The 288,358-nt window shown below is 38.5% G+C and overlaps 12 protein-coding genes, 1 long non-coding RNA gene and 1 other non-coding gene across 22 annotated transcripts; 6 read left to right on the top strand and 8 right to left on the bottom strand.

Annotated features, from left to right (window-relative positions):
- Positions 1-22,996: 22,996 nt before the first annotated feature.
- On the top strand, positions 22,997-97,987 carry pex5la (peroxisomal biogenesis factor 5-like a). 4 transcript variants are annotated; one of them, XM_058402994.1, is made up of 16 exons: positions 22,997-23,390; positions 61,626-61,734; positions 61,845-61,949; positions 67,150-67,261; positions 70,324-70,530; positions 70,636-70,753; positions 70,884-70,977; positions 71,588-71,617; positions 75,906-76,001; positions 81,117-81,233; positions 81,351-81,494; positions 82,705-82,775; positions 87,243-87,446; positions 88,588-88,753; positions 94,908-95,065; positions 95,903-97,987. In XM_058402994.1, the coding sequence occupies exons 2-16, from the start codon at positions 61,672-61,674 to the stop codon at positions 96,102-96,104; spliced, it is 1,887 nt and encodes a 628-aa protein (XP_058258977.1). In that variant the 5' UTR covers positions 22,997-23,390; positions 61,626-61,671; the 3' UTR covers positions 96,105-97,987. The 4 variants fall into 4 exon arrangements, with proteins under 4 accessions (XP_058258977.1, XP_058258980.1, XP_058258978.1 ...); XM_058402997.1 differs by lacking the exon at positions 61,626-61,734; XM_058402995.1 differs by lacking the exon at positions 71,588-71,617.
- Positions 39,446-39,518, bottom strand: trnaf-gaa (transfer RNA phenylalanine (anticodon GAA)). The gene has a single exon. It is a non-coding gene; the product is annotated as a tRNA-Phe (tRNA).
- Positions 97,988-98,095: 108 nt separating the features above from the next.
- Positions 98,096-121,093, bottom strand: usp13 (ubiquitin specific peptidase 13). 3 transcript variants are annotated; one of them, XM_058402991.1, is made up of 21 exons: positions 120,783-121,093; positions 119,457-119,582; positions 116,604-116,682; positions 115,486-115,607; positions 113,022-113,164; positions 112,128-112,312; positions 111,867-111,961; positions 111,591-111,781; positions 111,352-111,423; positions 110,872-110,965; positions 108,994-109,119; positions 107,966-108,119; positions 106,844-107,018; positions 106,498-106,586; positions 105,892-106,014; positions 105,628-105,654; positions 105,268-105,411; positions 102,947-103,113; positions 100,636-100,828; positions 100,087-100,171; positions 98,096-99,973 (listed from the first exon to the last, which is right to left on the bottom strand). In XM_058402991.1, exons 1-21 carry the CDS (start codon positions 120,891-120,893, stop codon positions 99,877-99,879), a joined length of 2,598 nt encoding a protein of 865 aa, XP_058258974.1. In that variant the 5' UTR covers positions 120,894-121,093; the 3' UTR covers positions 98,096-99,876. The 3 variants fall into 3 exon arrangements, with proteins under 3 accessions (XP_058258974.1, XP_058258975.1, XP_058258976.1); XM_058402992.1 differs by having other exon boundaries at positions 108,994-109,116; XM_058402993.1 differs by having other exon boundaries at positions 116,604-116,664; positions 120,783-121,092.
- Positions 121,094-123,090: 1,997 nt separating this feature from the next.
- Positions 123,091-124,885, bottom strand: LOC131362277 (uncharacterized). The gene is made up of 3 exons (XR_009206150.1): positions 124,710-124,885; positions 124,465-124,515; positions 123,091-124,341 (listed from the first exon to the last, which is right to left on the bottom strand). It is a non-coding gene; the product is annotated as an uncharacterized LOC131362277 (long non-coding RNA).
- Positions 124,886-129,730: 4,845 nt separating this feature from the next.
- On the bottom strand, positions 129,731-134,771 carry ndufb5 (NADH:ubiquinone oxidoreductase subunit B5). The gene is made up of 6 exons (XM_058402061.1): positions 134,611-134,771; positions 133,284-133,369; positions 132,344-132,410; positions 132,195-132,256; positions 131,331-131,437; positions 129,731-129,995 (listed from the first exon to the last, which is right to left on the bottom strand). Exons 1-6 carry the CDS (start codon positions 134,726-134,728, stop codon positions 129,875-129,877), a joined length of 561 nt encoding a protein of 186 aa, XP_058258044.1. The 5' UTR covers positions 134,729-134,771; the 3' UTR covers positions 129,731-129,874.
- A 670-nt stretch (positions 134,772-135,441) lies between these two features.
- Positions 135,442-138,764, top strand: mrpl47 (mitochondrial ribosomal protein L47). Its single transcript, XM_058404044.1, has 7 exons — positions 135,442-135,585; positions 135,741-135,871; positions 136,083-136,143; positions 137,183-137,279; positions 137,726-137,856; positions 138,390-138,485; positions 138,586-138,764. The coding sequence occupies exons 1-7, from the start codon at positions 135,455-135,457 to the stop codon at positions 138,692-138,694; spliced, it is 756 nt and encodes a 251-aa protein (XP_058260027.1). The 5' UTR covers positions 135,442-135,454; the 3' UTR covers positions 138,695-138,764.
- A 140-nt stretch (positions 138,765-138,904) lies between these two features.
- Positions 138,905-147,579, bottom strand: actl6a (actin-like 6A). Its single transcript, XM_058404043.1, has 14 exons — positions 147,388-147,579; positions 145,133-145,209; positions 144,879-145,053; positions 144,688-144,788; positions 143,452-143,549; positions 143,201-143,295; positions 142,667-142,773; positions 141,595-141,684; positions 141,417-141,478; positions 141,046-141,160; positions 140,870-140,950; positions 140,326-140,421; positions 139,525-139,611; positions 138,905-139,436 (listed from the first exon to the last, which is right to left on the bottom strand). Exons 1-14 carry the CDS (start codon positions 147,410-147,412, stop codon positions 139,356-139,358), a joined length of 1,290 nt encoding a protein of 429 aa, XP_058260026.1. The 5' UTR covers positions 147,413-147,579; the 3' UTR covers positions 138,905-139,355.
- Positions 147,580-149,563: 1,984 nt separating this feature from the next.
- On the top strand, positions 149,564-192,278 carry tmem131 (transmembrane protein 131). 2 transcript variants are annotated; one of them, XM_058402667.1, is made up of 41 exons: positions 149,564-149,754; positions 164,496-164,557; positions 165,656-165,696; positions 170,140-170,208; positions 173,286-173,406; positions 174,543-174,659; positions 174,764-174,886; positions 174,994-175,074; positions 175,169-175,319; positions 175,408-175,464; positions 175,574-175,635; positions 175,751-175,859; positions 176,836-176,944; positions 177,037-177,187; positions 177,686-177,856; positions 178,430-178,540; positions 178,727-178,861; positions 179,112-179,216; positions 179,312-179,398; positions 181,084-181,236; positions 181,363-181,438; positions 181,520-181,634; positions 181,755-181,893; positions 182,289-182,398; positions 183,746-183,812; positions 184,043-184,191; positions 184,802-184,944; positions 185,433-185,616; positions 186,170-186,355; positions 186,902-187,057; positions 187,144-187,622; positions 187,726-187,895; positions 188,014-188,141; positions 188,355-188,476; positions 188,569-188,709; positions 188,833-188,986; positions 189,992-190,107; positions 190,220-190,304; positions 190,411-190,514; positions 190,606-190,736; positions 191,198-192,278. In XM_058402667.1, exons 1-41 carry the CDS (start codon positions 149,622-149,624, stop codon positions 191,447-191,449), a joined length of 5,355 nt encoding a protein of 1,784 aa, XP_058258650.1. In that variant the 5' UTR covers positions 149,564-149,621; the 3' UTR covers positions 191,450-192,278. The 2 variants fall into 2 exon arrangements, with proteins under 2 accessions (XP_058258650.1, XP_058258649.1); XM_058402666.1 differs by having other exon boundaries at positions 188,830-188,986.
- Positions 192,279-192,375: 97 nt separating this feature from the next.
- On the bottom strand, positions 192,376-197,463 carry si:ch211-201h21.5 (uncharacterized protein LOC555526 homolog). 2 transcript variants are annotated; one of them, XM_058402672.1, is made up of 6 exons: positions 197,311-197,463; positions 195,752-195,943; positions 194,546-194,731; positions 194,081-194,192; positions 193,876-194,012; positions 192,376-193,265 (listed from the first exon to the last, which is right to left on the bottom strand). In XM_058402672.1, the coding sequence occupies exons 2-6, from the start codon at positions 195,932-195,934 to the stop codon at positions 192,912-192,914; spliced, it is 972 nt and encodes a 323-aa protein (XP_058258655.1). In that variant the 5' UTR covers positions 195,935-195,943; positions 197,311-197,463; the 3' UTR covers positions 192,376-192,911. The 2 variants fall into 2 exon arrangements, with proteins under 2 accessions (XP_058258655.1, XP_058258656.1); XM_058402673.1 differs by having other exon boundaries at positions 197,315-197,458.
- A 185-nt stretch (positions 197,464-197,648) lies between these two features.
- Positions 197,649-206,378, top strand: LOC131361515 (basic immunoglobulin-like variable motif-containing protein). 2 transcript variants are annotated; one of them, XM_058402670.1, is made up of 10 exons: positions 197,649-198,008; positions 199,864-200,396; positions 201,216-201,345; positions 201,443-201,538; positions 202,631-202,735; positions 202,833-202,927; positions 204,171-204,303; positions 204,480-204,563; positions 205,110-205,206; positions 205,314-206,378. In XM_058402670.1, the coding sequence occupies exons 2-10, from the start codon at positions 199,928-199,930 to the stop codon at positions 205,614-205,616; spliced, it is 1,512 nt and encodes a 503-aa protein (XP_058258653.1). In that variant the 5' UTR covers positions 197,649-198,008; positions 199,864-199,927; the 3' UTR covers positions 205,617-206,378. The 2 variants fall into 2 exon arrangements, with proteins under 2 accessions (XP_058258653.1, XP_058258652.1); XM_058402669.1 differs by having other exon boundaries at positions 197,649-198,235.
- On the bottom strand, positions 204,454-210,937 carry zgc:172121 (uncharacterized protein LOC337599 homolog). The gene is made up of 9 exons (XM_058402674.1): positions 210,887-210,937; positions 210,178-210,328; positions 209,988-210,055; positions 209,744-209,916; positions 209,527-209,630; positions 209,281-209,442; positions 208,105-208,310; positions 207,103-207,176; positions 204,454-206,487 (listed from the first exon to the last, which is right to left on the bottom strand). Exons 2-9 carry the CDS (start codon positions 210,247-210,249, stop codon positions 206,408-206,410), a joined length of 939 nt encoding a protein of 312 aa, XP_058258657.1. The 5' UTR covers positions 210,250-210,328; positions 210,887-210,937; the 3' UTR covers positions 204,454-206,407.
- nme7 (NME/NM23 family member 7) lies at positions 210,413-250,427 on the top strand. The gene is made up of 12 exons (XM_058402671.1): positions 210,413-210,751; positions 215,678-215,779; positions 217,206-217,372; positions 218,474-218,584; positions 220,832-220,882; positions 221,381-221,588; positions 223,352-223,457; positions 228,648-228,712; positions 229,533-229,601; positions 232,220-232,321; positions 249,136-249,243; positions 249,957-250,427. Exons 1-12 carry the CDS (start codon positions 210,749-210,751, stop codon positions 249,987-249,989), a joined length of 1,125 nt encoding a protein of 374 aa, XP_058258654.1. The 5' UTR covers positions 210,413-210,748; the 3' UTR covers positions 249,990-250,427.
- Positions 250,080-257,885, bottom strand: atp1b1a (ATPase Na+/K+ transporting subunit beta 1a). The gene is made up of 6 exons (XM_058402675.1): positions 257,662-257,885; positions 254,359-254,487; positions 252,510-252,665; positions 251,948-252,132; positions 251,742-251,825; positions 250,080-251,577 (listed from the first exon to the last, which is right to left on the bottom strand). Exons 1-6 carry the CDS (start codon positions 257,753-257,755, stop codon positions 251,320-251,322), a joined length of 906 nt encoding a protein of 301 aa, XP_058258658.1. The 5' UTR covers positions 257,756-257,885; the 3' UTR covers positions 250,080-251,319.
- A 12,898-nt stretch (positions 257,886-270,783) lies between these two features.
- On the top strand, positions 270,784-282,347 carry dpt (dermatopontin). The gene is made up of 4 exons (XM_058404247.1): positions 270,784-271,288; positions 281,434-281,559; positions 281,716-281,823; positions 281,958-282,347. The coding sequence occupies exons 1-4, from the start codon at positions 271,002-271,004 to the stop codon at positions 282,022-282,024; spliced, it is 588 nt and encodes a 195-aa protein (XP_058260230.1). The 5' UTR covers positions 270,784-271,001; the 3' UTR covers positions 282,025-282,347.
- The last annotated feature ends 6,011 nt before the right edge of the window (positions 282,348-288,358 follow it).

Below are 288,358 nucleotides of genomic sequence, written 5' to 3'. Positions count from 1 at the left end.
AAAATGCTATATACATATAAAATTGAATTAAATTTAAAAAATACAGGATATAAATGTTAAATTTATAGATTTATACCTAATGAGAAAGCCAGAGGCAATGCTGCTGAAGAAAAACTCCCAGAGTCAATATGAGGAAGAAACCTTGAGATGAACCAGACTCAAATGGGAAATCATGTCCTTCTATAACTGTGTACTATATGGTCAAAAAGTGCAATTATGTGACCAGGAAATTCAGTCTAGTTTTAACTCTGAAGTGTATTTTGTTGGAGTTATCAGTTGTTCACTGATGGAGGTTGAGAGCAAAACAATTCACGGCAACTGCAGTCCTAACGCTCTTATAGCAATTGTAGTCTTTAGCCATCGTAACAATGTTTTAATTGCAGTCTAAAGTCATCTTCACGGTTTCTATGGTTTCTAAGTATCACCATCTCCTGTAATCTCATGTATCACCATCATATTTCACCATTTTATTTTCATTTTCCAAGCTGTTGACATCCTATATTTTAATTAAATCATATCCTCTGTGCATTTTGTTATTGATACCTGCTTTCAGTAAGTAAGAACTTTTTTAGCATTTGATGAATGTTTATTCATGATGTAAAGGAATATCATTTCTGCAGAAATGTTTAAATAAAGCAGAAGACTGTGTCAGGAAGTTTAATTGGATTTATTTCAGAAATTGGATTATTTCAGTTATTTTAATACCCAGACGAAGGAAATCATAATGTCGGGTTGCATGTCTAGTTAGGTTTTATGTAAATCTGTGTGAAGTAGGATTCAGGTTTAACATGTAATACAGTAAACTATACAGAGATTAGAACTATACAGTGATGCTGGAAAGCTAAAATAAAATTCATTTGAGCATGTTACAGTCTGTACAGATCCACTGTGAGGAACATAGTGTTTGGGGGAAATTCATTAAACATGCATGGCAAAATGTCTCTTTGCTGGATTTACTTTCTGCCATCAACTGTTAGAAAATATGATTTTTAAAAAAGCTTGTAGACTCTCTTGGAAGACACCATGTATAACGGACGTGCTGTCGGCAAGAGCATACATAATCCACATTATCTAAAAAAAAAAAAAACAGTACTACTGTTGCTTTTGGTTTTGTCTTCAATTCTTCTGTGACCATGTGGAACATTTTTTAGCACTAGAAAGCTTATTTTCATTTCTCATTTTCAGGACCATGGTTTTCAGGACCGTTTACAGAATTATGGCACACTCGGATTTATCTTTGCCTTGCTAACCAACTCATTTTGATTGAGGAGCAATGCACCTGAAGTGTTTCTTTATTTATTCTAAAAGACTATTAATGGAACGTGTGCTTTACTTCACCAAGCCTGTAATGTTTTCCTCTAATAGAACAGCCTAGCTAAGATTATCACCTCATTGGTAGTGGAGTGTTATGTATGCAAGATTTCACACCTTTTTCAATAATATGTGAAACTCCGTATTACACAAACATATTCATCACATATTAAAAAATATTACACATTGCAATCTCCAATAATACATTACACAATTATAAATTCATCTTATCATATACATACACATCATGTCCATATGATTTGTTAATGCAGGTCCTGTGCATTCAGCAACATAAAGCTCTAAATGGGTCTGAAAATCCAATATTCTAATTTCCTGTGATAAATACTGAAATATTCTATTTTGTGCAGGTGTTAAGGAATAAACAAATTCAATTAATAAATTAAGGTGGAGTCTCAAGTGGTTAAGGCTCTGGGTTGTTGCCCAAAAGCTTGGGGTTCGAGCCCCAGCACGGCCAAGCTGCCACTGTTGGGCCCTTGAGCGAGACCCTTAACCCTCTCTGCTCACTGTATCATGGCTGACCCTGTGCTCTGACCCCTGCTTCCAAAGCTTGGATATACAAAGAAAACAAATTCCACTGTGCTGTAATGTGTGGCAATAATGAAGGCTTCTTCTTCTAAAAACATATCCATTTGATTTTCATAATATTTAATAATTCTCCTGATGGTTTTGTGTGTAATATCTTTTGAAAAATGTTCTTTTCATTTCATTTATTTGAAATCACTTACTACATCTAATTCCTAGCAGACTTCATATAATATAATGGAAGCAGTGCTCTGATCCCAGTATGAATTAATTAACCTCTGTAACAGCACACAACATGCTCAGAATATTTTTATTTGTTTCTGCTGTACTCCTATGGAGGGAAAATGCTGTAATTCCATTACTTATGCTATAATTGCAAGTGATGCATAAAATTAGTTTTGGCTTGGTTAAAGAGGGAGCCTGTTCCATGTGACTCAGATATTAAGGAAAGTCATGTTATTTAAACTGAATTACATGGCGTAGCAAAACAAAAATGGCTGATTCGCATAACCCGTGTACAATTAAAGTGAACACATTTTTACACAGGATATTAAATTTAGTCATTTACAAAACAGTTATACATTGATGTTACTACCAATGTTCTTCTCATGTGGAGAACCTTTTCTTTTAGAACTGCATTCAAAGCTAAAATGTCTGAAGATAAGCCTGAGGCAATAGGATTGCAGGACACTTTGTTGGAAGCTGAGCAGCTTGAATAGACACCAGCAAGTAACTGTCTGTTTTTAGCTGTCAGGCAAAAGTCTGATGTAAGCTATTGCTCTACTAATGTTAAATTATTTACTTTTTCATTTTATGGTCTTGTATTACATTGCAATTTAATTTGACTCTTAGGTCGTGATGTGGCTACCCCCTGAAGAGTCCCCCTCGATGAGGAACTGCACAATCGCTTATACTTATGTAAACAACTTGTAGTGTAAATTAGTAATGATCTAAATGTCATCATAGATACAAGTTACGGTGTAATCGTACAAAGCACAGACTTACATAAAACAGTGATTCCTTTCGGCACCTTCTAGCATTTCTCTGTGGGGGGGGGCCTGTGAAGGAAGACTGGAGCTACTGAGGACAGAGATACTGAGGATACTGAGGACAGGAGATACTGTCTCCATCACATTTTAACATGTCCTTTTTAGCTTTTTTAAATAAAACTGCTGAAAACTGCAGATACTGATTCAGTAGCATGAACAAAAAAAAAGCCCTATTCTGGTCTTCAGTTTCTCAGGGTGTCTTATGACTGTAAGATTATGTCTCCTCTGTGATTAATTTAAACCCTCGCAACCAGATGGCTATAAATGGACACTGAATGAGAGAGCTTTTTTGGCTACTTTTCCTGTGAACTCAGATATCTGATAGTGATATGATTACACTGTATGAATTACACAGTACGAATTTCTTTACATAAAATAGCATACATATACTCTACAATTGACTATTCTCCACAGTTTTTCTGGCAACAGTAAACTGTAAACATATTTATAGTAGAGTACTGTAATAACTTGCATAGTATAAAATACATATAATTTGCTCATTTGGCTGATCATCTCTGGAAAAACCTTGCAGTTGACACACAATACAACCAAGGAGGGATTTAAACCCAGACCTTTTAATCTGTAACTCAAACCATAAACCACTGAATCACCAGAACAATTCAACAGTAAGTCAACCAGTTTATCACTGAAGTAACTTGCACAAAAATCAATGACATCAATGCATTTAATCAATGACAAAATGTTCCATACTGAGCTCCAAATATGAACCATTGTTTTCTGCCCTTGAGTCTGGAACAATTCTACAAACAGTCCCAGGTTTCATTTGCTTTCCTTGGGCAATACTTTAATTACAGTAAAATTTGCAGTCAGTTTTAGTGCAGCAAGCATATGTAACAATAAAGTGAGGATTTACTGTATATCGCTACAGGGAAGTTCTAATCAGTCTGCAAAAGTGCACTCTTTAATTTTTATTGTTGGTTATATAAGCCTTAAAAAATAATTTCAAAATGTTAAAACTTCAAAAATATGTTCCATTTGATGTTTGGTGGAAATGATTAAAAAGGCGGATTTAGTCTTTTCCCTGAGATGTAGCTGATACAGTAAAATGCTTTCATTTAATTAATAATGCAAGCTCCTTTCAGTCATCATTTTTGTCACAAGAACTTTACAGCAAAAAATGACAACAGTGTATTTGTCTTGTAGTGAAAGTTCCAAATAGAAAGCCAAACCATAACCAAAACTATCCCAAGAACCCTTAAACAATGTTATTTTTTTTAGAATGTAGTTACAATTTCTAAGTGTAGAATTTACACTTTTCATTTTTTAACTTAAAGTCTTTTACTGTTTGCTGCCAATTTCAAGATCCAAGCTTCAAGAGTCTATAGCTATATGTACAGGAAACAGTCTGTTACACCAATGCGGTGACATTCTTACTCCCAGCAGCTTATAACCTAAATCAAAGGACACGAGGAAAGAAAACAACAAGACGTCGATTACAAATTTACAAAATTGCTATTAGTGCAAAATTCAAGAAACAAAATTATGTCCATGAATAAAATGTACAGTGTGCATGGAAGACAAAATACAAAGTCCTGCAGAGGCAGATCGGGTCCATGTTGTTATTCACATTTGTAAAGGGGTGTATGTGTGTGCGCAATGGATGCAGAGATAGTCTGTAGTCTCTGATGCTATTTCTAATTTGTAATGTGGACTAGTCTAACACTGCAACGAATCCGGGAAGCAAAATCTTTTGGTACTAATGCCCCGTGAAGCAGCTTTTCCACCCATGAGTTTGGAACAATTCTACAAATACTCCCAGGTTTCAATTATTTCATTTGGACTGAACTTTCTCTGGGCAAAGTGCCCAGCATCACAGCCTCTTTTGTGTGTTCTGTCTAGACCTGGAAAAGAAAATAAAGAAAACAGTTTTTTATTATTTACAGCTTCCAGCTTGCCTGTACAAAGTGTAACCACACAAGCAGAAGAACATGCTGAAACACATTGCTTTTGGTGTACTATGACTTTTGCACTATAGATTTCATCTGCTTCAGTGTAGTGGTCAATGTGAAGGCCATGTTTTTCTACTGGGTTGCTATTTCTAAGATTGTTTCTATGGAACTTTATATGGATCTTTGTTCTAACTGGTGCACAGCACATTGTGTAAAGCATCTCTAATGTTAGTGTTTCCTCATATGGCACACACAAAACCAGCCCTTTGAGGATGCGTTTAATGTGTCCATGGAGACGACATGCAACAGGTGCAAGCCCAGCTGTTTCACACGAACTAAGAGAAGGACCCCTTTGAACATCCTTCACTGTTATAGCACCAATATAACAGGAAGCCAATTCCTCTGACCATGCTTCAAAGGGATCATGATGAAGGCACTATTGAACACCTAAGCATAACTGACACACACAGGTCATGCCCCTGAAATAGATATGCACCGCTGCAGAAATGTAGTATGCATTATAATGGGATTATACATAATAGGATGTAACTAAATACGAATACATTATTCGGAATGAACTGATAACGTGTTCTAAACAGATATGAATAGGATGAGCGCTATTCAGAACGGTATAGACTTGAGACTAGAGGTGTGCATATGCATGATGCAAAAAATCATGTGAGTGGTCAGATTATGAAGCTCATGGAGGAAAGCGAGCTGTCAGATATGAAGCTCATGAGTGAGAGCAAGTGGTGAGATGAAGCTTGCAGGACAAGGACAGACCACTTTCATTAACGTCAATGGATGTTTGGAAAAAGTTTGTCCTTTTTTACTGAGACTTATTTATATAACTAAATGTATATATTTTCTTGAATTTGTTCTTGCATGTTTTTTATTAACCTTTTTCACTATGCACAGTACATATATGAAAAAAATCCTATATGTTAGGAAAAGATGTCAGTAAACCAGTGCCGATTAACAGTGAAATATGAAAAGTCAAAACTATGTCAAATTTTAGCATTTGTATGTTTAGAAAATGAGCTATAGATTATGTCTCACAAATAAGAGCAGTGATGCTTTAATTTATGATATTTGGTAAAAGCCTTTATCCAGAGTAAGTTACATTTATCGCATTTATACAACTGAGCACTAAAGAGTTAATAGCCTTGCTCAAGGGCCCAGCAGTGGAAACTTCATTATTCTTATTAAAATCGATGAGGTTATTATTTTGACATAAGCTTATTGTTTGGTCACAGTTTGGCTAGTTGACCAGAAATGTTTGTAGTCGACCAATATTTAACTTAACAGCTAATTTAACAGCCAGTAACTTTGAGCTCTGTCCTGTCTGACCCTCCTCCACAAGTTAACATGCACTTTTACCACTCTAGTTTGACATGAAGAAATCAACCAACTTGTCTCCAGTATCCTGGGCTCTATTGCTGCCTATTGCAATTTACATTGGATTTTTCCCAAGATATATCATACTGCTTATCATAAAAGGCCAAAAATCATTTTAGAAACATTCTGCTTTCCTTTTTAAAATGACTTATTCATAGTCTTAATTCATATTTTTGTGAAATGCCTAAAGCAGCTGAATTGGTAGAGAGAGCTGTAAACATACCAGGACACTTTCTCTCCAAACACACTGAGACACAACCCCTCAGAGGGGTTAGACAATAGTTTGTGCTGTGCTGCTCTCATGCAAGATTAAAACGGTGTCTCATTCAGTCCACTGTACACAGGCTAAGCACAAATGAGGTTTGTACTTAGGGTGTTGATTAATTTATGCAAAAGCCAACATCTGGCCAACGTCCCACTGCAACTCAGGGCTCCACACACTCTGTTTATTATTCATGAAGACAGATAACAACAACAATATAGTTTGGTCTGAGAAAACATTTGAAATCACAGTCCATTTCCCTATACAGTCCATGCTGAATTATTGTAAGGATTTTAAAGTGAGAGCCCAGTCATATTGGCAGTGACATATTGTACATTGGTAATTTTCTACATTTAAATTCATTTAAATGATAAACATGTGCAATCTTTGCAAACCATAACATAAGATTAATTGTAATTGTAATAGTTGCCATGCATATTTATTATACATTATGCTTTGCTTGCTGATAGCATCATGGAATTATAAGAGGAGCAGTTGGTATAAATATGCCATCAGGGCTAAGCTCTCCTGTCTCCAAAAGATAAAAATGCACCAATATTCGGTTTTGTTGCTGCTTAACAAATATTTTAAAGGACATTATTTGGTTTTCCTTCATGTCATCCCATCACCGCTGTTAACTCTGGCTTGCTCCATAGGGATGTAAATCTACATCTGAATTTCTGTAGAGTTGCTTTGTGACCGTTAAAGCTCTTAAAAGCACTATATAAATAAAATTTAATTGAATAGATGAGAGGGCACAAAGCCTATTGATTGAGGACCCAGTAATTAATTTATTAGCGCTACCAAGTGAGAAAAATGTAGTCCTCATTGTGAAGTGCCTGGCACTTCAACCGAAGCATGTTGCTTTTTCTGGGAATTGCCATCAAGGTGATCCCTAATTTGTGATCATGTTAAACCTCCCCTAGAGGGTGACTCATAGGCTTCTTTCCGTGGTGGAGGTAGTCATTTGTTTCAGTTAAACACAGCCTTAAAGGATACAGATAGTAGAATTACAAACAAGCCTGTGAATAGACATTTTAACTAAAGGAAACGTGAAATATCTGTGGTAGTTCTCATCCTATTTTGCCCTTGCTCTAGAGGGATTCAGACATTTTCATTAAAAGATTTACTGCAAACCTGGTAAAAAAAAAATCTAGGTATAAAGATGGTTTCAAACTACCATTAGTATGGAAATGTAAACCAGCATGTGAAAAGTCACACTATATTCATAAGTATCTATTTTTGTTTTGTATTTATCAACGTGAAAAGAAAAATAACTTATTTGGGCTTCCAAATATGGCACTGCTTCCCAGTGGTGCATTATAGTAGCTGTGAGAATTGTGCATGTTTGCAGTTTTCTCATCAGAGAGAAAAGAACACAGGGATCCTCTATTTCTTCATCAATAAAATCACTTTGTTAGCCCATGTGAGCATCTGCTCAATAGAACGGGCAGTGAGTCTGTAGAACTCTCCTTCATTTATAGTGAACCATTCGTCAAGGCTCTCAACTTCATCGGAATCTAATCTAATGCCTGAGAGAGTGATTTTGTTGCAGTCATATAAATGACGACAGCTACTAAACCTGTCCTTCACCTTAATGGTAATCATTGATGACATTATAACACGTGCACGATATTGATTTTTCAAACTACAAAGAAAGGTATGTGCTCACCTTCACCACCCTGAAGTGATGGCTACATCTCATAGACAAAAAGGTTAAACCTACCTTCAGACAATAATAATAACAATTATATTTTATAATATAATTATAAATAATTCATAATTAAGAATAATTCATTAATTGTTTTTTAACCTTTACTTTAGATTTATACTATTTTATATTGCTTTTTAGTTTCGTAAAAAAAATTTTTTAGTATCCTTTACTGGATTAACAATTAAATGGGGTTAAAATAGTTCTGTATACTGTAGTTTTTAGAGTAGAACCCTATATGTAATAAAAAACCATTTGTCTCAAATTATGCATGGCCCCTGTTCTGTACAGTTTAAAATAGTATGTGATCTGCAAATAACAAATAGGAGTTAAGAGTTAAGGATTGGGGATTTTTTTTCTGAATATCTAATTGCTTTCCTAACATTTCTTACATTTGTCTAAATAGCCACATTCACCCAGAGTGCTAGGTATGAAATTCAGCTGTATAGAGATGGAAATGTTGGCTGATGTAACAGAAATAAGTCTACTGTAAACAACAGCAAAAATACTTGAATCTTATCGTTGCACACTTCAGATCGAGTTCATTATAATAGCATTATACGTCATGAAAATCAAAACCAATCTTCAATCTTCTTGTGAAAATCAAAAAGCCATTATGCATAACCTTCATATTTTGATAGACATGTCACAACAGAATGCAGTTAAGCTTCTTAAAGTAACAATCCAGGAAGTGTGAATAAAAGCCAAAGAATAATAAAAGGTCATAGCCAGTGTTGGATCGTTATATTCAGATAGTGTAAGATTTCAAAGAATAATTCCACTGATCTTAAAAAATCACTAAACCCTGTTTTTACTCTAATCTAAATCAAACCTTCTGTGACTTTCACCTAATATTACTAATAGGCTAAGGAAATCTACTAAAGCAAGAGTCGGTGTAAACTCCATTTTGACCTTACTGTAAGTGCCAATATTCATGGACATTGAATTATTCAATCTGGCTCTATAAAGATAGTAACCAATTACAATGGCTTATTACACAGGTCTGTAACAGGCACACAGCATAGATGGCCCTTATGATAATTTTTGATTTGTGGCCATTATTATGACCTTCATAACACAGAAATTGGTGGGGGGGGGAATGAAATGGCGGTATAGAAGGTCGCATTGCCTCTTCACAGTTCCAGGGCTAGAGTCATTGTTTGTGTGAATTTTCACATGTTCTTCCCTGTGTTCATGTGAGTTTCTTTCACCACACACAAATATGTCAGCAGGTTTAGTTATCTACTGTGTGAATGAGTCTATGTGCATGCTGCCTTGTGATGGACTGGTTTCCCATCCAGAGTGCATTCCTCACACCTAGTGTTCCCAGTGTAGGCACTAGATCTACTGTGACTGATCAGATGCATAACATTGCCAAAACATACCATCATTCTTGAGCAGTAGAGTGTATCTGGGTTAAATGTACATTTAGAAAAGTGCACTTGCCTAAATCTTCTGAGCACTCAGGAATTATGTACATAGAAGCTTTTATTATTACCACACATACATTACAGCATAGAGGAATACTTTTCTTTGCATATCCCAGCTGAGGACGTTGGGGTCAGAGCGCTGGGCCAGCTATGATACAGCACCCTGGAGCAGAGAGGATTAAGGGCCTTGCTCAAATGTCCAACACCTTGGCAGTGCTGGGGCTTGAACTCTGACCTTCCGATTAACAACCCAGAGCCTTAACCACTGCCCCTAATATGTGAATGAAATCAGTAGGTGATATAAAAAGCTATTTCTTTAAGTAAAAGTATTACCTTCTAAACAAATATGAAAAACAATACATATGCAGTCACGTGTAAACATAGTGTTTCTTATTTATCCTCATATCTGTTCTGAATGACCATCTGTGCCAGCTTTATTGCTTTTATGAGCATCATTAAGAAGAATGGGAGTGCCAGATTTAGTACATTATCTTGTGTTTATTAACAGATGGAGAAAATAGTTGCATTTGAACTTCTATAAATAGACACTGATGTATACATTTCTGTTTATAATATGCCCATGATTCTGTCATCTCTAATCTCTAAACTAGGCTTAGATGTGAGTGTATTATTGTAGTATACTTTACAAAGTCTGACTTATTTTACTTAACAATGTGATAATCTATTTTGCGAAGAAAAAGAGCTTTCCACTTCCTCTCATTCGTCAGTGTGTGTTTGCAGTTACTGCTGCTGCTCATCATATCAATATAAAGCAGGCCAGGCAGAGACAAATTAGCAATAACCCTCAGCTGGAAAATGAGTATATTTCTATCCCCAGAAGTGTTACTTTCTCAGACCTGTCAGAGGGAATGAGAAAGCCATTAACAGAGCCCACTTTGGTCACAGTCATTTTCCTTTTCTGATTCAGTCCTGCATCGGCAAGCATATGTCTGTGCTAATTGCTTTGTAGCTCCACTGAGGTCTGGAATGTGAATTGGTCTGCGGCTAAACTTGGAACTGACAGTTTGCCTGCCACCCAGTCTGATTATTTATCTCAAGAGCTGCTCAACTGTGCAGCCAAAGGTAGGTTAATCCTCTTAAGTCACACGGCAACAAAAGTATACGTTTTACAAAATGATTCAAACAATAAAGATCCATTTGGATTAATGACATTTTAAACCTTTTTTTAAAACCAGCCTAAACATTGCAAAGTTCATCTCTGGTCCTCTGTATCTATGGTCCAGCCCAAGATTATGACTTTTTGGTCAAACATATTCATTAAACCTGCCTATGAACAGATGCATTGAAGCAAGCATGCAGTAAAATTGAGCTGGACAGAGAGGAGCTCTCCAGTGGCAGCTTGTCTAACTTATCCAATGGTTACTTTATTTCCAAATCCCAGCAAGAGTTGTTTTTAAATTGTGCCCCCTTCAGGACAGCAGAAATCTATCTCCAGAAACCACTCAAATGCGGGCACAACGTCTAATTAGCAAAGAGGATCAAAATTCAATCAGCTCAATCCCCATGTGTCACAGCGAACACTCTCCCTTTGATTCCCCATCACAATTCAGACGCGAAGGTTGAGGGAGGTCACACCGAGAGGCAGGATAATGAATGGCAAAGTGTTACCAGGGATAAAGCTAAACAAAATTAGCATTTAAAGCATGAATGTGCACTGCTATAAGCTTTCTAATTTATAGACTGTGCAATATAGAGAGCAACAAATTCCAATTACCTTTGTGAAGCATTGAGTCATTGAAGGGAGTGATGTTTTATATGTACATAATTTAATCTCAACATAAGGGAAATATGCAAGAGACAAATGATAAAAACACAAATTGAAATTGTTTACTGCTCAGTCAATTGTGAAGGTAAACGTTAGACAATAATGTATAACTGATTTGTAATGAAAAGAGACTGCAGATATGTAAGTGTCAGTAACTCATGGTAATGTTTTGTCATGTTTAGTCCTGGGCGGAAATCTACCTGTCAATCAATATCAGTGCATGTAAATGGAGTATGGTGTTTTGCCTTACATTTTGCAAACATGTTTTAATCCAGGGTGGCACAGTGGTGGGTAGAATTGTTGCCTCACAGCTCCAGGGTCCTCATTTTCATCCTGAGCAGGGGTTACCCTCTGTGGAGTTTTGCATGTTCTCCCTGTGGATTTTGTACAGGTCCTCTAGTTTCATCCTGCCTACAAAAAATCGACTGGATTGTGCTCTCCAGGGTGTATTCCTACCTCATTTATAGTCTCAGTCTCAGATGTCACACCCATGAACTGATGGCTGATGTATATGGCACAGAAAATTGGAAACATTTCAGGAGTATTGTATTCAGGAGTAACAGTTCATCTGGAAACAAAGCCTTTGTGACGCTCTACTTCCCTCATGAAAGAACAAAGCCGTGGTGTTTACAAATGTGACAAAATGAGTACAATGAGGATCAGCTAAATGCCGGATTTTCTAAATTATCTGAAGTTCGCAGTATAGACTCATTAATTTGCACAACTTTCTTAAATTAACTGCCCATGATTGCATAGTGGTTTGTTTTTGTAGGGACTTTACATTTTCACACCCCTAAACATGATGCTGAACAAAATGATCTGTGATTGGTTGCTTTACATGTCTGTCAGATGCGCTCTTAGGCAATCCTTGGCCAATAAAAGCTGCTATGAAGTACAAACCTTTTGCCATCAGTCTGAAGATCTGGCTATACAAGACTATATCATTCCCAGTTTACCAGTAACACCTCCAGATCCACTTCAATCCTAATCAGGAACAAGCAGTTACTAAAAAAAAGTATGAATATTTTGATCAAAGATATTTGCTCCACATGCCAATAACCATGGGATCCATACCTGAACTGGGCTTATCCAGTTGTCATTCCATAATAGCAGAGCTGTTCCATATTGACATAAAAATAAAGATTACTGTGCCTTAATAGTAAGCATTTCTTTTGAACAAGCTTTAAACTTGTGTTATTAGATGTCATGAAATGTCTTGTACATGATACTTCATATTTGCCAATTTATCCTAAAATGAAAAATTACTTTGCACTGAATATTTAGATAAGATGCCATTTTCTGAAGCATCTTTTCTGCACTCTGCATGATTTTGCCCTTCAGGTAAGCCCAAATGTGCAGAGTCTAATTAGAAAATTAGAGTCTGGATGACAGGCTCCTTATACCACACTCCTCTCACACACATGCATAAACACACACACACACATTTTCTCACATTGAGCACTTCACTAAACTTCCATTCCGTGCTGACTAATTAATTACTTATCTTCTTTTGTCCCATATTTCTTTAGTAAGCTCCATTTGCACATGCAGCCATAGCAGTCTGACATAGCAGCACTTATTTATTAAAAGATTTTGCTGACTATTTGTTCAAATTATGCTTATGTTATAGGATATAAAAGGAATAAAACACAACAGAATGCAGTGTTGTTGTGCACTGTTAGTGTTGCATAAGTTTTTCTTCTAAAACAGTATGTCCTGAAGTGTTTTATTGCTCCCACATCACAGCAATATACAAACATTTAAACATTTTCATAAGTATGTATGTGAATGAATGACACTTCATACTTTTACAGTTTAATAGTTAATGTTGTGGAATCTCCTCAAAATAAGTTCATTATCATTTACATTAGAGCAGCTTTAAACAGCCGTTCCCTCACCAGCCTCTCTTTTTAATAGTTAATAAGACAAAAATGCAGTTTGTCATGAAAGCATGAACTGATTACTGATCATTATAAAGGGCTAATACTGGTAATGGCTTTTAATTTCGTCACTAATTTGCAATAAAGAGTGTCACTGTCACTTTTTTTCAAGGTTTATATCAGATGTGCTGACAGATGGGAGAGATAATGAAATAGATCAAGAAGGATATTAATATAGTGCATCAGAAATCAAGAACTTTGGCTCAATCTCTCTTTTCTTTTCTTTTTTTTTTTGCTATCAAGCTTTTTTTCTACAGTCTTAAAAATGTTTTTAAAAAATGAACTTCCATAAAATTCCCTTCCTCATAAAAGTGCTGATTTAAGTCAAATGATAAGGGACTAGCTGCTAGCAAATTCTCTAAATCATCTGCTTAAAACCCTGTTGGCATCTGCAGCTCTGAATTAGTCATCCCTCTGTAGCAACACTGGAGTATCTTGCTGCTAATTTTCCACAATTAATCTCTGATTGGAAACACACCAGGACATTTCCATTCTAATTATATAAAGTAGTTGGGTGCTTTGTCTTGTATTATTATTGTATGTGATTTATAATTGTGTGTATAGCACTGGCTCTGTAATCGCTTCCTCTCAGGTCCTTTACCCTTCAACACTTCAACAATTGTAGTAATAAAGCATGTCTTGTTGATAATTATTTGTCATGAAAATAGGACTGGTGTGTGCAGCATTCTCTGTGCCCTTTTAAAAGTGTCTGATTCACTCTCTTAATGCACGGTTTTGAATATTGCTGGGCCTAAACCTATTCATCTGTGCAAGACTATTAATGTCTCTCCCACAAGACAATAAATATTTCTCCATATAGGACTGTAATTTCAATTCAGTTCATTTGTATAGCCCTTTTAACAATGGATATTGTCTCAAAGCAGCTTTACAGAAGTATAGGAACATACTAGTAAAAAAATTTATAACATTTAAAGTTAAGTTACTATTTTAACCTGAGGCAGCAGTGGCAAGGAAAAACTCCATGAGATGATATGAGGAAGAAACCTTGAGAGGAACCAGGCTCAGAATGAAAGCCATCGTCATTTGGGTGACACCGGACAGTAAATATTGTCCTTTCTGCAACAGCAACCAAGAACTCTTCAGGAAACTAGTAGGTCAGTGTAATTTCTAAGTTCATTATTGGCTGTACATGTGTCTCCTCCTAAGTCTATAGATCTTTTCCTTATATAGTTCTTCCCACCACAGTATAGCTGACTCTCCTCATAGGATTATAAATGTCTTTCCTCATAAGACTACCGATGACAATCTAGATAAGACTACAGACTCATCAAGTCTTCAAATGTCTCTCCTCCTAAGGTTACAGATGTCTCTCCTCCTAAGACTTCAGAAATTTCTTCTACTGAGACTTCAGATGTCTCTCCTTCTAAGAATACAGAAGTTTCTTCTACTGAGACTTCTGATGACTGTCCAGACAAGACTACAGAATTCTTTCCTCCTAAGACTTCAGATGACTCTCCTCTTCAGACATCAAATGATTGTCCTCCTGAGGCAACAGATGTCTCTCCTCCAAAGACTTCAAATGTCTCTCCTCCTAAGGTTACAGATGTCTCTCCACCAAAGACTTCAGATATCTCTCCTCCTAAGTTTATAGATGTCTCTCCTCCAAAGACTTCAGATATCTCTCCTCCTAAGGTTACAGATGTCTCTCCTCCTAAGACTACAGAAGTTTCTTCTACTAAGACCTCAGATGACTCTCCTTCTAAGACATCAAATGTGTTTCCTCCTAAGACTTTAGATGTCTCTCCTTCTAAGACTTCTGATGTGTCTCCTCCCTATAGGACTATAGATGTTTATCAACATAAGACTACAGATGTACTTTCCCCTAGGCTTATAGATGTCTTTCACTCTAAGAGACATCTCTCCTCTCAGGAGTGTTGATGTATCTGCTGTTATATGTGATAACTCCCTCGGTTGCCAATCATTGTGAGTGTTAATCTTATTTATTTTATTTGATTTTAAAGGCATAAGAGGAATGGATGAAGAATAGAATAATAAGAATGTTCCAATGATGATGGCATTAAACTATTTACATAACCATTACATGTATTTGACCTTGCAGTTACATAAGTATGCCTCAGAATACCTGTTCAGATCATCAGATGTTTAATAAGATTTTAACATGCTGATCATAATACCCTCATTTTTGCTGTTGGATTTCTAGACTAATCAATTTCCTTAACAACAAAGCATGCACATGCTTTTGTAGCTTTTGGAAAGCTTAAAAGCATCTTATACGATGAACTGATTTACTGCAAGTTCTGTAGATGAAGTGGGAAATGGACAAAACTTGAAACAACTTGCTAGTTGACTTTTACAGTGCTTATGCCCTGTAGAAATAGCACTCACCACTCAAAGCTCTTGAGATTGCGTACATTTCAATTTCATGAACAATTTAAATCACAAAAGTATCACATCACTGATTCAAGTGGCCAAAATGACCTGCCGTGATTTTTTGCAAGGTTACAAGACAAGTAAAAACCCAAAACGGCAGAAAAACATGGTGTGATGAGGCCTTTGGCCATGCATGTATTGATGAGAGCTGCCTAATGAGCTCCAACCATGGTTGAAATACGATAATAGAATTGATGAGGGCGTGGAATGAAGTGAATGTGTGGGCTGGGGATATTATAATTGATAGCCCTTGACACTCACTTTCATTTCAACGTTCATTAGCTTTCTCACGTTGACTCATTTGCACCCTTGCACGAGGCCATGGTTATTGTTTTTTTTTGTTCAGGACATTTCTGGTCAAAATGGATCATAACACTGTGCAAGAAAATGAGATTTTCCTGCTGTAAATCTCTTATAAAGCTGCCCCTCATTTTATGTACATACACTATATTGCCAAAAGTATTCGCTCACCCATCCAAATAATCAGAATCAGGTGTTCCAATCACTTCCATGGCCACAGGTGTATAAAATCAAGCACCTAGGCATGCAGACTGTTTTTACAAACATTTGTGAAAGAATGGGTCGCTCTCAGTGAATTCCAGCGTGGAACTGTGATAGGATGCCACCTGTGCAACAAATCCAGTCGTGAAATTTCCTCGCTCCTAAATATTCCACAGTCAACTGTCAGTTGTATTATAAGAACGTGGAAGTGTTTGGGAACGACAGCAACTCAGCCACGAAGTGGTAGGCCACGTAAACTGACGGAGCGGGGTCAGCGGATGCTGAGGCGCATAGTGCGAAGAGGTCACCAACTTTCTGCAGAGTCAATCGCTACAGACCTCCAAACTTCATGTGGCCTTCAGATTAGCTCAAGAACAGTGCGCAGAGAGCTTCATGGAATGGGTTTCCATGGCCGAGCAGCTGCATCCAAGCCATACATCACCAAGTGCAATGCAAAGCGTCGGATGCAGTGGTGTAAAGCACGCCGCCACTGGACTCTAGAGCAGTGGAGATGCGTTCTCTGGAGTGACGAATCGCGCTTCTCCATCTGGCAATCTGATGGACGAGTCTGGGTTTGGTGGTTGCCAGGAGAACGGTACTTGTCTGACTGCATTGTGCCAAGTGTAAAGTTTGGTGGAGGGGGGATTATGGTGTGGGGTTGTTTTTCAGGAGCTGGGCCTGGCCCCTTAGTTCCAGTGAAAGGAACTCTGAATGCTTCAGCATACCAAGACATTTTGGACAATTCCATGCTCCCAACTTTGTGGGAACAGTTTGGAGCTGGCCCCTTCCTCTTCCAACATGACTGTGCACCAGTGCACAAAGCAAGGTCCATAAAGACATGGATGACAGAGTCTGGTGTGGATGAACTTGACTGGCCTGCACAGAGTCCTGACCTCAACCCAATAGAACACCTTTGGGATGAATTAGAGCGGAGACTGAGAGCCAGACCTTCTCGTCCAACATCAGTGTGTGACCTCACAAATGCGCTTCTGGAAGAATGGTCAAAAATTCCCATAAACACACTCCTAAACCTTGTGGACAGCCTTCCCAGAAGAGTTGAAGCTGTTATAGCTGCAAAAGGTGGACCGACGTCATATTGAACCCTATGGATTAGGAATGGGATGTCACTTAAGGTCATATGCGAGTCAAGGCAGGTGAGCGAATACTTTTGGCAATATAGTGTATGTCTTTTTATTATATCTGCACAAGGAATTGCCATAAACACTGATGATGACGTTAAAGCGCTTCAATAACCGTGACATGAATGTGACCTTGATGACATACATTAGTAACAGAGGCATGCTTTACAATAGACATTCAAACAAACATGCAAAGTTGTGTAATAAGAACATTTCAAACTGTAGATGACTGCGTCCCAATTTTTCTGTAGATAAAATCTTTGCTTTTCAAGTAGTATGTAATGTAAGATATTTCAGAATTTTATGTAAAAGTGCTAATGTTGCAAGAAAAATGCATATATATTTGCATACATAAATCTTATATGATTATAAAACATTAAAATAATGAGTATCAGTTGACTCAGAGGAATGAAATCGATTCACATTCAACTGATTCTCATTAAATTTAAATTATACTCCGAAACTGGTTTCATGACCTTTTTCATTGACGTGACCTTTTTCACTGCGTTTGCTTTTTTTAATGTACTGTAACTTCAGCGCATTTATTGTAAGTCACAACAATGCGTTCAAAATGCAGCATTCTGTGTTTGAATATGTCTGTTAAGGTGTGAGATAATGCTGTAAGGAAGCACAACTAATTGCAGCTCTGTCAGTGTGCTGATAGGGAGGTGAGTGTTTCTGTGTGACGACCTCCACAGTGATTGGATCCCTGGTGACAAGCTGCAAGAGGTTCATCACAGAGCCTTGGCCACAATGGGAGAGATGTGCAGGATTTTTCCTGTTTCCAACAGAATTTTCTATCCTTTTCATCCTCTTAGGCATAAGATACTTATCTCATATATCTTCTACCATAAGTTCGCCCTTTGAGACTAAACACTGGTGTTGATAACCACCTCCACAGTTTCATTGCTTTAGGTAACTGTAAACTGAACTGTTTGACATTGGCTACATGAGATCACGCTGTACTGGTGTGGATTTCACCACAGTCAGAGTGCTAGTCTTTTACCAGAGAAGAATATGCACTACACATGATGAAGGCTTTTGCTTTACATGGGCTTACAAATTATTCATAAGAAAATGGCTGTCTAGATGCCACAATGTAATAATACATTTTTAGAGTCTTTAATGGACTAGCTAACATTTCTGAGAAAAGATGCACATAGTAATTTAATTACTTTAATAATTTAAAGCATTAGTGGTGAATGTAAACTTTGGTCACAGAGGCAGACATCATTCATTACAGTCATAAACTCGTCTCATCCTGCATTTATTGAGCTACATAAATTTTAAGTAAGGATAAATGGACTTATGCTTGCCATGCTTATTTGGGAAATCAATACCATCTCAAGTTGCAAGCCAGGCCTCGTAATCAGCCTTACCTCTACCATCTAAATAGACACTGATGCTTGAGAAATGATTGGTCTTGGTTCAAATATAAGCAATTCAAGACGCAAGTACATTCCACATGTTTTCTGTGGGATTGAAGTCTGGGCTCTGACAGGTCCATTCCAAGACTTTGATATTTCTTGGTTGGCTTGGATATGTCAGCTTTGACAGTGGCCAGGAGGTTCTCTACAAATACTGCATGACATTTGTAGCTAGTCCTTATTCCATCTATCATTATTAAAGTCCCTGTCCCAGTTAAAGAGAAGCAGCCCTGTGACATGATGCTACCACCACCATGCTTCACAGTCTCTGTGACAAACATATCTTTTAAAATGAAGTCATAAAAGTTCAACCTTTGTCTCATCAGACCCCACAACATTTTCCCTTTATAGTTTGGGATGACTTAATGCGTTTTTGAAAATATAACATCTATGTGGGGGCTTAGATGTTCTTTTGTTTTGTCTGAAATGGCTTCCGGGAGATGCCACATGAAAGTACCTGATAGAAAATTCATGCAGCTCCTTTACTGTTGCTGTAGGCATCATGGAAGCATTTTTGATGAGCCTTGTGAGTTCCATGTTCTTTATTCCCACATTTTATTCCCACTGTTCACATTCTACACATAATCTTCATATTTCCCCATGGCACATCCAATGCCTTTGATGTCTTTTATACCCCTCTTCTGATTGGTACCTTTCATAAGTGTTTTGTCAGTACATTGTGGACAATAGCCAACTGAGTAAAATGCAATCACAAATATTTCAAGGAATCCTACCGCAACAGCTGTTTTTATTTGGAGTTCATTCAATTCACTTTCATTTTATGGCAACGGTGTTCTACTTACGGATATGATCCTTTTTCTTTGTTCAATTATTTTTCCTGTTTGTTTTTAATCTTTACTTTTGTTAGATGCCAGGCTATATCACTTTTTCTTAACCATTTAACCAAACACATTTTATTACCACTGTGAATTAAATTTGCTGAACACAAACCTCTTAATACATTAATATACGATTTTAGGACAGTACAATATGTGCTAGCATTAAGTTCATTACCCTCTTTTGTTTTGTACAACTAGCCTGTGCAAACATTATTTGCTGTGATGTCAGAAGTGATGACAGGCACACTTCCCATCTATCCTGGCTCTAAATGATTTGTTTATCATGCTGTGGTGTCACTTTTCCCATCCTGCCTTGGAAACGCTCCACTCCAAGCCAAACGTTTCACTGTCGTACACTGGGGATCCGCCAATCGCATCTCTAATAGCCAGACAACAGCACACACAAACACAGGCAGCATTTACTGGCTGAGCTGTGTGCTTTACACTAGGACGTGCTACATAATGATTGGATTGTGTTGACAGAATACAATAATACATCTAAGACACAATGTGACCTGGACTCACACTTTTTGAGGCAGGAAGCAGCCTAGTCTGAATAGCTGTGTCAGGTATATGCAGTACTAACTGAATGATATTATATGTGACTCTAAGGGTTTCGCATACAGTAATTTTTGTACATCGCTATAAATATATATATTTTTAATAGGATGTAAAACCATATGATGTGCCCCCAAAATAGCCTTTATACAATTTTAATTGAGGTCATTCATCAGACTCAATGCAGTTGGAGACTTCATACATTTATGATGGATCTGTATAATGAACGAAATGTTCTATTCTTAAGATCATTTATAAATATTTGAGTCACTTAATCACTGGTCTTTTTTTCTGTAATGAAGGTGCATATTTCAGTGGGATTCAGGACTGATATAATATCATTAGGCAAGTTACTTTTTTAATGAAAGCTAGCCTATTTCAACAGATAATCCATCCACTATTGACAGCCATGAGACATCCTTCATTTTCAGGTTTACATATGAATAACTGGCTGACTTTCAACTTACTGTATTATTCTTTATTTATTAAAACAATGAAATACTTCTTAAAACAGGTTAAATGCCCATTTAACTTTAGATTAACGATGGTTTATAGCATCCTAGGAACTAAATTTCTTTCAACTGGACCTGAAATTTCAAGCTAAAAATAAGCAACGTGCCATGGGATCCCACAAACCTTCACTTCATAAGTCATGTTGTTTGAGCTCTCAGACCATACTTCTTATGATATTTGTTGTAATGCAATGCAGTTTCAGAACTCCATTTTGCAGCATGCATAAATGCATAATAACCCAATTTATTCCAATTAACAATTTCCCACAGTGTAATCAAACACAAAAATTGGTACTGTGGGTGACTAGTTCTGATCATTAATAATTTGTTTTGCATGTATTATTTACAGTTGAAATTATAGGCCCTGTTTCATTCCTCATCAACGTCATATTTTATTGTATTATATCATTTTATTTAAGAGGTCTACAATTAAGTGAGCTTGAGTGTTTAGTCTTCCGTGGGTTAAAACTAACAAACTTTACTTGATCTGGTAAAGTAATGAAAGGACCCTTACAGTAACAATGGGGATTTGACACAGGAAGAAACTGAAATGACATGTAATAAAACAGAGACTCTGTGTAGCTAGGGATTGAGTGAGATGTTTTCTCACTCCCACAACAGTAATCCAAATGCTGAGACTTGTTTAATACCATATATCAGCAATATTGCCATGCTATATTGCAGCTGTCATGTGGCTGTAACAACTGTAACAACCCCTAAGATAACTGTGCTTTTACATTAACTGTGGCTTGGTTGTGGAACCTATTGGACATCGGGTGTGGACATCCGGTCCAAGTCTTTAAATCAAGAGGAAATACATACTTTTTCCAAATAGCATTTTAATCTGTGTGATTGTGTTAGGAATATATCTCCTTTTTTGTACATTTTTGTTGTTTTGAACGTGCTTTATAAATAGAATTATAAATTTTACTCACTGTTCCCACAGCAGCTGCTTTAGAGTGAACTGACAGATCTGTTATGTAATAAAACCTCAAGTGCAAGCGAGTGCCTCTGCTGTTCATCAAAAAGTGTTTCAGAAAACAGAATTAGAACAAACAGCAGATGTGTGCGTTTTATTTTAGGTCAGGGCTGTAGAAGGACAGTTGAAAAGTTGAACTTTTTGGATTTTCAGTAAAAATGATATACATGGCAGCATTTCAATAGATTTTCATGGAATCGATTTTAGTTATAATCTGTGATCTTACCTATGACCTTCCTCTGCACCTCTCACTCAGTCAAACTCTCACTCTTGATGATGGCTATTACTGAAATGTTCCAACAATAGATTATTTGTGATGGATGTGGACAAGTATTTCAAATGAGTTGATTTGAAGAATAAAGAAGTGTCTTCTTTTATATTTTAGACCTGTTTCTAAACAGCTAAACAGTCAATCTTCGAAAAGTTTTGGTTTGTGTTACTAGTTTATTAATCTGGGTTATTAAGTAGATTTGCTTTTATGTTATTACATATTACTATATAGATTACAACATTAAATATATATTAACCCTTAAAGCTGGGGTGTTATGTAGAAGTAATTAACATTATGAAATTGTGTAATTAACACAACAGTTCTGTATGCCACTGACTTTGGCGATTCGAAGAAGCAACTCTCACAGTTTGATTCAGTCAAACGAGTGGCAGCGTGAAAGAATCGAATCAGTAAGGTGAGTCGTAATGCCCGTGGCTAGAATGTTGCCAGATTGAAGGAAACACCCACAACTTATATCTATTGTATTTTTAAATTAGAAAATGCAGCAGCAATAAATAGAAATATCTACAGCCCTTATAATGTCTTGTGGTTAGGGGACAAGAATGGCTTGTGTTTATTGCCTTCTTACATAAACCCTAGAGACTGATATCCACGCCTCTAAATTGGAAAATATTGCTATAGAATTTATGTTTTACATTATAATTAATTAATACATTCGTATGTGTGTGTGTGTGTGTGTTCGGTATAGGATCCAGATCCAATCCCCCACTGACAAGGGGAATATGGATAAATGAATGAATACATGAATGAACGAATGAACTAACTACCGAGTGAACAAACAAAGAAACAATAAATAAATAAATAAATAAATAAATAAATAAATAAATAAATGTGTCCACGCAGCGAAACTATCAGTCCATCAATTAGTGGATAATACAGATCTATCTGGCAACCAGGTGTCAGGATGATAAACTGAGTGCAGTGAAGATTTTGCATAGGAGTGTAGGAGCTCCGCCTAAACACGAGTGGGTAGGGCAAGTATGGGAAAGGAGGATGAGCCAGGAGATTGAATAAAGCTCGCAAGCGTTAACAGCAACTACTATAGGAGAGCAGCGGGAGGGGAGAGAAAGAGACAATGCTTTCACGGCAAACACACACGCATCTGGACGGCTGAGCTCCATAGCGAGTTGGATAAGAGACTAAAGAGCACCTTTCTTTTGCGAAGTGCAGCCTAGAAGAAACATCAGAGGAACATCTCATACTGACCTCCTGCACTACACTTCATGTGTATTAGCACTTCTTTAGAGGTGTTATGTTCCATTAGTTTGTGAACACTTGGCTTGTTCCCAGGCGACCCATGTTGTCTTTGGCGTTTAACTGACTTGCATTGATAGTCGGGAGAACCTCCTATTGATAACTCTCAGCTCAATATGTACCAGGGGCACCTGCAGGTAAGCGGCTGATCTTAATCACTAGAATAAAAATCCACCACTGCGAAGCGGTTTGTTTATGATTATGCCTGATCAGCATTTCTTCCTGCGTGTTGAGTACACTGAGTGAAAAGTTGCTCGAATGAGTCTGCACATGCTTTTATGTTCTCAAACACCAGCATCAGCCTGGTGTATCTCAGAAAGAAATGTACCAAGCGGTACTTTTCCTTGTGATTGGGGTGGTACCATGAAGGGGACATCTTTTGTACTCTTTTTTTTTTTTTTAACTGAGAAGTGCATGTGGTGTACCTTTATCACAGGTACATCAGTGGCATTTATCGTTCAGTTGTTATTTTTGAGTGTGTTGTATTGACATGTTTTCAGGGTTAAGATACACACTAAGGGGCGAAAGATTTATCCTTTATGGTACCATCCAAAAGACAAGAAAAGGACAGCTTTGTACCTTAGTTCTGAGAGTGGCAAACTGGCACAGTGATATAATAACTTGATTCAGAGCAGGAAGAAACACCTGGGCTGGGCTGCACCTACAGTAGGGCATACATAACCGAAAAAAACCCCTGCAGCTGGATTAATTAAGTTGTGCTGCAAACTATTGGCTGAATATTAATGTAAAAACTTTCTGGAACATTCTGGAAATAACTGGACACTGAAGTCACATGAACTGAATGTTCCAAGTCTAGTGTCATTTGGTAATTTTCCACATCAATAACCACATGATGTTAATGATCAGGTAATGACCAGGTTTAGTAGGTGTGTTAGAGCAGGGAAGTCACCAAAGTGTGCCGGACTCGAGCTTCGCACGAGAGCCGTTTCTGTCTTGCTCCAGCGGGGCTGAGCTCGGCTTGTCAGGGTCTCCGAACACAATTCTGCCTGGCCCATTTCCCACGAGCTAATCAGTGATTAGACACGTTATTAAGTGCAATCTATGTAATTGACTTACAACCTTTTATTTTACCAGCTGGACAGCAAGAGCAGGCTAGACACTATTGTTCAAACAGACTCCAAGCATACTGACAGAAATGGCATGTTCAGCAACTCTTACTTACACTTACACAACAACGTCACATTTACATCATATGTGTTGTGTTGGATTTACTCTTAAATTGATGAATTAACACCTCTGTTTCGTATAAGTGTGACTGGACACAAATATTAACAGTGTATATTGTGTTATTTCACAGTATATGCTGTGGTTTCCAGACAGTATTGTAGCTTAGAGTGTGGGCTTATAATACAACGGATTGTTTAATTTGGTTGTGTTCTTATGTTAAGCAAGTGTGTGAAAAATGTTGTACTGACTGTGCTCGGTAGAATCCCCAGTGTTGAATTAACACCCACAGTGTTGAATGAATGCCTACAGTGTTCAATTACCTTCACAGTGTTTATTTGTGTCCATCTGGAGAAGCAGTGTTACTGTCCCCTCTAGAGACCAAGAGGCTTAATAAGTTTTTTGTTTTGTTTTTTTCAGTCATAATCTTATCAGGTGTCACATAGTAAGTACAGGCATGATGGATGGATTCGTTTACAGTGCATTTATTTATTTTGTAGTTGTGGATGGGGAAGGGGGGTCAAATTTGCCCAAGCTTGCCTTAAATCTATAGCATATAAGATTTCCCTTCATACTGAGGAAGAACATTCTGTAATGTAGGATGTGGTGTGCTCTTAATCCTACAAACATCAATCTCAAGGCTGTGAGAGTGCACATTTAGTTAGAATTCAAGGCTGTGTCCCAAACTGCACAACATGCAATAAGTAGCATTGTTAAATAGTAACTGAAGTATTCACAATTCACCATTGCTCAGTATCACTTATCTGTTTTGAGTATAAAAAACTGTGGGCACATCAGTGTTGTTGTCACAGTATCAGAATACTAGATAAAGAAACAAAACCTCTCAAAATCAAATTGTCTCTTAGCTACCATCAGCCTGTTAGCTCTCACTGTGACTTCCTGACTGTAAGCAGTAGTGCCCATGCAGCGCTAACCCCCCCACTGTGTAACTGTGCTCATTCTGTGGAATTATGAACCTGTATATATATATATATATATATATATATATATATATATATATATATATATATATATATATATCATATGAAATGAAGCAGATGTAGTGATCTTGCATTAGCTAGAAAAGACAAGCTCTTGTTGAGGGAAAAAGGGTGGCTCCTCTGTAAACTCCCATCATACAGCGAGCACCAGACCACAAGCTGAATGTAGGGGCATTCCCTGAGGCTCGTCTCTGGGGTTGTAAGACACAGCTAGCCTGCTTACTCTAGCTACTTGAACTAAAGTGGAGAGAATTAAGCTATAGGCCTAATGTCATGTCGTATCCATTATTTTTTGTTTTGTTTTGTTTTTTCAAACCTGGTCTGTGTTCTCCATGTATTTTGGTATCTAATACATGCTTTTTGTTCTCATGCCTTATAGTGTTCACCAGATTAGAAAGCAGAGGGTTCAAATTACTCACCCTCAGTTGATATAACAGAGTTTAAACAATAAAAAAATGAAAGAAAAAAACCCCCCAAAAACTCTTCTATTAGTCACAAGCTGCCTCATGAGTTCTGTAGCTAAACAACAGAAAACAGCTGGATAACAGTCCACTGCACTGCTGTAGATTTTCTCAAACAATGTATAAAATTTCGCAAACAAAATCCACTGATGAGCCACAACATTAAAACCACCTGTGTAATATTGTGTCACCAAAGAAAGCTCTGATCCATCAAGACCTCTGAAGGTATGCTGTGGTGTCTGGCATCAAAACGTTCAAAGCAGCAGATCCTTTATATCCAGCAAGTTGTGAGGTAGGGCCTCCATGGATACCACAGATGCTTGATTGGATTAAGATCTGGTGTATTTGGAGGCCAAGTCAACATCTTGATCTCTTTGTCATGTTCCTCAAACCATTCCTGAGCAATTTTTCATGAACTGACACTTCACTTGCTGCCTAATACATATTCCTCCCTGTCAGTGGTTTTAATGTTATGGCTTATCGGTAGAATAAAAAATAAATAAATAAATAAATAAAAACAATAAAAATGAATTGATTATTGTTTACAGAACACATTGTTCTACACGGACTGACTAAAGATCCCTGAAATATTTTTTAGCACTTTTTAACCATTTTTATGAGCAGGTTTATGATTATGATGAAATAAAATGCCTTTTATTATTCGGTTGAACCAGTTGTTTTGCAATTCAGAAACAGAGAAATCCCAGCTGAAGTATACTTGAGGGTTACCCAACACCTGCTAGAGCCTCATATGAGCAAGAATAACATTTTCCCTGTTGAGTAAAAGGTAATTCACAGGCAAATGCCCTCTCAGTGAAAATCTTATGAATGTACTTCATAAGTGTTTCTGTAGATATGCCTCAGTGAACAGATCCATAGATTCCAGATTACAATCCATGGATTCCAATATTAAAAAATTGAAATTTGTACATCCCTAAATAAAGAGTTATGATTAGGGGACTGAGGATGAGATGCAGTTATTGCTTTCTTGCAGCCTCATTGATCTGATCTTTGAAACTGATCTTCACTTATTACAATTGCTGTGACAGATACACAGTCCTCAGTGACAAAGCCATAATAAACATCCAACTCACCTAACACACTAGTAGGCATCGGAAATCAATATTTCCCACTGACTCCCTCCCTGCAGAGTTTCTCTTGTCATGTCAGAAGTTCTCTTTTTAACGGCAACATAATGAGATTAATTAATGCTATTTCAGTGACACTTACCAGACATGTATCTGCTTATGTTTAATACAATACAATACAACACAACAACAGCCCTGTCAATTCTAATCTTTTACTGGAACAAGATCCATCACATCAGTAGAAATTTAATCTGGTTTTATGAGACGGAGCATGAATCTGGTCTTTATGTTTTGAACAAACAAGTGTACCAGATGTCTTGAATGAAAGAGGCAAAATCCAGTAATTTTGGAAGCAATGGTGATTTCCTTAGATGATTACTGCTTGCAGTAGTGATAGTGTGGTTTAAGATTTAGGTGAGTACATTTAGGTGCTTTGAGTTGGCTAAGAAAATTCAGTGCGGTTATCTGAAGGCTGTTATCTGTTGCAGGGATTTTTCCATCTCACTCTTGGCATCGCTGCTATACTCTATCCTATCTGGAATTGATAAAACACCTTGTGTAACATTTTTGTTGCACTGCTGAATCTGTATGATCTTTAGGATTTTGATATCAGTTCTTGTGTTTGAAATACCTGCCTTGTACATGCTTCAGTTCCCTCAAGTCAGCTTCATTGACTGTCAAGCTGATATGTATGGGGCAGTCTGGAAAAACTTTGACACTTTTGACAAAGTTCTGAAAGCTACTTGACTGAAATATGTTTCTTTCTCTTTTTTTATTTTTACATTACTCAACCAGAGTAATGTAATAGCATTTTAAAAGTGAAAATGGCTAGAAATTGCACTGAATGATTACCACAGGTATTTTGAGAGGTGCTATCTAGTTACAAACTGAACTGATTAGAAGTAAGTCCATTTTTTGAGGCACATAAGTATACAATAGTCAACTTGATTTATGAACTTCCCTAACAATCACTCTTTGAGGAAATTACACCTATCTAGAAGTTTTAGACGTCTTTAGATAGACTGACTGTTTTTACCCATGGGCTTTTTTATGTCATTGTCTTTGCAGGCAGATAGCCTAGGCAAGATTAAACAAAAATAAAAATAAAAATTTCTCATTGTTTGGGTGTAATATTTTTATGGTTATAGACAGCCACAAGAGCAGCAGACTTTTTTTTTCTGTGAATCTTTATTCAGTATTTCTCTTTAACAGATTTCATATAGTAAACATCAGATCTAATCACTCATTGCTGAGCTTGAACAGTGAAACCTCTAGTATTATTTCTGTTATGTTGTCATGCACGCATTCCCTTGCCCATACACTTCTCTCACATAAATGAACAATGAGTCATTGTGAGTTTAAAGACATTGTGTGCAGAATTTGCCATATCTAAACATCATCCCCTGATGTGCAAGACGACCGAGTTGCGTTCACACAGACACCGAAACTGCAATCAAGACTCAGACTTTTTGTGCGTGTGCCTCTCTAAATTTCTCAAATCCTGAAGTGCTGAGGATGCAGTCCTCTTGAGCCTGTTTAGCCTTTTGTGCCTTGATGAGACCGTTTTTGGTGCTATAGTGCACTTTCTCTCTGAAAGCTCAGCAGGGGCTCTTTCTTGTTGCCTTTAACTGCACTGCCTATGAAAGTGATGGAGCGTGTGGCACATGTTGGGGAGAAGTGCAGCAGCCCATCTGGAGCCTCACACAACGAAACCTCAGGAGACACCTCATAACACACTTGAGAAATATCCTGGTGTTTAGGTGTGGGAGTGTATACGACTTGATGGTTTATGTGAATGGTGTTGCAGTATTGCAGTGTTTTGATATACTACATCCAGGGAGGTGGGACCCCACAATTATGAGGGCGATTTATGAAAGATGGTCCTTATGCCCATTCTGAGTTCCCTCTGGAGACAAAGAGGCTTAACGATTTTCTTTCTTCCGGATATGAATGCTGACATTGTTTTTAATAAATCAACCTAAACAATTGAGCTATTTTCTGAATAGGCACAACTGATCTTATCAGCTATCACATAGCAAGCAGAGTTGATTTATATAGCAGTGGTAATTTTTTATATTTTACTTACTCCATATTTTCTATTTAAATCAAGGGACTCTAGGTTTAAAAAGGCTAACACTGCAGTTATGATCATAAGTAATAATCATTTTGCTGACAAACTGTATGTCATAAAGTATTATAAGCCACACTGACAAGTCTGTCTGTGGTTTTTCAGCAACTTTCCAACATTTTCAGCAACTGACGTCAGTGTGATGCCTTTAAAAGCTTCCTTTGCTTGTTAGATGTATTAACCTCCGGGGAAGACATGCATTTCTTGTGTTTTTAGATAACGCTACTGACGCATAGTAAAATGCTGCACTGCCTTGTGAAGTTTCAATAACTAAGCCTGCCGAGAATTGTACAATAAAGAGAGATAGATGACAGCTTTTCAAAGCCTAAAATCAGCAGACCATCTGTCTCACTCAAGGTGTGCTGTCTGCTAGCAAGTATAATTACAGCGCTGACTCAAGGAGACCATTAGTGCACTCATCTCAGTGCTTTCCCTCTCACTGGAAGCTTTTGAAATGCTGACTCGCCATTATAAAAGCTGCTCTTCTGTGGGGACACGTTTATTTTTTTTAATATTCTATAAAAGCTGATTAGGTCAAGTATGTCACTTCTCTTGAGGCCACTTACCTATGAGGATGAAATGCAAGGCTAGCTTGGGAGATACTGGGCAGAGCACTCAAAGCCTTTGGAGAAAAAAAAAAACACAAAATTGTGCCATGGATGTTGATTTTATTCAATTTTTTCATAAAGCCACTGGATAAGATTTGAGCTCCTTGTGCTAGAGATGTTCTGCAGTGTAATAAATCTAGCAAAAAAATGAAAACTTAAAATGTTTTAAATGCAGAAACCAATGTAATACTGGACAGTACCTTTCATTCCAGGACACACTGTACACAGATAAGATTATCAGGTAACATTGCTGCATCACAGCTTCAGGATCTCTAATTTGAGACACAAGGTCTGGTTACTTTCTGTGTGGATTTTCACATGTTCTCATGTTCCCGTGTTTGTGTCCAGTTTCTTCCCACCTCCCCCAAAACATACTCATATGTGGATTGGCTATGGTAAAACCCCTAAATGTGAATAAAGGTATTAATGTGTTTGTGTGCAAGGTGCCCTGTGATGGACCAGTGCTCCATAACTGGTATATTTCTACCTCATGCCCAGTGTTTCCAGGACAGACTCTGGATCAACCTCCATCCTGATCATCATAACTAAAGATAAATAAATGAATGAACATCTGGAAGTTTATTAAGAGCAAAATCTTAAAAGGTCTCATATTAGTATTCAAAGAAATCTTTGAAATTGCCTTCAGATTTCAGTCTCTTTTTACTCAAATATTGTTCTGTGCTTCAGCTAACTCTTTAGTGCCTTTCTAAACTAACCAGTAAACCTAATCAGGCAGGCTAACAGAAAAAATATTTTAATACCGAATAACCGGAAATGAATTATAAAATTCCAGGTGATAAAGTGTTTGCTCTGTAATCAGGATATTGAATGTTTGAAACCTGCCCATGCCAGGTCTTGGCCTTTCCCTCTGTTTTGACATAAAATGCCATGCCTCTTTTTGATCTCATTCTATTTTAGGAGAAATGTGCGGCAGAGTGAGTAAGTCTCCTGAGATATCAAAGGGAAACCTTTAAGCCAAAAAATAATAATACTGGTTTGAAATGAGTGTGTTAATGCTTTAGTCACTGTTGTGAAATATTTACATTTATGTGCTTGATATTGTGAATATTCACACTGAGAAAATATTTGAAAGAAACCTTGCAAGGCTCAGAAACACTGTCAACACTTTCTGTGCTCTAACTAGTGGCCATAACAAGGAACCTTAGTCAGATCTAACCGTTTATGCCTAGTTGGCTGACTAGTGCTGCTATTTTATTTATTGTTTTAATGTATGCAAATCTTCAGTATGATTTTAATGCACATATGACTCTCCTATCTGATTGGCAAAGGTAAAAATAGCTGTTTTTTTTTTTTATTTGGCTAATGTTAGCCATATAGCCAGTAGGCCTATGTTTTGTTAGATAAATTGGATTTCATAATAGAAGAACAGAACAATGTTCCCCCTAGGCTGTATTCATAATTGGGCTCAAATGGGCTTGCCGAGTCTTGCTTTAATTTCCACCTTTAAGTTTCAAGTGTGATCTCTAAAGTGCTACATCTCTATTCAAGAGCTCACCGAGATCAGAGTGCAATGCCCTGTAACAGCACAGGAATTCATTGGGCCATACACATTCATCTGGACTTTGTCAGAACATTGACTGTTTAGGGACAGACAGTCATTAGGCTCTGTATTATCATATTCAAGAGTAAAGGCTTCCAGTTGACATGATGACATTTCTTTATTCCACAGAACATTAGGTCAGAGGTCGGAAATCAGCCATCTCGGATACTTTTAGCACACAGAGTTTGATTTGATACCATTTATGGATGTTTCTATACTAAAGTTTTTCTGTTTAAACCTTTAAGCCACTTTCATTAAAAATTTAGGGCAAGTTTGTTTAACTAAAGGTGGTAAAGGTCCAGACAAGTTAAATTCCTGGATAAGCAGATAAAACAACTGAATAACTGTGACACTTGATTTATGATTATAAATAAGACATTCAAGGTGTTTTGTATTGTCGCGGTGTATCACATTATCACGTTTGGCCCAAGCCATATGGCTGCTTTGAAAATTGGGTACTTGGGAGAAATACTTCTCTGTTTGTCTTTAAAATCCTGCCAATTTTTTTGTAACAAGCCATATCTTTACTTCACTAATCAGACCAGAAAGGGTAAATAAAACAAATAAACCTGTAATGGTCTGTGCAAATGCTTTCTTTTTTCAATAAGCTGACTTCAACTAAATCATTCACATGACCACAGATAATTGGCTTCAACAAATGATCTGCTCCACATCTTTACATATTGCTGCAGAAAAAAACAACTCTGAATTACAGATGTTTTTATACGCCCTCCATTGGGGAAAATAATTTGTGTAGTGCATCAAACATGTTGACTGAAGTGTGAATTATATTAAACATCAGCAGTCATTAAGTTGAAATGTCAGTAAAAGACGTATAATTTTCACAACCCATGGTTTATGGACCCGTACTCATGTATTTTTGGCTATCAGTAGTCTGGTTGAAAGTTTTAGATTTTGAGTTTTGTTTTAATGTACAGTCATTTTCATTTAGCTTTCGTGATTCTGATAAATGAGCTTTTAAATTGTGTTTAAATGTATTTAACACACATTTAGCTTTTTATGAAGCTCGTTAGCAACGATAAAAAGAAGCGGAGACGAATAATGAGAGACACAAAGCCCACAAACAAAGGAATGGGATCCAGTGGTTCAGAACTCTATTGGGCCAAGAAAGATGAAGGCAATATAGATGTATTATGTAATTATTTAAATTTCCTCATATTCATTTCTGTCTTTCACTCTCTCTGTCTCTTTCTCGCTCTCTTTCGGCTGCTGAAGCCAGCAGCTTTTTTTTTTTTTTTAAACTGCTCCACAGAGATCAGAGAGAAAATACAAACAAAGGCTGCTCTGATTTTGCAAATTAATTTTAAGGGCTTATTTGCGACACAAACAAATAATTGGACTCAAAGCTTTGTTATGTAATGTTTGGAAAGGAAAAAGCGGCCAAGATGAGGAGCCTGAGACTCTTGATACAAGTGAACCAGATAATTACTGTAAGATGATATGAGTTTAATTGCATGAAATGAGATGGCTGCCGTTGAGGATGAACAGGGTTTCATCAATGTAGTCAATACACTTTAAGATATTTCAAGCACCCATGCATTTTTTTCGTGATGGTTTATCTTTCATTTACTGTTGGGATTACATGTAGTAACATCTTTTTCTTGGAGACTGATGGCAGTGTTAACTTCACTTGTCTTTCTTCTTGTTATTTTCAGTCAGACTTTCTTGTGCTGAATGACTAAACGAAGGGTTGTTTTTTTTCCCGTCTAATTTCAGAAGTGTGAATCGCAGATCACCTGCTCCCTTTTGCAGCCTCTCTGATGATGTACAATACCAGCTGACCTTCTATCTGTGTTAAGTAGATTGGGGAAAGGGGAATTGTGGGTCCATAAATATGCTGTCTTCGGCTTCTTCACACTGGCATTACAAATGTTAAAGTACAGTAAATCGGTCACAATATTAATGTACATTATTTTAATAAAGGGTCTCAGAGTGAAGTGCATGGGCAATATTGTTCTTTTAATGACATCACTGACTACCACATACGTTTAACTACTGTGGATGTGATAAGAATTTTTCCCATCAGGCACTTCTGCAGATTCAGATAGCATCAGTCAAATGGCATGAATCACTCCTCCCCATTCCCAGTTCCTGGACTATTAAACATACATATTTGGTAGCAGCAATAGAAGAATAAATAAAGGAATAAATGGATACAGAATGGAGAGGCTGTAATGATGGAACGGTATATAGGGTAGGGAAGAAGCAGTTTTGGGATGAGTTGTGAGGCTAATATACAGTAGATTCCAGAAATGCACCAGCACTTGAAGTGTGTATTATATTTTCTGTGAACAGTACAGTAGATTGAGTTAGATGCATGGCAAAAAAAAAAACCCAGTAACTCCTCTGAGCTGCTTCAGCGAGGCTTCCCATTCATCTTATCTGACCTCCCTTCACAGAGGCAATGACGGAAACACAATGACTCACAGCCGGCAGCAGTTCCACCGCCACAGCACTAACCATCCTGAACATTCGCCATGAAGGCACATAGAAAACAAATGGAGGTGCTATTGAGGCCACAGAGGATGCTCTGTTTTCTAGCATGGTAGACGACAGTGAGCGCATCTATTTTTGGTCTGACAAAGTGAGCCATGTCTTACTGGCCGCTAATGCATGGTACTTCCTGAATCGCACACATTTACTCTGAGAGCGTAGGGAGAGTGCCGAGGCACTCAGTCAGCTGCACTGTCATCAGTCATGGGGAATCATTCAAATTATCAACAAACCAAATGCTGAACACCTGCGAGTGCATGTATTTGGGGTTATGTGTGTGTGTGTGTGTATGTGTATGTATGTGTTAGAGTTAGGAAAAGATGATGATGGATATTGGTGAAAGATGCACATGAATTTTATATATGTAACATCTGTGCGAGATGTAATGTACTTCTCTAACCTCACAGTCTGGGTGTGTCAGCTTGTAGTTTGCGATGCTCTAAAATGCAGCCATCCCTGTGGAATTCCACCTGCTGAAGCAGCCTGTTTGTCTGGCCAGACCCACTTATTCTGCAAACATGCGCTCTCAGCAGATTAACCCAGACACCTCTATAAATCTCTACCTCAGAGTCATAGCACACTTTTTTTTAATACAATTTGAGAGGTTATATATAGAGGCTAGATATTCTTTGCACTGAGTTTTACAGTCTCACATTTTTCAACCAATTACCTTATGGTAAAAAAGTGCTTCTGACTATAAGTTGAATTCAGGCTTCATTCTTTCATTTAATATTCAGTGACCTCTTTTTTTGGTCAGGGACACAAATACACTCAACCCGGACTCTAGTCTGTCTCACAGTATCACACATAGTCATTCATCCATAAAGGTTATTTTGAGAAGCCAGTTCACTTACCAGCATATATTATGGAGATCATAGCAAAACAGAAGAAACCCACATAAGCATGGGAAGAATATGCAAAACACAGGCAGTACCACAAGCTCAGGACTGGCCACCTGACTCTGTATTTGTGAAACACCAACACTACATGCTGTGCCACAATGCCACCAATCACAGATTTGTATAGTTGCTATAATAATTGCATTATGCCTAGTGTATGAAAAAGTTTCCAAAATTTTCAGAGAAAATTCAAAATAAAGAAACACAAAGTTCTTTTCCCAGTGCAGATAATTCCACAGACTGTGTAACCTGAAAGAAACATGTGTGACTGCAGAAAGAATGCAGAAGCTCACCACATAAAGAGCAGTCGTCAACAGGAAATAATACCTTTGAAGGCCGGGCTCTATTTGCCAGCAAGTAGAGGCAGTGTAGCGGAGAAGTGGGCGCTCGCAGGTAAAAATGCACATTATTATTTCTCGAGTGGAAGAAATTGTGTGAAAAGGAGCTCAGAGAAAAGGTCAGGAGAAACGCAGTTTGCTGCTAACTGGAAGGAACTGAATGTTACCATTTACAGGAAATGCCATTAATGCTGACACATGAGCTGAAGTTGTAGTTAATGAATTTACAATGACATTTTGAAATTAATGACAAAATCGTAATGTCAGTGTAAGACAAAATTAATGGCAAAACCAGCACTGTAGTATACTAGTACTTAATATGAAAGACACTATGTTTAATGTACAAACAAAAGCTCAACTAAGACTTTTTGTCGTAATTATTTTGCCTTGTGTATTCATGCTAGCCCTGACAACTCCTCAGGAGCCTAGCACGTCAATTACATACTGCCCACAGGCACCGTTGTCTTGTTTTGTAGCTAGAGGAGCTGATGGAAAAAGGTCAGTCATGACCGTGGCCCTGTCAAGGACTCCTGCTCTTCAACACAGTTGGCAGCATTCAGAGAAAAACAACAGTATCCCACTGTATCATTTATTTATTCTCTCCAAAATCCCTGTAGTCCCATCACCATTGATCTTCCTAACCATTTTTTAGATGACTGTGTCATATTTCCTTTAATTAAAAAGGCTAGGCAGTTCACCATGCTGCACACTTTTTTCCAATAAAGCTGAAAAGCTAACGGTTTCATTTCCTGCACCAATTCAAAGACAGGCTTTTTTTCTCCCCCTACAATATTATGCTTTTTATTTCATTTTGTAATGTTTAGGCACTGTTCATTTTTAATGTTTTGAAAGTATAATACGGTAAAAAGGAAAAACTCTGGTTCTTTCAACCATATACCTTCACTGTCCACTTTATTAGGAATTCATCCACCATTTATACAGTTCTTTAAGCATGCCAACCATGTGGCAGCAGCACAATGCAGAAAATCATAAGGTCAACAGCTTTATACAGAATGGTGCAAAAAAACATTCTGCAGGCTGAATCACCTTGTTTATGAAAGCGATCAGAGGCGAATGACCAGACTGATCTGGGCAGACAGAAGATAGCCTCAGGTTCTTTAGCTGATAGAATGATGGAACCTAATGTGGTCTTCTGCTGTTGTAGCCCAACCATCATAGGGTTTGATGCTTTGGGCATGCGTTTCTGCTCAGCATAATTTTAAAGAGTGATTATATGAGTTGCTAAAGACTTCCTGGCAGCTCAAACCAATCTGGTCCTTTCTTGGAAAGTCATTTCCAGTGACACTCACTCAACATTTTTTGGTTTTGTACCATTCTGTGAAACTTTAGGGACTTCTGAATGTGAAAATCACAGGAGATCAGCACTTGGTAAAATACTCAAGCCAGCCCCTCTGGTATTAACATTCATGCCACAATCAAAGTAATAGATATCACACTTTTTCTTCATTCTGATGTTTGATGTGAACATTAACTGCAGCTCTCGACACTTCCTCACATGACACTTCCTTATCCCAAACCAATTGACCAAATTTGTGCACTCAACTATTCTTTATTCAGATTTCCTATCAACGGTGTGCAAGAAAAGACGTGGGAGCCAAACTAATGATACTTGTTCACACGTCTCTAGGATAACGATTTATGTTCAATCAGTAGTTCAGAGTAGTTCAGGATAGATTTAAATTATCTATGTGGACTGGTCACTTTGTTTAGGGAATGATCACCGATGGCATGATTACCAGAGTCTCTTAAAGCTTTTGTGTAATCAGGGCCGAAGTGCTTATCTGATCTTGAACAGTGCGCTCTCATTCTAAAACAGGCATGAAGACAATTTTTTTTTACCAAAAAGCTTTCCATGATGAACTCTTCATGTAAAGTGATTAGCTCCTACAGTCTGACTATGGAAGTGCTCCCCTTCTTGCAAAAAAAAGCACAGCTCAGGCCACTGCTATACTTTGCTCCTCTGAAAATATATTACTTTCTTTCTGGTCTCCCCGAAAAGTGATTGCCATCAAGCACTTTGTGTCTTTTTCAGTCGCTTAGAACAATGCCGCTCTGATGAAAAGAACACATCAAGCTGCGCACATCTGTCATTTAGGGCATGATGGAGTGGATGGGCTGACTCTGATGTGCACGAAATAGAGATAAAGTGAAGAGCGGAGAGTGGGGAAACGTCCGACTCAGTTTCATCACTGAGAACAGGCACAGTTCCTAAGATTAGAAAGCTGCTTTGTAACTCCATACGTTTGAGTCGATATGTGGAAGGCAGCCAGTGTGCTTTCTAAATCCGTTCACGCAGCAGACATAGAGGGGATGCCACACTCCGCACTGTGGAGAGTCCAGGGTACATACTAATATCATATTACCTAGATGCCCCTGCTCCTCAATCCTCTGGAGAATTGCGATCAAAGCTGTACATGCTAAACCAGACCTTTTCACAGTTTTCTGGCTCGTAAAGAGCAAACATTCACTCTGCTATTTTTATCCCTAGCAATGAATATGTACATAATAGTGTTCAAGCTCTCATCATTTCCAGGAAAGATAATATTGTGAGGATGATGAAATATTTGAGTGAGATTATATGTCAGGTGAGATTTTAATGGATCACTGCAATTGTGTTATGCATATGAATTAACCCGAGAAATGAATCATGGCAATAAATGGGTATTCCATCACATTCTGATAAAAGATCCCAACTGGGTGATTTCAATGTGTGCGGACATGTGGTCCATGAAAACAGAGGTGATAAAGCCCATTCTAGTATCTGGCCTTGCACAGCTGCCCATATGAAAGCGCTCTACTCTCCTAATCGGCTCTCCAGATGCCAGGCTTAGAGCGGACATATCAGGACATCAGTGTCCCTGCTTAAGCTGGCATCAAGGGCCAAGATCCTCGCTGGAAAGAATTCAACTGCTTAAGGTTTGTTTGTCAGGCAAAACATGACAACCAGGGATTCATTTAATGTACTAACAGCACTAGCAGTCACCTGCTCAGAGGATTCACATATGTACATCAGATGGGATTACAATGGGTTTGATTCAATATGAGCCAGTAGCATTACATGACCTGAAATGGCCAGCTGCAATGCAAACCCTGTAGCCATTGTCGTATTAGGCTTCTGATTTCTTCTTCTCCTGTATCTTTCTGAAGCTCTCCCTGAACTGTGGCCTGTGAATCAGCTTATTTCCAACATTTGAGTATGAGATGCAGATGGAGAAGCTCTGGTCATTTCTGGTCACACATCAGGAAGGCAGATGGATCTTTGCATTTCTGCATACTGAATGTAAATAGATTCACAATATTTAAGTGAGAATGGTACAGCAGTAGATGGTAGAAAGAACATCCTACCACAGACATTAATGGTAGAGTTCGTCATTATTGTTCATTATAGAGCTTTATTCTAATCCCTTGGTTTAGGGAGTCTCGCGACACCTATGGGTCCATGAAGCAATGCCAGAGGGCTGTGATTTTTTTTTAATTATTATTTTGTTACAGTGATCACAGTTCACCATGATAAACAATTTGATTTATTGTTAATTTCTTATAGTTCTTAACCTGTTTGGTCAATAGAATTGAACTGCCTTAATTAAAAAATCTAACTAAAAACAAGTAGAACTAATATAAATAAACTATGAATATCTAATATGTGTGTTTTAATAAATAGCTAAAATACTATTATACACAGTTAAATGTGAGCTTAATATTTGAATAGGTAATATGGTGTGAATTGATTATATTCATAAAATAAATATAAAAAAGGAAATTTATTCATAGTTAAAGTGGTCTCTGACTGCAGAAGGTTCAACAGGCCCTGTTTGAAACCATCCTCATATTCACCATAAAAATAACTGCTTTGGACAATGAAATCTATCAGTAAAACCCGATGCAAAAAGAGAGATGACGCAACACAATCTGATCTTTGAGATATTGAGCCATTAGGATGAACGTAAAACACTTGGAACTGAAAGTACTATCTCTGCCCTAGATCTAAGATTCTCCTGACAACTGAGAAACTGATGTGTAAATTACATCATTGCTTATAACACTATCAGTAATGCTTACTATATAGTTAACAAATTTGTAAATTTAAATATGGCATCTATAGAGTGCTGTAGAAATTAGTCCTAAAACCTGGAAAGAAGTTTGCATTTTTGCACTTCCGGTTCCATTGTCACTGTTTTTTTTTATCGGATGTTTGATTAAATGCCTGGTAAAAGGAGTGTGATTAACCGAGCTCACAGACGGACCTTCAGATCTTTAGTCTGAGCTATTTCTGCCTCGTGGGCAAGTGGCTGCACATCAGTGCAATGTTAAATGTAGTTGTTGGGATTTGCTATTTTCAAATCTGAGGCACAAATTGCAACATAGCTTTAAAGGCCAATAGAGACAATTGCCAAAACCCAGGATCGAACCAGGGACCTTTAGATCTTCAGTCTAACGTTCTCCCAACTGAGCTATTTTGGCACAGCCACCTGAGTTATCCTGTATCTGTGAGTGAGCACATTTTTGTACGCACACTTGTGCACCACATACAGCCTGGCAAGGTCTTTAGAAAATGCTAGATGTTTTTCTTTAAGTGCATATACAGAAGGCATGGGAGCCACAATCACTGTGAAGCCTTTGTGGTGCCCCACACTGCTTTGGCAACCCTTAAGCAGTGCCTGGCAGCGGTGGGATTTGAACCGCAGAGATTGGAGCCTAAATACAGCAAGTTTGACCCCTGGGCAACACTACCCAAGGGTGCTTTCGAAAAGTGAGGCAATCGTAATACCTACACCATGCATGCCTCCTTTACCAAACAAGCTTAAGCAGGGTCTTTCCGATAACAGCAAGATCCAAAACCACAGGGGCTTTGCAATGTGGATTGGCTGTCCATAGCCCTAGCCTCCCGCTCATATGAACTTACATCATCTGTGTCCAACCAGCATGTGAATGCAGCCTAAGGTCATGAAACCCACTAAGACCCACTGCTGGCTTTTCTCACTCCATCTCATGGACCAGGTACGAAGCACACCGCTTGCAACAAACCCAGGTACATAACGGTAAAGGGGAAGCACACATGCACAACGAGGGGGGACGTGAACACACACATGCAGAGCACAATGGATTATCAGCCCAGCACCTTAACCTCTCAGCCACCTCATCAGGCAATAAGGCTTACAAGGCACAATGTGAAAAGCAGGGGTTGCATTTCTAACGACTTGTATGCATGTATTGAGGTATGCTGTCATATAAACTGAATGATGCAGGCACTGCATGATGGCCAGGCGTTCATAGAGAAGTAGCTGATCTCTCTCTTTCCTTGGAAATGGTTAGATGTCACCTGTAGAGCTGGTGAAGTGGAAGGTGTGTTAGTCGCATGACAGCCCATTTGTAGTGCACATGCCAGGCTTCCTCCTACTCTGGCTGAATGACTTGTCACCTTCTTACCACGCACACGTAACCCCACTCGCGCCATCGGGTAGCGTGGCCGAGTGATCTAAGGCTTTACAGTGGTTGTGGCTCCCATGCCTTCTGTATATGCACTTAAGGAAAAGCTTTCTAAAGGAAAACTTTTACCAAAGTTTACCAAAGACTAAAGCAGGGCTGGGCAATTAATTTCTACAGGGGGCCACATAACAAATATGAACTGTGTTGGAGGTCTGAACCAACGATAACTTGAACTTAATTCTGCTCAATATTAATTTTCTCCCATTCTAAAAAGCAATAAATTATATATATATATTATATTTTGATATATAATGGTAATCAGAAGAATAAGTATATTCTGTAAATATTTATGTAAATTTATGAATTGTTGTGTATGTCAAAGAGGAAAATATAAATATACATATAGAAGTAATAAACAGTTTAAAACAAAAACAATCATTGCATCACTGTTTCATTTTATTTTTAACTTGTTAATCTTCACAAATACTGAAAAGATGTTTTGCATTATGTTAAAGATAAGCAACTGCTCAACTTCATTCAAAAAGCAATAAGTGCTTGTTTTCAGTTCATTTTACTTGTTCAGTGAGAAAAATCCAGTCTGCCAGCTCTTCCGTGATTTTGAAGTCTGCAGTGATCCCACGTAAGAAGATGAGTAGCTGGGCAGTGTCACGTAAATCGCAGCTCTCATCCAGAGCCAGTGAAAAATGGTCAAAGTTCCTCTGACCAGTCTGTTCCTCAGCTGAAGCTCCAGATTTCCCGCGATGTCCTCAACCCTTCTCGTTACAGTGTGTCGGGAGAGGGGCACGTTCTCAAATGCTCCCTTTTTCTCTGGGCATATCAGGGCAGCAGAGTCCACCATACACTCCTTAATAACTCTCCGACAGAAAACGCGGGCCGTAAAATGCCCAGGTTTGGACTAAAGACTTTATTCTTTTACATAGTCATAGAAATTGTATTTGTAGTCTGGAGATTGTATGCAGTCTTCAAAATTCATAAATGTTGTGTTCATTTGTAAATATTATCTTGATGAACAAGATATGAGTATCATTAACTTTTGCTGGTCATAGAGCTTATTTTCTGCAGTAATCCATAATCTAATGGAAAAATCCTATTGGCTTTTTGTCGAGGTTATCAGGAACATGCTAACTTCTGGGTTGGCCTACAAAAATACATCATCCCTGTAGCACTTTATATGGACAGGTCCTTGAGTATATAAAGTTGTCTTTTCCTTTTCGAAACTATGTGTTGTGATATACAATAGGTATGCCGGAATATGCTCATTGAGGTTCCTCTTGAGTCCATCATTCCTGGTCAATATTAATTCCAAATAATTTTTCTATCAGACTCATTTTGTAGAGAGCGGTGACTATCCAAAATATGAGAATGCCATTTAATTTCTTCTCACACAAAACCTTCCTTTGAGGTGTCTGCACTTAATGAAATAATTTAATATTTAAATTAATAATAATTTAAATAATATTTAAATAATTTGCACTTAATATTATTTCTTGTGGTGGAACATTTACCTCTTTTAATGTCAACTTTCATTTCCATGTCACTCTGTCCAAGTGCATTTCCCATTTATATTATTATCTGAATGACTCATACATCAACATCTGCACACATACTACTGCCGTAAAGGTCTACAGTCTGAGCCTGTTCCAAATATTCAGATATACGTTCAGTCTTGTGGTTTTGTTAACGTAGGCTTTTCTGTCTGACTTATAAATGGGTTACACTGCACAGATGACAGAAGAAGGAAATTACAGAAATATAGGTATGTATCAAAAAATGATGCCAAATTCTAAGTAACATGTATTCCACGTGTGTGTGCATGATGTGATTTATTGGCATAATACCCAGGGTGTATTTAAACCCCATGCCCTGTGATGAAACATTTACTGTACAAGAATATGTCCTTTTTTTTTTGCTATGGAATGAAGACATTTAGATTTGATGATTACGAGACAGTAGACCAGAATATCAGCTTACATTTAGCATCTAGATATCTTAAACAACTTGGAACATTTCACCTTTTGTTTGAGCCTACCCATTTTTCAAGTGATCAGAAATATTGGAACAACATTTTATAACCAAGATTAACCTCAGCCAAAGTGATGAAAAGGCCAAAGTATGGAAAAAGAATGGATCTACTCATGATCCAAAACATCAATCAAACACGGTGGGGAGGTTGCGTCATGGCTTGGGCTTGCACAGCTGCTTCTGTCACAGGCTCACTAGTCTTTATTGATGATGGAAATCATGATGGCAAAAGTAGAATAAATTCAGAAGTTTACAGAAACATTCTGTCTGTCGGTTTCCAGACAAATGCAGAGAAATACGTCCGGTCTAATTTAGAGGAACTTCTTATATGTATGTTTATATAGTTAGATTTACAATATTAAAAATACACGTTAGGAACTCAGTGCAACCAAAGTCAGTATGCTTTCATTACTGAGATGTTTTATTTTTTCAATATTTCATATGTCCACCTTTATTATTGATGACAGGCTTAATTCTCCTCAGCATAGAGGATCAGTGTTGAACAAATTTCACTTTTATCAGCTGCTCCTTGCTGGATGGGTTGTGCAACTCAACAAAATAGCCCAAAGATGTTTTTTTGGATTGTAGTCAGGCAACATGCTTATCCAGGTCATAGTTTTCCTGTTTTTCTCCTTTAGAAACTCTTGCATGATTTTGGCACTGTGCTTTGGATCATTATCATGCAGAAATATTCCTCTTCTGCCAAGCTTCTGGGGGACTGGGAATCATCTTGTCAGCCAGTATTTTGGTATATTTGCAGGGATACATGGTGCCATCTATAAATGTCATCTCCCCAACATCTTTAGCACTCATGCAGCCCCATATGATCACACTCCCTCCTTCGGGTTTCACTGTGCATTCACTGTGGTAGTTCTGGCCATGTTCACTCCAAACATGATGGGCCCCACCTGAGCCACCTGGCCACCTTGGTCTTATCTGGCCAAAGAATGTGCTCACAATATTCATCCAAATTCTTTTCATGTACTCTACCAAAGTGTAATCTTGCAGTTTTGTGCCGAAGAGCAAGCAAGGGTTATTTTCTTGGATGCCATCCATAGAGGTTGACGTTATGCAATGTCCTTCTCACTGTCTGAGCTGTCACAGAGGCTTAGATTTCTATTGATAACCCCTGTGTCAGACACACTTGTCCGTCTGTTTTCCAGAGCGAGATTGTGCAAATAGTGCACTCTCTATGGTGTCATTTTAGGAGAATGGCAACTGTGGCTCTTATTATCGGTACTATGGTTCATTCTATACTTCCTGATTACTCCTGCAACTGTGTTTCAGCTGATTTTTAGTTTGTCATTGATCTTCCTGTTTCCTTTTACATCTTTGTGAAGTCTCACAATCAGAGTTTATAGTTCCTCTGGCAATTCATTTCTATGTGTAGTCATGATGCAGACATTCAGATAGACACAGGTCCAAAACTGAGAAAGTCCTGGTTTTCACAGTTTATTTTATAACCATGTGTATGCATTTAGGCCAAGAGAAAAAAAAACAAAAGTGCACTCAGTTTTGTTTCAGTGATTATAGATATAATCACTTTTGATGCTTTGAGATTCTACTTTGGGGCCTGTAGTTTTCAATATACTCTGCTAAGTACTTGTTTGTGATTGCTTATAAGAGGAAATAATCTACTTGTCAACTTTGAAATAATGCAGTTATTCAGAGGTGATACAATTTTGAATCCTTTGACAATTAAGTGATATTGCACAGGGGGGTACTCACTTATGCTGTAAATTGTATATTACTATATATGCATAAAAACATGTATTTGTACCCTTGATTTTCTTTAAATGTTCTTGAATTATTGGTGTGTCCAGCAAAGTACCATATGCACCATAATTTGTGAAATTCATTTGGAGACACAGCATGCAAATCAATCTTTCAAGAGGCATTAGCTGCACAATTACACACAACTATGAGATGTGACATTTCAGCATATGGCAGTATTACACTGTGATGTGTAATTTATCACGTTTCACTGATGGGAAGATTTTCTCTTCTGTTTAAAAATAAAAACTGTATAGAATTCCAGTTGGTAATTGGGAAGTGTGTACAGGCATTCTCTGTTTGAGTTGATGAGGTTTAAAGTGGTTACTTAGGCACATAAATCTTACATAAATCTTCTCTGATGTTGTTGTAATTCACGAGCTTGGCCTAAATTTGATCTCTGTTATGAAACATCTCTGTCAGCCCACTTTGCCTAGAAACACAGAGGATTGCCCCTTATCTCCTGAAGCTGTTGCAGGCTTTCAAATTAGAAATAATGAAAAGTCAACTTGAGTCGGTCACAGACAACTAAAACAAGGCTACATTATATGCAGGCTTATTATCGGAGAAGTCTAGGATGAAGTCAAAAAATATGCCACCCTAGTGCCACCCTAAGGAACGTATGGTAGGTCAAAGCAAGGGCTTCTCAAATCAAGGGCTTCAAAAAGGCATCTATTCAAATTTTGTAGGGTTGTTGCCTTGTGCCATGGCCTGCTATGCAAATCTTTTAGGCTGTGCTTTTCCTGACACAGATTCGGTCTGTTCATAAGACAAAAAGGACATTTTCGTGGAAAATCGCTTTGAAATTAAGCACAAATTCAGAGCAGCCTGTTCAACCAAATAACCAGAAAAACCTGTGGAAGTAACCTCTGTGGACTGGGCTTTCTTCATTTCCTTTTTAGCTATACGCCTATGTTTCTTTGAGCACCATAGATCTAGGTCACCAATCGTGGCAATGTCCTGGGAATTGCCTTTGCTGAGGTAATCAGGGTAAATCTAGTGCAGTAAAGTGATACCAGCAGCAGACTCATTGTGTCTCCCCTGATTTAACGATATACCTGAAACAGAAAAGGACACATTGCTTTTGCATTAGGATAAGACTACTTATCTTAGATGACAAATCGTTCAGAGTCAGAATACTGAACTAGACACAAAAGTCAATATTAATGGAACAGCAACTTAGGGCGTTTTGTACTGATGAACATCAACATGGTGCTGAGCACAGTGTGTACTTGTATTAGTGTTTTATTGATTATAACCAGGCTGTGCTCTCATTTTCACCTGAAGCACATCCACATGCTTTTTTTTCTGATTACAAATGTGAAATTATGGCCCGCAAAGAGGATTAGCTGATGTGTCTAAACAAGGGGTTTCACAGCATGATACTTATTAGGTTAGAAAATATATGATTTTATCATGTCATTTCAAAACCCTAGAATAGAATCAGGATCAAACCCAGGACCTTGAAGCTCTGAGGCTGTAACATAGTAGGCCATCTAACCTGCCATGGATGATAGGATCAAGTTAATTTAATTTTAGTCATTTCTTCCTACGTCATTTCTTCCTGTTAGCAGTGACATCCTCATGAAATTTCATAACTCAATTCAATCACATTAATACAGCGTTAATTGATCATACTTGTTTTACATAATCAAGCTAGTAGATTAGATATTTGTTCAAATTAATTTAGTTATAAAGAATGAAAATCATGAAAATAGAACAAGTAAACTATACAGACTTTTCTCTTAAATCTGACAATATATAGCATATAACATTGCATTGATATTATGCAAAGGAGTTATTATTTAAGGCAGAGTTAATATTTTTCAAATAATACTTTGGATGCCTGTATTGAAGTAAACTTAAGCATATCACTGTGTGTCTTTAAAACGTTTCTAAAACTTTAATTTAAGCCTGTGACTGTACTCTGCCTTGCAGGCAGAATTGAGCTAAATGGCCTCACTGGACAAAGAAGCAAGCATTAAAGTTTGTATAAAGAGTCTTATGACTGTATTTGTTGCTGTACATCTTCTTGAATCTCTCACACAATGTGGGTGTAGGATTATCTTTATTTCACCTTCAGGAGGAAATGCGTATATAGCAAAGATTACTGAGTTTATTTGGACCATGATGTCAGGGAACATATGTGTCCACAGTTGTGGGTGTATTCCACATAAAAAAGGATATTTTTATATATCAATTTGACCATTACTGAATAAGGGAAAAAAATAGATCAAACAAAAAGTGAAAAGTAAATATTTTTCTTTAAACTTGGAAAATGTGGATTATCATAATTACCCATAAATTTTAATAACTGTGTATAGTTAATGACTGGGAAACAAAATTTTGTAATTTACCCAAAATATATATATATTTTAACATGTTAAAAATAAAAAATATGTTTTAAGCGAAGCTGGTTTAGTGCTGCCTCCAGTCCAGCTCTTGTCCAGAATAATATAATGAATAAATGCAGACATGTTTTTTGAGGATGTTGAGTAGGTGCTTTCAAACATTTGTCAGGCAAAATAGTTGTATTATTTATCATATTTTTAATTATGCTAAAGTGCTCAGTGCGAGTAGATTAAAAAGAGTTGGAACAGAGCAACACTTTCAGCTCCATCTTTGTCCTCAGGGCTCATTCAAGCCAATAAGACCTGCCTGTTTATAGAGTAAAATATTCCATAAAAACTGGTACATTATTAAATTGAGCTACCTCATAACAAACATTTACTGTTTTACTTATTCATACTTGCCATTTCCTCATGAGGGATCTCCCTACCTTGATCTTTATCCATTATTTAACTTCAAGTGACGTCCATTAGATGATCTGTTTGTAGGACAGGAGATTAAATCACATAAAACAATTTAATAAAAATTAATTAGGGTTTTTAATAAATATTATCTGGTGGAGTAAACACAAAAATGGTATATTTCAAGAGCTTTATGTAACCAACTGGTCTATTAATGGCAAATGATTATTTCTGTCTTCTGCTTGCTTGTTAATAGGCTCATATGATTCTATACATAGTTTGAAGGAAGCTGATGGATCACTATTTCTAACTACAGCATGTTTCTATTCCTTGCTATACACTCCTTCCTCATTTCAGGTTTGGACAGCATGGCAGAGACATATACAGGTTTAAACAGATAATGGCCTTTACTAAAAATGGGTCAAGGCAACCAATCCAAAGCATCCAGCAAAAAATCAAAAAGAAACACACATTCTTCAGCAAACCGTAAGTTATACACGCAAAGGTCAAAGCACAGGGAAAACAAATAAAAGGTCATACCCAACAGGATGATCCTGGCCTAAAGGAAAATGTAGGCCAAAAAGGCCAAACAAAAAAAACCATAATATTGAACAAATTCAAAATTCAACAAACTGAGAAGTATTTACAGGGTATAGGGGTGATTAGGTGACATGATAATGAGTGATAGTTTAACAGGGATTTTGGGAGATCCCTGGAGTTCCTGGAGGATATGACATACTCGTGCTGTAAGTGGCCACTTGTGTGCCCTAGGTAATGCACATTTGTATCATGAAGGAAGGTATGACATGATCATAATCATTATTAGAAGTCTTTGCTGATTCCGGTATGTGCTATGGATTTTCATTACCCACTTAAAGTCCCAGACTATTACAGCATATTATACTACAGTGTTACTGACTTCTCAGATCTAATTGGTCATGTGGTGTTGATTAATATCTAGAACAGCAGCTCTGTCAGTAGGCCTGACAGGTTTCTGTTATGGTTATAATAGGTTGTGGTCGGAGACAAAGACTTGTCTGCTGGATAGACTACATGATCTAAGTCTAATATTAGGAAGGAATTAAATACATGCTGAGAACATATGATTGAAGTGAATGTTTTTTTCTCAGTCTTCAGGACAGAGGATTTTCACTTTTCCAGTTTCTTATATGTGGTGTGTTTTTTGCCTTATTATTAAATTTGGAGACTGGTAAGAGAATGACTGCTTATAGTAGATATAAGTAGCACCTAACCTGTTATACCATAGTATCAAGTATAATAATTGTTAAATCACTGTAGTATTGGAGAAGTATACACAGGAAAAATAATTCACTTGAAAGTGGCATCGCACTACCCTGGATTAAAGGATTATTTTCCTTTAAAAATAATTATCGTCGTCTTTTATTCCATACTTACTCAGCGACTATAGTTGAACAGTTCATGTAGCTACCAGAGGATGGACCTGGCAAGATATTCCCTGATAGTTATATGTCCTGTGTACTAAAACATGTCCAAAAAGTTATGCTGTCTTGCATTTCTAGTATATAGACCCTTCTGATTTTGTACAAAGAGAAGCAATCAAATATGCATTTATCACAAACATAAGAGGTATCCAAAAATGAGTATTTAGGTAGTCTATAATCTTCCTGTAGAGCTGGTTTCCAACAGAGTTTAGCTCAAAATGTAATCTAACACAGCTGATTCAGCTAATTAAGGTCTTCTGGAGAACGAAATTGGCTGATTCAGTTGTGTTAGATTACGTTTGGAAGTAAACTTTCCCTGAAAGCTCAGCAGTAAGCTGCATCATACCTATATAGTTTTCACAGTTTCTGCACAGGTGTGAGGTTCTGTAGCATCTCTGTAAACTTCATAATTCACAAGTGAGGTAAACACAGGTCTCAGTGGACATAATAGTTGAGGAAGAACAGCACTGAGAAAATGTACAATATGTTGTGATGTTCATCGCAAGGGTAAAGCCTTGTCTTAAGTTAATGATTCACTTATTAAAAATTAAATTCATGTCCTACTGCTTAAGAAATAGATCGGTTGATAACAGATTACTTCACCACATTGCTGTCCTAGTCAATCCCTTTACTGGGTCATTCCTGGATGGTTTTATTGGACCTTTTTGTGCTCCCACAGTCTTTTCTGTGTGAAGTTGTATAAGGTCTTAGGTATACATAAGCCATATGTGGTAACCAAAGATTGCAAGCTTGCAGATTATCAGGCACATATGTCATGATATCACGCAGGTAGGATACACCACCTAAAAAGCCCTCCCTCACCAGATATACAAAGAATAATGCAGGGCCCCCTGGGGTGTGATTTATTTTTGTTCAACACACCTGCTCAGCAGCTTGCCATCTAGCCTTAATGGCACAGCATGCTTCTTGTCGCATTTCCAATGAAGCAGAGCACAGGTAGCCAAAGGGGCAGTGGGTTTGACACAAACTTGATAGTTGCTGAGTTAACGGTGTAGAAGGCTGAAACCCTGCTGGTCCTTGTTGGACATTCTCGGAACATTGAACATCAATAAAAACCACCTTCAGGGTGTCAGCCAGAACCCAATTTCCCCAAAATATTGTCAAGTTATATTCAGTTTTAACTGACCAAGAGAGTGTCCAGGCTGATACTTTTTTTAATCATTTGCTCAGTTTTGGGAATTTTTTCACTTATTTATTGTTATGCATATTGCACATCTTAGATATATCAATATGATATTTTTGTCATATTATCCAATGGTTACGATTGAAAAATATTAAGTTATATATTGTAGGTAAGTAACAGACTGTTAAGAAGGTAAGAAAACAGACTGTTAATGTACTGAATGTGATTGTTTAAACAAACTTTAACAACAAAATTGAAAGAAAAAGAAAATGAAAACCTAACCAACAGTTTATTTACTTTACCTGTTTAAATTACTCTCAATATGCCAGAACAGAAACTTATTCAAGGATTGATTTTCAGTACGTATAAAAAGAAATAAAGAGTTGTCAAAAAACTGATGGATCACAAATGGAAAAACGTTAGTTTGCAGTTATATTTGAGAAACACTCATATAGTTAGTTTCTACCCTTAAAATACAACAAATAAAAAAATAAAATAAAATAGAAAATTCAGCATAGCTCACAGTTAAAGTAGCTTTTATTTCTCACTAGGTCAGAGTAGAAAAAGTAGGTAAAGGCCAGTAAAAATAGATCAGGCCTCTCACTGTGTTAGTGTTTTTTAGTTTTTGTTTGTGTTTTCCTTTTTGCATTTTTTCAATCATTTATGTAATATTTTAACAGTGATAAAAGTGACAGATCAGTGATCAGGAGTAATAGATCAGTACATCATAAGCTGGGGATCAGTGTAAAGTACTGTTTATATTATTAACCTCACAGCTGAGCTCAAAATTTTTCTCTTTCTTTCTTTAATCTAATTGCTTGCTAATTTCACTGCATGCAAAATCATTCGCTGAGGTTGTGTTGCTGGATCTTTTAAGTCACTTAATATCTGTACGTTATTTTGTATAAAACCGCACAATACAGTAAATCATTTTAAAATGCAACACTGAGATTCTGTTATTTTACATTTTAAATATTGGTGGCAGCTGTGTTTTATAAGCACTGACCCCTTTTTTATTCAATCCCTTATGTTTATAAAACTCCAAACAACAATAAGGTCAGGCTAGGGTCAGCATGTTTCAGCAAAACTGATTCAACTGAATATTAAACAAATGTTAACACAGACTTTGCAAATGCAAATTTTAGAATAGCCTCTGAAATAGATTCGTGCCTGCTATTAATTCCTACCCCAAGCTAGAATAAAAAAAAAAAACATGTTTTGTACAGCAGAGTTTCTATCCAGTTAATTAAGTATTCAACCAGCAGGAAAAAAAAAAGCCCTGACAAGATATTCCAGCTTCTGACAGAGACTCAGCCAATGTAACTATGAAGAAAACTGCAGGATGAGTAAGCACTGTTTGTAGCACATCTCCACACATACATAGTAATCATTTTTATTTACTATTTAAAAACAAGCAAGTGAACTTCGTCCTTAAGGGTTCCATGAGCATTGATCTGTGGTACACTGAAACTAACTCATGAATTATTAATGAACAGATTTTTCCTTCTTGTGTTTTAGACGCTGTTATTCAAAATCCAGAATCCTCATTAATTGGGTCCTTCACCACACCCACTTTATGTTATGTGACAAAGTGAGAGAGAAAAATTTCCCTTTAGTAATCCCCCATAGGGGAAATTCAAGAATTTCCCATATCTGAAAGGTCACATGTAGTGTGTTCTGTGAAATGAATGAGAAACACACTCTAACACTGTGTTCCCCATTTCTGGAACAAAGAATCAATTTCAGACCATTTTAACCTCGTTGTTCATGCTTCTGATTGTGTTTGTTAGCTGTGTGTAAATTGAGCATTGCTTTCTCTGATTAGGGGATTCAGAGTGACTTTGGGCTACAGATGAAAAAGGCCAGTCAAAGCCTTGTGAGACCTCTTAACTGTGAGTCACTGCCACGTCTGAGCAAATTCTAAGACCGTACTCTGGGATGTGCTGGCAGTTACTTTAGCCTCTCTAAGAGTAAGCTCCAGGTCAGTTCTCCTGAGATGTAATTTGTTACCCGAGAGGACATGATGTGTGTAGGTACGTGCACTTCTCCTCTTTCCAATGGTGTATGTTTCCACAGAAACAATAGTGACGCAGACTTCAAAGATTCCAGTAGCCTCCAAAATCCCATCAGATAGAATCAAGATATTGATTAATTGGTGCTCTTAGGACTTTGTAAAGATAATTAAGCTGAAATAATGAAGCTAATGGGCCTTACTGGCAAAGTACAAGGGGATCAAAGTCAACAGAGTGTGCTGGTCATATACTGTACAAGGTTCAGAAGTGCTTTTCAAAGAGCTCTGGACCACAGAAACCAGTCATCAGCGAAAGGAGGACATTCCTGACAGCAGCATCCACCCAGTCATTATATACTCATTAGATAGTCAGCAAAAATATCAAGAAATGATATCACTGTGCATCAATAAACACTTCATTCAATTTCATTATTGTGGAAAACAGCAGTATTCAGAAAGAGATTTGTACTCTAATACTCTAAGAAGCTAATAGCTATTCTGTATTATTAATGGGATTTAAAAATGATGAGAATCTGGCACTGCTGCATTGAACTGTATTCATGCTGAGACATGAACCAATTACTTCCAATAAATGGATGGGCCCTACACCACAACTTGTTTATTGTCTTTGCTTGTAAATCATTTTGTCTTGCTGTAATTGTTTCTTCATGAAATTATTCCAATACATGCAATTCATTATTTTTGTTTCGCTTTGTTTTGATAAGTTGGTCAATTAAATAGCCACAATTTTGCTAAGTGAAAAAGAGAAAAAAAACTTTCTATCATCCACAGTTGGTTAAAAAAAATGTAAGCCTCAATTACTGTACGTATGTGTTGAAATGCACTTTATATAACAAACATTTAAATTGAGTAGTGTTGCCACCTCGCAGGTCCATGGTTCTGGTTTGACCCCGTGCTTGGGTCACTGTCTCTGTGTCGTTTCTGTGCACGTTCTCCATGTCTGCATGGGATTTCTCTGGGATGTCCAGTTTCCTTCCACCTCTATGTGGCTTGGATTTTCTTGATCACCCACAGGTCCAACTGTCTCACAGTGGTACATTTACCACTATATATACTGTACACCAGCAGTATACTTGCTGTGTAACTGTGTGACATATATGTGACAGGTCTTGGTCTCTGTCTTGGTGATCAAATTGATAGCCATGGCTTTCAAGGACATTTAACAAAAGCAAAACAAACTAATTTAAATATTATTTCAAGGCTCTGTTTTTTGCTCCAGATCCTGAAAGCCTTTCTAAAAGCCAGTGTAAAAACATACGTATAGGTTATTTTTTTAATTCTGTGGCTTTTTATCTACCTAAGTAAAATATTTAGTGTAAATGCTTTACCCTACATTATCTTAATATAAATTCTTCTTTTTCTAAAACATAACAAATAAAGATCCTTTTGAAGATGATGATAATAATAATAATAATAATAATAATCATCTTCATTATTAGATTGTTTGAATTATTTTTCAATAATGAATTATTTATCGTGAAACTCTTAAGTCTTGAGGTTAAAATATTCGCTGTAGAAATTGAGACATCACTGTTGAAGAGGAAAGAAAGCAAGGACAATTTAAGGTTAGTACGTTGTGAATGCAGTCTTTCTGCCACATTTGGCATTGTTCTTCTCTGGCAGGTTAAACACGGTTCTAAAGTTTGAATGTGTTAGAGGACTCTTCTACTGCTTTCAGCTATATATAGCTTTGTACATAATCAAAGCACTGGCGGGGACAGGTACCACAATCATGCAGAAAAGATTATTGTTTTATTGTTTAAGCAATCAGGAGATGATTTCTTGTGCTTAAAATGCCACCCTGAGATCTGCACATGCTTGTGGGAAATGCATGCATTTTCATGCATGTTCATTTCATCTTCCTGTTCATTAAATGAGTTAAGTGTATGTGCAAGCAGGTTTGTAACACTACAAGCACAGACATTCAAATGCAAGCACCTTGACTTTGATCACTTTCTTTGGATGTACAAGCTGTACTAATTAGTGTTGGGCTCAGTGTCATTAATAATTAGATCAGTTGCCTGAAGTGCTTATAGCATATGGACGAAAAATGACAACAACAATGCCATTCATGGGGATTGCAGTGTATGCCAAGCTGGTTTGTCTATCTTCTGTTTTGTTATATGTCGGTTTTTCCTGCCTCCTTCCTTTTCCAACAAATGAAAAAAATAAAAAGAGGTGCTGTGAACTTACCACAATAAACACATCTTCATACTGGTTCACTAGGTCAGCGAATGAGAGTACTGTCAGTGAAAAACTCAGGGTTCAGGGTTAGTACACAAGACAACACATTTTTTTTTCATGAAGAGGTAGGACTTTAGTCTTAATTTGAAGACAGCCAGTGAAAGAAAGAAAGGGAGTTCATTTCATAATCTAAGTCCCAGGACAGAGAAGAGCCTTGATGTACACTATATTGCCAAAAGTATTCGCTCACCCATTCAAATAATCAGAATCAGGTGTTCCAATCACTTCCATGGCCACAGGTGTATAAAATCAAGCACCTAGGCATGCAGACTGTTTTTACAAACATTTGTGAAAGAATGGGTCGCTCTCAGGAGCTCAGTGAATTCCAGCGTGGAACTGTGATAGGATGCCACCTGTGCAACAAATCCAGTCGTGAAATTTCCTCACTCCTAAATATTCCACAGTCAACTGTCAGCTGTATTATAAGAACGTGGAAGTGTTTGGGAACGACAGCAACTCAGCCACGAAGTGGTAGGCCACGTAAACTGACGGAGCGGGGTCAGCGGATGCTGAGGCGCATAGTGTGAAGAGGTCGCCAACTTTCTGCAGAGTCAATCACTACAGACCTCCAAACTTCATGTGGCCTTCAGATTAGCTCAAGAACAGTGCGCAGAGAGCTTCATGGAATGGGTTTCCATGGCCGAGCAGCTGCATCCAAGCCATACATCACCAAGTGCAATGCAAAGCGTCGGATGCAGTGGTGTAAAGCACGCCGCCACTGGACTCTAGAGCAGTGGAGACGCGTTCTCTGGAGTGACGAATCGCGCTTCTCCATCTGGCAATCTGATGGATGAGTCTGGGTTTGGCGGTTGCCAGGAGAACGGTACTTGTCTGACTGCATTGTGCCAAGTGTAAAGTTTGGTGGAGGGGGGATTATGGTGTGGGGTTGTTTTTCAGGAGCTGGGCTTGGCCCCTTAGTTCCAGTGAAAGGAACTCTGAATGCTTCAGCATACCAAGACATTTTGGACAATTCCATGCTCCCAACTTTGTGGGAACAGTTTGGAGCTGGCCCCTTCCTCTTCCAACATGACTGTGCACCAGGGCACAAAGCAAGGTCCATAAAGACATGGATGACAGAGTCTGGTGTGGATGAACTTGACTGGCCTGCACAGAGTCCTGACCTCAACCCGATAGAACACCTTTGGGATGAATTAGAGCGGAGACTGAGAGCCAGGCCTTCTCGTCCAACATCAGTGTGTGACCTCACAAATGCGCTTCTGGAAGAATGGTCAAAAATTCCCATAAACACACTCCTAAACCTTGTGGACAGCCTTCCCAGAAGAGTTGAAGCTGTTATAGCTGCAAAGGGTGGACCGACATCATATTGAACCCTATGGATTAGGAATGGGATGTCACTTAAGTTCATATGCGAGTCAAGGCAGGTGAGCGAATACTTTTGGCAATATAGTGTATGTCTTCTTGGGATCCTGACACATGGTGGGTTCATTCAAGCACTGCTAGAGGATCTGAGGAAGTGTATCGCAGCACAGGGTGTGATAAATATTTTAAGGTAGGTGGGCACTCGTCTGTTTTTTTTTTTTTTTTAGCTTTGTAGGAAAGCATCAGTGTTATAAATCTGGAAGGCAGTGAAGTTTGAAAACCTAGGCAGGCTCTAGCTGTGTAGCTGCATACTGGATCAACTGATGCAGAGGCAGACCTGCAAGGATTAAGTTTCAGTAATCCATTCTTGAGACTGAACATGTACCTAAGTGTGAATATCAGTGGACAGATCCTCATAATGCTGTAAAGAAGAACCCAACATGAGTGAGTCAGCTTAGTGACATGAGGCTAGAAGAAAAGACGCTTGTCTATGGTTATGTTGTATGCAGTAACAGATGGGCAGATTTGAGTTGTCCAGAGAGATTATAAGATCTTGACATGAGGATGCATCAACAGGGATGTGAGGCAGCTCAGTTTTTTCTGAGAGGAAGTTTCAGCTTATATGCTGCCTCCATAACAAAATGTCAGATATGCTGGGATCCATATAGAAGCATGATTGTCTGTGGGAGGAAAATCTATGTGAGGATTTGACCTCACTGAGAGAGCAGGTATAGCGGGAGAACAGAAGAGGTCTGGGCATTGAGCTCTGTTGAACCCCAGTGGAGAGTTGGTATGGTGCAGATTTATATCTACTTTTTGTCATCTGAGAGCAATTTCTGAGCAGATGTTAGTGACTGTCCTGTGCATGTTCCAGCATTCCAGTGGTTTAAAGGGGAGGTTAAGTTGTCTGACCACCAGTTTGTAAAGCCTAAGTGAGTTGTACTTTTGCAATTTGATGTTTCCAATGAACAGTCACCTCTCTTCTAGGTGACATTTACAAGTAATAAAAGTGTTTTCGGAAAATCTTTCTTTAGTCTAATTTGTATTTTAAATATACAAAAATTAACAAATCATTGAATAAGCAAATTAGTCAGTGAGATCATCTGGTATTTTTTGAGCATGCTTTAACTACTTTTTTCCTAAAAAAGAGGAAACTTACTGCATGAGAGGGTTTGTTTTACAGTGATTTGAGCACATGTAAAAGTGAGTTTTAAGCACTTTACTTCAGGTCACATACCCACAAGTGACTTAACACTTTATTAAAATTGCGACAAAAACAATATGGCAGTAGACAATTCTTCCATGATGCAATGCAGTCTGTTAACAATAAGCTTTGGTTGCTTACTGTTCCTCCTGAGGAACAAAACAGTCATGGATTAAAGTGTTGTATTGGCAGAACAATGGCTTTATTGTTTTAAAGTCTGCCATATTAATACAGAATGCAAACTACTGCGATGGAGTCACAGGTGTGAGTATGCTGGGGATTTAAGAACGGCTCAGTCAATCAGAGCTTACAACCAGAAGTATCCGTTTTAATAAAGAGAATTGTATTTGTGCTGCCCAGGGGTTTGCACCGTGTCCCTAATTTAAGACGTTCTGGCAGTCATTGTGTATGCCAGGCTGAGTACAGCATATTTGACAGTCCAATAATATTAGTCTCAGAGCTTGTATTGTGCATGCTCAGGTCAGGAAAAACAGCTCAGCAACTTTTGATGATAGAGTGAAGGCTGTTAAATTGATTGCAGGCCATATTTACTAGATTATATGAAGAGAGTTGAACATGTCTCTCAACCCTTTGGGAGACACTTTGTATCAGAGTTACTTTGAACACTCTCAAAACACAGTCCTTGTGACAGGAATTGCTCTATGAATTGCTCGTTCATGTACACATGTCCACAGAGGAAGCCTTAAAAGGGGATTACATGAGAGAAATTGCTCTGTGTGGAGCTTTTCACAAACACCTAACAGCTTCGGAGGGTGATTCATTCCTCCACGTGGAGGGGTTGAGGCGGACGACAGATTCTTGGATGAACTACTGCACAGTGCTGTGCAAGGACATGTCCTAACATCTGTCTCTGTAGGCTTCATTAAGAGCTCCCTATTCATTTCAAGATAGGCCATAGCTCATTTCTCCTCAGTGTCCCGGTGCAGTGCTATGCTACACACACCCACCTAATGGCTTTGTCTTGAACCCAGATAATGTATGGTATGTGCAGCATCAATGCCATTTAACATGATTTCTGTTTGAGGTGGAGCATCAATATGGTGGACAAAAAAACTGTATGCCAGAGGCTGTGTGCCAGAGGCTGCTCTGGAGCTAACAGTCATTATCCACACTGCTGTTACATAATCCTGGGACTACATACTGACCAAACACTGACCAAGCATCAGGCATTGCAGTGCTGCCGATTCCTTCCTCGCTGTATTTAAAGTTAGAAAGCTGCTGACAAATTTAAGGAAAAACAAATGTTAAGTGTCAAAGTATGATGTTTAGATTCCAAAAGTAGCCAGTCAGGCTTTACTGCGCATCAGCAATGATTATTCAAGTCTCTGCTACTGTACACGTGGCACAAACACCATTCTTCCAAAAGATATTGTCTCATCCAACATCGGTCAAGATCTTTCACCAGTGTTTAACTGGGTTGAGATCTGCAAAGTTTGAAGGCTATAGCATATGATTTACATTATCTTCATACTGCTATTTCCAAACTATTTTTCTAATCCTTTGAATGGGGGCAGGGTCATCCTGGAAGAGACCACTAGGAGAGATTGTATTCATTATCTATCCACATACAAATGCTGCATCGTAGGATAAAGGTGATCAGTCAGGAGAACTTTGTATTGATTTTGAGTGACAGTTCCAAAACCCAAACCATGTCAGCTAAATAAATAAATCACCCCCACAGCATAATAGAGTCACTGTAGTTGTTGTTGTTTTTTTTTTTAATTTGTCATTCATCTCTGTCAGACACTTACACAGATCAGGCATAACATTAAAACCACCTGCCTAATATTGTGTAGATTTGTTGAGGCATGGACTCCACACAACCTCTGAAGGGCTCTGTGCTGTGTTTTCTGGCAACAAGACGGTAGCAGCAGATCCTTTAAGTCCTGTAAGCTGGGAGGTGCTGCTTCCATGGATTGGACTTGTTTGTCCATCACGTCCTACAGATGCTCGCTCAGATTGAGATCTGGGGAATTTGGAGTTGAGGTCAACACCTTGATCTCTTTGTCATGTACCACAAACCGTTCCTGAACAAATTTGTAAAACGTGCAAATGAAAGCTAGGAAACAGAAGGTTCTGTTTCCCAGACAAAATTTGCCCAGAGCATGACATTGTGCATCTGTTGCCAGTTAATCACTGCATACTGGGAACGCCCCAACAAGACCTGCAGTTATAGAGATGCTCTGTACCATTCTTCTAGCCTTCACAAGTTAGCCCTTGTCAAAGTCACTCAGATCTTTACACCTGCCTATTTATCCTGCTTCCAACAATCAACTTCAAGGACTTACTGTTCACTTCCTGCCTAATATATCCTACCCCTTGTTGGGTGCCATTATAATGAGAAAATCAATTTCATTCATTTCACCTGTCAGTGGTTTAATATTATGGCTGATTGGTTCAAAAGCTACATCAGTAGATGTGCAGTGTAAGTTATCTGCAAAAAGAACTACATTACATAGTGCCAGGCTAACTTGATTTGTTGATGGCCCATTCAGATTATTAAAATGACCAGCATGCACTTTATGTCTCAAAGGCTGCCAGGATTTCATGAATAGAGCTTTCTGTGCAGCATCTCTGCACTTATGTCTTGGCCACATCTAGTAAAATAAAAGCTTAGCTTTGAGTCCAGAGCAATTGGGTGATAGAAAATGCAGCTTGATGTGCAAATATAAATTAGACAATGTTTGAAATAAAAATCTTACAGTAGACCGATACATAATGAATATATTAAGGTTAATGAATAATCATAGTTGTGATAATCACATTAAATTGCTTTCTCTGCACATTTCAATTAGTTAAGCATTTGGTAATCCAATCACTATAAAAGAGCACTTTGATACCACAGAAGTACACAATAGATCCTAATGATAATAATGGAGAAGTATGTCACTTTATTTGTAAACCACTTTTAACAATAGACAGTGTCATAAAGCAAATTATATCAGTGCCCACAAAGAGATCTCCAGTACTTTTTGTTTGATGCAATGTCAGAAGAGAAGAAGTGGATCTTGGACTCTACATATGAGTATTTATGAAATGAAGAAATCACGATGGAGTGTGCTGTTATAGGAAAATAATCAACAATAGGGAGATGTGATGCCATTTTCATTTAACCTTGGTTAATTTTAATAACATGATGGCACAGTGTTTTATTCCTCTTATATCAAAGCAGCATATTGCAATTGTTATTGCAAGTTATTGAAGAATGATGCTTTATGCATTAGTAGTTACATATGAGGTTGTAGAACATACAAAGAACAAATAAGTTATTGTTATCAATCAGGTTTTCCACTCATCATCAAATGTAATTGAAATTATTACAACAAAAAAAACCCCTACAGCTTGCTGTGTTTCTGAAAAATCGCAAAGGTTTCTGTCCTCTTTCCCATGTTCAGAAAAGCTAAAGGAACAGCTTTACTTTTGTTACAAAGCTCTGACACTGAAGACTCTAAAGAAATAGTAATAAAAATTTAAACAGTTCAGGTGATGCATCCATAATGTAAATCTCTGTGTAAGTTGTTAGTAGCCTTTATTTTGTCTCACATTACATTTTCTTGACATATCCCTGCTTGTTAGGAAGCTGGGGTCAGCGCGCAGGTCAGCCGTGATAGTGTCCCTGGAGCAGAGTGAGTTATGGGCCATGTTTAAAGGCCCGACAGTGGCACATTGCAATACAGTATAACAATGAGTCCATTTATATAAACTTGTGCTTTGGCTTTCAGTCAGAAATACTGTTCTATTCTGCTGTTGTAGAAAATTATTCAGCAATTTATGGACAATCAGAATGGAGAATTCTGCAACACTATAGTTAATTTCTATGATTATATTTATAGTACAGCCTTCAAATGGCATTCAGTAATATATTTGTATTTATATTACTCCTGCCTGTCTATTTCAGCGTAAATATTGTGGATCAAATTAAATGAAATTAAATAACATTTCTGTTAAAGCATCTGCTGTAGCAGGTTCAGGTCTTTTAATTAGCAAACAGTTTTTATGCATTAAAAATCTAAAGCACTTCCTCTGCTAATATCTAATTTTTGCAGGTTTGTATGGCAACCAATATATTTCATTAAATCGAACATTCTTTTTCAGTTTCAAATAAAGAGGACTGATCCATACTTTCTTCTGCTGTACTGTTGCTGTATTTTAAGTGCAACATAGGAGATCACATCATTGTATCATATCATGTTGAGCAAGCAAATACTGTCTGTCCTACATTTACAGAGTTCAACAGATGCCATTTTCCAAAGTGACTTGCGTCAGATTTCATAGCATATTTGTTTATGTAAAACCTTTTACTGACAGTTTACTTAGGCTAGTACACTTTGGCTGACTTGGTGATGCACAGACTAAAAGGGTAAAGATGGTAAATTAAAAATCTAAAGACAGAGAATGACTTAATTTTAGATTAGAGATGAATTTATTAAAAAGAAAATCAAGTGGATTTGAGTTTTAGGTTTAACCCAGTTTAATCATTTTGAGGGAAATTCACTGAAGACTTGTCTGCACTGAAAAGACAAGTTCAATACACTGAAATGTATTGTGTGAAAGAGAAATTACATTTAATCAGAAATTTTACAATTTTCCCACCTAATTAAAATACTACATCAAGTCACTCTTGAAGAATACACAGATGAGTACAAATCTTTGCACCCACCAAAGTTTTGTAGGTTACAGAAGGAAAAGAAATATACCCCATTTAACAAAGTATCTATAAAAATGAACTTAAAAATGATGTGCTCTACAGGTGTGTTCTACAGCAAAGTAACAATTCACAATATATGATCAAATCAACTTTCTATCAGCCTCATAGCCGATCTGAATTAAAGCAGATATTAATAACGAAGCAGAGATTTGCTATGCATTCTGGTAGCGTTTTATCTCTAACCACATTTGTTATGTCCTATTAGGATCCACCGTGGAACCCAACACACTAAAAGTCTTCTTGTCAGTTAAATTTCTTTGTTTTTCTTTTAGTTAAAATCTCTTCACAGTCAGTGACTTGGTTTTTCAGTGTATATATTATTTGTTTTCCAGAATAAAGGTCGGTTTTTGGATCAATTTGATACTCTTACATAACCAGCTTTTGAATCTGTCAGACTGTTTTGGGTGATGACTGAGTGCAGAAATGACTGACTTTCTAGAACTCTATAATAATAATGCCAAGCCTGTGGATGATAAGACAAGCCTATGGATGTTTGCATCACTTCTACGGCCCCTGCATCAGCAGACAGAGTGATGTATGTGAGGAAGGTGTGTGTGATGGGCAACATTAGAGAATAAACACCCTAGGAGGATTAATATATTGGAATAACTGAACATTTTTGTCCTGACACAAGTCATTGTTGATTTCACTGTTATAGGGGAAAGACTCTAGGGCTGCAGATAAGGCCGTTGCCATGGTCCTGAAGGAGATACCCAATAAGGCGTCCCCAGAAGGCAAACCCCTCCTCACGGTGACCAACAAGGTGGGCAGATCTATCGCAGCAACCCTGAGGGTCAAAGGCCTTGTCAATTTGGATTGGACTTAACCAATGGCAAGGCTTTGACCATTCCATTTGTAACCTCTACTTTAAAGGCTTTAAACTCATAGTATCTGTCTCCCATCAAAAACTCACTGACCAATTCCCACATGCTGTTTTTATTTCATTCTGAGCTGCTCTATGGGGTATAAAACGGAGATCTTTAGTATGTTTAGCTGTAGGTAGTCTTAGCTGCAGAAATGGGAATAACTGGGTTTGTTTAAATGAGTTTAAGTAGACATTAGTTGTATCAAATCTTAGCACAACTAAGCACAACTTTGTCACAAGGTGACAGGCCTGTTCCATAATATAAGTGGTGAAATGAAATAAGAGGAGAAATCATTCCCAGAGTAGTACTTCACTGCCTGACATAATGGGTTTTTTACACCTCATAAGCAGCTAACCTTGGTCTCTGTTTCATTCTCTAGTTGTGTATGTAACAGCATGAATTTCTTTTCCAAATTCCTTAGATGTTTCTAAGCAGTCTCTCTTGTGTATGTGTGTGTTATAGTGAGTCGCTTTGCTTCTCTGTGTCTGGTCTGGGTCTGGCCAATGCCAATCTTGGCTTGCTTGTGTGTTTCCTGTGTATTCCAGTCATTTGTTTTGTGAAATGCTTTTTAAACTTGTGCATGTAGTCGTGTGTGTGCAGAGCTCTTGTAGGTGTGACATCCGTTCGTTCAATTTGTGAAATGATACATGTGCTAGTTTAATTGAGTGGCGTGCGCTGTCAATGATTTATGGTATACCTGTATGTGAATTTTACACAAGTTAATAAATATCTATATAATATTTAAATGTCTATGTATCAACATCTTGCCTTTCCCACATGTACTGACTGTGACTGAATGAGATTCAGCTATTTATTGGAAATGTTTAAGCGGTCTGATGTTCGGGTTTTGCTTTTAGGTTTAATCCTAATAGAGTTACCACATTGTGGATAAAAAGATGTGGTATTACATAACTCAGTACCAGAGTCAGGCATACATAGCATGTTTGCATCAGGTCTATATTTTCTAAAGCTGAAATGAAACACAGTTGGGGGAAAGAAAGTCAAGCAATGCTGGATTTTTGACTTTGTTAAAAAGTCAATAGAGATGTCGACCTTCAAAAAGATCAATACAGAACAGACAGGTTTACTTATAAACCTCTAAATCATGAATGGTGTCATTTTATTTATTCAATTCTCCAGATAAATTAATATCAACTATGAAAAACAGGAGGAATGCTGAATCGTTGATTTAATTCTGCCTCAAAGATAGGAGACATCAGGTAGCTTAAATTTCACCATTAAGACAGGAAGGAAAAGTATTTTTAGGAAAATCAGACCTGCTGAAATATAATAGTTTGTGCATTGCAGGAAGTAAATTCCTACTGTTATCTAAAGCAGTGTAATGATTGTCTCCTTAACCCCCTCTCCTGCCCTGCTGGCCCCGTCTATGTCCCTCAAGACTCCTGCTAGCTTCACTGCTCCTGGTTTCCCTTGACAACAATATCTTAGAGATGACAATAGGAACCATACTCGAGCGACACAATTAGCTGAGCTTTTCCATTACATAATTCTCGATTTGCCCTCCAGCTTGTGTAAACAAAGGGAAAGAATACTTTGCAGGGAATATGAGCAAAAAAAAGGTACAAAATTTTCATCTGATTTCGCTGAGAGGCAACAGATGGACAAGTGCTCAAGAAAATGCCTCTTCAGGAGAATGAATCAGGACAAGTTCCTGTAATTGTTATGAGAGTAGAAGCTAACATTATTCATGTTTTTTGTTGGGCAACATAGGTAATTACGTGGCCTTTCACTTCCAGCTAGATTTTGCAGTGAGTGGAAAGGGTAAGCAGAATAGTTATGCACGTTATTAGGCCCATTGGCACTTGTGAAAAGACACAGCATGACAGGACATCAGAAGAATGCTTCTAGTCTAAACCCCAGAAGAGTAAAATTATTCTAGACTAATTAGCCCATCCTAATTAAATACTTAAGTATATGACCTTGATGCCCCCCACATCCTGCACTTGAGTTTGTGAATCTTTTAATGCTAGCTCATCTCAGGGTGTTTCTGATGAGTAAGTAGCCTAAAGTTGACTTTGGTGATATTTATCACTACCATTCACTATGCTTCTGTTTTACCTCATGATAAATATTAGCACATGTCCTTAACCTTTAGTCATGTTTCTTATTTACACAATAGTTGTGTAATGTAGTTCAGTGCTTTATACCTCCTGCTGGTTTAGCAGCTGGTGAACACCCATTTCCATCTGTACTACCATAGGCTAATTCTTAATGAATGGTGATGGCCAAACGTTGTGAGAGATACAAGGCACTATGGACATTTGTGGCCAATAGCATCATAAAGTCCAGGCTTTGTTTGGGCTACTTTAGCCAACATGGAAAACAGTCTATTTTACAGATTGATTTGTTTGTTGTCATTATGTTATGGTACATCAGCATGTTACTGCGGCATTAGCCAAGGTAATTTGGGTCAGTTAATACCATTGGCCCACATATAACCACATATTTTACTAATGACTGCATTTAATTTGGGTATTAAGCTCCTGTAGCATAACATATTGCCTATAATCTGTCATCATTTTAACAGTCAGGTGAATTAGATTTTCTGATTTAATGCAGTTTGTGTAAACGCCCCTCCTGAGTGTCATTAAGGTCCTGTCCCAAATCAGGATTTCAGCAATTAATAAGAACTAGCTGTTTTCTCTCCATTCAGGTTGAGCAACCTTAAGTTCCATGTAACTACCTGCTGATGCAATGAAACAAGGAACCAAACGCAAAAAACTGTCTTTTTTGCCAAATTACAATAAAGCTTGGAGTTATTTTGGTTTAATTACTAGGACGGACCCTGTCCTCTTAATGATTGCCATCAATGTTGCCTGTTCTTTTATATTCATATTCAGTGCAGATTGGTTTTAATTGAATACAGAGAGAAAATGATCTAATTAGATGGCATAGTTCTAAAAGATTTTCTCTCCTCAAATTCTGCTGGCAATTAGAGGATGAAGTTTTTTTAATGAGACTAACAGATGCTGAATACAAGTGCCACTCACAAGCAGTCGTGATTTATCTATAAAACTTTCAGCCTGTTTCTGCTACAACTACATGCTAATCCATAACATGGTACATCACATACTTCCACATGAGGAAATCTATCCTGTAAAATGGTTTTGCTTCGGTAGACACCATAATTTCATTTTCACAGAATGTATGTAACTTGTTTATAACAGGTCCATAAACCCTGATCGACAAATGAAACGTCTCAATTTCTTCATCTCTAAGGTGTTGTAACTCTAGGAGTTCATGTTAGGAAACCGGAAGCATTCCCCAGCAGCAAAAACCAACTAGCAATGCTACAGGCATGATACTAATAAAATGCCACCAACAGGGGATACTACTGTAGTATACTACTGTAATATGTAGTATTAGGTTTTTATAAGTTTTGGGATGTACCCACAGTCACTACAGGAACAGCATTAAGTGATTGAACACTTAATTTACTGAAGATTTACTGTTTCTGTTCCAAAAGAATAATAATAAAAATAAAAACAACCCAGCAAATTCCCCATTTAAAAATGGTCAGACATGCTAGCGGGCTAAATTCGTATCCCTTGTCTGGGTTTGCTAGCTAAGCTGTTTTGCTCTAATTCTTATAGAGATTATAAGCGCAGAGCAACAAACAGGCTTGAATATCTGTCTGATGTTTCATTTAATGAGGTTTTATTGTGAGAAAACATTTACGGTTAAGTTTAATTTATCTTGTGTACTCATCCATGAACTCACATCATGTAACATTATACAGCCTGTGCTGCACAGTACATGTAAATTGAGGTGCTGAATGAAATGTAAGCAAGATGAGTTCGAGAGTTTGGAGGTATGACTTTAATAATAAACTAGCGGACAACATGGAAAGAACAAGTAGTACTGTCAGTGGGTAACAGATATTATTAAATTTACATATCTGTTGAGGAACAGAAAGTTAAGGCTGTTTATGATTCTGTCAATTTGTTCCTCGAACCAGTATGAAATCTTAATTTCATTCCTTCATAATTCAAATTGTGTGACAATAAATACAAGCTCTAGGTCTGAAAATGTCATTAAGTTTTTGGTGAAATTGGATTCTAATTGAATCTCCAATGAGGCAAGTCCAGAAATTTTAACAAATCTCAATCTGCGCTCATATTTGTTTCTGAAACACACCAGTACACTAGTCTGTCTGTTGATGTGGATGTAAATCTATCTATTTATCTATGTAAAAATCTGAGCTATAGAACATGTGGATGTGATCCAACACTACATGTGAGTTATTACCTAACCAGCTGCTAGACAATGAATGTCCAGGACACCAGATGCCTTATTTCTCTCTACAGTATGACAGTACAGCTGTATAATGCAAACATAGCCAAATCAAGCATCTATGGATATGGATTTTATTTTAAATTAAAAACATTAACAGCAGCAGTATAGAAAAGCAGCAGCTGCATAGAAATTATAGGAAAGGGGAAGGACAAATTCAGAAAAGATCAGCATCAGTGCTTTACAATTGTATCCATCTTTAAGAAGTGACATTCCTGATGTAGAGTCATTTACAGTAGAAGATGCCTGCAGTGCACACACAAAGTCCTTTCACTGGGGTTAGTCTAACATGACTGAAAGAGCACCATGAGAGCTGGATGATGATTGATATGTTTTCTCAGTTCTTTGATGCTGGACTCCCTGAAGGCCAGACAACCTTTCAAAAATGTATGGACTTGTAAGATGAGAGTCGTAAGAAATAGCTGGGGGACGTCATCTTAATTACATGAACTTTACACGTGCGTAATGAAATGCCAAAACCATCATGTAGTGTGTTATTTCATTTTCGTTTTCACTATGTCAGCTGACTGTGTCAGGACTGTTGCAACTTGGCCTTCAAGGAACGAATAAAAGCTTACATTAAGCAAAAAGGATACAGGAGTCATGTTACACAACACCAGGACCCAAGCTGGGAATAGGAGGTATTATCTGTAAATAGAGCAGTTAGGATGGGACTGACAAATCAGACTGGGTTTGCTCTAAGGTAGATGTCTGCATTCATCAAAATGCACATATATATCTCTCAGTGAACTATTGCACTTGTTTTCTTTTGTTTTGTTTCAGCTGGTGAGTGAACAACAAGAGAGCCGTCCCTTGCTAAGCCCCTCCATCGACGACTTCTTGTGCGAAACCAAGTGTGATGGAGCTGCCCGCCCCGTGACCTCTAACACAGCAGGTAATGGAAAAGCTGACCTCTCTCTCATGATGTCTAGCTCCAGCCCTCACTCTAAATGTTCATGAGCACCAACAAGAATAAACACCTTTGCAGTAGGCCCTCAGAGGCAACAAACAAGAGGACATGCTTCTGCAAGTTCATTATTCATAAATGCATATAAAGATTATGCATCATTTATTCAGTTATGGCATCATATACATGTATTGTGCCCATGTTAATAAATATTTATTAAATAGTCAACCATTTCAACAACTTCAGCCATATCAGCCATAGCAATATCTGCACATATATAGTCCATATTTTTGTACCTTCTATTTTTTATATTTTTTATATTCTTTTATTTTATTATATTTGTATATTATTCCTTTTTCTACATAAGTCAGTTTTCTTTTTATGTCACATACAGCCATGAAAAACCTTTCCTACACATTATAAATATTTCCATACTTCTTCTGAGTGAGATGTTTACTACCTTCTTCAAGTGAACAACACTTGGTTGGGCTTCCAAAACATGGCTCAATGAAGAGCTAGTGCTAGAAATGTGAGAGTGCTTAGTTTCAGACAGACTCATTATTTCAAGTACACAAAAAGACTAAAGATCCTTATTCATGCATTCTAGATTTCCTCTTTTACAAGACACTTAAGACATCTACACCCATTGAGGAGACCCTTTGCTGTTAGTCTCTAATTGTGTATACATCTGGAGAGGCCACTATCCAGGCTCTAATTGCATCCACTTTTCATTTGGAAGATCCGTCTATTTGCAATAAAACAGCAGTTTGTTACTCTAAGATGAAGACTGGGTAATACTTGCTGTGAACAAAAGATATAGTGTTGCCACTTAGTTCTGTCTGAGAAGTACAAGATGCTTATTTAGAAAGCAATATCAGGATCTTTGTGTAATTACGCTTTGATTATTGGACAGCTTTTGAGTCTTTACTTCTAATGCAAATTTGCATCATGTTTTTCTAGAGGAAGACTCTTCTCTGACTAAATTCTCTTACAGTTGCTTTTGTAACCCCCAGGTGATACTGCTGCATTTTAAGTGTGATTTACTCTCTTGAGGAAATCTTACGGAGACCGAATGCAGGATTTATAAACAGCTGAACATCTGGTCGCATCTGCTTAATTAAGAAAAACCTCAGACACGGCCATTTTATTTCTCCTTGGGTAACGATTAATATCCTCAATCTCTACTGTCCTCTGAATATTAATACAAAAACAGCTGCCATAGCAATTTCCTGTAATTTAAAATATGCCTCACAGAGGAAGGTGATTTTCTTTTATTGCTTTTTTAAACAATTGACAATCTGTAGCTGGCTTAGGGACAAGATCACCATCTATTTTGTTTTCTGGTTTGCTTCAGCCATACCTCTGGGAAATACATTTGTGTGGCTTGTGCTTCTAGACAGTTCTCACTTTTCATTTTTCAGCAATGTTCAATGTGGTATTGAGGTAGAAATAGGAGAGAGAGAGAGCAAGGCGGTGCAGCTATACCATGTGAAGCCTCAAGTTTGAATGACACAATTGACATGGAACATATCGCCAAACTACAGCTACATCTGGCTGATGCACTGCGATGGCAAAGAATCAGCTCGGCTACTTACTGATCTCTGAAATGATGCAGTAATTGTTAATTCTGAGATGCCTTTCTGTTCTCCTTGCTTATGTAGAATGCTTATTTAATTTAGTATACACTTCCTGTTTCTTTTTTTTTTTTTGGCGCCATTCTGTGTAAACTCGGCTGTATAGAGACTCTTGTGTATGAAAATCTCAGGAGATCAGCAGCAGTTTCTGAAATACTCAAACCAGCCCATATGTCACCAGCAACTATGCAAAAATTAAAGTCACTGGGATCACTATTTCCCTCATTCTGTTTGATGTGGACATTAACTGAAGTTCTTGACCTGCATGATTTTATGCATTGTGCTGCTGACATCTGATTAGCTGACCGGATACCTGTATACATGAGCAGGTGCACGAGTGTTCCTAATAAAGTGGATGGTGAGTGCATCTCTACAGCAACTGTTAGCAAAACCTTCAGAGTTTATGCATCCTGCTTCTATTTGCATGAGTGTGAGTGTGATCTGCTGTGAAGTTGGTTACACCTGTTATTAATGTAAAGCATTTTGATTAAGAGGTGTCTCAGAGTAGCAAAGCTCTCATGCACTGATACAGACGTTTTTTAAGCATGGGATCACACAAAGTATTGAATAAATCATGTAGAGTAATAATTGTATAATGGTTTATCATTGATTTTTCCTGATGTACTTGTACGTCCACCGCATTTTGAATAGTGCTACTATTAACTCTGGTTGGTTTCAGTGACGATGTTCAGTGCTTGCTTCCAACACCAAATGTATGATGTTATGTGAAAATATGAAGCCTGTCATTTAAACAATCATTAAGTAATTAAACTCAAAACAAAAATAGTAATGGATCGTCTAAACATGGATAGGTTCTAATGATCTAAAATACAGACTGACTGTTAGACCTATTCTGCTGCAGAAAAAGAAATAAAATTAAAGATAATGTCATTCTGAACCCTCTGGCTGTCAGATCCACTTGCTGTTTTTTAATTACAGTGGCCGCTCTTATAGGTGAGTGCCCAGAGCCATAGCCGCTAACAGGGAATGTCATCATTTCTTGTTCCTTCCTGTAGACAGTGCAAATACTCGACTGCTGCAGACATTTCTCTGAACTAAGGGCCACGTTGTCCATGCTTTGCTGCTATACATGTATGCTAATTAAAAGACAGAAGCCTGTGCTTTTGATATAGATCAGCTCTTGTTTTGATTGTGATTGTATAGGATTTTGCATCATTATGCACATAATGTGGAAAAAAAACCTAGTTGTTCCTAAGATTAGACATTTTAATTAGTTTTTGTTCTCCCAAATTAGCCAATCTCCAGTGTAGCAGCCGTTCCTCTCACATCATATTACAGTGCTGCTAATTTTGGGAGGGAAACTGTGGTATGCTATTCGGGGAGATGAGTAAAAAGTAAGAGAATAAAGAATAATGAGGTCATCCTATTGAACACATTCGCATCTCTGGTTCCCAGTGCTGTCCTCTTCTCTGGACCTGCTAGACCTGAGTGAGCCCGGTGAGAGGAGGAACAGCAAAGACAAGAAAGAGTCCAGAAAGAGTCCCATGTCCTCCAAGAGCACGCCTCATAGAAAGAAAGCAGATGAAACCGAGCTGATCCAAGTAGACGTTGAACAGAACAAAACCTGCTCTCGTACACCTGTGAAAGATTCTCTGGATTCAGGTATTCAGGTCGAGGGGGAAAGTAAACGTGAACGTGTGAAACCTTTGAAAATAAATCACTTGCTGTATCTCAGATAATATGTATGTTCTTGGATGCTGGGTGCAGGTGTTCCTTCACCCCTGGAGAAATGGGAGGAACTCAATCCTCATCCAGAGAGAACCGGTAGCAGGAAATGGAAGCTGGACAAAAGACGCTCATCCAAAAATTCTGGAGATTTTGCTTGGTAACCATCTTCTCTAACATATGTTCTGATAAGCAGTAGAGGAAATGTTTCTATGGGGACCTATCATACTAAAGCAAGCATCACCATAAACACTGTCTTATTGCTTCTGTCCCTTATGATGCCCCCAAAGGTCTACTGACAGCAAAACGCAACCTGATACAGCTGCCAAGAACTCATTAGAAATAAATTACAAGGCTGATACAGAGACGTCCCCTTCCACTCAAGTAAGCACCTTTATTTTCTACATGTTAAAAATATCAAGTCTGGAATAGAATTTACAGCAATAAAACTCCAATGTTTCACTACATTAATTAAACTGAGATGAATGAACAGGGGTGGGTAGAAGAGCTAAGATCCATGATAATGTAAAGAAAGGAAAAGAGAATAGATACATATTATAGATACATAGAGAATTACATATTAGGTGTGTGTAGTTCTATGGGGCTTCAAAAGAAAAAAAATTCTCATTTATTCTCATTTATTAACCACAAACAATAAAAAGAAATACCTGGAAATGTGTATATTTATAAGTACACATTTCCGAATATTCAATTAAATTCAATTCAGTTTTATTTGTATAGCGCTTTTAACAATGAGCATTGTCTCAAAGCAGTTTTACAGAAATATAAAAATTTGAAATAGCAATAAAACATAAATATGATGTTTTACACACCTTTTTGTCTGAAATACTGCATTTCAATGTGATATTTCCAATTTCATCATGCCAAACTACATGCTTTAAATGTTGTTTTATACTGCAAACACATGGAAATATATATATATATATATATGGTGGTAAATTATATGCTAACTCATAGAATTCTGTCATTACAGCTCAACAAGCAGTATATTAGTGGAAGACATGTAAGCCTCTCTATGCTTTTTTATGTATGACATGCTGACCGGTATATGCATTTGCACCATGCCATGCCAACAGCATCACCACAGCGTTTTGTAAATAATTTAGTAAGGACAGTGTCATGGCAGCATCAGTTCAGTTTTTTTTTCTTTTGTTTTCTGTTTTTTGGTGCTACAGGGTACAAATGTTATGCGCTTTTGTCCTCATTGGAGCATGCAGGTCTGCTGGGCTGCTATTCCTGTTGCTACAGCATCTGTTGTTAGATTGATAGCTCATTAATTATTCAGTAGTCTTTTCCTGTGCTTACCACAGTATAAGGTGTCCACTGCAGCAAGTAAACTACAGGTCACATTTTAACGACACTCTGGGTTAGCAGATACAAATTAATGTAAGGAACACAACCAGTTGAACATTCAAGACTGACAACTTTTATTACGGATTTTTAACAAGCATTTGGTGAAGCGCTGATGATGTCAGCTTAGAATATTTTATCAGGAACTTGATTTGTCAGATGGGTATGATACACCGGAATTTGACCCTAGAATAGTATGATGCCACAACAACTTTAAAACACAACTTGAAGCGAATTTGCACTATGCGCTCATGATGCATCTGAAATTAACTTCCAATTTACTAAGGCTGTATCTCATTCCTGCACTTAAGACGGCCTATTAATTGCTTTTTGCTTGAGGCATACCGTTTAAAAGCTTCCAGTGAAAAGGTGGAAATGTTCATCCAGCGAGTAGATCAAATATTTATGCTTTTAAGAAAAAGTAAAACAAAATGAAGCTTTTCCATCATCAAAATATACTGGGGAAGCACAATTAAAAATGGAAAACTGAATTTAGGAAGTGATAACATGAGTGGTTAATGCTGCAGGATTAAGTTGAAACAATAGCTTACAATAAAATCAAAGCCAGACTAATCTGTACTTTTTACTGTTTTCTTTTTTTCCCCCCTATTGTTCTAAGAGCTGAATAGTGTTCCTAGTGTTCAGCACATCCTTCTGCATCCTTTCAGACAATATAAGCTGGGTTGCCAAGTCTGCTTGACACAGGTGTTACAATAAATCCTCAAATCCAACCCAAAAGACAGGTTCCCTTTCACAAAGTTTCTGAAATAGTCTCAAACTTTTTATATATTAGCCTAAAAAAAGAAATATGTCAAATATGTATAAATATTCCCGTCCTATAAAAATTTGTCATTTTAACCAAGTTCTGGCTCATTAGTTGTGTGCAAAGAAAGCACCAAAATGTCCATGTCAACTAAGGATACTCTAGCACTGAGAAACAATGGCTTAGTCCATTTTTTAAATTGTTATACATGACCTTCAGTTTATTACATACATACATACATACATACATACATACATACACTATATTGCCAAAAGTATTCGCTCACCTGCCTTGACTCGCATATGAACTTAAGTGACATCCCATTCCTAATCCATAGGGTTCAATATGACTTCGGTCCACCCTTTGCAGCTATAACAGCTTCAACTCTTCTGGGAAGGCTGTCCACAAGGTTTAGGAGTGTGTTTATGGGAATTTTTGACCATTCTTCCAGAAGCACATTTGTGAGGTCACACACTGATGTTGGACGAGAAGGCCTGGCTCTCAGTCTCCGCTCTAATTCATCCCAAAGGTGTTCTATCGGGTTGAGGTCAGGACTCTGTGCAGGCCAGTCAAGTTCCTCCACACCAGACTCTGTCATCCATGTCTTTATGGACCTTGCTTTGTGCACTGGTGCACAGTCATGTTGGAAGAGGAAGGGGCCAGCTCCAAACTGTTCCCACAAAGTTGGGAGCATGGAATTGTCCAAAATGTCTTGGTATGCTGAAGCATTCAGAGTTCCTTTCACTGGAACTAAGGGGCCAAGCCCAGCTCCTGAAAAACAACCCCACACCATAATCCCCCCTCCACCAAACTTTACACTTGGCACAATGCAGTCAGACAAGTACCGTTCTCCTGGCAACCGCCAAACCCAGACTCGTCCATCAGATTGCCAGATGGAGAAGTGCGATTCGTCACTCCAGAGAACGTGTCTCCACTGCTCTAGAGTCCAGTGGCGGCGTGTTTTACACCACTGCATCCGACGCTTTGCATTGCACTTGGTGATGTATGGCTTGGATGCAGCTGCTCGGCCATGGAAACCCATTCCATGAAGCTCTCTGCGCACTGTTCTTGAGCTAATCTGAAGGCCACATGAAGTTTGGAGGTCTGTAGCGATTGACTCTGCAGAAAGTTGGCGACCTCTTCGCACTATGCGCCTCAGCATCCGCTGACCCCGCTCCGTCAGTTTACGTGGCCTACCACTTCGTGGCTGAGTTGTTGTCGTTCCCAAACACTTCCACGTTCTTATAATACAACTGACAGTTGACTCTGGAATATTTAGGAGCGAGGAAATTTCACGACTGGATTTGTTGCACAGGTGGCATCCTATCACAGTTCCACGCTGGAATTCACTGAGCTCCTGAGAGCGACCCATTCTTTCACAAATGTTTGTAAAAACAGTCTGCATGCCTAGGTGCTTGATTTTATACACCTGTGGCCATGGAAGTGACTGGAACAACTGATTCTGATTATTTGGATGGGTGAGCGAATACTTTTGGCAATATAGTGTACATACTTATGTATGTATGAGGAGAGAACCGAAAAGAAAGTGCTCATTTAGGCAAATTGTACAACAGTAGACACACAAGATTTTTTTGCTCAGAAAGCAACCAAATATTACCTGAAACCAAGTGCAAAAAAATGTAGGTCTTTATTATTTTCGTCACATATCAAATCCAGCAATGAATGTAAGTGAATCTGCGGGATATTATGAATGTGTTCTACAAGCTGAAAATGACATAAATGGCATTCTAAAAGTTTCCTTCAGATCAGCCTGCCATGCGGATCCATTTTGCACAGTAGTTGCTCACATCAGTGTAAGTCTTAGTTGATTGGGTTCTTAGCAGTGAGGGGCCACAGAAATGGAAAGGGCAATGTTTAGGGTAATTGTTGCTCTGACTCAGAGTTTGATGGAGCACATTAGTCATCAAGACACAGGCTAGGGTTACAGCATGCTAAAGCAGGACTGATTGTCTGCTCAGAGATCTCCATTATAACTTCCTGAAATCCATTTAATACCTTAACCCTGGCAATTGCTGAATGTCCAGTGAGGCAGGACCAAAACACCCCCTTCTGTGCTCTTTGTTCAGTGAGACTTACTTATACAGAAGATTGAATTCAAGTAGCAAAGGTCTGCCTTTGATAGGCAGGGGCTCCAAGCATTATTAAAAGGTATCCATAATTCACAAAAAATTATATCTTAGCATGTAAAAATTTCTTGAATATAGGCAAATTGAACGAATTTTGACATTTTCAGTTCAATTTCATTTAATTTTAAAATGTCAAGAATTTAACGGTTATATCTAGATGTGTTTGCTCATTTATCCTTTCTGCAGTTGCTTTGCTTGTTTCAACCATTTATGTCTTGAAAGAAACAAAATCAATAGAATAAGACAATTTCTAATCTTGTAATAGGAGACATACACTTTTCACTTTTCATTTCATTTTCTCTTGGTAAGATAACTTTTTGCTATTGCAAAAAAAAGACTTCTCTTTAATTATCCGAAGAACAGAAGTGTCAAGGACTAATGGACAGAGCAATTGATAGGAAAATTGAAAGTGAAAGTAATCAAATTGCTACCAGATGTGTTACATGATTTTAATGGACAAGTATGTAACATTTGTCATCACTGACAAAGATCTAAATTGACTAAAATGATTGATTTTAGGAAGGTGTACATTAGTGAGACACATGGATTTTATGTAATGCTTATTTTTAGGCTTTAGGTTATATTAGGGATTTATGCAAAGCCGCTGCAACATTTTCTGTTCTGTTTTTATGAAATTAGTTGCTTTGCTTCACATGTAGCATGCCTACCCGTGTGCCTCGCTGAAATGTCATGCCTTTTTTTCTGATTCAAATTAATGATAAAGCTATGCAATATTCATACATGCATACAAAGAAAACGTGCAAATGTCCATTTACTGACTGCGGCATGTCAGCATGTCAGTTCAGGGCCAGTTTAAGTCGAGCAGCTGATGAAAGGACGTCAGAGGAAGACAGCAGAATGTTTGAGAGGGGTGTGAGTGTGAGCTGTTAATGCATCAGAGCTCTGCAAGGCCAGAGTATTTCTTCTCTCAGAAGGGAGAGACCATAGAGGTTTACCCACATGCTGTCAAACTCGTGCTGTCTAACTTAACTGTGTGTGTGTGTGTGTGTGTGTGCCTTTGCATGTGACAGGGACGACTGACCAAAGACCAGAGGTGGGGTGGAGGATTCCTATCCAGAAACCAGTCCCTCGAGGAGGAGTTTGAGCGCGCCAAAGCAGCTGTGGAAGTAAGCCATAAATTCAGACAACTCAACAGAAAAACGTTAGTCATGTGATGAGGAAATACTGTTAAAACAGCATACCATATCATGCCAAGAAAAAATCTGAATAGGTATATTCATCATATACAGCATAATATATCATACTAGAATAAAGAATATGCCATAAATAAAAAATAAATAAATAAATATGAAATAAAATAAATATGACCTTTGAATTGTGTGCTGGATTTTCACAATACCTCCAAAAAAATAAGCAAAAATTATATAACAATTTTTTAGTGTGTGTGTGTGTGTGTGATGTGTGTGTGTGAGAGAGAGAAACTGATTGCCTGTGCAGTGTAATTTGTAATGTCATATAATCTCATCATGTTTAAAATGTGAAGTTATAATTGGATGATGTACTGACAACCGTGAAATTGGATAGTATGATTGTATGATTGTCGCACACTGAATTTCTGACTGAATGTCATATAAAGCTTGTCATTGGACAAATACATCACACTTAATATGGCACACAAGTTGTTCCTTTCTGCTTGAGGCATGTGGGTTCAAATGGCTGTAGTGTTAAAGCAGCAACCCTAATCACCTTGGTGCTACACTCCAGCTGTTCAGGATTATAGATTAGATTAAACTTTATTGTCATTGCGTATGTGTACAAGGCAACGTAATGCATTAATAATTGGGCTCATCCAGGATTTGAACCCAGGACCTCTCGCACCCGAAGCAAGAATCATACCTCTAGACCAACAAGCCACACAGCAGATAGGAGTTAAAGGATATTTTATGGATAGCTTAGATAAAAACATCTAAGTAATTTCTTGTCATGGATAATCAAAAATATTTTTTAAGAGATGTGAAATTATCAAAGGAACAGCAGATGTGAGGCAGGAATACATTCTGTCTATCACAGAGCACCATGCACGCTCTTGGTCAACTAAGGGTTAATTTACCCCAGCCAGACCACATAGAAAATTATTGTTTGAAGGAAAACCAGGAAGCTGGAAGAAACCCATATGCACCATCATGGCACCTATGTCTCACATTCTTAATATTAAGTTTTAATCACTTACAGCCTGCAACATGAAATTAAAAACTTTGGATTACTAGACTGAAGGTGTTGATATGTATCTTGCTCTGACCCCGCCTGCTCTCGTGGTTGTAAAAGACCCATTTGGTATTATATTACATGTGGTTGCAATTGCAGGGTACTAGAAGGCCATAGACAAATGATTGGTGACTATAAATGACTGAAAGAGGACACACTTCAAGGAGATACAGGACTGACAGGGGTGCTCCAGAAGGAACACTCCAGACACCATTTTTATATTATCACATGAAACACTTTAGAGTGCCTCCAGTTTGCTGCAGTGCTGAGTGAGTTTGTGAGGGAGTGGACGATATTATTTCCAATAATAAAGCAACCTTACCCTGGGGCACTCGAGTGCAAATGGAAGATTCATTGATCATGGCATCCTGCATACTGAGACACTTAAGCTTCCAGTGTCTCTCAAAGCTGAGCGTTCTGTGTAGCTTCTTATCTGCATACATTTGTTCTAATTACGAACCTTGTGCTGGGCTTAGTTGCCTGGAAATCTACTTCCTGTGGCATGCAGGCTTTTTTCCAATCCATTTCATTTGTGTAATTGCTGGCTGTCCGGAACAAAGAAATAGCACAGGGACTAAAAATGAATAGCTGTTAAGCTCCAGCCAGTGCAGCACATTAGAGCAGGATACAAAGAAATTTGTGGTTATGCTACCTTTCCAGAATAATGCTTCCCAGGAAAGTTGAATGACCTGCAAGGGTGGTCAGACCCTTTAAAATGCTTACCTCATATTTTTTAATTTGCTGCGCTCTGAAAAATAGATCACCAGGGGAGAAGAGCTTTGGCCACCCAGGTCCTTTTTTTTCTGCATGTACAAAAGACAATGTGCAAATGAAGCCATGCTGCTCTCATTAGGAGCAAGTAGGAGCAACAGCAGGTGAGAATCAGCTGAACATGAGGTGGGCTGCACCTCTCAGTGACAGTGCCATTAGTGCAGGTACAGGTCATTTATTTTTACTTAATATGACTAGCGTAGCAGTGGTCTACACCACTTAAGCAGTAGGCAAATATTATCGTGAAAATGTGAACGTGTGGTTGACGCTTTAAGGACCCTGATTTTTCAAGTAGAGTGCTAACACTGCGTATATATTCAATATAAACATTACGCTGTCATTCAAGAATGCAACAAAGGGTTGAGAAAAATTAGAAGATGCTCATCTGTAACAACACACTTTTCACCTCACAGTTGGTGAAATTGCTTTCTATTATCAAACTGGGTTTTAGCTGATACAAAATGACAGGTAGTGCTTTTTCCCACAGCAGGGGTTGATTTTACCACGAAGAGTTTGACAGGTTGTCAATTGCTTTGCTTCTAGAAAATCATGAAGTATTCAAATGCCACACCCTGTTAAAACAGTGTGTTTCATCTGAAAGCAAAGCAACTGCTGCAAAGAAACTCACCTCATTTATCTTTCTGATTGCAACTATAATGAAGTTTGAGGGATAAATTTCTGAGGAAAGGAATACACATATTTCATATAAGACTTTGTGTAAGCAATCTGTCTTTATTTTTCTAGTATCATTTTTTTCTAATTGAGCTAGTTCTATCATTAGTATAATGTATTTATTTATACATTTTAGTATTTAATTTAATTTAGTATTAATATTAAGGATTCCACAAAGTAAGAGATAAATCTATGATATACATATGTGTCATCAACTTTGCAAACAAAATTTGAGCTTAGACTATTTAAATTATTTAAGTAAATTGAATATTTGTATTGATTCACAACAATGAGTTATATGTGGCATGGGACACTGCGGGTAGCTTTTCTGCCTTACAGCACAAGGGCCCTTGGATCAATCCTGAACTCAGATTACTCTCTGTGCTGAGATTCTGTGCAGGTGCTCCCTGTGTACATGTGGAAATCCTCTGGGTTCTCCAGCTTCCTCTCAGAAACATGCCAGAGGGTGAATTGGCTGACCATGTTGTGAATGTGTGTGTGTGCATGATGCTCTGAGAAGAACTGGCATCCCATTCTTGGTGTATTCCTGTCACACATCCAGTGTTTCCAGGACAGGCTACGGATCCACCAAGACACTGACATGGATAAAGTGGCTACTGAAAGTAAATGAAAGAATAGAGAGTTAAAACCTACGCAAATGCCTTACACTACTACTTATCCTTGGTACATTCTACAAAAATACATCCATCTAAATATTATACATAAATAAATGATGTATAAATCAATTTAGCTTTAAAGCTGTTATCATGGAAAGTCAAGTTATGCCTTTCCAACTGGCTTTCTTCAATCATTTTCTATCTAGAACCCAGTCTGATCCGTCCTCTGTATGAGTTTAATTATTCAGCTGAATATATTTACTTAAGTAGACATTAAAGTTTATGAATTTCTCTTTTGTGGAAGCTATAAATTAGTGTACAGGCAGCAATCATTTGTCATTCTTTTGGCTCTTCACAGATTGCTTTATGCTTAAAAATGAGCATTAGACAATGAAGCATTAAAGTGCTTCAACTGGAAGCATATTTTATGAGTGCAGAATAAGCCTTCTGTCAAAGTCTAAATGTCAGTGATGCATAATTTTTTTGGCTGATTTAATTACAGTTTAAACACAGATATTCTTCCTCCAAGAAGTCTAAAAATATATATAAGCCAGGCTTCTGGTGTGTCCTACAGCTTCACATGCTCTTTGTACAAATACAGATTCCAAGTGTATATTTCACCTGAAGTTCTTACTACCAGTAGACTTGCAGCATGCCGAGAAGTGAATTTAATAAGGCTTATACTTGGCAAAAAGTGGATATTTTTTGGGGGAAAAGAATCATTCCCCAGTTGGTGTTGGTGCCCTCTTGTCCTTAGCTGGCCCCTGATGGCCCTCAGTTAAGCCCTCTGTCATGGGCAGCTGAGTTGCTGGCAGCATGTCAGACTTTATTACAGTCATACAGCTCTATCTGTCGTCTCCCATCTCTAGACTCGCCAAACTATAAGGAGAGCTTTTCCAAACTGACACCTGTCTTAACTGACATCTACTGTTTTCAGGTGCTTTTCTTTTTTTTTTCATTGTACAGGCCCCATACTAGCTCATGGAGGTCTCACTTTATTACTCACAGCAAGAGTGACAAAAGCAAGTTATTTTTATTTTTTTTTTACTTCTGCCAGAGCTGTCTCCTAGTTGTTAGTGAGTGATTGAGGTATTTTTACACAGCCTGTTGGGTTCAAGGAAGAATAATATTGATAAGGAAATGTACAGGCACTGATCTAAAAAAAAAAAAAAACCCAAAAAACAGATAAACAGCACTTGCTTCCACATTTTAGACAAAGGCCAACTTTTAAATGCCACTGAATTAAGAGCCTCTCATCTCAGCAGCTCAGATGTGCTGAGGATCTTCCTAACCTTCCATACCCACCTCCTGAATGATTCAGTCAGAGACATAGCACCAGGACAGGTGAGATAATGAGCTTTCAACTTTGGCCTTTGACTAGTTGGACTGTCACTGCGCAGAGTTGACAGGGGGTCGTCCAATTATAATAATTGGATGCTTAACAACGCTGTGCCCATCACAGACCGTAAAAGAGCAATTATCTCTGCAGCACAAGGGACAGTGGTGAACAAAATAACATCCCATCTAATTTGTCATAGCTCAAAGAACTACTCAGCCACCATCACCCGAGTGGTTCTCAGACCCAGTGGGCAGTTTAAGAGGTAGATGACTTGTATATTAATAGAGCCAGTGGTCAACAATTTGGTGTTAAATTGTTCAAAAAATTGTTTGAAATAGTTTGAGACATTATAAATATACCTAGAAAGAGTGTCCAGACTTTACATACTTAAATGACAGTGACATATTTGCCAAAAAATGAAATCACCAGGCTACTTTAGTACAGTAACTCACTTTCTGTTCTTACACGCAATCAGAAATCATAGCAAAGTTCCAACTTCAAGTCTTCCATTCATCAATATTAATGTACAATGATTCATTATTCACTGCAGGGAGTTTGGCTGATGCAGATCTGTGAAGTTCATGTTCAACTCTTCTTGGTTCGAATGTGTTTTTCAGTCAGATACTGAGTTCTGGGACAAGATGCAAGCTGAGTGGGAAGAACTGGCTCGCAGAAACTGGCTCACAGAGAATGAGCAGGCCCAGATTCCCTCGACCGTATCTCCTCATGAAAAGGTATACCACATCACATTGAGCCACGCCTTAAGGCCCATGTATTTATCTTTTAAAACAGCTATTTAAATTTCATCTCAGTATATCAGGTTATAACGCCTTGAGCATTTTCTGTTTCAGGGATATTACTTCCACACAGACAATCCATATAAAGACTGGCCAAATGCGTTTGAGGAGGGGCTGAGGAAGGCCAGAGAGGGAGATCTCCCAAACGCTGTTCTTCTCCTGGAGGCGGCCATCTTGCAGGACCCTCAAGACTCTGAGGTAACCAGACAATCGAGGTCAAAAGAACTGAGGATGTTTTCTCAAACCAGTCCCTCAGTACCATGGAAGCATCGGTATGCACTTTGACAGCTATGCTGCTTTTTTACCAGTTGGTTTAAATTTGAGCACACTGTGAACTAACCGAGTAAAAATCTTGAGCTGATGAGAACTCAAAAAGGGAGTATATGCCTGCTCTGATGAGACAGCCGAAATGCACTTCACTTTTGCTGGCTCAGTCAACAGAAAAAAGACCCAGACATTTCCTCACTTTAAATTGAACATTCAGTCTATTTTGTGTTGTTTAATATTCTATCTTAGAACCAAGTTGGATTATCCCTCACTGCTGCTGGAATACTTTTAGGCTCATTAGTATCTGATGCTCTTGTATATACCCCAGAGCTATTGGCTCTGTTGAAGGCCCACATAAGCCAACACTGCAATTTAATTAGTATAACTATGACGTCATGGCAATTATAATAACGTAGCTGCATTAAATGATCCAAATGAAGTGTTCTGAGAAACATTAACTTGCTGTTCTTTGCAAAACATCATAAATATTGAGATGATAAGTAGAAGTTTCTGTAAGGAGATATTTATGTAACAGTTTTAGTCTCCAGTGTCAGCATTTTGTAACAATCCTCGAACAGTCATTTCTAACAAGGGTTTTCTGCCACTAGAAATCGAGAACTTTGCGCTGTGTGGTTTCTCAGTAACATGGCAAGCTGTGATTTGCTTTTGTCTTGAATTTAAAAGAGCTAAGCGAGAAAGAGAGAGAGAGATTTTGGGTTTTAGGGTTTTGATGGAAAAACAGTTATAATGTAAGAATTTTCACTTATTTCACAGATATTCCACAACAATAAATGTATGCACCACCTTGCACCATCCCATCATTTATTATTGGTGATTAATAGCATACCACATCTTGTTTTATTCCTTACAAATTGTTCACTACAGGATTCATTCATACTCAAACAAATTCATGTATATTTATTTTCCAATAAAGTGATTCTGCTTTTGAATCACTGAGCAACAGCAGCAAGAAGATGGAAAATGGAAATTTATTCTACAACCACAGACAAGACCCAAGATTCTTCAGCTTTGCTTGAAATTGTCAGAATCCCTTGAAATGTGCTTCAACAATACACCCCACTCACTGGCGTCTAGGTGATAACCATGCTGCTCAGCCTTCCATCTCTATTGTATTTTTCAGGCTTGGCAAGTTCTGGGGACCACACAGGCAGAGAATGAGAATGAGCAGGCAGCGATTGTCTCCCTCCAGAGGTAAGGAGGTGCCAACACACAACTCCCCAGGGTTTGAGTCATGTTGTTTTTCCAGTTAGGAAAGCTGGTGCTCACATGGAGTAATATTCATTCAAAAGCACACTGGCAAACACAGTATGATATGAAGAAAGGCTAGAGGTGAAAAAAGAAGTAGCATGGAACTTGCTCTTTAACATGGTTGAACTAGTTAAAGCACACTAGAAAACGAAAAATCGGAAGAAAATGGTGTGATTAAAATGAAAAATTAATCCTTATACTACTGATAAGAAGAAATTATCCTTTGGTTGTGGCGTGTGGTTGTGACTAATGAACACATTAACAGTTTAATCATCGCAATTTACTTTTTCTGTTTTATTGGAGATTAGCCATAGATAGCTATGTGAAAATCACATGCACAAAGATAAGAATGTTTTGTTCTTATTTGCATAATTATCTACGCGGAAAAGAATGTATTTCTGTGCCGTCTGCTCTCCTGCTTTTTATGTACAGAAATTATTGATCCTATTAACATTGTATTTTATAAGCAGCAAGACCTTTGGGAGATTACAGTTATTGCAGACAAAGGAGCCATAATCTTACACGAGGTTCCTCTGAGCAGTCAGCTGTGAAAACCCATCTGATTGTGTTAATCACCGGTTACACTCGCAAAGCTCAATATTCACCCTGCCCCAGCAAATATTCTATTCTGTAGTATAATATAAGACTTTTTAACTTTCTAATAAAATTTGTGTTTTACTATTTTACCATTTTGTGGAAAAAATTATGTTCTTTTACCAGTATTTTATATATATATATATATATATATATATATATATATATATATATATATATATATATATATATATATACACTATATTGCCAAAAGTATTCGCTCACCTGCCTTGACTCGCATATGAACTTAAGTGACATCCCATTCCTAATCCATAGGGTTCAATATGACGTCGGTCCACCCTTTGCAGCTATAACAGCTTCAACTCTTCTGGGAAGGCTGTCCACAAGGTTTAGGAGTGTGTTTATGGGAATTTTTGACCATTCTTCCAGAAGCGCATTTGTGAGGTCACACACTGATGTTGGACGAGAAGGCCTGGCTCTCAGTCTCCGCTCTAATTCATCCCAAAGGTGTTCTATTGGGTTGAGGTCAGGACTCTGTGCAGGCCAGTCAAGTTCATCCACACCAGACTCTGTCATCCATGTCTTTATGGACCTTGCTTTGTGCACTGGTGCACAGTCATGTTGGAAGAGGAAGGGGCCAACTCCAAACTGTTCCCACAAAGTTGGGAGCATGGAATTGTCCAAAATGTCTTGGTATGCTGAAGCATTCAGAGTTCTTTTCACTGGAACTAAGGGGCCAAGCCCAGCTCCTGAAAAACAACCCCACACCATAACCCCCCCTCCACCAAACTTTACACTTGGCACAATGCAGTCAGACAAGTACCGTTCTCCTGGCAACCGCCAAACCCAGACTCGTCCATCAGATTGCCAGATGGAGAAGCGCGATTCGTCACTCCAGAGAACGCGTCTCCACTGCTCTAGAGTCCAGTGGCGACGTGCTTTACACCACTGCATCCGACGCTTTGCATTGCACTTGGTGATGTATGGCTTGGATGCAGCTGCTCGGCCATGGAAACCCATTCCATGAAGCTCTCTGCACACTGTTCTTGAGCTAATCTGAAGGCCACATGAAGTTTGGAGGTCTGTAGCGATTGACTCTGCAGAAAGTTGGCGACCTCTTCGCACTATGCGCCTCAGCATCCGCTGACCCCGCTCCGTCAGTTTACGTGGCCTACCACTTCGTGGCTGAGTTGCTGTCGTTCCCAAACACTTCCACATTCTTATAATACAGCTGACAGTTGACTGTGGAATATTTAGGAGTGAGGAAATTTCACGACTGGATTTGTTGCATAGGTGGCATCCTATCACAGTTCCACGCTGGAATTCACTGAGCTCCTGAGAGCGACCCATTCTTTCACAAATGTTTGTAAAAACAGTCTGCATGCCTAGATACTGACATTTCAGACATTATGGCCAAATGTTTTGTTTATTTTGCTGAATCAACAAAAATAGTTCCCAAGGAAGCCACAGCTGGATAGGGCACTCCATGCAAAGCACAGACTGACTGACAGCTCAAATGTAGTAAAGGTTTTAATGTTGTTGTTCTTTCGGCTGCTCCCTGTTTGGGGTTCCGTATATTTGATTTGGCACAGGTTTTACGCCGGATCCTCTTAAAGGGTTTAATGTAACAAAGTATTATAAATTCATAAATAAAATAAAAATACTTTCAAATTGTGTTGGTCACACATGAAACCATAAACAGTGTCAAATGCGGTGCAATGCTTTTTTTCCACAGCTGTCCGTGACATAAAAATAGAGTTTACATAACCTAGAATTTACTTGTATAAAAGTAGAAAAATGAAAAAAATATAATATAAGTGCTTCCCTGACAACAACAGAGAGAAGGGTGCATTGTTCTGATGGCTGTAGCCCAGGCAGTGCTTTCTGCTGGTTGTATCACCATCTGGTGAGTTCACTGCTTGGTGCAGTTCCCAAACCAGGCTATGATGCTTTCTGTCAGGATTTTCTCAATTGTTCAGGAAGTAAAAGTTCCTTAACATTTTAGAGGGCAGTTTAAAGTCCCTTAAGAGTATAAGGTAGTAAAAATGCTGACTTGTGCCTTCCACACCAGGATGTTAATGTGACAGGACCATCACAGGTCCAGCATGATGTAAACACCAAGGAACCATAAATTGTCAACTCTCTCCACTGGGGCCTTGTTAATCTTAAGGCGCTCGTAGCTCCTCTCATGCTTTATGCGGACGTCTGCTATCAACTTATTTGTCTTGATGATGTTCAGGAGGAGGTTGTTGTCCTGGCACCAGATCTCCAGGCTTTTAATCTCTTCCAGGCTTTTTTCGTTGTTATCAGATCAGGCCCACCACAACAGTGTTGTCAGCAATCTTAACAATGGTGGTAGAGTTTGAAGGGGAAGCACAGTCATAAATGCACACTGAGTATAGCAGGGGGCTCAGGGGGGGATCGATTGCTGAGGGTGAGGGAAGGTGAGACATATCTACCCAACTGTACTTTTTGTGGAGAGGATGGAGGTTGGAGAGGATGTTGGCGATCCACTGAGACTGGGATGGGCTCAAAGCCCTGGTCCTTCAACTTGGTTGTGAGTTTAAGATGTATAGCGTTAAAAAGTGCTTTTTGTTGACTACTGTTCAGCATTTAAAGTAATTTCCCCACCTGATGTTCACATGGCTCAGGGCTCTGTGAAGGAGGTGTGTGATGGCATCATCAGATAAAGCCATTGGGAGAGTAGGTGAAATGTAATGGGTCCAGGGTGTCGAATAAGGATGAGGTGATGAAGTCTCTGATCAGAAATTCATAGCACTTCATCACAACTGAGGTCAGGGTTACTGGGTGATAGTCATTGAGGCAGGTATGCTGGGGCTTTTTTGAGAACAGAAACAATAATGGACTGTTTAAAGCATGTGGGAATTGCCAGCTGTGATAGGGAGAGGTTGAATATCTCCGGTGCCAGCTGGTCAGTGCAGGCTCTAAGGAACCAACCTGAGATTCTTTCTGGTACTGCTGCTATCCTGGTGTTCACTCTCCTGAAGGCTTTCCTTACATTGTGCTCCAAGATGTTAAAAACTATTGCTAGAATTGGGATTTTATGTAGTGAATACAGATAAGTAGAGGGAGGCAAATGATGAAACATCCCGATGCTTAAATATGAGCACTCTCGGAGCACTGCTTGTCTGAACAAATTAGTGGATTAGATCTAACTGTTGTATTATAGAATATATCCTAGACAGGTACAAACAAAAATAATATTAAAATTCCAGCATGATTGAAAATAGTCCCACATATCTCTCAAGTGATATGAGGTTATGAAACTGTCAGAGCCACAATTCACAGTGCTTGTATTTCTGCTTTTTTCCTATTTAACTCTTTTTACCAGTTCCATACTTGTGTTTTCCCTGCTCAGAACTTAAAGAAAAAAACAATAATGACTTGGCTTCAAGCTCTGTTAAGCCTTATTAAGCTCTATTAAGTTATAAACTTTTGCGCAACATCGTTTTTTCAGTATTCATTAACTTTTAGTAATATATAGTAACAAATGCTATGTAAATGTACTGGTACTTTACTGTAACACTACAGTAGTTGTACTATGCTGCCAGGATTTTATTATATTTCTCTTTTTTATATTTAATTAATAAAGAAGTTTCTGAATCTAACTTCATAAAGCACTTGTTTTGTACAACTTGAAGTCTAACCTCATGAGATGGTGAAGGTAGTCACCTGTAAATTAAAAAGGAAGCATCTGCTACTCATCATGCTCCTTGTGAGCTAATTAGTGTCCATCAAAGCTGCAGTCCATTTGATTCAGACCTGCAGACTGTATGTGTGTGTGTGTGCTTGTGTGTTGGGGGGTCTTTAATATATGTGCGTTCACATGTGCAGGTGTCTGGAGCTCCACCCCAACAACCTCCAGGCCCTCATGGCATTGGCGGTGAGCCTGACCAACACTGGCATGAAGCAGGAAGCATGTGAGGCACTACTGGGCTGGCTGAGACATAACCCCAAATATAAACACCACCTGAAGAACCGCAATAACCTGCAGGGCTCACCAAGCTCACGCCACCTCTCCTCTGCACCCACGACATGGTGAGGGTTTCCAAAACTGTTTTTTAGGAATTTACAATTTCCTTTGAATTTTGAAAGGAGAAATCATATTTACTTAAAACTAATACACTTTTCTTAAATGTAAATCAAGAAACTAGGTTTCATGTAGAATTTAGGAGAAGCACAGAAGAGCTTGGTGTTTTCAGGAGATTTAGGGATTGCCCCTGGGGTAAAGCTTCCTCATGAAACTGGCTGGAAGAATCAGTCACATTTCATCAGGAATACTGCACAGAAATATAATATAAAAAAATATTGTGAGATTATTACCTTAGTATGTATTATCTAAATGAGTAGAAAATAGTAAAAATGAAAAAAAAAAAACCTTCAGTGAGTAGGCAAAATATTTTGGTAGTGTACGTGTAGATGTTTTTAACTGTTTTGTTTTAGTTAAATTCTGAAAATACTAAAGATTTTTGTATTTGAACTGAAATAAAAGTGCTAATTTCCTTTTCATTTTTTTTTACAAATATGATTTTTTATTTATTTATTTATTTTATTTATTTACACTCCCACCTGTGAACACACACAAAGGACAATCCCCAAAGTCTACTACTGTCAGTATTTTTCTATTGTTGATTACTCATATAAAAATAATGCCTCCTGGTGATCCAGCAGCAGGATCCTGCGTTCTCATTGCTGTTGCCCAGGTTCAATTCAATTCAATTCAAAGGGCGCTAACCCACCCACTGAGACTAAAAGTTAACTCTCAGTGCTGGTCCAAAGCCCAGATTAAAATGGGAGGGTTGTGTCAGGAAAGGCATCTGTGCCAAATCGAAACATGTGGAACAAAATGATCCGCTGTGGCGACCCCGAACAGGGAGCAGACGAAAGAAGAAGAAGAACAAAGAACTCGTATGAAAATAATATGAATTATTAATTTTAAAATAAATGTTACAACTGGCTTGGCAGAAGGTTAAAAATGATTGGGCTGGTTTACAGGATTGATATTCGATGATTCATTTCAGTAAACAAAATAACTCACACTCTTTTCTTCAACTCTAAAACGCCTGGAGTGGTTCTATATAGCAGCTAAAATAATTTATTTTGTGCAGTGTAGATGCTAGTGATTTCAGTCTCTGATCAGTATCTGCCTTACCATAAATCTTTCTCTCAATCATTTCAGCTCTCTGCTGACCGAGGTGAAGGAGCTGTTCCTGGAAGCGGCCCAACAGAACCCAGACACGATTGACCCGGACCTGCAGACGGGCCTGGGTGTTCTTTACAACCTTAGCTCTGAGTTCAACAAGGCTGTAGAGGCCTTTAACTCTGCCCTGTCTGTCCGGCCAGAGGTACTCATTCTGCTGACACACCACACACCAATCACATTATTATGAACACCTTTTCACCTGCTCATTTATGTAGTTATCCAATCAGCGATTCATGTGTCATCAGCCCAGTGCATACAATCATGCAGATACAGGTCAAGAGCTTCATTTAATGTTCACATCAAGTATCAGAATGGTGGAAAATATGACATGATCTTTGTGACTTTAGCCATGGCATGATTGTTGGTGCTGGTTTGAGGATTTTTAAAAAATAGTTTTTCATCTTCTGGGAATTTCTCCTAGAAGAAAGAGTAAATAAATAAAAGAGGCTCTTTCCCATGAGGTCTAGACAACATGATTTTTTTTGAGTCATTGACTCCATAGCAGGGGTCAGAGCTCAGGCAGACAGGATCAATATGCACAAATCCGTAATCAATATACAAACACTAGCAGGCTGAGGTTGAGAAAAAAAAAAGCTGAAGAATAAGAAATCATTGAACTTGTGAAATCAAGTAAATAGGACCATTGACATGAGAGCGACACCTTAGAATTGCAGTTTTGACAAATGCAAGACTTCAGAAAGACTGAAAGAAAACAACACTTAACATCTGAACTGAAATTGTGCCATCAATTTTTATTCTCATCATACACAGTGGGATGAAATGTCTTTTAAAGAAGATAATATGAAATGAAAAGCAGTACAGGCTCCACAAAAATATTCATAAAGTACTGTTTCAGAAGTGCTGTATTTTCTCTAAGTGTACAGAACACTTTTGCTTGAGCATTTTGCTTGAGTATTTCTTTCACCTAATGCATCCTCTCTACCTATTAGTCACTACATTTTCGAACATTACTTCACCCCATGTCTGTAATTATATATTTCTAGAGTCATAAGGTGACATTTGAGCAGCAGGCAAGCTTCAAGATTGCGTCACTGTAATCTGTCTGTGGATACGTACACTGTTCACCAAGTATTATATAGTATTATGACAGCTAGCCATTAGAATTCAGCTAGTTTGTGTTGTTGTAAGGACTCGTCGGACACCGGGGTGTTAGAATCCATTTGCAGATTTTATTATATAAACAGCAGGCAAAATCGTAGTCGAGGAAACGAGGCGAAAAGGGTCAAAACCAGAAAACAAACACTGTGAACAAAACCGAAACTCAAACCGAAACTCGTAGTCAATATGGGACAGGCTAAGGTCATACACTAGGCAAACTAAACAGAGAATCAATCAAGGCTTGGCAAGTAACTCACAGAAACAATGCTTCGCATAGGAGCTGAGATAGCACACTGCTTAAATACGCGAATAAACAGGAAGTAGGCAGATACAGTCAATATTCGGGCGATGGCTCCCTCTGGTGTTCTGGCTCTGAGCGCCTTGTGACAGAACCCCCCCCTCTAGGAACACCTCCAGGTGTTCGACACCGAGGGCACCCCCTCAGGCGAGGAGCGGGTCTGTGGGGAAAGTTCTGATGGAACTCCTCTATGAGTGCAGGGTCCAGGATGTCGGGAGCATTAACCCAGCAGCGCTCCTCCGGGCCATACCCCTCCCAGTCCACTAAGTATTGAAGGCGGCTACCCCGGCGACGCGAGTTGAGAATGGTGTGAACTCGATAGGCGAGGGAACCGTCAATGTCCAGGGGAGGGGGTGGCTCATGGGCAGTGAGGCTAGCAGTTTGGGGCTCGTGATAGGGCTTCAGCAGAGAAACATGAAAAGTGGGTGATATGTGATAAGATGCGGGCAGCTCCAGGCAGTACGAGACAGGATTAATCTGACAGACAATTTTGAAAGGGCCAATGAATTTGGGGCTGAGTTTACAGCAGGGTAGCTTTAGTTTCAGGTTGCGTGTGGAAAGCCATACCTTTTGACCCACCTGGTAGGCTGGGTGAGGGCGCCGCCGGTGATTGGCCTGAATTTCCTGTCTACGTATCGCTCTTTGAAGGCGGACGTGGGCTCGTTCCCAGACCTCTTGGCTTCTCCTAGACCAATCATCCACCGCGGGGACGTCTGAGGGTTCTCCGGACCACGGGAACAATGGTGGCTGATAGCCAAGTACACATTGGAACGGAGTCAAACCTGTTGAGGAGTGGATTAAGGAATTCTGTGCGTATTCGGCCCACGGGAGAAACTCACTCCATCGGTGCTGTTCCCTGCTGCAATACACCCTCAGGAACCTCCCCAGCTCTTGATTAAGACGCTCAGCTTGGCCATTGGATTGGGGATGTTACCCCGAGCTAAGACTGACTTTAATCCCCAACTGTTTACAAAACCCCAGCAACACTCTGGAGGTAAACTGTGTGCCCCGATCCGACACAATGTCCTCAGGGAGGCCATAATTCCGGAACATATTTTGAAAGATGGCTTGGGTGGTTTCCATGGACGTGGGTAAGCCTTTCATGGGGACTAATTTACAGGCCTTAGAAAACCGGTCAATAACGACCATAATTGTCGTGAAGCCCTGAGATTCGGGAAGGTCTGTGAGAAAGTCTATGGAAATGTGTGACCAGGGACGGTGTGGGATGGGTAGTGGCTCTAACAAGCCTTCAGGCAGGTGGCGGCCTGTCCAAGATTGGGCACAGACTGAGCACGAACGGACAAACTTCTCCACGTCTTGGCTTAGAGAGGACCACCAGAACGTCTGGCGCAGTAACTGGGTAGTTCAATGTATGCCTGGGTGGCCTGTGCTGGGGCTTTCATGGGTCCACCTAATCACTCTCAGACGAAGCGCAGTGGGCACGTACCACTTGGAGGGTGGACAATTTGGGGGTGGTGCTTCTGAGGTGTAGGCTTGTTCAATCTCACCCATGATATCCCAACGTATGGGGGCTACCAGGACAGAGGGTGGAAGGATGGTGTCTGGGTGTGAAGATGGCTCGATGACCTCATGAATTCTGGAGAGAGCGTCAGCTTTCCCGTTCTTGGATCCGGGACAATAAGTGACGGAGAACTTGAAACGTGAGAAGAACAAGGCCCACCTGGCTTGGCGCAGGTTAAGGCATTTAGCTTCCCGGAGATATGCGAGGTTACGGTGATCAGTTAGAATCAGAAATGGGTGATTGGCCCCCTCCAACCAATGTCTCCACTCTTCCAGAGCAGCCTTCATAGCGAGAAGTTCCTTATTACCCACACCATAGTTCAATTCTGCCGGTGTTAGCTTACGGGAAAAGAAGGCACATGGGTGTAGCTTACCAGACTCTGCTGGCGTTGAAAGAGCACCGCACCTACACCGCTGTTCGAGGCGTCCACCTCCACTGTGAATGGTAAATCCGGTCGTGGGTGACAGAGTATGGGGGCAGAAGAGAAGCTTTGCTTGAGTTTATGGAAGGCTGTTCTGGCTTGGTCCGTCCATCTTAGTTTTTGTGGTTTACCTTTTAATAACGAGGTCAATGGGCTGGCCATGGTACTATACTAGGCAAACTAAACAGAGAATCAATCAAGGCTTGGCAAGTAGCTCACAGAAACAATGCTTCGCATAGGAGCTGAGATAGCACACTGCTTAAATACGCGAATAATGAAAATAATGAAAGGGGAACAAATTTATCATCAGTAACTAAAACCACTGACTTGAGACAAACATTTATCTTTCTTGCACATTCACTTACATACTTTTAGTACATTTAAGTTTATACATTTTTTTAACTTTAGTGTTTACCACTTATGAATTTTTCACTGAATGGTTAAGATACACAGATAGAACACAAAAAAGTCCAGACATTCTAAGAGAAATGTTAATTACAGGCTTTAGACTATTTGTGCCAGTGGGTGTGGCCGATTTTATCAGATGGTCTTTTAAAATGTTCATGCAAATACACTACCAGTCAAAAGTTTGGACACCTTTTAATTCATTGTTTTTTGTTTAGGGATTTATTTTCTACATTCTAGAACAATACTGTAGATTTCAAAACTATGAAATAACACACATGGACTTAAGTAATCCATATGTAATGACAACAAAAAACAGTCAGTTGTTATTTTAAGACATGAAGGTGAGGTGTTCTGGAATAGTTCTTGCAAGAACAGTATTTCCAAGTGCATTTGCAAAACCCTTCAAGCACCATGATGAAACTGGCTCACATGAAGACCATCCCAGGAAAGCAAGACCAAAATTTACCTCTGCTGCAGAGGAGAAGTTCATTTAGAGTTACCAGCCTCAGAAATCACCAATTAACAGCACCTCAGATTAGAGCCGTTATGAAGGCTTTACAGAGCATAAGTAGCAGACATATCTCAATATCAACTGTTCAAACGAGATTATTGTGTATTTCAGCCGCCTTCAGCATTGTTTTACAATGTAGAAAGAAATAAACATCAGGAAAAACCATGGGATTAGAAGATGTGTCCAAACTTTTGACTGGTAGTGTATGTCTTGTACAATTACTTTGTGGTTGATGCAATACATACCTGGTTTATCCATGTTTCCCTGTCAGGAAATATCCTCCTGGGTAATATCACTTCAGAACAATATCCAGTCTAGCTACATGTCAAAGACCAGAAGCTAATCCAAAAGCTAGTATTTTAAAAGAAGCCCAATCTGGCAACCCAGTGATAACCAACTAATCCTTCCCCACTTATTCATTGTGCATGGTGCAGAATGATTCCTGGCCCTATCCTTCTCTATTAGCACCAGTTACCATTCTGTTGTCCATTAGGTGCGATAATAACTCATTCAAAAGTGTTTATTAGTTTTTGAATGTAATTTTGGCATGGAGTTGTGAATAAGCACTTTATACAGATTAAAATTTTTGTTATATATATATATATACTCTTGTTGGAATTTTTGTTGGACCTAAACAAAAATGATCTGTGACAGAAGGATGTTCCTAAGAGATAGTCTCAGGATGTATAGAGAGCATGATTGTATTAAGCTCCACAGATTTAACTGTAAACCATCACAATGCACAAGATCTGGCACCAAGCTACCTATGCAATTCATTTTGATTGTAAGTGAAGCTTTATACTGTACTGCCATTATTAAGAGGATGTGTAATAAGCATCTGTATGACCTTGCTTTCTGAGCTCTATTCAGTCTCCGTACATAGGCCACATTTACACACAATCAAAATCCTCCCCATTTATTTGACATGGTAATGTGTGCTCATCTGCTGGGGGACTGAGATCTTGAATACAATGAAACATAACGTCTGCACCAATTCCCAACACCAGACATCTCTTGGGCATCAAGCTGCTCAGACACACACCATGAGCACAGAGCTGCATTCTCTATAAACATGGCAGTATAGCGACTCAGTAGACAGAAACAGACCTCTAGAAGATAACCGATAATGAGGTTTATTTTTAATAAGGTACAAAGTATAAGATTTAATGCTGGGATTTTTGAAATGCTGATGGCAGACATAGATATATGATGTCTAGTTTTGGAAAAAATTAAATCTTACTGATGATATCAGTGTTGTAACCACAGTATCCTGGCAGGAGATAATAAATCTAAGGAGATCAAAAAGTGACATTGTAGTTTCATAGTCATAAATCAGCCATAAATTAGGAAGCCATTTGCTTTTGCACATAGACTCACTAATGGAAATGTAATAGATGTCATGCTCCGAAAGCTTTAAATCATTTTGAATCTCAAAATTTCTAATGTCAACACCAAAGGCAAATAGCTTTATATTTAAAATGTATTATTTAATACCCTTCCATTCTTTCACAATAAAAATGTGGTTAATTATGAAAGGTTTTACGAACAAGGGCCCTGGAAATTATAGTAGTATGTTCCCACATGGATAACCTAAGGATTTACACTTTCTCTCAGTACTGTTTGTCTTTCCTTTCTCTTCCCCACCTATATACTCTAATGATTTATAATCCCACTGGCTGGTGTCACCCAGAAGTGGTTCTCTTTAGAGTCTGATTCCTCTCAAGGTTTCTACCCCATGGTATTTCAGGGAGATTTCCTTTGCCACTGTCATCTCTGGCTTGTTTATTAGGGCTCTAAATCTACATCTAAATGTTTTGTAAAATGTCTTTCATTAAATTTATTAATTTCATTCATTTGAGACATTACATTTGTAAAGCAGGTTTCTTAAAGATGACTGTATAATAGCCAAAGTATACATTTTCATTTGTAAAAGCTGGTAAAAGCTCAAATGCTTCAAATTATAGACAGACGTGGAGTAACTAAATAAATAATAACTATTTCTTCTCACCACTGACAGGACTACTTGCTGTGGAATCGTCTCGGGGCGACGCTAGCTAACGGAGACCGCAGCGAGGAGGCAGTGGAAGCATACACCCGAGCTCTGGAGCTCCAGCCTGGTTTTATTCGATCTCGCTATAACCTGGGCATCAGCTGCATCAACATGGGTGCACACAGGTCTGTGTTTATCTCCTCGTCTATGTTTTAAAACAGTGACATCTGACAATCAACGGCATCCCACAGCCATATCATATTACTGAATTTTGAATACTCCTACTGGATTATTTTAAAGTAATTTTATTTCCTAAGCACACAACACATGAGGAAGACTAATAGTATTACTACAGTCAATTCCAGAATTGTCATTTAAATAACCAAAATTTCATTCAGTTTTATTTAGACAGCTCTTTTAACAATAGACATTGTCGCAAAGCAGCTTTACAGGAATATAAACATTTATAATAAAACTGACAAGGTTTACATTTTTAATTTATATTTATCCCTGATGAGCAAACCAGAGGCAATGGTGGCAAGGAAAAACTCCCTGAGACGATAAATATAAAGCATGAGCAACACATTTAAAAGCCTTAAATAAATGGAAATTCTTAAGTATGCAATATTTTTTTCAGAACTATATATATATATATATTTAATATATATTTAATATATATATATATATATATATATATATATATATATATATATTTTTTTTTTTTTTATTTTTTATTTTTTTTTTTTTTTGCAAATATTGGTTTCAGAATTATTGGCATCAATCTACATTCATGCTTGATGCACCCTTCTCTTAACAGGATAACAACATTATGCCTCTTTCTGTAGATGGATGTTGGACCACTTCCATCTTCTTTATAGTAAATATTGGCATTATTTTGTTCCAAGCTCCATCTACAGCCAAGATGTAGCAGCTTGGCAGAGGCAACTAGGTTGTAGCGGTATGTAAGCAAAATTTAAGCAGTATCATGTGCTCAGTTCTTGGTAATTTATCTATTGTTGCAGGGAAGCAGCCAGCAACTTCCTGACAGCACTGAGTCTGCAGAGGAAGAGCAGGAGTCGGCAGCTCTCACACCAGGTCATGTCTGGAAACATCTGGGCAGCACTGAGGATAGCACTCTCAATGATGGACCAGCCCGAGCTCTTCCAGGCAGCAAACATCGGGGACCTGGACTTACTCATGAGAGCCTTCAACCTGGACATGTAAACTGGCAAACATTTTCTGACTGAGTATAAGCCAAGAACCCAAAGTCCTTCAAATGGAGGAAGCAGTTTTTTTTTTTCTTTTTCCTTGTTTTTTTTTTCGCAGAGCACCTTTACATTCCTGAGAACTGCACAGCGGTATATGATTTCAGAGAAGAGCACAATACCTGGAAGACTATAGAAGTATGCCTTAGAGAAAATAGTAGTTAGTGAGGTCTTGCTGGGTGGAGGATGGATATGCTGGAAGAACTATGAAAAAAAAGAAGAAGTCTGTAACTCAGAGCAGTTACATTTCTCTTGTATGTCTCTTGTATGATGAAACAGATGCAGATCTGAATTGTCAGATAGATCAAAGCAATAGTTGAAAATTGTTCAGTGCTATAACCCACAGGTCCTATTTTAGCTTTTTTCTTAAATGTAGTGCTAGGGGAAAAACAAATTCTGTTGTTTGCTGTAACTTTGCTGCAGATCAGACTGTAAAGCCTTATTTGAAATGCATGTCAAACAATTAGTAATTTCAAAGACTTTATGGGGATGATAGCAGATGAGTTAGTTTGCTCTTGATGGTTTATCATTTACAAAGAAGCAAGGAGGTTTTTTTAAAAAGAAGAAAAAAATAAGTCAAGGTTTTCCTTTTGCATCTTTAATATATCTCTGAATGCCATATGTGAGACCCACAGAATATGCAGGTGACTGTCCTCCACAGATCCACTTGACATGATGTTATGCATTATTGCATTGTGTCTTAAAGCTCATTTAAGACTTTTGTTGCATATGATGGGATGAGAAGTGTGAAAGTGTCAAAAAAAAAAAGCGTTCGGGTAAAATAATGAATGATGCATAACTTGAGATCATGGTTTTCTTTTTTTTTCTTTTTTTGTAAAGATGGAGGCAGACTCCCTAAAGAATGTGCTTCATAATGTTTGATCACCTTACTAAGGAAAAACATGGTAGCTAGTGAAATATGCACTTATTTGTTTCTTCTCAGTATAACTAGCTCGATTAGTCCACATATACAGGACAACACAAAACAGCATGGATGAAACATGAGGGAAGTTTGCATATCCATCTTTACAGGGCACATATTTTCTGCTTGAATTTAGCATGAGTGACCAAATCTATTTATTTTGATTATCGTTTTTACATTAAACTCTTTACGTCTTGCTTATTTAAATGACTGTAAACTCTCAGTGACAGGCCTGTGCTTTCTAGCGGATTGCTTCCTTCTGTAAATTATCTAACTGATATGTTGGTAGAGCCCAAGGAATGTCTCCCCCTTTTTTAGACCTCAATCTCAATCTCAGGTGAGATGATCTAGATGACCTTATACTCTAGAAATCCTTATTTATGAGGACTGCATGCTGAATGCACTTATTTTTTTGAATGCGGTAGCTTTATTTATATGCATGAAATTGTCATGCCTCTTTTATGCTCTCTCTCATTTCTATGACATATACATAATCCTGATTTTGCATTTCAGTACATATTGAGCAGATTATATAACAGTTACCGGTTTTGCAATGCAACTAGTATTCTAGATGAAATATACTTTATTGTATACCTGTTCATACTATTCTCACAAGAGATCAGATTTACTGAAGCCTGAAGCGCATGCAACGCATCGTAGCCCGAACAACCAAGTGTACGATCAGTGACTTGACATGAAACTGTCCTTACTATAATAAAACTGCACATGCTACTGAAATTATACATGCTGCATCTCCTGAATAATACGTCACAGGCTTCATTAAGTCTGGTGCATCATATTTAAACATTACAGAATATATCAAATATTGAACAAACATATGAAAATGATCTTTTAAAATAAAATAAAATGCAATATACACTGTGGACTTGATTTGTTTAACAACCTCAGCTGTGTTACGGTAATGATTGATAGCTGATGCATATTTATCTCTAAAACATACCTTATTTATTTATTTATTCTGTCACGTGAATTTCTTTTGCCTCATCAAAAACAAACAAAATCAACACTCATGTGATTTGGTTTATTTAATATTCCAGTCAATAGTGTTATTGGACAGACAGTTCTCGTGAACACATTTGCCCCCATAATGTTCTGTTGTATGCAATATTAGGATAGGAAGATCCATTACAAAAGAACGGTGTGTAAATTTGCATAACCATAGGATTGGCACACTCATTTGCAAAAAGAAAAAAAGAAAATAAAAACTTTGTACCATTTGACATTCAGTTCTTTGAAAAACATGAAGAAACAGATGAACCACAAAAGTTCTACTATACATTTCAAAAATATCGAATAGCTAACTTGTACATTTTGGATTGTAGCGCGCAAGCTGATAATACGAAGGCCTGCTTTAAAAGGAGGTGTTCAAAGCATCGTCTTTCACACTCTGAAAAGAAAAAAAAAGGCCAACAGGAAGAGTGCAGTCATACAGCATCACGTTTCCTTTAACTCCAGTTTGAAAGAGAAGAGAGAGAAAGTGAGAGAAACAAGAAAAACGCTGCTATATTAAAACAGTCAACAAGTAATGTTTTTTCTGGTATAAATGTCCTACAGAAAAATGTGTAAGTAGTTGGGGTAATAAAAAAAAAAATAGAGAAAGAAAAGAAAATGATTTCTCATATGCATGGCTCTATGCTTCAGTGAGGAATTTCGGGGGGGGGGGGGGACATGAAAACATCTAAAAATGTAAGAGATTTGGTATTATTGAGCACCATAGAGAGTACATTCCACATTCACATCACCCAAGGATCTGAGATCCAGGTTTGATGTATGATGCTGCATATGATGTTATGAAGTTGAATCCACTAGTCACTATATATATATTGCTTATTTATTGGATACAAATGGTCTGTTAATGTAATTGAGAAGAAAATAAGAAAAACAGAACCTGGACAAGGCAATGAGTATAAAGCACTTAACTATTGCACAAAACAAATCATTGGTACATCAGTCTTGTCTTGTAACTCTGACCAATGGTGTAAACTACATAATAAATGTATTGTATTTAGTTGTGCTGAAGTTTTACAAGACTGAATATAAATCTTCTTGAATAATTTTACCCCAAAAGATCAAGGATATATAAAGATATTGTAACAGTGCATATTTAATCCCTACAAAAACAAACTTTCTCCCAACATGGATGCTTTTAAACTTCACAATTCTTTTTACTTTGCCCAATACTTTAAGTTTGTGCGTATTTGTGCATGATATTACGTTACCTTAATTCCACTTTACTTCATAAATTTCCGAGAACCTCCAAATGTTTTTTAACACAGTAATGTGTTCCAGTGTTCGTTCAAAATGTAATTCCAAGAACATCAATTGAACCTGGAATGAATCAGGGCTGGCAGTAGCGATACGTCCACATTTAGGAAGAATCATCTTTCCATTTTCGAAAAGAAGGTATCGCTTGAAAATACTGGCATAGTATTTTTGCTCAAGGCATTGAAAGAGAAAACAAATTAGTGTGTGTTTGTGTATATTATTAGAACATAATTCTGCATATTTGAAATGGCACACATCGCTCCGTATGACCAGTACAGTATATACTCTCAGCAAACCAACAGTAAAGAAACATACAGATTATTAATCACATTCATTCCGTCCATTTCACCGTGTCTGTACTGGATGAGTTTTTTTTTTTCTTTGCAGGTCTTTGCAGGGTTTGAGATGACTCCTCTCCTTCTCTACAGTGTGAACACCTCCCAGGTTTCCTGCATTGTCAGTAATATCCTCCTCCTCGTCTGTGCCTTGCAGGCAGTGCGGCTCTACTCTCTAAAGTCCAAATCTAGCAGCTGGGCAAGCGCCGGTAAAAGTAAATATAACCTAAGTCTTTTGGAGGCCTTTCCGACAAACATACTCTATGATCATTGTAAATGACCCATCTAAAAAAAAAAAGAATAAAAAATTATTTTTCAGTAATTTGTGATTTGTCAGTCAGCCACAAGAGTTTTGAGTCTAATCATTAAAAAATATCATTTGCTAAGAAGAACCTTACCTTCCTTCCTTTTTGATATGACATACATAATGACCTGACATTGTTGATGTTCCCATGTGACTTATGAAGGCAAAGAGTTCATACCCTACAGTAAAACAATTACATATTATCATTTGACAAAATAAGACAAATACTATAAATACACCACTATATAATATAACCAAATACACCACTGAGAAAGTCATTGAACTATTGTAACGTGTTGCTGGCTGGCTGCCCTACTTTCCAAGAAATCAAGAGTCAGAGCACATTATGCAAACCTTATTCAAGCTAAACAAGCTGCCAAGTTAGGATCTACATTGATTCCAGTGTCCTAGTTAAGTTGTTTAAGTCTCTAAATGGCATAAGAGCTGCTGAAACAGTATCCACCACCCGGAGCCCTCGGTTCAGTTGAGACAGGCTGGTAATTCCTCATGATCCAGCAGGGGAACTCTCACATCTCCCCTGAACTCTGGAATACTCATCCTTATCTTGGTAAATGTTCTTTCCTGATTTGTAGTCCTGATTAAATTTTAAATTACACACTGGTGTGATGAGAAGGATACTTACGTCCAGGGCCATCTCGTACACGTGGACTAGACATCTCCTGCTCCGGGGACAGCGTGGAGTCACTGTGTGTGTTGGCATTTGAGAAACTCGTATCGTTGGGCTCTGTGTCCACCATGTCAGACATGGCCTCGCTCTCCTCCTCACTCTCTGGGTGTGTAAAGATCCAGTCTAACGCTCGCTCCAGGTTATTATTCTGTAAAACACACACACACAAATAGAGAGAACATTGTATTAAAGATGGCCGTGGGAACTTTCTAAAATCCGTAGTTTGTACATCTATCTAATTTGTACATAACTTAATGCATGTTAAAACTTAAAAAAATTTAATCTAAAATCCAGTGAAACATGCACAGTATAGTGTTTAAAACAAGAAAACATTCCTGTTATTATCTCACAACCTAATATCATCATTGGCATCATCCTCAGGCAATTTAATCTTCCTGTGAACAGGCCAGGACAACCAATATTTAAATTCCCTAATTAAATCACTGTGTCATTGTGCAGTCACAAGCCTCATTAAGACACAAGACACATGATCTGAAATAGCTGTATGAGTCACAACCAGTTATGATATCCAGCATGGCTTGGGATGCTCTCATTCCTCTGACCCAGTGTAGGACATGTAGGTTGCACACTTCATGTTGCTTGGCTATTATTGGCCTGCTCTATGTGAACTCGCTGCCTCACATACACTGCCTTCTTCCTGACTTGCTGTAGAAGTGAACAATATTCTGACTAAACGGCCACAGAATCTGCCACAACAAGCAAACCTGGTGCTTCCAAATAAAACTACGGAAGATGATATTCCAAATTATATTTAGGAAAATATTAAGTAGCCATAGTTTACTGGATAGCGTTTCTGGGATCTCTTACACACTCAAGCCCCGGACTTTTCTCACTCATCTTTAGAAGAATACAGCTTCTTTAAAATACATAGTAATTATCAAATAATACCGTTTAAGGTAAATCATTGAATAATGATCAAAGAAGAGGAAAAACAAGATGTAGAAGAAGACAATAATAAACCTAGTCTGATACATGACATGACTACTATATATAAAAAACCATTCACTAAAATAGGAATCAATACATCAGCAGGACGAGAAGCTGAATGTTGAATTTGGCAGCAGGGATGCAGGGTAAGAGTCTCACATGCTTGTCCGCTGAGTGTCTTGTCAAAACCGCGACATGTCTCAACTTGCTTTCAGTCCATCTCATATACCGTATGAATATGAGAGCTGGATACAAGACTACTAAAACATTCTCAAGAATGATTCAAAACAAACTAGAATGTATAAAGTGATATGCCATTATATCCACAGCTAATAGAATTTCACTCAATTCATTTAACTCAATTAACTTAACCCGAGTTTTACCTTAAACATAATTACTGCATAAGAATGTGAACCCTCACTCCTTCCAACATCCCACTACCACCTCCAGTTTTTCTGAATTTTTTAGTGGAACTGAAATAGAATTCATTTGTCATGAATGAAGCTACACAAAGTTGTCCGTTATATTGTAGTGGAAGGAAAATCTATAAACTTTGCAAATTTTTGTTCATCTAGAAAGGTTGTGAAGTATTGACCCTAGACACAGTGAAAACCCTCAGTTAGTTTTGATGAAGCCACTTGCGATCAGATATCACAGAATTTGCTGAATGGAGTTTACCTGAGTGGAATAAAAAGGGATCTTGTTACAGAACCGCCCTAAACAAACAGCATCATGAAGACCAACAAGCAATTAAAACAACTATTGTTTTGAACCATCCGTCATGGTTTGACTACCAAAAAAAAAAAACCCAAACTTTAACCACTTCGCAGAGCATAATTTAACAACTGTTAAAAAATGGAAAGAATATGGCACAACTGCCCCTCGGTTTAGACATGAACATCTACCAAGAGATAAGGAGAGCATTAGTCAGAATAAACAGAATTAGTTGATAATCCCAATTAAGGCCATTTCTGTTCCAACACCATGCACACACACATCCATACACTCAGATACATCCAAAGGCATTTTTTCTTAACCAATTGACCTACTGCCATATTTTGTTGAGGTGGGACGTCTCCATGGAACACAGTGGACAATGGAAGAACATGCACAGAAACTCCACACAGACAGATACCAAGCCCAGGATTGAACCAGTTACCCTCGAGCTCTGAGGCAGCAATGCTAGCCTTTATTCTTAAAAAATTAAATTATTAGGAACCTGTTGAAGTGTAACTGACAGACTCATTAAGCTACAGGAAGACTTTAAGCTAGCAGGTGTGGTATACACAAAAACAATAAACAGGAACAGGTCACTCACTGTGGCCTTCAGGGCTCGAATGGTGTGATGTCTGGGAAAGCCCATGGAGGTGAGGATGGAGATGCTTTCTTCAGGAGGCTGGTTATCCAGAGGGCTGGCAGTAGGAAAGCTGGCGCTGGGAAGGTCTGCCTCCATGTATGAAGGAATTGCAAGGGGCTCGGCAAAGTCTGTAGAAAACGCAACAGGTCTAAGTAAGAGCCATCTGCCATCTATAAATATGCATGACTGGGAGCATATTTACATCAACAGGCAATTTAACCCAGCAGGACGTCTGCTGCATGTGCATTTTCCCCCGTTAGAAAATAGTGTGTTTTATATGTGTCATGTACATATTTCAATAAGACGAGGTTCCCAAAACAGCGTATAGAAAAGTGCCATGTAATTACATAGAATGAAAACATTCAAACACCTCTCTTCCCCTCAGGGTCCAGAAAAAGGCTACAAGCTCAAACACATGTACACTAATGCTACAATGCCAAATCCATTTTAAACTGATAAACAGGCAAATTATTGATGCCTTTTTATCCTGACTGGTTGGTAGTCCACATTGCTTCTATTTTTCTCCATGTACAGAGGCAGCACAGACTGCTTCTGTAAATACAACCACTGCAGTACTTAGGCTCTCTTAGAGCCTGGAGTCTGACACCCAGACACTCTAACCAGATCAACTACACAGGGAAAGAGGTCTGCAACCCGGAATAAATGCAGTTAATTTCCCAGAAAGGGAAATTAATTGGTCACAAAGGAGGCAGGATGATGGCATGTCTGCTACACTCCATTAAACAACTGACCTTCAGCAGTGAGGTAAAAAGCTGCTTCCGGTCACATAATTTGCATTCAGTCTTTATGTACTTTAGTACCTGCATATTATCTTAATCACTGATCATTTTCACACACAGATGAGCAATATGTAAAGCTAAGAATACACTACATTCATATGACAGACTAAACCCCTGGATGGAACAAAGACGGTTGTGGTAGTTCATAAAATTGTCTTGTACAGGCACTCATGTTCCTGCCATATGTAAATACATTCTCTCTCTCTCTCTCTCTCTCTCTCTCTCTGCCTGTCTCTCTCTCTCTTTCTTTCTCTCTCTCTCTCTCTCTCTCTCTCTCTCTCTCTCTCTCACACACACACATTCTCTGAGCATCTCAACTGCAAGTGAGATGCCTACTTTGCCTACTTTCTGTATTTACTTTCGTGTGACTGCATTGCTGAGCACAAATGCTAGAAAATGTTAGAGTTGGGTCGAAAAAACGTTTCACATGATGACATAAAAATGATAAAACTTGATAAGTAAGACCCTTGTTCTGTAACAACTCTGAAAACCAACACAGAACATTTTATATGGTCAAAATGAAGCAGGTGTTAAACAGCAGTAACAGTAACATACACAACAGCAAGCCACTTACAGCTACCCATATCATTTAAAATGTATTCCATTACATTAAATCCCACATAAAATGTCTTCAATTAGAAGCTGTTGCTAGATATTGAGATTGAATACATCACCACAAGCCGAGACCAGAAACCCATGACAGCAGTTAAAAAAGAAATACAGATGATTAATGTCTTCTAATACATGTGTATGTTTGGTCGTTTCTCAAAATAACACAGAGAGAAGAAAAGCACAGTTTCTCTATAAAACATCTGAAGAGAGTGCTTTATTTGTGGTACTGGCTAATCCAGTTGGGCCTTATAATCACCTCACACTCACACGGGTTTTTCTATTAGAAATTCATCACTTTTTTTGTGGATTTCTTGTTTGTAAAAGTAAAGAAGCATTACAATTATACTTCTTTTAAATAAGTTCATACTTACAGCACTTCGAAGAAGTAATTACTCTTTGCATATACTCTATACATTCCCAAAAGTAATAACCGAAGCCTCACTTGCAATTAAACAATAAGGTTTCCATAAACATAATTACAGTTTTGATAAACATAATTACAAATATACACAGATATATTCAGCACATAATTAATATACCTTCACCATATATAGGGCTTCATAATGCAATAAAATATACAGCCCACATGGTAATTTAATAATCTAAAGCACTACAATAATATTGCCCATAATAATGTTTAATATTATACAGCCTGACTCTGCAGGTTTTAATAACAGTGCTCAGGTTAAATGAGGGTGAATCTTGCAAAAACACAATTTGCAATTATATCCTTAGAGAAAATTAACACAAATTTGCAGTAAATGAATTGTAGTTTCTAGCTGTGATAAATGGCTAGTGTTCATATACAGTGCTGACATCAGCTTCCGCTAATAAGAGCTGCTCTTGTTGGACAGCATACAACAGTCTTACCTGGCTCCTCCATGTGAGCAATGATCCAATTAAAGGCCATTTCAGCTCCCATGTTCCCAGTGTAGTACACGGCCTTCCGGCAGGCCTCCAGAGGGAAGCCCATTTCTGCCAACTGCATCACTGAGGCCTCATCTATTTCCGGAGCTGGAAAAAAATGGTAAAGAATGAATAGTTTACAGTCTATATGGAAGGATCATAGAAAAAGTGAAGCATCTCACCGGGCCTCATTAGAGAAAGGCCATAAAGTTAGTCAGGAATCTCATGGAGGATTTACTATGACTGGAAACTAAACAGCAACACACACATTTGTAACACATGATATAAAAAACTTAAAATATAAAAAAAATAAATGACACTTACATTCCAAAGAATTATTCACTGAGCTGTCTGTGAGGAAAAAGAAAGCATTTTCAGTTAAATATGTTATGTGCATTTTTGGTATATTTGTACATTTAGTTTTTTTGAACAGCAAATCAGAAACATGGACATAGTATATTATGTAAAATAGACCAGAAGAACAGAATTTAGAGAATCTAAAGCACTTAGATATTTTGCAATGTGCAGGAGGTTAACTTCCTTACAGGTACAGACAGAAATAATAGAGATAGATATAGAAAATGTTACCTCTTGTGTCCTCAGGAATGACGATAGGAGGTGTCAGGTCAGGGAGCTCTTCTTCACTCGCTTGTAGCCCTGTAGCTCGCAGCCAATTCAAGTCCATAAAGTCAGGCATCTCTACAGAAACATCTGTTTGAAAACAGGACAAAGGTGATACAGAGGGCTGTATAAAACAGTTTTTATACAGTTTCGTGTGTTTCGATTTATTTCACCAATCTTAAATGTAATATTTGCTTCTTTCTCAATGAGGTAAAAAGTAAAAACAGGACCCACAATGCCCTCTGCTGGACTAAACCCCACATATCTACCTAAAACATCAGCAAAAATTATTTGCAAACTGATATTGTTTACAGCCGGTGCATTGCCCAAGCACCTTTGATCATGTGATGGGTCCGAGTTACACAAGGTAACATGTGATTGGCAAACACAGATGTCAACTATTACAAAACAGAAACACTGATCTGCTTTGTAAAATGATTAAGGCAAAGTATGACCAGCATGTGTCCAAATAAACATCAGTATATACCTAGACCACATCATATATCCTGATGCAGCCTGCTCAGTGAAGACCTGTATCAAAAAAAACAAACAGACCAGAACCAATATACTCACCTAACTTTTTAGGAACCCAGTCGACTCCAAATGTGAACTTTTTCAGCTGTACAACCATGAAGTCAGGAAAAGATGCAAAACGAGAAGTCCTGAAAAGAAAGACATAATTATTCACTTAGCGGAAGAAAACAATATGCTTACATATTATATAAAATCACGAAGAATAATCTTACATCAAATCATTTTACATCAAAAAACATAAGCCAGTATACAAATACAAATCTTTCAGAAGCTGTTGGAGTCTGAAAACAATGATTACTCTCTTAAATACATGTTCCCTGAATGTGTATTCAGTGACCCGAATCTTTAAACCCCTTCCCAGGCTCTGGACCAGAACCTTGCTTACTTCACTCCGGCTGACTTGGCCTGCAGTGCCGAGCTCCAGAAGTCCGGAACGTTCTCAGGCTCATTAAAGGCTTGTAGGCAGGCAGTGAAGGGAACACGGGCCCTCACCGGATCAGGAGGAGTGTGTAAGTTTTCTTCAGCATCTTTCCGCTTAATTTCATATGCCATAAGCTCTTCTGTAATATAAAAATGTTTATAGATGCTGAGAGCCTTTGACTACTGATCAGAGTAATACAGTAGCTAGCACTTCTTATAGACAAGACAAGACATGGTGGTCTGTGCTCCACATGGTGCTGGTATACTAATATAATTTTCCCAAATAGGTGACGTATCTTACTACTGAGCTTTATTACATGAACTGTTGCTGTTTTTAGAAGAGAAGTACAACACTTCAGGATGTGCAGTGATTGGAAAATAATCCATACCAAATTGCTACAGATAACTTTTTTTAATAACTGCACATTACATCACTTTATTACCTTGATTTTTTTCTAAATGTTTACTTTTTAATTATCATATGATTGTTACTTTTGCATTTCTCTTCACTCTTGATATGTTTGCCTGCTGCAAATATACATTTTACTGCTAGACTGGAAGGAAGTTATGTAATGTTTGTTTGCATGCATGCATCTTGTGTGTGTGTACATACTGTATATATAAGTCAAAAGTGTTTCCAAAAATTTAAAATAAATTTTTTTGTATAAAAAATTTGCAACTAAAATGAACTAATTTGGGTTTTCTAATAATTTTAGGGAGTACACATTTGCTTCACACCTCCAAAGTTGGGGGTTCGATTCCTGCCTCTGCCTTGTGTGTGCATGTTCTCCCTGTTCTTTGGGGTTTCCTCTGCATGCTCCGGTTTCCTCCCCCAGTTCAAAGACATGAATTGTAGGCTGACTGGCATCTCTAAATTGTCTGTAGGGTGAGTGTGTTTGTGTGTATTTGTGCCCTGTAATAGACTAGCATTCTGCTACTCCGATACACTCCAGGTTCCCTGTGACCCAGTAGGATAATCGGTGTAGAAAATGGATGGATAAATGGGACAATAATTTTATAAATTATTCTGAATGAACGAGAAAGAAAGAGGGGAATGCACCAACGTTCATGCCCATCTCGTCTTTACCTCTGTTAGTGGCGGCCTCTATGGGCACAGGGAGCTGCATAAGGTAGTCCACTCTTTGTGTGTAACGCACTTTCTGTGACTGGCAGCACTGTATACGCTCCTCTACAATGAAGCGGAACACGTCGCTGGGATTCTCTGAGCCAGCGCTATTCCTCTAAAAATGGAGAAAATAACTGTGATAAAAATCCCCTTAAAGTACTCAGTAAGCAAACTGGCATCATTCATTATTATTTTATGAGACAACAGTGGAGAATATCTTCAGTTATAAAAAAGCATAAAAATAGATGATGTCTATACAAATCCAAGCCGCATGTTAGAGATGAAATGAGCAGGCCTATAATTGAAAGTTCACAGAGTCTGCTTTTAAAATAGGCACGCTGCTGCAGTCTCTCTATTCTGAGGCATTACAGAAATATATCAGCTATATTTTTCCCATAACAGCACTGAAATACCAGAGCCGGCTGGTCAGAGAGCAATGAACAGCACAGCTTACAGACCCTTAACTCTCCAGGACTCCACTAATTAATCAGGCTAAACATTCTGAGGAAAAAAAAACTAAACACAGCTCTCTCTTCGGCTAGAACATTAAGACTGACCATTTTTTTTATGACTGCAATTTACATTTTATATTACACTTATACAAGAGACTGTGTTTAAAATAGCTACACTTGATTTTGTGTCATGGAGAGCTTTCGGTGCAGTGGATTTAACTCTGGACATGAAGGCAAAGTAAATAGGAAGCATTATCTGCCTTGTGTAACTGATAGCAGGTTCTAATTTTAACGTGATTGAGAAAGTCACTTAAGAGCGCCAGGGTAAATATGGCAACCCTGGACGCAGATAGGTCTTCTGAAACTAGAGCCATGTGACAGATGTCTAAGTGCACACACATGTCAAGAAACTTCAGATAAACCCGAGAAGTGGTTAATAAAAAATAACCAATAATGTTTTCTCACCCACACTAAACTAATGGAGCAGCTTTTGCTACAAAAATAATAGTTCTTATATAAACTGAAACAAGTTCTCACCTCTACCAGGTTAATAAAATGCAGGAAGAATTCTTGGGCATCTTGCTGTCTGTTTGAGGAGAACTCCGGGTGGCCCTTGCTGACCAGAGCCTTGAACATTCTGGGGGAAATCCCTCTGTGCTGCTGCTGCAAAGGAAACAGCATATTAGGCATTGAAATTTCATTTGAGCTACAGTGAAGTTTTTTACTTCATCTATTCCCTTTCATACAGGAGGAAGCAGGCAACTGAAAAGTAAAACGAATTACTGATGAATTCATTCATCATGAAAGAATTCTTCAGAGCAAATAATTATCGTTATTCATTTCACCACCCAACTGCTGTGTGATATTAGCTTTTGGAAATTATGATGTGTATGCACATGATGCAAACTGCATATAAATCAACATAGAGAATTTATGAGAGGAATAAAACAAAACCGGGTGAGTTATCATAGGAGAATAATCAGAGATACCATTACAGCCAAGATTTTAGATTATATTTTGATCAATAAATGACCAAAGTGTTTTATTCCTCTTATTTAATTGTCCAAATTTGCTAATGATTGTATTTTCTGTTGATTAAACATCATATTTTTTATCATTTAATATTGTAGAACATCTGTGAAACATGTTAAATGTTATCACTTGGATTATAGGACCTATAAATAGTCAGTCCCTTCTATTATCCCTCTAGTAGCCTTTCTATTTTTTTTTCTTTCTTTACGTTAACAGGACAAAGAAATTGTAGCTGGTCTTACCATTGAGAAACTGCAACACCCTTCATCCTAAAGACTTTGCTGTGTCATAATCATTACAGTTATAGCTTTACACCTGACTAATACAATGCTGACACTGGACACTTCTTATAAAAATGCTAAATAAGTCTCCTTACAGAAGATGTCACAATTTCAACGATTTCACATTACGTTATTAAACACAATCCACTTACGTGGACCATCTACCATCCAATCCTACTACAATAACATTAACAGATTAGAGTAAGCGCATAAATATAAACCTGTGATTCATCTTTGTTATAGACAATTCATCAATACTAGCTGACCAATCAGAAGAGAGAATTCAGCAGCTTTGTGGCATAAACTGATTTAACTCACCAGACATTATAATGTAATTGCTGGACATCATGTTTTTTTTTAAATGTCAGATAAAATCATTTTAATTTGTTTTATTTTTCTGATTAGGTACTTGTTAATCTACCACAGAAGTGTATATTTCTCTGGTTCTATGCATGCACTGTATTCAAAAGTATTTTACTGCTACAATATATCACTATTAATGTAATATTATTAATTGCATCTAATATTATTATAAAAAGGAATCATAAATTCTCCTATTTTTCACTAATTTAGTCATGGCCAATGTCCACCTATCAGGAATCTCTTCCCTATCACATAACATCTATCAACCGTGGAGAGCAAAGGCATGCTTCCTCCAAGGCATGTGAAACCAGCCTGTCGCAACTGCTGCTCATGCAGCATCAAGGGGCAACGTAGCACCCAAGGAAAAAATCACTATCCAGTCACTTCCGCATGCGTGAGCTCACAGACACCCAGGATTCACTGGTGTCACTGTAACTGATAGGGAACACACAGTATGTCACCCCTCCTTCACTGAAAACACAGCCAGTTTTTTCTCTCTTGGACTCCCCACCATGGATGGCTGTGGCATCATTCGACTTGGACTCATTCATGCATTGAATAATCACAAGCATTCAAATGCCAATACAAATTTTTAGTGTTCAGCAATGTGTTTTAATTCACACACATGTAACATAACCGCAATATAGCACGAAAGAACTGCATAATCAGTAAGAATTTACATGCACAACAAGAATTTTTCGCTCATGCTCAAGCCAAATAACAAGCCAGACAGACCAACCTTGTATTCTTCTTTCATCACCTGTTCAATGAGTTCTGATTTGACTGGCGGTTTGGAATACTGGCCTGAAAGTAGTCCATGACCCAGTTTGGCCCTGGTGGATGCAGACACAACAAAGCATGTGGCATAACGTGTTTAATGGCTACAGTTCACATCAAAGAATAAATACTTTCAATATTTATTTACAGACTAGCCTCATCCTGCTTTAGAGTTTATTATTTATCACCTTTTCCTCCTTAACATAACAATAAAATCAATTTTAAAATCAATGCACTATATAATGTCCTAATCAACAAATAAGGGAAGAAATATCTTTCAGGAACCGACACTGTACAGTGCTTAGACACTGAGTCATAGAAAAAAAGCATAAAAAGCTAGCATAAAAAGATTCACACTTTCATCACGTCATCCTCAGATCACTACAATAATATGATTGTTATGTGTAATATTATGCCTCACATTTTTCACATTACTACTTACATCTGTGTGCTGAAGTCTTGGGTAGGATCAAGGGGTGAGTAGTCAAATATTCTCTGTAGATTACCAACATACCTAGAAATTTTAACCACAATTAATGCAAGACTGGTGTACATACCTCACGAGAAAATACACTGCATTTTCACCTTACTGCTGTCCCGTAATGTAAACTAACACGCATGATGTAAACTATTTAGCCATCCCAAAGACAAAGCCACAATCAGGATGTGATAGACACTTACGCTCTCTGGAACTCAGGGATACTGAAGAGCACTTGCATAGTGGTGCTGAGGTAGCAGCTGTTGCCCAGGTTTCTGATGCCCGTGTACCCTGAACCGTAGACTGCCTTCAGCTTAAGGCCAGATTCCTGAATCACCTCCCACTCCGTGGCTCGAGGCTGAACGTGGTTGTCTGTGTGGTGGCCGTTCTCCGTCTGGTGGAGACAGACAGATAAATATGAATCCGAATCAAATGATCAAACCAAGCGCATTTCTGAACGAAGCTCCAAAAAAACGCACCCTTTGCATCTTTAGCATGTCTATTCCAAAGTGTACCAAGTGTTCTGCTATGTGAGGGTCAAGTACTGCCTCTTCTTCATCGAAGGAGTAAACATCTGTTTAAAAAAAACAAAAACAAAAAAAAAAACAGGATTGAACACTTTGTTGTCTTAATTAACACATCTGTTAGCTGGCGTCATGTGAAATGATTAGTTTATAAATAATGCCTTGCATGCACTGCAGCTTCAGTAAGAAGTTAAAATCCAAACCTGAGGCACTGACCTGCTCCATCTGGGGTGATGGTGTCAAGCTTGACTGCTAGTGGGAATTTGGTTTCTTTGTAGTGCTCGAGGGCATGTCCGTTCCCACCACTTCCATCGAAGAACCATTTCCCACAGAGGACCGAGCCATCTGTCAGATTGAGCCACAGGTTCTCTCGCATTTCACACTTGGCACACTTCCAGCCACTAAACACAAAACAAATACATTAAAGAAACTCTCACACTGCTAAATCGATCTTTTTGTGGCTGAGGATGTCATTATTGTTCGATTTTATTTTAGTCTCTTGACGAAATATATCCAGGGGCTATAATTTATATTGCAATATTGTCCTTTTCACTGCTGATATCCGCTGTATCTTACAAGTGTCCTAAATTAATACTTTTTAGTCATAATGTGCCAGCTAAAACATCATACGTAATAAGAAAAATGAAATGTCATGGAAAATTGTTTAGCATTGCTTGAATAAATCAATTCAGAACTGATTCAATGTTTACAACTGACTTTTATTAACGCTATAAATTCCTACAATATAAGCAAATGAAAATGCAAATCTTATTACTTTTGACTGAATTCAATTGTAATTACAGAAAAACTGAAACCTTCTAGGGACCCATGATGATATAAATAAGCCAAACAAATTCACCAATGTTTTGTTTCATGCTGTGATCACATTATTTCAAAATATAATTAAGGACAGTTCCACTGGAATATTTATCCACTGGGGGATTTCCACAAACTTATTAAATAGAGTGAAGAAACATTGAGGCATTAAGTACATAAGAGTTCAGCGTATCAGTTTAAAGGGGGTTTCTGAACTCCCCCACCACCATTACTAGAGTGCCAGGAAGTCCATATGATACTACTGAACTGATACTGCACTTGCAGGAGACTAACCTTGGAGGAATCCGAACCCCGTTCTCTTGTTGTCTGAGACTTCTGGCATGCTTTGACACTTGAAGCTCCTCCTCCCATGAATCCTGCTCTTGCTTTTTGTATGCAGAAACAGCATTAAGTACAGCATCACAAGCAATTGTCACCTGAATGGGACAGAAATACACACACACATTATATATATATATATATATATATAAACTTATAGATAGTATAATAGATAGTTATACTACAATAGATAGTATATGGAGGCACATGCATTCACAGAGCACTTTATTAGGAACACCTGCCCTTTCATACAGTTATCTAATCAGCCAATCATGTGGCAGCAGTTCAATGGATAAAATAAAAAAAAGCCAGCAGCTTCAGGTAATGTTCACAGCAACCATCAGAATGGGGGAAAATGTGGTATCAGTGATTCTGACCGTGGCATGATTGTTGGTGCCAGAGGGTCTGGTTTGAATATTTCTATAACTGCTGATCTCCTGGGATTTTCACACACAACAGTATCTAGTGTTTTCGCAGAAAGAATAAAGAAATAAAGAAAAAAAAAACATTCAATGAGCAGCAGTTCTGTGGATAGAAACACCTTGTTGATGATGTAGAATGGTCAGACTGGTTCAAGCTGACTCAAAGACCACAGAAAATCACTATGTATAACTGTTATGAGCAGAAAAACGTGTCAAACATTGAGGCAGATTTAATACAACAGCAGAAGACCACCTTGGGTTCGACTTCTGTCAGCCAAGAACAGAAAGCTTAGTCGGCAGGGGGCACAGACTCACTAAACTGAACAGTTGCAGACTGGTAAAATCTGGCCTGGTCTGATGAATCTCCATGTCTACTGAGGCACACAGATGGTTGGGGCAGAATTTGGTGCCAACAACATGAATCCATGGACTCAACCTGCCTTGTGTCAACAGAAGGAGTGTTTTCTTGACACACTTTGGGCATGTTAATACTGGTCATTGCTTGAATGCCAGAGCCTATATGACTACTTCCACCATAATAATGCACTATGTCACAAAAGTGGTTTCATGAGTATGAAAATGAGTTCGGTGTTGGTCAGTTGCCTTCCTAGTCACATCACTTTTGGGATGTGGGAAGCACCACGAAAGCGCACATGAAACATCTAGTGGTCAACATGAACCACAATCTCAAAGGAATTTTTCCAACATCTTGTGGAATCCGTGCCACAAACAACTGAGACTGATTTGAGAGCAAAAGTCAGGTAATACCCTGTATTAGTATTTGGTTTGGTGAGGGGGTAGTGGCTAATTCTCAGTAGCCAAATTATATTTCTGGCATTTGGCAGATGCCCTTATCCAGACCCACTTACAATTTATTTCATTTTAAGGGCCTTGCTCAGGGGCCCAGCAGCTATAACTTGGTGGACCTGGGACTTGTTATTACCTGTTACCTTATTACCTGTCATTAATATGTAAACATTGTATACATATAGCTTTTGAAGAAATGAAATGCATGTGAAACCCAGGAGTATCACACAGATTAGAAAACATATCCATGTGTGATTGACCATCTCTGGAGGTAGAGTCATATTGTATTTGGATGCAGGTGCAGCACAACCACAACGTGACATGCTTAGGGCATTCAATGACAAGTGTAATCAATGCTCCTGGAACAAATGACTACAAATGACTAACAGAGACTAACAACAATGTCTGGTGAGTCCTTGAATAGCTCTAGAGTGTTTGTCTGCATAATATGAGGGGGAAGGGTGAGATACATTAGCAAAAAATATACATGCATCTTAAAGCAATGTTAACAGTACACTTTCTGTGTCATCAAAATAATGTATATTAATATTTTGTAGCGTCACAACCTGGGACTGAACTGCAATGATATGTATGAATCTACACTAAATTTCCCACAGTGAGTTTTTATTGTGATTGCATAATTAGTCACCCTATTGGTATGAAACTAATTGCTCATGGTGTAACCAGGTGCCATCAAAAATCACATAATTAGCTGAATAGATTTCATGAAGACTAAGGAGCAAAGTTCTTGAAAAGTATCAATTAGGGCTTGGTTAAAAAAAAACCAAACTTGAACATGGAGTACCAGAAAAACATGATTCTGTGTACAAGAGGCCAATCATCTCTCAGTGATGACTGACCTCTCTTGACACCACCACCACCATGCTTCACTATACAGAATCATGTTTTTCTTCATGTTCTTTTACTTTTGCAAACCTTTCCCTTCCTGAAAAATTGGTGTTAAATATTTCTTTATAAATAAATATAGAAAAATATTTCTTCTTCATTGCACAACAGTCATACTGTCAAACAAAGTGTGGTCGCTGTCATCTGATCTATATAAAATAAATGATTACACACTGACTTCAGCTACGATATTAATACTAGTGAGCTTTGGGCTGAAACAGAAGACCTTTCACACCTTTTGCATGCAGGACACACATAGACCATTCTCTCACACACTCACTAACCAGAGCAGGCAACTCCTCGATATTTGGTAAAGGGATCTCATAGTGGTCTGGGAATATGACAAGCTTGGCTTCATCTTCATATTCATAATCATCCCCGTTAAAGTCACGGTTAAGTTCTAAATCTTAAAGGAAGACATGAAAAGAGATGATCAGACATGTATTTAAGATTTGACAGTAAAGAAATCATATCTAGTCATTTATATTAAAGAAAAATGCAAAAAAAACCTTTATGAATATGAATATATTAGAATCAAAAATAAAAGAAAATGTGGGCTAACAATTCCGTGATCGATTTTCAGATACAAATCTTGCACCTTGTATCTGTCCATTTTCACTACATTCAAAATGGATGCGATTAAAATGTGCTTGGCAATCTCTTTACTATTCTGTCAGAATCCCACACACATGTCAGTACTACACACAGGCATTCACACTGCCAGCCTGCTGATGTTACTGTCAATCAACAAAGAGAGAACCTCACACACTGAGAATTGGCTATGACTAAACTCAGAGAAAGTATCTCCATTTTAAGGTCCATTTACGCTCTCTTGTCCCATGACGCATGAGGTTGTCCTGGCTGATTAGATCACCACATTGGTCAATGTCAAAAGAGACTAATGACACTATCAGACTTTATCTGTCCCTGAATTGGAAGGTCATACAGTTCAAAGAATTACACATGCAAGCAAGAAAATGTGATCTGAATGTGAAGGAACAGATTAACTGTGTGAAGACAAACTATAATTTGAGATTCCATTACAATAAAAGCTACACCCCCCCCTAGTCAACGTCATGCCTCCAACAGTGGAAGTGTGTCAACCACGAGGGTTGATAGGGCACAGCAGCTGATGGGAGAGCAGGAGCAACAGGCTCATCAGCCGACTGTAAACCAACCCTCCCCAGCAGTAGATCAGACCTGAGCGAGCATGTGGCACTTTAGATTTAGAACAGTTACTAACTGCACATACAAATAAATGACCTAAATTTAGCTCTGTCAAGAGAGAGCAGAGGTTATTGAATATGGGGGAAAATATCACTAAAAAAAATTAAGACAAAATATTCATCTAAAATAAATTGTGCAAATAAATAATACAGACTATAATATATAGCAGTCTTACCTAAAAATATTTTTCCATTCCGTCTTCTTGGCACAGCACCCCCAGCAGCACCTGTGGCTTTCTGTGGCAAGCAACAACACTATTTATCATGGTGATAAGACATCGTTTACATTTTTAGAAAATCTTCATAATACTGTACAAACCAACTGCAGCACTAGGTTACTAGCTTATCCCAGTGGATACAAAGATTTATGTTTGTAATACAGGACAATTATTGTGAGCAACGCATCGTTTAGTTGTATTTGTGTTGGATATCAGGAGTACTGAAAGACTTGCTGACACAATCACAAGTGATTCCTTGAGCGGAAAAAAGCAGACACCAGAGCTGCAGGAATGCATCCAGCTGTTTCTGAAAAGATCCTGACATGAAAATAGCCCTATTTACTGATGCCTGGCCTGCTAAAATGAGGTCAAGAGGAATAAAGGACAAACAGCTACAGGAAGTATTTCTATTAAAATTAGCAGTAGGTTTTAATTATATATGCTAGGGTGATTTAATACTAGAGTAAGGTTTTCTAATCATGACCACCACAGAACGCTATGGACACAGTGACACTGTGGAATCTTAGTAACTTGCTATGCCATGGATTATATTCTAGCACATAGTACACAAGTGGTTAGAAGACACAGATGGCTTGGATGATTAATTTCATAAAAAGTGCATAATCAATACACTCACATTTCCACCATTGATCACCGCTTGCTTTGCGCATTACGAATTAGGTGAGATAAGAACTGGTACTAAAATCACTGAAACATAGCGTACTCTATTAAGAAACAGTAAGCCACTACTATAAAAAAATAGTCTTAGAATAGCGTCAATTTTTTAACATTATTAATTGTATACACAATAATATGAATACAGCCACATTTGGCAATAAGACATAAGGCTGAACGACATCAATGTTTATTTCCATCCTCCTAACAACAACAACAACAATACACAGTGTGTGAAATCATACACCACCACAACAACCACATCCACTGCCTCAACAACCAACCAATATAAACAAGAACACTAAAGACTGAGTGTTATTGCATATAAATAATCACCATTAGACACCAGCATGTTCATTTGGACTCCCAGCTCAGTCCAGTGTAAATCGATAATGCTATTGATCATCCACTCAATATGTTTGCTAGCAAAGACATAAGTGTAACCATACTCAATTTAAATGGCAGCAACTACTAAAGAAGGAAACTGATAGTGTAGCGAAAGAACAGCTTGTTGATATGGAATCGGTCAGAAAGTATTCACTAATTTTCTATAACACTTACATTTATGGCATTTTCCAGATGCCACTATTATCCAATAACTTGTGCTCTCAAGTCTCTATCAATGAATACACCAACATTTCACAGCATTTGGCAGATGCCCTTATCCAGAGCGACTTACATTTTATTCAATTGAGCAATTAAGGGTTAAGGGCCTGGCTCAAGAGCCAGCAGTGTCAGCTAGGTGGACCTGGGATTTGAACTCACAACCTTCCAATTAATAGTCCATCTCCTTAACCACTAAACTACAGTGGTTCACTAAAATTTCAAACTAAGAGTACCATCAGTCCAAAAGTCTGTTGGGAAGAAGAAATATAGCACATTTTCAGAATTTCAGAAGCACTAGTTTAAGTATAACAGAATCTAAGACAGTAGTTCTGGCTGTATTCAAGTCACAGTTTTATATATGTAATATGTTATAGTCTCGAGTAGCCAGACCTTCAGACTAACGGCAGAAGATCTGGACTTCATAGCAGCTTTTATTGACCAAGGATCACCCAAGAAGGTGTCTGACTGACATGTAAAGCAACCAATCACAGTTTCTTTTGTTCAACATCACATTTACGGGTGTGAAATGTAATGTCGCTGTCCCTGCAACAAAAACAGACCGAACTGCAACCATAGACCATTCATTTAAAAAAGTTCTGCAAATTAATGAGTCTACAGCATTTAGCTGAACCCCATAAATGCTCATTGTCAGTAGGACACACAGTGGTTTTCTTCTTCCGTTAGGGAAAAGTCACAACAGCTTTGTTTCCAGACGGACCGTTATAAAATGCGACACGCAAGTCTCCTGAAAATCCTGTAGAATCTAACCAATCAGAGGATGACTTAGAAATTCCTGAAGTGTTTCCAATTTTGTGTGCTGTGTGTATCAGACACTCCGGCAAAGGTTTGTGGAAATGATGTCTGAGGCTTAATATGTTACATTTAAATATGTTACGGCTTCTATATAAAATTATACAGTGACTTGTATGGTACAGAAAAAGATGTTAAATACACTTGTAATTGTTGATATGGTGAAGGTTTCTGTGAGGGGAGGTTTAGGTAGCTTTTTTGGATTTTCTAGTGTCAGAGGAAAAGCTGTAACTTTAGCTTTTCTGAAACAACATCTTCAGGACAATTGTTTTGTGGGTTCTTAATAACATGACAAGCTGCATTTTTTATTATTATTAACTTCAAAACAGTGGAAAAAAGAAGGAGTGGTGAGGGAAGGACTGTTTATAGCTGACTGTTTATATAGTTTCATGAACATTAAACACAACTATAAATGTATCAGATGTATAATCTTTAATAAATAAAAAAAAAATTCAATCATTGCCTAATTGCTGTGGCATAAGAGCAATAAACACTTTAGTATATTTAGTGTAGTGTGGTTTTTCTCTGTTTGAATGCTGCTCCCCTACATCTTAAAAATGTACATTCATGGATAAATGTGTCTACATATGAGATGTTTTAAATTATTAATTTCTGCAAAGATGATATACAGTACAGTTATGTTTTGTTGAAAAGCATCAAAAAATAAGCAAGTCAGACTCTCAGGAAAAAGCTTTAAAAAAACTATAAAAATTTTCTTACCTCCTTCACATGACGTTTTAAGTGCATGTACACACTCTGTCCAGTTTTGCGGTAATGTCTCTCCACGTGTTCTCTTCCGAAGCCCAGGAATGTGTTCATACACACATACAACCCTCCTTCTGATTCCTGCAAAGCCCACACATACAACACAGTTGAAGAAAAGTGTTGTCTAAGAGACTGTGATGAACACCAAACATGATATTATTATAAGGAAGGTTTAAAATTGTATGTATTGACACTAGAAAATATTTTGCTCTTAGTTTGCAGACTCAGACTGCACTGAGCTTATGCACCGGGTTAGAGGTAAACTTTGTGTCTTTAACGTTGAAAGAAATCTGGTAAAACTGGCAGAGTTGAAAGTTCAGGCCTTTTACGTCGATACAAATCCTGAAATCTACAGATTTGGGAATTAAACTGCATTGTGGATTGGTGATCACTTGAATTACTAAAACTTTGCATTTGCATTTCTAGAAACCTACACAAAGAGAAAGCTTGTCTGGCCTAATTTTGCAAAATGAGCCAGTGTAGGGACCCCAGGTCTCGGAAAAAAAGCTTTCAGCAGCTCGGGGTGACACATGAGCTTTAACAGCAAGGGGGTAAAAATAGTCTGCAATGAGCTCCAAACAGCTGAGTCACCTTTAAAACGGCTACAGCTAAGGGACACATCTAGAGCATTAAAACAGCATGGCCATTAAGGTATGAAGAAGCTGAATTCACTCCTCAGTTTTGTGAATGAGCAGGGATGTTTGGGATCACAGCATCACTGTGGCTGTCCCTGAAAGCCTGATTTGTCAGGGTCGGAATGAATAGTCAGGTCAAAAGCTGTGTGTTGCTGGACATCAAGCTAAAGCTGCTATTGTTTTTCATTTTTCTAAGAGACAGATAACCTGTCAGCCTCTGGTACCATACACTCACCCTCTATTTACAGATAATAAGCTATTCAGGTAATACACATACATACATACATATATATATATACTGTGGGTTTTTTTTAGACCCAGGACAGACTCCACATCAAAATGGACAGCTTTCGTCCATCTCTGTGTGTGTGTGTGTCTCGCCCATGGATCTACTGTCACACCTCAATAAAAACAAAGCGCCCGCTTCTAAGACGTAAACAAGACAGTATGTGTGTGTGTGTCAGTCATTATTTCCGCATATGCTGTAACGTTCAATGTGGCCGTGCAAATCCGCCCTGATCATCCCTCTGTAAGCTTCCACGTGCCAAGGAAACGCTCAGTGCGACCCAACACCTGGAGTGTGATTTCGATTTCTCTCTCTCTCTCTCTCTCTCTCTCTCTCGTTTCTTTTTCTACTTGCACTCACCGGAGAGTCGAAGGAAAAGGCGCACTCGCTCTTGTACACTCTGTCTCCTGATCTCGGCACCCGTATGGTAGGCATGTACGGCACCAGGAGCTCGCCCAGATCCGTGGCCATCTTCGCATATTCCTGCTGCTGACCAGTGAAGCCACTGAATGCTGCGAGTGACCCAGAGAGGAGCGTCAACCAGGAGAAGAGGAGATGATGGGGTTATTTTTAACACGCGCACAGCCGACATTCCCCCTGTGAACAGGAGGGATGTGACGACGAAAACATTGGAGGTGGGCGGAGGCGCTGACCGGCCGTGTTGTTGAGAAAAGACAGCCGAACCCCGTTCACAGAACCCCTAAACGCTGATTGGTTAGAATTCAATACATTCATAAAAATGCAAGTTTCTATTGGCTGTAACACACAGAGGGTTGGGGTTATGCTAATTATCTTTTAACATGTTCGACAGTATGTACGTGGTTCCCCTGTATCACGTGTGGTTATCTTATACCTTTATAGTTCTTGTGAGCATCATCTTAAATTACTTACAGACAGAAATTATAAATTGTTCGACAAATACGTATTCAACATACACCGATCAGGCATAACATTATGAGCACTGTCAGGTGAAGTGAATAACACTGATTATCTCCTCATCATGGCACCTGTTAGTGGGTGGGATATATTAGGCAGCAAGTGAACCTTTTGTCCTCAAAGTTGATGTGTTAGAAGCAGGAAAAATGGGCAAGCGTAAGGATTTGAGTGAGTTTGACAAGGGCCAAATTGTGATGGCTAGAAGACTGGATCAGATCATCTCCAAAACTGCAGCTCTTGTGAGGTGTTCCCAGTCTGCAGTGGTCAGTATCTATCAAAACTATCCCTTAAGTCCTTTAAGTCCTGTAAGTATCCTTTATGCCCATCTCGCAACCTACAGGACTTAAAGGATCTGGTGTTAACATCTTGGTGCCAGATACCAGAGCACACCTTTAGGGATCTAGTGGAGTTCATGCCTCGAAGGGTCAGGGCTGTTTTGGCAGTAAAAGGCAGACCAACACAGTATTAGGCAGGTGGTCATAATGTTTTGTCTGATCGGGGTATACAGGGGTGGACAATGAAACTGAAACACTGGTCAATACAGTGTTGGAGGTTTCACCCCTATATGTACATAGCCTAGTGGCCAATCCTCACCGATTTTGCATTCCATAAGTAAGAGCAATGTGTGAAGCATGCATTAGCAGAGCAATAGCACAGATGTACATAAAATATTGCAGGCCACATAACATAATAAGAGACCTATCAAAATTCAATAGAGGACATTAGTGGTGCACATCTTGCTGGTGCAAGTGTAACCAGGTCAGCAAGTGTTGCACTGAGAGCCACAGTATCCAGGGTTATGTCGTCATGCCACCAAGAAGGACGAACCACATCCAACAGAAGTAACTGTCAATGCAAGAGGAAGCTGTCTGAAAGTGGTGTCCCAGTACTAATCTGGATTGTATCCAAAAAAACATAAAACCACAGCTGCCCAACTCATTGTAGAATTAAATTCGCACCTTGACACTCCTGTTTCCATCAGACTGTTTGTTAGGCGCTTCACAGGTCAATATTCATGATCGGGCTGCTACAGCCAAACCTTCGGCCACTCGTGCCATTAACAAACATCAGCTTCATTGGTGCCAGCAGTGGAAATCTTATGCTGTGGACAATGTGAAACATATTGTTTTCTAATGAGTTCACCTTTATTGTTTGTCACACATCTGATGTGTTCTCTACACCACACTCAAGAAGCTTCCCACTCAGACTGTTGCATGCCCAGAGTGTCCAGTGAAGTACTGGTGAATCAGTGACGGTTTAGACTGCAATATCATGGCATTCAGTAGGACCATTTCTTGTGCTAGATGGGCACAACACTGCCAATAGCTACTGAACTGTCACCTGATCTGAATATTATTGAGCCATTTCAGGATGTTTTGGAGCAAGTCAGGAAATGTTTTCCTCCACTGGCATCTCACAGTGATCTGTCCACTGTTTTGCAAGAGGAATGGCTCAAAATACCTCTGGCCACTGTGTTGGACTTGTATCTGTCATTCCCAAGTCAAATTCAATTCAATTCAATTCAATTCAATTCAAAAAACTTTATTTGTCCCCGAGGGGCAATTAAAGGCACATGAGCAGCATGAAGGGTATAATAATAATAATAAAAATAATTAAAAATACAGTTAAAAAAAAAAAAAAAAATATATATATATATATATATATAGTAATAAAAGGAATGATAAAGTACAGAATAAACTGCAATAAACAGTGTTATACAGATGTGCCATGACCCAAATACTGTGAATGGTTCAGAAAGATGTAAACATGTGACTGGGATACAGTGCAGACAGGTTATTAAAAAGCAATAAAGTATGTATTGGCTGCAAAAAAGGAACTACAGCATACTAATAAATTATTTTGGTCTAAAATTATTTTGATCTGCTAATTAATTAAACCAGGAGTGAGAGCTTCATTGTCTAATCCCTGTATCTATCTATCACTACACACTGTCTACATCCATCTCTCTATCAGTAACACACACACACTCCATATTTCTATCAATCTACCTGTATCTCTTACTCCCTCCTTCTAATAATAACACTCTCTCCATCCATCACTCTATCAGTCTAGCAAGACCTAAAATCAGTGGTATCACAAAACTACTGCAGCATAGGCATGATATGAAAAGGCTTAGTTCAATGAAATTTGCATTATGGGTATTATAGTGACGTGAAGTTGATGTCACCTATCTGTCACCTACATGCATAGTAACCTTCAAAATAACTGCAAACAAAAGATGACAGCAGCTTACACGAGACAAATCATAATGCTTGGCTCAATAAAAAGAATGCGTCATGTGACTTCACATTCACGGTAAGTATACGGTGACATCAAACCCAGCTCTCTGAGATGCCCCTTCTCACTTTTTTATAGTATGTAGATGTATTAGTCAGTAAATTAATTTGCAGCTTGGGCAAAAGGCTCTTGGAATTTTAGTGTGAATGCAGTCTGCTGCCACCATCAGGTGAAAATCAGAATTGCAGTTCACTTGCAGGTCTTTAATTCTCACGCGTCAAACATGAGTACGGCTAATGTAGAAAGTACAGTAATTATGTATGTGTTTTCACTGGTAGGAGTTCAAAACAGAATTCTGTGCCAATTCAAGTGGCTTTCAGCAATTAAAGCATGAACAACTGTGCGAAATCCTGGAGGGACTGAAGCCACATGTGTCCGCTTTCACAAACTATTAACTAGTTATTTCATTTCACAATGTTCATCCCATTTATCCAGGTAAACTAGGTTATGATAAGATTTAGAGGTTTGAGATCGCTTCAGATTTCTGACATAACTAGTATGCTCATGGTCTATTTGAAAAGTTATTCTAGACATTATGGCAACAGCTGGACAGCTTCGTTCAAAGTTTCTGTATTAAAATTTTATTTCAGCATATTTGATTTGCAGTGTTGATGCTATGATTCTTTTTCTTCTACTTTCCCTTCTTCCTCTTCTTGTTATTCCCATACAGCTTCTTTAGGATTTCCTGAAAGAGAAGTGCAGAAGTCAGAAGCTTTTTTTTTAAATCCCTGTGTACACTGTAATGTGATGGTCCATTTAAATATGAATCAATATCAGCTTATGTCCAATTTTGATTAAAGATCCTTACCGGCTTGAGACCAGCATCTCTTGCCTTTAGTAGAGCATCCATTTCATCCACCTACAAAAGTACACACACACAGACACACACACACACATGAGGACTGAGGGATTAGAGGGTGGGGCTTTGTTTCCAAATGACCACAGCTAATACATCATATCAAAGGTATTTACGAATCCAATATGAAACATTTAGTATATTGCTTGAATGTATATTTCTTGAGTGTGTGTGTGTGTGTGTGTCTGCACACTCACCCTGGTGCACAGGAGCTCGGGATCTCTGATCACGTTCATGATCTCAGTATTGTTTTCTCTTTCCACAAGCATCCAAGTGATTTTGTTGGCATTAGAAGGGTGGATTTCCTCTACTAGTGGAAGCAAGTAGTCATCTGCAGAGAGAGAGAGAGAGAGAGAGAGAGAAAATGGTGAGATGTGTGAGAGAGTGAGAGAGAGAATAGATTCAAAGGGAATACTCTCAGACATCCAATCATGTAGCATGGGTGTGGCTCAGACTCTTTCTATGCCCTAAAGCAAGTAACTAAAGCAAACCCAATTGAAAGCAGGAGTTTGTCGACGTTTTGAATGTAATGATGAAGTCAGAAAAAAAGTGGAATAAAATGGTGAGCTGGAGCGCAGAGGTTTGTACGAGCCAGATGTATGTGTGTGTTTGTGTGAAACTCACGAGCCATCTGGATCTGGTCATCTAATGCTGCAGACCCTAGTATATAGATGGTCAGCCTCTTCTGTTTGGGTGGAGATTTGGGTAAATCCAGGGGACATAGGATATTATTATTATTATTATTATTATTATTATTATTATTATTATTATTATTATTATTATTGTTATTATTATTATTGTTATTATTATTATTGTTATTATTATTATTACTACTACTACTATTACTACTACTCAATGTTATAATCACACAATTAGATTATTACCATAATGTATTATACTCTACATTGTAAAATTAAGCATGCAGAATATTGTTATTGTTTTGTGTGTGTAGGTGTGTGTGTGTGTGGCATGTAGACGGCACCTCAACAGTGTCTGTGGCTTTAGTAGTATCTTTGGCCTCAGGTGTAGTTGGAATTCTTTCCACAGGGTCTTCTGAGACATCTGTCTCAACCGTTTGGTCAATTTCTTGTTGGGCAGCTGTCTCAACAGCTTCCAAGGTTTCTTCTGGATCAGCTGTCTCAGCAGCATCCACAATTTCTTCTGGGGCAGCTGTCTCAACTTCTGTGGTGTCCTTTGTGGCAGCTGTCTCAATGGCTTGGACATCATTCTGTGAGGCAGCTGCTTTGACAGTTTGGACAATGTCCTCTGAGGCAGATGCCTCGACAGTTTGGACAATGTCCTCTGAGGCAGATGCCTCTACAATTTGGACAATTTCCTCTGAGGCAGGTCCCTCAACAATTTGGACAATGTCCTCTGAGGCAGATGCCTCGACAATTTGGACAATGTCCTCTGAGGCAGATGCCTCAACAGCTGGGGTGGTGGTCGTGTAACAGGGAGGCAGCACTGGGTGGAGAAGTTTCTGGGTGGCATTAAATTGCTGGCTGTACATCCTCTGAAGGTAACCATGGCGTTCCTCTCTCTTTTGAGCCAGTCCCACATACACCTGCTTCCTGCCCCACATCCTGCCCTTCATTGCATTCATGGCACTCATGGCATCCTGGGATGAGGTGAAGCTCACAAAGCCGAATCCCTTGGAGCGTCCATTCTCCATCATCACCTGTAAGAGGCAGGACCATGAGGAACAATGAGCACAGAGGAAGCTTTTTACACAGTTAGGGCTAGTGGATTCAGAGTATTGAGAATAAAATGGAGTGATTATTAGTTGTAAGTGACCTTTGCACTGATGATAGTTCCAAATTGGGCAAACACCATGTGCAGGCACTCATTGTCAATGGTGTTGTCAAGGTTTTTGATGAATAGGTTTTTGGCCTGTTGCTGCTGAGTGGGACGAGCTTCATCCTTACGTGCCTCAGCCCTGCGTGCCTCAGCCATGCACTCCTCCCGGGACTTAAAGCACTCGATGGTGCTGTAGAGCAACAGAGAAGCTGCTCTTAGAGTCTTTATCAAAACCCTGCTGTTAAAAGTTGAGCAGCAAAATAACCAATTGATGTTGACTGAAATACCCTCATAAGACCAAACGTAACCTCCTATCCAACAATATAAAGAGTTCAATCAATTTTAAATGCAATTTGTTAAAGCAGAATATAAAAAATCCTGACATCTGAATCTGGCTGTTAGAAACATATTACTTTACACTTGGCGACCATTCAGCAGTTTTCCATTGAGATGTTTGTTGGTTTCTTAGTTTGTTGTAAGATTTCTTTTTGTGTTTTTATACAGTATGTAAAGGGTTGAAAATTTTCATTTTCGGGAAAGACTGTTCAAGTCGGCATGAAAAAGATATTCCCATTTGAAAACGTTTTAAATAATGATTTCTGGTTTATTGCATCTGGACCATTCATCACAATTTTATTTAATATTCATATAAATTAGATTTCCAGCTTTTAATATGAGCCTGGTGTCAGTTTCCATATGAGATCTTTACAAATCCTAAAACAAAAAGATCTAAATGAACTTTTGTTATATTGCCTTGTAAAAAGCCAATATCATGTTCTGCTGATTCAGCTTGTTATGTTGGCTTGTACAAGTACTCTGTAAGTATTGGCACCCCATCTATCTATCTATCTATCTATCTATCTATCTATCTATCTATCTATCTATCTATCTATCTATCTATCTATCTATCTATCTATCTATACTATACTATATTGCCAAAAGTATTCGCTCACCCATCCAAATAATCAGAATCAGGTGTTCCAATCACTTCCATGGCCACAGGTGTATAAAATCAAGCACCTAGGCATGCAGACTGTTTTTACAAACATTTGTGAAAGAATGGGTCACTCTCAGGAGCTCAGTGAATTCCAGCGTGGAACTGTGATAGGATGCCACCTGTGCAACAAATCCAGTCGTGAAATTTCCTCGCTCCTAAATATTCCACAGTCAACTGTCAGCTGTATTATAAGAACGTGGAAGTGTTTGGGAACGACAGCAACTCAGCCACGAAGTGGTAGGCCACGTAAACCGATGGAGCAGGGTCAGCGGATGCTGAGGCGCATAGTGCGAAGAGGTCGCCAACTTTCTGCAGAGTCAATCGCTACAGACCTCCAAAGTTCATGTGGCCTTCAGATTAGCTCAAGAACAGTGCGCAGAGAGCTTCATGGAATGGGTTTCCATGGCTGAGCAGCTGCATCCAAGCCATACATCACCAAGTGCAATGCAAAGCGTCGGATGCAGTGGTGTAAAGCACGCCACCACTGGACACTAGAGCAGTGGAGACGCGTTCTCTGGAGTGACGAATCGCGCTTCTCCATCTGGCAATCTGATGGACGAGTCTGGGTTTGGCAGTACTTGGTGGCAAACCCTTGTTGGCAATCACAGACGTCAGACATTTCTTGTAGTTGGCCACCAGGTTTGCACACATCTCACATCTCAAGGAATTTGGGCTCACTCCTCTTTGCAGATCCTCTCCAAGTCATTAAGGTTTTGTGGCTGACCCTTCAGCTCCCTCCACAGATTTTCTATGGGATTAAGGTCTGGAGACTGGCTAGGCCACTACAGGACATCAATATGCTTCTTTTTGAGCCACTCCTTTGTTGCCTTGGCCGTGTGTTTTGGGTCATTGTCAGGCTGGAATATCCATCCATGACCCATTTTTAATGCCCTGGCTGAGGGAAGGAGGTTCTCATCCAAGATTTAATGGTACATGGCCCCGTCCATCGTCCCTTTGATGCGGTGCAGTTGTCCTGACACCTGGGGATGGTGTACTTGGGGTCATAGGCAGCATTCCTCCTCCTCCAAACATGGTGAGTTGAGTTGATGCCAAAGAGCTGGATTTTGGTCTCATTTGACCACAACACTTTCACCCAGTTCTCCTCTGAATCATTCAGATGTTCACTGGCAAACTTCAGATGAGCCTGTACATGTGCTTTCTTTAGCAGGGGGACCTTGCGGGCGCTACTGGATTTCAGTCTTTCACAGTGTAGTGTGTTACCAATTGTTTTCTTGGTGACTATGGTCCCAGCTGCCTTGAGATCATTGACAAAATTCTCCAGTGTAATTCTGGGCTGATTCCTCGCCGTTCTCATGATCATTGGAACTCCATGAGGTGAGATCTTGCATGGAGCCCCAGACCGAGGAAGACTGACAGTCCTTTTGTGTTTCTTCCATTTGGGAATAATCACACCAACTGTTGTCACCTTCTCACCAAGCTGCTTGGCGATGGTCTTGTAGCTCATTCCAGCCTTGTGTATGTCTACAATCTTGTCCCTGACATCCATGGACAGCTCTTTGGTCTTGACCATGATGGAGAGTTTGGAATCTGATTGATTGCTTCCTTCTGTGGATAGGTGTCTTTCATACAGTTAACGAGCTGAGATTAAGAGCACTCCGTGAGAGTGCAATGCAAAAAGAATGCAAATCAATGTAGAACTTTTCTGAAATGCGTTTTTCTGGATTTTTTTGTTGTTATTCTGCCTCTCACTGTTCAAATACACCTACCATTAAAATTACAGACTGATCATTTCTTTGTCAGTGGGCAAATATACAAAATTAGCAGGGGATCAAATAATTTTTTCCCTCACTGTATCTATCTATCCATCCATCCATCCATCCATCAATCTGATGATCTTGCAAAACCTGATGACCTGCAAAAATTATATTTAAAAACTCTTGCTCTGTTAATCACAATTAAGTTATATTTATGCAAACTATACAATTAAGAGTTGTATAATGTACAGTATAATGTCAAATTATAACCAACTCCTCCACCCCTCCTGAAAATCCCCCTAAAGAAAAACCAACCAACGTGCCTGTGTGCAATCTTCTCTATTTTACTTTGGGTATAAAACATTTTGGGATATATATATATAAGCCACGCTTTTATACCTTCTCCTGCACCTTTCCTAAGTTTATATTCTGGGAATCATTAATATAGTCTCTATAGGCTTATCACAGAAATTAATACGAAATCAAGCAAATGCTGCAGATTTGGGCCAAAATGTGAAAGACAATGCAACTTGCATCTGTCATAAAAAGGTTTTTTTTATTATTAAAAAAAAAAAAAGTATTTTAATTAATTAAATGTAATTGTAAAATTGTAAAACATTTGCAGCAACATCAAGCAAACCCTCTGATGAATAGTAATTTAAGGTTTAAAATAATAATATTTTGCAAAAAATGAATTAGAAAACTAGAATTTGGCTTCCACACTTTATTGGTGCGAGCAGCAAAAGAACACAAATATATCTGCACAAACATCAGTATCCATTATACATTGTATAATGACAATAGTTCAAGATCAGGTTCGAGGTGACGGTCATCAGATGTCCACCCCGGGTCTTTAATTATCAGGTGTTGCTTTGGGACTCTGGTCGATAAGGTTCTTATCAACTGTGTCGACATAAAACCAGGGTCCATCTCCTTTTGCCCTCATGTGCTTTCGAACCTCAAGCTGTTTTTGTCTATGAAGAAGAAGAAAAAATCAAGTTGTGTTATTGGTTAGAAAAAATAAGCAGAAACTAATGAAACAAAAGCGAGTAACACCAAGTTAACCAGATTAATTAGATTGTAATACTATCATATTTTGATATGATATCATATTTTACATAATATTTTGGCACTCATATTACTCTACATGCACTGCCTCAAAAACAAACCTGACATATTTTTGGTACCTTTCAGTGCCTCTTTTTAAAATATAAAACTTTAAAATTTTACATTCATTGTTTAACTAAATGCAGGTTTAAGTCAATTTAAATGTTATATTTATTCTAACCCTAACTCTAAACAAAACCTAAACTTGAAAAACTAAATTTGCTCCCATGTTGTATGAACTTCCCTCAAAGCTGAATGCCTCTAATCCCACACAACTATATCATTATCTACCGGGTGCAAAATAGTGTTTAAAACTCTAAGGTAACTCTCCAGTGCATAAGATGTTTATAGGATCTTGTGTAAAATGCTGACAGTCTACATGCATACAACGTAAAAAGAGGAATTTATTTAAACATCAATTTTTTTGTATTTAAAAATCTGTTGCTATCATTAAAGCAACATGTGTTTTTTCCCCCAAATCACATCAGTAAACATAAAACTCTGTTGTGTGGTTAATGCACTAGATAGTTTACAGGGGATTGGCATTTATCAAAAAAACATTCGAGTATGAAGAAAAGCATTTCACTAAACATTTGTAAATGTGGCAAGAATTTTTGTTCCGCTTGGATGACAAAAATATCATGCACAACTTTAACTGACTTAAGAGACCGAGAAATGATGGCTCCATTGTAAACATAGATAGCATGATTTTCATTGATGTAATTAGAAGATCTGTGTCCCAAAAAACAACAACAAAAAAACAAACAAACATGTACACTATATTGCCAAAAGTTTTGGGACACCCCTCCAAATCATTGAATTCAAGTGTTGTTTTTCAGGGGTTGGGCTTGGCCCCTCAGTTCCAGTGAAAGGAACTCAATGCTTCAGCATACCAAGACATTTTGGACAATTTCATGCTACCAACCTGTTCCTGTTTATCCATGTCTTTATGGACCTTGCTTTGTGCACTGGTGAGCAGTCATGTTGGAACAGGAAGGGGTCATCCCCAACTCTTCCCACAAAGTCGGGAGCCAAATTGTCCAAAATGTCGTTATGCTGAAGCATTAATAGTTCCTTTATACTGAAACTAAGTGGCCAAGCCCACCCCCTGAATTCAATGACTCAGAGGGGTGTCCCAAAACTTTTGGCAATATAGTTTATAACATGGAAATGCAGGTGAGCCCTGATCCTGAACAGCTTACCTCATTTCAGCCTTCTCACTCTCAATTTGGATAAGTGCCATCATTTTCTCATAATCCTTCACTGGACTGTCGTAAATGTTCCGGGCAATCCATCGAGTAATAGGATGCTTGGATTAAAAAAAAAACAAACAAAAAAAAAAAAAAAAATCCATAAACAAAATGTGTATACAGTTTGTAGTCATTTAGTGTCCAGACAGATAAGAAAAACACAGATTTGTATTGTGCACAGTGAAATAACAAGAGCGCTGCAGGATTGAGACATAAAACGTAGAAAGTTTTTTGCACTTCTGGTTTCTATGTCCTGAAGTCAGTGGGTTTTTTAATGGGTTTTTGGTTCAATTCCTGAAACAAGGTCTGTGATTAAAACATGCTCAAGATATTTTCATGTTTTATTTTATTCTATGACAAAAAATATATCAGTAATACTCCACTCGTGATCTTTTAAAGCTTTTCCACGTCTTGAAAAAGGTGGTTGTAACTTGTAAACTCAAATGTTTCATTCATTCAGGTTCATCAAAACAAACGGCACATTCTCAGGGAATGTTTTGTTTTACATAAAGATGAAAATCATCATGCAACTGTCGTGCAGTTTGTTTATAGTCTAAAACTATAAGTCTATAACTTTACTTTTGTACTTCAAGTATTTAGGCTTTAAGATTCACGCTGTGTTCATTTGTAAAGATCATTGTTATGAACAAAACATGTAAGAATCATACTTTTGTTGGACAATTTCTGCAAAACACACTGGAAAAATCCTAGTGGCTTTTCGTTGTATGAACCAGGGAAATGCTAATTTCCGGGTCGTCCTACAAAAATACCTCATACCTGCAGCACTCTATTACAATATATTTATAAAATCTCAACCTTGTAGTACTCCCAATGCTCTGGCTCATAGCCCTCAGGGATTTCAGCCAATTCAGCCTCACCTAGGACACAGTGAGCATGTTATATCACCAATAAACCATTATCACAAATTACACATTAATGTCACATACAACGGGAATGTAACTTACCAATGAAAACATTTACAAACGTCACAAACGCTGCAACAGGAATCCCGGTGAGCAGGGCATAATATTTCTGAGGCGGAGAGAAAAGAACAGTGAGCTGAGGTCAAACTCATATACTGTCCTACCATCATATACACTTATCACTTACTATTCTAACAACATTTTTCTTAATTATGACGGTAATCACAGTCATGGGAAAAAACTTCAATTTTATAGCTGCGTCCCAAATGATATACTGGTCACTTACACTATGCACTGTGTACTCTAGCATCTAGTGCATGAATTTTACAAGGGTAGTATCGTCTCAAATGGAACACTAACGTTTTATTTTTATAACCGTAAATACAGACCTTTTCCCTTTCAATGTCAAATGACATCAAACTCTGCAGATTACGCTGAATTTTTAAAATGTTAAAAAAATAAACTATACAACTTGAGCTAATTTTTAACAAAACTGGATGTTTGGATGTTTTTCCAGCTTGAATTTTTTTTCCCCTCATCAAATGTCAGAGCCTGGTAGCCCCGCCCCTTTGCTGCTATGTAAGCAAAGCTGTGAGCTTTTTTGTGTTCAATTCAATTTTATTTGTATAAAATACTTTTGACTTGTAGTACACCTTTTGTTACAATTTTCAGTGTGAACACATTACTCACTATTTATTCTACACAACAACATAGGATAGTAAATAAATATGCGATTTGGGATGCACATTATTCCTTTTATTTATCAAGGTCTTAATACAAAAATATCCTCAGCTGACAACAACAAAAAAAGACGACCAATTTCAAAATGTAGCCAAAAAGTTAACCAACATTCACCAGGTAAGGGAGGAAAAAAAAAAAGTACAATCTACAGTATACAGTATAATGCAATACCACCTTTAGCAAAAATATCTTTTAACTAACCAAGACTATGTTTGTCTAATGCCTGCTTTTTAAGACTTACCAGTAAATGGAGAAATCTTCGGTCATAAAAGTCAGTGGGCTTGATGACAAACATTTTCTTCCCATGACTTCCATAACGGACGGCAACTGTTACAAAAACAAAGCAGAGTAAGTCACAGAGCCTCCCTGGCTTCTACACCGCTCCCAGATTGAAAATGATATGAACATACACTTTTGTCCTCAAAGTTGATGTGTTAGAAGCAGAAAAAATGGGCAAGCGTAAGGATCTGAGCGAATTTGACAAGGACCAAATTGTGATGGCTAGTTGACTGGATCAGAGCATCTCCAAAACTGCAGCTCTTGTGGGGTGTTCCCGGTCTGCAGTGGTCACTACCTATCGTAAGTATCCTTCAAATCCTATAAGGTCTGATGTATATAAAAGAATAGAAAAATGCTCAAAATTTTGATCGTGCACATCATGAAGCATGTCTCTATACAGTAAGTGCTCTTATCAATAGTTTAAGCCAAAGAAAAGTTAGTCTATTTACACTTTGTTGTTAAATATGCACTTATATTAAACTGATATTAAACTTTACTCATATTGTCAACCAGTAAGAGGCAGACATGTGACCTGCTCTACATAGATAACAGTTTAATACAGTGCAGAGGCGCTGCTACAGACCTTGGCGGCTGAATATGGGCTAGTTGTCAGGAAACAGCCAGTCCAGCATTGTACATGACATTCGAGTACAAGTGACCATGTGATAAAGTGTCCTGTGTTAAATCATCAACTCTGAATGGGTAGATGAGTGGATAGATGAATGAATAGACTGATAGATAGATGGACAGATAAGCGGATAGACAGATAGACAAACAGGTAGATAGATGGATAGTCAGATAGACAGACAGATAGATACATAGACAGACATACTTAGGAAACAAGCTTTAATTAGATAAACACTAGTAATATTTTTTATTGGCTCAAACACTCATTAAACGGTTTAATTAAACACAAATTAATATTTGTATTATATATTTAAACGTAATGCTGTACTCAGTGTTACTTAACATTACTTACAGTAACCGTATCTAGCTAATGCTAACTGATACTGTTGTTAATGTTATTGTTAATACACACCTGCTGTAATGATAATTAGACTAGCTTTGCCTGTCGAACAGCCACAATAATCCAAAAAATACCTTATTTAATAGCCATCAGATCCAAACTGAACATAAATGCCCTACATATAACGGAAGCCTGAATACAGCCTGCCCCTGTAGCCCACTAGCTTAAGTAGCTTGAACACTGCGAGGACAAGGTCACTGCTAATAATGAACCGTCTGCAGAAATATTTAATGAAGTTCCACAAAACATGTGTATGATTTACCTTGTTCAGATCGCACTACAGCCCTGGAAAGTAGATCTGACGACTGATTTGCACGTTTTAAAGGATTTATCCGGGCGGCAAACGCTGCCGCAACTCGGAGGACGCTGAATGCCGCCATGACTGTTTTGGGCAGTGCTTTACCGAGGACTTCACTGATTGGTTCAGCCGTCAGGACTGACGTCACTTTTGCGACGGAAACAAAAGTCTCACTGATTTAAGTCGATTTTCACGTTTAATTCATATTTATTTATGGTTAATTATACACAATACATCCATGTATATAAGTATATATTACTAGTAACTGCGTTCACCAACATCTTATATTTTGGTAATTGTTCACTATGCTTTACCTCAATGACATCATTTACATAAAATAACTAAAATCTACACGCCACATAAAAATGTCACATTTTCTAAAATAAATACCGAAACATATAATATGTCTAAAAATATCAGAACACCGAGCACAGACAAAGGAATTTTATTTGTAAAAAGAAGAAAAAAAGGTAAAAACCTGAAGTAGTAAATACTGTGCGATCAGAACCCTTGTTGCCAAACTGTGCTTAAATCCCTCAATTCCTACACGAGCTATATTATTTGGATTTTGAAGCTGATTGGATAAATGATTTTTTTTGTATTATTATTATTATTATTATTATTATTATTATTATTATTATTATTATTATTGTGTGTAGCGGTGATAGTGATTGATTTGTTCGAAGAAGAAAAAAAAGAAGTTGAAATAACCTATAGGAATTATATTTGCAGTCTCCCGCAATACGGAATTGGGTGAATCTAAATTAGTATCTGGCAACCCTGCTTAACGTTGACATTGCTGTTCAAGATGGCCGCCGCCACTACATGCCGTCTTACTGCTATTTGCAGACAATTTCAAAGCGCTGTTAAATTATCTTTGCCAACCAAAGCTCAATATTCATCACATACTTTGACTAACTATCATTCCCTCTTCCAAAGGTAATTTTTTTTGGTATTATTCTTTACCTGCAACCCATGTTTTATTAGCACTAACCTTTGTTAACACCGCAGGAAGCTATGAATGTGAATGGGTATGTGAGCATCATTAGTAAATGGCTTTATGAGCTTATTATTTGTCTTATCCACTTTTCCAGGCAAAACTACAACCTTTTTCGATTCAGCCGTCCTGTAGATGCTCGCCCTATCCACACATCCTCCAGCAGATGGGGCCTTGAAGAATTCTTTGACTTGCCTGAAAACTGGGGGGAGACTACAGTTAAATCAGGTACCACTGAATCACAACCTGATTTATATTACTGATCTGCTAATATTTCATTATTTTACTCTGTTGTACCTGTGAGTTTCCTCTGCCCCTGTTTCTGCCTTTTCTTCTTTTAATCACTGTTACTTGTCATGTTTAGAGAGAGCATTTTTAAACACGTTAATGCATGAAAGCTGATTAAACTTAACCATGTTTGTTTTTTGAATTCTTATAGGTTCTCCATGGTCCGCTAAACAGCTGAGAGCAAAGAGTAATGAAGACCTGCACAAGCTGTGGTAACTTTAACATTTGATCCCAATCAGATTTCTGACAGTCTGTTAATCTAATCATTTTTATAACTGGACGGTCAAACCAAATGTGAATCTGACTGATTTTTTAAAAAAAACCCGTAAAAGATCACATAGCCAATAGGAATAAGCACAATGATCTAGTATTTAATGCAGATCTTGTACTTTTTTGGTACCAAAAACTGTAATGATGCTTCCTTCCCTGGCTGCCAGCAGGACTCATGAAGGGGGTGGAGCTAGCAGCACTGCTCGTTGCTGATTGGCTAATTATAACACATCACTAACCATGTAATGACAAACAAACTATTATAAGGTAGAATAAGGCTAACCACGGTCTGGTTTCTTGGAACTATGCTTTTTCATAGCTTGCACAAATATTTGGGGTTGTGGTAGCTAAGTGGTTAAGGTGTAGGACTACTGATCAGAAGGTTGTGAGTTCGACTACTTCACTAAGCTGCCACTGCTGGGCCCCTAAACAAGGCCCTTAACCCTCAATCGCTCAGTTGAGAGTATAAAATGAGATAAAAATGTCAGTCACTCTGGATAATGGCATCTGCTAAATGCCAGAAATGTAAATATAAATTTGGACGCAATAATTCATTTTAGTGTATGATCCCATTCCTGTTGCCCACATCGAATTCAGACATCAGTCAAGTGTACACTTTTTCACCGTTTGTGTTCTAAATAACAGTCTCACTAAACACATTACACAGATTTTAGTTACGTCAGCATCTGAATATTAGCTAGGAGCACCACAGAGGCACTGTGTCCGACAGGATTAAGTGCTACATGTTAGTGACATATATTTCCAGTTTGTTGTGTGTGCACTACAATCGTTTGTTACAGAGCTACATCTATAATATCTACCATCTTAAAACTATATAAATGAAACTAAAGTCAGATAAAGTGTGCCGTAGAGCACTGCAGATGGGTTTTAACTTGACACAATTCAGGTTTGATGATAAAAGATTAAAATGGCCGTTTCATGCTGATCATTTATGAATCTTATGATGGTTTTATGCTGCAGGTATGTTCTTCTAAAGGAAAAGAATATGCTGCTAACCCTAGAACAGGAGGCAAAGCGGCAGTGTGTTCCGATGCCTAGTCCAGAACGCATTAAGAAGGTGAGCAGGTGTTTAAAGGTTCAGATCAGTACGCTTTGTCACGGTATACCATCAGCATTAAAATGTATAATTTACTCTGTTTAGCACTGGTTAATGCATATTGATGCCTGCTGATTTTAGTTTTCAGTTTGGTCACTGTCAATTAATAATCTTGTGATGGCTCTCCTATAATGTAAAGTTATATTCTGTTAAAAAAAAAAACTGTGCTTTTAACTTTATATGAAACCTCTTAGTGCAAAGTCAATGATGGCTCCAGCAAGACAGGATGTATGTACGCATAGTGGATTTTATATGCATACACATTCCAAGCAGAGGTTCTCAGACGCTTAAATTAAATATTGTAATAGTGGGTTGTGATTTCCACTACTGTCACAAATGCTCCTGGCTCCAAATCCTTCTTTGAGAACCGCCGATTCTAAAAAGAACCCAATGTGTTGTTTTATTAGGTTGAAAGATCTATGCGGAGGCTTGACACTGTTGTGAAGGAGCGAGAAGATGCTCTGCGTTTACTACAGACAGGACAAGAAAGAGGCAGACCTGGAGAATGGAGGAGAAACATTTTTGGCAAAACGTTCTGGTAAGTGCAGTTACATTTAATCCTGATGATAACACTGTTTAGAAACAGAATTTTGAGTGGCCTCATCAACAACATGCAGGACCCACCATGGTCTCTTATCTGCCTGCTTGGACATTAACACATAAATGCACAAATCCACCTTCCTACCTCAAACTGCGAGTTTTGCACTGGTCACTAATATACAATTAATGTACAGTTAATGTTTCCACCTGCAGCCCTAGGAATTTAATTGTTTGCACAATAATATAATACTGCACTATTACACAGTGTATATATTCATCTATATTTTCTACACAATTAATCATGCTTAAAATTTTAAGGTTTTTAACATTATTTATGTTTATTTTATTTTTTTTTATTGTTGTGCACCAATACACCAAGGCAAATTCCTTGTAGGTGTAAAACCCACAGTACTAAATATATAAACAATATATTTTTGTATTATATATTATTATATGTAGTATATATTCTTGTATGTATTATATATACAATAAAGCTGATTCTGATTTTTATTATTATCTTTATGAAATTAGGTACCGTTTTAGAGAGCATCCTGTCCCCTGGTACATGAACAAGATCTACAAGAGGAAACGTTTCTACACACCATCATTTGTCGCCCCTTACATAAGGCAAGACTAAAATCCTGGATTTAAAACTCGCTGACTTGCCAAATCTTTCAGACTGGAATACATGCTTACGTGTGATTATTTTTTTTCTTCCTAATTTCAGGCTAAGTCTTGAGAAGCACCTGAGGAGTAAAACAAGGAGAGAAAGGAAAGAGAAACAAAAGCAGAAGCAGCTGGCTGAGCTTTACCCTAAAAAGACGGCACAAGCATGAGATATCCAACGCTCTAAAAAAATCTATGCACCCATTTCTTCATGTGTGGATTGAGCCCTGGATTTTTCATACTCATATGAAGTCTTCTTGCAGCTGTAGTTTCAGTCAGGGTTTGCTCTGAGTAAAGCACTGAATATGGATATGTATGTGATACATGTTTCAGACAGAACATGTCAATTCCAAACGCGTAATGATCCGTGACGAAGAAGCTGTCACAAAAACCCTTTATTTTCAAAACGGCCAATCACTGATTAAAAACACAAGTAGTTTCCTGTATATATATTGTTTCCTTTCCTCATTTTCTCTGAAGCCAACTTGAAGGATGGAGGATCACATTTTACTTGTAGATGTGGCAAATAACACCCCTTATCTAAAATACAGAATTGAATCTTTTCTCTGACTCGCCAAATGTGACACAAAACACTTGAGTATAGAAAAGAACATAACTATGACAATTACAGTTATAAAATAAAAAAAAACATTTAATAAGAAAGCAGAACTAATTTTTGTATCATTTCAGTACAAGTGTCCTTTATGTTCCTGAGTCCACTAAGAAGGCCGTTTCTACCAGAAGCTATATATTTTTTATTTTTTTTATTAAAGAATCAAAAGGGCAAAAAAAACCAAAATAACAAAACATAAAACAAGCTGCTGGAGTTGGTCAAGGGCACTTCCTCTCTACACACTGCTTCCCTCCTTCCTCATACTCTTGCTTGGAAATCCACATTTGCTGGAAAGTTCCCTAAAGATGAAGAGCAAAGTGATGAAACACACAAAACAATACACCTCTGTTGTACTTCCTCAGTCTATCCACAGCTCACAGTACTCACCAGCGATGCCAGGATAGAGCCTCCGATCCAGGCGCTGAACCTGCGCTCCAGGGTCGTATTGTTGGCTATTAACTTCAAGCGCATACTCTGCGAATATAAACAAGTGGTTGTGCTGCAATGAGGCTAATTTTTAGGACACTCAAAGTTAGCATTCTTAATATTTTCTCTAAATGCTTCTTTGGAAGTCGTCTAGATATAGAACTTCCTAGAAAGCGTTAGGATGTCGAATCTGTGTGAACAAGCCTGAATTACAAATATTAGGAGGCTTCAGCTTGACCAGTGTAATGCACTTTTGAGTCCACTTGCGTACAAAATGCACTATTGCATTACTTATTAGACATTATGCAATATGGATAAATATCAATAAATAATAATAATAAAGTTAGAAATAACTAATGTTAACAATCTGGCAGTGTAGAAATTCGGCTTTCATCCTAAATAGTTTAAAATAATGTACCATAGAGCAATGTGGGTCTAAATAATTTAAATAAATAACTTAAAAAAAAAAAAAAAACCATACACAATGTGGCTAGAGCTAATCGGGGGAAACCGCTAAATAGAAGTTAAATAAGTGAAGCTCTTGATTAGTTTCCTATAAAAACAGGTCTGATCGTAGCACCGGATACAAGCCAGATCTGTTATATTAAAGCCCTGGTTCTAATATGCTTCCATAGTAACTGCAGGACTTGTACGATGGATCCTCAACCTAATCTAAGCCTTATAACACATCTTATATATGAAACAATTCACAGCACTTTTTTTTTGCACAGACTATATACATATTCATGCAATAGAACAAACCGGCGGTGTCTTCTGAGAGAGTTCTCTGGTTAGTCTGTCTGTAAATCCTTGGATGAGGGTGTTTCCTCCAGTAACTATCACACTGCCATACAGACCCTGAGGGGGAGGAAAAACAAAACAAATCACAACTGCGGTCAGAATCTAGTGAAAATATCAAAGTATACGCAGTGTTCTGTGCTGCTTTTTTCCCTTCGAACACAACTACGTCTAGTAGTCATTGGTTCCTGTCGCTTATATTGCTGGAAGTCATCAGCTCTCACTGAAAATGAAGGATCTCTACATACTTTCTTTGTTGTTGAGAGTCACTGTATGTGTGAATGTAGCATTACATCTCTAACTCTGTGAGCTAACCTCAACTGGATAGTGTCTCTATATTCAGCAGAGAAAAATATGAAGTGAAATGAAAATGTGGAATTCTTCCCACCCAGAAAACAGAGCTAATTATTTTGAACTGGATTCCTGGCCAATCATGATCTCCTGATGATTAGACATTTAGTCTGCTTTGGAGCCTCATTTTAAGTCATAGAATGTAAAAAGATCTTACTGGTCGGATATCAACGTCACACATGCCCACACTGGTGGTCACAACATGGCCTACTCCCAGCATGGTGTTTCCAGACAGGCCCTATAATTCACACACACACACACACAAGGTGCAACTTAAGATATGATACTGTCCATAAAAAGAAATAATAATGAAAGTTGTTTAACAGTGCTTACCTTTGCATTAGAAGGGTCAAAAAGCCCCTCAGGAATCTTCAGTCGTTCAGCTCCAAAGTCACAGTTGTAGCCGTTAGGGAGCTCATAGTGGACAGTCGGCATCTGAGCAGCCACCCTGCAAAAAGGCAACAAGACCACAATGATATAAAACACATCAAATCACTCGCTGCTCTTGCGAGTTAAAGTTACATTTCTATCATTTTAAACATCTGAGCAATTGAGGGTTAAGGGCCTTGCTCAGGGTCCCAGCAGTGGCAGCTTGGTGGACCTGGGATTCGAACTCACAACCTTCTGATCAGTAGTCCAACACCTTAACCACTAAGCTACCACATCCCCAACATGTGAATAAGTAGAGAACATATAGGACATACTGTTCATCATAAGGTGAATCTGAAACCTGTAGAACCGAGGCCTGGAAATCTTGAATAACAGTCTGTGAAAAGAAACACAGTCGATTAGAGCAGTGTGTCAGAGCAGTAGGATACTATCATAACAGTAGACCTGAAGCATCTTTCAACATTAAGTCTCAGTGCAGTTGTTCATCCTTACATTACACATGTAGTTATGCCATGAGCGAGTAACTTGAGGTAGTTTCTCTTTCTTCTTCCAGCTGGCTGGTGAACCTTCACGTACGGAATCCTTTCATTAAAAAAAAAAAAAGAGCAGTAGAAATAATTACATCAGAATCGGTCTTAATAATAAATCTTTAAAGTTAAAGCACAGCTGTTTACGCTTTAACATTTCTGCATTTCAGAAATCACTTTAAACATGATGTGAAACAGAAATTCAAACATTTCTATTCAGGAGTGTGATTTATTTCAGACTGAAATTGAACATTCGGTTGAACTGGTCTGATTTCTTCAATCGTGAGAGACTGCTAGCCTCCCACATCACCACCATCATGCTCCATCCAGGGATTCAGGGCTGTAATTATTCAATCCAGCAGTCTGTGCTCAGCCCTAAAAAGAATATGATGTGATTTTTTTGTCCCATTTACAATTCTGCTCTGACTCCTCTCTTGTGAAAGACCATTTCATTGGCCATTTAACATTACTGCTCGTCACACTGCGTGGCATAACCCCAATAAAAATCCTGGATGAATTCTATAACAGACTGGCTGATAACATGAATCAGAATCGGGTCGCAAAGACAGACATTCTTCACAATGAGCTTGACGTAATACACATATCTTTTCATTTGTCCATTTGCACCATATTTGGAGCTGTAGCTGCTATCAGTGGATTGTAAGATAAGCTTTGTAGCAGCGCTCACTCATTTTCCAGCACTGGCACATCTCCAATCTCAACTAACGGCCAAAGAGTTTCACAAGCCGCAATTTTTGTTTCTGCCAGCAAGACTAGGCTGAAACACAACATAATCGTAGCCAGCTTTCATCAAGAAATCAGCAGCCATTTAGAGTCAGGAAAGATGTTTAGTGGAAAATGTTTGCCTTGAGTATTTACTGCAGATGAAATGTACACCATCTAACCAAGGACATGAGCTGACAATCGATTTCAGCATGGCATCATGACGTGATCATGTGACACCAAACAAAACCTCCTTACTCCTCATGCTTCACTGTGGAATAAGTATTTCGGCTGAGGATACGGAAAAGCCTCACCTTTGATGCAATCATGTATGGAGGAATGATTTCGACACTTAATTCCTGGAACAGCTCTCTGCACTGCATGCTCATGAAGTCACCTGCGAGTGGGGATTTGACAATGCCTGGGGAAAAAGCGCAAAGCCTCAGTGCTGATGTACAGGATGATACACAAGGATTGTTGACAATATGACGCTGCTAAGCTTCTGGTTCTGTCTAGTGTGTTTATATGTACAAAGCAGTTCATCTCTAAAAATCTGACTTTGGTCAGCGAATCTGATAATGAGTTCACAATGCCAGTGTCTAGAATTTTTGGGAGCCGAAATGCTGTTTCTTGAGCTGTTAAGTCTATTTAGTGTTTTAGGAGCGCTTTTCTATGAACATGTAGAACAGGGGTGTCCAATTTCAATTTTATATATATAAACCACATTTCAGGCAAAAAAATAATAATTGATGAATGCTCCTGGGTTTTGCTTTAAAAACAATCCAAGATACTTAGTAAAAGATATCACAGTCAAAAGCGAAGGCTAAGAAAGCAGAGGGATGATTTACCTTGTTGCAGGACATAACCATCATGCACTGGAATAGCAGTTGTGTGCGTCGCACCGCTGTCTAACACCAAACCGGTGGATCGTCCATTTGCAAATCTTGTATGAGAGTTAAGAACGCTGCTATACGCATCAGACATGATTATATCAATATTTTCTTATTACATGAGCTCTGGTTAGTGTAGACATGTACTGCACCCTGTAGGGGAAAAACACGTCAAACACACAGTGACACACACTGATAGTGAAGGATACGCTGACAGGACGGCTGTTTTACACAAGAAGAAAGCAGGGATGTTGTAATGCTCAAACATAAGCTCCGTCAACTTCTCCCTCTTGGCTCGTGTGTTCCACTGAATACAAATTAAACACCAGACAACAGGACAAATAAGTATATGTAAATGTGTGTGTGTGTGTATATACAGGGTGTCCCAAAAGTCTCTATACATAGTGGAAATTGACACTTTTGCAAAACATCCTTTGACAAAAAATTAAGATTTAAGATCCTTCTCATGGCTGGATCAGGAAGTCAGGAAGGTAGCAATGGAATTTAAGGGGAAACATAGCTAGAACAGACACACGCAGGGACACACACACACACACAGAAAGACAGAGACACACAGAGAGACAGACACACAGAGAGACAGACACACACAGAGACAGACACACACAGAGACACACACACACAGAGACACACACACACAGAGACACACACACAGACAGAGACACACACACAGAGAGACACACACACAGACAGAGACACACACAGACAGAGACACACACACAGACAGAGACACACACACAGACAGAGACACACACACAGACAGAGACACACACAGACAGAGACACACACAGACAGAGACACACACAGACAGAGACACACACACACACAGAGACACACACACAGAGACACACACAGAGACACACACACACAGACAGAGAGACACACACACACACAGAGAGACACACACACACAGAGAGACACACACACACAGAGACACACAGAGACACACACACAGAGACACACACACAGAGACACACAGAGACACACACACAGAGACACACACACAGAGACACACACACAGAGACACACACACACACAGAGACACACACACAGAGACACACACACAGAGACACACACACAGAGACACACACACAGAGACACACACACACACAGAGACACACACACACACACAGAGACACACACACACACAGAGACACACACAGAGACACACACACACAGAGACACACACACACAGAGACACACACACAGAGACACACACACAGAGACACACACACACACAGAGACACACACAGTACTGCTGCTAAACTTATTAACAAATTCAAAATACTGGAAGTGTTGCATGTTGTCTGAGGCGCAACTGACGTAGTGCTGGGATACACAGTCTCCTATGCATGGGAGACTTTTGAGACACCCTGTAGCTATAAGGACATGTGTACTAAGGAAAGTGAAGCTTGTGTGGTGCTTACAGAGGCTTCTGACATCAGTACGGGATGCAAGCTCGGCTCGGATTTGAAGTGCATTCTGTACGTGTGGTCCAAAATGGCCTGAAAGCTGTCCCATTCTTCAACTAGAAGAAATAATGTAACATTTCAATAAAACCAAAACAATACACTTGTGTACAGCTGCAGAAATGAGCTGCCATGACAGAGACACCTACTCATGCCGTTTTTAAGAGGTGACATGACCTCCATGTTTTCTCGTGGCACCCTGAGCTGATTCGTGTCGATGTAATACGTTGTTCCACTTTGCTTGCTTTTATCCCCGTCCGTTTCCATCGGCGTACTGCCATCTTCCCTGTCCAAAGTCACGCCAATCACGGTGGGGAAGTCAGCCTGCAAATCAGAGCATTTTTATAGCAAACCTCACACTTCCATGATGAGGCAAAATGCAAAAACGAGGAATCCTGCTTACCTTGGGGCAGTCCTCTCCAGCATAACCAGCCCTCACAGAGTAGGAGCCGATATCAAACACCAGTGCACCCACCTCATCTGGTAGAGAGGAAAAGAACAGATGTCTTATTTACATTTCTGACATTTAGCAGATGCCCTTAACCAGAACGACTTACATTTTATCTCATATTATACAATTGAGCAACTGAGGATTAAGGGCCTTGCTCAGGGGCCCAGCAGTGGCAGCTTGGTGGTCCTAGGATTCCAAATCACAACCTTTCCTATCAGTAGTCTAACATTTTAACTGATGTGTTCGAAGCAGGAAAAATGGTCAAGCGTAAGGATTTGAGCGAGTTTGACAAGGGCCAGATTGTGATGGCTAGACGACTGGATCAGAGCATCTCCAAAACTGCAGCTCTTATGGAGTGTTCCCAGTCTGCAATGGTCAGTATCTATCAAAAGTGGTCCAAGGAAGAAACAGTGGTGAACCGGTGACAGGGTCATGGGCGTCCAAAGCTCACTGATAGGGAGTGAATGCTGACCCATGTGATCTGATCCAACAGACGAGCTACTGTTGCTCAAATTGCTGAAGACGTTAATGCTGGTTCTGATAAAAAGGTCTCAGAATACACAGTGCATGACAGGTCAGGGCTGTTTTGGCAGCAAAAGGGGACCAACACAATATTAGGCAGGTGGTCATAATGTTATGCCTGATCAATGCATAAATAATATAATGCAGTATAAGCCAGGAGTGTTTAAACATTTTGCAGCCAGGGACCTTTTCTACAGTTTCCAACAACCAAAAAAAAGTTTCAAATGTGTGTTATTATTTTCATTTAGCCTTAAAGCTGAACATCAAGATGTAGATTTGAAACACCGTCCCACTGACAATGTGTAACTTAGCGTAAATTAATAAATCCTATTAAAGGTATATTTATATAAAAGTTATTTATAGTTATTTAGATATCAAGTTTAAGTTGAGCTCATTAAATTACATTAATCAGTCAATTAAGTCTTTAAATGTATTAAGTGCATGTTAACCAGCTGTTAATACCTAATTGGATGAACAGGACAGAGTAGACTGCAAAAAAAATAGTAGATCAACAGAAAGACTGGAAGGACAGATAGGATAGAAAGGTTGGATGAATAGCCAGAACAGAATACTGGATGGATAGATATAACAGAAAGACTGGTTGTATAGATTGGATAAAACGAATATGATAGGATGCAATGGATGGTAAACAGATAGAGTGGACTGATAGGTGGATGGATGGATGGATGGATGGATACACTGAATGGTTAGGAAGGAGATACTGGTAAAAAGGACAGAATGGATGGATGGATGGATGGGTGATAAAGTGATAGATACACCTATCAGGCATAACATTATGAGCAGTGACAGGTGAAGTGAATAACACTGATGATCTCCTCATCATGGCACCTGTTAGTGGGTGGGATATATTAGGCAGCAAGTTAACATTTTCCTCAAAGTTGATGTGTTAGAAGCAGGAAAAATGGACAAGCGTAAGGATTTGAGCGAGTTTGACAAGGGCCAGATTGTGATGGCTAGACGACTGGATCAGAGCATCTCCAAAACTGCAGCTCTTGTGGGGTGTTCCCGGTCTGCAGTGGTCAGTATCTATCAAAAGTGGTCCAAGAAAGGAACAGTGGTGAACCGGAGAGAGGGTCACTGATGCACGTGGGGATTGAAGGCGGGTCCGTGTGATCCGATCCAACAGACGAGCTACTGTTGCTCAAACTGCTGAAGAAGTTAACGCTGGTTCTGATAGAAAGGTGTCAGAATACACTGTGTATGATGGGTCAGGGCTGTTCTGGCAGCAAAAGGGGACCAACAGACAGATAGATAGACAGACAAATAGATAGAACGATCGATCGATCGATCGATCGATAGATAGATAGATAGAAATAGAAATGGTTAACACGCTATAAAAAAAGTAAATCTACTTAAATAACTGGAAGTAATTAATGCATTCTTTACAGTTTTTAGCCCGATCTTCACGCTAAAGATGAAGTTACACTGTAACCGAGATGCAGTCATTGCGCAGCGCGCGCGCGCACACACACACAGAGAAAGAGAGAGAGAGGCAAATGTACACAATTTAGCTCAATAAAGGACCATATTTTACTAAGTGGATCAAATGCAAATAAACACAGCAATTAGTTTACATTCCGACTGACTCCGTACAGCTAACGATCTTAGCCAAACGTGGCGGCACTCATTCATTTTCCAGCTCACACTCACACACACACACTTACCCCCACCATACACTCCTCCACTCATTGTAGCCAATGATAGATGTAGATTTATTTATTCCAAATATAACTAAACTGTCCCGGTTAGATATAAATCCGCAATTTTGTCTTCTTCTTTTATAATATGGAATTCATCACAACAAAGGAAACACGGCGGACATCTTCCTCTGTGCTGAACAATACCGGAACTGGAAAGCACAGCGTCGCCCCCTTACGGCTGAAAGAAAAACTACACAGACAAGCGACAGCGTTTAAACATTCTGATATGAGCCATAAACATTTTCTGGGTTAACATGAGTAATATATAATATATTACTATAGTAATAATATATTACTATATTATAAATATATGTGTGTGTGCATTTTTTCAAGTTTTTTGTCAAAACTTCAACTACAGCCAACTACAATGAACGAAATACACCTATCAGGCATAACATTATGACCACCTGCCTAATATTGTGCTGGTCGTCCTTTTGCTCTCCCACCTCGTGCCTCGAGTTCCCTGGAATAGAGAAGAGATTCCTGGCAACCCAGAGTAGGATATACGGTTCAGAAATTGGTTGGATGGATGAATATTCTTGCAAGAGCAGAGACACAGGAGAAATCATTGCCACATCACAGCTCCAGGGTCCCAGGTTCTATCCTCAATGCAGGTGACACTGAGTTTCACATGTTTTCCAAGTGTACACTTGGGTTTCCTTCTGGTTCTAGCCCACCTCATAAATGTGACAGTAGATAAATTGTCTAAGATCAAATTGCCGCTAGGTATAAATGAGTGTAAATGTTTGCATGTGTGTATACACTCTCTCTTACTCCCTCCCTCAGTATAGAATATAGATATACAAAGATATTTTTAAAATCCATTTTAACCATAACATCAGTGTTACTGTACTTGGCTGCACTGTGCTCTTGACTGATTTCTGTTAACACACACACCAAGAATGGGAAGTGCAACAAAAGGTGAATAATTTATTCTTGTAGTCAAATTTTGAATAATTGAAAGTTGAATAATTTATTCTTGTAGTCAAATCAAATTTTCATTGACATGATTGTCTTTTATAGCAATACTTTCTGCCTAATTATTTAACTCTAATTTCAGAACATGCTGAAGCTGCTTTGTTCTCTATTACCAAGGATGCCATTACTTCCAGCCGTTAAGTGTGCTGATTACAGATAAGATGCCTACGTGTAGCCACACTCAGACTCAACAGGATATGCGATGTTAAGTTTTTTGGCCATGGAATGTAGCAAAAAAGCCACGTAAGCATAGCTACAGGCCTAAACCAAGTACAAATTTTGACAAATTTAAACACAGTAGTCCCAGGGGTTGGTTTGCATGCAGAACATGTCAGCTGTAGTATATAAACAAACAAACAAATAAACAAGCAAGTAAACAAATTTGGGCTTCTGTTTGTGGAGTGTCGCATGTTCTCCATGTGTCTGTGTGGGTTTTTTGTTCTCTGGTTTCCTGCAACCTGCTAAAAGCATGTCAGTAGGTGGATATGTGTAAAAATGTGTGTCTATGATGCCCTGTGATAGACAGGTATCCAGTCCCCCTATGTTTTCCCACCTCACAACTAGCTTAAAGTGGTTGATTAGTGATGAATGAATGAATGACTGACTGAATGAATTAATCAGTGACAAAATAGATAAATAGATACACTATGTTGCCAAAAGTTTTGGGACACTCCTCCAAATCATTGAATTCAGGTGTTGTTTTTCAGAGGTTGTGCTTGGTCCCTTAGTTCCAGTGAAAGGAACTCTTAAAGCTTCAGCATCCCAAGACATTTTGGACAATTTCATGCTCCCAACTTTGTGGGAACAGTTTGGGGACAGATAGATAGATAGATAGATAGATAGATAGATAGATAGATAGATAGATAGATAGATAGATAGATAGAACACCTTGAATATTTAAAATCACATTACATTGAGAAACAGTTTCAGAATGCGGCCGCATCCAGCACAGATCTTCTTTTCCATATCTAAGCGCACTAGATAGCGTATAAAGTAATAGGGTTATGCAGCCTAAGTACGCGCACTACAAGGCAATTTAGGAAACAACCTCCAAATCCAGCGCCCTAGAAGGCAGTGATGCCGCTTCTCTCCGGCAGGTGGCGCTGTGGAGGAGCAGTTAGCGCTGTTTATATCCGCATGCACACAAGGACTGTAGTTTTACACACACACACACACACACACACACACGCACAGAGGGAAACTGATAGCAAAACAGCAGCATGGCGAGTGAAGAAAGAACACAGAGTTTTCCCCATCTACAAAGAACTAAATATTCACCAACATCATGCATCGGCTGCATCCTGCGGGTTTTATTTATTGCAGTTATACACATGGCACAGGCCAACAAGCAAGGTAACTATCTTTCTCTCTCTCTCTCTCTCTCTCACTCTCTCTCACTGTGTGTGTGTGTGTGTGTGTGTGTGTGTGTGTGTTGGAGAGAGAGGGAGAGTGTGTGTGTATGTGAGGGGCCTGTGGGGCTCGTTTTTCCGATATCTGTTGAGCCTCTGTCAGTGTAACTGGATGGCTATTTAACTGCAGGCTAACACCAGTTAGCATGTTATATTGTTTTGACTGTAGCATGTTAGCTGACCATGGACAGTTCTGAAATATAGAGTACTGGTCAAGTGTTGTCCGAGCAGCGCCTGTTTTCGCATACATGACAGAAAATGGCTCATATTTACGCCGCTGAGTGTACACTGCCAGCTCACACTGGCTAGCTAAAGCTAACTATCCCACAACCTAGCAGCCTCGCCTTGAGATAGTGGCCCAGTGCTAGGTTGTTTATCATCATCATCATCATCATCATCATCATCATCATTATTATTATTGCTCTTTATGCTTTTAAGACACTTCATATTTAAACAGTCATAATGAAGGAGCTCATTTTGTCGAGAAGTAGGTCGAGAGTTTCTTCATTAACGCAGGGACTGGAAGCCACCTAGCTGTTAGCTGTGAGAGGACTTAGCAGCGCGAGACAGTTTTGTTTGTAAACCGTTCTACTTTTGAAAAACATTTTAGGGAGTTTTTCATCCCAAAACCTCTGCTAGCTTGTTAGGTAAACAGTGTATGAGGCGTTCTGCAGGCCTGTGTGTGTGTGTGTTGTCACCTCTGACATGTCATGTCAACCCAGTTAGTTAAAAGCCAAGAAAAGCAGCAGGTCACTGAGCGGTCCGAATTCCAAACGGCACCATGCTACCTACATAACTGCACTAAGGTGCATATAAAACAATGGCGCGTGTAGTGCTCTTCATGGCTAATTAAGTGCCATTTGGGATTCAGCCAGAGGGTTGAGCGTGGTGAAGATACGGTAGGTCTCTGTCGCTCTCTGTCTCTCTCTCTCTGTCTGTCTGTCTGTCTGTCTGTATGTCTCTGTCTCTCTCTCTCTGTCTCTCTCTCTCTGTCTGTCTGTCTGTATGTCTCTGTCTCTCTCTCTCTGTCTCTCTCTCTCTGTCTCTCTCTCTCTGTCTCTCTCTCTCTGTCTCTGTCTCTCTCTCTCTGTCTCTCTGTCTCTGTCTCTCTGTCTCTGTCTCTCTGTCTCTCTCTCTCTCTCACTGTCTCTGTTGCTCTCACTGTCTCTCTCTCTCTCTCTCTCTCTCTCTCTCTCTCTCTCTCTCTCTGTCTCTCTCTGTCTCTCTGGCCTTTAGATATGGGATGAGAAATGTGCCAGTACAGTGTGAATGTAAAAATGTACAAAAATAAGTTTTGTAGATGAATTTGATGGAGTGAATTTGTGTGTTAATAATAATCATTTGTTGAAAAACGTGCTAATGATCCATTTCAAATGCAGACAGGGAAAAAAATAAATAAAACAATTTTCAGTGTTTACTTCTTTGCTTTATTAGTCACTGGATTGTTCGGTTTAGAAAGTGTGAACGATTTGAAATGGCACGTATTTCACTTAAATTTAGAAACCGAATATGAATATTTGTAATAATACTGATTTTTAAAGCTAGATAAGTTGATTGTTAAAGGATACTGGTGTTGTGTTACGCTTAAACTATTATAGTGTAACTAATGTAAATAGGTTTAGGAGTTTATGTTCAAGCTTTCGAAGCGCTCTTGTTTATCCTCAACTTAGCAGTACGCTTCTTTCCTTGTTGTCTGCAAGCTCATACATGTTGCTGTTGCTCAGGTGAAATGTAATACAATAGGTATTATCCCGCTTAGCTGAGCTCAGAAGGCTTGTATCTAGCCATGCTCTGACACAATAGAAATATCAACTCCCCTCTGTCAAGGCAACTGTCCCCATGGTCTGGAGCTTATTGCATGTGTTGACAGAAACTTTGATTAGGACATCCAGGGGTAAATAACAGCATGTCAGCTTCAGTGAGTCCCTACACAATATTGCCAAAAGTTTTGGGACACCCCTCCAAATGATTGAATTCAGGTGTTGTTTTTCAGTGAAAGGAATTCTTCGGCATACCAAGACATTTTGGACAATTTCATGCTCCCAACTTTGTGGGAACAGTTTGGGGATGACCCCTTCCTTTTCCAACATGACTGCACACCAGTGCACAAAGCAAGGTCCATAAAGACATGGATGAGTGAATTTGGTGTGGAGGAACTGACCTCAACCTGATAGAACACCTTTTGGGATGAATTAGAGCAGAGACTGCAAGCCAGACCTTCTCGTCCAACATCAGTGCCTGACCTCTCTCATTCACTTCTAGAGGAATGGTCAAAAATTCCCATAAACTCTCTCCTAAACCTTGTGGAAAGCCTTCCTAGAAGAGTTGACTCTGTTATAGCTGCAAAGGGTGAGCCAACTCCATATTACATTCATGTGCATGTAAAGGCAGACGTCTTCATCCCAAAGGTGTTCTATCAGGTTGAGGTCAGGACTCTGTGAAGTTCCTCCACACCAAACTCTCGTCTTTATGGACCTTACTTTGTGCACTGGTGAGCAATCATGTTGGAACAGGAAGGGGTCATCCCCAAACTGTTCCCACAAAGTTGGGAGAATGAAATTGTCCAAAATGTCTTGGTATGCTGAAGCATTAAGAGTTCCTTTATACTGGAACTAAGGGGCCGAGCCCAACCCCTGAAAAACAACACCTGAATTCAATGACTTGGAGGGGTGTCCCAAAACTTTTGGCAATATAGTGTATGTTTGTCTGATTTCTGCGACTAGTACATGTCTGAATGCTTGATGGATGTTGTTGAGCTGTGAATATGTCTGTTATGTGCAAGGTTGAGCAAAGTTCATTGTATGTTCTGCGGATATGGGAGAACATACAAGCTTTAAATGCTTACGTTTTAAAAAGCATCACAAATTCCCAGAGAGGATATTAAACCCCAGAGAGGATTTTTTTAATGTTTCTGATGCCACCAAATTGTATCCTGCCCTTTTTTGTTTTTAAAGAGCAGTAAAAGTATAGGGAATTTTATTGGGAAAGTTCTGCAGGGTTTTTTTTTTATATAAAAAGTGGAAGTGGTTAAAGTTTATACAGATGGTAATAAAATTAGCCTATTGAGGCTTTGAGTCATGATTGGATGTTTCATGTAATACCATTTCATTTTATTGCAATGAATCACAGAACTGCATGTGCAGGTCCTGCAGCTAGTTCAGCAATTTCAAGGATGTATTGAAATGCCGTGTGTGTGTGTGTGCATGCAAAACTCTATCAAGTCTCTGTCATGAGAGTCCTAAATATGAATAAAACTTGAGCCAGTCCTGGTTTTTGGGGTTTTTATTTTTGGCAGAAAATGGACCACAAACATATAGGGTGATTTTTTTTTTTCCTCTTTGCTGTAAATCAACAAGGGCATGTGATCTTTGCCTGCAGCTCTCACAGCATGGTGCTGTGCTTCGTAACTCTTCCAGCATTACTCTATTACTCAGATAGGTGTATAGCAAGCCAAATGTATTACATGTCATAACCACAACAGCCGAGTGGCGAAACCTGCTGAGTATAAGCAGCTGCTGCATCAATCTGGGAGATGAATCCAGTTGATATCACTCGTTGGCATGTGGTTAGATCTTTTAATGAGACATCTTGTGTGCACATCATCATGGCTTCAAGTCAGGTTTTGCATGCGCTGTGAAGAAACTCTTTTACATTTCTATCGCACATCTTCCTCTTCTGCAGCCGATATTGGTTTGTTGCGTACGTGATGTCTTCCTATCACAGTGATGTCTCAAATCTGGTTGCTCAGAAAGTGTTGATTCATTTTCTCTTACCACACCGCCGTGACGTCGTGTCGAATCGGTAAAACATAGGTGTATATATTAATCGTTTTAATGTGGAATTTAATGTGTGTTTTATAATATAACATGAAATTGTCTGTAGGGAAAATGTGAACATTTATGACGGAAGACTTTGGAGTCGGTGCTTAGACATGTAGAAACTGTTCTTTAAGTTCTCTGCCATGGAGAGAAAGCTTTCAGGAAAGAGAACTTGCAGTTTCTTTTCATTTGTCACAATCTGTATTTTTTGTCATCCTTAAAATGGGTGAAGAAGGGAAGCTGGGGATTATAAAGCAATTTATAACTGTTAAAAAGTAAGTAATAACAGGACCTAATTTGTTTTCCCGGATGGTGCCACAACATGGAATGTAACTTTTAAATGGATAAAAAGTACGCCCTGTGTCCTCGTCAAATTTCAGCATCTGAATAAAAGTACTGGAAAGTCAGTCTCTATCTGGCTGTAACAGACAGGTTCAGTCTGCTTCCGAGATGCGCTACATCGCTCCGCTTCAGCGTTAATTATTTTCCTGTAAAAGCACAACTCATTATGATTTATTCCCTTTTTCACCTCTGCAGCCTTCGGAAGCACTTCACTTGCACAGCTGCTGACGTGTGTTTCTTCAGGACATTGTGTACTACGCTTAACTTTTATGTGCAGTCTGGGGTTTAGTTTATTTTGCTGAAGGGGAGGTAACTTATGCAATAATTAGAATTAACAATAACCTCTCCACTATTTATACCATCATCTGAAACATTTCTAGAAGGAATTCATTTCATAACATTGTTGGTGACTGAATCGATCATGAGTTTGTCTTAATAAATCTGATGAATGCTAAAAGACCCCAGCTATTGACGTGCAGCACAGCCCTCGAGTACTGCGTGTGACTGGGAGTGTAGGGGTAGATTTGACGAGATTTTCAAGAGACTTGCTGCTTTTGCATTGCTGGTCAAAGAGGGACTGTGGGGGGGGAACCCCAGAATGAGGTAGGATAATATGGTGTAATCTAGCTAACAACATACAACACATACAACGTAGCTGGTTTTTAATATAATGAACTTAGGGAGCTTATTTTAGCTCCATTTTATTCTAATAGTTGTCGTTATTATCAACAACACCAAGGTTGTTTTTACGGACATGGTGTCTGACAAAAACGTTTAGAGGTGATGTGAAGCTTCTACAGAATCAACACATCCAGGATGAACCTCAACAAATTTATGCTAGGCGACTCGACCCCCTACATTTATTTATTTATAAGTTAGTTTCCACCCTTTTTCCACAGAGCTGACTATATGAAACACTCGCAACAAAATGTTCAGACGTTCTCTTGCCTGTCCTGTAGGGGCATGTTAAAATCTCACAATAAATGATGTCATTTTTAATCAGTTACAGCAGGCGTTTGTTATGCCCTGCATAATTTGTTTTATTTATTTGACTGTAAATGCTTTTGGATAACAAATATGGATGGATGGATGGATGGATAGAAAGATAGCTAGATAAGAAATTATGTAATGACCCTGAGGATATAACAAAGCTGAAGAAAAATAATACGAGCAAGCCACGCAGGCATAACATTATGACCACCTGACTAATATTGTGTTGGTCCCCCTTTTGCTGCCAGAACAGCCCTGACCCATCATACGCAGTGTATTCTGACACCTTTCTATCAGAACCAGCGTTAACTGGTCTAAGACGGTAACTCGTCTGTTGGATCGGATCACACGGCCCAGCCTTCACTCCCCATGTGCATCAGTGACCCTGTTGCCGGTTCACCACTGTTCCTTCCTTGGACCACTTTTGATAGATACTGACCACTGCAGACCGGGAACACCCCACAAGAGCTGCAGTTTTGGAGATGCTCTGATCCAGACGTCTAGCCATCACAATTTGGCCCTTGTCAAACTCGCTCAAATCCTCACGCTTGTCCATTTTTCCTGCTTCTAACACATCAACTTTGAGGACAAAATGTTCACTTGCTGCCTAATATATCCCACCCACTAACAGGTGCCATGATGAGGAGATCATCAGTGTTATTCACTTCACCTGCCACTGCTCATAATGTTATGCCTGATTGGTGTATATGCCCACTTCAATAGGAACATCTGTACATCAGTGTCATAGAGCAGTTATCCAGTCAGCTGATAATTTGGTAAATACTTTTGCAGATACAGGTCAAGAGCTGCAGTTAATCTTCAGATCAAGCACCAGAATTTGTGGACTAACAAAGACCCTGTGAGGTTTTTTACAGTCTTCAGCTGTCCAGTTTGAAGGAGTCGGGGCCCATGATGGCCTCAAATTCCTTTTCTTAGCTGACAGGAGTGATGTACTCTTCACCTGTTGTAGCTCATCCACCTCAAGGTTCAATGTGTTGTGCTCTATAAGATGCTTTTCTGCTCACCACAGTTGTAAAGTGTGCTAATTTGAGTTCCTCTAGCCTTCCTGTCAGCTCAGAGCCAGTCTCTGATATCTCTCATCAACCACCTGCAGGACTGTTGCTCACCGGATGTTTTTATTTTTCAAACCATTTTTGTGTATACTGTAGAGATTTGTGTGTGTGTGTGTCTGTGTGAAAGTCCCAAGAGATTTCCGAAACACTCCAACTCATTCAAAATCCCTAAGCACTGATTTTCCTCATTCTGATGTTTGATGTGAACAATTATTAAAGCTCTTGTAATGTAGATGGCTGAAATTGCTAAGAGTGCCAGGGGAATTGGAGTAAAGCTAGAAAATGCGCCTGATTTTAGTGATTTATATCCGACAGGTTTATTTTAAGTATAGCTGTAAAAGGTTGTCTAGAGCACTTAACCTAAACCTGTCTGAAAGGTTGACACACCCAGACACGTGACTTTCACCTGCCTATTCTCTGCTCACCTTTTTGTCTCACAGTCTCCACATTGCCTTTTTTGGCTCTACACAAACATTTGTAATGGAACTGTTTGTATGAACAATGGCTTTGTGTGAACAATGGTGCAGCGTAAAGGCAGACAAGACAGGCAGCTACAAAAATGCTTGCTTTGATTCATGTTTCTTTTGCAATTTCAAAATTCACCCCCCCCCCCCCCGTGATCTTTCAAGTGTTTTTCACACTTCTGCTTTTCTCTGACTTCCTGTCCTAGCCTGAGGAGACACATTGAACCCTCTGTGTGCATCCGTTTGTCCCTAACAAACCTTACAGGAAGGCTTTAAAACTTCAGTGAAAGATTCATATATATGGTTTAAGCCTGGTGTTTTGTATCGAATTGTAATACATTTCCTAATATATTGTCTCTTTCTAGCAGTATCCTTCCAGTTGCATTTTATTGACGCCTTCAGAGCTGACTATAGCAACCTTGCATTTTGTGGGAGTTAGAAATTGATTTCAGGCAGATAGAGAATGAGTGTGATGAGTTGCTGACCGAAGCGCTTTAGTGCAAAGCAAAGCTTCAAAAACGTGCAATTATTTCTCTCGGGGCATGCCACACAGAGCACGATGTCGCTGAAGAAGAGAGATGGTGCTGAGGTGATTGATTTAACTCGCATGGTCTTCTGTCTGTAGTACTTGTAGTATGACTCATGGGCTTTACTCTTCTTCTTCTCCTCCTTTCGGCTCAGCAAATCATCTCTTTCCACCTATCCCTATCTTCTGCATCCTCAACACTTGCTCATCATGGGGTTTACTATATCATGTTAAAGGAATGTAGATGTTTACCTTCGTTTGCATTCAACATTTCCTATACTCGAATAAACAATAAAAAATTGTATTATTTTTTTACCTAGAGCTTTGACTGAAGCCAATATTTAAATTTACTTCGAAACAGTTCAAATTCATTTGGAGGTTTTATACACACACACACACACACACACACACACACACACACGTGTTCAAACTGAGACTTAGCAGTTCCTGCTGCTTACACTGTGTAGACTGTAATCCCCAAATTATACATTCATTCATCTTCAGTAAGCGCTTTATCCTGGTCAGGGAAGCGGTGGATCCGGTGCTTATTGTGAGAATGAGGCAGAGATGCGTCCTTGGATCGGACACGAGTCCATCATTCTTTTGGCTGCAGTGGGAAGGGCTGCAGTGATTAGTCACTGTTGTTGGCACTATCGATGCGTACGATCATGATTAATTCTGTGGTTGCAAACAAATGTTTCATGAATTTGACCAAGTCCATCATTTCATTCATTTGAATACTGACTGTTTCTTCAGCACCAAGCACCGGGTTTTCATTTTGTTAATGTGGTGTGGTGCAGCTTATTATTTCTGACTATTCTATGTCATTGTGGAGTATAAATAGTAGCGTGTTTTGTACCGAAAATTACAAGAAGTCTTCGGATGATAAACTTATCCATGCAAATAAATCAAGCGACACAGAAGAGGTTGTGGGGCTACCAGGTGCTGATGCTTTTCAACATTATAATGCATTACAGATTTAACCACATTACGTGTGTGTGTGTGTCATCATTTGGGGAAACTCCTTATTCTTTCGGCTAGAGTCATAGGGCATCGAGTAGAGTTAACGTTTATCCTTATAAAAAGCAAAACTCCTGATATGATTACAGAAGTCACCATGAATGACATGCATGCTGCTGTTTTTGTAACAAGTACAATCTGAATACTTCCTGTGTACTCTCCTTATCCACTGGTTAAATGAGCACATGCTGCAGCCAGCCTCGCTCTCCTGAACGGCAGGAAATGGTGATGTTGAATATGGAAATACAAGGCTCACTAATCTCTGTGCTTTTGCTCATCATTTGTTATTCATATAGCACAGGGATAAGGATGTGAGTCAAGAATAAAACCTCCTGAAGTGTTTTGTTACAGGAAGCTGATCACGGATGGGGCTTGACTGTTAAAAACGCATAAAACGCACAATGCTGATGTCGTATGTCACACCATGAAGTTAGTCAGTAGAGTAATAACATTCTGAATGTTTTGTTTTATATTGTAATTGGTGAAAAATATCAGAACAGTAAATTATGTCCCAGCCGTCCTGGTTTATCAAGCCAAATATAATGACGAGAAACAAATTGGAAATGAATGTTGTGTATTTATAGTGAAATATGTGATTGTGAAATCTAACAAAAACCCGGTCAGCTCCAGGAATAACAATGTAGTAATCATAGCAGGGCTACCTATAAATCCTTGCAGCTATAACGAGGGTAATTTCTTAGTCAAGGGGGAAATTCTTAGTCATTTCTTTGTATTGCTCTGTGCAAAGATACTGCTTTGATTACAGCTGAGGATAAATGATTACGTAAACCTAGGTTAAAGATTTTTAACAACTCTGCATATTTCAGACAGGTTGCTGTACTTTTCCTGGGTTTAGTCTGTTAAGGTTCTACTTCATTACCAGTTAAAATGAACAGCTGAGAGACTTCTTTATTTCAGCTTTTATTTACTATATTGGATTTTCAGTTGATCATATGTTTACGCCCACTTTGTTAGTTTTTTTTTTTTTTTTTAAAGTCTGAGTGTTTCTTGGAATAGTCCCTATTTCTCCTGAAGGTACTGGTATAGGCCTGCTTGCTCAGACATGCTTTTCCAGTTTAGTGCACAGATTTTCAGCGGGATTGAGGTCAGAGATTTGTGACGTCCACTCCAGCCCTTTCACTTTGTTACCTTTTTACATTGTCCTGTTGGAAAACTCAGTTGCAACCAAGTTCTCTTAGAGGGTTTTCTTCAGCATTTCTAGAAAATCCTGCTTGATAAGCCAAGTGCTAATTAGATGATGCTATCCGAGGCCCTTTTCAAGTAAAACCCTGTTGCAACATGATGCTGCCACCTCCATGCTTCACAGTGTTCTTCTAATTAAAAACCTCACCCTTTTTCCATGCACAGTGCTGATCATTATGGAAAAAGGGGAAATTTTTGTTTGAACTAACCAGAGATGATGTTTCCAAAAGGCAGGTGATCATCCTTGAGCTTCTGTTTGGCTGTTTTAGTAGTTGCTGATGCCTCCAATTCTTCTCCCTTCACCAGGTTCTTTACTGTTTTTAGCTGAATCTTAATCTTTCAGACCAAAGTTTATTTATCCCTGGGAGTTATGGACTACAAGATTTGTTTGTGTAGACACTTAAAACTTTCCAGCATTTTTCTCTCTCTCAGATTTTCCAATGCTATCAAGGAAAAGAGGCAGTGGCTCTAAATACTGCCACGGGTGTGCTCAGGATTAACTCCTGGTTATGACAATTGGCTAATCATAGGCTTCTAAAGGCCAAACTGTTTAACGGGACTGACAACTTGAAACCTTTAGAGCCACTGGAATTCTGATAGTGAATTACAGCTAAAAGGAGTGTCTCTAATCAGTTGCTATAAAATGACCTCTTATGTGACTAATGTAGATGCAGTCATTGACTTGTGATGCCGAATGAAATGCATGGTAACTGGAAATGTGTGGAGAGGCCTTAACATGATATGACCTCTGTTCTTGGTGTTTCAGCTGAGCAGTTGCTTTTATTTCATGAAAAAGACATCATTTAACGCTGACCACGGCTCGACCCGAACTCAAATTCATTGCATTGATGCATCAGTACAAAGGTGTTTTGAATTTTGTGATCTTCTGCCCGTTACCTGTCTATTAAACATGCTCTTCAGCTCAAGCATGAAAGAGCAGGGAAGTCAGCTAAAACATGTACACGACCGCAGAATCATACTTAAGAGTCTTTTTGTTGGTTTAGTCCACCTAACAGCTCCTAGTTCTCTTTCACGAAGCATCACTACAAAGGAAGCCTCTGCTGTGGCACATGATCTCTGCAAAAGATCATTACTCATTGTCTCGATTCTTTGTGGTAACTTTTTGGACCTGAAAAGCTATTGTGACAGGAAACCAAAGGGTAGGCTGTAATGTTCAGTGTCTATACCACATTCGAACATGTTTTTAAAAAAACATGAATGAAGGCAAGTGCTTTTGTTAAAAATATTGTACATAAACATTCATTTCCCAAACGCCATCTTCACGAATGATTGTTTATTTGTAATATCCATTCGAGGTTGCGTTTGCAAATTTGTTATTCGCAGGAACCAGTTTATCTTTTATCGCGGTAATGTAATGTCACGTCTCCTGTTGAAACTGTGCCTGTGTTTACGAGGCCCTGTGTTTAGTTTATCTTTATCTACACCACCTAGACCTCAATGACAAGTTAAAAACCTGAGCTCACAATTCTGGTTTATACAAGACGGGAGGCGTAATCACAGCTCAGAGTCAGACTTTCACTGTTCATCAGTAGGGTTGTATGGATCAGTATTTTATAGAATTTTCTTTCCGTAGTTTACTGTTATTCTTAGTTCATACCTGTGTCAAAGAAATATAAACTAAGAAGTAAAGGTCCATAGTGTTTATTGTTCATTTGTTACTAAAAAAAAATAAACAGTATTTCATCCCTCTGTCTGTGTGAATTAGAGAGAGACCCAGTAGTCTCCTGATGTCCCCGTAGCTCAATGTGACCCATGTGTGATGATGAAATATTAACATCTTATTAACAACATATTGACTAGTCAACATCTAGTCAGCTCCTTACACACTATGACGCTCTCTTGACCTTCACTTACTAATTTTTGTTAGATCTTTCTTAACCCTGCCTTCGTCTCCAGCTCTGGATCAAATGACTCAGGATTAAGCAGTTACTAAAGATGAAGGATTGCTGTTTTGTACTCTGAGAGGTGTGATGTTACGTTCAGAGTTTGAAGTAACACATGAAGCTATTGTCTAGCTTGTCTAGCTTGTCTAGCATCTCCATATCATACTGGGTTAGTATTAGCTGTGTGGTTAGACCTGCTGATAGCACGAGATCATTAACTATTAGTTAACGTCTACTCAGTTCCACGCAGTTCCCTCATTAGTCACATTATTAAGAGGACCATGTGGCAGGAAGTATTTAGCTGTCATGACTATAGTATAGGCTTCAGCCAAGTCTGGATATTTTAATCTTCATTTTTAGTAGTGACCATTTAAAAATGATGGCACAAAAAGGATGTTTCAGATGTACAGGAGACTAAAATATTAAAGGAAATGGCAAAGTTATTATTTTTTTTTATATAAGCGTCTAATATATAAAAAAGCATATATTTTTCAGTTATATTTCCTTGCCTTACATTTCCTAACCATAACCTCATGAAGCAGGTTGCAGTACTCTGATCAAGCAATTTATTGATTTTTTACTGTGAAATATCGCTTGGCATACAACGATTATTGTACATGTTATGATTATTGTACAAAAAACCCAGGTAAAATACAGCGCTATTCAAAATATGAATAGGAAATGATTTATAAATTTGATTTAGACTGTTATAAATTAATGCGTCATGCTACGATGTGTTATTAGTGTTCTCTGGGTTTTTTTCCCCCGTTTTCCAAGATACACAAGAAGACTGTTAAGCTATGCGAGTGTGGAGCTCATCATGACCTGTCTCCCACTCCACGCTTTACTAATGTTACACCACTCATCTGGCTAATAATAGCACCAGGACAGCGATATGCAGCTGAATATGAGAACTAAGTAGTGTAGCGAGATGTTGGTTTGGTTAATATGTGCCATTGTAAATGCATGTCACCTGTTTATTGATTGAAACAGGTACTGAAAGGTATTGTGCCAAGCATGGAACTGATTGCATAGTGATTTATTCAGTTGAATAAAATCGACCTTAGTTTCTTCCTGCCTAGTGAGTAGACGAGACTCTCGTTCTGGGCTCTTGCCTCTTGCTGTGCCCCATAAACTAATTGGCTTGGCTAGACCCTAGACCTCTTCAGGTTTCTTAGAAATTCATTTAATTGGGCAAGAAATGTGATAGTACATTAGTATGAGTGTTTTGATGATGATGATGATGATTTATTTAGCAGGCTGTAGTTTTGAGATTTTAAGCAGGAGTGTGAAGCCCATATCATATGAGTTACATCATTCTTTTTTTAATCTCCAACAAAACATTCAGGGAGTCCTTGCACCCTGTAGCTGGGATGAAGTCATCCTGAAAGAGACCACATGGATCAGGAAATATTTCATCACAGGATAAAGGAAATCAGTCTGGAGAATGTCGTATTGATTTACAGTGACGCAGCCCTCTAAGGGGACAAGTGGATTCAATCAACTACAGCAAAAAGCTTCTCGGAGCAAAACTATAAGCCATCGCTGCTTTTGATTAATTTGTCATCCATCTTGTTTGATTATTTTACTTCAGGGTACTAGTTAGGGTTTACCTGCTGATCGATGTCACTGTGGCAAGCCTTCAGAAAGCCTTTCTCTTTTTCCTCCCTCCAAATTCTACAAACAGATACTTGCAGTATATTATCTACATCTCCGTACTGACTTTGAACATCTTATGTATGGATTGTGAATAATGAATAATCTGCTGCTGACCAGACTGGTGCCCAGAAGCTTGGTGGTGGTTTTTTGTTTTTCCAAAATAGGAAATTGACTGCTTGTTTTTTTTTTTAATGGTAAATGATTGAGTCAGTTACGACGTCTATAAAAGACAGAAAATAAGTAGATAAACCGTCCTTCATCTGCTTAATCCAAAGCTCATCAAATTAAACATCATAAAACCATACAAAAAACTGGAGTAGTGAATGTTACTGTACTGGATTACTGCAGCTTAATGTTTTGCTGTTTGACACAAGCTAGCGCTGATTGAATGTTCAATACAGGCAAAGTGGATTCATTCTGTACTATAAAATACAGTTCAGTGTCTGCAGTACAAGATAAAAAAGTCATTTTATATGCTGAAATAAAGATAAAACATACAGCTATTGATAGGGGCAGGAAGGCTTTGTAGTTAAGTCACTTGTATCACCGGGGATGGGGGTTCGACTCTTGTTTCATCCTCTGTACATGCAGTTTGCATGTTTTCCTGTTGTATTCTGGGGGTTTCCTTTAGGTGCTCTTGGTTTTTTCTTCTTCTCACATTTCAAAAATGCACATTGTAGGCTGATTGACATCTCTAAATTGACCATAGTGTGTGTATGTGTGTGTGTATGTGTGTGTGTGTATGTGTGTGTGTGTATGTGTGTGTATATATATATATATGTGTGTGTATATATATATATATATGTGTGTGTATATATATATATATATATATATATATATATATATATATATATATATATATATATATATATGTGTGTGTATATATATATATATATATATATATATGTGTGTGTGTGTATATATTTATATATATATATATATGTGTGTGTGTGTGTATATATGTGTATATATATGTATATATATATATATATATATATATGTGTGTGTGTGTGTATGTATATATGTGTGTGTGTGTATGTGTATATATATATGTATATATGTGTATGTATATGTATATAATATGTATATATATATATATGTGTATATATATATATGTGTATATATATATATGTGTATATATATATGTATGTGTGTGATTGTGCACATGATAGGTTGGTACCCCTTCCAGGGTGTCCCTTGCCTTGTGCCTGGTCTCCCCTGGGATAGGCTTCAGGTTCTGTTTGACCCTGTGTAGGATAAACACTATTAAGCCTAGATGGATTAGATAGCATGGATAGATTTCGGTTTAACATTTGATATCAAGATCTCACAATCCAAAATGAATGATTCTAATGTGTTCATTAATACTATTTATTTGCATTCTGAAACCAAATTGAGTGAAATGCCTGTAAAAATGACAAACTTGACTTCTTCTGACCCTTTTCCCCCCCCATTGTGGTGAAACATTAAAAACTTCAAGGAAGTGTTTATGACAGAAAACCATAATGAAGCCACACAGAAGGATAATCAAAGAGTAACAAATGTCAAGATGTCTATAACAGGCTTTTCTTTTCTTTTGGTTAATTGTGTATAAATGTCATGCTTTTGGAGACAGACTCTTCATGTTGTGCTTTGCATTGTTTGCTGATCCCTAAACCTCATGAGAAATTTGCTGTCTGTTTACAGCTTTCATCCAGTCAAACAAAATCCTGGAGGTACTACATTTTGGGGATGGAGCGTTCCTGCAGGTAAACTTTAAGATTACTCACGTTTGTTTTTGATGGTTCACTTTTGTTTTCGTGACTTTTAGTGACTCGGCAGTTTGGCTTTGTCATGCTAGCATGGCATTGCATCAGATGGAAAAGATGAAAAATTCCCAAAAAGTCTTTTGTAAGTCAGCAATTTTTTTTTTATGCATTTTTGGAAAGCACACACATCCAACACTGGCTCACTCATTTTACACAGTTGCATCTGAAAATGCAATTTTACTAGGTGATGAAAGTGTGTGCTGACCTAAACCAAAAGAAATTTTCAGTGCACTTTCCTCCGTTTTTCACAGTTTATCTGCACGCTTTGTGTGGGTGTGTGCGTGCTTGCTGGCGGGTTTTGCAAGTGTGTGTCTTGGAGTGAAAGCAAGCACAAAGAATGCAAATACGTACACTGGAAATATTAAAACACAGATGAAAATCATCACGCGTTACCTGTCTGTGCAACCCGCTTCCTCTCTGTCCACAGAGGACACTCAGCCATGATGCCTGATGCCACAAGTCTCTTGACTTGACTTGTATAGACTGAATTCAAGTTTTCAGATAATAGGTTCAGATCCCTAATGAGCAAGTGACAGTGGCAAGGAAAAAAAAAATCCCAGAGACAACATGAGTATGAAATCTTGAGAGAAACCAGACTCAAAAGGGAACCCATTTCTGACTTTAGATATAGCTAAACAACAATAGAAATGTGCTTCACTCTTTCCACTTTTCTATCAGCTGCTGATAAAAATATCATTGTCTCTGTCTACCACACTTGAACTTCTGCATGTTAATAGATCGGTTCATGCTCACGCCTGAGTAATTACTTGTACTCACACATCACAGGCCCTTTGCACATCAGACTGATGTGATGTATTAAGCCAGGAAACGTTACTCTGCGTCCTTTTTTTGGCAGAGTCTTCCCCTTTTTTTTGTCTCCGTGTTCCTCTTTATCTTGGCAATCTTAATCTCCATAACATTGTCTTTGAATGTTTGAGAGAGCCATTTTGATAAGAGCAAACATAATTTCAAGAAGTAAATGGTGTGAATCTCTGTCATTTGGGAAACCTAACTTTTCTTCATGTTTATTTTTTACAGGCAGAGTCTGACATTGACCTTAGCTCATATCATCAAAAAAGGTAAGCTGTGTGCGTGTGTGTGTGTCTCTGTGTGTGTGTGTGTGTGTGTGTGTGTGTGTGTGTCTCTGTGTGTGTGTGTGTCTCTGTGTGTGTGTGTGTCTCTGTGTGTGTGTGTGTGTCTGTGTGTGTGTGTGTGTGTGTGTGTGTCTCTGTGTGTGTGTGTGTGTGTGTCTCTGTGTGTGTGTGTGTGTCTCTGTGTGTGTGTGTGTCTCTGTCTGTGTGTGTGTCTCTGTCTGTCTGTGTGTCTGTCTGTGTGTCTGTCTGTGTGTCTGTCTGTGTGTCTGTCTGTGTGTCTGTCTGTCTGTCTGTCTGTCTGTCTGTGTGTGTGTCTCTGTCTGTCTGTCTGTGTGTGTGTCTCTGTCTGTCTGTCTGTGTGTGTGTCTCTGTCTGTCTGTCTGTGTGTGTGTCTCTGTCTGTCTGTCTGTGTGTGTGTCTCTGTCTGTCTGTCTGTGTGTGTGTGTCTCTGTCTGTCTGTCTGTGTGTGTGTGTCTCTGTCTGTCTGTCTGTGTGTGTGTCTCTGTCTGTCTGTCTGTGTGTGTGTCTCTGTCTGTCTGTCTGTGTGTGTGTCTCTGTCTGTCTGTCTGTCTGTGTGTGTCTCTCTGTCTGTGTGTGTGCCTGTGTGTCTGTGTGCGCCTGTGAGTGTCTAATGTGTGGGCATTTCTCAGTGCCCTGTATTTTTATTATTCTGTTCAACTTTGGACCTGATGTCTGATCACAGTGTTGATGATTTACTTGCTCAGAGATAAGTATATATACATACATCACCACCAAATCATCTCTGATGAGATGGAAAAAAATCAAGAACTGAACAATCAGTTCTTAAAATAAGTAAACATTTACACTAAGTAAATTATAAAAGTAGTAGAAATCCGATAACTGAATGAATAGAATTGATCACTTGCTGGGAAAGGCCACTTCACTGAAACGGAAAGGACACATGATGCAGGACATGAGAAATGCATTCATTTATTTTTCTACATTTACTTTGACCTGAGAACTCATGACCCGTGTCCTTGTGAGCCAACAGAGGTGGGGCTGTCCAAAACCACATGTCATTAGACACATTTGTAATCAGATATTGTGATATTTGCTCACCAGTAATTATATCTCATGTGGTGTGTCTCAAGTAATCTGTTGGCATACATGCTACCAAACAAAAGCCTGAGGTAGCATGATGTGAATATCTTCTTCCAATATGTAGGCTATCATGAGTTTCTTTTGAATTAAGTATTTACTGCTGTTGTTTGGGAAGATAAGTGGTGTTGGGTAAATGCTCAGATCTAGAAAATAATCACTAGCTTATTATTATTATTATTATTATTATTATTATTATTATCATCATTATTATTATTTAATAAGCTTATTATAGCTTATTATTCTTTCACTACTTATTATTGTTATTATTACATGAAATATTCTAAGCACATGCACCAGACTGCACATTATAGCGCAGATGTACACTGCAGTAAGGATTAACGTGGTAAAACAAAATTCCTTGTTAGCTATGTTGGCTGCTCTTTGTTTTTCGATGAACATTTTACAAAAGGGCCGCTCCCTTTTCAGACTCGCTTCAGATTCCTCAATCCAGTAGAGCAACTTTCAGGTTCCTGACAGCCTATTTACTCACTCGACCAATCAGAATGCTCCAGCTCAGGGCTATGGCTGACTTGCCCTACTGTACACGTTTGCATCAGCCACTCCTTATTGGTGAAGTGTGTGTGTGGTGTGTGTGGGTGTGTGGCTGCATGTGCGCGTGCGTGCACACTGCAATTCTGTTCTCTTTAGCAGCGAGGCACACACCCTCGGTAAGGCTGCACGTGCTTCACTCAGGTGCGAAACCAAGAGAAAGTTTCCCCGTTTGCACATTATAAGCATCACTAATTTCCAAGACTAAATTAAAAATATAGAACATTCGAAGTAACTATGTTTTTTCTGATATTTAGAGACTTAGATCGATGCTATTTGTAATGGTACAGTGTTTAAGGATTTATTTATTATTTTTTATTTTTTGGGATGTATTCTCATCCTGAACTCTGTGTCCTCTGATAATGGAACATTTATTGCAGTCGGTTACTCTTACGTGTGCTCTTACATTACCACACACACTGATGTACACATTTAAAGCAGCTTGATGTCCTTTTAATTCTTTTAGCACTGTGCCAACGATGAGACTAACTCAGCACATAGTGTGTATCTGTATCTCTGAGTATCCTCCAACATCAGAGAGCCAAAGAATTATCACACTTTCTCTTTATATGGAAAAAATAAAATATCTGTTTATATTTGTGTTCTTAGAAATTAGTTTTATTTGTGTATAGTCTAGATCACTGATAACCCCCTGACCTCTTGTCTGAAATTTTGAATAAACTGGTGGAAGTGAATAGGCGTGACATGAGGTGAATATATAATTGTATAATGTATAAGTTCTTAGATATTTCAAAGACTATTGCTTCCCTTTAAGTTATATGTAGAATAATAAAATGGAAAATTATTTGTGGAATAATATATGTGGAAAAAGTTTGTTCCCCATTTTTGTAGTCATTCGGGGGAAAATGAGTGTGATGTCAAGAATAAGGATGACGTTTCTGCTATATAAAGTAATGAAAATGGACATGCAGTAAATTTGTCATGTATATAATGTACAGAATAGCATATGGATGATGTGAAGCTTATGTACTACTGAAAAGATAAAGCAGAGCCTGAACTCTTATCTCCTGTCCAGTTCTGTGTATATTGGTGCAGGTTGTTCTGACCCTGCCAGAGCTCTGAATGAGTCCTGAACCTTATGAAATTGTTTCAGGGAACTTTAATTGTCCTGAATCTGAAATCCCACCCATTTGTTTTTGGGGCATGTTGTAAATTGGGAAGTCCTACCATCACAGCCACAGACCTTAAAGCTGTAAAATAGCTAGTCACAGTTCTGCTAAACAGGCCAGCGGTAGATTCTGAAAGAAATCTGGTATTCCCCCCCACACACTCTGTTGCTTAGCTTGTCAAAGGTGTGACAGACTTTTTTTTTTTTTTTTTTTTCCATAATTTTTTCCCTTCCTCCTCCTCCTCCCACTTTCTCTTTTCTTTGTCTTGCATTTCTTCATCCAACACAGATGTTTTCAAAGGGTTGTATTTTCGCAAATTGCAATATGCAGTAAATGTAATGTAAGGACCGGATTCCCAGAACTCTTTCCCAGAACAGTCATAACTTATTTAAATCATTGCATCTCGACCACAACAACCGTAACTGGCCATTAGGCTTGTTCGATACAACAGTGTGATCTGGCAAAGCCTCAGCGTGAAGTTACTTTGCTCCCTGATTACTTTGGGCTTTTGTTTGTTCATTGTTTTAATCAGTTGAACACATGCTCAGTGGGTCACGGCTCCCCGGTTTGATCCTAAGCTTGGCTCACTGTACCGGGTTTCATATGTTTTTCCTGTGTTTGTGTAGTTTTCCTCCTACCTCCCACAAAAACATGCTCTGGATCCAACATAATCCTGATCAGTAACGTTACTGCAAATCTGTGTTGATAACGATAGTTAAAATATAACTGACACTACTGCATGCTACAGAATGCTGCTGGAGTGTATTTATCTCCAGTTCTGTGTTGCAGATGCCATGAATGCCCCATGTTTATTGTTCATTTATTACTGTTATGTTATTATCGTTATTATGCAATATCCCTTGGCGTAGTATCCCATTCTTGTAGTTTGTTTGTAATCACCAGACTTTGGTCTGCGGTCCACCTGTTGAGCAGGGCTGGTTTTCTAGCATGATTAGAAGATGACTCAGACAGAAAGTAGGCACACACAGTATTCAGTAACACGAGTGTCACATGATTGAATTCTCCTTTGCATCTTCTCAGCCCTTCCTGTTAAGCATGATAATAGCAGGGTAGAAAAAGTGGCACAGGTTTTAGCGGTTTAGATATTTTCACATATGAAACTAATCCCTATGCTGGAGGCACAGGTTCGCGAAGACTGTGTGTGTGAGCTTGGATGGAATGTGTTTTTGGTCATTTGTGCCTTCAGGCAAAAGCAAAAAAATGTAACAGGATACAGCTCAGAAAAACGTCAGGCAAAACTCAGCCTAAATGCTGTGAAGATATTTATCTGTAATTTGGTCATGTGATGGTTTAATTAGCCCAAAATGGCTGTGGGGTTTATCTAATCTAAGCATGAGTAGTATTTATAAAATGATGGTTTTGTAAATGTCATCAATAATATAAGGTTGTGTATAGTTTAATAGTGTTTAGTTTTTAAAGAAAGTTGGAAAAGCTTCTTTTATATTATATTCAGAGATTTCCTCACCTCACCTCATGATCAGTTCTACTGCACAAACTGAGCTTATGTGCATCAGAATTAGACAATCTGTGTGTGTGTGTGTGTGTGTGTGTGTGTGGGGTTGTTTTGTTCTTTATGTCTTATACATTGTGTTTTTGTTCTCCATAGTGCATCCACGCACAGGGGGAACAGCAGGCCCATACACTTTGAGCCCCCAATGCTGGACTTTCATGAACAGTAAGTAGCACACGTTCAGAGGTCCCTGGTTTATCTTTTTTTTCTGTCTTACTAACTTTATACACACACACACACACACACACACACTCATGTGTAGTGGCCTGGGGAAAACCCTACACATGCTGAAGGTCTGACTTTTTTTTTTTTTTTCCATGAACTTTCTGACAAAAGAGAAGTGAAATAATTATTTGGAGATTTTATTCCAGCTTTACTGAGAGACACAAACATACTTATTGTCTAAAAGAAACTGGCATTTATTCATATATTATAATATAATATAAATATCATGTACACCGATCAGCCAGAACATTATGAACACTGAGAGGTGAGGTGGATTTATCTCCTCATCATGGCACCTGTTAGTGGGTGGGATATATTAGGCAGCACGTGAACATTTTGTCATCAAGGTTGATGGGTTAGAAGCAGGAAAAATGGTCAAGCGTAAGGATTTGAGCGAGTTTGCCAAATTGTGATGGCTAGACGACTGGATCAGAGCATCTCCAAAAGTATAGCTCTTGTGGGGTGTTCCCAGTCTGCGGTGGTCAGTGTCTATCAAAAGTGGTCCGAGGAAGGAACAGTGGTGAACTGGCGACAGGGTCATGGACGGCCAAGGGTCATTGATGCAGGTGGAGAGTGAGGGCTGGCCCGTGTTATCCGATCCAACAGACGAGCTACTGTTGCTCAAACTGCTGAAGTAGTTAATGCTGGTTCTGATAGAAAGGTGTCAGAATACACAGTGCATGACTGGTCAGGGCTGTTTTGGCAGCAAAAGGCGGACCAACACAATATTAGGTCAAAATGTTCTGCCTGATTGGTGTATAAATTAAATACATACAGCCATAAGCACTGTCTTCACATGTGACTTTATTCAAAGCCAACAGATCAACAAGCTATTCCTATGATGTCATCTTTAGGTTATCTCATCTTAGCCATATTTAGTATACTGAGCTGACAGACTTTCGCAAGAAAATGCCTCGCCCACATGTATACATTTGTAACTTAATCTCTTTGTGCAAAAACAACATTAGAGACATTCTTAAAGATTAAAGTCAATGAAGGATAGCACATAATCCCTTATATCATAAGCATTGTTTAGATCTCCTGAGGAACAGGAGACTCGGCTCAGCTCTCCGGTTGAAGGATCACATCAGTGCAAATACTCCCTGATTAAATTAAGAAGTTTTGTTCTGTTGGACAAATTTCCTTTTTTTTAAGCATTCTAGCATAGCAGCTTGTCATCAGCATCATGATGGCTGATATTTCTGGGCAGTGGTAGTGTAAAAGTATTAGTTTAAATTCTAGGACCACTAAGCTGCCAGTGCCCTTAACCCTCAACTGCTCAATTGTATAAAATGAGATAAATGTAAGTTGCTCTGGATGAGGACATCATCCGAATGCTGTAAATGTATTTAGACTGTCTACAAAGTGAATCTGATTAGCTGTTACATGTCCAACAGCTTGATCATTCGTTGCTGGTGCATAACATTCACTGCTTGTGGAAAGCCCACTCACAGAACAAGCGATTAAAATATCCTTTAAAAAATATCTGCATTCATAAAGCTTACCTAACATGCACTCTGCAGTCAGACAGGATGTGCTATATTTCTTCTTTTCTTTTTTTTTTAAACCTGTTTTTCATCCTTTGTAAGTGTTTGAAAGATTCACTTACAGTGAAATCCAATAAGTTCTCTCGGGCTGCTACACATTCAGCCCTTGTCATTTTGCAAGTAAATGATAACGCTGTCTCTCTCCTCTCTTAACCATGTTGAGCAAAAGCCATTTGTGGCTTTTTTTTTTTTTTTTTTTTTACATGCAAACATGCAGATTTTGCCACTCAGCAGAGATACATTACTGTTTCAGTAGTGCTTCTTTATTTTCACTCTTGTCACTCAACCAGTCTACTATTATAGTTCTGTACAGAACGTGAAAATGGGTAGTGCTTGTTTTGTTTTAAGCAAACTGAAGTGACCTGAAACTGAAATGTTTCGTGGAATCTCTGTGGACTTTTTTAAAAGAAAATATTACACATTTTGAGCATTTTTTACTTTCATGCGTGTTTCATACCAATCATTCAGCCTAGGATCCCGAGACTAAATAACAAATGTTTGGGTCTATGTTCATATTAAAGCCTTCAGTTCATTTGTTCTGGTTCTTTTTTTAATATATATATTTTTTAACTCCGTTCTGCCTCTGTTTAATGAGATATACCATAACTAACAACACTTCCTTAGTTCGGACTTTTGTGTTTCAGATATGATTACTGACCGAACCATGCCATATACGTTTAAAAAAAAAAAAAAAAAAAGAAAGGTAGTTTTCCGTTGTTCACAGATGTCGCGGTCAGTCTGAATGAATGGTGAAAAATGAAGTGAAACCGTGCTGTTACTTTATGCTATGTTAGACCCATTAAATCTGAAACATGGCATTAATTTGATAAAGATGGTTGAAAAATATTAAGACCCATCTTGCATATCTTCATGTTTTGTTAGCTAAAGTGTTTCTTTGCCTCACTCTTTTCTGTTGTTGCCTCTCTCACTCATACCCCCACTAAACACTAATCTTATCTGGGCTTGTTTGTAAGACACGGCTGCACAGCGTTGTTGAGCAATGGAGCCTGTTTCCAAAAAAGCCTTGCAACAACAGTGGATTTTCATGCATCACTTAAATTACCCCCGAGCCATCATAAATCTCAGTCTGTTGTCTGCCTTTGATAGCTTGTGTTTCCTAATATTTGTAGACACTGCTGATATTTGTGGGTGTTTTTTTTTTTTTTTTGTCATCTTGCTTGATTTTTATATACTTTGAATTTCTTATTTGTGTGTTTTGCTTTAAAATTCTATAATGTGGTGTAAATTAATGCGTCGCATATTATCCTCTATCCTGATAAACTATGCTGATAAGTGTTCTGGAGATTGAACCACCTTCAGATTTGTACTGAACAGGCAGACTTAAGGATGTAGATATTGATTAGCTTTAGATTTTATTTTCATACACCGTAAAGCCAAAAGTCTAAGGATGAGTCTTAGAAACTAATTTTATTTTGTGATCTCATGTTTTTCTGTTTTTTTCCTCCTTAGGCCAGTCGGGATGCCAAAAATGGAAAAAGTTTACTTACACAATCCAAGTTCAGAAGAAATTAGTTTAATATCAATATCAGCAACAACAGCACATTTTCATGCATCATTTTTTCAGAGTAGGGTAAGTTCCGTGCATGCTTGGTCTGAAAAATGTCTCTCTTACACAACAGTGAAGATCTGATGCAAGTTTTGCGAGCAAATGGGTTAACGCTGACTTCCTGTCTGAAACTTTTTAACAAAAAAAAAAAAAAAGGGACGGACAAAAGGACGCAACCATATGCTTGCTTCCTCTTTAGCTCACCCACATAGTGACTTTGTCTGTCTAGAGAAAATACCATGTACTGTTGTGTGGATAAAACAGCTACACACACACACATGATGAGGGTTGTTTTTAAACTTCGCTGAATCTCAGCATCAACTATTTTTGTCATTTGATATATGAATGATGCCGTTAAGTCAGATCAGCGACCTCATTAAAGCCTAAGGGTCAAATTTAAGTGTTCTGTGTGTGACCGTGTGCCTCACACCCTCCAGACAGTTGTAAATCAAGCACATCCCACCTGTTCCTGACACTTGCATAATTAAATCACACTGGCCCTCCGTAACCCATACAGCTCACGTTAAACCTAGCCAGAGGTCGTCCACTATAAATACAGCTCATGAAGCACTGTTTTGAACCACATTGTGTCCATGGTTCTTAATTGTCAGTGTTTAGGATTAAAGTGGTTGGTTGTAGTTTATAGATTTCCAGTTAGTACTGAGGTCTTATCAGTACTAGGAAGTGGGGCACGGGTCACCCGTACCAAATATCAAACCTAATACAAAATGTGGATTGAAAACTGAAGCGCAGTGCTGAGACTCGGAGCTTGTTAATAGTCTATCAGGCCAATATTCAAAGCAGCAACTTAGAAGTATTGATCATATCGCCTTGATTATAAAATCAAGAAGTTAAACAGAAGTTTTCTCATTCTACTAATAACTTTTATATGAGCAATTTTTATATGAACCGGCCTCAAGTTCCATGTGTGTACGATGCATGAATCCATTACACATTTCTGAAATGAGTAAGAATGCTTATAAAACATTCCTCATTCTCGTTGTTATTATTCAGATTTATTGTTGTTATTTTAAATAGGCTTACTGGAAAAATGTAGAAACGTATGACTAATGCAGTTTCTTTTTGTACTGGAATCAGAAATACTGCATTGTAACCTAATATGTGAATCTTGTTGTGTGTGTGTGTACTTTCCCCTTCAGATAATTCCGCCAGGAGGGAACACCTCATTTGATGTGGTTTTTCTAGCTCGAGTAGTAGGAAATGTAGAAAACACATTATTTATTAACACATCACACCATGGAGTGTTCACATACCAGGTATGCTTCAAAGCTATTCTTTTTGGTAAAGGATGAGATGCTGTAGACTGAAGAGGTGAAGTGATTTAATAAGTCTAGACTGTAAAGTTTGCGGTTTCTTACAGGTATTTGGTGTGGGCATCCCTAACCCTTACAGACTCAGGCCCTTTGTAGGGGCCAGAGTTCCAGTCAACAGTAGCTTCTCTCCACTTATAAACATCTTTAATCCACACAGTGAGCCACTACAGGTGATGTAAATGCACTGCCTTATGCCAGATATCTTATGTCTGAATGCTTATGATGTCCAAGCGCTTCTCTGGACTCTATTTCCATAAGACTCCACTTTCTGTTACAGGTTGTGGAAATGTATTCAAGTGGGGGTGATCTACATCTAGAGCTGCCCACTGGCCAACAAGGTGGCACCAAAAAGTTATGGGTGAGCATCTGTTCTTCATAAAATTAGCATTCGTATTTCAGTAGTGCAAACTGTCATATTCTGTTTATCTGTTTTTTGTTGTCGTTTTGAATAGGAAATTGCACCATTTGAGACAAAAGGTGTGATGAGGGCTAGCTTCTCTTCACGGGATGCTGACAACCACACAGCCTTTATCAGGATCAAGACCAACGCCTCCAACGAGGACGAGTTCATCATCCTTCCTGTAGAGGTGGAGGTCACTACAGGTCAGGATGCCTGGGTCAAACATAGTAGCATTGTTTTCAGCTACAATGTCAAAACCCTGACTAAGTATATATTCGTTTCTTTTTCCAGCACCTGGTATATACTCTTCAACAGAGATGCTAGACTTTGGTACACTTCGATCACAAGGTACTGTTAATATTGCTTGAGCTCTTTAATCATGCAGCAGTGTTTCCCATTACATGTCTGAAACAGACATATACATATATATATTTTTTTTTTTACTCTCTGACTCCAGATCGTCCAAAACAGTTGAATTTGCATCTTCTAAATTCGGGAGCGAAAGATGTATCAATCATGGTAGGGCTTTTCTCTTTCTTAGGTTTTCTTAGTGTGGTCCAGCTTTCTGTTTTCTTTTCAGACTCATTTACCTTTCATTCATTGCTAAACAAGCATTACTGTATTTGCATTTCAGAGTGTCCGACCAACACCGGCTAATGAAGCCGTTACAGTTGAATTTAAGCAGATTACGCTAAAAGCAGGAGAGAGCCGATATACCAAAGTTGCAAGTATATATTTTGATGGTAAGTAGTTTTTTCTGATGGTGCTGTTTTTCTTTGATAAACGATTGTTACCGATCAAGTGAACCCTTAAGATATAGATAAGAAAAAAAAGCTCATATGTATTGAAATGATGGTTCACTCAAAAACAACAGACTCAGTACAGAGAGGAACAAACCCAGGACAAGCAAGTTTCGTGTTCTATATTTTCTTTTTTGTTTATTATCTGTAGTTAGTCGGATGACAATAGGTTTAAAAACCCAAGAAATAAAATAAACCCTGCTTCCTTCTGACTTTTGTGAAACAATAGATTTCATTTGGTATTCGTATGTCATAGGCAAGACATTCTCCAATAACTTGGTGACTTTTTGTCAAGGGTGCAAACACGTGCTATAAAATCATTTCTGAGGATAAGGACTTTTAACTGCACAGTTGTCAACTCTATGGGAATCCATAAATATTTATTCAGTTCCTATTTGCTCTACCAGTGCTTCACCATGTTACATTACATTACTATTTTTACAGTGTTATGTTTTTTTGGCTGCTGCTTCATAGGTTTCCAGGCTACCAAAACATAGTTCTTGGCAGAGCACTAGGGCTTCTACGAGCTTATGAATTCATCATTTATCCACCTCTGCTGTATTTTGGGACATAATAAAATTTGCTACAAAAAAAGCCTTGCTACGGATTTTACAGTTCATTCACTTTTAAAGTGTAATATCAATTTAAATACATTAAGATGGAGTGTGTGGTGTCCATCATCCTGTGAGCTGGGGGTTGGGAGAGGTTCTTGTGGTAACTTCCACTTAAAAGCCGCCAACCCAGCTGTCAGCCAGTAACAGTTACTGACAAGTGAAGTGCTGAAGTTTTACTTGGACAGAATGAGTATAGGCACAAGATAGAAATAGACACTGTGATGTCGTGCTTAAGAATCACTTGTATTACAAAACTGTAATGTTTTTTTTTCCTGTTTTTCTTGTTTTATTTCTTGCCATTTCAGCTTCAAAAGCAAGAAGACCAGACCAGTTTTCTGGTAAAATAACAGTAAAGGCTAAAGAGAAAAGCTACTCAAAACTTGAAATTCCTTATCAAGCTGAAGTTTTAGAGGGGTCAGCTATCATTTTATTTTTGTTCATTACCATAACAAGCATATCTGTCGTCTTGCTTCTTTGAGATAAGACATTTCCTTTATCTGTTATAGGTACCTGGGCTTTGACCACACAGCCACCCTGTTCCACATCAGAGACAGTCCTGTAGATCCAGTGGACCGGCCCATCTACCTCACCAACACCTTTAACTTCGCCATACGCATCCACAATGTTTCCCTCCATGAAGATGTCAAAATGTTCAACGTGAGTCACTCGGCTGATGCATGCAGCATGTTAATGTGTCATTGTTTCCATTCATGAGCTAGGACATTGTGGTTCCATGCAGCTGGAGTTAGTTGATTCTTCCAGTTATGAAACTGATATGTTGACTTACTGAACCTCAGTATTGTGTTTCTGTGACCTAGAAGTTATGAGGAAATAAAATCTTGAATCCAGGAACACCAGATTTCCCCAAAATCAGTTGTTACTGCAGTTGTATATATCTGAAAATGGCTTGTACTTTGGTGTTTTAGGGAACATTGTATTGAATAAGTATTTTTTCACTTTGTACTTGCATTATAAGTTTAAGCTTAATATGTATGTGTGTATGTATGTGTGTGTATATATATATATATATATATATATATATATATATATATATATATATATATATATATAATATATATATATATATATATATGCATGCATACATATATATATATACATTTAAAACAAAGCTTTGGTATCCTGTGTGTTTTTCAGGTGCATAATTTCAGCACACCAGTCCTTATCCCTCCCCATGAATCCCGTTACATCTTCTCCCTACTTTTCCGGCCTGTACGGCCTTCTATCCACATTGACAGCAACATCCTCCTCATCACCAACGCATCCAAGTTCCACCTCCCTGTCCGGGCTTATACCGGCTTCCTGGAGGTATACAAATGTCTCTAAATGACTGATAACTTATTGGACCATAACAAAATGCTAACATAAGTGGTTTGATAAGGCTTGAATCTTATTCAAGAGGGGGCTTGTTCAACGTACACAAGATTAGATAATAGATTTAGAAGCTCTGTTCAGTAAGGAAGTCATGGTCATGGCATTTCTTTATGAGGAATCCATTGAAATAAACACTAATATTGCTAAGGATTGGCCAATATGGCAAAAATATAATGATAGTTTACAAAACGTCATTTAGAACCATTAGTTGGTTCCCCTAACAAAGTTCCATATTATGAAGAATATTTTTTTTGAACATTTAACATTTAAGTTTTTGTTGTGATGTCTGTTACATTATTACACAAATTAATCACAAACATCTTTCACAAAAGAAATCAATGGAATATATATATGATAATGCAGGCCATAGTGGATGGATAGAATAAAAAATACATGATAGATGGATGGATAGATAGATAGATGGATGGATAGATAGATATTTTAAATATTTTTGAGGTACCACTTTATGAAAATTTAACATCACTTATGTTGTTTTTATGTCCAAAGCCTGTGGTCATTTCACCGGGTTCTAAAGAGCACATCCTGGACTATGGCATTCTAAGTGCTACAGACACAAGGAGTTTGGTCTTTGTAGTTGTCAACAACAACCCCATAGAGGTAAGGATTATGTGAGCTGAAACTGGGTCACATTCATCAGCAGTCAGACACACAGTGTATCTAGAACAAGAAAAAATGTTCTTGTTAGATGAGATGGAGGCAACACTGATTTGTTGGACTTTCTGTTCTGTTCAAGGCTGTAATTGTGCTGCACGGTTGCTAATTGGAATGATATACTCTCCACAGCTGGAAATTAAGTCGTGGTTGGTGACGGGAGACAGCCTGTCTATGGAGCTGCTGACCACAGAGAAAGGGAACAGGAGTGTAGCGCTGGCTCGAGTCGAAGAGCTTCAAAACACCTCAGTGGCCCATTACAAAACTGTAAGAATATAAATGTATATAAGGATAGACACACATGAACAATATATTTTATTTACTGAGAAGTCTAGCAGGTTGGGTTGAATAGTTAACCACAAGTCCTGACTGTGTTTTGCCTGCCCTGTCACCTCTTGAATGAAAGAAAGGGTTTTTTTTTTTTTTTTTAATTTACATGACCATGGAGGAGATTTTACACAGGAAAAGCATATGTAAACCACAGCCATTTTGCTGTTTTTTCTGGTTCCTTTCACAGGTCATATTAGCTTCTGGCTATTATGCAGCGTTTAAAGTAACCCTGGTAGCTAAAGCACTGGAGGGTGTGTATGACGGAGCTGTACACATCACCACAGATTATGAGGTGTGTGTTTTATGGGACTGTGTAGCACTTGGCATGACACTGCTTGCTCAGGTGTGGTGTTAGAGTTTAGTTCTGTTCTCTTGTCTCTTTTTCAGATATTGACCATCCCAGTAAAGGCTCTTATAGCTGTGGGAACATTAAGCTGCTCACCCAAACACATCATTATGCCTCCCTCCTTTCCGGTAAGTTCTGTGTGCTGAACAGAAGTGCAGGGTGTCTCCAGAAAACATAACCTAAGACAAATGAAAGGCCTCATGTATAAGTCTTAAATTAGAATCCATGCTTGTATTAAGGCTGATTTGAGCTGTTCTCAGTTTGATGTCGATTCTTCTCCATAACACGGTTGAATGGGATTATAATTTCACATCATGCCACACACCCTGGAGTCACTCGCAGAGAAATGTGTATTAAAGCATTTCTTAGCCGTTTGTTTTTCATTTCTGCCTTATAATTCTCCTGTTTTATCGGCAGATCATTTTGCTTCTTTCTAATAATAAATGAAGAATCTAGCAACGTTACTTGCCAATACAAGACGGATTCAAGCCTAAGAGGAGAAGAATATCTAGAGCTGGTTTTAATAATTCTCTATTTGTTATCATAATTTCAAAGATAAATATTACCTACTTTATATTTGCAGTTGATTATTTATTTATTTATTTATTTATTTATTTATTGTATGCATGTAGACTTTCTCAAAATTATTTTTCAGTTTATTCTTTATGCTTTATGTCCAGAACACTACAGGGAATTAATTACAAGGTTATTAAATTAAGGGTACTTAATCAAGTCAATTAATATTAATTAGTCAATTACAAGGTGTAAAAAGGAAGTAATTATTTTATTTACAATAACAACACGTTACAAAGTGTTTTATTTCTCTTATACAATGGCTACAGTATTTTCCAGCAATTACACTAAAGAACAACTTCTTTCCACTTTTTATCCATTTATAAGATGCCTTTAAATGATGTGGATTGTCTGTGAAACAAATTTGTTCCTGTTATTACTACATTATAACCGCTACAGTCAGTCATTCCCTCCACAGATTCTCTTTTCTCTTTTGTGAGAATTTATAAAGCTAGATAAAGAAAGATTGAGTTTGGAAGTACTGATGTGTATCAGTGTAACACTTCCTCACTGTCCAGCTTTGTTGACTGATGAACTGTATAACTGAATAACCATCAGCACAATGCTGAGCAGCAAAACTAGAGACAGCCTGTCTGTCCCTGCAGCATATTGTTGTTCTGTCTTACGGTCAAGAAGCAGCTCGATGTCAGATTCCAAACATGTTGTGTTTTTTATTTTGAGTGACAGAAAATTTTGGACTGAAGTTGCTTTCCTAGTGTTTGACTGAAGCTGTGTTGCTGTTGAATCAATGGGGGGTGAATTCTACCAGTTTGGAATAAAACTTTAGAGACCTACCTTAAACTGGATTATAGTTTTTAACCAATTTGAAATAGTTTTGTTTGTAAAAATGGACAAAAAAAATGTTATCTAAAACTAGTGGTAGCTGTATGTAGTAGCGTCCACCGTGAAGCTAGAACCAGTTTCAAATGTCAGACTCGAGTGAGATGTGTGGCTCATGTTTTTCAAGGAGTTGGACATTTGAATGTCATATACAACTGAACAAGTCACATGTATTTAAATCCTCGCATTCACATCCAGGGACATGTTTTGCAAAATGGTCAACTGGAACCCATTAGCCTCTTTAAATATAATGCAAAAACCTCAGACACCATGTCTTGGCCATGATTGCACTTGGAATATGATGGAAAAGTTTGTTGTTTAGTATTTTCCATTAATTACTGTGGTGTATTACTGTATTTTTTTTTTTTTTTTTTTAATAAAACAGCATTTTTATTTCCAGGGAAAAGTGGTTCATCAAGGTCTCAGCATCCAGAGTTCATTCTCCCAGAGGGTGAGACTGCAGCAGATCCTCTCTCTCTCCGAGGACATGCGGTTTTATTACAAACGACTCCGCAGTAACAGAGTGGAGTTGGAGCCCAGGCGCAAAACCAAGGTGTGTGTCCTATTTCGCCGGACATGTACTTCATCCCTGATTCTGAAGACCACTTCATTTTAGTGTAAAATCTGTATCAATGCATTTCACATTGGTTTTTTTTTTTTTTTTGGCTTTCTTTTCCAGATAGCAAATATTTATTTTGATGCCGGTACACAGTGTGGCGATCACTGTTATGTAGGATTACCATTTGTACTAAAATGTAAGTAGTTTCTTTTTTCTTTCCTGTGTGTTTGTTTCTCCGTGTTTCTTAGCACTTACGTGTGATGGTTGTGTTTTGCAGCTGAAGTAAGACCACATATTCCTGCTATGCTGGAGGACATTTGGGACAGCGATGTCGATTTGCATCAGAAGCTGCTGAAGAGATGGAAAGAACTGAAGGAACAGTCAGGCTTTGAGTGAGTCTCAGTATATCTCCATGGCATGAAAACTTGGCATGAATTGTATCTATTTCGTGATCAGCTTACAAAAGCTTGTTTGTAATAACAAGGATGACCGTTTTTGTTTTTTTGGTGTAGGGTTGAGGCTTACTTTGAAGTGAACACAGATCTACAGAAGAAGGTGCAGGCCAGGATATCGGCACAGCTCACATGGCCATCGCTGATTAATTCCTCACAGCAAGTTCTGTTCCCCCTCACCAACATCAATAGCTCCTCTGTGAGTTCTCTCACACTCCTTTTCATTTGTGTTTTTGTTGTACCTCAAGCCAAAGGGTTTAATAAGTAGGAAAGTGATCATGCACAATAGATATTAGATATTTAGTTTATTTATTGAAGAAAACTTGTAAATGCACAATGTTCATTTGGGGAAATAAACAGTGCATTTAATAGCATTCTTTAATTGAATAATTGTACAGAATAGATTAAATTCTTATGTAAGACATCCATATCCCCCAGAAATGTATGTTTTTCAGCCCTAAATATGTTTATATGCAAGAAATAATTCTATTACTGTGACCTGTGTGCTTAGTTTTGGAAAATATAATTCGGAAACCTATTCTGAGGTTAATCTGGTTTAATCAGGCTCAATCTGCCCCCCCCTCCCCTTTTTAGGTGGAGGAGATCATTCTGAAGAACCCAGCTGATGTTCCGGTCTACGTGCAGGTCCTTCCTGTTGCCCTCTACCCAAACCCCTTAGCATTTACAGAAATAGTCAAAGACAGGTGATGAACCATATTCTGCCATTGCTGCTTATAGAAAGTAGGAACTAAGTTTTTAAATAAGTAAAAAGCTCTGTACAGAGGAATTACTTAAAGTACTCTCAGAGACTGTTTGTCACTCGGTGGAATTTAGTGTCCAAGTGCTTCACTTAAAGTTAGTTTTTCTTGCTTTTTAAAAAGACTGCACTTCTCTTTGTGATTGCTGATGCAACACCCACAAGGGTACTAAAACACCATCTGCTTTGCCTGTCAAATCACACCTTTAACTTCCTCTTCAGGAGTGGAAAGGGTATACGCTGGAGAATTGAGTGTTTTCTAGAAGGTAGTAAAAAAGGATTCACCCCATCATTCGCCAAATCCGTCAAGCCTGGCATGTAAAAAAAAATAAACACTGGAAAACCTGTATTTACTGTTAATTTTAGCTACTATTGCTATAATTTACCAAGACTGAGGCAAGGCTATGACCTGATTTTGGTTAAACACTCTAAACATGGGGTCATCAGAACGATTATTTCACTGAATTGAACAGAGTACTGGAAAATACTTTAGCACAGCCACAGAGTATTATTTTAATGTGAACCAGTGCATTTACTATAGCAGATCGTCCGTTGCAGCTTATCCAGTCACATGCATTTATGTTGACTGAAGGCAGCACATAGAGACACCAGAGACTAGCTACAGGGCTGCAGACATTAGACCCGGAAGCTGAGTTTCACGTTTTACTTATAATGCATATTTTGTTATGATTCATTAACTGACCACCTGGCTAATTTAATGAAAGAAAAAATGTTTGTTCCTGTCTATAATGCTTCTCAAAAGTAGAAGCGCCACTATGAAACAAAACAATCGGTATGCTCTTATTTCTGAACGTTTACTCAAAATGAATGGTTGAGAATTTAAACTGTTAACACCATCCAGTCATGTTATTTGCTTATACTTAAACAAGGGGAAGTTAATTTAACTGGACTGTTACAAATGACAATTTAACAAATGTAATAAAAATAACCTGTAAAAAATTTATTTTATTTATTTATTGCAATACACCAGATAACAGTCTACTGGGTGGTAACATTAAACATAATCATAATGATATTATGATTGTTATGATTTTCATAATATTGCCCAGCTCACAGAGAAATATTGAGGAAGATTTAAGGAAAACTATTTTTCTTTTATTCATATTGATGATAGTGTAGAGGAGCTTTGGTCAATTCATATTCATTCATATTTTATTCATATACTTTTATTTATAAATGGATTAATATAGTCCATATTATATAGTATGCATGCGTGCCATTTTAGCTAGGACAGTGGTGATAATGTGGTTTCTTGCTTATTTAACTCTCTCAGATTCCCAAATGAAAAGATGTCCAACATCAACACAAGTACACTGGAATTTGAGGTTCAGCAGAATCAAGTGAGTGTCCAGTAATGTTTTCCTGTAACTCTATATCAATTTTATATTGTATACTCTTGTAGCTACATTTGAGCTGCATTCATAAATTCTTTTTCATTCACTTCAGCTTATTTGTAAATGTACGAGCTCTTGCTTGTTTGCTCTCGATTTTTTACACTTGGAATTAAATTGCTTAGCTTGCTGCTGTGGAGCTGCGTCTGACCGGTACTCTCATGTGTGTTGTGTGTCAGTCCTCAGTAGTGAGTTCTACAGGCGTTGCGGAGGGCTTGATACGAAACATCGTCTTCAGTGTGCTGATTATGCCAGGAGAGACCAAATCACTTGCTGTCAGGTTCTCACCCATCAGCAATCACAGTGTCTCTTCTCTGTTAATAATCAGGTGAGGTCTGGCTTTATTTGTCTGATACATGCATGCATATAAACACACTTGAGTGTGAGGCTCTATACTTAACATGGCCTTTGAAATAACTCCTAAATAACTAAATTATATTATTAAATGCAGATAATTAGAGAACGTTAAAAGTGTCAGACTTGCCAACTGGCACTCTCTTTAATTGTTTGGATTTCTATTTAAGATAGTTGTAGGCTCTTGCATCACCTATATCACAGAATTGGCTTCTTTAAGAGCCATTGGCTTAGATTGTATTCCTGCTTTTCTTTGATTAAAAGTATAAACTGTGTGGCAAGGAGAGATGCTGGAAGTATGCATATGAAGGAAAAATAAATCTCCATTTATTTGTGGTGTATAAACTACACCAGCAAAAATTCTTCTTAATATATATAACTTTCATCATGATAAATGTTTTTCAATAGCCCAAATAGACATACTGCAGGGTTAACATCACAGTTCATCAAATGTTCGTCTCTCAGAAACAAAAATCATTTTAACTGAGGTGAAAAAGCACTTCTGTAGGCTTTGCAAACATACGAGTGCATGTTGTGTGTTTCTAATTTGTATGTGTTTTTGATTTTTGCCTATAATTGTATAGAAACAACCTGACCGTTATGGACGTGATTATGGTGCAAGGCCAGGGGACCAGAGAAAGTCTAAAACTTGCTGGGAAGCATCCAGGGCCAGGCAGCTCACTGAGATTTAAGATGACCGAGGCACTCCTTAAAGACTGCTCAGAAAGTGAGTGTGTTCATGGCTTAATACAATAAATGGTCAGAATATTAAGAGACACCAGCTCAAGTTGGCTCACTCTCTGATCCTGTCTACTATCTACTTCCTTTTTCACGATGTGTTTTTGAAACAGGAGTTTTTTTAAAATGTTAAAATCTGTACCTACAACATACAGTGATTATGTAAGGAATAGCCTTTCCTCATTATGCTTCTCTAGCCCACATGACTGCGGGTTTGTCTCATCATGTGGGTTTTTGCTGCAATACATTAACCTTTCACAATGTTTTTCTGACTTCCTTCAACCTAAATCTGGGCATTCATTATCAGTTCTTTCAGAAATATTTCATTTATGTAAGGGTTCATTTTACAACTTTTCGTTACCTTCTGCCTGGAATTAAAAGTTCATCATCACACAAGGCTGGTATAGTTTCATCTGAGAACGTTTTATCTTTATTAACCTACTGATGTATTGTCTTTCTTTCTGGGGAAAAAAAAAGACAAACCCAAGGAGCCAAATTTCACCCTGCGAAAGACATTCAGGCTGGAAAACACGGGGCTTCTCCCTATTCACATCCGCTCCATGCAGATCAGTGGCACCTCTTGCGAGGGCTATGGATTCAAAGTTCTCAACTGTCAAGAATTTGCACTTAAACCAAACACATCGAAAGACCTCATCATTCTGTAAGTGCCTCTGATTCTGTTGTCATTTTAAAACCATAAAGTAATATCCTGCAGCTACACAGCTTCTGGCTGACAATGTCACTGACTAATAACAGGGATTTTTTTTTTCCTGTGAAGGTTGAAAGCAATATGTAAATGAGAAAAGGTAGTGTCTTAATAAAAAATCATTTTTGCAGCAAAAATGAACAGGGAAAGTAGGTCAGTGTAGCTTACCTCAAGCTGATGGGTAAACATCACCTGTTAGCTGTGTGTGCACTCTGGTGTATAAGGCACTGTTAATGCATGTGAACCAGAATATTTGTGGTGTTACCTTAGGGCCTCAGTGGAGGCGTGAATTGCCTTTTTGTCTATCTTTAGTTACCATAGAGGGTTGTACAGGGTTTTAGAGAATGTCGCACATAAATGTGTTCATTAGGTGCAACGAAAGACATGCCATCTACTAGGTTTGTAGTACAATTACAAATAAACTGCATTATCAGGTGTTTCCCTGCTATGCCTCTTGGCAATGCCTGAGACATTAGGGTAATTTGTTTGTTGTCTATGTTTGGTACAGGTTTACACCAGATTTTACTTCATCACGAGTCATACGAGAGCTTAAGTTGGTGTCGGCAGGTGGCTCAGAGTTTGTGTTCGTACTGAACGCATCCTTGCCCTATCACATGCTAGCAGCATGTGTGGAGACCATCCCTCCACCAAACTGGGAGCTGGAGCTCTACATCATTGTCTCCCTGTTTATGAGGTCAGCATAATAATCATGAATATTAAACATTAACACAACACGGCTGAACAGAGTATTCTTATCTAGAAATTGTTTTAAATGGTGAACCTTTTTATTTCCCTTCAAATTTGAATACAAATAAAGATTATCTGGATAATTCTGCCCCGCTACCACACAGTATCAAGAGCTTTGTAGTTGATCAAAAAATTGTAAATCACAAATACAATGTATGTCAGGTTTTATGTTCAGGTTCTTCTTTGCTTTTTTTTTTTTTTTTTTTTTTTAAAGAACATCCAAGTAGAATGCTGGACAAATTGACAAGAAATTTCAGTAGTTTCAAGTTTGAGTCCAAATATTTACACAGTTTAATTCTCTTAAAGTATTTCTGCAATAAAAGAATCTTTAAAGATTTTGATGGGTATGGCTAAAGTGAAGCACTTTATCCTTTTTTTCCACTTGGAATAACTGATAGCTGTACACAATGTGAGTGATTTAGAAGGTTTAAAGTACATAATTCCTACCATCAGAACACAACCTGAACAAGCTGCCGCTCTTGCCTTCCTTTAGTTCTATGTTCCTCCTGGTAATCGCCACTGCCTATCTGGAGGCCCAGGGAATATGGGAGCCATTCAAGCGATGCCTATCTGTGGAATCCAACTCTCCCATGGAGACTGGAAAACCATTTGATCTCAGGGAAATTGTACGGATACAAAGTGATGCAAAGTAAGTCGAAAGAAATTTTATTGTGTGCCTCTTCCATACTTAAAAACATCGCCAAAGGAAATAAAAACGGTGTGCTGTTTCCTCAGCTTGAATGATTTTGCTGACTCGCACCAGAACTCAAATAGAGGAGCGTATGGTTCAGGTGGGAGTAGTCGTGGTGGGCGTCAGGGTGGCCTACACTCCAGCTCCAATGGCAGTGCCGTTTTAGGAGACAGCAAATCCAGAGGCAGCTCAGGGCGCTCATCTATGCAAGTTTCCTCCCCTTCTTCCTCTCAGCTCATCAAAGATGGCAGCTCAGGACTCAGCCAACTGACTTATCGTAAATCACGAAATTCTAAACAACAGCAACAACAACAACAGCCGCAGCAGCAGCAGGTGTCCAACCCCTTGGAAGAACTTCACAACCTGAGCACAACCCTGCCATCTCAGTCCCACAGAGGCCAAAGCATAGAGGAACAGGACTACAATAGACTTCTGGTGGCCATGGACAAAGACTTGGACCGACCTGAGTCTCCTGCAATTAATACATTTGTAGAACAGAACATCCAGCAGTCTGCACAAAAAGGTAACACATCTGAAGCACTGAATTTGAGTAGTTTGCTTTAAAAAAAATGATCAAGAGACATCAATTTGATGGTAATTTTTTTTTTTTTGCTGTGGAAATGAAGGGAAAATGAAGAATAAAATGAAGGCTCAGAAAAAGAAAGAGGAGAGAGAGAGGAAAGCAAAGGGAAAGACCCAAGGAGAAGAGCTAAAAGAGGCCCTTGCAGATAATGACGACAGCTCCTCAACTACCACGGAGACGTCCAACCCAGATACAGAGACTAATATTAAAGAGGTATTTAAATACAGCAGCTCTATTTCACTTCCTTTTCCATTTAAAGTATAGTGTGGTTTTATTTAGTTAAGTTCTTAATTCGATTTGGCCTTTTATTGTGTGATTCTGAATTACGCAGGAACCTGTAAAGAAGAAGGTCAGAACGGTTCCAGTGGAAAAAGAACAAGAAGTTCCTCCCTCACCCACTAAACCCAAAAACAAAAAACAATTGACCACAAAGAAGGAGAATCAAGTGGAGAAGGCCAGGTTCATTAAAAAAACAATTCCTGATTTTTTTTTTTTTTTTTTTTTTTTTTTTTTCCCCAAATTTATTTACTTTTTAAATCATATCAAATTATCTTACTACTTCTTTCACATCACTTTTCTCTTTCTAATGTTGCTTTTAATTTAGCTAATAATTGTAGTAAACATTCTGACTAAGCTTTTGTGCTTACGTACACATTTCCATGTTCCTTTCAGTTCACTGGAACTCCCCTATGTCACTCCACTGGAAAACAAACAGCGCAAGACATTTCCCAAAACCATCATTAACACGGGAACCCAGAATGCCTCCAAACCACGACCTGCACAGAAACAGAGATGTGAGTGTAACTTCTGTATTACACAAGGTGTTCTTTGTAACTAATTTCCTATCCAAGCCACTTGGTAATAAACTGCAAAAACTCTTTTTCAGTGCCTGGTGGAAAGCTGGAGGAAGGACGTCCATCTCCTCCGGTCAAGTTCAATAGCTTGATGCAGGACTTCAGCAGTGGCTCAGAGGGGGAGAAGGAATCCCCGCCACCAGAATGGGATGTTCCACTTAAAGCCACCAGCTGTAAGTCTGTCATGCACCTCAAACATATAAGGGAACTGTCATATCTGTATTCTCACATGATATATGACTTAATCATTCTCAGTTTTACTTTGTCTGTTAACCACATAATTTTGTCATCAGCAGCAGACAGTCTTCAGCAGATCTCTATTCAGACCATGAATGCAGATCCATTTTTAAAGAGACCCAACTCTGCCATCACCAGAACTTGTTCCCCTCCTCCTACTTCTCCGACCCTGATGCCTCGTATCAGCTACAGCAGCGTGCTCAACACCAGCAGGTACACCGTTTCCCTGCCCGAAATCCTCAATCCCACAAACACTCGGCCACAATGATATGACTTATTTTTTTCCCCCAAGTTGTGCTAGGTGCTGGCAAAGGTGGAAATTTCCTAATGCAAATGTGTGGAAATAAGCATGAAGGATTTTACAAGTTGTACTAGCTTTTCAATTATATTTTATCATACAAAGTCTATCAGACTTTGAAAAGACAAAATCAAAAATGTCATTAGCTTCTATTCAGTTTGCACCAATGTCACAAAACCCGGTATACAGCTTCGGTAAACCAGCAGTTGCTTAGCTACTTTAACGTTTTATTGTACAGGATTGAGTACAACAGAAACTGCTTAAAGGCAAAATTAAGCAAGATTAACATAAAAAATATATTGATACCAAAATTAACCAAAAAAGCCTTGGTCAAACAATCCATGCATGGGCTATATCGTCCTTCTGTGCAAGTCCTTACTCCTGGATTAAGTGTTTTAGCTTCTTTAACATTTGCAAAATAAAGTAACGCATATTTATCTTAGCACCTAATATAGTGGTGTCACACCAGTTTCAATAACTACTAGTCTACTTTGGTTTACTCCTAAAATCTCTAGAAATATTCTTCAAATCTTCATTCATTGGTGCATTATTTTGGAGGAGGTCAAGACAGTAACTTTCTAACAGATAAGCAGAGTTATTGTCATAGCAGTGAAATCCATCCCAATCCCTTTCATATTACTGGCTCTCACTTACAGACCAGTAGTATTGTTACCCTGGAACTAAGCCAGTTACTTTGTGGTGGAAAGCACAAAATGTTTCATGCTTCAAGGGGTCACACTGGCGCCAAAGCTTATCAGGAGAGAGAATTACAATACATATAAAAGAATTAAGCCTGAGTGCTCATATCTAAGCACTGACTCATAAAAGCTTATAAATATTAGACATTTATAATCTTGTCACTAGGTGGTGGTGTTTTTTCTTTTGTTTTTTTTTTAAATAATCCTTTTTTTGTTTTATAGTGAGGTAACCTCAAAGAAGGCTCCTGGGAACAAACTGGTCAAGTCCACATCTTTACCTGGTCAAAATGGGAATCCCACCTTTGCAGCTGTGGCTGCCGGCTATGATAAAAGCCCTGGTGTGTACAAATAAATAGCTATATAATGAGTATGCAACATGATTTAATTGCTGTGTTTAGTGCAGGTGTACTGATTGTGTGTGTGTGTGTGTGTGTGTGTGCGCATTCACAGGCGGCAGTGGCTTAGGAAAGGCTGAATGTCTTGGAAAGGTGCCTCTACCTCACATGACATCAGTAGAGAGTGACAGCTCTGATAGGCAAGTTAACGGCCATACTCAAATCTGTACATGACGACCCATGTTCTGGTGCATAAATTACATTTTATTAGTAATGTGTACTAAATGTTGATTCTCTCACAAGTAGTTCTGGATTATGGAGTCCTGCTGAAAACATGAGCAGCCCTGGTTATAATTCCATCAATTCTTTCTCAACATTTGGGCCACACAACCCACTCAACTTGACTACAGGTATATAGGCACAGCGCAACACAACACACAACTAGCCAAAATGCATGTTTAATAAAAACAATGTGCTGATATAAGTTGTGTGTGTGTTCAGTGTTCAGCGGTATAGCAGGACCCAAGAATTCTGAGCAACAGTCAAGCTGGCCTGAGTACACCTCCATCTGGGACACTGAACGTTCAAACCCCTGGCCTTCCAGCAGTGGCTCCCCTACCACTCCAACAGCTGTAAGATCCTCCGAGACAGCACTACCATGCTGTTATTTTACTGTCAGTTAATGAAAGTTCTTGACTAAAATGGAAATGGCTAATCCTCATCAGAAAATAGTGCAAATATACCGGCTTGCAAGCTAACCATACATTACATGGTTAGCCTGCCTTTGTTTTAATGACTGTTCTGTCAGTCAATATATTTGTTTAATGCTTTACCTCATTAGCAGGGATTTACATCTTTGATTATATTGATTTTCTCACAATGTTGCTCTTCTGCATCCTTTAAAAGTTTATCTATAAAGTCCTTTGTTTTGAATTTCCTCTAGGAATATGAGGCAGCATTACTGAAAGATAAAATTTGTGTATTTTCTGCTAAGTTCACAAAGAAATCTGTATACATAAAAATGTGGCATAACTTTGTTTTCCAAGCCCTGTTTATATATGACGTGTAACCTCTGACCCATCTGTGTCCGTAGACCATCCTCGGGAAGTCTCTGAACCCCTGGTCCCCCAGTTTGTCCCTCAGCAACTCCATCTGGTCTACGGGTCCTGACACCAGTTTACACTCCTCACAAATCACCGATTTGGTCAGCCACACAGCTCCAGCCACTCCTGCCCCCACTGACCTCGGCCAGGCCTACAACCCCTGGAACGGATGGCCACCATCACTGAGCCGCTGGAACTCCGATCCCTGGCCAAACAACCCTGACAGCGGCAACGCTAACTAACAAGAGGAAGGAACACAGGCCCCCTGCAGCAACAAAACGAATGTCATCACGGTTTTTGTTATTAGGGAGTCTTTAGTTTTCCTTGTTACAAAAGGTCCTAGGTATGCTGATATAATTTTAACTGTTAAATCCTTTGGAGAAATTTTTTGATTGAATTGCCCATTGGTTTTTCCATTGGTTTCTGTTTCATTCCTCTCCAAATTCAGGTTGAATCTTAAGTCATTTTATTTCGAGGGGTGTGATATTTAAGAGAACTGCAAAAAAATTAAGTTACTCAGAGAATTAAGACCTTGATCTAAAACAAAAAGAAAAATTATATTGCCCATTTTTATTATTTTTAAAGTTCTAGATTTTGAGTAATACTGTGTTTTTTCTTTGGAACTAAAGTATATGGCCCAGTATTACTGTATGGTGTCAAGTGCAGTATTACCCAACTCTAAATGGAGCACTTTGTGTTAAATCCCACTTTTCTGACAAAATGGGCCCTGATTTAAGAGTTTCATTCATTTTAGAACCAATTTGGCCGATCCTGTTGATTTCTGATAACCTAAGTTACAGTTTAAAACAGATACAGGAATGAAGGACGTCAGAAGTCTTCATCTGGTGTTTTATGGTCAATGCCAATCCATGACCACATTGAGAATTTGAGGTTTAACTTATTATTTTTATTGGATTCTGGATAAAGAATGGTTTGTTTGCTTAATTTTTTTTTTTTTAATTTAATGTTTAAAGGAGTACTTGGAAGGGGTTTGTTTTCTACATGGTTCATTTGCAACCATGAGTGAGACCTCCGTTACATTGGTTGAAATAAACATATCAGGCAGCAATATCTTCTAAGTGATTGGTTCTTTTTTTCCTGCTCATTTTTAAATGAGATGTATTCGTGTACATATACTGTACACACACACACACAGACAGGTAATTTCTTTTAAAAAAACACTTGAACTTCTTAGTTTTATTAGCATAACTTAAACAATGGCTTAACATATATTGAAAATTAGACTGGAAAAAAAACAAACAATTGTAATGTTTATGGGCTAAAGAATAAGACAATCTGATGAGAAATCTTTAAACCAGGATAATTATGAGATACAATAAATTAAATCATATCAGTTGAAGTGCATTGGTAAATCCACAATGTATTTCCTTCAAATTCTACGATCAAAGCTGTTTACCATTAAAAGCACCAGAGGTGCTAGAGAGACTTCCCCTGCTATTGGCCTTTAAACTCTTTCATTTACAGAGAAAAATCTGTTTGGGGCAATGTGTAATATTTAAGAATTCCATTCAGATATTTTAAAATTTGTTAGCTGAAATGTATAACATATTGGCATAACAATACACAAGCATAAATGGATTTGTCTGCTGTCCTAAAAAGTTAAGTCTACTTCAGAATTTAAGATAATCATCTAATTAAAAATACAGAATAACATAAACTGTGCTATCACTCTGCAATCACTCTTCATGGCTGCTTTAAGGAATTCATGAGCAAGGAACTGAACTTGGTGAGGTCGCAGGACTTCATCAAAAACACACGATTACTCTTCAGCTGGCCTGTGACATCCAGTACCATCATGCCTCTGCTGAGCTCTCCCTGGATCTCCACACAAACAGCATACTCTACACTTTCTGTGATCACGCTGCCATCCACGCATGCTGCCATAGCATAGGCATCGTAGGACACGAACCCTGAACCAAAAAGTATATCTCCTGGTTTATTACCAGGCTCCCGAGAGTAAGCCGGACATTTGGAGGTGATTGTTTTCATAAATCGAGCAGCTGCAGTGTCCTGGTTCACCATCTCGTCAAAGAACTCCTAAAATGAAAGGTATGTTCGTGTACTCAGTCTAAACAAATAAATATGTTGTACTATGGTGCTGCTGAATCCTCAAATTTGATTAGCTAATTTTCTGTGTGCTAATCATAGCACAGGGACTTTTACTGTGGATGTGCCTCATAATCTAAAGGGAATAATAAACTTAAGAGCATGCTCTTATGTAATACAGGGAAAAAAATTACTTGTTCATGAGGTGAAGTTTTCTGTACAGAGATATTTAGTCATTAGTCTCCAGGTTATTCCTCAAAATTAAACTAAACTCTATTCTCATATATATATATATATATATATATATATATATATATATATATATATATATATATATATATATATATATATATATATTTATTTATTTATTTATATGAAAACCCATCAGATATGCTGTTATCTGAAAATAATAGACTTTTTGTCAGCTTGTATCATACCATCATGTCACTGAATACTTTCTGTAATAGAACATCCTGTTATTTCCTTCTTTTTTTTACCAGTAATAAAGATATAGCCTTAGAAAACATTTAGGCATTTAGAAATGATGAAAGGAAGACAAAGTGCTGATGTGATTTTTTCCACACTGCTTTTTAATTCTTACCCAAGAGAGCTTGTTTCTGCAGGCAAACTCCCAGGTGGCTATGTGTGTGGGACATACATATTCCTCCAAGACTACATAGGCAGACTCGGGATCCATTAAGAAATTGAACTCTGCACATGGCGTCATATTTCCCTTACCTGCAAAGACAAACATTCAGAGAAATCCTGCTCATGAAGTAAGCTTAACAGGGCTCTCAGACTCTTACCTTCCTGGTTGCCTCCCATGATATACAAACCCTCCAGCTTGTTGGAAATGCTGGGGTCCATTCTAACAGCCAGAGCTAGATTCGTCAGTGGACCCAGTGCAACAAGAGAAACCTTTTAAATGAATAAGACACAGTCAACCACAAGAGGGCAGGAAAGCATGGTGAAGTATACCAGTGTCCCTCAAGTCTCAATACATATGGGATGTTAACACTTTTATATTAACATAACTGTTCACAAAACACCCTTGACATGATTGTCATCTCTCCCATTAGTGATTAACTCATGTTAACACTTCTAGTGTTATGTATGAAATTGCACTTTGAATACATTCCTTTTACATTTGACACACAGTACATTCAGAAAAAATGTTATAAAAAACATTTTTTAAAAAAGTGCTAATTTCCCCTAAGTATGGAGACTTCTGAGACAACGTGTATTATTTACTATTCATTACTTTTCCCTACCTGCCCTGGATTCTCATTCACCAGTCTGATCAAAGAATTAACCGCATGCTCTTTCTGTATTTTAGTTTTCCACTCGTCAGGGTCTTTGTCCTGCAGAACATCTCCCAATCCATCTGTCCCGAAATGAATTTTTGATTGTTTCGATGTTCCAACCAAACAGCTGGCTGCTCCTCGAAAGACAGGAATCTGAAAATATGAATGCATACCTACATGAGCACAGGCAAGTCCTGTTTCTGTGTACATCACAGGTCCCTACGTTATTTTATCAGCTGAGGTCATGTTCATGAGACCGTTTTGAGACAACGCCTGCTTAGTGACATGGTGAATTATCACGCTGAGTTTTTAAAGACATTGCACTATTGACCAGTAGATTATGAGTTCAAATCCCAGCACTGCCAAGCTGCCACTGCTTGGTCCTTGAGCAAGGCACTTAACCCTCAACTGCTCAGTTGTATAAATGATAGAAATGATCATGATACCATAATGATAGATATTAGTCAATGAGCTTGGTTTTCCAGGTTCATTAACATATCTTCATTCATATTTTTCCAGCAAAGATGTCCTTTACCTACAGTCTGTAGCAGCCCTGACATCTGAAGATGAATACAGAGCTTTCATACTGTACAGCAGCAACAAATACTAGCGCTAGTCTAGATCAAACAGCTAGCTGACTGTAAAATACTGTAAATGTAATGAAATGTAAATGTAAAAGTGAGCATTAGAATATGGATAGATATTGGCCAGGAAAGGGAAATAATATGGTCAGGAACAATAGTTAAACAGGGTGTGGCATTCAATCTCTCAATCATTATCTTTGTGGCACCAGATATTCGGATTATAAATCATTACAGGTGGAAGAGCAAAGTCTCTTTTTTATACTATGATCAGTATGAGTACTTAATAAGTAATAAGTCCTGTAATGATTATCCACTGACACAAGAGGAGACTTTACATTTAAAGCATTTGGCAGATATCGTAAAGCAGAGCAACTTACATTTAGCTCATTTATACAACTGAACAGTTGAGGGTTAATATTTCAGTGCGAGGATTTGAACTCATGACCTTCTGATGAGACGTCCACTTACTTAACTGCAGAGCTTCCACTGCTCTTAAAAAACCTGGGCATTGTGATACACCCGGTGACTGTGTAATTGTTCAAACATCTAATACAGATAAAAGTTTTGTAATGATGTGCACTGGACCCACCTCAGTACGCTGACACACGGACAGTACACGCAGCACATTCTTACACACATTGTCCACATCAGTGTTTCCAAAGCAACAGTTGATGCCCAGGATCTTCACATTGGATGAGGACAGGGCCAACATTATAGCCAGGGCATCGTCTATGCCGCAGTCAGTGTCAATAATCATCATCTTCTGACTCATACTGGTTACCTGAAGACCACATTATTCATTTATCAGTATCATGACCTTCAGTGATAAACAGTGACTTTGAATCTCATCTTGATATAAAATAAAAACACAGAACAAACTGTTGAATCATATTTGGAAATACACTTTATTGCCAAAAGTTTTGGGACACCCCTCCAAATCATTGAATTCAGGTGTTGTTTTTCAGGGGTTGGGCTTGGCCCCTTAGTTCCAGTGAAAGGAACTCTTAATGCTTCAGCATACCAAGACATTTTGGACAATTTCATGCCCCCAAATGTGTGGGATGACCCCTTCCTGTTCCAACATGACTGCGCACCAGTGCACAAAGTAAGGTCCATAAAGTGTGGAGGAACTTCACAGAGTCCTGACCTCAACACGGTAGAACACCTTCGGGATGGATTAGAGTGGAGACTGATAGCTAGGTCAAAACTGGGACGTCTGCCTTTACATGCACATGAATGTAATATGGAGTTGGCCCGGTCTTTGCAGCTATAACAGCTTCAACTCTTCTGGGAAGGTTTTCCACAAGGTTTACGAGAGTGTTTATGGGAATGTTTGACCATTCGTCTAGTCAGGCACCGATGTTCCTCCACACCAAACTCTCTCATCCATGTCTTTATGGACCTTACTTTGTGCACTGGTGTACAGTCATGTTGGAACAGGAAGGGGTCATCCCCAAACTGTTCCCACAAAATTGGGAGCATGAAATTGTCCAAAATGTCTTGGTATGATGAAGCATTAAGAGTTCCTTTCACTGGAACTAAGGGGCCGAGCATAAACCCTGAAAAACAACACCTGAATTCAATGACTTGGAGGGGTGTCCCAAAACTTTTGGCAATATAGTGTACACAAACAAATCTCTGAAACATGAAGCTGGACAGCAGAAGCATGGTTTGTGAGCTACAGACGCAAATGTCAGCTAATGAGTCATTTAATAATATTTCTTCATGACAGTTTGCTTTCTTCTACACTGCCTGAAAAGCTTTACCACATTCAGGATATAACCCGCCATTGTAAAACTTGAGCTTCATTTTGGCGGGCTAGCAAGTCTCACATACTTGCAAAAAAAAAAAATAATGGTCGGCGGGCATTAACAGCACGCGCCCCAAGAACTGCGCATGTCCATGCTGAAGCGAACAAGAAAGCTGGTCTGAACCGGCTCTTATAACGGTTATTACGGATCTGGTGCTGGTTTAACAGATGATCAATAACCTGCTCAATCAATATCCTTTATTCACGCTGTTCACCACGGAGTTAGAATAACTTTAATCAACAGGAATCAGGGAAGTATTCGGACAAGGTTTTCAGCACATACAATTCAAAAGAAATAATGCTTTTTTTTTTTTGGAAGATTTATAAGACAAACAGACCTACAATGAGCGTCCCAGTGCAGTAGATATGGCGGATAGTAGCTCTGGCAGACACGTCCACGAAAGACTTTCAGTAGCGGGCTGAGCTCACGTTAGACCAACAAAAGATGAAACTGAAAGATGATTAATAATTTATTAGCGCCGAGGCTTCCTCCAAACCCTGGACACTACCCTCTGTGACTTAACCGGTTCCGTCCCAAATCTGTGTACTGTGTACTACAGTGCACTAGGGGGCTACAGGCTTCAAATATAATTGTCTCAGTACAGTGTACAGTGTCATGTAAAGTCATATCTAAAGCTAATTTATGCATATTTAGATTTATACCAAAAATCAGTATTTTCTTTTTAAATCTTTAATCTACGTTCGCCATATTTTCCACAAGCACTAGCTGTGATAGATCCTTTACTTAGGTGCTTAGATTATTTTATTAAACAGTACTCGACACAATATATGACTATAAAAAATAGCGCAATTTAAAACATTAATGATTATTTTAAATCACAAGGTTTATGTTGACATAGTAGTCGAACTTGACTTATGCGTAATTGCAGCGCAGCCTTTTGATTTGAAGACTCCCAAAGTCGACTCTTATCTTCTCTTCACCTGTTTAAGCAAACCACTCAGAGGAGGATGAGGAGGGGGGAAGCGCTTCCTGGTCATCTTTCACAGCCTTTTAGTAGACACCTGCCTCATGATAGTAAGAAAATTATGCTTTTGGGTTATTTATGTAATTGCCATTTAACAAATTTACAGTTAGCACTGTTTGTTTTCGGCATCACCTATTTGTCATTTTATTTGGACCACCCTCCGTTATTCTCCGTTTTGGTATAAACCAGAAGAGCCTCTTTAACAGAAGGCCAGTGTATTGACAAGTCGTGTTGTTGTCCCTTTATCTTTGCTTCATGCGGTGTTTATAACCTCAAGGTACGTGTCTGTAACCTGTTTTATGTTTACATTGTGTAGCATTCGACGCATATGTTTTTTATTTACATGTTACATTTCGACAGTGTTCTGGTCGTAGATCAGGTCGCCCCCTTATAGGGTGGGTTATGTTATTTAATCATTCTCATGTGATGCTACAGTTACAGCTACATTAAGCTGAAGAGCCTGGTGTCAGTGATTATAGAGGGTTTACTCAGCTTTATTCACACACAGGAACACTAACCAAACAATCTGATGTCAGTTTAGTTATATTGTGGTGGATGATGATGATGATGATGATGCCGTAAAAAAAAATCATTCACGAGGGATGTGAATTTGTAGACGCAGGCATTTTTTTTCTTTACTATTGATTAGATTGTTGTCAATAATTGTATTGGTATATACAGTATATTATTCGGATTTTTATAGTGGTAGTGTGTGGCCTTACTGTTTATGTCTGTGTGGCTTAAATACACTATATTACCAAAAGTTTTGGGACACCCCTCCAAGTCATTGAATTCAGGGGTTGGGCTCGGCCCCTTAGTTCCAGTGAAAGGAACTCCTAATGCTTCAGCATACCAAGACATTTTGGACAATTTCATGCTCCCAACTTTGTGGGAACAGTTTGGGGATGTTCCAACATGACTTCTCATCAGTGAGGTCCATAAAGACAGAGTCCTGACCTCAACCCGACAGAACATCTTTGGGATGAAGCCTGCAAGCCAGGACAAAACTGGGACGCCTGCCTTTACATGCGCATGAATGTAATATGAAGTTGGCCCAGCCTTTGCAGCTATACCAGCTTCAACTCTTCCGGGAAGGTTTTCCACAAGTTTTAGGAGAGTGTTTATGGGAATTTTTGACCATTCCTCTAGAAGCACATTTGTGAGGTCAGGCGCTGATGCTGGATAAGAAGGTCTGGCTCACAGTCTCTGCTCTAATTTATCTGAATTCAGTGATTTGGAGGGGTGTCCCAAAACTTTTGGCAATATAGTGTATATCCACCATAATTTACTATCTGCGTGGTAACATAATTAATATATACGATCCGGTATAAAAGTAAAAAAAAATAATTTCTATACATTTAGCTTTGTTTGAGAGATGGTCTGAGGAGTATACCAGTACATGTGACTTTGTTTGTTACACTGTACCCATTGATGGCTCTGAAATAAATAACCACAACACAGTGTACATTATCAAACATGTGGTGTGCCGCATAATTAGATGGAGGGATTCAGGTAGAGCTTTCCAGATCTATGATTTTTTCCCCAAAATTATTAATTAACATTTCTCAGTTTACTTATACCTATTTCATTCATTCATTCATTCATTCATCCAGTAAGCACTGTATCCAGGTCAGGTTTGCAGTGGACACAAAGCTTATTGCAGGAACACTAAGCAGTTGATCACAGGGCACCATACACACACACACACATTCACACCCTCATTCACACCTTTTAGACTAGGCAATCAACCTACCAGCATCTTTTAATAAGAAAATAGAGATCCTAGAGGAAACCAAAATGGATACAGGAATTACATAATTTTCCCAGGCTGCATTGGTGTTGAATTTTTTTGGTTAATTCTGCTGTGGTGTTCTTATTCCCATTCATTTTTCTTTCCTAAAACAGGGCCAAGGAGTCACAGCAAACCAAAACCGACCAATAGGCAATCTTCTTGTCATCCAAGTGTTCAATGCCTAACACTGCAGAAAGTGAAGGCGGTAACATATCTGGTGCCAAGGACCCGGCACCCCCAACACGGTTGCCGGGCCAAGACAATGAGCGCGGCTTCCTGAACCCATTTGGCCGTGATACGTTGCGCACCAGACGGGCCTCCAGCGCCGAGCTCCAGCTCCCATGGACATGCCCGGTCACACATTCCCGGGAGAAATTCTACACAGTGTGCTCTGATTATGCGCTGCTCAATCAAGCCCGTCCAATCCTCACCCCCAGAGATGTTCCCCAGTCCAGCCACGACGGCAGTACGCCATTGAGTCAATCAAACACCATCACTATCTCCCAGGGTCAGGCTTCAGAAATCCATACACCTTCTGATGCCTGTGATATTGAAGAGACTTTGTCCAGTAACTCCAAGCCCATTTTAGCCTGGGAGATCGACACCACCGATTTTGATGCCGTTTTAACACGAAAAGCCAGGACAGGTAGGATTCATTAATAATTGTTTTATACATACAAAGAGAAAAAGTACTGATCCAGCTCCTTCTGCATGTGTGATCTAACTTCACAGCCTTTGTGCAGTGTTATCTGTATGAGTCTATTTGAAGCTCCACACTTGCGGTTAGTGAGGAAAAAGCAAATGAATTGCCCTACAAACCATCTGTTAATGTTGCCTATGTTTCAGTGACGTAGATGGAGAGTCATCCATCTCCATATTTCCAGTGTACAGAAACTGTGTAAAATCTAATCAACCAAACTACCAAACTTATACAAGACAAGTGCATCAGAGCAGGAGACGCAACAGAAGTCTGGGATTTGCATTTTTGACCTTCATGTTAATTTGAATCAGTTACACAATTATCTCTGCAGTCTGCCTCTTCCTTATCATGTGGTACTCCTCTGTGAAGGAAACCAAATGTAGATTTTAAAACCACTGTCTAGGGCGACTTATCATTTTTAATAAATCCTGTCTCGTCCCTTTGTATTACCTTTTTTTTTTTTTTAAATGCCAGTCTATTAGTGTTTATTAAATTAAAATTTCACAAGACATTGAACATTTTTTGTTAAAGGGAAAGTAAGTAGCAGGGACCAGCTAGCAAATTCTGTGATGACTTGGTTCCCCAGTATTATAAATAAATACTATTTCCCAAATTCCCTTGTCATGATTAAATCTTATACAAGCCAGACTTATACAAGTCACATTTCTCCTCACTTTTGAGCAGGGTTCTGGTTAAGTATACAGCATGCAGAGTATACTCTAAAGCCACAGAACACAGTACTTATCATTTCTCACATATTTACAGGTAATATAAAGAAATTTGGTTTGAAGAAAATGAAGTCATCCGACCGATCAAGCAGAAATGTGCTGGATTTTCCACCACAAGCTTCTCTGGAAGAAATCAAGCAGAGGAAAGTCCTGGACTTACGCAGATGGTGAAAAATGCAGATCTTACTCTCTTACCCAGTTGTCTTACAAAAAGGAACAACAGACAAAGCACATTTTGTTTTTGCTCTTCTTTCACCTTTGTAGGTACTGCATCAGCCGCCCTCAGTATAAAACTTCATGTGGCATTTCCTCGCTCGTCTCTTGCTGGAACTTTCTGTACAGTACCCTTGGAGCTGGAAGGTACATAACCGATTCATGTATGAAAGGGCTAACAAGCTCTAGAGTTAAGTCTAGATGTGAGAATTTAATTCATAAAGTTCTTTGCAGTTGCTTCTCATTGTGTGAAACAATTGACCTCAATCTTGCCTAGACTATGTGCCTGCAAAAGTCATTGTGGGTAAAATGCCAGATTAACAAGTATGATAAAAACAGTCAGATTCAAAATGCAAAAAATATCATGCAGATACAGATCAAGAGCTTCAGCTAATCACATCAACCATCAGAATGAAGGAAAAGTGTGATCTCTGTGACTTCGATTGTGGCATGGATGGTTTGAGCAATTCTGTAACTGCTGATCTCTGGGATTTTCAAACAAAACAATCTTTAGAGTTCACTCAGAATAGTGCAATAAAGAAAAACCATGCAGTGTGCGACAGTTCTGCAGATGGAAACACCATGTTGATGAGAGAGATCAATGGAGATTGACCAGACTGGTTCAAGCTGACAGAAAGGCTACAGTAACTCAAATATCGACTTGTGGCGAGTAGAAAATCATCTCAGAATGCAAGACAGAACATCCAAAGACTTCTATCAGCCAAGAACAGAAAGCTGAGGCTGCAGTGGACACAGACTCACCAAAACTGGACAGTTGAAGATGGGAAAAATGTAGCTGGTCTGATGAATCTCAAACTCTACTGAGGTACACAGATTGTACTGTCAGAATTTGGCACCGACAGCATCAATCCATGGACCCAGCCTGCCTTGTGTCAACAGCCCAGGCTAGTGGAGGTGGAAGTGGTGTAATGGTGTAGGGAATGTTTACTTGGCACACTTTGGGCCTATTAATAAAATTAAATGTGGCCTTTGTTTATCCTGCGAGCTTCATAACCGATGGCTCACTCACAACTAAAAGAAACCTACCGCTTTTATTTCCACATCTTTATTCTCTACCAGATGCTGTATGAAACTTTGTGGCAAGATTTATTTCAGAAAAAAAGCAGAAGAAAACACCTGTGTATATGTTTCCATTTAGAACACATTACATATAGATTTGTAATTGGTTACATCCCTAATAAACGGAAACTCTTTTTTTTTTTTCTTTTTTTTGGTCAGCCTTCCACCCATTTCCCAGGAAGAAGCTCTACATATTCTCGGTTTCCAGCCTCCATTTGAAGATATCAAGTTTGGACCTTTTACTGGGAATGCCACTTTAATGAGGTATGATTGTTCTGCTTACCCCACTGGAAAGCTTTTTGTCTTTTTGAGGTACCTGATAGTTACATTTTCCCCGTCTCTTGGTCTTGTTTTGGCACAGATGGTTCAGACAGATCAATGACCATTTCCGTGTACGAGGATGCTCTTATATTCTGTATAAACCCCATGGGAAGCACAAGACAGCAGGAGAGACGGGTGAGCTACATGTCAATCGCTTTAAAATCATTTACCTGGTGTGAAATGAGTGTTTCATGTCTGAAGACACCATAAAAAGCAGTGGTCTATAATAAATCAGTGGTCTGGTCAGTGCTGCTCTGTGTATACCATTGTATTCTTGTCCTGTCTGCAGTTTGCACATATGCATTTTAAATAGAACTAAATTAATGTATTTAGTTCTTAGTTCTGTGTTGTTATGTATGTATGTTCTGTTTAGCACCAGGGTCCTGGAAGAACGTTGTTTCATTTCACTGTGTACTGGACCAGCTATACACTGATCAGGCATAACATTATGAACAGTGACAGGTGAAGTGAATAACACTGATGATCTCCTCATCATGGCACCTGTTAGTGGGTGAGATATATTAGGCAGCAAGTGACCATTTTGTCCTCAAAGTTGATGTGTTGGAAGCAGGAAAAATGGTCAAGCATTAGCATTTGAGCGAGTTTGACAAGGGCTAAATTGTGATGGCTAGACGACTGGATCAGAGCATCTCCAAAACTGCAGTTCTTGTGGGGTGTTCCCAGTCTACAGTGGTCAGTATCTATCAAAAGTATCCCTTAAGTCATTAAAGTATCCTTTACGTCATGTATGTTGCGAGGTGGGGCCCATGGAGGATCTGCTGCTAACATCTTGGTGCCAGATACCACAGCACGCCTTCAGGGATCTAGTGGAGTCCATGCCTCGATGGGTCAGGGCTGTTGTGGCAGCAAAAGGGGAACAACACAATATTAGGCAGGTGGTCATAACCTTATGCCTGATCGGTGTATAGGTTGAAATGACAATAAACCTCTTGATTTGACTTCAAAAAGTATGAACAATTTGTAGAAGTCCACATAAGGCACTCAACTATACAAAGTTTGAAAGGTGATTTTCTTCAATAATGTGTGCCAGTGTTGGCCTTTTCCATCAACTCAAGAATATGGTTTATGTTTTAACCATCTCTTCACACATTTCCAGAGGGCATAGCCCCAGTTTCATGGTCTGTGATTTTCTCAGGCTAATTTGTATCAGATGCTGCTGGGAAATGTAGGATCACTTAAAATGACATCATACTATGAAATATTAATCACTGTATTTTCTGTGTTTCTCAGTGTTTTTATCTGTTGTCTCGGTGGCCTATCACTATGGAACAAATATAGTACTAAATATTTCTAAAAATGATAATATTCTATAATGAACATATTGACAAAATGTTGTGACTGTGCTTCTGTTGACTAGCTGATGGAGCTTTGCTTAAGCTGACCCAAGGATTACGAGATGAATCTATGGCCTATATTTACCACTGTCAGAACCACTACTTCTGCCCCGTGGGTTTCGAAGCTACCCCATTAAAAGCTGCCAAAGCTTACAGGTACACCACAATAACAAACTGCTTTTCTTTAAAAGTGATCTCTTGTGAAATATTATTCTCCCCGCAGTATTCTTATATGTTAACACCAACACTGTGCACACCAGTAGATAATCAATTAGAATAGTGTTCTGTGGTGTTTACTGAGTTGGAGTTTTGTTTTGTTTTTTTAACCCCAGGGGACCACTTGCACTGAATGAAATGGAGCACTGGATTCTTATTGGGGAACCAAGCAGGAAACATCCAGCCATCCACTGTAAAAAGTACAATCTCCTTTAATTATTCAATTAGATATGATTAGCAGGCAACATTGTGGTGTAGAGGGATCAAAGTGTGAGGAACTCTTATCTTCCTAAAAAAAAAAAATGCGATAGATGGATTGGCGGTATTAAACTGTGAATGTGTGTGATGGATGGTGTCCCATCCAGGGTGCATTCCTTTACAGCATTTGGCAGATGCCCTTATCCAGAACCATCTCATTTATATGACTGAGCTGTTGAAGGTTAAGGGCCCAGCAGTGGCAACCTTTCAATCAGTGGTCCGACACCACTGAGCTACCAGTGCCAGGTTCATGCCTCATCCCCAGTGTTCCTGAGATTCAGATCCATCAATACCCTGACTATAATCAAACAATTACTAAAGAGGAATAAATTAATGAATAGGGACTAGTATTATATCTCAGATTTGGTCAGGAATTCCTGTAAATATTCAAGAAAATGTGAATTGTAGTTTGAGTTTTTAGAAGCTGCTATCATTCATTTGGTGATTAGTTGTGTTCTGCAAACCTTGATTTCACGCATTCAATTTAGGTGGGCCGATATTGTGACTGACCTGAACACACAGAACCCAGAATACTTGGACATTCGCCATACAGAAAGAGGCATTCAGTTTCGGAAAACCAAAAAGGTCAGTGACTTAAGAATTTGGAACATTTTATTCCTCACATCATAAAGTGGATACATCCTTACTTAATTATTAATGAAATAACACTTTTTATTTCATCTTACTTTTAGGTGGGAGGCAACCTACACTGTCTCATGGCCTTCCAACGAGTGAACTGGCAGAAAATCGGACCTTGGGCATTAAACTTGGAGAATCTGAGGCACGATAACCACCAACAGGGAGCGGATCAGCGGAGCCAGACTTCAGCAGGGGAAGCTGTAGATGAAGGTGAAACCAAACGCGGGCACCTGGGCCGCTCTCACAGCACGGGGAATCAGAAATCAGAGCAAGCTTGGAAACGGATCTCTAACACCGCAGAATATGGCCACCGAGGCTGCCCTGACAGCGACCTGGACGAGGACATCGCTGACTAAAAACGAAGTGGTTACATCTCCATTGGGATTTCTACACACTTGTTCAAGCCAATCAACAACTGAGGTAGATCAGAACTGGGAGGGGGGAGTTGGGGGGGTGAGCTATTTCTTCCTTATGGTCAGTTCAGAGACTTCTAGCAACAGGATTGGTAAAAACGGGCAGATCAAACAAAAAATGTGCAGCGGTCTATAAACCCAAATGTACGGTGAGTATTTTATGTGCGTGACGCATTCCATTAGTGTCATTCCAGTCATGTGCTTCAAAGAAGGACTTGTTCATAAACACCTGAAGCACAGAATGGGCTAACTTAGTGAGTTCACTTACATTACGCGTATAATGTATGTTATGATTAAAGTTTAAAGTGCATTAATATAAGTAGAAGCCATGAGAAAATAGAACAGCCACACTGACTAATTGAAGCAAGAGGACTGTTTGAACAGGACTGTGAGTCTCTCTCTCTCCTCATTTAAGGCGGTGTAATCACATACTGTGAAATGAAACATCAGTGACATTTCTATTATTGTGTATGGTGACCGAATATCAGTTCTTTGTGAAATGCTGTACGAGAGCATGGTGGCTTTCAAGTTATGTGAACCGTTGTGGTGTCCGTTGTAATTTTTGCCTCAGCAGCATCTCGAGTATGTATTATGACGAGTGTCTCCACTTATCTGAAGTCCCACATACATTTAAAGACAGTGAGAACTGGAAATAGGTGGTTGCTTTTATTTCTTAATAAATATTTATACAATTTCTTCTAAAAATTAGTGTGTGTGTATTTTGGGGAGAGGTCTTAAATTTGTGATTTTTCTGTTTCGGTTAATCGACTTTTTAACTGTGCAATGTCAGCAGGACTGGTACGGCAACAGCCTCCTGTCAAAAGAGCAAAAAGAGCAGTATTACTCCACAAATCTTGACAGGAGATTGAGTCAGGACATACACTATACTGGCAAATGTTTTGGGACGTCTGCCTTTACATGCACATAAATTCCTTTAGAAGAGCATTTGTGAGGTCAGGCACTGATGTTGGACAAGAAGGCCTAGCCTGTAGCTGTAGACCATTGAAGGTCTGTAGCTATTGACTCTGCAGAAAGTCAGCAACTTCCAGGCACTGTACACCTCAGCCTGCTCTATGATTTCACGTGGCCTACCACTTCATGACTGAGTTGCTGTTTTTTCCCAATTGCTTCCACTTTGTTATAATACCAACAACAGTTGACCGTGGAATATTTAGTAGTGAGGAAATTTCATGAATGGACGTATTGTACATGTGGCCTATCACTACGCTTGAATTCACTGAGCTCCTGAGAGCGACCCACACTCACAAATGTTTGTAAAAGCAGTCGGCATCCCTAGGTGCTTGATTTTATACACCTGTGGCCATGTAGGTGATTGGAACACCTGGAGGGGTGTCCCAAAACTTTTGGCAATATAGTGTATGTTTTGATATTCTTATAGAACTAAAAATAATAATAATGTTCGGCTCACCGATCCATAACGCCCCTTGTTCTTTCCACTCAACACTCAGCTCTGTAAAGGGAATCCTTTCTTGTCTTCGCCATCTGCAAATGTGGATATCACATTAATTACACCACAGTGCTGCCCAATGTTCAACTAAGACTGGTCAGAAATTATATAGATCTAATATGTTATTGTTTCTATGGTAACAGCTGATGGCAGACACCACATAATCTAAGTCAAATAATAAACTGATTTAAAAAAAATGTGTAATCACTGATAATGGTCAAGCTTTCATTAAGGAAATCATTTAGGTAAAATTTAGAGAAAGTGTCAAGCATGATTTTGCACTTTCCAGGTTCTTAGTAACAGGACAGTTTATTTATATATATGTGTGTGTGTATATATATATATAATATACACACACATCAGGTATAACATTATGAGCAGTGACAGGTGAAGTGAATAACACTGATGATCTCCTCATCATGGCACCTGTTAGTGGGTGGGATATATTAGGCAGCAAGTCAACATTTTGTCCTCAAAGTTGATGTGTTAGAAGCAGGAAAAAAGGACAAGCGTAAGGATTTGAGCGAGTTTGACAAGGGCCAAATTGTGATGGCTAGACGACTGGATCAGAGCATCTCCAAAACTACAGCTCTTGTGGGGTGTTTGGTCTGCAGTGGTCAGTATCTATCAAAAGTGGGCCAAGGAAGGAACAGTGGTGAACCGGCAACAGGGTCATGATGCACATGGAGAGTGAAGGCTGACCCGTGTGATCCAATCAAACAGACGAGCTACTGTTGCTCAAATTACTGAAGAAGTTAATGCTGGTTCTAATAGAAAGGTGTCAGAATACACAGTGCATGACTGGTCAGGGCTGTTTCGGCAGCAAGAGGCAGACCAACACAGTATTAGGTAGGTGGTCATAATGTTATGCTTGATCATGTTCATAGTCCTTTCTTGGTGCAATAATCATACAGCAGCTTAACGGTTTTGTTTCTTAAAGTTTAACACTGCTGATACACTCACCCTGTGCTGAGATCCCAGTCTTCCCCACTATTTGGATAGACCACCCAGTTCACGTTGGCTGTCTTGTGTGACTTTGCAGATTCGAGAAGAGGTGTCACTAGAGCAGGTGGAGAACAGTTCACCCCAACAGCAACCAACTGAGCGGAGTTACAGGCCACCTGAACAGCCCTGGCAAACTTGTTGCCATCTGAAATATTCTGGGCATCCTGCAAAACAGATGCTGCAGTCTTTCACCTTCAGTACTTGAGGCCAGATTATTTAGACATGATTCTGAAAATTCAGACTTATTCAGTAACTATTGCTACCCACTCAGATTGCCAGATTGACACTGACTCAGAGTCAGGTATTAGCTGAAGTCTGCTGCTATTGGTGTCATAAAAAAATAAAAAGTATACTCTAATTAATGTAGATGTATTAATTTCAGTCACATAAGCCTCATCTACACTATACTGCCAAAAGTATGTGGACATCTAACCATTACAATCATATGTGCTTGTTGAACCTCCTGTTCCAGATATCTGTTGGTTGAGTCATGTGTCAAGAACTGGACTTCTTTGTAGTTAGATCAAAATGTTTCACTACTCATCTGAGCAGCTTCTTCAATCTGAGGGAAGTTGGCAAGATTCCACAACTTTGTGTCCTCCAGGATCAATGATCCTCCCATATCTGGGTAGCTGCATTAAGAGAACAAGGGGATGTAAGAATGGAAGGAGATGCTCCAGAGTTTGTACCATCTTTGCTGCTATATCAGCCACTCCTCTGCCACTAGATTTTGTGGATTTGTGTTCATTCAGCCACAAGAGCAATGCTGATGTCAGGTGAAAAGATCTGGGGTGCAATTGGCATTCCAGTTCATCCCAAAGGTGTTCAAGTAGGCAGTTCTTGATTTCTTCTGCTCCAGCCTTTGCAAACCACATCTTCATGGACCTTACTTTGTGCATGCTTTATGCTGTAACATGTTTTGGGCACGCAAAGCTACAGCATACTATAAATTGGTGTGTTTCCAACAACAGCAATAACACTGATAAGAACCATACATGGGAGTAAAGGTCATGTGTCCACATACCTTTGGCCATATAGTGTAGCAAGGACCCCAGAATATACTTTGTCATAGTGAAGAGCAGGATTGCAAAACATTGCTATACAAACCATAGAATTTATGTAATGTAACGTTACCTTGCAGGAAAAGGAAAGCCAGGCTTTAGCATCAGGAAACTCTCTCAGCAGCTCCACCAAGGCTTCTGCCTCCTTAAGACTTGGTATAGTCTCCAGTGCTAGTAGATCAACACCTGCAGACACCAAACTGCGAATCTGTGGCCGATGCCAATTCTTCAGCTCCTGAGGCCAAGTACAGTAGAGGTTTTACACATAGTATGATATTTTGCAACAAGATACTAGACTGTGCAAGTAACTCCACCATACCTCTACACTCATGCTGCCAGCATAGACTCCTGTGTACTCTGAACCGTCGTGTAAAAAAGCCCCATAAGGCCCCACTGAACCTGCCACCAAAGGCACTCCTCTGTCTGGACAAGCAAACCATCACCATTAATGATTAGTACAATATCATCAAACCTTCTTTACTCTAGGATTTTCAGCCATGAACTAAGAGTTGATTAGGAATCATGCGGGGAAACACCTGCTGTTAAACCGCTGGCCATGAAGTCTGCTGCTGACTCCCTGGCTAAACGGACCCCGGACATAATCAAGTCCTCGGCCTCCTCCGGCTTAAGGACAAGATGCTTGATGAATCCTTCAATACTAGCCTGGTATGTGGCTGTTGTGATAACGTCAGATCCACACTGAAGAAAGCTTCAAACAGACAGATTGTAAGTTAGATATGAACTAAAACACAACTTCAATTGTAACAGTCCTTGAAATACCTGTAATGCACATCCTTAACAGCTTTTGGGTTTGTGTACAAAATTCTTGAACTCCATAATGGATCTCCCTGCAAGAAGAACCAGAAACCAGTCCATTGTTCTCTCTCTCTCTCTCTCTCTCTCTCATCCATATAAAAAGTTAGTAGTTCTGTTAGACTCTGCATTAGCCTAGGTCTGTATTTGAATATACCTGAATCTGAAATCCTCTTTCCTCTAATTCTGTTGATATTCCACCATCCAGAATAAATGGTGTACATGCCATGGTGACTGCTGTAGGGTAGATCTGCTATTTCTTCATTATGTGTAAATGATTACAACTTCTCCACCTCCACAGGGTCAACCTGCTCAGGATGGGTCAGAGACAACACGCTTACTCGTCAGTTTATAAAATTATGATTGTGCATGCAAAAAGATTCTACTGTAGCAAAATGGATGCATTAAATTACTGTTTTAGTCACGTGCAGTTCAAACGCACACTATAACGTAGCTAGGGGGTCAAGGGATTATTTCCGGGTTGCGCCTAAAATTTTAAAAAGAAAAGTCGATTTTTGCTACTTCTTTTTAGCCGTGTAGAAGACGTTTAGAACGAAAATTTCCTTCACTTTTGACAGAAATGATTATTTATAGTCTCGGTTAACTTAGGTTAACGTGAACGTTTTGTTACTATGGAAACGATAATTCACAAATACGCTAACAAGACAAGCGAGTGAGCTGCATCATAGCCAACGGAAACAAATCAAAGACTGAGCATCTCGCTGGAAATGGTACAGTATGACAATTTTACTCACTGAAATGTAAAATTAAAAAGGTTTTGTAATATAGTTCTTCGTGATTTAGCGCTTTTTTTAGCTACGGTTCTTAAATGAGCAAGTTAGCAGCGTATTTTGTTTTCCACTCACATTGAAAACATTTCCCCCCTTACCGAGCCAGGATTGGCTGCTGGGTCTCAGCGGCGACAATGCAGCCATACAACTGCGAGTTCGCTCTTAAACAAGAGAACAATTAGCCAATCATAAGGCAGGGGGCGGGATTAGTCAGAATTGCGGTGGGAAAACGTTTAGTTCAGTGTTGAATGATCCATTAGGTCCATTAATAATTCTGCAAGGAAAGCAAAGTAAGATGCTTTAGTAATAGTAATATTGCAAATAATATACGAGCCTACGACGCTGTGTGAATGGAAGAACTATTCATTAACATGAATAATCAATATGTTTACAGTTTATATACGAGTCAAGAATACAGCAAGTCAGGTAACACGTAGCAATCAGGCACCAGCAGGTGGAGCCATTGTACAGCTCTTTCACCTGGTATTTAGAAATATACACCGATCAGGCATAACATTATGACCACCTGCCTAATATTGTGCTGGTCCCTCATTGGCTGCCAAACAGCCCTGACCCATCATGCACTGTGTATTCTGACACCTTTCTATCAGAACCAGCATTAACTTTAACAATTTGAGCAACAGTAGCTCGTCTGTTGGATCGGATCACACAGGCCAGCCTTCACTCCCCATGTGCATCAATGAGCCTTGGACATCCATGACCATGTTGCCGGTTCACCACTGTTCCTTCCGTGGACCACCTTTGATAGGTACTGACCACTGCAGACCAGGAACACCCCACAAGAGCTGCAGTTTTAGAGATGCTCTGATTCAGTCGTTTAGCTATCACAATTTGGCCCTTGTCACACACTACAGGTGCCATGATGAGGAGATAATCAGTGTTATTCACTTCACCTGTCAGTGGTCATAATGTTATGCACGATCAGTGTAAATCCACCATAATTTGCTATCTATGTTGTAACAGAATTAATATATGATACAGTATAAAAGAATCAAAACGAAAAGATCAAGTATCTAATAATCTAATGATCAAGTATCAAAATAAAATGAGCGATTGTGAGGTTTGTGGACACCTGTGTGAAGTTTGTGGGCACCTGACCGTCACACTCGTGCTTTCTGAGCATCCAAGGAACCTGCACTCTTCTGGGAAGGATGGTTGTGAGGAGATGTGTTCATTCAGCCACAAGAGCTTCAGTGAGGTCAAGCACTGATGTTGGGTGAGGAGGCCTAGGGTGCAGTCAGTGTTCTAGTTCATTATATAAGGTATTCAGTGTTGGGTTGAGGTCAAAGCTCTAGTACTTACACAGCAACCTGGGAACACTAGCTAGCGTCCCAAATGATGTACTGTATATTATGCACTTACACTATGCACTAGGTAATAAAGCATATGAATTATAGAAGGGTAGTATGGTCTCAAATGGAACAGCAATGGTTTTTACTAACCGGTCAATTCTTAGCTGATGACAAATGGTGTCAAATGCAAGTAATTTGGTGACGCTAGGTTTAGCAGAATACGAAAGTATCTAAATAAATATGTAAAGTAAATTATTATACAATTTTGTGCTATCGATTTAGTATTTACTTTATTACACATTCAATCCAAAATTTGATTTTTAGTGAACCAGTGTATTGTTGCTAAAAGATACACACAGAACCTGTGGTTTTCATAACCTTACACATTAATAAAACGTTAAGATTTCACCATTAGATGGTGTGTCTAATCCTTCACACAGTTATGTATTATTATAAATGTCCGTGTCATGGAAAGACCTGAAGAAAATGTCGAGAGAGAAAGAGAGAAGCGCTATGTGTTTTCCTGCCACTAGATGGCGCTTAACTTTCAGTCCCGTCAACTTTACTTAAAATGAATGACGGAATGCTAGACAAAATGTACAAGGGTCTAATCATTTACCTTTATCAAAGTATACCTGATATGTAGTTATTTGTGAATATGTCCTGTAAGTAATTAAAATGATACCAATCATGATTATTAGATTTTGATTATTAAATAAGTTTGTGGCTGTTGATAACACATCTGTTATTCATTGTTATTCATTTGCAGGCAGCATTGCTGACTCTATCCTCTTTCCATTTCATTTTCCACATTTCTCGTTTTGCCTGTTAAATTACTGCACACTGATCCGTCTACAGGCTCCGTGCAAGCAGCGTGAAATGTTTGCTGTGATAGCACAGGGTGACCGTGGGAGTCTGAGAAAGTACAGATTTCCAGAAACAGCTCAGAAAGGAAAAGCCTACTTTTACTTGTGCGTCCAGTGAACAGGAGAGGCAGCAGATTAGCCTGGCTTTTTCCAGTTTGCTCTGGCTGGACCCAAACAAGGAAATTAACCAAGGCTTTGTGATGTCAGTGGAAGAAAAGTTTCTACCAGTATGTTGAAGTGTCTGAATAAAAGAAAACAGGCTCGCACTCAGTCACCGTGTTGAATTTATTGAGGAAGCACTCGTACCATATGCTTATTCTCTGGGAGACAGGCCGCTGTCCTTGGCAAACCTGGTAAAGAAATATGACCCGTCTCTTGTAGAGCCCTGTTACCTCGGCTATCAGAGGAACGAGAATGCAGAACGTCCTAGTGACAAGTGCACAGTGTGGTTCAAAACAAGGCTGCTCATGAGAAGGAAATATATCCTTCATGCTTTCATCAGGCAGAGAGGCTATGTAAACAGTAGTTCAGGAATGTTTCTGCTGATTCATGTAATGTTTGGCTGAAGTATGAGCAAAGTTTAATGTGTTTTGAAATGACATTACGTTATATTCCTCTTACATTGTCATTGCCCTGTGAGTCAGTCATCTTAAGACATGTTTGTCAGTGCTAATAAGCACTTTATACTGTTTTTTGTTGTTGTTTTTTTGAGACTTCGTGTAAGGGTTAAACATCACACATGGTGTACACATCAAACAGGCAACAAAAATCTATTGTCTATGTTTAATCTCTCTTCATTCATGAACCTATTCATTGACCCGTTTCCCAAAAATGGTTGGTATTTGTTCTGGCATAAATGTGTTACGTGGTGAGTCACTGGCACTCCAGTTGTGTGACTCTTAGTGGTCAGGAAGTAGCCAGTAATGATTGAATCCACTGCAGACTTGATGTTCAGTCAGTTCTTTTTTTCAGAAAGAAGATATAGCTGAATAGTAGATGTGCTTATCTAATATATTTATTATTATGTGCAGGACAGGGTGTTTTAATGGGTAATTTTTTTGATAACCTCTCATCTAAGTAGTATGGATTATTATTATTATTATTATTATTATTAGGAAAATTAATAATGAAGACAAAATTACTAAAACCATGTGACATGTTTAACAGCTCTCAGTCACACAATGCAGCATGTCATGACAAGTCAGGGATTTGATTGTACAAAACAATGGCATAATTACCTTCAGACATTTCAGGAGATTTCCAATAGGGCATCAAGATTCCCTTTTGTGAAGTGCAGGCAGTTCATGCCAGTATTATCTATTACACAGCTTAGTGAGGGGTAAAAATAGGCCTTTGCTGGGGGAAGGGCCCACGCTATACACTCAATATCAACTGTTCAGTTGTGTGAAAGTGTTTCCCTTCGGTCAAACACAAGTGCTGCTTTAGTATTTGAAGGCAAGAAAATGACAAGCAAAGCCTCTTCGTCACTCTGTTAATCTGAAACTTTTTTAGGTACCATTAGGGTTTTTAGGTTATATATAAACTGTGGTGAGAAAGGAAGGACGCCTCGTGTAGCTTGGCTTTGAGCGAATCCCTTTTTCATACCATTAAGAATCAACAAATTCAACCGAGTGACTAAACATCCAAACCACACCTTAGTAAAGTGCATTAGTAATCACATTATGCACAATTTCCTGATAAAACTAAGCCAAGAAGTATTAAAGTGTAGAAACAGGCAAATTATGACAGATAGACCTAGCATGACATAAGTCTAAACTTATTTAATGTAATTGCTGCACTCGTTTATTTAAACGGAAAAGGTTGCTGAAAAGACTTCCAGGAAAATGGCGATCTGAGGCTGTGTGATTTTTCTTTTTCCTTCACAGACTGTGCAATGATGTGAAGTATTACATAACGTGTCAGTTATTAACATGAACGTTGACTGTTATTATTGGTTAATGAATCAGAAACGGGGCTCCTTAGACCGTGCGTTATAGCTTTTTACGCTTCTAACACTATAAATGTGACCCTTGTTATTCCCTGGTTAACGCCATACCTTGAAAAGAGTTTCTCATCAGTATTCCACTCCAGTTCTGTCTGGATCACATGCTGCTAGATATGTCTGACATATGGCCTTCAATCCAGCAGAGGGCAGCCTGTAAGTGAAGCACTGCCCACTCCCTGTCTCCTCCATGTTTCTGTTCAAGGACATTCTCAGCTCAGTGTGAAGGTGAAAAAGACAACACCAGGCTGAAAAGCAAAAAGTTCAGCCACTAAGGAAAAATAGAGCTTTCATCCTAAAATACTTACACTCTTCTGCTATTTTGTAATGTTTTTTGGTCCTTTATGAATAACCATCTTTTTACCATTGTTTTTGACCCCTGGCCTGTTTCACATAATATTATCACAGCCCCTTCAAGTCCTGACACTACAGCTGTGTGTTTGTTAAAAGGTAGCACCAGCTGGGTAATAACTGTTGCGTGGAATCCCCAGAGGATCTGAGACGCACACTTAAAACAGTGACCTCTGGATTCCATGTTGTGACAGAGCCCAGCTGCCTGCTCATGCTGAGGGTCAGACCTCAAGTGCTCCGGCTCCCTGTCCTAGCACATGGGTTAGCATCCCGACATGTCCCCGCTGGGCCCGAGCTCACAGAGCTCACACTGTGTCTGCTGTTCCCTTCACAGGAGGAGCGCTTTGCCTTCCTGACTGAGTGGTACGACCCCAGTGCTGCTCTCTTACGTCGCTACCAGCTCCTGTACTACCCTAAAGATGGATCTGTGGAGATGGTAAGCACTCCCCCCCTGTTTTTTTTTTTTTTTTTTTTTTTTTAATCCAGATGGAACTTTTATTCCCAGATGCATCCATGTCTGGTTATAACACTAGACCAGCTGTCCTTAAGCATGAATTATTTTTTCCTTTTCAACAATGATCAGTCTTATAGTAAAATGATGTAAATGCTTTTGTAGGATGAACCAAACAAAAAAATTCCTACCAGACTTTTGAAAGTTTCAACACAGATTTACAGTAACACAGATTTTTTCTTTGCACTCACGTGCACATTACCACACATTATTAAGGCACAGCTGATGAAAATCTCAAAACTAGAGAACTGAAAATGACAAAATTATGACTTGCACTTTGGGTGTTAAATCTTTCAGTAACAGCATTTATTCAAACTCAAGACCATTTTATGAATGCTACAGTTCTACTGTAAATACTCCTTTGAATAATTTACAATAAATTAACTTGTATCCAGCTTGATAAACAATGCCAGATGTTGCATTTATTATTATTATTATTATTATTATTATTATTATTATTATTATTATTATTATTGTTGTTGTTATTATTGTTATTGTTATTATTATAATTATTACAGAAATGAGAACCTAACATTTCTTTCACTACTTCTGAAACTTCTCTTTTAGAGAAGAATTTGTTGCGCTATTAATTTTCATTCATTAAAAGGCATTTTCTGTAGCTCTCACCTGCTTTTCATGCAAGTTGCACCATACAACTAGTTACATGAAAGTTTCACATGTAAAGTCAGCCAGAGGGAAGGGTCTGTTTCTATGGCAACAATCAGTGACTCCAGTCAGTGTTCATAAATATCACAAGATTCAGCATCCAAGAATTGTGAGAGAAATTCCTTCCTGCTAGAAATGATGACGAAAGTTGAGTTGAGCTGTAACATTAAAATCAAACTGACTGACAACCTGACAGTTCAGACTGAAGCCATATTACCATACACCAGACCTGTGGGTGATTTCAGCTACTGGAAAGTTGGAATTGAACATTGAACAGGTTAGGAGTTAGACTATATTGCCAAATGTTTTGGGACACCAAACTCACTCATCCATGTCTTTATGGACCTTGCTTTGTGCACTGGTGCACAGTCATGTTGGAACAGGAGGGGGTCATCCCCAAACTGTTCCCACAAAGTTGGGAGCATGAAATTGTCCAAAATGTCTTGGTATGCTGAAGCATTAAGAGTTCCTTTCACTGGAACTAAGGGGCCGAGCCCAACCCCTGAAAAACTACACCTGAATTCAGTGATTTGGAGGGGTGTCCCAAAACCTTTGACAATATAGTGCATAGGATTGCAGATGAAAAGATTACATTTGTGCAGCTTAAGAAAATGATGTGCTTCTATCCAGACATTTTGGACAATTACACACACACACACACACTGAGTTCTTTTTCTCAATTTAGTTTGATGTGAAGAACCAGCGGACCTTTTTGAGAAGGACCAAATATGATGACCTCCATCCAGAGGATCTGTTTGTGGGGAACCGCGTTATTGTGTTCTCTCGACAACTCAACCTTATCGACTACGGGGACCAGTACACAGCCAACAAATTGGGCAGCAAGAAAGAGAGGTAGTTCTTTAATTATTATACCACCATAAATCTTCCAACTAGCTTAACATCCAAATCTGTAAAAGACTTAAGTATTGTGCAATGGTCTGTAATATAGATGCATTCAAATCATCAAAAGTCATTAGTAACAGACACCACAAAGCTGTGGTTTGGCATGGACTAAAAATAAACAGTTCTGGCTTCTATATTAATAGAAATTACTTTTTCATTGTTATGTTTTGTTTAGTTAGTTTTCTGTTTTCTTTGAAAGGAAATACTGAAAACGAAAAGAAAGAAGAAGAAAATCTTCCCTGTAGCCTTTTTCTTCCAGCACTGTGTAATGAACGGTTTCCATATTATAGTGGGTGGCGTGTAAACGAATCCCAGGTCACTTTATGCGAATTTGAAATCAGACTCTGGAAGCAGCAAGCCAAGTGCCCTATCCAATCAAACTCAGATTGCCTCTATCAACCGTAATGAATCAGGCTGTCGAGCTTTTCAAATTGTTACTGCTCTCAGATTGTAATTGCGATTAGAGCTAATGTAGTAGCTCCGAAACTGGAATTAAGCACCAGACTTCCTGTAGTGTAGCTGCCACTCCCTTGCTTCAGAGCGTGAATGTAAATCAGAGAGCATGAAGTGATGAGTGATTAAGAATGGGCGGTATGGGTATACTCTGCAGACTCATTAGACACAAAGAAGTGGCAAACCAAAGGTATATTATACACCACAGCTTTCTCTTTGGGGAAAAATAATAGTAGGTAATAGGTGGTCACACTGGATAGCTCAGCTGTTCTGTAGTTCTCGCTGCTCCCTTTTTCTCATAGCTTGACTATTTGCTGCCTAGTATCCTAGCACCTGAGCAGCAACAGTCAAAATATTAGAAAGCATTGTGTTCGGTAGGCTTAGGAGATTATTGTGAACAGTACTATGGGCTACACTGTCATGCAGGGATCAGCCGTTCTAATTCGTTATTCCTGCCTATATAAATGTGCAGGCCTGTCCTGCTGTCTAAATGTTTTGTTCCCTCACAATAATCGGCTCACCAATATTTACATAGCTATACCCCCATCACATGTGGTCTTTAAAAAAATCTTTCTTTTTTTTTCTTCTCTTCCATAGGACGTTGGCTATGATCAAGCCAGATGCAGTGACCAGAGTGGGCAGCGTTATTCAGATGGTTTACGATGCCGGTCTCATTGTCACCAAGGCCAAAATGACCAAGTTAACTGGGTGAGCCAGGAAACATCATTTCGTTTTATAATCTATTTTAATTAACTCGCAGTGCATGAGAGAATAGTGGCTACATTACAAGCTGTTGTTTCTTCTTCATGCCAGGAAAAGTGCACTAGTAGTAGTACCAATTTTTTCTAGTCATTTAGGAATGCTAATTTGTAGCTGTCTGCTTAATGACTATAGCAAAAAACTATTTAATGGCTTTGCACTTTTTACCCCCTTTTTGATTTGTTCAGCACAGACAGTGTCGAACTACACTTCAGTTAATTTACATATAGAGGCTATAAATTGAATTTACAGCTTCAGTGCTTATTTTTTTTTTCTTCAACTGAGAGTGTATAGCATGACACAGAAGCTTTTTATAGCTTAATGATGGATGGAGGCTGTGATGTCTATGTTAGATTACTATGTGACATAGATGTCATGTGCCTTTGAGCTGATCTGACTCTAAACTAGCTGTATGCGACTGGGTAACAACATGCAACCTACAGCCCCAGAAGTGCTCTTTCTTACAGCATAGGCCAATGATGTAATTCATTCTGACACAATTTTATTTACATCTAAATGTTTAAGTTTAGTTTTAAAGGACAATTTAAAGAATGCAAAAAAAAAGTAAAAAAGTAACAGCAAGCAAAATCTTGTATATAGATAGTTTAGTCTTTGCAGTTCATTGTAGACTTTAGTCTAAAATATTTTTAGAATAACAAAGTACGCAGTTTCACCTGCATACTTTACCATCTGCCTCATTGTATTTTCCACCACCCTGAATATTCCACAGCAGTGAATGTATTAGTCAACTATGAAAAACTATAGATAGTGGTGTCTGTTTGTAGCTCATTTGATGCTTTCCAGTGTAGTGTAAACAGTAAAGCATTGGAATTGCGTTTGTACACATAGCACCGACAAGCGAAGAGGTCAGTTAATTCTTTTACTGATGTTTCTTTAGTCGCTCGTGTCTTGCCTGACTTATTTTATATCCACTCTACTGTGGATATGTGGTGTTTGGCCAGTGGATATCAGTGGACTTCTGCCATACTTGATCCAATTTGTCATTCTTTTCTAAAGTCGGTGATTATCTGGATCAGGCAGATTGTTACTGGTAGGATTTGGAATTGAGCCGTGGTGGATCTCAAGGAAGGGGTGGGTGGGTGTGTGTAGTGTCCGTCATTGCAATAACGTTGAAAACACTCACTATAACCTATTTAACTGGAGGGAAAATGGATGAAATTGTCCAAAGCCATTTCCTCTGTGTGTATTGTATCTTAGTGTGGAGCTGTCACAATATAATGAACGAATGAAAGTTCTTTTCAGTTCATGATGAAGCTGTCACATCAATTATACCTCATTGTAGTCATACACTAGCACACAGACAAGCTGTAATATTTACTATAATTATCAAATACTGTTATGGCCATGTAGGTTGCATTGGTGTAAAAACACAGCAGAAACATCTGCTCTCTGGTGTGATGTGTGATCTGTTCTTCATTACTCAATTTCTTTTTAAATTCTGTTCATTTTCTTACTTTTGAAATGCATGTATCTGTTTAAACTCCCTCAACTGCTGTTGCACAACTGCAGAGACTGGTCTGATTGCAATTATATCTGTAGACCTCAATTTGCTGAACTACAGATGCACTTTGCTCCTCCTCTGGGAACAAAAATGTTTCATAGGCATAGGAGAGTAAGGGTTTGTGCAACTGACTACTGTACTCAGATTGGTAGGTGTGTGTAGGTGTGTAAGTACACCTTCAGTGTTGCATAACCTTCATGTGACACCTTTTTTTGTTGTTATTATTCTGCTAATTGTTTTTTTTTTTTATCGCTTTAAATAATAAAACCTAGGACCTGAATAATGCTGAGTGTTCATTTTTTCTTTTTGTCCCAGAAGGCCATTTGAAATTATATGAGTAACTGTTATTTTAGGGAGATCAGGGCTGTTAACCTTTTGTCAGCTTATTAATTTACACTTGTGGTTAGAATTATAAGGATAGGGTACTGTGAGGCACATCTTTGTGTACAGTCTTGCTTAAATGATTACTTTATTGAGAAAGACTTATTGTAGTCAGTGTAGTCTAATCACTTTATTGACACCTGCGTGATTTAGAAAATAATGAGGATTTTAAGATTGCTTGACCAGTGAATAGGAACAAATTGTTCTCATCGCAAACCTGGTCCTGTTATAGAAGTAAGCCGGGCTCATTGGATCACTTATTAACTGTGTGTACTTTTATGGCTTTCTTACAGGAAACAGGCAGCAGACTTTTACATGGAACATCAGTCAAAGTCTTTTTTCAAGTAAGTCTCTCCTGAGTGAATGATTCACCCGTGTGAGCTTTTCAAAGGTACTTTAAAGGCCTGTTTTCTTGCATCATTGTTCTTTTGACTTTGCACGCTGTCTCTGGGTCGTTTCTTCCACCTTCCCATGTCTTTCAATGACATTGCAGGCGTTTTTTTTTTCCGAGTCAGTGACGTAGTTAAATCATTGTGTGTTGACCTTCAAACTCGCATCTTTGGAATCTTTTGAATGGTTGGACATTTATAGTGGCATTGTATGTGACCTCGCCTTCAAATTAATCAATTATCTGATAGATTAAGTATATTTTTCATTATTCATATACTGTAGAGAGGCAAAATCATGATGTAGAATGTAAAAATGGCAGTAAGTTTAAAACAAGAAAAAAGTGCAAAAACAACAAAGCAGTACGTTTAACCCCATGTCAGAATAATGCTTTGTGCTGCAAGGGTTAATTTGAACATATGCACTCTGTTTTTTTTTTTTTTTTTCTCTCACAGTAACCTTGTGCAGTTTGTGAGCTCCGGTCCCATAATAGTCATGGAGCTGATGGGAGATGAGGCCGTGTCTGTATGGAGGAAAGTTCTGGGTCCTACCGACTCTAGTGTAGCACGCAAAGATGCTCCATCCAGCCTCCGTGCCCAGTTTGGAACAGATGGCACCAAAAACGCAGGGCATGGTTCAGACTCCCTGGCATCTGCAGCACGGGTATTTAAAGAGAACCATTCCTTTTAGAAACAATGGCTCATATTCATCAGAGTCACTTAGAAACGAGTGCAGATTTGAACGTGCAGAGCTCCCACTGCTTAAGCCCTTATTTACATATAATATGAATACAACCACAGTTTACCATACTATATATAAACTATTTGGGCAAGCGTTTGTGTTTCACAAAGATAGAAGCACACAATTGTCTAGAATGTCCTTGCATCCTGTAGCTTTACAGTTTCCTTACAGTGTACCCTGCTCAGTATACCCTGCTCCAGCATAGCAATGCTGCTGTACACAGTGAGGTCCATGAAGACATGGTTTGCCAAAGTTGGACTGGAAGGGACTCCAGTGGTCTATGCAGAACCTTGAACAGCACCACCCTACTGAACACCTTTGGGATGATTTGGATCACAAACTGCACCCGAGGGCTCCATGCCTGAAATCACTGGCTGACCTCACTAATGCTCTTGTGGCTGAATGCGCACAAATCCTCATAGTCACGCTTCAAAATCTAGTGGAAAGCATTCCCTTGAAGTTAAGAGGGGACAAACCTGGAATGGGATATTCAAAAAGCACATGTTAGTGAAATGGTCAAGTGTCCACAAACCTACGGCCATATAAGTTATAATGCATATAAAACAGGTCTAGATTCATGCTGGTGTTGTGAAAATAAGCCAAATAATAAGATTCAAGAAGAGAGGTGCTTCTGTCTGAGGTTGCTGCAAATAACAATCTTTTCCTGGAAGCATCAGAAATGGCCTAAAAGCTAATGAAGGGTAATGAATTAAAATCACAATTAACAAAAATCACAGTAGAAGAAAAGCTGCCTTTTGCAAGGTTTCCTTTTTATTCCCCTGGTTATTACATTGCTATAAAGTTAATCTTTTTAGCTTAAAATAAATTTGATCTTTATTTTACTTAAGCTCGAGTAGATTTAATTTAACTGAAGTCAGATTTAATTAAAGTTTCATTTATAAATATAGTCAAGTTCTTATCCTGAACCCTCAACTAGGTGAGTGCCCTGAGGTGCTGGACATGTGCCATGCAGAGCAGAGCCTCACAAAAGGTTCTAACTGATGCAGTGCTGGAAGGAATATGCCACTTAAAACAAATCCTTATTTCAAAGAAATTAAACCCTGAAGAAATTCATTAAACACTGAGACACTGACTACCAAAATAAAATAAAAAAAATAATAAAATAAAAAGCGCAGATAAAGTTATATTTTTATAAGTTTTGAATGAAAGTTATTATGTAATGACCTCAAACATTGCTCAATAAGAGCCAGTCTGGGCATGTAGCTCTCTACCCCACAATGGTGCATTCAAGTTGCCAGGTGGTAGAATAGGATCTAGGAGGGGCATGGCGTTTGTTTGTGTAATATTGTGAAACACTGCTTATTTAAATCTGCATTACGAATGACACATTGACACTATTCAACCTGCATTAAATGCATTTCAGAACAACATTTCTGTGTGTCATTTTGAGTGTGGGTTTTTATTTTTGTTATATAGCTCAATTTGTTATACATGCCAGAATTATTAATGATATTGCTTTTGAGGATTAAACTGCTTCAAATGTAGATTATTGAACAAATTGCTCAAATTTGCACACACTCAAACAGATGGACAGTAGATGAAATTGCTGGTAGATTTGTGCTTGTTGCTGCATATGACCAGATTTTCAAATGACATTTGATTACTTTTGCAATAGTTCACAAGGTCCGGCTGAATGTTGATAGCATTTAATTCTCTTTCACCAGGAGTTGGAGTTCTTCTTTCCTTCAACTGCAGGCCACGGCCCTACCAATACAGCCAAATACCAAGACTCTACCTGTTGCATCATAAAACCACATGCGGTCTCAGATGGTAAGGCACCGCACACACACGCACACAGTGGCCTCAGGTTTAGCAGGCAGCACATGTTAATGGGTGATTTGTATAATTCACATGTACATTCAATGTGGGATGTTAGTTGTGTTGGCGTTTGCTATTGTGTTTACTGTCTCAGCTAAATATAGATTGTTGTACTTTAAGTTTATATTGGTTTTGGACCCATTATAAACCATTATTTTTGTGCTTGAATAAGCATGTTTATTTAAACACAATATATTTATATTAAAGGTGCTTGTTTGTGTTGTTAAGGTCAGGTCTGCTGGTTTGGCAGTCCACACCTAGTTCTTCACAGCCTTTAGATACTGACCGGTAAAAAAAAAAAATTGTGGTCCTGCATTTTAGTAAAATTATCTTGAGAATATTCAAAGTATGTCAGTAGTCTAGTTCGCTAAATTAGCAGCTAAATGGTTTTAAGTGGATTGGAATCTGAGTTGGAGTAACTGCGGTATAAAAAAGGAGCATAGTCTCACCTGTCTGAGATCTCTAGTCTCTGGTATATTTCGGCAATAGACATGGCAAAGAACTGCCTGCTTTCACAGAAATAGGCCATTTGACTGACATGGCTGACTACAAACTTGCGAGATACTTTCATGTACTTCACTGTTGCCAGAAAGGTGTACTAAACACATCAGATGCACCATGGCCTGTGGGTGGAGCATTTGAGGCTAATGCTAGTACTAATTAAACATTAGAGGTAAAAAAGATCCTTTTTCACATGTATGACACAGCACTCACATGTGATATCCACATGCTTTCCAGGATGAGAATCCTATATATTTATAAAAGTACAAAAGGTTGTGGACATACAGAGATACTACAGGCCAGGCCATGCATGTTGTCAGTAAATATTTTAGTTGAATACAATAAGCAGATGAGACAGTTTCTGGTAAAATATACGGTAACGTACAAAATTTTTTAACCTCTGAGAGTCTACTTGTTTTGCACTTTTAAAATATCTACTTTTAAGGACACTCCTGCTATCTTTCACTGTTAAATTTCTCTCTATCTAGAACTGTCTCCCTCTTCCTCTGCTCATGATGAATATCTCTCCCTGCAGCCAGTACATACACTTAACCCTCCTTCCCACTGGATTTTCTTTTTCTAAATCCCTCTCCTGATCCTTGTTCATGGAGCATGCCACCAAGGCAGTGACCTGTGAAATCTCCAATCCTCTGGATGAAGCCGAGGCTAGAGATTTTACATAACTAGCATGCCCGGAGTTGATCTTTCACATTGTAGTGGCTAAATGGAGCTGGGTGAGAATATGCAGCAGAAGCACAAAAGGCACCAAATAGGTCATTGAACAAGTTTTAAAAAATTTTTTTTTTTCATTTTGACATTTTTTCATATAGGAACTGTTTTACAGCTCATTTGGTCATATGTAAATTACTAGATAGCTGTATATTGAAATTCTGTCCGAGTTTGTCTTCCCTACTATTTTTTCCTGCATATTTGCCGTCTTCTCCTGCCACATTATTCAGACTCCTACACTCTCTGGAACTGTAAAGGTCAGATAATTAACTCCTTGGTCAGCTAGTGGCCTCAGATTAGCCCATATAATTCATGTGTAGAAGTGAGACCAAAAATTCAGCTGGTCTGTTTTAGGAGAGTTAGGGTTGAATTAAGCTCTTTAACAATGCTACACATGTGATGAGAAGGGAAAGTGTATTTTGCTATGTGTTTGCTGTTTTTTTTCTCATGTACTGAGCGAAATCTGTAAGACAGCAAGGGCGCAGACAGAATACAGTTTTCTAGAATTGATATTTTGAGAACATTGACTGAATACAAATAAGTAAATGGAGGACTGTTTGACATTTTTTCTCTTAATCGTTGCATCTCAGATGATTGGCGATCAGGGAAAATCCTTCATGTTATCAGATTTTGACATTTTATATATATATATATATATATATATATATATATACTGAAATACAGCATGTTTTTGCCTGAGATATATCTGTCTCAAACTGAAGTAACTTGATGAATGCCACATGTGCTATTTAAACCCAAATTTCATCTTTGCCTCTTTTCTCGACTAATCACTGCTGTTTTATAGTTTATGTCCTTTTATTGGGTTGTTATTAAACTTCTCTGTTTTGATAATGTGCAAGAACAACATAATGCCAGCCAGAATCTGATTACGAATGGAACTGAATAAGCTTAATGTCCATTTTGCTATGACACGTACCGTGACTATCTGAAGACTTGATCAAATTGTGAGAAAAGCAAACTTAATTAGAACGATTTTATCAGTCGCTGGGTCAACTGACTGCAGTTATGCTGTGTTTGTTAATCTGGTATTGTGCAGGCAGACCACCAGTGCGAGTTTAGAGAGTAACCTGAATGAATGACTTTTTCATGTTTTTTCCTATGATAAAAATAAATTAGTTTTCTTAAAGAAGAGGTGTCAAAGTATATTATTGGAAGTTTGTGAAGAAAGAACTTTTTCACCTGTTTACACTGTATGCTGTTTTTCTGTGAGGCACCTGGTTAGCAGATATATATCGAAGCCCACTGTGAGCATACACATTACAAACAGCTGACCCCTCCCCCTGGATTTACACACACAGTAACATGTAAGACCTCCTGTGAGAATGTGTCCTGCCTGAAGTCCTCAGGCTTAGATACTGACAGCTGGTGATTCAGCACAGACAGAAGCCTATATTATTTTTTGATTAAGAGGACTGGAGCCCAGCAGATCTCCGGGTGTGAGAGTGAGGCAAATGCCAGCCAAAACCCCCTACTGAGAGAGCAGATATATAACGGAAGTCATTTTAGAGCTTAAACTATAGCCTCCCTGCTTATTTTTGCTGGTGGCAGCTCATCTTTCTGTTGTTGCTTTGCTTTTGTTTCGTGTTGTGCTCACACATAATATGATCTCTCAACTGTTGTTGGTTAGCTGTTCATATCCAGTCTGGCCATTAGGCTCACCATTGTTAACATTTTGCATCCTGTCAACACAAGCTCATATGAATGGCTATGAAATGAATATATTTGCACAGCCTGCCTTAGAGGGATCATGGAAGAGAAAACCTGTAAGAGAAAGCATAGACATATAGAAGTCTGGCTCATGCTACAGAACTGCACGCGATAATTAACTACCAGGCTATAATAAACGGCTAATCATTTACTCACCTTTATTGTCAAAGGCCTCATGGTAAGCAATATTTTACACTTTCACCAGGACAGAGCCTAGGAAATATTTTAACAGAAAAGCGTGAATGTTTAAACCATAGCATGGCTTTCTACTGCAGTCATCAATACTGTGTAACTAGTGGACCTGCAGCATTTTTTTTATGAATCCCGCCCCATATGAGACAAGTTATATGTAGATCCTGTCTTGTGTAATCATTTGAAGGACAAACTTGACAGTAATTTGATATTATTGGTAGAAATAAACTCTCCACAGTTTACAACAAATAATAAAGGGTTTATAGAAAGCTTTCCAAAACAGATTTAATTCCCAAATGTATGTGAAATGGAAATTAGCTGGGCCAAAGTTTCCCTAAACCAATGCTTGTACTTTCCTTGCCATAGATCATGTGAAAGATATTATCCATGACCAACTGTGTCTGAGTAAAGCTGAATAAAATCCTCTCTACCAATGAAAGAGCTTGCTCATGTCTGGAATAGAGAAACACGTTGCTAAGCAGCCCCAACCCAATTGCCTAGCAACAGGCGTGCTTGCATCTAGCATGGCTTATGGGGCTGTGGCTCGATGATGATGCTGTGGGAGAACCATATAGGTGGCATGACGGTACCATATGCATGCTCTCAGTCTCTCCACAGGTGGTGCTGCAGCCACACTGAATAAAAATGAAATCATATTTGTAAAAAAATATATATATATGTATATTTGTTAACCTGCAAAAAGTAATGCAGATACAACTTCTCTTTTTGTTCTGTGGACATTGGGTCATGATTATTTGTCCAGGCTGCTCTATTCAGCAGATCTGAGTAATCTGTCATTTGTGTTATGTTTCACCACCAGGACTGTACTTACTGTTCCTGAATGTACAATGTGGACGTAATGAATACATGCTATTAAGTGTTAGTTCTGGGAGCTGAAAGGTAGTTACATGACTGATATTGATATCACACCACCACTTATTTTGTGGGTTCCCAGGCACATATCGGACTTGTCCAAGTACTTTATTAAAACTCTTTTGTCCTGGTTTAGGTCTAGTTCGTATGTGGAGCTTTTTGTCTTCTGCGGAGAGTTTGCTTCTGCACTGTAATTCAATGCACTGTGGTTTGACTAAACACAGTGACCCCGGAGAGGTTTTTACTAGTATAATCACTGCATGCTCTTTTCAGAGGAGACTCTGCTGAGAGAAAACTAGAGCTACAACATTGTGCTAATGGTAAAAAAAAATTCCCTATGATTTTATGATCTTCTGAACTCTGAGGTTTGGTTTAACTGTCACTGACAACTCTGAAAGTTAAACAGAAGGATGAAGGTCTCCTGAAAGAGTTACAGCTTGTTTGTAAAGATACTTTATTGGCATACTTTTTTTTGTTCCAAGGTTGCCAGGGAAGTGCAAATGGCCATCTGTCAAAATCACAGTCGTGATGAATTATAAGAAAAACCAGGCTCCTAGTGCATTTCTTTTCCCCTAGTTGTTGATTTATCTTCACTGTGGTGCTGGCTCTTAGCTTATACACCTACTCTTCAGTAACACCATGCTCCGCCACCTCATTGTCTGACACACTGATGCTGCATATTAATCAAATCACTAAGGAGAGTTTAAACAGAATCTGTCTATTTAGTTGTGTATACAGTTTTGGTGAAGGGGAGAAATACAATCTAGTCTAGAGACCATGTCTGATGCAGGGGAATCCAGCTGAAGGTGACAGCATGAGACGCTGCATGTGCGATGACACCAGAGTCTCATGGGGCTTTTTCTAGTGTCGCTCTTGATGACTCATATGTTACTCACAGGATCTAGAGAAGAGTGTGCATGAAACCGAATGGCTCAAAAGAACAAGCAGATAGAGAGACCTGTGGAAAGAAAATGTCGCTCACCATCGTGCCTGTATCTGTAGCGCCTCTGTGATCCCACTGAGGATCATTCTACGTTCATGAGCACTGGGATATTTCATGATGTTTTTTGTGTTTCATTTTATTCTATGTAAAATGTTGTTGGAATGTTGCATCCACAGCTCTGACCGGAAAGATCCTCAGCTCAATCACAGAAGCTGGATTTGAGATCTCTGCGTTACAGATGGTCAGTGCTCTGACAGTTCCAAACTACATTTAATGTGATGCATTTAAATGCCTGTATATTTTTAAATAATACACAGAATAACTGATTTTAAAGGATGTAAGTGTTTTTTGTACGTCAGTGACAAGGATGATTTTTTTTTTAATAATGCAAAATATCCCAAGTGTAAATAAACTTTAAACCTGATTATATAGTTGTGCAATCTAATCACCCCTATTTTCAGAGAACATGAAATCATGTGATGGAAGAAAGACTTTCTTTTTTTCCCCTTTATGGCCTGACCTGGCCATAGCCAAGAAGTCTGCCTTGGCCAAATACGTCGTTCCTGTGCTGTCTCTGTTACAGCTAATCATAGCACAGAATAAATGCCCTGTTCTAGAACTGTTTCATAGAAGCTTAGATGCTATGATGATCATTATTATTCATGTAGTTGGGAGTGTTCCCTATAAAATGCATATTGTATTTCATAGTGCAGTAAAGTTTTATATTAATAGCGGTCTGAGGTGGTTATGTAAACAGGCCACCCAATTCTCCCTCTGAGCTCGAGGCCAAGATCTTAGCTTTGATATTCAGCTATAATTACAAGGTGACTTTATCTTTTGCTTTTGTTCAGAAGAGCAATTATTGAATTTATGTTTTTTGGGGTAAAGATGAGTGTTTGAGACAAACAATCAGTTGTTCATGTAGTTCGGTTCCTGATGAATAGTCACTACCAGGCTATTGTTTATATTTGGTTGCACTTAAATCTTTGACAGATGACTGTTAATATCTTGCATTTTTCTCTGCTTCAAATGTGTTAAGAGTTTTCTTATCCTTGTCACAGTTCAGCATGGATCGTGCGAACGCAGAAGAGTTTCTAGAAGTTTATAAAGGTGTAGTCACAGAGTACACAGTAAGTAGAACAGATCTCACACCTCACTTTTAGTAAAGGTATGCAGTAGACTTCTCTATAGCAGAACATGTTTAAGAAATAAAAAAAAAAGAAACCTGTGATGCAGCCTGACCTAATGTTACCACGCTTATTATTTTCCAGTATCACATAGCTCTTCCCAAAGTGTTTTATTCCACTTAAACCACATCATTTTGTCTATTACATTATTTTGTTATCGCTATTATATTATCAATTTTTATTTATTAAGGAATGACATATCTTATTTTTAATCATTTATAGTTGCTTTTAAGTGTGTAGAACCTCTGTGAGACCAGTTATCATTTGTGCTACAGTAACTGCAAGTAGTCATTTGTCATGTAATGTTATTGCTCCTTGTTTGGGGTCACTACAGCAGACCATCCGATCCGCGTATGTGATTTGTCATAGGTTTTATACCAGATACCCTTCCTGATGCTACCCTCCCATTTTATATGGGCTTGGGAACGGCACTGACGGCGCTGAGTAGGTTCCCTGCCCAGGAATCGAACCTTGAGCCGCGGCAGTGAGAGCGCGGGATCCTTACCCGCTTGTATATCCTTAGCCACTTATTTAGTCTTATATAGATTTCTACAACATGCTAACACTAAAGACTCCTATAAATGTTCAGTAAATGTCTTCTTACAAAAAAAACTTTTCAATGATTATATGTCATTGTTGACTAACATTATCAGGCTTTATGTGGGGCATTCACAATACTGAATGCTGAATTAGTTAGAAACAAAAACTATTAAAACAATAACACATTAGAGCAAGTGTATTATTATATTCTTCTGATTTGAATGACAGCCACTTCACTGTACAAAAATTAACCCCTTCTGATAAATGAGGTTTGAGAATTCAACAGTGCTGTGGTTTAAAAAACTATTTTACACTGTTTGTACAGAACCTTGCATTTCTGCGTGTTTATCATTTTAATACTAGTATCTATATTTTCTGCTTAGGTCAATTAGGTCGACAGTGTGGTCAGTATTTTATGTGAGAGGTACAATGATGGGCACTTATTTGACTAGCTCTCAGTATGGCTTCTGCACAGGTTTTGTCGCACCCAGTCTCAGCAACTCATGCGCAATGTATTTATACAGCTTATCTTTTGTGTTTTCCTGTTTCATTCGTGTTTATACATGTAGTAAGGACCTATTTTCCTCAATAACCTGGTCCAAATGAGAGATATCATCTCCCTATCATAATAAAAACCTTTCATTTTTTTTTTCTTTTTTTTTTTTTAAATGTATCATTTATATATTTGTTTCCTAAATTAAAATGCAGTCTAGATTTGTATAGATCCGGGAGTTATAGAATAAACATTTAATCTTTACTTTTAAATTTAGTTTTTTGTTTTATTTTTCAGGCTTTTTTCCTACTGTTGTACCCCATCCACCTCAAGGTTTAACATATTGTGTGTTCTGTGATGCTTTTCTGCCCATGGTTGTAAAAAATGCTTATTTGAGTTCGAACCAGTCTGACCATTTTCTTCTGACCTCTCTTATCAAAAAAGTGTTTTTGCTGGCAGAGCTGGATTTGTTTGTTTGTTTTCATGCCATTCTGTGTAAACTTTAGAGACTTTGTTGTGTGTGAAAATCCCAGGAGATGAGCAGTTTATGAAATACTTAAACCAGCCCATCTGGCACCAACAACCATGCCATGCTTAAAGTAACAGAGATCTCCCTCTTTCTTCCATTCTGATGTTTGTTGATCATTTGGTAGCTAAACTGTCTGGTTAATCTATATTTAAGATGTAAATTGTTAGTGATTTTCTTGAAAATCTAAGAGCGTCTGTGTTATGAAGAAAGCTAGAGAGTTAGTGGGGGAAAAAACCTCATTAAAGCACCAAAAATAAACCATGTAAACGATTAGGTGTTAATGCACTGGTGTAATTACTGCTGCTGCGAATTCAGAGACTATATCTAGTCACCTGGCTGTCATGCTTAAATTCTTTTTTTTAGTTGGTAAAAATCTCAGTATTTCAGTGTGGATATTAATTTAATTACTAATTCAATTAAACACTATGAGGCATGAAGAAAAATCCTGTTTTTATTCATCCACAGAATGTAGTTTAAGTAGACAGGCAAAGAAAGGGTGATTGTTTTGCAGCAGGTGATGACATATCTAGCATAGAATGGGATGTTTTTCATCCTAATTCACTTTGAAGCCACGTAATGTACAGACGCTCGGTAGGAATCTTTATTAGATGTCATTTTGAATGTGTTTATGAGGAGTTGAATGGTCTCATCTCATGAAACATTAAAAAAAAGTAATTTCCCCATGATCCTCCTCTTCCTGTGTCTCAGTTCCTACCTTCCTCATAAAGTTACCAGCATGCTTTCACCCAAAAAGATTAACATCGAATGGAAACTGAAACCATTGCACCAGACCTGCATTGGAACAATAGTGATGATTGTTGTCTCTGATTTTCTTTATGTATATATTTTTTTAGAGGTAGAGTAGAACTCCTAGCCATTTCATAGTCTTTCAAAGGCTATCCAGTATCAAATATCCGGGGCATAATGGACTCTTTCAGTGATAAATGTGGTTGGTAGAGCAAGCATCATCTTGTTAACCCTTGGCTGCTTGCGTTGCAGAGTATGGTGACCGAGCTGTGTTCTGGACCCTGCATGGCCCTTGAGATTCACAGTACAGATGCACCCAGAAAGTTCAGAGAATTCTGCGGTCCTGCCGACCCGGTGAGTGAAAGAATTCTTCTTCTATGTGCTCTTAGGTTTACACATTAAATCAGGGAAAGTACTTTTTTTTTTTTTTCTTTAAGAAAAGCCCACCCACGACCACCTGCCCCAAAGTCCAGTGCTGAATGCTAACACTTGTGAGACGTGTGTGATGTTAATAGCTGCCTTGTACAGACTTAGTGAAATTCAGAGAATGAAGGAAGGTTTTAATATAATCATATATGAAATTTTCTTTTAATGAGGTTGTACACTGTTTTATGCTCCTTCATCTTCTTTACCTGAATATTTTTTTTTTTACCTGAACTGTACTCAGGTGCTTTAAATAACATGAGCTGCATCTGTAAGTTACACCTTAGATTTCATAGTCAGTGTTCCTGAGTAAAAGGCTGCTTTGTATCCTATAACGTCTCTGTGAAATGTACACTGCTTAGGGTTTCCAAGTCTTTGTCAGTCAGCCAATTCAGGTGTGTAGCAAAAGAGTGTTGCAGCACACAGGTCCTTGTTGACCTTTGTTCCACCTGTGTTGAATTTGTTGCCAAGGTGCAGGTGGCGTACATTTGTAATGCTGCCAGTGCTATTGGATTAACAATGAATGTGTGCCCTTGAACCAGCCTCTCGCATATGGTTAAGGTTTGATAATTCAGTGGACTTTGAAATGATCACTGATACGCTTCCTCTTCCTCTCCTGGTACTGGGTCGTGTTTAAAAAAACTTCCTGTTCAGCTTTGAAAAGTATGTTAATATTTAGCACACTCTCGTATGTCGTCTACTCATTTTAAGCTACAGGAATATTGTGTGATGATTATTTCATTTCACACTTGTACACTATTGATTAAAAATAGCTTCACAGATATTCAGATATCTTTTGCTATTGCTGTGGACTGCTCCCGTTTTTAGTTGAATGAATGAAATAGCACTTTATGATTTGATGAAGGTAACAGAACGTCCCAGGGTAATAATAGTCATGATGGAATTTTTTAATGATTTTTTTTTCTGCTTTTACGCTACTATACCGATGTGAATGTCTTAGTAATTGTTCAGTCTTAGCCTCAGTATATTAAGCTTTTCGTGTGCCTTGCTCTGTCATTTTCAGGTCACTGATTCAACCAATGTTAGCTCAAATGACTTTCAACCATTTTCAAGCCAGAAAAAGAAAATGACTAGGACTGGTAGTACCTGTTCACTTTGGCACTTGCAGTAATAACCACTTTAAATAAATTTGTGCTTATTGTACAGCTAAAGCATAAGTGACCTTTTTTTTTAATAAAGCATTGTTTAGTTAATTTAATAAAAGGTATCTTAAATGTATGTATATTCTGACTCAGAGGGTGTTTCTCTGATATATTTTCCAATATACCTGACTAAGTAAACTTTAGTAAACCTTCTGGTTAAAGGAGGATTATAATTACAAAACAGGAACACACTAAACAGGAAGGAATTAAAAATTGAAGTAACCACCCACTGAAACAGGGTATTTGTAGATTGTTAGGTTGTCAAAAAGTGTTATTCTATGACTTTATTATTCTAGCAGTTTTCTAACTATATTTTATGTACTCCTACATTGTTGTCGCTCATTTAATATTTTACAGAGTCTCAGATCTCTTTCTCAGAGCACAGCAACATGCTGGTGTCAGGCAGTAACCATGGAGACAGATATACATATTCCCAGTTTCAGAATAAATGAAACAACTGCATAAATAATTGTCTGTCTGTCTGTCTGTGTATCCGTCTGTCTGTCTGTCCGTGTATCTATCTATCTATCTATCTATCTATCTATCTATCTGTCTGTCTGTCTGTCTGTCTGTCTGTCTGTCTGTCTGTCTGTCTATCTATCTATCTATCTATCTATCTATCTATCTATCTATCTATCTGCCTGTCTGTCTGTCTATCCGTCTATCCATCCATCTGTCTGTCTGTTTATTTACCTATCTGTCTGTCTGTCTATCCATTTATCTATCTGTCCGTCTGTCTATCCATCTATCTATCTGCCTGTCTGTCTGTCTGTCTGTGTATCCGTCTGTCTGTCTGTCCGTGTATCCATCTATCTATCTATCTATCTATCTATCTATCTATCTACCTGTCTGTCTATGTATCTGTCTGCCTATCTGTCTCTCTATCTATACACACATGCACACACACACACGGTTGTAAGAAACACTGTTAGTGGTATTATTTTGTTTCTTGTTGCATGTTAAGTGAAGATGTCAAGGTCATACTTAATTATGCCTTTAGGAAAAGAAGTGTTCTTCCCACTCCCAATGGAACTGTCTCACACACAGGACAGAGAAAGAGAAAAGTCAGTTTAGATATCAGCATGGTTCATCATGAAATATACCTCTTCACCCTCCTCCTTTAGCGACATTGCCACACTCCCTCCCTTTCCTTACTCTCTCTTCCTGGTTCTCTCCTCCAGCTGTGGCTGAGTATAAATGGCATATTTGACTGTCTGGTTGTTTAGTGTAAACACTATAGGGCCGTTGCTGTATATGATGTGATCACTTGAGCTGCAATACTCCATTATTAAGGACTTTGTGGTCACCACCTATTTATTTTTAATGTTGAATCGTTCATTATTTTAAGCAGTGCACACAAACACACAGGAACATTTTCTTCCAGAAAGCTAAGTTTCTGAAATATTTCTGTTTGATTCACCCGTGCTTTACCTTAAAGTTAAACAGATGTGTGCTGAAGAATTCAGCTCTGGGTTTATGGTCACTCGCATTCACACGATGCAGTAATTTGCATAAATCGGTGCAGTGTCCAGGTAGCCATGGAAATAGGCAAAGTCACAATTCGCACAGTGTTGGACAGTGATGAGAGCGGTATTTAGACATTCTAAGTATTAAAATAAAATAAATACGTACATATATGGGTCATTTACATTAGATATAGAAAAATCCTAACTGACGTTTTTCATCAGGAACCTTTTTTAAGGAACACAGATGAGACAAACATGGAAATAAATACCTTAAACATGAGCAGATTGGTGCAATACACTGATTGCAAAATTCACAGTGCACCTAACCATGGGGAGGCCTGCGCTCATGGCACTAGCTGGTGGCAAGTTCAGGCTGTGTAATTACTGTAGACAATAAATAAGCATGTGTAACATTCTACCATGCAAGCACATCAATTTCACACCTGTCAAAGCATGGTAAACATAGAGCTGCCTCATTTATGTCCAGCATCTTACATAAACAATTCATTGTGATAAAACCTGTCTCACTAGAAAAACAGCCACCCAGCAAATATAATAACTTCTAAAATAATGGAGATTATTTAATTTTAAACAAATGACTTATAGTAAAGTCCACAAAGCTAACTGTCCAGTTAATCCAGACCTTCTTTAAGGGATGGTAGTATCTGAAAAGGCGTGGAATGATGGTAGAGAAACATCTCAGTGACATCATCATTTGGTGCAGACAATCCCAAGAATAAATTTGGTTAAGACAGCAGTCCATACTCTGAACACAGTACACAAATGTTCACTTATCCATCCCTTATCTAAATCAATTGGGGGCAGGAAAAGTCTATTCTAATGTATAGATCTCAATTTGCCAGGTAAAACATTAATACAGGTAATACAGCCAGCTGCCTCTCCAATAGCTAAATCCTCTAATAGTACACATTCACATTCAATCCACTCAGTGGTTTGTCTCATTTGCTTCACCGCTCGTTTATCTCGGTTACATGAGCCGTGGCTGCCTCGATTAGGCTGGGAGGAACTAATATCATACAAGTAAAAGGAAAAAAAGAGGGAAGGAGGGGAAAAAGAGATATGCACACCTGGCAGCAGACAGCCACAGAGCAATCATTAAGTTTAACTTTGTCCTGGAACAGAAACATTAGACAAATCCGCAATTGCCTCTCGTACTGTACAACACCACACTGGCGCAGTTTTACAACACAGGATTGGGGCTTTTGCTCCGTGATAGTTAATCGTTTCAGTCCATCATTATCCAGTTTCTCACGATTACATTCTGCATTCTTGTGTAATTATTTCAAAATACTCCTTTTACCCTTCCAACTGAGCCTAAGCTATATTTCTTATACTGACCTACCGCAGTGTCTACTAATGAGCTTCTACTTAAAACATGCATACAACTACTGGAGAGAAATGTTTATATGTCAGTGGCAAACCCGATGGGCAAACTGCTTCAGTGAGTTACTAACACCATAATAACTCTGAAATCAAAGATGAGTGGAGAATTGAGGATATGTAGTTAGCAGATTAAAAGGAATGCAAGTGGGAGAAGCCAGTGTGATATATCTTCTGCATTGCATGAGAAAGATTAGAAGTTAATAAAAAAAGGGATAACAGTTCATCACAGTACGTGATTTTAAAGGCACATGCCCCCCCCCTTCATTTAAGCATCAAGCTTTCAAATCTGTTCTAGCTTATTTAGCCACAGCAAACTGTCTCTTTATTGCCAAAAGCTTTCAGGTATTAGACTGTGGCTGAATCAGTGTTTTGATATTCTAAATTCTAATACATTCAGTTTGTTTTAAGTCAAGTAAGTATCGTGCAGGATAAACTTATTTAGGCATTCATTTCATATTATATTTTAGTGTGGTTTAAATCCATAATCTGTTTCAAAAGACAACCGGATTTGGGGCTGAAATATCCTGATTCATGAATGCATCAATCTTCACAAGAGATCCTGTGCCAAACATGCTGATTGCATGTGAGGCCAAAAAATAGGCTTTTATTTTTAGCTGACCGCAATACACAATTCCAGCTATAGTTCCAATAATACTTGGTGAAATTCAGCACTGTGTGTTTTGGGTTGCCATCAGCATAAGATTTTACAGTACAACTCTTTTAAATAGCTTCTTGTTATGGAGGCTAGTTAGTTACTTTCTTTTTTTTCCCCCAAGAATCACCCAAACTGTTCAATTGTTAAAATCTGTGGTCAATGCTTCTCTCTTCAGCAAAAATGATGTGACAGTGTAATCAATCATGTGTCCTTTTTCAGTTCTTGGCGAATTTAAGTGGCTCCAGATTTCTATTTGGCCCTGATTGTGATTTAATGTTATTTTAAACTATCTGGGTCAGTTTGTGTTTGAAGCTTTTTTGTTTCTCTCTGTTGTGATGGAGAGATTTTATGTATTCAAACTCATATTTGGTTGAAGACAAAGACAATTCTTGAAGCCCCATGGACAGTTGTTAGCATTTATTTTAAACATGTTTTAGCGGTTTGGCTATAGGAAACCTAAACAGATTCTCCTGTTTATTGGGAACAATATGAGTAGCTGTATAATGTTTATTTTTATCTTAAAGACAGGCAATTATTCTGTTGTCATCTGTATGTGATTGTAATGAATAATGGTTTACAAGGTGCAGTTGAACTTTCATTTGCCAAATGCCTGTTTGTAAATGAATTTCCTAACATTTTATTATATGAAGCATGTAAATGTTTAGATATTATGGAATATTACTGCAGCAAAGATTTACATTGTAAATTTGAGTCTCTATCCATTGCCAGGAGCCAAGGGAGCAAAATTGGCAATGCTCTCTGGAAACGAGGGAACAGCACTCCCTTGTCCCTTTCAATCACAGCGATACTAGCCAATCATGTGCATTTGTGAGCTCATGTATGCACAAGAGGAAAGATAGCACTTTCTTTTGAGTGTGTTACACTGCCATGTGATACAGCATGAGCAACAGTTTGAAAGATATGGTTGACTGGCTTCAAGCATCTTCAATAAAAAGTTTAATTTCTCTGGTCAGTAGCTGGCAGGTGACCAAATGGGAAAAGCATGTGTATTAAATTATTCCCAATAGTCTACTCTATACATTTCATAGCTTTTCTCTTGCTTCCAGAAGTGTATATTTATGATAAGAGTATTTATCCAATCATATTTCAGCCAGTGACATCATGTGTTGCCAGGGTGAAAGAAATCTGCCTTAAGGCCTTCAGAATCAATAGTGCAGGCGCCCGAAGCTTAAAATAAGTGGCAATGAAATTGTTACATTAACCAATCAGATTTCGAGTTGGCGTCACTGGGACCATCTAGCAGGCATAGGATTACGTCAGCAATTTCCTGTCCTTTAATTGGATCATTGGAGTAGTCAGAGGCAGCGAACCGCACAAGCTAAATAAAATATATATGTTTTAACTCACAATGGCTGACAGAGGAGAAGAAATCGATTTGGTGAAGGCCAGCGAAGGCCTAGGTGTGAAACGCCACTGGGGAAAAGTTTAGATGAGCTAGAACCTGAACAACACAAAATAGTGCTTCAAGTTCATTCTGTATGACAGTTGAAAATGGGGCATCCAGGGATACACTTCCCTGTGACTGTAACTTTTTATTAGCTGCAAGAACAAATGTTCAAAGCTTCCTAATTTGACCTTTTAAACACAAAAGAGGACTCTTGTTGCCATGAACAGGGCTCCTCAACATCCGTGTCTCTACAGACGTACACTACACCTGCTGTGATCTTATTCATGAGAATTGAAATACATGACCAAGCATGCTGATTCGCAACATTCTGTGTTACACTGAGCATAAAGCAAATGTTTCGAGTGTGAATAAGCGAATGCTTAGATTAAGCTCTGTCAGCTGTACTTGTCTCATGTGGTGCCAGAGATCATGAATATTGTACTGTGCTGACAGATCGTATTAGCTGGCAAAGATCAGCTGGTCACTTCTCAGTTAACGGACAGGACTCCGGTTCCAGGTGTGAAAACACAGTAACAGAATAGTCCACAGCACATCCTACCAGTAGTATTTAACCTGTGGGACTGTATAATGAGGTTTTCCAGTTTTTACCTCACAGATCTGATCTCTAGTGGTGTGTGTAAACATTCTGGTGATAAATGTGTTCATTACAGTTAAGCGCAGTAAATGCTTACTGTCCATTTACATGCCAATCTCTTTACAGTATTAATGTCACAGTTATACCAACAATCTTTTTCGTCACACCTAAATTGTGAATTGAGGACCTCCGTAGTACTTTTTCCTATCGCAAGTATATTTTCCTTTATGAAATGCTATGCTTTACCATTTACACAGATTGCTTAAGACTGGCGCTGACCAAAATAATGAATAGTAAAAATGAAGTATGAGCTTGAATAGACCTCAGATCAAGACATTCTATAGCGCTGACTGTTGCAGCAGGTTTCGATTGTGTTAAGTGTTAAGTACAATAGACGATTGTGATTTCTTATCACAACGGGAACTCAAGTGACTACACACAAAATTAGGAAACAGCATTTGCTTTGTGCTAATTAAATAAATAGTGTTAAAACGGAGAGAACTGACCGGTATTGATGATCTGATTTTCTGCATTGTTGAACATAGCTGTTCATCCACAAAGTAGTTTAATTTAATGATACAAGTCTGAATTGAAATGGAAGTAGTACTTAGTGCTTTGGTGTTGCGTTTAATATCCCCATACTCCTTTTGACCATCAAGGTAGAGCACAGGGGAATCTGCAGTTACCATAGCAGTAGTCTCTGAGGAGACTTATTTAACAAGGCTTAATTAAGGCCCTGGTAAATCAGCACAGCGACTGAGCTATGTGATGGGTGAACTTTACCAGCAGTCTTCTTGCCTGTTTCCTAACGTGGAGTTAGTGTGGTTTGTTTCTAAACACAGACCTCTGTTATGTGCTAAATCTGTTCTCTGGTAAAAGCAACCTGCTGTTTTTCTTTAGGCTGTTTGTGTATCAGAAGTCAAAATGGTGCAGAGAAATCACCGCAAAGACGGCATTTTTATATTTAAGATACAGTGTGAATCTACCTGGCATTTATGGTATATATATGTTCTTGGTGCCTGTTTTTGAAAGCTTATGTCTCAGTCTGGTTCTTTCTTTAAAAATACCCTAAATGTTCAGAGTTTTTACTAAGCTATGCCAGTAAATGACCCCAAAGTTGAACCCAGTTGTTTTACAGACATTAGGCAAGCCTAGTGCTAATACTTTATCGGTTCTGCAAGAGAGATTGGTATTTCTGTTAATAGCCATGAAGTGACAGGCTGTGAACATGGAGGGAGTGTGAAGCCAGACAGTGATCTCAGCAGGTCATGAAGTAATGCGGCATCACCTAAGCAGCCATTTATTTTACAGAAGAGCAGCACACAGGAAGCTTTGTCTGGCAAAGAGAGCAGACTATAATGGCCTTTTTCACCAAAACCCGGAGCACAACATGCCTCTATGGAACCGTGGGGCTGTGGTTTAGGACTCTGTACTTATGGGTGTATGAAGACTGCTGCATATAAACATGCATTGATGTATTTGTGTCCCTGGATTGGTCAGTTTGTGCCTGGAGTACCTTGTTTTGTGCATTAAGGATGTGAAGTTGTCCCAAACAGATCCAGCCTTTATTTGAATGAGGCAACACAAGCAGAGGAGTGAAAATTACCTCACAGCATTAATTTTAGGAATCAAACTCAAGGGTACATCTAAACCCTGTGCAGTCATCTGCACATTTATAATAAGAGGTCCACCAGCAGACGTAAACAACTCATGAGCCTCCTTATATCTGGACAGTAAATATACTGTATAGCAGCAGATGGATATGATTATTTATTATTTATAATAAAACTCAACATCATGTAGGCCATAACCATGACCAGGTAATGAAACATTTGTAATGAAATGTCAGTTAAAATATCCACATGATATTACAGTACAGTCAGTTCTAAACTTTTGACACCTTTTAAGGGAACGGGCAAAAATACACAAATACATAAAACACAGCTATAATAATAATAATAATAATAATAATAATAATAATAAAAGTAAACAAAACATTCTATGCATTACACAGAATTATTCACATTTTCTACTCAAACAGTTACAGAAATATAACTTTTTCAAGTTGCTATTGACCAAACTTGAAATTGCATCATCTGTTATGGTGAAATCCTGCTGTGATTCATCAATGAGAGAACAGTAACAGTAACACCATGAAGCACAATTAGGCCCATTAATGTAAAACTCTGGACCAGTTGTAAATGTGCCAGGAAGAAGATACATGAGCAAGATGTTATTAGTGATTATCAGCCAAGATATAAATTACTCATCACCCCCTCCTGGTTATTTTCCACTTCACGCAACCCTTGAGTCCAGAGCATGTTTTGGTGCGTGTATAAAGGAAAATGGCACATGCTTTTTGTCCTCTTGTCTTTGCAGTATAAAGCGCTGTTTGTGTAGGTCGGTGACTGCCTGTTGAAAATAGGTCCCCCACTTCTCCATAGCCTGAAGGCTTTTAATTGTTTTTGTACCACGATTAAAGTAGCACAGCCGTCGGTTCATCTGATAATAGAAAGCGACTGATAACACCAAACCATCTCCAAAGACCTGGTAGTACACACTGTCTGTCTGCCCTTCAGTTTCTTTTCCTCCGTTTTTAATGAGCACAGCATCAAGTAGACAATGACGGATATTGTGTCAGTGGCAGTGTGGGAACTGTTGATGTTAAAGCGTATTTGTCCCTGAGCCATGCAGCCCTATGACGTCATGTGTACTCTGTATTGACATTTTCAGTGTGGGGGACAAAATGGGGGATGCAGTGTGGCTGTAGTATTGACCACACAAGTCGTCGCATTAAACCTTCTAATATCTGAGGAATGCTGAGGAAATTTCAACTTTTGTAGCATTTTATTTTACCCCAAAGTTGACTCTTTTCCGGATGGATGGATGGATGGATGGATGGATGGATGGATGGATAGATAGATAGATAGATAGATAGACAGATAGACAGATAGACAGATGGATGGATAGGCAGATAGAAGGATGGATGGGCGGATGGATGGATGGGCGGATGGATAGGCAGATGGATGGATAGGCAGATAGAAGGATGGATGGATGGGCGGATAGATAGATAGATAGATAGATAGATAGATAGATAGATAGATAGACAGATGGATGGATAGGCAGATAGAAGGATGGATGGATGGATGGATGGATAGATAGATAGATAGATAGATAGATAGATAGATAGATAGATAGATAGATGGATAGATAGACAGATGGATGGATAGGCAGATAGAAGGATGGATGGGCGGATGGATGGATGGGCGGATAGATAGATAGATAGATAGATAGATAGATAGATAGACAGATGGATGGATAGGCAGATAGATGGATGGATGGATAGGCATATAGAAGGATGGATGGGCGGATGGATGGATGGGCGGATAGATAGATAGATAGATAGATAGATAGATAGATAGATAGATAGATAGATAGATAGATAGATAGATAGACAGATGGATAGGCAGATAGAAGGATGGATGGATGGATGGATGGATGGATGGGCGGATAGATAGATAGATAGATAGATAGATAGATAGATAGATAGATAGATAGATAGATAGATAGATAGATAGATGGATGGATAGGCAGATAGAAGGATGGATGGGCGGATGGATGGATGGGCGGATAGATGGATAGATGGATAGATGGATAGATAGATGGATAGATGGATGGATAGATGGATAGATGGATAGATGGATAGATAGATGGATAGATGGATAGATAGATAGATAGATAGATAGATAGATAGATAGATAGATAGATAGATAGACAGATGGATGGATGGATAGGCAGATAGAAGGATGGATGGATGGATAGGTAGGCAGATGGATGGATAGATGGATGGATGGATGGGCGGATGGATGGATAGGCAGATAGAAGGATGGATGGATAGATAGATGGATGGATGGATAGGTAGGCAGATAGATGGACGGATGGATAGGCAGATGGATGGATGGATGGGCGGATGGATGGATAGGCAGAAGGATGGATGGGTGGATAGATAGATGGATGGATGGATGGATAGGTAGGCAGATAGATGGATGGATGGATAGGCAGATAGAAGGATGGATAGATGGATGGATGGATGGGTGGATAGATGGATGGATGGATGGATGGATGGATGGATGGATAGGTAAGCAGATAGATGGACGGATGGATAGGCAGATAGAAGGATGGATGGATGGATGGGCGGATGGATGGATAGGCAGATAGAAGGATGGATGGATAGATAGATGGATGGATGGATAGGTAGGCAGATAGATGGACGGATGGATAGGCAGATGGATGGATGGATGGGCGGATGGATGGATAGGCAGAAGGATGGATGGGTGGATAGATAGATGGATGGATGGATGGATAGGTAGGCAGATAGATGGATGGATGGATAGGCAGATAGAAGGATGGATAGATGGATGGATGGATGGGTGGATAGATGGATGGATGGATGGATGGATGGATAGGTAAGCAGATAGATGGACGGATGGATAGGCAGATAGAAGGATGGATGGATGGATGGATGGATGGATGGATGGATAGGTAGGCAGATGGATGGATAGATGGATGGATGGATGGGCAGATAGAAGGATGGATGGATAGATAGATGGATGGATGGATAGGTAGGCAGATAGATGGACGGATGGATAGGCAGATGGATGGATGGATGGATGGATGGATAGGTAGGCAGATAGATAGATGGATGGATGGATAGGCAGATAGAAGGATGGATGGATGGATGGATGGGTGGATAGATGGATGAATAGGGGGATGGATGGATGGATGGATGGATGGATGGATGGATGGATGGATAGACAGATGGATGGATAGGCAGATAGATGGATGGATGGATAGGCATATAGAAGGATGGATGGTTGGGTGGACTGATGGATGAATAGGTGGATTGATGGATGGATGGATGGATGGACAGATGGATGGATAGGCAGATAGATGGACGGATGGATAGGCATATAGAAGGATGGATGGTTGGGTGGATAGATGGATGAATAGGTGGTTTGATGGATGGATGGATGGATGGATGGGTGGATAGAGAGAGAGAGAGAGATTATTGATCCCATGAGGGAAATGCTTGTGTTATAGCAGCTTAGTCAGTTACAAGATACAACACGCACAAAAATATAAAATGAAAAATTATGTATATATTTAACATATATATATATATATAAGATTAAGAAGAAAACCTTAAATATAGAATACATTAAGTTAGATTAAAGATAATAATAATTATAATAATTTGCCTTTATTTGTCACATATACATTACATAACAGTGAAATTCTTTTCTTCGCATATCCCATCCTTGGAGGTTGGGGTCAGAGCAGAGGGTCAGCTATGATACAGTGCCCCTGGAGCAGAGAAGGTTAAGGGCCTTGCTCATGGGCCCAACAGTGGCAACTTGGTGGTGCTGGGGCTTGAACCCCCGATCCGGTCAATGACCCAGAGCCTTAACCACTTGAGCCACCACCGCCAATAGCAGATATGCAGTGCAGATATGAAACACAGATATGCAGTGCAGATATGAAACACATATGCAGTGCAGACATGAAACACAGATATGCAGTGCAGACATGAAACACAGATATGCAGTGCAGACATGAAACACAGATATGCAGTGCAGATATGAAACACAGATATGCAGTGCAGATATGAAACACAGATATGAAACACAGATATGCAGTGCAGATATGAAACACAGATATGCAGTGCAGACATGAAACACAGATATGCAGTGCAGATATGAAACACAGATATGAAACACAGATATGCAGTGCAGATATGAAACACAGATATGCAGTGCAGATATGAAACACAGATATGAAACACAGATATGCAGTGCAGATATGAAACACAGATATGCAGTGCAGATATGAAACACAGATATGAAACACAGATATGAAACACAGATATGCAGTGCAGACATGAAACACAGATATGCAGTGCAGACATGAAACACAGATATGAAACACAGATATGAAACACAGATATGCAGTGCAGATATGAAACACAGATATGCAGTGCAGATATGAAACACAGATATGCAGTGCAGATATGAAACACAGATATGCAGTGCAGATATGAAACACAGATATGCAGTGCAGATATGAAACACAGATATGCAGTGCAGATATGAAACACAGATATGCAGTGCAGATATGAAACACAGATATGAAACACAGATATGAAACACAGATATGCAGTGCAGATATGAAACACAGATATGCAGTGCAGATATGAAACACAGATATGAAACACAGATATGAAACACAGATATGCAGTGCAGATATGAAACACAGATATGAAACACAGATATGAAACACAGATATGCAGTGCAGATATGAAACACAGATATGAAACACAGATATGCAGTGCAGATATGAAACACAGATATGCAGTGCAGATATGAAACACAGATATGCAGTGCAGATATGAAACACAGATATGAAACACAGATATGCAGTGCAGATATGAAACACAGATATGAAACACAGATATGCAGTGCAGATATGAAACACAGATATGAAACACAGATATGCAGTGCAGATATGAAACACAGATATGCAGTGCAGATATGAAACACAGATATGCAGTGCAGATATGAAACACAGATATGCAGTGCAGATATGAAACACAGATATGCAGTGCAGATATGAAACACAGATATGCAGTGCAGATATGAAACACAGATATGAAACACAGATATGCAGTGCAGATATGAAACACAGATATGCAGTGCAGATATGAAACACAGATATGCAGTGCAGATATGAAACACAGATATGCAGTGCAGATATGAAACACAGATATGCAGTGCAGATATGAAACACAGATATGCAGTGCAGATATGAAACACAGATATGAAACACAGATATGCAGTGCAGATATGAAACACAGATATGCAGTGCAGATATGAAACACAGATATGCAGTGCAGATATGAAACACAGATATGCAGTGCAGATATGAAACACAGATATGCAGTGCAGATATGAAACACAGATATGCAGTGCAGATATGAAACACAGATATGAAACACAGATATGCAGTGCAGATATGAAACACAGATATGAAACACAGATATGAAACACAGATATGAAACACAGATATGCAGTGCAGATATGAAACACAGATATGAAACACAGATATGCAGTGCAGATATGAAACACAGATATGAAACACAGATATGCAGTGCAGATATGAAACACAGATATGAAACACAGATATGCAGTGCAGATATGAAACACAGATATGCAGTGCAGATATGAAACACAGATATGAAACACAGATATGAAACACAGATATGAAACACAGATATGCAGTGCAGATATGAAACACAGATATGAAACACAGATATGCAGTGCAGATATGAAACACAGATATGAAACACAGATATGCAGTGCAGATATGAAACACAGTTGTGGATTTAACCAAATTTACATCAGTATATAGATTTACAGTAGATAATACATACGAAGTACTTGAGAGTCTATAAAAAAGTGTTAATGATTGTATTTGTCTTACACCACAGCAATTTGCCATTGATTGTGATTTTGTATTTGTTAAATATTATAATTAGATCCAGACTATACCATGTGAAACACTTTGTACGAAATCTCATCTTAGATGAAACTATCTGGGTATCATTACACATGATGTCTCCTTGAAATACTTACCTGGTACACTGAGCAGAGGAATGTAATGAAGGGACTAGTAGGCTTCACTCCATAACGCTCAGATATCTAATGATATGTGTCTCCGAACTTATTTTCCATAAACAGTCATTTGCAATAATGACTTTTCCTTTACCTACTGTCTGTGTGGTCATTATTACCACTAAAAACCTTCCTAAACTTTTAATAATGTGTTGGCTTTGAGGGTGGGATTACGAGCTCCTGAGAAATTTCAGCATGGCTCCAGTGTGGAGAGTGACAGGTGGCTTGGGAAAGTTTGTTGCTGTACATTTTCTTTGAGGCTTATTACCATTTGGATGAGGCCTCTCCTGTGAGCATCACTAGGGGAGGTAGATCACGTTTCCTCACGGCAGAGATTAGGGCAGGACAGTAGAGCCCGTGCCCTGTGTACTTGAGCGCCAGATGATCTTTCAATGCTGAACACATGTGAGCAAGAATTAAAGTCAAGACCCGGTATTAAGTCCAGCATTCTACAGAAAGAGCACTGAGATTGCAGCTCTGTGTGAAAAGTGTGTGGCCACAAACTACTGCCTTCCGCTGAGGCCTGGACGAGAGGGATACTTTATGATAGTCAAAGCTATGCCTGATTTGTAAAAATACTCTCTTTGATGTTCCCTATATGCAAGATATGGACAAACATTTTGTATTAGGCTACTTTATTCCCTCTTTGTCAGTGTAGTATGGTTTAAGCCAACATGTTCAGTTATTAATCTTATTCATAATTCATTATTTAGCAATTACTATTTATACCTTGAATTCTCAATTCAGATTGGTCAGAAGGGGTTGATTATTATTTTTTTGAACAGCAGCTCTGACAATAACGCTAACAGCAAACAACCATATTAATACATTATCCTTTTCATAGGAGCAACTCATTCACAGGGACTTGTATAATGGATGCTCACAGAAGTAGCTCAGTGGTTATGGTGTTTGGCTACTGATTAAAAGGTCATGTCCCACAAGTGCCAAACTACTCCTGGGCCCTTGAGTACGGCCCTAAACCCCTAACTGCTCCATTGAATAAATGAGATGAATGTAAGTTGTAAGGGTGTCTGTCAAGTGCCATATATATATATCTCTCTGTAAATGTCCTAGCTGCTGTAAGTGGTAACGTGCCTGACTTGTAGATGTTCTGCAACAGTAAATGTGTCTATAAATAGAAAATAAAAAAATGTAAAAAATTTTATTAAAAAAATGGAATGATGAATAATGCATTTTGGGACATGCTTTTATATGAAAACCAGGTAGTAACAGTGACTCTGCTTTGTGTTGGGACACATCACACAAACTCTTCGTTGGTTATTTTCCTGTAATAACACGCCCTCTTTTTTTTTTGTTGTTGTTGTTCCTAACTTGTTATTCAGATACTGCAGTAACAAGAAAAGCATGGAGTTAGTGCTAGGAATGTAACTCTGAGCCATCCAGTGGGTTCTTTTGTTTTTGTGGATGCACCCATGGACTGATATTAACAGTAAACAGTGAGGTAGTATGGCATCAGGTGTGACAATTTCTCACTTTAGGGTTTAAGTTTAATGTGCTGTGAATATAATGTTTAATGGGTTTCTTATTTTTATCCAAGTGGCTTAATAGGTTTTATCATTATTTCAATCTACATGTCACTAACTAAAAGTAAATGGTAAAAGGCCTGTGGGACTTTGTAAATAACTCGTTATCAGGCATCGAGCGTTACTCAGCGTGCTAATACTGTTCTTAAAAAAGGAAAAAAAAGCAGGATCCATTTATTCCTGCTTTGTGAAGAATGTGAGGGGTTTTTTTCCCCCCTCTCATTTGCTGCATTACAACATGCCCTGAATGCTGAACATTCTGCTCTGTGTCATTCTGCTGCTTCTAAAACATGCTAGGATTAAATAATCTAGCGCTTATCTGGAACCTATTGGATGGCTGGGAGTTTATCTCCTCTTCTCATTCATTATTCATAATCTTTTTTTTCTTTTTTTTTTTACAGCCCTAGTACTTGAAACCGTGAGCTTGTCACACTTATTACGCAACTTATTAGGCATCCTGAATGGTGTTATCCTTGTCATCTCCATGACATTCTGATTGAGCAAAGAGGTATGAGCAGATGTAGAGGAAGTAACAATTACTGTTTTACGAACAAATGTGAGTAATCTGATGCTTTAGGCATAAAGGGAAGTAATCTGAATCCTCAGCACTGTAGGGTGCTTATCATCATCATCACTCTGCACGCATCTTCACCTGAGCGCTCTCGTTGTGTAAAGGAGGCAGATGGATTAGCAAAGTGGATTTAGTTCAGCCGTAGGTTTATTCCATCATTTTACCTGCACAGTATCAATGAGCTGCCATGTCTTCATGTTGTTCCACTACAGGAAATAGCTCGACATCTGCGGCCCACGACTTTACGAGCTCTTTACGGCAAGAACAAAGTGCAGAACGCCGTCCACTGTACCGACCTTCCAGAGGACGGGTTACTGGAAGTAAGTCCTCTCTGATCTCATTCACTTTTGTTTCAGTCATGAACTGAGGCAGTGTGAGCCGGACCTGCTGACGAACGTTTACTCGCCTTCACAAATAATTCTACTGCTCACGTCACGTGAGACAGAGACGCAGGTCTCATGACGGTCCACTGTAGGCTGAATCAAACCCACAGCATGCATAATGTCTCTGGGAAAGAGGAGCAGGAGAGGGCAGGATTAAGTGGAGGAAGGGCTTTGTGCTTTTCAGGCAGTAACTTTGGCCCATTCAGCATCATTGTTTCACACAAGCTCCAGATCTGTGCAGCCTCTTTAACAAACGGCTCCTTGTTAATCATTCGCCTGCTGGGCAACTCGGCCAGCACATTCTTAGAGAGACACGCACACACACACACACACATCTATACTGAGAGCAGTCTCTCACTGTGAATCACTCTTCTAGACCCACATGCATATATGTACACACACACACACATATATATAAATACATGCTAAGATACTATGGGCTTTCACAAGTGTGTGTGTTTTGGGAAAGTCGGTTGTTATGAAATAAACCAGGCTGCTTATCTGCTCTGCTGGCACGATAATGGTAAAACAAAGTGCTGGGAAATAATCACAGGAAAAGCTGAGTGTGCAAAACAGTCAACTGCACACCAATTATTGGCATTGTTTTCTTTTTTTATGTATATTCAGTTGTTATTTCTCTTTTCCAACAGGTCCAATATTTCTTCAAGATTTTAGATGGCTGATTCGTTGATGAAATAATTGCACACACATTGGGCTTGATTGTGTTTATGGTTGTTTGAATAATAATAAAAAAAAAGAGAGAGAGACAACAGTCTGGTTGGTTGTACATTTATTTGTTTAGGCCTTACCTGTATTAAATAAAATGACAAGAGCAGATGCAACTCCTGACAGATGTTCTCATGTTCAACATTGACTTTTAAGCACTTTTAACATTGACGAAACATCATGTTACATGGGGTACTGCATTGGATCTGACCAGTGACTTTGGTATCTGGATTCATACAATACACTTTTTCCTGCAGAAAAAAAAAATTGTACAACTGCATAAATATAAAATTCTTCCACCATGTAAATGGCTAAAACATTCATTAGAAAGTTACACCACATTGTGATGTCTCCAGCAAAAAAAAAAAAAAAAAAGAAAAAACAAAACAATTAAATTAAAGCACTGAGTTGCCACGGTGACCATAGGGAGGAACAGTCCTCCATTCTAGAGTGGAGCCGATTCTCCAGACCAGATACACACAGTTCTACACTTGAAAAAAAAGAAAGTAAAAGCCTCATACAGAAATGTCATTAACCCCAAACTCCCACACTGCAAGATGATCAAATAAGAGAAGAAGTGATGTAAAAGTACTTTCCCCACAATCAACAAAATAAGTCAAAAAGAGAAGGAAAAAAAAAAAAAAAAGATTCCATGGAGTGCAGTCATTTACTCACATACGGACCTGGGGATATCAGCGCGTACCATGCCACTATTTTCTTTTTTTATTTTACAAATACAAACACACACATACAAACACCTCCTCTCTCACTCACACACACACACACACACACCTTGGACCACTAAACGGACTCACGTAAGACAACAGAAATTATAACATGGCTTGGAAAGGACCATTGTATGCGACTACTGTACTGCACACTCCAAAAAAATATAGAGCGAGACCACACTAGGCAGAAATACTCAGGGACAGAAACACTGCTCGCTACATCAGTAGTGGAATCATAATTTACAGTAATGAATGAACATGTCCCATGGCTCAAGGAATATTCTCATTTACAGTAGAATAAATATTTTGCTATTGCTACTCTTCCTGTAATGTTTACATTCTAACCCTAGACATATGCAGAGAAAGCTAGTGTAAAGCATACAGATTAAGTGTAGGTCCCGTATGTTATGAAAGTTTGTTCAAGACTAGTCGTGGTTTTTGTTTGTTTTTGTTTTTTGTTTTTTTTGTTTTTTAATTGAACTCTCTTATTTTTTTTCATCTGTCTAAATTATTACGTTTTGAAATGGGCAGAGTAAAAGCGCTATTTTCATAGCTGTGGTCATGATTTGACCATGATTTTGAGGTCAAAACGTCCCTGATAACGGTCTTTATCGCTGTAATCAATGTTTTCTCCGTATACTTTGCACTCAACACGCAGCTCCTCGTTATGGGTAATGTTGGTGAACTGGATGCCCACAAGAGGCTGGAGGTAATGGGGGTGTAGCAGCTTGCCATAATAAGGATAGTACTGCAGTGGGTATCCTTGGCCCAAGCCAAAATACTTAATCTCTTTGATTTTGTCAGTATCTTCTTCTTTCTGTAGAGCAAAGAGGGAAACAAATATGTCAGGGAATTAGTTAAAACAGCAAGACGGAGGTGGTGTGGAACGGCTTTTCCATTCTGTGCATGTGTGTTTATAATCAAGTGGTATTTGTATATCACGCATTCTGTATAGTAAAGTACATGCTAAACGCTCTGTACCTTGCTGCTGCAGTAGATAGGAATCAAATGTTGTGGAAGCACCCCGCCAGCAGCCACAGGGAGTGACGAATTGGATTTGGGAGGCTAAAGAATGAAAAAAATAAGAATCTATAAGCTACATGTAAAGTCAAATACTCAGCCTAACACATGCAGGTATCACCTTGTATTTTTCTGAGCTTTCTTCATTCTCATGAATTGGAACTCACCCTGGGTCTGAAATTGACAATTCTGTTGAGCTTGACAATAAGGCAGGGCTTGCCATCCTTAAAGCCAAAGCTGCCGTCCTCCAGGCCTGAGCAGCTTCCCAGCCAGGTCCTCTTGAAGCGGCAAGCCTTCCTTTCACCTGTCTCACTTTCCAGGTCCCCACGTTCAGTGTATTTGGCAGGAGCATCTAAACATGCAACACAATACATGAATCCCAGAGTATTCATACCCCAGTTTTCATAAGTGAGCAGTAAGCATGCTCACTGCATGGGTAATAACAGGCTGCCATGTGTCATCTTTCTTCATATGCATACAACAAAAATATATAAGTAACTTCTCAAAATCTGATGCATATGTGAAAAGCTAATGTGTAACTTAAGTGTTCAACTATTCCAACTTGTACTACACAAAGCATCTATAAAACTCCATACACTTAGCATAATATACTCTGTTGTGATATTCTGCTATGTAATAGTGTGTTCTCTCCATTAGTTAGTTATTGTGTGGATATACAATGTGTTCTGTGTAATGTAGGCCCAGACTAGCTGTGAAAACCCGGCGTACCCCCACAGTCTTCGTATTTCGAATCATCCAACTGTCTGTCATCTATGTATGGTTCCAGCAGTTCTTTCATGGCTTTTACATATAGTCTATAAGTGTCTTCATCTTGCATGCTGTAGGAGATCTCAGCTTTATCGGAGCGTGGGGTGTGCGATAAGCCTGAGGAGAGAAGAGGAGACAGAACGGACTTTTTAATCCAGCACACTAGCATTCATGAAATGAGACCACATTATAAGGTCAAAAGAAAGCAATTCCCTGTTTTGCATTTCCTCACACGCTCAAGCTTCAACTATAGACTCATCTGCTCTATTGCGCAGTTAAAGCCAAATCCATTCATTGTCATGGTTAGCTATTCAGATGAAACTCCTGTTCTCAGCCTGGCAGTAATTTTCCACCCGGCTCGAGCGCAAGGCCAAATTGGGGCGTGGTTACGAGCACAGTCAGCGAGGGGGAATGAGTGGGAGGAACCCTTGTATTGCTGCAAGGTCATGATTCCTTTTAACGGTCTTTGCATAGATGTGCATTTCTTGTTTCCATAATAAAACTCTGGCTTATTTTTAATGCCAAAAATAATTAAAAGGAAAAAAAAATAAAGATAGATTTCTTTTACTACATGTGAACTTGTACAGACTCAACCCAACAGTGCCTGAGCCCCCCCACCCCCCCTTTGCTTCACCTCACGTGTTTCGCTCACACAATGGAAACTTTTAGCCCCTGAGAGGAGGGTGGGACTTCAGACCAGTGAGCGTGTCTACCACCTCCTTCCCTTATCACAGCTTCCAATCGTAGCGCGCTCTGCTGGGCTCCACTCGGCACCTACTCATGTTCCTTTCTTCACTGAACCTATCTGCACAGAGGCTGCCGCTCTTCAGGGGGAAATGGCACCAGCACACTGTCTAACACTGAATACAGCTAAATATATGCCAAGCGACAGCACACACTGTGCAAACATTCATTGGCCCAAAACCGTGGAGGCTGGTTAGGCAAACGCCTGGCAATAGAACAATAAGAAGTCTAGCAATGCCTGAACGTCCTCCAAGATTAGCAGGACAACTTCAAATACTGTACAGCTATGCTATTATTTTCTTTTGCAACAGTTTCTTTGTTATTTTATATTTCATTTCTCTTTAGTTCACCCTGAAACAGTTAACATACTTTTACAGTTGGATACACCTATCAAGAATACAGTTTAAAGCTGAACCTCCATCAGTCCCTCTATAAGAAGAACATTCCTGACAAGTGATAGTAGTCAGTAAGTTGTGAAGAAAAGCAGCAGCATTCCCTTTATATCCACACAGGCAAAAACCCCATCAAGCTGACTAGAGAGTGGCACAAAAGACAAAATGGCTGAAAAGCTCTCTCTCCTTTCAGAACAGTAAAGCGACAGTGACAAGAAACATTACAAGGTTTCACTTCAAAGATGAAACAGATTAAACCTTACTGCATCATCTTCAGTGCACCTTTAACATACTGTTTCATCACAGCTCTGTCCTTGTGCTTGTAGCTGCATTAGAACTCATTAGTTACCTGTTGATCTTTACAGATCTGCAAATTAGCTGACTTAGTAAAGCTCTGCTAAACACCCACAGTACTGAAGTACATTATAACATTTAGACCTAAGACAAATATATTAATTGCTGACAGAGGCTAATTAAAAATGTCAGCAGTGTGATAATCCTGTTACAAAATTCAGGACTGCAGGTCGGTCACGGAAACAGCTAGCTAGAATTCATTAGAATCAATTAGCTAGTGACGAGTTCATCATCTAGGTTTATATATTTTTCACAGCTCTAATGTTGGTGTTTGGCACAAAAAATTTTTTCACACTAGTGACAGTGTTGTGCTTAATTACCTGGGGGTGCAACTCTGTCCTGGTACGTGGGCTTGTAGTTGCTAAGGGTCAAGAGCATCGCCTGGATGGTGCCAATGAAAATTCCAGCCAAGCAGCCATAGAAGATTACATAAAAGATGAAGATTTTAACTGTGGAAAAAGAAAGCGTAAATTAGTGATGGAGAAAAAAAAAGGAGTAGCGTTTCTCAGTAATACCGTTTCAGGTGAGTGAGAGGAAGTAAGGTCAAATAAAAAAAAAAATTAGCTGATTTAGCCTCTCTGTATCTCTGAAGGTTAGGTGGGGATTAGAAAGCTTCTTCCAAGCAGTTCATTGTGCAATGATAGCACTAAAAAAAAAGCTGACTGAAAGTTTAACTGAGTCAAACTACATTTAAGTATGTACCCACTATCTAGAAATAAAATTTTGTTTAGTTTTCTGAACCCATACACTGAAACCACACAAGAGGAAACCTTCAGAGTGGCACTTTCATTCAATAAAATGTAACGGCATATTTAAAACAACGTGTTTCATTATCATAGTTACATAAAAATGTTTGAATTTCCTACAAAACGCAATGCTAAGCAAAATCAGCTGTGACATGTGACTCTCATGACTGGTGACTTCCTGATTTTCCATGTGGGGAAGTTTGTTTCCCACAGCGGCTGTTGTAAAGTTGGCAAAAACTGCAACACAAGTCCAAACAGTTCAGAAATCTCTCACTCGGTTGCAATACCAGTGACGGAGACTAGCAGACCCTTTACACACCACCACGCTTTCAGAGCTGTCATGCTTCCCTCTCTGTAATAAGAACTACATAAAGTGAGGGCTCTAGGGTCTAAAATTGCCCTACGGGGTCTAAAAATGCCCTGCTCGCAGCCCACCCCCTTCGACAGTGCAGACAGGCTCAGCTGCTCACCAAACACAGGGGCTTTATGGTGGTCGACCTTTCTGCTTCTCTGACCCGCTGTAATAAACAGTTTACAGATCTGCAGGAAACACCTTTACAGATACATTGTTTCAAGACAATACAATAAAATGACAATAACTGGCGTTATGTCAATCTTTCTATGAGGAAGGCTAAGACGTATAAGAGGGTGGGCTTGCCATCCTGGAACTGTCTTGTTCCTCACGTGGAGTGACATGGAGTTGCTCTGTGACTCAGAAAACTGAAATCTGACCACACAAGCCAAAGATCAATGGCTGAGATGCTTACAGATTATATATACTGTATTACACGGATATACAGTGACAGTCTCTTTATATATATATATATATATATATATATATATATATATATATATATATATATATATATATATATATCCATGCGGGAATCAAAGTGTGGATATGTGACATGTAAAGGTTTTTTTTCGGACACTTTGTCCAGCCAGAGATGATAGTTAGGTGTCTCAGTTCCTGTAAAAGCTCCTCCTCTCTTTTCACAACACCAGCGACGAGGAAAGTTGTCGAAAAAAGTAGAAAGAAAGAAAACTTATGGCGCATTTTTTCAGTCCTGAGCATTAGTTTGAAGAGCCACACCGTCAGATCATTACAGCCCAAAGAGCACATTTACAAAATGAAATATAATTCAGTGAGGCTCAAACCGTGGTCAGAGGTTATATAAAATAAAATAATAATAAAAAACCACCCCGGTTAGCATTAGCTCGGAGCTTAGCCGAGCAGTCGATATGACTGACTTTTCCGTAACATAACAGACACTGATGCAGCTCCAACAGCCTTATAACCATCATCAGTCACACGCTAGTTTCGGCTCGTCCCGATTCTTAAACACATTTCCACGCCGTGAAAGAAATATCCGTGGAAGGACGAGGTGCTCCGATTCACTCCGCTTTGACTTTTCCTACATGATGTTAGAAGCGACAAGTCACTCAGTCAGTCACCTCGCCACATGCCACCATTTTAGCTGCACGGGACCTCACATTTTAAACACCACACGGCACGCGCGTTGCTTTCTAACAACACCTGTTGGACGTAAACAATAAGCAAAGCGCGATAAATAAATAAAGCAGTATAACCGGTTTCCTGTTAAATTACAACAACTGGACCCGTAATAACTGATCTCTAGGCCTTGAATGGAGAGTGAGCCATGTGTCTCACTCCTCACTACATATAGAGACACATATGAATGCTCACCAGTGATAAACTATCAACTTCACATGGCCTCGCGCCCAAAAACAAAAACCCTAAAATAAAGTAGAAAGCTGGCACTTTAGTAGAGATTAAAACCATGCACCCAAACGGGAATGAAGAAATTAATGAGGGTTTCTGATATTGTGTGTTATTATTGTTTTTTTTTTTTGTAGTGTCCGCCATAAAGTGTCGAGCGAACACAGTAGGCCTAAAAAATCACCTTGATTCACCTTGGGAGGGGGAAATAAACCTCTGTGTGTGTGTGTGTGTGTGTGTGTGTAGGTAGAAATAAAGCGTTATAATGCTCCCTGGATAAATGGCGTGCTGTAATGTCAGTGTAATTACACAGTAGGAACCTACAAAAATCCTCACGAAACACAAAACTCATCACCATACTCTGCTAATTCATGTCCTTCACATCGACCTTTCATTTAAAAAAAAAAAAATCAGAAAGATATCAGACACTTGTCTATTCTGGTATGTGGAAAAACAAACAAAAACAACGACCCCCCCATTCATATTCACATAAACTATTTATTCACTAACCTACACAGATAGCTATATAAATAGTTTGTTGTTAGGTTTTTTTTTGTTGTTGTTCAGTAATTTATCTTTTCACTGACGCGTTTTGAGCATGGATTCAATATTTTTATTATTTAAATTTTTAACATTTAAATGTTTAACATTTAAATATGTATAATTTTTTTTAAAATATATAAATATAAATATAGATGTGTGTAGGTGTGTTTTATAGATAGATATAGATTTATAAACCACTGTATATTGTGTCGTTGTGCCATGGCAGCGCGAGGGCGGTATATTCTCTCTCTCTTTCTCTCTATATCTCTCTACTATCTCTCTCTCTCTCTCTCTCTCTCTCTCTACTATCTCTCTCTCTCTCTCTCTCTCCTATCTATCTCTATCTCTCTCTCATTTTTTTTCCACTGAAAATGAAAGTCACGACGCAGAGCATGTTGAGGAAAGTCAGCTCGAGCAGGTGCTGTGACCTGTTGTCTGTCTGTAGCCTTTACTTTGTATGCTTCTGTCGCCTTTTACTATTCTGACCTTGTTAACTGAGCATTTAACACACACACACACACACACACACACACTCCATGTCCTCAGCTAGTCGCTGTAGACTCGGAAGAAGAAGAAAAATGTCGAGCACTTACACCAACTGCTGCCGGTACGTCCTAAAAATTCCTTCTTTTCAGAATTCCACAGAAAGGTCTTCCATCCACCGTCGCCGTCCTTATTTGCTGGCATCTTCGGTTTTTTAGTTCCCTTTGTGTTACTTTTTTTTGGTGTTTTATTTTTCGTTCAGGTACCTGACCGCCGGAGCTGTACTCCCCACAGCTAGCTTTTCGGAAAGGACAGTCGTACCCGGCTCGTGGCTTTGGATCCGCCCCATATATCCTTTACGCTGCGTGACCACGCCCACAGATTGTTCTAATAAGTCACCTTCAAAGAAGCAGGCCTGAGATTAGCCAATCACAGGCCGGCTTGTGTTTTGCGTAATCGTGTACGAGAGTCGAACTCAAGCTGGTCGTCCGGGCGCCGCGTGCGAGTCCAGCTTCAATGGTTTGGGTTAAATATTACAGAGATATAAAGTTGTATATATCATATGTGTAGAAAACGTCAGACTCACGTTTTGAGTCGTTATCTCTCTTTACATTATAAATGACCATGTGTCATGTGTAAGTGTGTTACACCAGAGCTCTATCAGGGCTTATGTTTCTTTTACACTGACCAATATCGAATGAATGGGTTTCAGTAACCAGGGTACTGTTCCTGTCCACACTAACACTTCGATACTGAATTTATTTATTATTCAATACTGGGCCCAGATGGCGCCATGGTGCAAAATTCAATATATTCCCAGGCATCTACAACATCCATCTCTTGTAAATATGTATATATTTATTTATTAAAAATAAATAAATACTGCATGTAATGTTTCATTACAATGTAGGTTCTTGATATGTGGTGCTCTTGGTCTACTCCTGATACTTTAAGTCCCTCTCCCTGTGATCTCTGCTCCACTCAAGGTCAGTAGTGGGAGGTACTGTATCTATCACACACCTGGAAAGAGGAGCCACTCACTGTACGCCAGCATGAACTATCCACACACACTCACACACACACACACACTCATTCAAACATGGAGGAACACACTTTAGAACAGGCATAAAGAGCATAAAGGTCATGGAGATATAGATATTTTTCAGACGTATTGCCATCCTGCATTGAATCACCAAAAGAATGCAATGATCATATAAGATGACCGCAGTAAGATAGTACCATCTATTAAATAGCGTATAACCCTTTTTTTTTTAAAAAAAGAAAAAAGAAAAACATAACCCTTTATACAACATTGGTTTGGCAAATGATATGACAAGCAGTACACATCCTTCTCAGAGGAAGAAGTGTTCAAATAATTAACAAAAAAGCAGAGGTTAAATGTGATTTTAATATTCTATCTATTCAAACTCACCTTTTCTTGTGAAAGAGGAGTAATACCATAGGGCTAATGGAATCTAAAAGAAATTTTTCTACAGTGTGAATAATAAAATATACCATATTGTCTATAATATTTAGCATTTCAGTGTGGCTTATTAATTTACTCATTTATCTTTGAATATAAATCATTTATCAGGTATTGTTATTATTACTGCTTACAGTACATTACATTTTATCTTTGAAAGCATTTTAATTGCATTTGAATATACTGATTATGCTGAAGATCAAAAATGAGGCTATTGGTTTTAGGAGAATCTCGCGTCATTGCAAACTAATGGTAAAAGGTCACCAGCAAGCATGTATGAGTTGTGTTTTCATGTAAACACAGAAGTGTGGAAAAAGGTGAAAAAGGTCAAACAATAGTGTTTGTTTTGTTAAAGTTATATGTATGTTCAGATGGGTGAAAAATTAAAGGAAAAACTGGTTGCTCTGTTATGCTGTGTTATCTTATTATGAAACATTTTGAACCTGCTAGTCTCTTCTAAGTTGACAATCATCCCATGTAAAGGGCTGAAGGGCTCGCTGTATAGTCTGTTGAGGAGGACAATGATGTATATCATATGCTATGGCCTACGAAAATTGTATTCATCTCTATAGTAGTGTCCTGGAGAGATGTACAGAATACAATATCAAGGTGCAATGAAGCCGTTCTGATGACTCACGGTGATCTCACACCTTTAAAGACACTTTATCTTGTTCTCTGTAGTATATAAAATGTATATTTATCCATATATGTACATATAAGTGTATATATTTTAAATCTTAAGTCAAAATAAATTCATGTGTAAGATCATATTAAACATGCTATATATTCTTAAACCATGTCTTACTAGGGTGCATATTCTGTTTTATCCACAAATTGATGTTATTTTATGTTTTATGTAATTTAATTTGTATTTTATTTGTAACACTAGATCTTGTCTTAAATCAGCTTTAAAGAAAAAAGGGTCTAGATCTTTGCAGGATCTAAGGTATAATCCTAATTGTTAAATGCTGAAGTGCTACTAATTACTTTAAATTCGGCATTCTCACAAATGTTCTCCATATCTATTTAGGTTTTAACATGAGCCAAGTTTGTGAGCTTCTTGCTGATCAAAACCCAGCACACACCAGAGATCTGAGGGGCCGCTCATGTAGACTGGTCAAAGATAAGAAGCCCCAGGCCTTGTGTTTACAAAGATCACGAGGATGGCAGGTCCACTGGGAGGTCCTGCATGTCTTTACAGTTTGAGTATAATGCACATCCTCAAACTGTCAGACAACAACAACAAGAAAGATGACATGTTTCTAGACAGGGTAAAAAGAGCAAGCAAATCATAGAACAGGCCTCAAATTCAAAATATCTTTCACAGAGAGACTTGAGTCAGTGTAGAGTGGTGAGATTGTCAGGCCTCTCATCACTTCAGCTATTTTTAGTGCTTTGCTCTTGCGGTAATTGTTGTCTCATGTATTGGCCTCTCCTGTTCACTTTTATTATTTGGCACATAAGAGTACACTGTTGTCAAGGAGCTTTATTTATAAGTGTGCTTCCTCTACTCACTATAAACCAACACGTAGATATAGAAGAAGAAGACCTTTATTTTTTTGTCACATACATATTATAGCACAGTGAAATTCTTTCTTCGCTTATCCCAGCTTTGGAATTTAGGATCAGAGTGCAGGTTCAGCCATGATGCAGTGCCTCTGAAGCAGAGAGGGTTTAGGGCCTTGCTCAAACTCCCAACAGTGTCAGCTTGGCAGTGCTGTGGGTTGAACCATGACCTTTAAATCCACAACCTACAACATATATGTGGGGTGGTGGTTTCGAACCACTTAACCATTGCCCCACTTTCAAACTGGTAAACTTGGCATTGTTAAACCATGTCAGTGTGTAAACAACATCCTACTCGTGATATACTCTGTTGATGTTATTCAAACATTCACACACACCCAGAAAACGTATTTATTAAAAGGACGAATTGACAGTTTAACCACTTTCACTATATAAATACTAAACTAAAGCTCACATTTTGTGCCAATTGTCTGTTTGTTATTCTTAATCACTTAAATATTTTCTATAGAGAACCCATACTTTTTATTTTTACAGATCCAATCAACAGATGAATGGCAAAAAGTGTGAAATATTTCGCAGTAGGAAGTTCATTTACATGTTTTTAGCCTTTTTCACATTAGTGTAATGTACAGAGAATAACCTCAGGTGTCATGCGCTTACCAACTGTTTGGATTTTTCGTTCGTTTATGAGGATATTTGAAAAGTGATTCTAATATAAACTGAGGTACATTATGAAGACTCCACAGGGGTGTAGTTATATTAAAATAAACTCTGCCATGTAATTCCTGACACTATTACAACATTAGATCATCTGAAGATTCCCACCATCCGTACGCAATGGAATCTCTAACTGCATGTTGAGATGGCTCCAACCTGAACGCTGGCCAATGTTAACAGCCACAGTTAAAATCTCTTGGCATTAGCACTTGCTACATTGTAGCTCAGAGCTCATCTTTCATGAGTGTTTACACTTTCAAGCATCACTTTGTTCTTCAAAACACCCAGATACAAATCCTCACAGATGAAGATGACTGGTAGAGATTGTTTCCAAAATTGAATAATGTCTTCCGTAGAAGGTCGGAGTTATAATAAGTACATTCTTGGCAGGTATTTTATTTACATAAAGTTTACAACCACTTTGTAATTCACGTCAATGGACACCTCAGCAGCTCTATTATGTATCTATGGAAGTGTTTGTGGTATACACTTTTAACTACTCTTACATTAACTTCATTAAATCCATCACAACACATCCTGATTTCCAAAGGGATTTCCAAATGTTTGTTTTTTTATATCTGATTTATGAGAATAACAAGAACAGGCTACCAAGAGCAATCAGAGCGAGCGCTAGCCTTCTAACCAGCTGTTTACATCCCAACTGACCTCAGACTGTATGAATTTGATGTTGCCCAAGCCTTAGCATTGTTGCTTATAAGGCATCTGGCTTCCAGATCCTGGCAGCAGGTTTCTAGGCTGCAGAGGTGTACTGCTGAACACTGCATACACCGTGGTTTAGACTCAGTTACAAGAGTTTTTGTACATTATATCATTAAGGCGATACATACTATGGTAAATATATTTAATTGAAATATAAGGATGAGGATTTTTTGACGTTCATCATAAAAGAATATGTTTGTTTGAGTTTAGTGATGTGGCACAAAACAAGACTTTGTTTAATAGACTTGGAACATATTCTCTGAAGTCTTTAATTGGATCCAGGAACTTTGTGCTTGAGCTAAAGAAAGTCATAAAATGGATACTTGGTCAGGATTTGAAGAGATATGATGCATTTCAGTGCAGCTCAATAAATGGACATAAATCACAATTTATATTTCTATGCACATGTGCAAACACCCACTCTTTTTTCCTTAACACCGCGCTCCCTTTGCTGTTTGAAGATGCAGAATTTGACACGTTTGTCCGTCTCTCTCGCTCCTCGTGTTTCTCTTTGCTCTGGATGGAGCCGCGGATCTGCAGGGCACCTGGCTGTGGCCACAGCACTCGATACGCAATTAGAGAAGCGGCAGAGGGAAACACCAGGCTATCTGGCCCAGTGCAGGCACTCCTGATGAGCAGCAGAGCCTCGAGGGAAGTGAAAGCCAGACAAGCGGTCCCAGCATCCAGCACACACAATCAATACTTATACAATACACAATAAACGTCACACAATTTTCCATACCATGTCATCAGGTCACATTGTGCAACCCGTACTATATGTTTTATTGTATTGTTTGGTGTTCATGTTTGGTACAGTATGGTGTATTCTCCTGAATGATGCCTGAACTGCGTAGAGGTTTGTGATATTTGCTGCATGTTGCGTGTGTGAGTCTGCTAATGAGGATGATAAGATTTAGACTGATGTTAATGAGATTTACTATAATGCTGTGCCATGGGTTGTAGTTTGCTTGACTTCCTTAATGCATTAGACATTAATGATATGGCTCTGGAAGTTTTTATACTATAATGAAGATCAAATCTGGAGTTTCAATCTCTTCAACCGAGATTTGAATAAAAAAAAATTGTGTGTGTGTAGATTAAATAAGAAGAAGGCTCTTCCACCTTGACAAATATTCCCATGCTCAGCTTCACAAGCTGCTTAGTGAAACACCAGGGAACCCAAAGTCAATATTTTGTTTTGAGGAGAGTAAGCCATGTGATTGGTTATGACCAAAAAAATGACCCACACCCCTTTATATTTTGAGCTTTGTGATTGGTTTAGGGAGCAGGCTCTGCCTCTGTATTTGTTTAAGTGTGTGTCAGTTGAGTCACACAGCCATGTGAAATAGCTTGTGTGTGGGAGCTCGCTGAAGGTCAGCTGGACTGAGAAGGTCATGAGGTCATGGCAATCAATAAAAAAGATTAAGTAAATCTCTACATCTGAAAGCTTCATTTATTACAGCATCCAAAGAACAAAGGAACGAAAAAGCACTGGTGTTTATTTAAACATGGAGTTGATTGCTATGGATATTAGCGCCTTAGGACATAACATTTTACATTCAGTAATTCTTAGACAGCTAAAAATATCCCCTGTATACAGTATTTATGCACTGGACATATTAATTTGTTGTGTCATTTGACATAAAGCAGACATTTATCGAAGGGCAGTAAATGCTATTTTGCTAATTGCAGAGTGAACAGAGAGTGCAGTCTCAAACACACTAATGTCTTACTGTATGAGATTCTATTTGAGTGGCTGGAGATTTGATTAACATTTAATTCCACATAATAATAGAGAAAAGTGCGTGAAAGGTTGAGATAAAGAGTGATGTATTAATGTCGTTCTAAGATCTTTGGTATGGCTGCTTTTACTTTATCTTCTAACATCATTTATTCCTGTCTTATCCTCTCCCTGTCACCAGTGCTTTGTCCTGTTCAGAGTTGCGATGGATTCAGAGGAACACTGTGTGGCTAGAATACACCCTTTATGAATGTGTGTACTTGTTGCCTTGAGATGGACTGAGTTTAGAGTAGCCACTCCACCCATGGGTATGATTTTGGGAGCTGGGGAGAAACCTGAGAACCCAGAGGAATGTGATTTTTTTTTTAATCATGTTGTACTTTTCTAGCCTGATAACTTACCTCGTTTTATCTGACATATAATAGTCTGACTAATCTACAGAAACTTTATACTTTCAAGAATGCTGAAACGCTTGTTTTTTTCCCCTTCAGAATCATTGTATGAGCAATTTGTGTCTGTGGCATATGTCCAAAGACCAGTGACTGGAACACAATCAGAAGCTTGACAGAGATCATTAACTGTAAGGCCTTAATTCATCAGGCATTTTAGTCCAGTGACTTGGGAAATACCTATTTTAGTAACTAAATAACACATTTCTTCAAATATGGATGGCTTTTTTTCTTCAAGTTTTTATATTTGTTTAACTCATTCAGAATGAATTTGGAATACAAGGAAGAGGACAGAGATGAGGGAATGTGGGGCCTGCTGCTTTTTACTCCACCAGGGGAAACACTACTATGTTTTCTTCCTGCATGTGCTACTTATGGAAACACCAGGCAATGAATGTTAACCACAAGCGCCTACACACAAACAGACACACACACACACAACCCCCCCCCAACACAAACACAGTAGAAAAGTCATCTGTGTGCGCATACAATAATAACTACATAAAAAAACTGAGTTGCACATGTGTATGCAGCAGCTTCATGATTTCAGTATTAACTGCACTGTTACATTTATAGTTGGAGACTCTGTTAAGTTTCTGTTTTATGGCTTTAGTTGAATGGCATTTTCAAGATAATGGAAACAGCTGAGAGCAAGCTGTGTGATTTAGGCTGGGGCTTCAGAAAAAGAAAAGTAGTGTGATCAAATGTCATCTGCTCATTGGCTTGGAGCTTGTTTACTTATCCATCTGCAGTACAGATGAGCTGACTGAACGTTAACGATAAATTGTGAGCATTGTGTGCTGGGTACTTGGGATTCAGTTGGTTCATTTATTTGGAAATAGTTGATTTCACAGTAATAAAATATTATTTCTATTAGGAATAGCATTAGTCCTACACACACACACACACACACACACATTCACACATATGGACAATTTAGAGGAGCCAATCCTCCTACAGACGTGGGAGTTGTGTGAGGAAAGCAGAGCCACTGTGCCACCTTAGATCTTCATTTAATATAAAGATTCGTATTTACATCTATATAGGTGGAATTAAACCATTTCATTTACTGCACAAATCTCTATTCTCTCAGACTTTTATACCACTCCCACATTTATACCAATTTATGACAATTTCGAGTGAATTTACTGATTGTGTGATGCTGTATATATAAAAGGATTTTACCAGAACAGTCCAACAGTCCAACAGAACAGTATTTTAACAATAGTCAAAAAGGCCTCTACAGATGACTAGATACAGGTTATTACATGTGTCTTTCTGTTGATGGGGAACTGAAAACAATTTTTTATTGTTTTAAGGAAAATAATCTTGTGGCTCAGTACACATTCATTTAGAAACTTTTAGACACAAGATCTGAGCAAATGTCTGCCCCGAGAACCGTAATCCAGTAAATCACATTATAATGCAGTAGCAGTCATTTGTGAAGTGAGAATGCTTGTTTCTGATGACAGGCATTTGGCTCATATGCCTTCTGAAAAAGCAACTTGGACATCCTGCCAAAAGAATGGACATTTTGTCCATTCTTTTGAGCAAATATTGGGATTTAATGTAATTAAATTAGGAATTAATAGTGTCGCAGGCCAGGCTGATATTGATGTCCCTGGGCCGCTATCGATGCTAATAAGATTTTTGGCACAATGCTATCTCTCTACTCTCACTAAAAGGATGGGCACTAGGTAATTATGAGACTGAAACCAGGAACCTTTAGTCTGGTTCAGACTAACAGGTCTTTGTTAAAAATAGATGCTAAAATGCAGAACAGAGACAAAGGAAAAGTGTGAAGAGTCCTGATGGGAACATTGACATAACAAACCACTAATGGCCCACTGATTTTCTACACAGTCTCTCACCCTGTGTTCATTAGCATCAACTGAGAAAATGGCATTTGCAATGCACAGCACTGGTTCCTGTTTAAGAAAGTGGACACTGGTAAGCAATAAATGTAGAAATAGTGTTCACCAAAGCACCTGAAGTGAAAGAATGAGAGTGTCACAAGGATAGAACTAACTTTTCTTTTCTTTTCTTTTCTTTTCTTTTCTTTTTTTTCTTTTCTTTTATTATTATGTCTGTTAGACAGGAGTCAGCAGTAAATGTCTCTTTGAAGTGAAAAAAAAAAACCCACACCATGCCCTTTCTCTTGTCCTTTAGAATACCTTATAGATCACCATCTTTACGGGTTGTTTCATTATCATTAACATCTCAAATGAAGCTCTTTAGGTCTAGGGCTTGAGCAAAACTTCCCTACAAGGCAGTGTGAGACACACACACACACACACACATATATATTATATACATGTATATATATATATATATATATATATATATATATATATATATATATATATATATATATATACACTACTTCCTCATCTCAAACAATTTGAGGCCCAGTGGTTCCTCGTCCAGCGTAAATGCTCCTTGGCCCATGCAAGATGCCTGGTGGTGTGGTCAGGTACCCTTGCAGGTCATCTAGCACTCAGACCACGCTGATGTAAACGGTTTTGAATGGTCTGACATGACACTTGGGTGCCTCTCACCTCCCTTAAATGTGCCTGGAGTTGAGTGGCATTTATCATCCGGTTCCACAGGGCACTGTTCACAGTGAAGTGGTCATCAACGTGGGATGTGGCCCAAGGACTTCCACTTCTATGCCTTTCTGTGACTCTTCGAGGTACAAAATTCGAGGTACTGTTGATCAATTGTTAGATGTCGTTTTAGTCTCATGATGTCAAAATGTGAACAGCATGATGAAGAGGACTGTTTAAATACCAATTCTAATCGATCCAGAAAATGTACAACACCAGTTGTGAATTTTGCCGTTAAGCACCTTGTTAGAGAACAGTTATGCAAGTTATGCAAAAAGTACTGAAACACTGAACAGTTGGACATGTACAATCAAAAGTGTAGAGAAGGTCAAATTAACTTCACCTGTAAACGAATATCCTTAACGTTTTGTGAGTAGTGTATATATAAATAACAAAACAGGACATATATTATAGCTATTAAGCTGAAATAATGATCCTTATCCTAACTTGATTACAGTGTGTTGTGTTTGAATGAACTGGGTTGCGATTTGTTATTGTCCTCCATGGACGCTGTAGAAAAATGATATTTCATAACATTGCATTATTTTCATCAGCATCTACTGTCTCTTACAATTTCATTTCAATTAAGACCCTGCAGTGCAGAGATATGACAGGAATAAAACAAGACTGGATGTTCTGTTAAGGTACAAAGACAAATTATTTCTTGTTATCCCTATAAAGCAGCTATAAATAGACCTTCCAGCACCTCTTTTCTCTTTTTTTTTCTTTGTCATATTACCAAGAAACTGGAAAATAAAAACTCCTCTATCCTGAAGACTTTCCGGTGGCGGAAAACTTACTGAGTGTTACAAAGTGTTGATACCTGAGTCATCTATCATAAACGCTAAATACGTGCCTGCTTACAGACAACATCACCATATCAACAATTATATGTTTATTTTGGTTATTTACTATGTTTATTTAATCAGTTTATTATCAGCCCTAAGTGATGTGGAGCATCTGCTGTGTACGACCCTATGTAAGTTGTAACTTTAGAAATGATAACGTGTTAGGAAAAGTGTATTAAACTTATTACAGCTGCACTACAGTCAGACATGCTGTTCTAGAAAATTTGCTTTCTGACTAATGAGAATCAAGCATTCAGGTTTTGTGTTATGAATAGTTTTGAGAGAATAGTCTAGAGAAAAATTACCCATGCTTGATGATGTGTTGGGGTTTTCAATTTTCTGCTTGGTGTTAATGTTCCTACTGAACTGAGCCTCATATCAGCCCTGGATAATAAGGAGGAAATCCTTCTTAATATTGTACATCCTTTTCAGCTTTACGGAACAGGCCAGATGTCTCAAGCCAAAACATTTGATAAAATATATCCATACTTCATATCATATTTTATTTTAAAAAGATTACTTTTTCCCGGCTAATCTATAGTCGTCTAAGGTCAGATATCAATCCACTGCTGTTTTATTTGAGTGACCCGTATTGTATGATATAAGCTAGTGACCTTAGACTGTAGCAAAATGCTGCCCCAGATAAAGATGCTTTTTAAGGAACGATTAAACTAAAAATACAGGTTGTTGTAAACTGTTCCATTTTGACCTGTATGGAACTCCATGAGACGTGACTTAATGAGCCATGCCTATTCTTAGATGTCTCCTGTTTATTTTTAGTCTTTCTGATTGCAGTAAATTTCCAATTAGATCAAAGTATCACATAAAAGTTCAGACTACTACATGAATCATCCCTTTCTGTGCATTACATTTGATAGAGTATAAGCCATTGGAATTTTCAATTTCACGCCACCTGTCATGGCCAATACTTTCTGTTATATTTTTATATCTTTATTTTACTCACATACATTTTAAATATTTCCCGATGCAATGGTTGCATGCAATATAACATCCACTCTGTATATAATTTTAGGTACCCCTTTGCCTGGTTCTACTGTTCTTCCTCTCTCCTTTGCTGCTCTATATTTTTGCAATCTGTTGAAGCCAATCTTTAATTTAATAGAACCAATTTTAATTATTTCCATTTAAAAATATATCTAACTGAACTGGAAATGATTGCATATCCATTATTGCAGCACTAAACTATGTAAAATAATAATCCACTGACTATATATATATATATATATATATATATATATATATATATATATATATATATATATATATATATATATCAGTCATAACATAAACCACCTGCCAAATATTGTGTAGGTCCCCCTTTGTGCTGCCAAAACATCTCTGACCTGTTGAGGCATGTACTCCACAAGACCCCTGAAGGTCTGCTGTAGTATCAAGCAGCTGATTCCCTTTAACAGGTGCCACTGTAATGAGATAATGTTATTCAGTAAGTGTGGTTTTAATGTCATGATATACACAGTGCATCACAGTTTGTTGTGTATGGGGCTGCATAGCCGCAGACCAGTCAGGGTGCCCATGCCTACCCCTGGTCACTGCCGAAAGCGCCAACAATGGGCACGTGAGCATCAGAACTGGACCAATGAAAGAAGGTGACCTGGTATCAAGTTTTATTTTACATCACGTGGATGGCATGGTGTGTGTGTCGCTCACCCGGGGAACACATGACGCCAGGATGCACTATGGGAAGAGGGAAAGCTGCCAGAGGTAGTGTAATGCTTTTTGCAATGTTCTGCTGGGAAAACTTGGGTCCTGCCATCCATGCGGATGTTACTTTGACACGTACCACCTACCTAAGCATTGTTGCAGACCATGTTCAGGAATGGTTTGAGGAGCACAACAATAAGTTTGAGGTGTTGACTTGGCCTCCAAATTCCCCAGATTTCAATCTAGTTGAGTATCTGTGAGATGTGCAGGACTTAAAGGATCTGTTGCTAACATCTTGGTTTCAGATACCACAGCACACATTCAAGGATCTAGTGTAGTCCATGCCTTGATGGATCAGGACTGTTTTGCCAGCAAAAGGGTGACCAACACAATATTAGGCAAGTGCTCATAATGTGGTCATATTGTGTGTGTGTATATATATATATATATATATATATATATATATATATATGAGTGTAGGTGTGAATGTCCTCTGTTTTACCTCTTTAAGCTGACAAGGACAAGTCATTGACGTTTGAGCCATTTGTCTTTCAAGACCATGGGCAAAAACTTGGATAATATAGACCCTGAAATGCCTTTGTCCCCTGGAGTGTGATTACATAACTTGTGTCACATTGAATAATGGAATGTAAGTCACCTTCAGATGTAAATTAAAGAACAACTTTCCCATTTGCTTCACTCATTGCAGCTAGTCAAATTCCCCTTTCATTTTCCTTTAACCAAAGTCTGCAGTTCATTATATTACAGATACCAGATCACCATGTTAGTACAAAGTTTACCTTGACGCTCGTCCATTTATTGGTAAGATCAGTTAATGTTTGAACAGAGAATGCTGATAACCTGAGCGGGTCTGAATAAGTAGTGACTGCACTTTATGATAAGCTCATCTGAAAGACATGTTTGTATTTACAAGGTCTAGGCGTGAGGCATGTCTCTAGAGATTAAAGGTATGCATGAAGTGATAATAGTGCAGGTGCTGGTGTTTCTTACATTTTTTATTTTTGTTTTGCCATGGGGGGGTGGGGGTGGGGTGGGGGTTGTTCATATATTAGCTTGTGTCTCTGCATAATACAGTTCCCAAATTAAACTTTCCACATATACACAAACAATTAAAGAACCCTACAAGTGAAAGTTTAAGCAAAAGTCAAATATTAATCAGAAATAACAGCATGCTAATAGCACTGTAGAGTGTTTACATGTCCAATGACGTGCTGGAATATTCTCACAACTAGATTTGGCATTTGTCCCCAAATGTTCTCTCTAAGTGTACCAGCTTTTTCCAAACACCAGAGATTTGTTTAAACTGTTAAATTCAATGTCAGATGAAGAGAACACAACCCCTCCGTGTGAATAGAGAATGGATAGCATCATTACTTGGCACTCCTAAGTTCTCCTCCTTAATGAAGTTCCCTAGGGAGGATTTCATTTTAGGGAATCCAGCTCATTCTCTGTAAAACAATCTTGGATTTTGGATGAGAAATACTTGTTCACCTAAAAAAAATGTAGGCCATAACTGTTTGTTGAAGCTGCAAATTACATATAACGTCTAGAGCTAGACAGGGAACATCTGGAGAGCAAGCCCTCCTCAGAGAGGCTTAAAGTCGAACAGCTGGACAGAGTGAGTAGTCAGAAGTTGCTCTGTGCTGAAGTGGAAGATGAATTCTGCTCTCGTTCTTCGTCCTCTGGCCCAACTGCTGCTGCTAGCTACTATTATTCACACTCAGCCCCACTACTTCCATGGAGAGGATTGGGTCAATGCGTGGCGCCAAGGCTTTAACTTCCAGTGCCCTCATGGCGAGGCACTGGTAGCCATCAAGAGCTACTTCAGTGAGGAAGAGGGCTCGGACCGTCTGTGGAGCTTTGAGTGTCAGCCGACTCCCTCCACCCTCGGAGAACCCAGTGCGTGCTGGTGGGATGAACTGAACCTTACTGGCATGGAGTGGTAAGTCTGTGTGTTTGTATCTTCTAGGACATGTAATATACAACATGTGTTTGATTTGTAAGGATAGATCCTGAAGGACAAGAGCAACAGAAGGTGGCATGCAATCTTATCTCGGCTGATGGGGAGGTGAGATCGGACAAGACCGTTATCTGTGTCCCAGTCTCCCTTACCAGCTGTGTGAAGCAGTTGGAGAATTATCTCAGCCTGCATTAACATTTGGCTGCTAGACTTTCGCATGAAAACAAAGATACCATTCTCTGAGCTATGAAAATTTGTAATGTAACCCCCACACACGATATGAAAGAACAGCATTCTGTGAATCTAAAGTATTTGCTAAACTGAAACCTTTTATTTTGGATTTAAAAACATGATTTCTCCACATCGAACACTAAAGGCTGTCCTTAACAGAGGACTTTTTAGAGCGAGTCTGTCTGTGAAAAGCAATTTTGGACAAATCTGTCTCAACTAAACAAAAAATGTTTTCCATAGCTCTTGCATAAAAAGCTGCAAATTACATTTCACTTCTGAAGTCAAAACCCGAACATCTGGAGAGCAAACAGTCCCCAGAGTTGCTTCATGAGGAGCAGCTGTACAGAAATTTCATAAATGGAACAGACACATCACTGACTACCATGTTGGGTCATGGCTGCCCAATTATTAAACAGCTTCCATGTACATTATTTGCAGCAGTTACTACTTGCACATATATCTAGATAATATGTATTTTACACTGTGAAAAGAGGACTCTTTATGTTTGTGGATCTAATACTTCTAACTCAAGACTACAAAATTTACAAAATTTTTGTACTGTTGCTGCATGTTCAGTCTTAAAGTGATGAAACGCTGCAGAACCCATGTCTCCTGTGTTTTGCTAAGAGCTCAGATGTGAATACTTGGGAAAGCTGAGATAAAACATCACTTTCCAGCTGTTTGAAAAGCCAGACCGTTGCTGTGGATACATCAGTGTTATTTGTTTACCATGGAGGAAAATAAAGTTGTAAGCCAACCAAACCAGACTGAAATGAGACAAACAGACATTTTGGTTGAGCCAGGACTTGCACACGGCATTTTACCTCACCTCTGTTTCAAAGCCCAGTCAACCACTGGCCCCAGAAAACTCATGAGGGAAATATTTAAAGGTCTTGTATGATGCCAAGAGGAATTTTTATGAGCGGACACTGGGCATGTGCACCAAACAAAATTAGGCAATAGTATCCAGAGCCATAGGCTACTGAAAGAATATAACTTATATTAAATCCTAAACAAAACAACCGAATAATGGCTGCCATATATTACTTTCATCCAAGAGTTGACTGGGTGATGTGGTATCTTAGTTGTTTAGTTATTGGCCTACTGCTCAGAAGATTGTGAGTTCGAATCCCAGGTCCATTAAGCTGCCACCACTGGGTGCTTCCAGAAACATAAATGGAAGAAAATGCTGAAACATGATGCTCGAGCAGAAATAAATTGTGGAAGTATCCAGTCACTTGTGGTTTTGTGGTTAAAATCATAACCATTTAACAATACTTTATGTTTGTTTTAAAGCAACTACAGTGTTATTCATGTAAGTCTCTGTAATTTTGCAGTAGATACCATTTGACTTGCTGGCTATCATTTGACTTGCTGGCTGGCCAATTTTATTAGCTACATTGCTGTATATAATGTTACAAATTTTAAAACTAAACATGCTTTTTCAAATTAAATGGACTTCTTGCCTTATAGGAAGCTATAGGACATAATTCACTGTATAGTCTTTGCTTGCTCTTGTAGTTGAAATACCATACAATCATTGCCTGGCTGAATGAAAAGGAGGAAGTCTTAATAAAAACATATAGGAAGTAAAACATATTTTTTTAAGTATTCAGTTTCAATAATAATCAAGCAAGATGCCAGAGCAAGAATAATTTTAGGGTTTTATTTAATGTTATCATAGGTCTAAACCCATAATGTGGTAGTTAAGTTTTTTTTTTCAGTTCAATTCAATTCAATTTATTATATACTTTTAACAATAGACATTGTCTCAAAGCAGCTTTACAGAAATATAAAAACATAGAATAAAAAGTATAAATTTTACGATTAAATTAATATACACAATAATATACAACCCTGATAATATACACAACCCTAAGTAATGTAATGTAACGTATATTTTAGTCAGTTTACAACACTGAAAATCCCACAGCTCATGTTTCACCTTCACACATAAACATATTTTCAATACCATGACTGTTTTCAAGAAATTAGAGAACTATCAGGAACTATTTATGTAGAAAATAAAATGTTCTCTTTCCTGTTTGAATGGTTGCTTGCTGAACCGTACACCCCTTTCAGAACCATATAACCTTTTATCCGATTTATAATGACAACCTGACAACACTGACTGAAACGTAATATCTAAGACATTTTCTCATCAGTCACTGCTTTTAACTTGTGACAAATCTGAAACACACAATGTCTAGATGTGACAAGTCCTGCTGAAGGAGAAGGGATTATAAAAGTCTGCGAGCATGGTTTCAATCCTTCATGTCCACAGTCTTCATGGAACATGCTATTGCTGTAGAGTCTGTAATAAAGTGTGTGTAGAGAGTCAGTATAAACATGGCTGAACCACGGGGTTAACCTGCTTTGTGAATTGCATGGTAATTTTAATTTCAAGCTCTCTTTTATTCACCATCATTTGCATTTTTTAAAGAAGCTTTTGCTGTTGCTTGGACTGCTTGGATATACTAAAGGTATATATATATATATATGCATATAAAGTATTATACAGAGCATACATCCCAGTAAATTGAAGTGCAATACATGCAAGGGTAAGATTCATGCACATCATACTAAAACATTCACTTGGTGAGCTGGTTAAATTATTTTTACCAGCTGGTTGAAAATCTAAATTACTGTTACTAATCCTAACATATTGCAGCAAAAAAACTGACAAAGGTTAAAATAGTGACTGACTGCAAAATAAAGAAAAAAATTATTTTTAGTTATGTGTTGAGTTTTAAAGAAAATAACACAATTGTAAAGCAAGTAAAACTTTGATACGTTCGAACCATCAATTTAGTGAAGTAATAAGGATACTGGAAACTAACTATAACACTAACTAGCAAAGGTGGTCTGTTAGCTGATTTGGTAGCCAAAGTTTAATTTTTCCAATAGGGACAAGACCAGATAGTGATGTTAGAACAAGATTATTGTTAATGGTTGGAGTTTGGATGGGGTGTTGAGGTTTTACAAGGAATGTTATGTATTGTCTATAAATATTTAACAATCTCATCTTACTTCTATAAAAAATAGACTAATTTTAAGCACATGCTGAAGGAGTACTGATACTGATCATGCTGCAGAAAGACCCGGTAGAGGCCGAGCTGTTCATATGCCACAAAATCCCCAGTGTTAAATTAACACCTAAAGCCTTGAATAAAGTTCAGATGGACTTCAGTGAACACTTCCGAGCATTCCGTATTGATGAAGGGCACTTTGAAGGGGGACAGTCATTTGTGGGTTTGATCCAAACAAACAAATTTACTTCAGATAAACAGCATTTACTTCAAATATTTCTAAAGGGAACAACCAATGGACACAATGTTCCTGAGATTCATTTTATGTGGAAGAGACAAATGGCTGCAGCAACAGGAGGATTTATTTAGGTCAAGTCCAAATGTGAAACATTATATTTAGAATTGTAACATCAAAACAAGTCAAAATAGAACTGCAAACTCTTCACACATGTACTATTTACAGAAATCAAATTAAATGAACAGCAGCTCGCAAGTGAAACTGAAACTGGTCACTGTAAACGGGGCATTTTCGCACCTTAGATCATTTGTTCATTATTAAAATGAGAGTTCTTCGTGATTTTGTGACACTAAAGCACCTGCTTCTGCTTTAGAAAATGATGTTCCAAGTGTGTTCCAAAGAGCTCTTATTCTCGCTTTAGCATTTTCACTGTGTAGGCTGGAGTTTCTAGCCCTTGTTGAAGCTCGAGTCAGCACAGTGAAAATGCTAAAGCGAGAATAAGAGCTCTTTGGCGGACTCAGAATCACCTCACAATAGACTACAGCTCATGTTAGAGAATATTCAGCATTATTCAGAATGAGAAATATAGTTTTTGACTGTTTTCTGCTTCTCAGGAGGCATTAAATCTTAGCTATATGGCCAAAGGTTTGTGGACACTTGAATACCATACCCATATGTGGTTCTTCCTCATATAGTTGCCCAAAGATGGAAGCACGTAATTTACTAGAATGCCTTTGTATGCTGTAGCATTACAACTTTTCTTTACTGCAACTAATGGACTCAAACATGCTCCAACATGACAATACCCATTTGCATAAAGTGAGCTCCATGAAGACTTAGTTTGCCAGTGAAATGGCCAAGTGTAAGAATCTGAGCAATTTTGACCAGGCAGTTTTGATCTTGTAGGTTGTTCTCGGTATGCAGTGGTTAATAGCTAACAAAAGTGATCCAAGGAAAGAGAAATGGTCATGGATGCCCAAAGCTCACTGATACACATGACACGTGAAGTAGCACTTGCTGTTGCTAAAGAAGTTAATGCTGGCTATGACAGAAAGGTGTCAGAACACACAGTGCATAACAGCTTGCTGTGTATGGGATTGTGTAGCTGTCGACTGGTCAGAGCTGCTGATCCCTGTTTACTGCTGAAAGCACCTACAATGGACCTGTGAGCGTTAGAACTGGACCATGGAGCAATGGAAGAAGTTGGCTTGGTCTAATGTATCATATTTTCTTTTACATCATGCAGACGGCCATGTGAGTATGCACAGCTTTAGGAAGAGATGGCACCGGAATGCACGTTGGAAAGGAAAAAAGCCGACAGAAGCAGAGTGATGCTCTGGGCTAAAATGTTCTTCTCGGAAAACTTGGGTCCTGTAATTGGATGTGGATGTTACTGTTACATGAACCACCTTCCTAAATATTGTTGCAGGTCGATTACACCCCTTCATGCCAACAGTATTCTCTAATAGCAGTGGCCTCTTTTAGCAGGATAAGATTGCTCTACCACACTGCAAGAATTGATCAGGAATGACAAAATGTTCAAGGTGTTGACAAAGCTGTTTTTGTGGCACAAGAGGGACCTACGCAATATTAGGCCGGCGATTTTAAATGTTATGGCTGATCAGTGTACGTGTGTGTATATACATTGTTTATGTTAAATGGCATATCATTTTAATTTTCCATGCCACTAAAAATGAACACTAGGAAAGATCACTATTAGCACACAATAGATGCCCTTATTGTGCAGAAATGATGACCTTTGCAGTGCATAGCTGTGTTGTTGCATTAATAGATTAGTGTGATGGTGATGGTGGTAGTTTGTATGTGTGTGTATGTGTGTGTGTGTGTGTGTGTGTACATAGTAGTATATGTAATTTGCCATATTCCACCCAACAGTATGTAGCGCATTAACAGACAGCTTCAATAATGCTGAATTGCATTTATATGAGATGACAATGAACTATTACATTCATCTATATGCACAGTTCATACTTGAATATGAAGAATTATATGAAGAATAAGAAGAATACTAGAGCTGAGAATTTCAGGGTTAAAGGTCTCAATCTAGACTCGGATTTAACTTGAATCTGCCAGTAACAGATTAACCACTGAGTTATCTTTTATCACTCATTAATGCATTCATTTATAAGTGCACTCATATAAACCAATATAACCAATAATTTATTGTATACTTATAATACTTTCTCTGGAATGAATTGATAGCATGTCCTAAACAGATACAAATACAGTAACAAACAGGAAGCTCATTATTCCTTTTATTTTTCTGGTTGAGCAGCTGAATTCTCTTCACAGTGATCTTCCATGCATGGTGCGTGTCTGGATTATGGGTTGCAATGGCATGCAACACAAGGACGTTTGCTCTGTTACTTGAAGTCTATGTTTGGTGTCATTGTTCTGAATGGTCTCAAAGCACTCAGCTGCTATGTGCTCTTTGTGGGACAAATATGGTCTCAGTATAACATTTCCTTTCACTTTCCAGCAGAGCAGCCCATTCAAACACCTCATGCAGATAACACACGTTAGAGAGGCCAACATATCTCTGCTTGGGTCTTCAAAAATATTAATTTCTTTAATTTAAACAGTACCATAACATGTATTTTCCATTGCCCATGTACTCACCATTCTTTAACATTTAATCATCTAAACACATACAGATAGCAACACTTACTTTACTGCACCGCTTGTCTATTAAAGGTTAGAGTTTAAAACAAGAGCATCGTTGTTTGTTTACTTGCTTATACTTAACATCAGCTTTATTAGAAACAGATATGGCAAGAGAACAGAAGCTTAGATTTCAGCTAATCATTTTCATTGTTCGCATCTTTGAAATATCTGAACAAATTGCCGTAATGTTTGATTCTCAGACAAGCTGACTTGCTAAATGGTCACTGCTTGAGTTATCATTTAGCAAGCATTTCATCTTTTCTCAGTCTTCTAATTTTACTGCTAAAGCCTGAGCGAGAGCCAGCTGTGGAGAACACTAGGACATTGAAAAAAAACAGCTATTTTTGTGACAGACCTTTAAACAAATGCAGATTGTCAGAAAAGTCAGAGGGAATTAGACCTGATAAACTGTTTTGAAAAGATGGCTATGAATAACCTGTTTGATATATACCATAAAAGTCAGTTCAGAGATAAATGGAACTGGCAGAAAGGAGCATTATCCTCGTGTCCTTCTAAAATGTTTATGCTCCAACTCTTGAAATGCCAGAGTTATTTCCTGAGCTACTGGACTGGGTTTCATACTTGGCATGGACTTTATATATAGCGTCCAGAAAGACATATCCTTATGCAAGATCTTCTCATTCATGTCTCAAAGGAAGGCCAGATGAGTGTTTTAGTGATTGCTTTAGAAAAGAACAGTGACTCTATTCAGATCTGTATTTAGTGCCGTCTCTGTGCTCAACTCAAATGAGCTGGATGGTAATACCAGCACTGAACATGAATAGAGAAAATTGCATGTCAAATGACATTTTTAATTAGACAAATGTGTGGCTTGCATGGACAGGATAAATCAGCCATATGGGATTTAAAGAGAGACAGTGCTTAGTGCCTTTGGGTCCTAGAGGAGCATTTCAACAGGTTCTTTCCTGCTCCAGAGCATACACTGTGGGATTAATTGGGCTCTGCATGCACCTCACTGATTCCCCCTCAAATCTGCCCGTTAGGGGAGGTTTCCTTTGACCTGGCGCCATGCAGTCTCAACCTCCTACTGCCTGCCTAGGCCAGATGGGGCTTTGAGAATACACACAGTTAGACACGCTACTTGTTGGGAATTGCCAGTTAAAGGTTAAATTCTGAACAGACTGTTCTTTACAAAGCAAGCTAGCTCTTTTGAATCAGAAATGATTATCAATACATGTGTAGGTACCTAAAAAACTACTCCAATTTATACGTAGACATTGAATCTTAGTATCCTGTGCATGCTGGCTCATGTCCTTATTTTAGTTACTTCACAATTACACCAAAATCCAAAGTTTTACAGAGTTACCCCAAGGGGACAAAAGCTGAGCTTATGTAATGAAGTCTGATTCTACGGTGTGATCTGGGAAGCACTATCTTTCCTACTAAACATGTGCTTCTAATAAACATTTGTAGATGGATGAGGTATTATGCTCAAATATAAATGTTGTTTACATGCTTGTTAATTTCAAGTGCTGTTCTCAGCAGCCTGTGGTCTTTATCAGCAGCAGTCTCTTGAGAGGGGCTTATTTCTTTCCTCACCCTTCACACTCCAGAAAGAGTCACTTGGATTTGCACACCTTTAAAGATAACATTCCACTGAGAGAAGCCTGTCCCACTCCCCATTGGTGGAGCTGATCTCCATGGCGTCAGCGTTGTCATGACAAAGAGACCGAGCTGCTGGTGGCCTGATGGTGGCAGCTCTGTTGTGATGACAACATCCTGTATGGGCCATACACAAGCAGTAACTATCAACAGACCTGTATTTACGGAAAACCTTGTTAGCACCACTTGTTTCTAACCCCACCTTTGACATGAGGCTCATCAGGTTATGCTTGGTTTTTGACCTCGAGAATTCTTCAGCATTATTGACAGATGAAATCAATTCAAGGTTACATTCCTGCTGTGAAATGGAAATGTAACCACAGTGGGGTTCAGAAATATGACTAACACAAGTCAACATCCTGCTAGAGTCTTAAGCATGCTTTGGTTACAATCACACTGGTTACAGTAATCACAGGCCGCAGGTGCACCCCTGACTGAAACCAAATTATGAATGGTGCTCATCTTAAAATCTGAGGAAAGAACACAGGCTGAAATTGATTTGTCCTTATAAACAGATATGCTGTATATTAACCTACAATATTTTAAGCACAGTATTATATATCATATACTATACTTATGTAGTATAGTATGCTACTATATGGTATGATGTAGTATAATTTGGTGATATCCTGCTGTAATACATTACACTGATAAATAATACAGTGGATATGATTTGACATATAATACAAAACATATAGTCTACATATAGCATATTTTAGATATTTAGGGGCAGCAGTGGCTTAGCATTTAAGATGCTGTGTTACTGGTCAGGAGTTCAAATCTTAACACCACCCAGCCTTTAACCTTCCCTGCCCCAGGTACCCCATGCAATAATAAAACATGAGAATAAATATAACATGCACTATATGGCCAAAGGTTTGTGGACACCTGACCATCACACCCACACATGCTTTTTGAACATTCCATTCCAGGTTGAGGTCGGTCACTGATGTTGGTCAAGGAGGCTTTCCAGTTCACTCAAATGTATTAAGTAGGGTTGATGTTAGGGTTCTTCCAACCTTGGCAAACCATGTCTTTATAGAGCTTGCTTTGTGCACAGAAGCACTGAAATGCTGGAACAGCCAGTTCTAGCACGGGAAACTGTAAAACTACAGCACAGAAGGACATTCTAGACAATTGTGTGCCTCTAACTTACAATGGTTTGGACAAGAGCCATACATAGGTGTCATAGTGGATATTTGCATATAGTGTACTATACTTAAAAACTATTGAAGAAAAGGTTGTCTGTGTGCATTACGTGCTGTATAACCTCCCTACAGTTTTAGACTGATGGTATTTTTAGTCTGTGACCTAGTGAACCGGTATTGATGTATTCATTGATAGAAGTCTCAAATGCACTTCTGTAAGCAGCTCGGGATAAGGACGTCTGCCAAATGCCGTAAATGAGACGTATTGTTTAGCATAGTATATTACAGTGATACCATTCTATAATTAGTTATAGCAAAACTTAAATAATATTGAACATATTGTATTATCACTGTAGCATTGCATAGTACATATAACTTAATATATTTATATCGTGTTTAATAAATATTTAACAAATAAATAAAATAACTACATAAAATATGTATAATTGATTTCCTAAGCTGCTCTTGGCTTTCTTAGGAAAATCAACATCTCCAGTAAATGCACTTTTACTGCCACTTGATGCATCACTGGGCCAAACCAAACCAAACCCCAGCTTCATCTGCAATGGGTTTTAAGTGGTTGCATTAAATGCTTTGTGACCGTGGAAATGTGCTGTAATTTGCTGTCAGCAATATACATATAATCAGAAAACCTAATGCACAAGTTTACTTCTTTCATCTGCACTATGGTTAATGGGCAAAATGCTTATGAACAAAGTGATGTGTGGAATCGTAATCGTAGTAATGTGTCGTAATGTGTGGAAATATTATAGTTGGAGTGCTACTTTCAGCTAATGAACTATAATGTCTATTGAGTTTATTTTGTATGTCACTGAAGATACAGCTTTATTTAAGTGAAATACTGTTGACAATTCCTCACAAATCAGCAGAACAAATTTTTTTTTGTACAGTAAATGGATTAATATTCCCTTAATTCTGGAAAAATGTTTAAACTAGGAAATATATTCTATAGATTTTATACTTATACTTAAATGTATAATGTTTCATACAATAAATTGCATATATATATATTTATATATTGCAGCAAATATCTTGTGGTGTCTTAGTATTACTTTGTCTTTGTAACCCTTACTGTGAAGCCATTGCTGACCAGTCTAATTATCATAAATTAATCATTCAGACTCAAGTTCAATTTCTGGTCTTTTCCTGAAGGACTTCCACATGCAGTGACAATGGTATAGTGGCTGGAGTGCAGAGTCAGTACTTTCCTTCTACTCTGGACCGAGAGTGGCGCTTCTACTGCTGCCGCTACGGTAAAAGATGTCCTTATTCCTGCTGGTGAGTAGGCATAGGCTCTGACTTACACAACTAAATTACTTATTTGTCTGTTATTACATAAAGTCATACTGGATTCAGAAAGTACTTTAAAGAAAACTTTACCAAACGGATACTCACTCTTTGACCAGTACTCCTCTCCTTCTCCATGTTCAACAGGAAGACCTCTGACATTCCAGAGTACCACAAAGAAGAGGCTGAACTGGTCGTCCCTGCTTATGGCTACTTCATCCGGGGAGCTCAGACCACCTTTAGTGGGGTGGTCAGGTATGCAGTGTCTCAGTTCATCTTCATGTTTAACTGTTGTTATGGGAGGCTTTTAGTGTAACACAATTAACAGCATCTTTTTTATGTAATGCTAATGATGTAAATCTCATTAGACTCTCTTTTACTGTTTTCAGGGATCGCCAGTGGAAGTACATCCTGTGCAGGATGACAGAATTTGATTGTGAATTTCAGAACTTATAAATCTGGACATTTAAGCCCCCAAAACGTCCACATAAATATGAGTTTTAATGAAATTTATTTAGAAAAGGCAATTATACAATTGAACATGCAATACAAGTAAGAAAAATTTTATAACCTAGGAATTTATTTCATTTCTATGTGATTTCATGTAATCCTGCATGGTTTGAAGTGTAAAGCATTAATCAAATGCCAGATTGAAGCACTGTGAATGGCATGCATTTTTTTAATATCTACACCTGTTTTGACAAAAGAAAGTTATATAACAGTGTATCTTATTTTGTATTAGTTAATTAAAACAACCAATAAAGCATTTTTCCCTGAGAGTTTGGATTCTCTTTGCATTTAGAAAAATCTATTCATGGTAAAGCATTTCAAGATGGTTGAACTTAGAAATGTAAGTTCACCTGCTGCCTTAAAAACCTGAGCAAACTCGACTGGAAGATGAGCTTTGTTTCGACTCACAAATAGTCAAGACAATGGATTACTTTCGTTTTTAAAATAACTTCTTAAAACCTAAAAAGATTGAGTTCAGTATCCAAAACCTCTCATGACAGTTGAAGCGGAAAAATAAGTTCACATAACTTGATTGAGCTCTCATGTTTCACAATGTAGAAATTGCATAAAAAGTATTTTTTGCAGCTTTTCAATGCCATTTGTTTATTAGAGAATGTTTCCTGCTTTCACACTTCTGTGTCCACACTTCATGGTCACGGGGTAAACGATAAATACTGAAATGATTACAGGAATAAATACTGCTAATATGCTGTATACTTAACAACTAATATATACTGGATAGTAATAAGAGATGAGTACTAAACACAGCTTATCCATTTTTATACACAGTATTTAATTGGATTATTTTAAAACTTTATCAAATGAAATGGTTAGCAATTGTTTTTTGTTTTCGTTTTTTTACTTACCCATCACAATTAATTTTCGATACTTTTAATATGATGCATGGCATTTGCAGGCCCTCTTTCACAGGGAATATTTCGTGTGCAGATTTGTTTCTCAGTTCAGAACTAAAAGGGGAAATTCATAATTTCTTGGATGACGTGCTGCTCATTAATTACAGTAGCAGTTACAGTGCATTTAATTAAACTCATTGTTTCCTGGGGAGAAAGGTTTATGCATGGGTGTTTGACCTATTTATACATGTGTACTGCATGCTGTGTGTGTGTGTGTGTGCATGAAAGAGAGTGAATTACAAGTGAGTAGTGAGAGAGAATTACATGCTACTTTAAGATGTTGGATGTTTTAGGTCAGTCTTAAACCAGGCTATATATTTCCTTCAAAGCTTTTGAAATAAAAGGCCTTGACGACATCAACTTGTTAAAGCTCTATTGTTGGGTAGCATCTAAAAAAAATAAACTATAAAGCATCATGTTTCTATAGCAGCCCATGTTCTGGTCTTTGCTACTCTTTACACTTGTTTTCCTGATAAAATTACCTCTCAAGCTGATTTTGTGTGGACCGCCTGGCGGCTCAGTGATTTGGTGCCTGAGTAACTCTCAACATTGTGTATTTATGGAAGCTGTTGTTCAGGGGCAAAAAGCCAGACGTCACAGAGCAAGACAGCTGCTTAAGTCAAATCACTTCAGTGATGGCAACCAACACCCTGTCATAACTCACAGACCTGCAGTATAACCCTTCAGCACTCGGTAAAATGAAAAAAGAGCAACGACTTTATTTGTTCCACCTTTCTCCCAGCTTAATTCCTCTCTCTCTGTTCGTTTTAATGATAGATGTTAGACAAACACTTCTGATGGCAAAATGCTTTTTAAGACAATGATGTAATTATGGTTTTCTTGCATGAAAGCAGCAGTCTAAGATCCTCAGTCTATTGTGTAAATGCAGGATAAATAGAGTCTTAAAAAAAACAGTAAGCATGGCTTAACTACCCAGGAAGAATTAAATGCATAACCCTGTACTGCGGAGACTAACATTTCTCCAAGAAGAACTTAATGAGACTGAATTATATGTGTTTGTGTAGAAGTCTGACGCAATAACACTGTCTGGAACCATATGTGTATCTGTATCTGTGTTCAGATTTAAACCCAATATGGACATGCCCTAAACTATTACAATGGTAGAACCCAGATGTAGAAACAACCACGCTACTGCCCTAAAGTGGAATCGTTTTCTTTTAACTATTACAATGTTAGAACCCAGATGCAGAAACACGCTACAAAGAAATACGCTACATCACTCAAGTTAGTAGGACTTTTTTCCTTTTAAATCTTGCTTGTGCCATTTTTTTGTTTGTTTTTTTTGTTATATTTCTAATAAATTAAGATGATTCTATTTCCAAACTAGTAGTCTAACTGAACCATCATTAGCCTGACCTGGCAGTTAGTAAGGATGCTGTAAACGCATTGCACAGCATCATTTTTTTGTCCTACAATTCTCCTTCTTGTGTGATTTTTTTCAGTAAGATTCCAGTCCCTTATCTTAATCAGAAATCCTGTAAACTGAAAAATATGCCCCGTATTTGTTTCTGTATTTGTATTCATACGGAAAACATTCTCTGTTCGTTCAAAATGTATTTGTTTTCATTGTGTCATCAGCATGATCTGATACCTACATCTATCCACATACTTCATAGGCCAAATTACTTATTTTCCCATCTGCATTCACAGTATGAGTTTTATAGCTTTTATTTATTCTACATGAACATTTTTTCTAACAGTTAAAACAATATAACATAACATTATTACTCTGGCAGAATGTGTTAGAGAGAGCGAGTCTGTGTCAGGGGTTACTGAAGGTGAGTGCTGTGGTTCACTATATGTGGGTAATATGTCTCTACTATAATTCCACACTCAAGGGATTTATTCAGTAAACTAAGTGATTTAAGCTGGGCAGGAGAAGTGGAGGAAGAGGTTCGTGTCCTTGGCACAGTGTTCCTTGTTTTGTCCACAAGGCCGATGACGTTAGCTAGAGAAAAGCCATTTCCTTCCTCAGCTTTACTCTATTCAGGTTAGTAAGGGTGGCATTGCTTTGTTCTTTGATTCCTCGACATGAAAGAATTTGAAGATCATGTTTTTTTTAATACCTGACAGCTGGTTTGATTATTCCACTAGATAGATAGAGAGAGAGAAAGAGAGAGAGAGATTGAATTATTGTGATGAAATTCCACCTTCTACATATAGAATAGTATGTGTGTGTGCGTGTGTGTGTGCATGCGTGTGTGTGCGCCTCTGACGTTTTACCCGCTGAATCTGTGTAATGAAAGCAGCATATTTCTGTAGGTTAAACCTTCACCACTGTGTTCCCTTTGCTTCACCAGTATGAACAAGAACATCTAAATAACCAAAAAGCAACAGAACCTTTCCAAACCCCTACTGGTGTATAGGTCAGTGTAAATACCTCCGTTCCTTTCCTCCTCGTACAGCTTACACGGACCAGTTTACACATGAAACATGCTACAATACCTCCCAGAGGACGAGTGATCTTTAAAAATGGCTCGGGTTTGTGACTTTTTAGTCACAAGTCACCTTTTTACATAATACATCGTTTTTATTTTATTATTAATCCCAGCTAATTTGAAGAGAAAAGTGAAGAGAAGTATATATATATATATATATATATATATATATATATATATATATATATATATATATATATATATATATATATATTCTCCTCTCTAACATTTGCTTTAGTATGATTGTTTGTCTAGTTACTATATAACTTCTTTTGAGTAATACAATACTTATTAATGCTGCTGGCTGTGAGCAAACCTGTAGCCTGTTGGCTTGGCTTTTATCACACCACATTATCTGCCATCTCTATGTCTTACACAATCTGTTCACATTATCACTACTATCACCAAGCCCTGAAAAGTGACAATAGACTTGTTACCAATTTTTTTTTACCCATAAAACTCTTGGCTCTGTTTCATTACCTACATTTCAGAAGTTCAGCTTGGCTTTGCTATCTGTGTTATGGACAGTATTTATTTGAACAAGCATTATTGAAGACAGCAGGATTGAAGTTGCATATGTATCATAAAAAGGTTACTCTCTGACCTGTGATTAGATTCCACAAGGACACACTGGCATATTGTATTATTGCATCGGTATGTTTGCACATGTAATAAATCTAAACTTATGGCATTAATGAATATGGTGGAAAGAACTTGTTCAAAAACCAGAACTTTGGACTCAAGACTTCGAAATGGACCTGCATATACTGATGATTATGCCACCATATGCAAAAAAAAAAAAAAGCATCTTAAATATGATCAACAGTTAGAGTTTTAGTTTAGATCATTGCTAGTTGAATGATATAAGAAAAGCATTGCTGATGTTAGCCTTTTTTAAAAAAGATGTAGGCTATTATAAAATTCTGAACATGGACTATACACAAATAACTATTTATAGCTTTAAACATTAAACGCTAGCTCTGTGTATTTATGTAGTCACAGATGGTCAATTTGATCTCTAGGCCCAGCATTTCAGCACTACCATAGTGAATAGTAACACGATGGCACTCCAAAGGGATCCAAGCTTGTGACCTTCCAAAATACCACACTGTCTCATGCTCTTTCCTTTCCCCTCTCCATGTCAGTTCCTTCCCTCTTTCCTGCCCTCCCTCCTCTTCTCCATTGTTCCTTGTCCTCTGTCTCGTGCTACTTTCTGTCACGGGTAAGGCTGATCCTCCATACAGAGGGAGGGCACAGTCTCTGTTGGTTAAGGTAATAAGTTTTAGGCTGTCAGCAAGTTTTCATTGCTTCATAGCACTCATGCCTACTTAAATGCACATTATGGCAAGCATGCATACGGACATGCCGTGCTTCAGACACTCCGGTCTTCATCTGAAGGTCAAACTTCAGTAAAAGAGAGATTCAGTGCACTAACATCCCTTATTTTTTAAGCATGTGTCCCTCATGTTATCCTTCTGACTGCTCTCTCTTATTTCTGTTTTGATTCAGCATGTAATGTAAGTGTAATTTTTTTTCTATCCACAAGCAGTCAGCTTTTATGAAAGCACTCTGGTGTTTATTAACTCACATTAAGATAAACTCTATAGGTGGCAGGTTTCTGAGAACTTTCAGAGCTGCAGGTATGTGATTTACTCTTACTGAAAGCATTTCCAGGGAATGTTATAACCAAAGGGAATACTAAGAAACATGATTAAAAAAATGTAGTCTTCTTTGATTTTATAAACAAAAAGTTCTCCTAACTAAAAAAACGTACATACAATTGACTGGTTTTATATGGAAGGGTATCTGTTTATATCTATGCACCAGCAATACCTTTGAGCAGTCCGTATTGATAAACCTCGTGTGATTTGCATATCATCAAATGAATTCCCAAGCAAGTGGGTCAGTCCACTCTATTGTTTTTGCTGATTCTTTGAGAGTCGTCCATCACCGCTTTCCCAGCAATGTCATCTTAAGGTCACAGCTAGTGTGCTAGTTTGAGTGGGTGTCTGTGTTATTGGAAACAGAGAGGCCCTTAGTTATAACATGAGACACTAACTCTTGTTTTTTCTTCTGGATGTGGTGAGAGAATGTGCTAACAATGGCCTCATTATTGTTACTGCTTTGTGTTGGGGTAACTTCATGGGTGATTAGTCCAAACAGGATAAATCACGGGTTTAATAGCAGTCCAGAATGAATAGTGCGCTAATCTTCATTGGCTAAATTTAGGTCTTCTGTCATTTCCTGGTGAAATTGTGTGCATCAGTGGTAGTGTGTCTGGATCGTTAAATATTTATGGCTCATATTTGCTTTTCCAAGCTTTCAAGTCTTAAATATACTCCTTAATGCAGTTCAATATTTCTGAAAATTCATAAGAAGCCATTAAGTGTGTTAATGTGGTAGATGTGAGGGACTTTAGAAGGGAAAGTTATTTGAAACAATAGCAGTACTTTGATCCTACAACCCTTAGGAGTGGCCCGCTCATATAGCCATGCCAGGCTAATAGCTGAGAGTTCATGACATGATTGCGTAATGGAGGCGTTTGGGAGGGGGGATCAGGGTGTTACTAATCCTGTGCTCTGTGTACGGAGCATTGGAAAGACACTGTTTCGCTTTCCAGCAGGCTTACACACTAAACTCATCTCTGTTTTTACACCAACTGTCACATTGGTACTGCAATCTGACTCAGCTCTGACCAAATAACCTGCGGTAACCACAGTGGCCTTACTCTGTGTACCGGGCTGTGTGAATAAACGTATGAAATACACACATCATACAATATGATAATATCAACCAGTGCCATTTAACATTTTATTACATTCTATTTAGTAGGTCAGTGCCAGGTTAGAACTGCATTTCAAAGTAAAACATGTATTTTATGTTAATAATTATCATCACATTAAGCTC

The sequence above is a fragment of the Hemibagrus wyckioides genome, linkage group LG11 (genome assembly GCF_019097595.1).
Source record: "Hemibagrus wyckioides isolate EC202008001 linkage group LG11, SWU_Hwy_1.0, whole genome shotgun sequence".
NCBI classification, from domain to species: Eukaryota; Metazoa; Chordata; class Actinopteri; order Siluriformes; family Bagridae; genus Hemibagrus; species Hemibagrus wyckioides.
This window is presented reverse-complemented; position numbering and strand designations above follow the sequence as displayed.

Bases quoted from the DNA above. Each gene is read 5' to 3' on its own strand.
- actl6a (XM_058404043.1), bottom strand. From the start codon at position 147,412: ATGAGTGGAGGAGTGTATGGTGGGG. The intron at 140,951-141,045 runs GTAAGCACTGTT...TGTGAATTATAG, and splicing joins TTGACCCTTCTAATGCAAAG to GGCCTGTCTGGAAACACCAT. The intron at 140,422-140,869 runs GTAAGATCTTTT...CCTCCCCCTCAG, and splicing joins GTGACGTTGATATCCGACCA to GGTCTGTATGGCAGTGTGAT.
- mrpl47 (XM_058404044.1), top strand. From the start codon at position 135,455: ATGGCCGCCGCCACTACATGCCGTCTTACTGCTATTTGCAGACAATTT. The intron at 135,586-135,740 runs GTAATTTTTTTT...CCACTTTTCCAG, and splicing joins TATCATTCCCTCTTCCAAAG to GCAAAACTACAACCTTTTTC. The intron at 137,857-138,389 runs GTAAGTGCAGTT...TTATGAAATTAG, and splicing joins ATTTTTGGCAAAACGTTCTG to GTACCGTTTTAGAGAGCATC.
- LOC131361515 (XM_058402670.1), top strand. From the start codon at position 199,928: ATGCCTAACACTGCAGAAAGTGAAGGCGGTAACATATCTGGTGCCAAG. The intron at 202,736-202,832 runs GTATGATTGTTC...GTTTTGGCACAG, and splicing joins GGGAATGCCACTTTAATGAG to ATGGTTCAGACAGATCAATG. The intron at 202,928-204,170 runs GTGAGCTACATG...TCTGTTGACTAG, and splicing joins CAAGACAGCAGGAGAGACGG to CTGATGGAGCTTTGCTTAAG.
- si:ch211-201h21.5 (XM_058402672.1), bottom strand. From the start codon at position 195,934: ATGAGTCAGAAGATGATGATTATTGACACTGACTGCGGCATAGACGAT. The intron at 194,732-195,751 runs GTGGGTCCAGTG...TCATATTTTCAG, and splicing joins CCGTGTGTCAGCGTACTGAG to ATTCCTGTCTTTCGAGGAGC. The intron at 194,193-194,545 runs GTAGGGAAAAGT...TTCATTTAAAAG, and splicing joins TGAATGAGAATCCAGGGCAG to GTTTCTCTTGTTGCACTGGG.
- ndufb5 (XM_058402061.1), bottom strand. From the start codon at position 134,728: ATGGCGGCATTCAGCGTCCTCCGAGTTGCGGCAGCGTTTGCCGCCCGG. The intron at 132,411-133,283 runs GTAAGTCTTAAA...TCTCCGCCTCAG, and splicing joins GAAGATTTCTCCATTTACTG to AAATATTATGCCCTGCTCAC. The intron at 132,257-132,343 runs GTAAGTTACATT...ACTGTGTCCTAG, and splicing joins GTTTGTAAATGTTTTCATTG to GTGAGGCTGAATTGGCTGAA.
- dpt (XM_058404247.1), top strand. From the start codon at position 271,002: ATGAATTCTGCTCTCGTTCTTCGTCCTCTGGCCCAACTGCTGCTGCTA. The intron at 281,560-281,715 runs GTGAGTAGGCAT...CATGTTCAACAG, and splicing joins AGATGTCCTTATTCCTGCTG to GAAGACCTCTGACATTCCAG. The intron at 281,824-281,957 runs GTATGCAGTGTC...TACTGTTTTCAG, and splicing joins ACCTTTAGTGGGGTGGTCAG to GGATCGCCAGTGGAAGTACA.
- zgc:172121 (XM_058402674.1), bottom strand. From the start codon at position 210,249: ATGGCATGTACACCATTTATTCTGGATGGTGGAATATCAACAGAATTA. The intron at 210,056-210,177 runs GTATATTCAAAT...TTCTTCTTGCAG, and splicing joins AAAGAGGATTTCAGATTCAG to GGAGATCCATTATGGAGTTC. The intron at 208,311-209,280 runs GTAACGTTACAT...TCTGTTTTGCAG, and splicing joins GGCTTTCCTTTTCCTGCAAG to GATGCCCAGAATATTTCAGA.
- atp1b1a (XM_058402675.1), bottom strand. From the start codon at position 257,755: ATGCCAGCAAATAAGGACGGCGACGGTGGATGGAAGACCTTTCTGTGG. The intron at 252,666-254,358 runs GTAATTAAGCAC...TTCTCTCCTCAG, and splicing joins GGACAGAGTTGCACCCCCAG to GCTTATCGCACACCCCACGC. The intron at 252,133-252,509 runs GTACGCCGGGTT...TTGCATGTTTAG, and splicing joins GAAATACGAAGACTGTGGGG to ATGCTCCTGCCAAATACACT.
- pex5la (XM_058402994.1), top strand. From the start codon at position 61,672: ATGGATGTTTGCATCACTTCTACGGCCCCTGCATCAGCAGACAGAGTG. The intron at 61,950-67,149 runs GTGGGCAGATCT...GTTTTGTTTCAG, and splicing joins TCCTCACGGTGACCAACAAG to CTGGTGAGTGAACAACAAGA. The intron at 82,776-87,242 runs GTAAGGAGGTGC...TCACATGTGCAG, and splicing joins GCGATTGTCTCCCTCCAGAG to GTGTCTGGAGCTCCACCCCA.
- usp13 (XM_058402991.1), bottom strand. From the start codon at position 120,893: ATGGCCACGGATCTGGGCGAGCTCCTGGTGCCGTACATGCCTACCATA. The intron at 109,120-110,871 runs GTTGGTCTGTCT...TTTCCTTTGCAG, and splicing joins TGATGAAAGAAGAATACAAG to CAGCAGCACAGAGGGATTTC. The intron at 100,172-100,635 runs GTAAGTATCCTT...GTTTTACTGTAG, and splicing joins TGTACGAGATGGCCCTGGAC to GGTATGAACTCTTTGCCTTC.
- nme7 (XM_058402671.1), top strand. The intron at 228,713-229,532 runs GTCAGTGCTCTG...TCCTTGTCACAG, and splicing joins AGATCTCTGCGTTACAGATG to TTCAGCATGGATCGTGCGAA. The intron at 229,602-232,219 runs GTAAGTAGAACA...CTTGCGTTGCAG, and splicing joins GTGTAGTCACAGAGTACACA to AGTATGGTGACCGAGCTGTG.
- tmem131 (XM_058402666.1), top strand. From the start codon at position 149,622: ATGGCGAGTGAAGAAAGAACACAGAGTTTTCCCCATCTACAAAGAACT. The intron at 184,192-184,801 runs GTGAGGTCTGGC...ATAATTGTATAG, and splicing joins TCTTCTCTGTTAATAATCAG to AAACAACCTGACCGTTATGG. The intron at 188,142-188,354 runs GTTCATTAAAAA...TGTTCCTTTCAG, and splicing joins AATCAAGTGGAGAAGGCCAG to TTCACTGGAACTCCCCTATG.